Raw genomic sequence first — 288,358 nt, 5'->3', positions numbered from 1 at the left:
ATGGCGATCGTTGCAATACTTTCTGTCACGCCGTATTTGCGCAGCGGTCTTACAAGCGCACTTTTTTGGGAAAAAATTACACTTTTTTTAATTAAGAAATAAGACAACAGTAAAGTTATCCCCATTTTTTTTTATATTATGAAAGATAATGTTACGCCGAGTAAATTGATACCCAACATGTCGCGCTTCAAAATTGCGTCCGCTCGTGGAATGCCGACAAACTTTTACCCTTCAAAATCTTCATAGGCGACGTTTAAAAAAATCTACAGGTTGCATGTTTTGAGTTACAGAGGAGGTCTAGGGCTAGAATTATTGCTCTCGCTCTACCAATCGCGGCGATACCTCACATGTGTGGTTTGAACACTGTTTACATATGCGGGCGCTGCTCGCGTATGTGTTCGCTTCTGCACGCAAGCTCGTCGGGACGGGGTGCGTTTTCTGGCTCCTAACTTTTTTAGCTGGCTCCTAGATTCCAAGCAAATTTGTCAAACCCTGGTGTGTATATATATATATATATATATATATATATATATATATATATATATGCACTATTTTTTTTTTTGGAGTTGGGAGAGTGTTACTTTAACCACTTAAGGACCTGCGCATGACTATATACGTCCGCTTTTTGAAGAGGGATATCTCGGTAGCGGCAGCAGCTGCTGCCACAACCAAGATATCCATCTCTATCTCTACTCGCCGTGAGAGCACCGTTATCGGCGGAGGGAGAGGGCCCCCCGCCGTTCTCCCGCACCCTCCGCCGCTTACCGGAGCCGTCGGCTGCCGCAGAGACGATCGGGTCCTGTCCGTGGCTTGTCATGGATACGAGTGAGGGCAAGATGGCCCCCACCCCTCTCCGTAACATAGTAGGGTGGAAGCGGCGTCAAAATGTCACTTCCACCCATACGTCTTAAAGAGACAATTTATTTTTGTAATTTTTTCAAATGACAACTTTTTTTTATTGTATTGCATTTTAGGCCAAATTTGAGATCTGAGGTCTGTCATGCTTTTTGCTATTCAAAGGGATGTTTACATTCCTTGTAATAGGAATAAAAGAGATCCAAATTTTATTTTATTTTTAAAACTGTATAAAAATAAATAAAATCAAGTAAAATAAATAAGAAACATTTTTTTTAAGCGCCCTGTCCCGACGAGCTTGCACGCAGAAGCCGGACGCTTTATCTATCAGTAGGAGGTTTAGTTTTTCTCGCGCTGTATCTAATTCTAGTTCTATAGCTTGGGCTTGTGATTTTTTATGTACTGTTTCTAATTCTCCGATTCGTTTGAATAGTGTGTCTATCTGTTCGTTTAATAACTTTTTTCTGTGTGCTCCCATTGCAATAAGGTTGCCTCTCATTACACATTTATGCGTTTCCCATAAACAAAAAGGGGTTGTCTCACTTGTATCATTTGTCTCAAAGAAAAACTCTAACTGCTCTTATTTTTCCGTCATAGTTACTATCTTTCAGTAAAGTCTCGTTTATTTTCCAATGCCAATCTTTCTTATCTACCTCTCCCCATTTTATTGTACAGTCTGTTGGAGCATGGTCTGAAAGCGTAAAGGTTCCAATATTGGCCCCCATTAACGATGATGCTATATTCTGCGGAATAAAAACATAATCGATTCTAGTGTACGACCTATGTCTTGCTGCAAAAAACGTGTAATCCCTCTCTTGTGTATGTATTGTTCTCCAACTATCAATCAGTTGTAGTTCTTGTAGGAGTTTTTTAGCTTTCCTTAACTTGATGTAAGACAGGTGAGAGATACCTTTCGATGTATCTTTTATAGGATCCAGTGCTACATTCAGATCACCCCCTATCACCAAGATTCCCTCCCTATGTTGATGGACCTTTTGTAAACATAGTTCTAAGTAATTTATTTGATCAGCATTTGGTAGGTATATATTTACCAACGTGGTTTTCTGTTGGTTCAGAGTCCCTTTAACTATTAACAGACGGCCCACTTCATCTTTAAACACCGCCGATTCCTCCCACTTCACCTGCTTGGATATCAAAATAGATACCCCACATGATTTTGAGTTCTGTGATGTACTATGGTATACTATTGGGAACTTGCGATTTTTCAAGTTTGGGGTTTTTTCTCCCTTAAAATGGGTTTCCTGTATAAATGTAATCTGAGATTTTAGTCGGTGTAATTCTGATAACAGTCGCACTCTTTTTTCCGCAGTATTCAGCCCTTTTACATTATACGATGTGAATGTAATATTCGACATTTTCTCCTTTCTCTTTCCCTTTCTTTCTTCCAAGGGGGGGGGGGGGGTGGATGGGGGGAGCGGGGGTTTCAGCCAGCAGGCGAAAAAAGAAGAGAGAAAAAAAAAAAACACAAAAAAAATAAAATAAAAAATAAAATAAATAAAACAACCTATTCCCCTACGTTCGGATTACTCCTCGCGTCTGCAGTCGTTCGGTGTCCTTCAGAGACCGAGTTACCGCCAAAAAAAAAAAATATAAAAAAAAGAAAAAATCAAAGAGAGAGAAAACAAAAAAAAAAAATATATAAAAAAAAAAAAATATTTCCCAAACGCCTCCGGCTTCTCCTCCACCCGGAGGAAAGGCGTTTATTGTGGGGGCTTAATAGAGCACGGCGGTGCTAGAGCCCGGCGTCCCCTTCCGTGGCCTTTTCTAATCTTTTCCTTATATTTAACCTTCTTCCTCTCTTATCAGGTTTAATTTTATCTCTATACACTTTTACATTCTGTCTCCCTCTCCTCTCTCTCCCCCCCCGTGTACATTCAAATATCTTCCCTCTTTCTCCCCTCCCTACTTCCCTTTGCTCCTCAACTCACCCATCCTATATCTTTATTAGCATGTCCATATTATATTGTATATATATACCGTATATTTACATAGACATAGTCATACAATTCATCTTCATATAGATCATACTTTTCTACATCGTTTCATATTCTTCCGCTTTGTTCTCTCCTTCCCTCTAAGTAAATAAATATACCATTCCCCTTCCACCTCCCGTCCCGCCTGGTCTGCCCCTCCCCTCCTTCTCCCTTACCCCTTTCCCCCCCCCCCTATAGTGTAATTCAATAATTTTTGTGTGCTCCCCCTCTTTATCCCCGTTGAGTTGTGCACTCCCTATGGGATTACAGGAAAAAGTCCTGTTCCAGTTAATTAGTGTCTTTAATCGGGTTATCTTAAGCCCTCCATTCTTTTTTAACTACCCCCCTACTTCCCATCCCCTTAATATCCCCCCCCTCCCTCACCCTCACCTAACCCCCTTCTACCTCCGCATATTCTCCCCATACTTTATAGTTAACCCTCCCTATTTCTTCTCCCTCCCCCCCATTTTACCTCCCCCCATTATCCCACCCCTTTAACTGATAGTTCCATGACAACAAAAGAAAAAAAAAAAAAAAAAAAAAAGAACCCTAGTGAATAGTCGCATGCAGATATCATATAACAATCCTAAGGATATCATCATCCCACCCAGTGTTTTATCAATCCATCTTACCCCCCCATTTCCCAACCCCCCCTCGCAGTCCAGGCGGGCAAAAAAAGAAAAAGGAAAGAACAGCAATTGCTTCCATTTTCTTGAGAAGAAGAAAAAAAAAAAAGATCACTTAAAAGTTATTTACCAGGGATTAAAAAAATAAATAAAGGGGTTATTCTGGTACTCTTCTCCAGTAGGGGGGAAAAAAAAAAAAAAAAAGGGGGAGGGAAGTGAGAGGAGAGGTGAGTTCAGTGTCCTTATCCTTTATTCTACATCTCATGCAAAAAAGTGTAGATGCTTTCTCGAGAGACTTCTATTTACTGTTTCTCAATGAAGGATTTCTCCCTGGCTTAGCTCCGGCCTCGCTGTCTTGTCCCATCCCTGGGGGTTGTCTGTAGTTCTCTCCAATTTGGTACTTCAATAGCTTCACTCCCCAAGAATTTAAATAACTCTGGTAGCTGATCTGTTTCCTCTAAATGGAAGGTCTCTCCGTCTCTCTTGATATTCAGAGATATCGGGTACCCCCAACTGTATGATCCCCCTTTCAGACGGATGTGATCTAACAGGGGTTTCAATTTTCTTCTTCTAGCTCTCGTCTGCTGACTTAAGTCGGGGAACACTTGGATTGTGTCTTTATTTATTTCCATCTGGCCTTTCTGCCATGCCGCCCTCATTATTGCCTCCTTTATCCTAAAAAAATGCACTCTGCAGAGCACGTCTCTTGGAGGTTCTTTTATCGGGTAGGGGCCTGTTGGAATCCTATGTACCCGGTCAAGCTCAATTTGATTGTCGGGTGAGTTCCCCAGTATCTCGTTAAAAATATCTGATACTCTTCCTCTTAAATCAGCTGTAGCTACTGCCTCTGATATGCCTTTTATCCGTATATTATTCCTTCTGTTTCTGTTTTCGTTTTCTTCTACCTGTAATTGTAGTGTTAACAGCCTCTGATGTTGCATTCTGATTACGTCTTCCAGTTGATCTACCCTGGCGTCTGTTAGTCCTTGTGCCTTTGTACAACTCAACACCTTTTTATCTAGAATTTCAGCATTAAGCCGTATCTCTTCCATTTCCACCTTCAGAGGACCCAACCATTTACCCATTGTTTCGTGGATATCGTCCTTCGTAGGGAGAGAGTTTAGCAATTTTTTAATGTCCAGGTCCCCCTCCTCCGCTTTCTCAGTCCCCTCTGGCTTTCTGGCCCTGTTGTCAGCCATATTAACTGTAGCAGTCATAGAATTCCTACTGCCTCCGCTTGCCTTATTGCTCATGTCAGCATCATTATCTTGAACAATACATTTTATAATATCTCTATCTCTGTCTGACATCAATACAGTTTGAGATGGCATATGGCAGTCTGCAACATTGTGCTCACCTGGCGTGTCTTGCTGCGGCTTCGGCTGCACCTCCATCTGTGTCTTTTCCTCTGAAGTCTGCGCCTTTTTTATTTGTCTTTTCTCCATCTGGAATGTATGAGTTAATGATGTCTCTGATAAAGACTCTGAGGGATCTGGGATAGGTGTATTTGTAATTAACTGCTCTTTTGTTTTGATCTTTGTACTCTGGGCAGCTTTCTCACTCCCAGCCTGGGATTGTAGTCGCGTTGCATACACGTGATGGGGATTGTTCCCGGCTTGCCTCCCCTGTTTTCTCATCGGCTACCTTCAGTTCCCTTTTTCTCCCTCGCAGGTAAACCGCTGCTGCCGACCGCCCGTCCACTTACATCTAATGTATCCAATGCTCTCCCCCGGGATCCACCGGGTCCCCTGACCGCCTCTCTCTTTGTGCCGCTGATCTACAGGCTGTATGGCTGTATAGCTGTATAGCTGAATAGCTATATATTCATTAATTATATTTCACGGCGCCGTCTATTTATTTTTATGCCTGCCCGTGGAGGAAGGGGGGGACACTCGGGGGGTTGAAGCCTGACAGTCACAGTGGCCAGTCTTACTTTACTTAGCTTGGCTTGCCCATGCCTGAATGTCTGAAGCCTCAGTTCTTACCGCATCTCCTCTCCTCCCCGTGCTGTGCTGGCTACTCCCTCTTGCTCCTTGCTTCTGTCAGCGTATCAGCGTGTCAGCGTGTTGGCATACAGCATAGAGTAGCTTCAACATTTAATCATGCAGATTCATGTAGATTCGATCTGTAGTCAGCACGGACCCAAGTCACAGGTAACCCTCAGCTGTTCTGGTTGTTGCGAGTGGACGAACAAATGACCGCTCCTCCGCTCCGCTCCAGCCTGCTCAATCCCTCTCTCTCTCCCGCCGATCGCTTCAAATGCTTAGCCGCGTCAGCTGTTCAGTTTGTTCAGTTTGCTATTCGATGCCTGGACACATCAGAAACCTCCCGTGCTTCTCAGAGAGGCCACGTCGAGACGCCTGCACTCACACACGCAAGCTGTGTCTCACACCGCCATGCTCAGTCACGCCCCCCGGAGAGTTTGAATTTGAGACAGATAAAGCCAAAGCCAAATTATCAATGGGGAAAAGAACACTTTACGAGTTTGGAAATAAACCAGGTAGAACATTAGCAAACGCCTTGAGAGAAACACACAAAGGTAACCTGATCGCACAAATAAAGACATCAAACGATGAAACAGTCAGCACACCACAAGAAATCGCAAATAGCTTTAAAAAATACTACGAGAAACTATATCAGCTGGAGGAGAAAAGGTCAGTAGAGAAGGAAAGAGAAAACAGAAAAAGCCAGGGAATACATAACAGACACTCTGATGCCAAAAATACCAGAGGATATAGCAAAGAAATTGGACGAGCCAATCACAACAGGGGAATTTATGGATGCCCTAAAAATATTAAAATTGGGTAAAGCACCAGGCCCAGATGGGTTTACCCTAACATATTATAGATTGTTCTCGGAGAAACTGGCACAAAGATTTACATCAGCTTTTAATTCACTAAGGGAAGGAAATAAAATACCAAACGAAACACTAATGGCACACATAGTGGTTATCCCAAAAGAAGGTAAAGACCCCTCACAATGTGCCAGTTACCGTCCTATATCACTACTAAACGTGGACTTAAAAGTTTTCACTAAGATCCTTGCTACTAGGTTAATAGAATTTATTCCAGATCTGATACATCCAGATCAAGTGGGATTTATACCAGGAAGAGAGGGAAGAGAGAACACACAGCGAGTGCTAAATGCGATATACCTAGCTAAAAAGCAAAAGAAATCAATGATACTAGTAGCCAGCGACGCAGAAAAAGCGTTCGATCGAGTGGAATGGGCGTTTCTGAAAGCAACATTGCAGTATATAGGACTGAGGGAAGGAATGCTGAGTTGGTTTACGAACCTCTACTCAGAACCACGTGCGAAAGTTAAAATAGAAGGTAGGATATCTGACCCATTCAACATTCGAAATGGGACAAGACAAGGCTGCCCTTTATCGCCCATAATCTTTGTGTTGACTATGGAGCCTTTCCTACGGAAAATTCGAGCGAATGAGAATATTAGGGGGCTAGCAGTTAAAGGAGAGATACAGAAAGTAGCGGCATTCGCGGACGATTTAATTTTTTTTATAACATCTCCAATTATCTCCTTGCCGTGTCTAATGACAGAAATACGAGAGTATGGAAAGCTGTCCAACTTTAAAGTCAACTACGGGAAAACAGAAGCATTAGGAATAGAAGTAAAAACGGAAGTACTGGAGCTGATTAAAACAAATTTTGATTTTAAGTGGACAGACTCCCATATAAATTATCTGGGCACAAAGATAACGGGTTGTTTAAATAGACTTTTTGAGCTCAACTATGTAACGCTGGCTAGGCGTATAAAAACAGACCTAGACAAATGGGACAGTGGGACCTTTACGTGGTTTGGGCGGACAAACATATTAAAGATGAATGTGCTCCCAAAAATTTTATATATAATACAAGCCCTACCAATCAAAATCCCTCAAAGCTATCTAAGAGAATTAAGATCAAAATTCTTGAAATTTATATGGGCAGGGAAACCAGCAAGGATAAGTAGGACCATTCTATCTCTACCCAAGGGGAAAGGTGGGATTGGATTCCCAGATCTGATAAAATATCAGGAAGCAGCACATCTAGCTAAAGTCGTGGATTGGTGTGGGCGGAATAAAAAGCCGTGGATAAGAATGGAACAAGCTACGGTAGAGGTACCATTAGAAGGACTGGCATGGACCCCAGATAGGGAAATAACACCAGAAGTTAAAAAACACCCCATGATAGGAGCGACTATACGAATTATTAAAAAGATTTTTGCAAAAACAAAATTGTCAGAGGATCCAAGCCCACTCGCACCGATCCTGGGAACTAATGCCTTTCAAATGGGAATGACAGATCCAAAGTTTAAGGCCCTGCGACAGAGGGGTATAAATAGGGTGATCCACTTCTCAAAAGAAAATCGACTAATGACAAGGGGAGAGATGGAAAGAGAAGGGATGCAGGAACTGGACTTTCTGAGGCGGATGCAATTAGAAGCATTTCTTCGAACAAAGGCAGGTATCTACACGATAGTCAGGACCCCATCTAAATTCGAACGGACATGCCTAGAAGGAAAGTCAATAAGACACTCCCTGTCCTATTTCTATGCAATATTAGTAAATCTAGATATACCACAAGAATTTAAATTCATACAAGAATGGGAGAGAGACCTGAAATTAATACTCACACAAGAACAAAAAGATAAGATCTTGAGTTTCACGCATAAAGCATCAGTAGCAAGTAAATACGAGGAGGGGGGTTATAAAATTTTAACAAGATGGTACAGAACACCAGCGGTGCTACATCGAATATATCCAGAGATGTCAGAAGTCTGCTGGAGATGTCTGGAAGCGGAAGGGACACTGGTGCATATCTGGTGGGAGTGCAGAAAAATACAAGAATACTGGCAAATGGTAATAGAAACAATCGATAAAATTACAGGACTTAATTTGACGGGTAGACCATCGGCGGTTCTACTATTAGATATCCCAATGACAATGGAAAAATATCAAAATTCGCTGTTAAGACACCTTATCATAGCTGCAAGAGCGTGTATCCCAGCCTTGTGGAAGCAGGAGATACCTCCATCAAGAGCACATTGGCTCGCAAAAGTGGCAGAAATCCAACAAATGGAAAACCTAATATCGACATTGAAAGATCAGGATGGGAGATACCAATCGATGTGGGCCCCATATGAGAGGTATAGGGAGGGGTTGGTGGGGGGTAGCGGGGAATAGCCAGCTGAAACCTTCCTTCTTTTTTTTTTTTTTTTTCTTCTTTTTTTGGGAAGGGGGCGGGAGAGGGAAGGACTGTAATGCCGCGTACACACCATCACTTTCTGCGATGGAAAAAAACGTCATTTTCAAAAACGTCAATTTAATTGACCGTGTGTGGGCAAAAACGTCGTTTTATGTCTTCTAAAAAACGACAGAAAAAAATTGAAGCATGCTTCAATTTTATGTGTCGTTTTTCAAAAGTGCACTTTTTACCTCACAGAAATTGACCGTGTGTAGCAAAAAACGTCGTTTTCTAAGACGTTTTTTCATCTACGCATGCCCAGAAGCTAGCTTCAATGGTAAAACGTGGTGGAACGTAACCTGACTTTGCAAGATCATTGTGAGAAAACGATGGTGTGTATGCAACTTCGTCTTTGAAAATTGAAGTTTCAAAAACGTCATTTTTTACTTCACAGAAAGTGTCGTTTTTTTTTCATCACATAAAGTGATGGTGTGTACGGGGCATTAGGAACAGAAAGAAAGATAGAAAAAGGGAGAAGTATCGCTAAATCAGGATGGAAGCGGGAGGGGGAATGGTGGGGTTCTTATGTTTATGTTTTTTTCCTTACCATTTCTCTAACAATTCGACGATATAGTTTATGCAAGTGGTTGTACCACAACTTATAAGTCCTGTTCAGCAATGCTTGAAATAAATAAAGAATTTAAAAAAAAAGAAGCCGGACGCATACATAAGTCCCGCCCACATATGAAAACGGTGTTAAAACCACACATGTGAGGTATCGCCACGATCGTTAGAGAGAGAGCAATAATTCTAGACTTCCTCTGTAACTCAAAACATGCAACCTGTGGAATTGTTTAAATGTCGCCTATGCAGATTTATAAGGGTAAAAGTTTGAGGCCATTCCACGAGCGGGCGCAATTTTGAAGTGTTGGGTATCAATTTACTCAGCGTAACATTATCTTTCACAATATAAAACAAAATTGGGCTAACTTTACTGTTGTCTTATTTTTTTATTCTCTAGGGCATGGGTGCTCAACCTGTGGCTCTCCAGCTGTTGCGGAACTACAATTCCCATGAGGCATTGCAAGCCGCTGACAGGTACAAGCATGTCTCCCAAAGGCTGAGGCATTATGGGAATTGTAGTTTTGCAACAGCTGGAGAGCCACAGGTTGAGCACCCATGCTCTAGGGTGTTAGAATTTTTTTTATATAATGTTTGGGGGTTCTAAGTAATTTTCTAGCAAAACACCAATTCTTAAAAACAGGCAAGGTCCTTAAGTGGTTAAAGCAGAAATCCAGCTTTTGCTATAATATTCCTCTTTAATCCAGAGATTTCCTCATTGGTTCTTTATTTCTGCCACTAGATATCCTCAGTATGATGCCCAGCATAATTTAACCCACTTCCTCCCATGTCAACCTAGACATGCACCAGCCTGGACTGGACAGTGGAAGGCGAAAAATAGCACAGCGATGAACTTAGCAGGTGGAGACATACAGCGGACATACACCAGCTTTGACTTCTAATGCCGCATACACACCATCACTTTATGTGATGAAAAAAAAACGACATTTTCTGTGAAGTAAAAAACGACATTTTTGAAACTTCAATTTTCAAAAACGACGTTGCCTACACACAATCGTTTTTTCACAATGCTCTAGCAAAGCGCGGTTACGTTCACCACTTTTTTCCATTGAAGCTCGCTTCATAACTAGCTTCTGAGCATGCGCGGGTTTAAAAACGTTGTTTTAAACGTCGTTTTTGCTACACACGGTCAATTTTTGTGAAACAAAAAACGAAGTTTTAAAAAACTACACAAAAAATTGAAGCATGCTTCAATTTTTTTTTGTCGTTTTTCACAAGACATAAAACAACGTTTTCCCCCACACACGGTCATTTAAATTGACGTTTTTAAAAACGTTGTTTTTTTTCATCACATAAAGTTATGGTGTGTACGCGGCATTAGAAGTCAAAGCTGGTGTATGTCCGCTGTCCACTGACCTGAAGAGGGCGCTGTGTTGCTTCTTCAGGCTGGCAGGAACTCATAGGGCCGGATTCACATACATCGGCGCATATTTCTGCCGGCGTAGCGCATCTCATATGAGCTACGCCGACGTAACACAGAGAGGCAAGCACAGTATTCACAAAGCCCTTGCTCCCAACGTTGCGCCGGCGTAACGTAAAATCCTAGACTTTTCTTTACTTACAGAACATTTTCAGATTTTATTGTGTTATTGTGTACCAAAAATTATTTTTGTGTATGTTTTTACTGAAAATATCGTTTTTTTTTTTTTTTTGCATATAGATTTCATAAACATTGTGCAACATAACAAAATGGAAATGTAGGGCCAGATTCACAAAGAGATACGATGGTGTATCTCCTGATACACCATCGTATCTCTGACTTAAACTGGTCCTATCTATGCGCCTGATTCATAGAATCAGGTACGCATAGATATGGCTAAGATCCGACAGTATTACACTGTGTTACACTGTCGGATCTTATTTTCAATTTGAAAATGGCGCCGGGGGCGTTCCCGCTGATTTACGTTGAATAATATGTAAATCAGAGAGATACGTGAATTCATGAACGTACACGGACCCGACGCAGTGTTCTTACGACGTTTCCGTAGCGGCTTTCCCGGCGTTTACTTACCCCTGCTTCTATGAGGCACAGCCAATGTTAAGTATAGCCGTCGTTCCCGCGTCGATTTTAAATTGTTTAACGTCGTTTGCGTAAGTCGTTCTCGAATATGGGTGGACGTCATTTACGTAAGCGTCGAAACCACGGACGTCCTAACGACGTCAGTGGGAGCAATGCACGCCGGGAAATTCCGCGGAAGGCGCATGCTCATTTAAATTGGCGCGGGAACGCGCCTGATTTAAATAGTACACTCCCCCTAGCCGCGGAATTTGAATTCCGCTGGGGGATTTACGATCCGCCGCCGCAAGTTTGGAGGTAAGTGGTTTGTGAATTATGCCCCGTACACACCATCACTTTATGTGATGAAAAAAAACTAAGTTTTTAAAAACGTCACTTTAATTGACCGTGTGGGGGGGAAAACGTAATTTTATGTCTTGTAAAAAACGACCAAAAAAAATTTAAGCATGCTTCAATATTATGTGTCGTTTTTCAAAACGTCATTTTTTACTTCACAGAAATTGACCGTGTGTGGTAAAAAACGTTGTTTAAAACAACGTTTTTTCACCCGCGCATGCCCAGAAGCTACTTATGAAGCAAGCTTCAATGGAAAAAGTGGTGAGAACGTAACCTCGCTTTGCTAGAACATTGTGAGAAAAACGATGGTGTGTAGGCAACTTCGTCTTTGAAAATTGAAGTTTCAAAAACGTCATTTTTTACTTCACAGAAAATGTCGTTTTTTTTTCATCACATAAAGTGATGGTGTGTACGGGGCATTACCCACTTGCCTCTCAAACTTGCGGGAGCGGATCTTAAATCAGGTAGATCGAGCGGATCTAAAGATCCGCTGATCTACGTGAATCTGGCCCGTAGATTTTAGTTTGTGTGCGAAAAATGAAAATGACTGGCAGCAAAATAAAAGGTTCCACTAAGGTCAGGGGTGGTAGTACAATTTATGGCTTCAGGCATTTTATTTAGCATTTTGGCAATAAGTGTAATAAAACAATACACTTAAATGTCCACAATGGCCAGGGATGTAAGGTCTCATGGCTAAGGCCTGCCAGTTTGGGAATCACAACTATATACCGCCATTATAGATGTTTGTAACCGCCAGAAGCTGCGAAGAAGAATATTTCACACATAAGCTGATCCTCTGTCTGCCTGAGAGCAGAGAGCAAGGTCTGCATGAAAACAAAAAGCCACTTGAAAGCCGTAAAATGTCACGAAGAGCAGAAGTGAAAGCTGAGGTAAGACGGGGAGCAGGTGTGTGACAACAAAGACTGGGTGTGGAGGCCTGTGAGAACATAGCAAGCTTGCTACACGGCTCACATTTCTGAAAGGCAAAGTTGCAGTTCTCACATTTTGGGCCTAAGGCCTCATTCACACAGGGGGTTTTAGCCCCTGTGCGTTTTTTTACGCTCGGGAAGCCAAGGCAGCATCCAGCCCTGCAGCCTGACAGACTGAAATACATTTAAATACATTGCGGCTGGACACTTGTACCCAGTGCAAATCGAGTTTAGGTTGTATGTGTTCAGGGATGAGTGCCTGGGCAACAGTTTGGCTGGCTGGACTGAACAAGATAAATCTTTACATGTGTGGCCAGCTTTAGCCTCTTTTGGATCTGAAGTTGCCATGGTGACCAGCTATAACAGCAGCCAGTTTAGGGCTTGAGTCTTTTGTTGTCAAGAGCGGACATATACATATTAGTAACTGTGACGGTTATCACCAGAAGCGTGCCTTATTGCGCAAATGAAGATACGGCAGAAAACATTGGTAAGTTTATTTGGAATTTGATAACATTTAGGCCCCATTCACACTTGCGAATTTGGCCGACTGCGATTACCTGTGGCAGACTCAGGGGGTCCCCTGCAATTAACTTTGGGCAGGATACCCCATTCAAAGCAAAGGAGGCTGACAGCATCTGCAGATATTTGTGGAAGTTCGCATGTAATCGGTCCTGCAGCGATTACCTGCAGATGATTGGCCCTGGACGCAGACTGCCTGCATCAAGGGCTGATCAAATGCAAGTATTCACTGCATGACCAATTACATACAAATGTTGCTTTAAATGGAGCTTCCTGCCCACTGCGAATTGCAGCAGACCCCACTGAGTCTTCTTCGTGTAATTGCAAACTGCCGCATTCATAAGTGTGAATAGGGCCTTACTAGACTTTTCTAACTCGTGTGACAGAATGAGGCCATGCCACTGTGTGGTAAGGCAGTCTGGGCCAGGTTTTGGAGGAAACAGGCCCACTAATAGCACAGGTGGGTGCTGGTCTTTTAGCAGTATCAGGATGAGAGGTTGAGGTCCCAATCTCCCGAAGGAGATTGGACAGGACAGGCAAAGAAGCTGTGAGACTCACTCATGGGTCAGAGGTGCCCCAAACCAGAGGCTCGAATCTGAGAGAAAGAAGCCAAGAGACGAGGTGGGTCTCACCCAGGGGTCAGAGGTGCCCCGAGCCTGAGGCCTGAGTCCGAGAGAGAGTCAATGAGAGACAGAACCACTGTAAAAGAAAGACGCATAGCTGGAAGATGTACAGCGTTTGGGATGGATGCTAGATAATCGAGAAAACCAAGGCATGAGGCCTGATTAACAGAGCCAGAAGGCTTAAATATTGTTTGGTCATATTGATGGTGCGAAGATATGTATTTGTACATGTCTATGCATTGGGGCTGCGCTGGAAATAGCTTCCAGCTCAGCCCCACCACTTGTGGTGTGAACAGGACCAAATTGGAGGGTTTAGGTCCACTTCAAAGCATATCTAATCCAAAAAAGCAAAATGTAAAATAATGCAGTTTACCAATCCTTAGGTTTCATACACACGATCACTTAGCCTGGTACAACATAGTATTTTAGGCTGCATTCACACTCGAGCGTCGTGTTTTTGAGTGTTTTTTCAGCCGTTCAACTTTTTTAAAGGGTTTTTGAGCTTTGGCATTTTTTAATCAGACAATAAAGAAAAATATGTTATTCACCTTGTATTATTTATTTATTATTAATAGTATTATAATTTATTTGTTATTTTCTTTTACTTTTTAACTGTAATGCCGCGTACACGCGATTGGTCAAACCGATGAGAACGGTCTGATGGACCGTTTTCATCGGACCAAACCGATCGTGTGTGGGCCCCATCGGTTATTTATCCATTGGTTAAAAAAAAACAATCTTGTTTTAAATTTAACCGATGGATACCACACCGATAGAAAAAAAAAGATCGTTAGTAGGTTAAAATTCCACGCATGCTCAGAATCAAGTCGACGCATGCTTGGAAGCATTGAACTTCATTTTTTTCACCACGTCGTTGTGTTTTACGTCACCGCGTTCTGACAAGATAGTTTTTTTAACCGATGGTGTGTAGGCACGACTGACCATCAGTCAGCTTCATCGGTTAACCGATGAAAACGGTCCATCAGACCGTTCTCATCGGATGGACCGATCGTGTGTATGCGGCATAAGGGGTTAAGGGTTAGGAGTTAAAGGTTAGGGTAGGAGTAATTTATTTTTACTTATTATTTATATATATTTTTTTATTTTGCTAGGTTATGGGTTAATGTTAGGGTTTAGAATTAGGTTTACGGGTTAATATTAGGGTAAGGAGTTAATATTAGGTTTAAGGGTTGGGGTTAGGATTTTTATTTAGTTATGTTTATTATTTTAATTATTTATTATTTTAATTCATCATCATCATTATTATTATTATTATTATTATTATTATTATTATTATTATTATCATTTTTTTATGTAATTTATAATAATGATTATGATTTTATTATTTATTTAATTATTGTAACTACTTTTCATTTAATTGTTGCATTTGAGCAAAAAATAAATACAAATTTGAGTTTCTATGGAACAATAAAATGCATAAAAAACATCCCAATCTTTTTTGAGCTTCAGGCGAGTGGAGATGTGAACCATCTACGTAGAGAATAATAGATTTTTTCCCCTCCAGCGTTTTGGAGCTTCAAGCTTACAGCTACAAATCGCTGAGGTGTGAATGGGGAATTAGAGCCTTGTTCAAAGTTGCTGAAAATACTGACACTGAACAAATATGACTTAACTTAAATTCATATGATGTGCCCAGTGGCAGCTGGTGCTCAAAATTTTTGGGGGGCGCAAACAAATGAAAAAAAAAAAACAATTGCAGCCTCACTGTGCCCATCAAACGCAGCTACTGTGCCCATCAATTTCAGCCACTGTGTCCATCAATTTCAGCCACTGTGCCCATCAAACGCAGCCACTGTGCCCATCTATTGTCTCCACTGTGCCATGCCATCAATTTTCGCCACTGTGCCATCAATTGTTGCCACTGTCCCATCAGTTGTCGCCACTGTGCCATGCCATCAAACGCAACCACTGTGCCATCAATTGTTGCCACTGTGCCCATCAATTGTCGCCACTGTGCCATGCCATCAAACGCAGCCACTGTGCCCATCACTTGTCGCCACTGTGTCCATCATTTTTCGCCACTGTGCCATGCCATAAAACTCAGCCACTGTGCCATGCCATCAATTGTCGCCACTGTGCCCATCAATTGCCGCCAGTTTGCCCCCTCAAAAACCACCAGTTTGCCCTGTAAAATGCTGCCAAATTTCCCCCCTTAAATACCGCCAGATTACCCCCCTACCCGCCGGCACTTACCTTTCTCGGGTCAGCCATCCTCCCTCCACTGTCCCTCAGTGTCTTCTCCCGCCCTTGATGTCGCTTCAGCCAATCAGGTTACTGGTAACCAGACCCGGTGAACCTGATTGGCACAGCTGTCACAATACCCAAACAGCGGCTGCAGCTGATTGGTTGCAGTCACAGTTCGGACAAAAAGATTATGCCCAGCTCTTTAGACTTTCAGATTTAAAAAAGTATGGAGAAGTGGTGCCAACAGGGTCACCCAAGGAGCAGTTTGGCTGGTTTCTGAATACATTTGCTCCATGTATGGGCAGTTTTTTTCTATCCCCACCACTCCTGGCACCATGCTAACCCTACAGGGTTATTTACTGTTTTTTTAGATGTCTTCCCCAGGAAGCAGAATATCCAGGGCTATGTGAATTAAATATCACACACACATACTGGCCCTAAACATCCCATCCTCTTCTTGCTAGACATTCAGCCAGAAGCACATGAACAGACACACTCTTCAATAAAAGTATTGCAGGAGCATACCATGTGCCATTGATGTTAGTGCTTCTCAGTGCCTTCATTGGTCACAGCTCATGTATTCCCACCCAGTACCAAAACACCATCCTCTCATCATAGACAGCCTGTGGAGGACACGCGGAGGTCGTTTGAGAAGAACCAAGATGGTGCTGGAGCACACACACGTTGCGGACCACAACATCTTGGTTCTTCAAAGACAGCTTCCGCGTGTCCAGCGGGCCCTGGCAGTCCTCCTGGCGGACATCCCAGTTGTCTCTATCCTCCCTGCGCAGGCTGTACCCCTACCCTCTGAAGGAGGGGGCAGCGCAACCCATGGCCATTATCGGGCCCTTTATTATCTATTAGCAGAATGCTGATATCACTGTGTTCGACTGTTATGTTTCGTCTGCCCAAATTTTGGTGCATCCCTAATAAATGCATGCAGTAAATATGTTTTCTCCATTATATTTTGACATTCTGGGGCAAGCAGCGCTCTGTCAGAATCAGTTTGAGGATCCATAGTTAGTGTTAAATCTCCATTCGTTGAAAGGGTTCTTTACTGTAAGAGCTGTCAAAATGTGGATCTGACTTACACAGCAGCCTGTTCTAGCAAATACAGTAGAACAGTGCTTCTCAACTTTTTTTCAGTCAAGGCACACTTTAAAATTCCGCACTCAAGGCACCCAATTCTAAAATGTAAAAAATGAAACAAGGAGCTGCAAGGGAGAGCATGTAAGGTAAATAAGGGTCGGGGATTGTCCTCTGCATAGACTCTGTCACTTTGCCCTGCATGGACAAGGTGACAGTGTCTCTTTAAAGTAGTTTCTAAGGCCTTGTACACACGATAGGTTAACCAGAGGCCAACAGTCTGATGGACCGTTTCCATTGGTCCAAACCGATCGTGTGTGGGCCCCATAGGTTATTTAACCATAGGTTAAAAAAAGCCAACTTGCTTTAAATTTAACCTATGGATTCCTAACCGATGGGAAAAAAACAATCGTTAGTAGGCACAACCATCGGTTAAAAATCCACGCATGCTCAGAATCAAGTCGACGCATGCTTGGAAGCATTGAACTTCGTTTTTTTCAGCATGTCGTTGTGTTTTATGTCACCGGGTTCTGACACGATCGTTTTTTTAACTAATGGTGTGTAGGCGTGACGGACCATCAGTCAGCTTCATCGGTTAACCTATGACAACGGTTCTTCAGACCGTTCTCATCGGATGGACTGATCGTGTGTACGAGGCTTTACTCCACCAGGCCCTCAGCTGCCATGATAACCATCAATAGAATGATACAATACTGAAACCAGGCAAATATATGACGTGACTTTCCTAGTAAGAGCTTCTTTAGAATATATAAACTGGATAACCCATGGTACCATTTTCAGTAAACATGGCCACCCATCTTGGTGTCGTGAGAACTCAGTGGTAGTCATGTTGTAGGAGGGGAAGTGTTAAGGGATGACTGTACATGGACTTCAAAAGCTTGTTTTTCTTTATGTGACATCATTTCTGTCACCACAAATGTGAGTTTTTTTTCATCAGCAGTTTATTAAGTACGTCTACACAAAAGTTAGATAATATTTTAGGGTAAAACCATCTTGCGACATATATAATATTACAGTGTTCGTATACAGTGCCCTGAAAAAATATTCATCCTTGAAATTTTCCATATTTTGTCATGTTACAACCAAAAACGTAAATGTATTTTATTGGGATTTTATGTGATAGACCAATACAAAGTGGCACATAATTGTGAAGTGGAAGGAAAACGATGAATATTTTTCAACATTTTTTACAAATAAATATCTGAAAAGTGTGGCGTGCATTTGTATTCAGCCCCCTTTACTCTGATACCCCTAACTAAAATATAGTGGAAACAATTGACTTTAGAAGTCACCTAATTAGTAAATACAGTCCACCTGTATGTAATTTAATCTCAGTATGAATACTGCTGTTCTGTGAAGCCCTCAGAGGTGTGTTAGAGAACCTTAAAATGAACAAACAGCATCATGAAGGCCAAGAAACGGTCCAGACAGGTCAGGGATAAAGTTGTGAAGCAGTTTAAAGCAGGGTTAGGTTATAAAATAATATCCCAAGCTTTGAACATCTCACAGAGCACTGTTCAATCTATTACCTGAAAATGGAAAGAGTATGGCACAACCGTATACTTACCAAGATATGGCCGTCTACCTAAACTGACAGGCCGGGCAAGGAGAGCATTAATCGGAGAAGCAGCCAAGAGGCCCATGGTAACTCTGGAGGAGCTGTAGAGATCCACAGCTCAGGTGGGAGAATCTGTCCACAGGACAACTATTAGTCGTGCACTCCACAAATCTGGCCTTTATGGAAGAGTGACAAGAAGAAAGGCATTGTTAAAAGAAAGCCATAAGAAGTCCCTTGTGCAGTTTGTGAGAAGCCATGTGGGGGACACAGCAAACATGTGGAAAAAGGTGCTCTGGTCAAATGAGACCAAAATTTTACTTTTTGGTCTAAAAGAACTAACACTGCACATCACCCTGAACACACCATCCCCACTGTGAAACATGGTGGTGGCAGCATCAGGTTGCAGGGATTTTTTTCCTCAGCATGGATAGGGAAGCTGGTCAGAGTTGATGGAAAGATGGATGGAGCCAAACACAGGGCAATCTTAGAAGAAAACCTGTTAAAGTCTGCAAAAAACTTGAGACTGGGGAGGAGGTTCACCTTCCAGCAGGACAATGTCCCTAAACATACAGCCAGAGCTACAATGGAATGGTTTACATCAAAGCATATTAATGTGGTAGAATGGCTCAGTCAAAGTCCAGACCTAAATCCAATTGAGAATCTGTGGTGAGACTTGAAAATTGCTGATCACAGACGCTCTCCATCCAATTTGAAAGAACTTGCGCTATTTTGCAAAGAAGAATGGACAAATATAGATCTTTAGATGTGCAAAGCTGGCAGAGACATCCCCAAAAAGACTTGCAGTGAAAGGTCATTCTACAAACGCACGCCACACTTTTCACATATTTATTTGTGCAAAATGTTGAAAACCATTTATCATTTTCTTTCTACTTCACAATTATGTGCCACTTTGTTTTGGTCTATCACATTAAATCCCAATAAAATACATTTATGTTTTTGGTTGTAACATGACAAAATGTGGAAAATTTCAAGGCATATAAATACGCCGTCGTATCTCCTATCTGAATCTGGCCCCATTGTATTTAACCACTTAAGACCCGGACCTTTATGCAGGTAAAGGGCCTGGCCAGTTTTTGCGATTTGGCACTGCGTCGCTTTAACTGACAATTGCGCGGTCGTGCGACGTGGCTCCCAAACAAAATTGGGGTCCACAAGTTGTGGATTGTCCACTGGCCACGTCACCTGGCCACGTCACCTGCCACGTCACCTGCCACAAGTTGTGGATTGTCCACTTGCCATGTCACCTGGCCACGTCACCTGCCACGTCACCTGGCCACATCACCTGCCACGTCACTTGGCCACGTCACCTGCCACAAGTTGTGGATTGTCCACTTGCCACGTCACCTGCCACAAGTGGATTATGCACTTGCCAAATCACCTGGCCACATCACCTGCCACAAGTTGTGGATTTTCCACTGGCCACGTCACCTGGCCACGTCACCAGCCATGTCACCTGGCCACGTTACCTGCCACAAGTTGTGGATTGTCAACTTGCCATGTCACCTGGCCACGTCACCTGACACGTCACTTGGCCACATCAACTGGCCACGTCACCTGCCACATGTTGTGGATTGTCCACTGGCCACGTCACCTGCCACATCACCTGGCCACGTCACCTACCACAAGTTGTGGATTGTCCACTTGCCACATCACCTGCCTCAAGTTGTGTATTGTCCACTTGCCACGTCATCTTCCATGTCACTTGGCCACGCCACCTGCCACAAGTTGTGGATTGTCCACTGGCCACGTCAACTGGCCACGTCACCTGCCACAAGTTGTGGATTGTCCACTTGCCACATCACCTGACCACGACAACTGCCACAAGTTGTGGATTGTCCACTTGCCACGTCACCTGCCACAAGTGGATTATGCACTTGCCAAATCACCTGGCCACGTCACCTGCCACAAGTTGTGGATTTTCCACTGGCCACGTGACCTGGCCACGTCACCTGCCATGTCACCTGGCCACGTTACCTGCCACAAGTTGTGGATTGTCCACTTGCCATGTCACCTGGCCATGTCACCTTCCACGTCACTTGGCCAGGTCACCTGCCATGTCAACTGGCCATGTCACCTGCCACAAGTTGTGGATTATCCACTGGCCATGTGACCTGGCCATGTCACCTGCCACATCACCTGGCCACGTCACCTACCACAAGTTGTGAATTTTCCACTTGCCATGTCACTTGAACACGTCACCTGCCACAAGTTGTGGATTGTCCACTGGCCACAAGTTGTGGATTGTCCACTTGCCATGTCACCTGACCACGACACCTGCCACAAGTTGTGGATTGTCCACTTGTCACGTCACCTGCCACAAGTGGATTATCCACTTGCCAAATCACCTGGCCATGTCACCTGCCACAAGTTGTGGATTGTCCACTGGCCACGTCACCTGCCATGTCACCTGGCCACATCACCTGCCACAAGTTGTGGATTGTCCACTTGCCACATCACCTGGCCACGTCACCTGCCACGTCACCTGGCCACATCACCGGCCACAAGTTGTGGATTGTCCACTGGCCACGTCAACTGGCCATGTCACCTGCCACAAGTTGTGGATTGTCCACTTGCCACGTCACCTGCTACAAGTTGTGGATTATCCACTTGCCAAATCACCTGGCCATGTCACCTGCCACAAGTTGTGGATTGTCCACTTGCCACGTCACCTGGCCACACCACCTGTTCACATCACCTGGCACGTCACCTGCCACAAGTTGTGGATTGTTCACTTGCCACATCACCTGGCACGTCACTTGCCACGTCACCTGGCCATGTCACCTGCCACAAGTTGTGGATTGTCCACTTGCCACGTCACCAGGCCATGTCACCTGGCCATGTCACCTGCCACAAGTTGTGGATTGTCCACTTGCCACGTCACCTGCCACAAGATGCGGATTGTCCAATTGCCATGTCACCTGGCCACGTCACCTGCCACATCACCTGGCACGTCACGTATTCAAATTAAGCGCGTCCCCGCGCCGATTGAACTGCGCATGCGCCGGGCTAAAAAATAGCCCAGTGCGCATTCTCCAGCTCACGACGGAAAACGTCAATGACGCCGACGTGAGCGTCATTGACGTAAAGTCGTATTCAAGAACGACTTAGGAAAACGGCGTAACCGACGGAAAAAGCCGACGCGGACCCAACGCCATACTTAACATGGCATACGGCGGACTGGCGTAAGGTTACCCCTCATATAGCAGGGGTAACCTTACGCTTACGGAAACGACGTACGCGACGAGTACGCGACGCAAATTCGTTTTGGAATCGGCGTATCAGGCTCATTTGCATAGTCAAATGAGACCTGAACGTAAACGCCACCTAGCGGTCAGCGTTGTATTGCATTTAGGATCCGACGGTGTAAGTGACTTACACCAGTCGGATCCTAGCCTAATTCCGGCGTATCTTGTTTTGTGAATACAAAACAATGATACGCCGGCGGGAATTTCGAATTATGCCGGTGTATCAGTAGATACTCCGGCGTAACTCTTTTGAGAATCTAGCCCTAAGTTTCAACATTCGGACCTTCTCATCGACTGAATAACCCACTGTAAAAAATAGATCCAGCTTGCCCCCTGCTCTGTGTCATATGACTTTCCTGTTGTAAAAAGCAGTATTAGAACCTCCATAAAACGCTCCATCAGCTGTTTCAGACGCACTCATGCTTTCCCCAAAATATGCAGACAAAACAATTACTGACATGCAAGTTTCACCCTTTGTCAAAAGTCAAGATCTCATTTCTCATGTCTATCTTTAACCACTACCTGGGCTGTTGATGTGCTGAGCAGTGACGCATGACATGTAAGGCAAAAATGTCTTTAACATACTGGCTGTGATTGACAGCTTGGTTTCACCTTCCCTATGCTGTATGAGAGGCAAGATGGTAGCATGGGATGGAGAAATAGCTTGGTCTCTGGGGACGGATAAGGGCAGAGTTTTAGTCACTGTTTATGTATTGGTGAGTATATATTTTCTCACTTTGGTGTGAAGGAACACTTTAAACATTCATGATGAAAGAGAAAACCTTGTGGTAAGGTCATGAGATTTCTGTCACATCGTGAGGGGCTGATGTTCAGGCAGAGGTGGCATGTCAGAGGTTTGTGGACAGGGCCTACTCGCCCTGCACGACATTAAGTCGGAACCTTGAATTAGAAGTGCAGCTGTGAAGCAACATACAGATCCCTTCTGTGTAACACTCTGTCCCATTTTGCTGCACACGTTGCCCACCAGAATGTAGCATTTAGAGAGGGACACCACTGAGCCTGTGTCCCGCTCCATCAATCCAGCTTTCCTCTGCCACCTCACTTCCAGTAACATAATGGGGTCCCGCCATGCACTAAGCATGGACCTCATGCGTGCACTTAAAGCGGTTGTAAACCTGCATATACATATTTTTTTACACCTGCAAGGCAAAAGCCATAATGAGCTAGTATGCACCGCATATTAGCTCATTATGAAATACTTACCTCAGAACGAAGTAGGGAACTTACCTGGTCCACGCCGAGCGTGTCTTCCGGGTATCGCCGCTCCAGCGCTGTGATTGGCTGGAGCGGTGATGACGTCATGCGCGCGGGAGATTTCCTTTCCGGCATGGGTCGGCGGGGCCGGCCCTTCAGCCGAGGATCCCCCCTGTGCATGCGCCGCTGCAATCCGCAGCGCATTGCGAGGGGAATATCTCCTAAACCGTACAGGTTTAGGAGATATTCTTTATACCTACAGGTAAGCCTTATTATAGGCTTACCTGTAGGCAAAAGTAAAAAAAGTGGGTTTACAACCACTTTAATTAATTCCCTCAGCTCTCTCATTCCATGTGTTTGGTCATTGAGCTCTACATACCACGGTTTAGGTCCCGATTGCTTTTGGGGAACAGATTGCTGGGGAGGGAGACAGAGAACCAACCTCTCGCTACCGGAGGACCCATTACCCATGCCTGGTACCAATCTTTGGTGTCTGGCTGCTATTACATTCCCACCAGTTAATGGTTACCTATAGCAACTACACACTTTCTCCAATTCCTTTGCCGAGTAAACCTTTCATGGTGGCCTTCCATTCCTTCCTCCTTTAATTCAGTGTGTACTTTAAAGGGCCTTTTCTTTTGATACGTCATTTACCACCATGCACCCCTTTTCAAATAACTTCAGACTAAGCTTTTGAATGATTAAAGCGGAGTTCCAGTCATTTTTGTGTTATTAAAAGTCAGCAGCTACAAAAAGTGTAGCTGCTGACTTTTAATAAACAGCCGCTCACCTGTCCCACGATCCAGCGGTGCACTCACCCCAGCCGTTTTCACCCTGTATCCTCCCTCGGCGGAGCCGGTATGTTTACTATGGGCACTCAGCAGTGACAGAGCCCGGTGTCCACTGCACATGTGTGAGCGGCGTGCACTCTTTGACTGGTTCCAAAGGCTCCTGGGACCTGGCATGTGTCCCAGAAGACTTCGGGAGGGAGAGGGGAAGGAGAACTTCCACTTCCGATCGCCTAAGGCGACCAGAACGGAAGTGGGAACCTGTGAAAATCGGGTACCTGCTCACCCCACCCTCCCACCGAAAAGCAGAGTTTGACAAACAGGAGACAGGGAGGAGATATTTAATCAAAACTTCCCCTTTTTGGTGAAGCTCCACTTGTTAATAACGCTGCAACAATAAACTCCAAAGTGCACAAAGTTCTTCTCTTACTATTCCCGGGCATACCTTTCCAGGTATTGGTCCATAATTGGAAGAGTCCTTGTGAGGTAGATTCCTGTGTGGGGAGCTAATGGGTTGCTGGTGGTTACATCTTCATGGGTGGACTTCTTGCTTTCTCATGCAGTCCCCATTCCACCCTCTGATCTCAGCCTTCTCCCTATTTATATTTAGCACAGGGTGGAGGGCAGAACCCAGAAAATCCTGGGAAAAATACAGAACCCCCATTAACCCTTCCCCACCTGGGCAGCCCAGCAAAATTAGTAGGCACCCGCTTACAGGTTTCTCCTGAACAATCTCAAGGCTTCAGCCTTCCACATTAGCAGAGGCATTGGTCAGGAGACCGGCACTGGAGGGGTGTGATATTTACCTTATTCTAAAAAAAAAAAGGAAATGTCTCTGGTCAGCCATCAGTATATACCGTATTTATCGGCATATAACACACACTTTTCCCCCCTGAAAATAGGTGTGTGTTATACGCTGCGATGTTAACTCGGAGGGGAAGGGGGAACAACGAGCTCTGCCGGAATTCACCTGAGCTGTCATCTCCTGTTTACTCGGCTCTCACTCAGCAGTCACACACAGCCCCACCTCCACCACTGGCATTGGACCAGTGTTCTGTCTATCATAAGAGCTGGTCCAATGCTGGTGGGGGAGGCAGGACTGTGTGTGACTGCGAGATTAGAGTGAGAGCCGAATAAACAGGAGATGATGGCTCAGTGACTTCCGGCACTGACCAGGCTGCATGGATGGGAGATGGTGAGGCTGCAGATGGGCATTGATCAGGCTACATTGAGTCTGTAGATGGGCATTGATCAGTCTGAATTGAGTTTGCAGATGGGCATTGATCAGGCTGCATTGAGTCTGCAGATGGGCATTGATCAGGCTGCATTGAGTCTGCAGATGGGCATTGATCTGGCTGCATTAAGGCTGCAGATGGGCATCGATCAGGCTGCATTGAGTATGCAGATGGGCATTGATCAGGCCGCATTGATGAGAGATGGCGAGGCTGCAGATGGGCACTGATGAGGCTGCATTGAGTGTGCAGATGGGCATTGATCAGGCTGCATTGATAGGAGATGGTGAGGCTGCTGCAGATGGGCATTGATCAGGCTACATTGAGTCTGTAGATGGGCATTGATCAGGCTGCATTAAGTCTGCAGATGGACATTGATCAGGCTGCATTAAGTCTGCCGATGGGCATTGCTCAGGCTGCATTGAGGCTGCAGATGGGCATTGATCAGGCTGCATTGAGGCTGCAGATGGGCATTGCTCAGGCTGCATTGAGGCTGCAGATGGACATTGATCAGGCTGCATTGAGGGTGCAGATGGGCCTTGATCAGGCTGCATTGAGGCTGCAGATGGGCATTTACCCGGCTGCATTGATGGGAGATGGTGAGGCTGCTGCAGATGGACATTGATCAGGCTGCATTGAGGGTGCAGATGGGCCTTGATCAGGCTGCATTGAGGCTTCCGATGGGCATTTACCCGGCTGCATTGATGGGAGATGGTGAGGCTGCTGCAGATGGGCATTGATCAGGCTGCATTAAGTCTGCAGATGGACATTGATCAGGCTGCATTGAGGGTGCAGATGGGCCTTGATCAGGCTGCATTGAGGCTGCAGATGGGCATTTACCCGGCTGCATTGATGGGAGATGGTGAGGCTGCTGCAGATGGACATTGATCAGGCTGCATTAAGTCTGCAGATGGACATTGATCAGGCTGCATTGAGGGTGCAGATGGGCCTTGATCAGGCTGCATTGAGGCTTCAGATGGGCATTTACCCAGCTGCATTGAGTCTGCAGATGGGCATTTACCCGGCTGCATTGAGGGTGCAGATGGGCATTGATCAGGCTGCATTGATGGGAGATGGCGAGGCTGCAGATGGGCATTGATGAGGGTGCATTGATGGGAACTGACCCTTATTTTGCTTCAAAGTTATTTATTTAAAACATATGTTTTTTTCCTGAAACTTCCCTCTTAAAATGAAGGTGCGTGTTATACGCCAGTCAGTACGGTAATTAGAAAATGAAGTGTGCATATATCTTTAAATAGGACTGCTCTAAATTTAGGTGTTGGTAATCTCTGATATCTGTTAAAGTTTGTTTTTAGCAAAATGCTGCATTGCAAATGCATGTGTTGTATGGAGAAATATGTTATCTGAACTACAGTTAGTTCGAATAGGAGATTAGCGTGCATATACAACGCTATCAGTAGCTGTGTGTGGGATCAGAGTGGTAGATGATACTTCCTGTAATGCGTGAAGAGAAAGTGTAACATTTTTTTTTAGGCCAAATCTCTTCTATATCTGACACCCACGTATGATAAGTAGAATAGGAAACTGTATGTTTTTTTTTTTGTAGGTATATGGTTTGACTTCTTGTTTGCAGTCAGACATGTCCCTTTGAGAAAAAGTGTCCTTGACAGGGAAACTGTATGCTTTTTTATCTATTGGCTGGTATATAGTTCTACCTGTCACACTTATAAAGTCGCATAAGGTCCAAAAGAGTACAGGCTCCCGTGCTTTTATCTCATGGACTGGTAGCCCAAAGCTTCCTGTACAGCTGTATGTGTAATACAAAAAATTTCAACTGTGTATATAGAGAATTTAGTTGGTGTTAAGCTTTAAAGACTATCTCAATGGTTCTCACCACAACTGGGAGGGCTAGGCTCTCTGGAGGAGGCTATGTTTTTTTTGGGGGGCACTGTGTGAGACTTGAGGGCACTGCAGAAGGTTGGGGTCACTGTGGGGACTTAGGGGCTCTCAGGGGCCCTGAGGGCACTGTGCAAACCACTATTGGTGGTTGAAATACACTGTTAGGAGATCTGCAGGCCAGGAGGAAGGAGGCCACAGCCTGGCAGTGGGCCGTGGCTGGGTGGTTGATAACCACTGGTCTGGGGCACTGGGAAAAACAGTAGTTTTATTACCTGATCCTGCACTCCCTGGCACTCCCATCTACCTCCCTATGCTCTGGCAATGGTCTGTCCCTCTGTCCAATGCAGGGCTATGGGTTGCCAGAGGACCAATGGCCACTGGAGCATAGGGGAGAAAACACTGCGGAGAACAGTCTTAAGGCCTGGAGCGGAGGATCGGGTAAGAAAAACTGCTTTTTGACCTAGAGACCTAGGCCCGGATTCACAAAGCACTTACGCCGACGTATCTTGAGATACGCCGCGTAAGTGTAATTATGCGCTGTCGTATCTATGCGCCGTGCCCATAAACTGAGATACGCCTGAAAATAGGCTTCATCCGACCAACGTAACTTTCCTACGCCGGCGTATCGTGGGTGCATTTGCCGCTCCCATTGATTTTCTATGCACATATGCAAATGAGGGAGATACGCCGATTCACGAACGTACTTGCGCCCGGCGCATAATATACGCGGTTTGCGTAAGTCGTACATCCGGCGTAAAGTTATTCCCCATATAGGAGGCGCAACCCATGCAAAGGTATGGACCAGGGAACACAAGCCTTCGTATCTTTTGTCGTTTACGTTGTACGTGAATATGACTAGGCGTAGGTTACGTTCACGTCGTAGGCAGTGATCCGGTGTATCTTAGGGAGTAGTTCCGACGTGATTCTGCGCATGCGCACTGGGATGTGGCCACGGGACGGCGCATGCGCCGTTCATTTTAAGTACTTCTATGGCGCTTGCCCCATCATTTGCATGGGGTCACGCCTCATTAGCATGGCTCACGCCCACTTCCACTTACGCTGGCTTACGCCGAGGAAACCCAGCGTATCTTTAAGAGCGAGTGGGAGCAAGTGCTTTGTGAATCCAGTGCTTGCCTCTGTGCGCTGCGTCGGCGTAGCGTATATTAGATACGCTACGGTGGCATAAATATGCGCCGATGTATGTGAATCCGGGCCCTAGAGTTTGGCTTTGGTCTCTGAGATATCAGGAAAAATAAGAGGGCATTGCCCACGAGACGCCAGAAATATAGTAGGGTGACCATTAGGCACTTGATAGCAGGCAGTATATGGGGCATTATCCCACCAGGTAGTAGAATATAATATTAAATATAACTGTACAGTAGACTCCCAGTAACATATAGACAGTTGGACGATCTGGACTTTTATATTTTAGTTTTGTTCACATTCAATTTTGCATTGCCAATCTTACCTTTTCAAGTTCACACGCTATTTACTTGCTCACTTAGCACCACACTTTTGTTTTTTATTTCCATTTTGCACTGTATGTCTAGTGATGTGTTGGCTGCTTATTTTGTTCTCTATGCGCAATTTTTTCCTTTTTTACAATTTTACTGGCTGTTTCATGAAAGCACTGTTGACATCAAAATCCCACTAGCATGCACTCATGCGTTGTGCTGGAGGACAATGTAGCTTTCCCAGTCAGCAGAAGTGGAGTACAACGTCACCATGCGCCTTCAGGAAGCAGGCAGGGTTCAAGGTATTTATTTTCTGTAGCTCTTACCCCCAAATGAGCCATTGATGTTTGGGTCCGCTAACTCCGGATGTCGAACAACCCAGCAATGCTACACCCTATGACACATCAAGGCTAAAGGGTAATTACTGTATTTATTGGCGTATAACACTCACTTTTTTACCCTGAAAATAGAGGGTAAACTGTGCCTATGTGTTATACGCAGGGGGCTGTGGAACGATTTTTTCCGGAAACTTCCCTCTTAAAGTTAGGGTGCGTGTTATACGTAGATAAATACAGTATTTATTGTAACAACACACAATCGTTTAATGTGTGACTTCCAAAATAACAAGCAGACTGATCAATAGCCACTATATTAAGGAAGGTCCTGACTAGGGGCAATGCAAGGATAATGGCCACTGGCCAGTGCGTTGGGGCCCAAATCTTGCATTGGAACGCTCAAACATACAGTAAGTCCCTCCAAACCCAGGCATAGGTGCCTAAGCAGTTCTCCAATTGAGCAAAACTGTTCCTTTAAAGAGGGTGCAGTGGGGTATGGCCAGCAGCCTTTTACTGACACATGGTGATGACTTGTCTTTTCCTGCTCTCCATCAAGGGCACAGCGATACCAGCTGCAGTGACTTTCTCCCCCATGACCACACATTAACACCAGACTTGACTGTGGTGTTTTCCGACAGACCAGGAGATGTCAGGAACTCTACCTCTGCAGAAAATTGTCCTGTCAGCAGCTTTCTGTGCTGTGTAGATTTCACAAAGTCCCCCCAACGACTGTCCCAAGCACAGGAACTCTGCAGATCCATGGTGCTTCTGGGACATGTAGTTCCAAAGCTAAATTGCAGCACAGGCCTAGTCTCCCTAGGACTACACCCCCCACATGTCCTTGCTCCTCCCTGCAGGCTCCGCCCTTTGCCAGGCTGCAAAGCAACAGCATTTCTTCTTCCTTTGTTTTCTTGGGTGGGGCTTTCCTTTGGCTGCACATAGCCCTCACCTGCACCATCACCTTACAAATGTTCTGTGTTCTCTTCCTCATCTTCTCTCTAGCAGGCAAGGAAAAAGAGAATAGCTGCAGGACTGGCTGATTTTCCCTTGTGCATTTGCGGCTATCTGGCACCTCTGCTGTGGCCACTATCTTTCCAGTCCACACTGGTGCACCAGCGTTCCCTTTAAGCCTACAGTCATTCTGGCAATCTGTAGATTTGAGATTTTTGTGTTAGGGGTTTAATGTACCTTCCAAAAGCATTTACTTTTTTTTAAGGGCAACTTGTTTCACTTTTTAATTGTTTCCTATTTATCTCAGTTTCTGACTTTGTTTCTTGACAATACGTTTGCCTCATATACAGTGCCTTGCGAAAGTATTCGGCCCCCTTGAACTTTGCGACCTTTTGCCACATTTCAGGCTTCAAACATAAAGATATAAAACTGTAATTTTTTTGGAAGAATCAACAACAAGTGGGACACAATCATGAAGTGGAACGAAATTTATTGGATATTTCAAACTTTTTTAACAAATAAAAAACTGAAAAATTGGGCGTGCAAAAGTATTCAGCCCCCTTAAGTTAATACTTTGTAGCGCCACCTTTTGCTGGAAAGAATGAGATTGTGAAAAAAAAATTCACAGATCACATTCTTACTAGCCGCAATTGCGGTTTGTTTACTTACGGGTACCCGGACGTGACATCATCACATCGCACCCGTGCCTCCGACGGTCATAAAGATGACTGGTGACCATCTGGTCACCAGTCATCTCTATGCTTCACATCCGGCAGACGGCGATCTTCTCTCCGGGCCCACGATGGCACGGGAGAGCCCGGAGAAGCACCGGATGGCGGCGGGAGGGGGGGAATGTCCCCTCCCGCCGCCCATAAGAATGATCAAGTGGCAGAACCGCCGCTATGATCATTCTTACGGTTCGCAGGATCGCCGGCGGAAGAAAATATCTAAATGATGCCTCTAGGTGCAGGCATCATTCAGATATCACCGCACAAAGTACAGGACGTCATATGACGTCCACCTGGGATAAGAGATCCCCTTTTTGGACGTCATATGACGGCGTGCGGTTGTGAAGTGGTTAAATAAGGCTACTGATTTGTGGGGGTGAGGTAATTTGAAAGTATATTTAATTGGCATATTGAGTCTGACAACACATAACAATAATGCACATAGTAAAAAAAGGTTTAATATGTGTACACACACATATATGGTGTTGACCTCATAAATATATTACATCTACCGTATTTATCGGCGTATACCGCGCACTTTTTTGCCCTGAAAATCAGGGCAAAATCGTGGGTGCGCGATATACGCCGATACCCGCTTTCCCGCGCCGAGTTTGAATACTGCGCCGGCATATACCGAGCACAGTACACTCGTGTATAGTCAGGCAGACTCGGCTCCTCTCGCGCTCACGTCATGGACGTACAGGACGTGAGCGCGAGAGGAGCCGAGCCTGCCCGACTATACACGAGTGTACTGCGCTCTGTATATGCCGGCACAGTATTCAAACTCGGCGCGGGGATCGAGCGGGGAGGACGCCGCAGAAGGACGCCGGATCCGACGAAGAGGACACCCAAAGCCGCAGACAGACGCCGGACCCGACGAGGCCGCCGATGGACGCTGCGCAAGACAACAAAACTAAGTACAAAAATCTTTTTTCCACAGGAATGTGGGTCCACTTTAGGGGTGCGCGCTATACGCCGGAGCGCACAATACCCCGATAAATACGGTACATATCAAATGGATAGCATTTAAATCAGACAAGAGATTTAATATGGATAAAATTTATTATTACAAATTCATATATGTACACATCATCTAAACGGCACTATGCAGTGTAATCAATGGTAAGAAAGACAGTATGATCATTAAATTGTAGATGAGTCTAAATAGGTTCCTATCAGTAGGCATGAGAATGCGCCATAAAAATCTGACGCGTTTCGTGAATAATACCACTCCTCAGGGGCAGGTGCATGCAACTATCATGATAAATCTTGAAAATGGGAGACAAGGAATCAAAGGCTGTCCAAATTGTCTGTACCGGGAGCTGTGGAAGGGGCCCACAGGAGAGGGACCGAGTGCCCAAAACATCATCCCCAAGAAAACAAAAGGTAGATATCCAGGTAGTGGTGTGAGTGGGCTTCGTATCTGGTAAGGATATAAAAAAGTGAATGCCATGTAGTGTGCAGTGTGCACAGAGAGGTGCTGTACCCCCCTATTCTATATACATTTCTCAATCCAGAGCACTTAAGTGTCATTTCTGTCCCCTGCCTTGTTCTTCTGCTATCAGCAAGAGTCACTTCTGACACCAAGAAAAAAAAGGTGACAGGGGAGGGAACTCCAGCTGGATGACAGCCTCATCTCTGTTCCTGTGGGGGGGGAGGGGGGTCCCGTCCCAATCACCTCAGAGCTGAGGGATCCTCAGTAAATTCTGCACTTTGAACAGATGTAGGGGAAAGATGGCTGGAGAAACAGGTACAACTTATGTAGGAGGATTTTTTTCATCTCTTTGTATCACCTAAGGCCAGGTATTTTACAGGGTATATGTAAGGGTTTACAACCACTTCAACATTGGGACCCAAGGAAACCTGAAAATAATTCGCAAAATGACCAGGTTGCTATAGAAAGGTGTTGAAATTGTTTTCTAATATTTGATATTGTTGAAAACTTTGGCCTCTAGATCTAGATCTTTTCTTTGATGCATGTGGTCACTAAGAGTGAAAGTGTGTTCACTTATCGCGTGTTGAGAAAGTAACCACAATTTCATCACTAACATAGGAAATGCCTACCTATTAGATATGTTGTGTCCCACTTACACTGTTAGAGGTCATTACCGCAAATCTGACTGGAATTACTAAAACCAAGCTTGGACTATTTATTTTTTATTTTTTCTTGTTAAAATATAAAAGTTCACACACCTCTGAAAGATTGTATTGCTGTCACTTCCTGTTCTGCTTGAACAAGGTGTCCCTAGACAGGGAAACTACAGCATAAGCCAGAGAGAGAGAGATTTTCTAACTGTGCTCAATTTAATCAACAACTTTAATTTTCAATATTAAACCGCATTTGCCATGTTGTAGCCCACTCCTTTCATTTATCAAGGTCCTTCTGTAAAGTTGCTATATACTCGTGTTAAGTTATTACCCTACTTAGCTTTGTATCGTCAGCAAACACTGAGATTGAACTATTTTTCCAACCTCTATATAATCTATGAACAAATATGACAGAATTGGTCCCAGGACAGAGCCTTGGAGTTCCCCCGCTTACACAGCCCATTCAGAAGATCGCCACCTTCTGGATGCATTTTCTATCCAAGTACATATACTATTGTCAATGCAGACTGACCTCATTTTGCATATTAACCGATTCCCAACTGCCGCACGCACATTTATATATATATACACGTCCCCCTTAAGGAAGCACCACTGTGCACGCGTGCGCACCAGAAGCTCCATGAACCCGACCGCGGGTCCTGCAGACTCGTTCGCCGCGGGTATACCCACGATCGTCTCACGGAGAGATAGAGCGGGGAGATGCTAATTAGGGCCGCCATCAGGGGGGTACAGGCAGTTCACCTGTAAGGGGCCCAGGTGGCAAATCCCCTTTTTTTTTATTTATTTTTTATAAAAAAAAAAAATTCTAATATATTTTCTAATATATATATTTTTTTTAGGGGTACGGGGGCCCGGAGATCCCCAGGGCCCCGGATGACAACCCCCCTTTTTTTATAAAAAAAATAATAATATTTATTTATATTATTTTATTTATTTATTTTTTCTTTTTTTTTATATATATATATTTTTTTATTAAAGGGCTCAGAGGTCCCCAGGGCCCCATGTGGCAAACCCCCTTTTTTAAATTTTTTATAAATGTTTATTTTTTTATTTTTGTTTATATATATATTTTTTTTTATTAAAGGGCCCAGAGGTCCCCGGGGCCCAGGATGGCAACCCCCCCCCCCTTTTTTATTTTTTATAAATGTTTATTTTATTTTTTTTATATATATATATATATTTTTTTTATTAAAGGGCCCAGAGGTTTCTTTTTTTTATTATTATGAAAGGGCCCAAAGGTCCCGGATGGCAACCCCCCTTTTTTGTAATTTCTTTTTATAAAAAAAAAAAAATAATTTGTGTGTATATATATATATATATATATATATACATATTTATTTATTTTTTATTAAAGGCCCCCCCCTGCTTCTCAAGTCGCGGCAGCCCCCCCCCCCCCCCCCCCCGGTTCTCTGCTCCAGGGGGCCCATGCCTGAAGCAGTGTAAGGGGGCTCAATAATTCCTGATGGCTGCCCTGATGCTAATGTAAACAAGCATCTCCCCGCTCTGCCTAATGACACTGATCTCCACTCTGTGTAATTGGAGCGGAGATCAGTGTCATGTCACACACTGCCCATTCCCCCTACAGTAAGAAACACTGACTAGGGCACACTTAACCCCTACAGTGCCACCTAGTGGTTAACCCCTTCACTGCCAGTGTCATTTTCACAGTAACCAGTGCATTTTTTTAGCATTAATGTGATTGGTCCCAAAAATGTGTCTAAAGTGTGCGATGTGGTAGTCACAATAAAAATCGCTGATCGCCGCCATTACTAGTAAAAAAAAAATATTAATAAAAATGCCATAAAACTGTCCCCTATTTTGTAGACTAGTGGTGCAATGGATCGTCACCGATCCGTCATCCGAACGGGTCAACTTGTTCAGATCGGCACACCACACGATCCGTGGAGCACTCGGCTGCCTTGGCCATAGGAAAGGCAGCGGCTTCGGCCTAGCTCTGGAGCGGTGGCCATCTTGGTACACCCGGCGGCCGTTGTCTCATCAGGAAGTGACGTTTCGTCGCAGCCATCCTGCTACACCCCCACACTCCTGCACAGTAATGATAGAGTGAGAAGGGGGGCAAGCGGACATCTTGTTACACCCACCGGAGTTTTAGATTTCACGGTTATTTTCAACACAAAACAGCTTATATGCTTAAATACAGTATTTGTAAATCCGACGGACTTAAATGTTAAATTTTAAAAGCAGCTGCAAACCTGCTGACCTTACATGGTTGCTAATGTGACAGAACACCTCCTGATTTTCACATTTAACATTTAGTTAAATGTGAAAATCAAAGGTGTTCTGTCACATTGGCAACCATGTAAGGTCAGCAGGTTTGCTGCTGCTTTTAAAATTTAACATTTAAGTCCATCGGATTTACAAATACTGGGCCAGATTCAGGTAGGACTTACGCCGACGTATCTTCTTATACGCCGCGTAAGTCCACGGATGCACCGTCGTACCTATGCGCCGTATTCTTGAAACCAGATACGCCTGAATTCTGGCTCCATCCGTCCGACGTAAGTCTCCTACGCCGTCATATCTTGGGTGCATATTTACGCTGGCCGCTAGGGGCGCTTCCATTGATTTATGCGTCGAATATGTAAATGACCTAGATACGCCGATTCACGAATGTACTTGCGCCGGTCGCAGTAAGCTACGACGTTTACGTAAGGCGTACGTCCAGGGTATAGTTATTCCTCATAAAGCAGGGGTAAGTCATGTTAGGGTATGGACGTCGGAACAGCCGTCGGATTTTACGTTGTTTGCGTAAGTTGTACGTGAATGGGGCTTGGCGTAGGTTACGTTCACGTCGTACGCATTGAGCCGTCGTTTCTTAGGGAGTATATTCAACGTGATTCTGAGCATGCGTGTGCATGCGCCGTTTGTTCGGCCATTCATTTACATGGGGTCACGGTTAATTTTAAAAAAACACGCCCACTACCTTCCAAATTTTAATTAGGCGGGCTTACGCCGGCCCATTTACGCTACGCCGCCGTAACTTAGGGAGCAAGTGCTTTGTGAATACTGGTCTTGCCTCTCTATGTTACGTTGGCGTAGCACATATGAGATGCGCTACGCCCGCTCAACGATACGCCGAGCTACCTGAATCTGACCCACTGTATTTAAGCATATAAGCTCAGTATTGTGTTGAAAATAACCGTGAAATCTAAAACTCAGGTTGGTGTAACAAGATTTGTCTTTTTTTTTTTTTGCTGATCCGAAAATGATCCGATCCCTGACTCTGATCCGAGGAATGATCCGATCCGTGAGTTTTTTGATCCGTTGCACCCCTATTGTAGACGCTATAACTTTTGCGCAAACCAATCAATAAATGCTTATTGCGATTTTTTTTTTTTTACCAAAAATATATAGAAGAATACGTATTGGCCTAAACTGAGAAAAAAACGTTTTTTATATATATTTTTGGGGGATATTTATTATATCAAAAAGTAAAAAATATTGATTTTTTTTCAAAATTGACGCTCTATTTTTGTTTATAGCGGAAAAAATAAAAACCACAAAGGTGATCAAAAAACACCAAAAGAAAGCTCTATTTGTGGGAAAAAAAGGACGTCAATTTTGTTTGGGAGCCGCGTCGCAGGACCGTGCAATTGTTAGTTAAAGCGACAAAGTGCCAAATCTGAAAAAGTGGCCTGGTTATTTAGCAACAAAATGGTCCGGGGCTTAAGTGGTTAAGGGGTACTGTATGAAATGTTTTGGCAAAATCCAGGTACACCATGTCCTCTATCCAAATTACAGCTCACTTCCACATAGAATGTTAACAGGTTTGTCTAGCAAGAACAATCCTTCTTAAATTTATGCTGGTTACTCCAAACTATACTATTTTTAGCAGCAAATTCTTGGATATTGTCACTTACCATACCCTCCAATAGTTCCCATACTAATGATGTTAGGCTTCCTGATCATGTGTCCAATGTTACAATAAGTCACAGTGATCATGTGATAGGAAAGTGTATTAAATAAATCATGGAGGTGCCTTAGCACACACACTGTGAACCAGTGGCGGCTGGTGAAGTTTTAGGATGGGGGGGTCGCAAGACCCCGCCCCTCCACAATTGGCCCCTCCCACTTTTTGTAAACCACACCCCTTATATAATCCACCTACTTTGTCCCCTGTATTCCACTTCCTTCCACCCATAGTTTCAGGAGTATGCAGCTCAGCATCACAGGACAGAGTATACAGCTCAGCATCACAGGACAGAGTATACAGCTCAGCATCACAGGACAGACTATATAGCCCAAGCATCACAGGACAGAGTATATAGCCCCAGCATCACAGGACAGAGTATATAGCCCCAGCATCACAGGACAGAGTATATAGCCCAAGCATCACAGATCATGGTATATAGAGCAGCCTTACAGATCGGCACAAATAAACTGAAAAATTACATTGTTAGTAATGAATTTATGTGGTGTTATATTCGCCCCCAAAGTCATCAGCCTGTGCACTGCCTGATCCCCACCCATCCACCTCGGAGCCTGTTATTGTAGTCAGACTGCTGGGACTTGTAGTTCTCCATCTTCTCCTGGGGCTCATGGAGAAGATGGAGATTGGAGAACTACAAGTCCCAGCAGATTATACATACAATAAGGCTCTGAGGTGGATGGGTGTGGATTGCATGCACCTATCAATCCCCGGGGGGGGGGGGGCAGGATCGGAATAACAATGTTATCTGATCCTGCCCCCCCCCCCCCTGGGGATTGATAGGTGCATGCAATCCACCACACCCATTCGCCTCAAGGCGCTTGCATCGATCGTTGTCCTTATCCTTCAGAAGAGGTGGGTCTTTAGTTTTTTCCTAAAAGCCCGATGGTTTTCTTCCAAGCGGATGGTCGTGGGTAGAGCATTCCAAAGCCGGGGTCCTTGGACTGCAAATCTACGTTCTCCCTTAGATTTGTAGCGGGATTTAGGGATTTGGAGAAGGTTTTGGTTAGTTGACCGGAGCATGCGCTTTGGTGACGTAGGGTTTTATTTTCTCGCTTAAGTATTGAGGAGCGTTACCCTGTGTACATTTGTGGGTGAGGCAGAGCGTCTTGAAAGTCACCCGGTCCTGTATGGGCAGCCATGGGAGGGACCTCAAGACCGGAGAGATTGGTTCCCACGTTTTTTACCTGTTACGAGTCTGGCTGCCGTGTTCTGGACGACTTGTAGACGTGAAATTTGGTATTTCGGTAGTCCTAAGTAGAGGGAGTTTGCGTAGTCGAGTCGTGAGTTGATGATTGTTCCAACCACTACCGATGTGTCCTCTTCTGGGATGAAGGGATGAGTCTACGTAACATGCAGAGAAGATGATGAGATCCGCTGACTACTGACCCTTTTTGTGCATTCATAGTCATGTCTGAGTCAAAGATGACTCCGAGGCTTTTGACTTTGTTGCTTGGCGCGATGGTTTGTCCGAGGATGGTGGGTGGTGTCCAAGTGGTCCTAGAATTAGATTTCCGATGAGGAGTTCTGTTTTGGATCCGTTGAGTTTGAGGGAGCTTTCAGTCATCCAATTATCGATCAGAGTGAGGCATTTTCCTAGTTCCTGAACATGGCGACAGAGCACAGGGACACAGGAAAGAACATTTAGGAGGAGCAGCCAGCCACTGTGACACATACTGGCGGGCACCCCCCTAAATGTTGCGCCCGGTGCCACGGCCCGCACCCCCCACGCTACGCCAGTGTGTGGATGGACTGTGACAAATGTGTATTAGGTTGAGATTCTTTTTAACCATGCCTTTTGAAACTATGCCCGAAATGAAGCATAATGTATCCATTCTCACGTATTGGCAGTATGCATGCCGTGTGTTTAGCCCCCTTTATGGTGAACCTCTTTCTCAAGATATATACAGTATGCAAAGTTTTAGGCAGGTGTGAAGAAATGCTGTAAGAATGCCTTCAAATATACAGCAGGTAAAATAAGTATTGAATATGTCACTATATATAAATATATTTATAAGTGTGTGTGTATATTTTTTTTTTTAGGTCCATATATATTTGGACACAGACATCATTTTTTTTTCAGGTATTTACCCAAACATATTTAAACTATAGTTATGTAATGGATATGGGCTAAAAGTTCAGGGTATGTACATCCAAATCGGTGGATTCGAACTTACAGCACTTAACATGGAGAGCATTAATCATAGAAGCAGCCAAGAGGCCCACGGTAACTCTGGAGGAGCTGCAGAGATCCACAGCTCAGGTAGGAGAATCTGTCCACAGGACAACTATTAGTCGTGCTCTCCACAAATCTGGCCTTTATGGAAGAGTGACAAGAAGAAAGACAATGTTAAAAGAAACCTTAGGAAGTCAGTTTAGCAAGAAGCCATGTGGGGGCACAGCAAACATGTGGAAGAAGTGCTGTGGTCAGATGAGACCAAAATTGAACTTTTTGGCCTAAAATCAAAACTCTGTGTGGCGGAAAACTAACACTTCACATCACCCTGAACACACCATCCCCACTGTGAAACATGATGGTGGCAGCATCATGTGGTGGGGATTCTTTTCAGGTTCTACGACTAATCAGGTGATTCCAAAAAATACCCCGCCGCTGTAATTCAGGTGCCCGGTGCCTAAAAAGGGGCCGGGCACATGAATATGGGTTGGCAGCAGTGACCATAGATAGATTCATGCAATGCATGAATCTATCTATTGCTGAGAGAGGTGGCAGGGTAGTGGGGGCGGCGCCCGTGCGCCCTTTATGGAAGTACCGCCACTGGTAGTGCATATATACTTACTCTTGAGATTTAGTAATAACCTTTTTATTTAAAAAACAGGTTAGATTAAGAAGAAAATGATAAAACAAGGCTTTTTTCTGATGTGGTTAGCTTTGAACTTTTTGGAGAACGCTGTAACATCTCTTTAATTTCCATAACCACAAAATAATTGTAGCAATGCTCTTATATTTGCTAGGGTCAAACAACGTCTCCAGGAAGTTAATACTGTGTCCTAATTTGACAGCTGCTTGTTAAAAAAAAGTTGCCACTTTAACACAATTTTGTATTAAGTTGCAAGATTCCATGTATTTTTGAAGTGTATGTAAACCCAAAATTCGTTTTTAGCATGCCAGTTTCTTCTTCCTCTATCGATCTCTCTTTTTTGTATTAATGGTCTTGATTTCTTTGAAGCTTCTTAACTTGATTGAATACAGAGCACTTATGCAGAGAAAAGCAACAAGTTCACTGTGAAGCAGCTCCCTGCATTAGCTTATACTCATTTGTCCTTTATTTCCTCAACTTGTTTTCCATTGTTGGGGAGTAGATGACCTGTGTAAGCCCCAAGTGAATCTTAAAGTGATATCAAAGTCTCGTTTTTTTTTCTTGTTTAAAAAAAAAAAAACATGTCATACTTACCTGCTCTGTGCAGTGGTTTTGCAACAAGCAACCCAGATCCTACTCTTCTCGGGTGGCTCGCTCATGCTCCTGGTCCCTCCCCCTCAGCCAAGTGCCCCCATAGCAAGCAACTTGCTCTCGGGGGCACCCGAGCCAAGCCGTGCTCTGTGTGTCTATTCAGACACGGAGCCGCGGCTAGGATCTGCCCCTCTCTCCTCATTGGCTCACTGATTTTGACTGTCAGCAGTGGGAGCTGATAGCTCCCCGCTGCTGTCTCGGCCAATGAAAAGGGGAGTCCCAGACAGCCGAGACTCTCATGCAACATCGCTGGATCGATATGGGGCTCAGGTAAGTATTAGGGGGGCTTCTGCTGCTTTTATATCTTAATGCATAGTATGCAGTAAGATTAGGGCTGCAACTAACGATTATTTTCATAATCGATTAGTTGGCCGATTATTGTTTCGATTAATCGAATAATAGCCTTAAAAAAAAAAAAAATGAAATTTTTTAAACTTTTTTTGCCCAATTTGCTGATAACAAAACACAAATTGCAGCTTCTCCATTGAAGTATATTGAACCAAAAAAAACAAAATAGCATCGTTTTGCGTTAAAAACTCCTTGTCCTTTCCAAATACACAACAGCTGAAAAAAAAAATCATGGATGTGAACGTGTCCCATAGGAAAACATGTAAATGAACTGTAGTGTGTTTCTGCAAAAAGCACCAAAAAACTGAGGTGTGACCCCCAGGCCTGAGATGTTTAGTAACATAATGGGGTTAAAAAAAAAAATAAGTACAAAAAGAGCAAATAATCGCTACTGTTAGGCCCCATACAGACGACCAAACATGTCTGCGGAAACTGGTCTGTACGATGGTTAGTACAGCCATCGTACAGAAAGCCCCGGGCAGACATGTACGGTGAAAACGGTCCGGCGGACCGGTTTCATCGTACATGTTTGCTGGTGTGTACACGGCCTAAGGGGTTCGCTTTTTTACTGTGGGACAGTGAAAGTAATATTTACAGTAGCGATTTGCTTTTTTGTACTATAAAGGGCTAATTTTAGTTGTTTTAACCCCATTATATTACTGGCCGATTAATCGATTATGAAAATTGTAATCGATTAATTTAATAATCGATTAGTTGTCGATTATTCGATTAGTTGTTTCGGCCCTAATTAAGATACTAAACATAATGACTTTAGAACCACTTTAAGTTGGCCATAGACAGTTCGAATCTCGGATGGTTCAGCAGGGACCGGTTGAGATTCGAACCATGTATGGGCAGGCTGAATGTACCCAGGTTGATAGATCAAGACACTTAGGTACAGCCAGCCTGTTGCATTTTACATGTGACTAGTGACTGTTATAGCTGCTAAGATTAATAACTGTGCTTTGCCGAGACATGTGCTCCACTAAACCTAGAGGTTCCAGGCAGACACATGCTCCATTAAACATAGAGGTTCCAGGCAGGCACGTGCTCCAATAAACATAGAGGTTCCAGGCAGACACGTGCTCAATTAAACATAGAGGTTCCAGGCAGGCACGTGCTCCATTAAACATAGAGGTTCCAGGCAGACACGTTCTCCATTAAACATAGAGGTTCCAGGCAGGCACATGCTCCATTAAACATAGAGGTTCCAGGCAGGCACGTGCTCCATTAAACATAGAGGTTCCAGGCAGACACGTGCTCCATTAAACATAGAGGCTCCAGGCAGGCAAGTGCTCCATTAAACCTAGAGATTCCAGGCAGACACGTGCTCCATTAAACATAGAGGTTCCAGGCAGGCACGTGCTCCATTAAACCTAGAGATTCCAGGCAGACACGTGCTCCATTAAACATAGAGGTTCCAGGCAGGCACGTGCTCCATTAAACATAGAGGTTCCAGGCAGACACGTGCTCCATTAAACATAGAGGCTCCAGGCAGGCAAGTGCTCCATTAAACATAGAGGTTCCAGGCAGGCACGTGCTCCATTAAACATAGAGGTTCCAGGCAGGCACGTGCTCCATTAAACATAGAGGTTCCAGGCAGGCACGTGCTCCATTAAACATAGAGGTTCCAGGCAGGCACGTGCTTCATTAAACATAGAGGTTCCAGGCATCATTTGAACAACAGGGGGTTGAAGAGAACGCAATCATAAGATGTTGCCACCTACAGTGAGGGAAAAAAGTATTTGATCCCCTGCTTATTTTGTACAAATAAATATATATATTCTGCATTCAGTGTAGCGTATATATAGGGAATGTTTGACCATTCTTCCAGAAGCACATTTGTGAGGTCAGACACTGATGTGGACGAGAAGGCCTGGCTCACAGTCTCCATTCTTATTAATCCCAAAGGTGTTCTATCGGGTTGAGGTCAGGACTCTGTGCAGGCCAGTCAAGTTCCCCCACCCCAAACTCGCTCATCCGTGTCTTTATGGACCTTGATCCCATGATCCCAAAGTCAGATCGGCACAGGGTGATTTACCCTATGGAAATTCCAATCCAGAGCATACATAGGACTTTTTCAAAGGGATCTAATGGGTGAGTGGGGTGGAAGGGGAATAAAGGGACAATAAGCATCTGCTGTGGAGGGGCATGATTCTGTTACTTTGCTCTGAATAGGCAAACTACCAGTTTGCTTTAATAGAAATCCCTGTCAATTTCAAAAAATCAGATACATAAAGAAAAATGCAAAGTAGAGGTTATCGCTAGTAAATACCTTGGCCCGAATTCAGAAAGGAGTTACGACGGCGTATCTCCAGATACGCCGTCATAACTCTGCGTGCAGGCCTTTCGCATCTCGGCGTCTGATTCATAGAATCAGATACGCCTCAATGTTGCCTAGATACGAGCGGCGTAAGTCTCCTTCGCCGTCGTATGTTAGGGTGCAATATTTACGCTGACCGCTAGGGGCGCTTCCCTAGACTTCCGCGGTTGAATATGCAAATTAGGTATATACGCCGATTCAGAAACATATGTCCGCCCGGCGCATTTTTTTACGTCGTTTGCGTAAGGCTTTTTCCGTCGTAAAGTTACCCCTCATAAAGCAGGGGTAAGTCATGTTAAATATGGACGTCGGAAACGACCGAACAGCGTCGTATTTTACGTCGTTTACGTAAGTCGTTCGCAAATACGGCTGTACGTAAGTTACGTTCACGTCGAAAGCATTGACAGTTTACGGCGTAATTTGGAGCATGCACACTTGGAAACGTTCACGGACGGTGCATGCGCCATTCGTAAAAAACTTCAAATATGTGGGGTCACAATTAATTTAAATAAAACACGCTCACATCATCCACATTTGAATTAGGCGGGCTTACGCCGGACCACATACGCTACGCTGCCGTAACTTAGGGCGCAAGTTCTTTATGAATACGGAACTTGCGCCCTAAGTTACGGCGACGTAACGTATCTGAGATACGTTACGCCCGCCGATAGATACACAGTTGTATCTGAATCCGGGCCCTTATGTCCGAACATAGATCCAGAGAGAGAAGGAAGTGAAATTGCAAGTACTGACTTTTGTTGTAAAAAGTCAGGTCTGGCCTGCCCCCTTTCTATTGGTCAGTGATTGTAAACGTTCAGTATCTATTTTTTTTATATAACAAACATGTTATACTCACGCTGTCAGTGCTCCTGGCTCCTCACCCCCCCCCCCCCACTGCCAAGTGCCGCCATAGCAAGCCGCTTGCTATGGTGGCACTTGGCAGTGAGGGGGGGGAGAGGGGTGCAGGTATTTGCAGAGATCGGGCTCAAGTAAGTATAGGGGGGGGGGGTCGGCGCAGCACACTGGAGGTTCACCCAGTGGAGATGCGCTCTTCCTCTGCCTGGTGTTCTCAGCTCTTGATTGGATACGTTGATAGCAGCGCAGCCATTAGCTCCCGCTGCTGTCAATAAAATCCAATGACGCAGGCGCCAGGGGGGTGGGGCAGAGTCTTACATTCGGCAGCTATGGACGCAGAATGATGGACTTGGGAGCGCGCCGGGGGGACCCCAGAAGTCAAGGATCGGGGCCACTCTGTGCAAAACGAGCTGCACCGTGGAGGTAAGTATGACATGTTTGTTAGTTTAAAAAAAAAAAGAAACTAAGCTCTACAACCATTTTAATGCAGGGAATGCATTAAAGGGGTTGTAAAGGCTCATCTTTTATTTTCTAAATAGGTTCGTTAAGCTAGTGCATTGTTCCGAAGCTCCGTGACCGTCGCCGCTGGAGTTCCGCGATCGGTCCCCGGAGCTGAAGAACGGGGAGAGCTGTGTGTAAACACAGCTTCCCCGTTCTTTACTGTGGCGCCGTCATTGATCGTGTGATCCCTTTTATAGGGAAACACAATCAATAACGTCACACCTACAGCCACACCCCCCTACAGTTAGAAACACAAATGAGGTCACACTTAACCCCTTCAGCGCCCCCTTGTGGTTAACTCCCAAACTGCAATTGATTTTTTCACAGTAAACAATGCATTTTTAATGCATTTTTTGCTGTGAAAATGACAATGGTCCCAAAAATGTGTAAAAATTGTCCGAAGTGTCCGCCATAATGTCGCAGTCACGAAAAAAATCGCTGATCGCCGTCATTAGTAGTAAAAATGTATTTTTTTTATAAAAATGCAATAAAACTATCCCCTATAAATTTTGCGCAAACCAATCGATAAACGCTTATTTTGTTTAGGAGCCACGTCGCACGACCGCACAATTGTCAGTTAAAGCGACGCAGTGCCGAATTGCAAAAACTGGCCAGGTCTTTTAGCTGCCTAAAGGTCCGGTTCTTAAGTGGTTAAGGTAATAAATTGTCAGTCTTTAGAACCACTCTAAGGGCCAGATTCACGTAGGTGAACGGCGGCGTAACGTATCGTAGATACGCTACACCGCCGCAAGTTTTCATCGCAAGTGCCTGATTCACCAAGCACTTGCGATGAAAACCTACGCCGGCGGCCTCTGGCGCAAATCGGGCCAATTCAAATGGGCGTGTGCGCGCCGGACCTACCGCGCATGCTCCATTTCCTAACTCCTGCCGTGCTTTGCGCGCCGTGACGTCATTTTTTCGAACGGGAAACTAAACTAGCGGCGACGTAGCGAACGCGAAAAACCGTCGTGGATCGCCGTAACTCCTAATTTGCATACCCGACACTGGTTTACGACGCAAACTCCCCCCAGCGGCGGCCGCGGTACTGCATCCTAAGATCCGTTCCATTGTGTGATTGAAGCTTTTTTTACATGTGACGCTGAGTCTTGGAGCAGCAGATCTCTGGACAACCCTTTGAGCAATGAATGTGTTTATCCAGATCAGTTCTCCAGCCTAATTGAACCTCAGATTCCATGCATACCACAATTGGTGGTGTAGTTGTCTGGATCCTGGGAGGTTATAATACTCTCTAGTTTTGCTCTATAAAACTTTGGGCTCTTTCACACATGCGGACCGTATGTCCGTTTTTCATCTATCCGTTTTCAGATGAAAAACGGACATACATGTATCCCTATGGGATTGCGGATGTCAACGGATGAACGGGGATCCGGGGATCAACGGAGCGAGCAAGCAAATATTAAAGGAACAGATCATCACGGGATCCGCATGTGTGAAAGAGCCCTTACTGTGACTCTAAAACCCATAAACAATCCCCAACGAGTAACACCCTCAACAAGAACATTGAGAGATTTTTAACTTTCTTAACAGGTATTAATAAAATATTTCTATACAATTAAATAACTGCAGTTCCATTTGCTGGAGCTTGTACAAAAAAGATAAAGGCAGCAGCCATATTGGCTGAGACTTTCATAAAACATCATTGCCACCTACTGGTAAAGTATTGTTTCTGCAGCAAGTCATATTGAGGAAAAGGATCAATACAACTTATTCAGGACCTGGTGGGTAGGTCTGGAAGAGGGGTATGTGGCCTGGCCAGTCCACACTCAAAGGGTAGGCTTCCCTACTCCTAGCCCTGGATAACAGGAAAGAATTCCTATATATTTTGTGAGGAGAATGTGTAGAAATATAACATTTATTAAAAATGTATATAACATTCCCTGAGAACTTGTTGGCCCGGATTCACAGACAGCGGCGCACATTTATGCCGCTGTAGCGTATCTCCTGTACGCTACGCCGACGCAGCGAAGAGAGGCAAGCATTGAATTCACAAAGCCGATGCTCCCAAAACTGCGCTGGGTTTCCAAGGCGTAAGTCGGCGTAAGTGGAAGTGGGCGTGAGCCATGCAAATGAGGCGTGACCCCATGCAAATGATGGGCCGAGCGCCAGACAGATACGTATAACGAACGGCACATGCGCCGTCCCGTGGACACATCCCAGTGCGCATGCTCAAAACCACGTCGGAACAACTGCCTAAGATACGCCGGATCACTGCCTACGGCGTGAACGTAACCTACGCCCAGCCATATTCACATCCAACGTAAACTACGTAAAATACGCCGGCTTGAGTTCCCTGGTGCAGACCTTTGCATGTCTGCTGCTGGGTTACACCTCCTTTATGGGGCTTAACTTTATGCCTGACGTACAACTTAAGCGCACCAGTCGTAGCCTGCGTCGGGCGCAAGTACGATCGTGAATCGGCGTATCTCCCTCATTTGCATATTTGAATAGAAAATCAATGGGAGCGCCAAATGCGTCCAGCGTAAATATGCGCCCACTCTACGCCGGCGTAGGCAAGTTACGTCGGTGGAATGAAGCCTGTTTTTAGGCGTATCTTAGTTTTGCGGGCCCGGCGCAAGTGCTTTGTGAATCTGGGCCGATATCTTTTCCTAGTTAAGGGGAATGTTTCATTACAGGATTTAATTGTATATCCTGTTCTTGGGGAGAAGCTAGAAGACCCCTGATGTCTCCATTGAGAGGACATTGTTGTCACTACTGTCACATAAGGGGCTTGTCAGTACATACATATATACATGGTTAGGACACATGTTAATACATAAACACCTATTACACATCCCTACACACACCAGAAGTGGAAGAATTCGCCATAGAGCCCCTTCCAGCCTTACAAATGTGGCCTGTGCACAGGGCCGGTGCTAGCGCAAGGCAACAATGGCAATTGCCTTACGGCGTCAGCGCCGCCAGGGGAACAGGGCGAAAAACTCAGAGCAGATCCGAGGGTTTGCGCAGGGTGCAGTTCACCCAGGCGCCACAGAGGTGAGGGCGCTCAAGCGCCAAAGTGCTCACTGCTGCCCTCTATCCTCCTCCTCTCCTTGTCGGCGTTCTCTAAGCCAGTCACCGTTAGCCGCTCTCACCGCCAGCCAGTCACAGACGCAACACCGTGTCAGGATAATCTTCTCCACCCGGGCGGCGGCGGCTCCACACATTCCTCTCAGGCTCTCCTCTTCAGCTGCCGCCCAGGTGGGGTTGTCGCACTCGCTCTGTACTAATAGAGGGCGAGGGGGGGTCTGTACTTCTGGGGGGGGGAATGTCTCCGAATGAAGGAATGCTAATGTCTCCTAATGAAGGAATGCACCAAAAATGTTTACTGCGGTAGTGCGCTGATTTACTCAAAAAATATTTTAAAGATACTGTAAAATATATTAAATCTGGTGAGAGTGTTGGAACAATGTGCACAGTGTGCAAATATATCCTTAAAGTGGAGGTTCCACCTATCTAACAACTTAACCTTAAACACAAGGGCACAGTTAGCCTAAAAACCGTTCGCCAAACAAAATTTTTTAAAAGGTTTGTTTACCTTTCTTTATGGTCAGTGAAGCAGGCACTTCCTGGTCTGTCTGTGTGGGGCTGGGCGTGTCTATTTCTTTCCAGCATAGCCGCTATGCTGCTTGGGAATGCAGCGTCACGATTTCAGGCAGAGAAACACCGCCGTCAACACTGCGCATGCGCGGGATAGAGCGGTGAATGCTGGGAGTACAGCATTCGCCGCATCCCGGAAGACACAGACGTAGGGCTTCAGACTGCCAGGAGCTAAGATGGAAACGTCCATCGCTCTATTTTATAAAGTTGACTTTCGGATGAATTAAGAATGCTGGCACGTACATTCCTGGGACGGGTGAGTACATTATTGTACATGTACTAAGCGGGAGAAAGGATTTTTTTTTTAAAAAAGAATTTTGGTGGAACCACCCCTTTAATAAATATTAGGTTACATGCAAAATAAGCATAAGAAAAATGTGCAAATATGCCCTATTCCTAAATTATGTACAAAAAATTAGCAAAATAATATATATATATCTATATATAAATATGTGTAAAATCACCCTCTTCAAATGCTAAGATGCAACCACCAAAATATGAAAATGTAATGGCAAGTATTAACATGCAATGTGCAATAAACCCTTATAAAGTTCCCTTTATAAGGGTTTATTTCACATTGCATGTTAAAGGGGAGTTCCACCCACAATTTCACTTTTTAAATATAAATACCCCTGTAATACACAAGCTTAATGTATTCTAGTAAAGTTAGTCTGTAAACTAAGGTCCGTTTTGTTAGGTTGTTACAGCATTTAAATAGTTTATAATCTAGAAATAGACCGTGGCCATCTTAAGTGTGGGCATCATGAAGCCAGACTGTATGACTTCCTGGATTTCAGCTTTGCATATCTCGCACATGCTCAGTGCACAAGCAATGTAATAGGTTTCAGTCAGGTTTGCAAGGACTACTGGGAAACATGATGCCTATCCCAGAAACCCTTGCAAATAGCCTAGGCAAATAAGGAGGAGGAAGTAATGAAGGACTACAAAATAAAGGTATTTACAAGCAACAAATTAAATAAAAATTGTCCATTCTGAACACTATGAGATTAGGGCATGCAGCACAGACAAACATAAAAAAATGGGTGGAACTCCACTTTAATACTTGCCATTACATTTTCATATTTTGGTGGTTGCATCTTAGCATTTGAAGAGGGTGATTTTACACATATTTATATATAGATATATATATTATTTTGCACATTTTTCTTATGCTTATTTTTCACGTAACCTAATATTTATTAAGGATATATTTGCACACTGTGCACATTGTTCCAACACTTTCACCGGATTTAATCGAATTTAACTGCTTGCCGACCAGCCGCCGTCATTCTACGGCGGCAGGTCGGCTCTCCGGGGGCGAGAGCCCGTACATTGACGTCCGCTCTCTTAGCGGCCACTAGGGGCGCTCGTCCGTGAACCCCGTGCGGGTGCACGCGATCGCCGCCGGGCACCCGCGATCGCTCGTTACAGAGCGAGAACCGGGAGCTGTGTGTGTAAACACACAGCTCCCGGTCCTGTCAGGGGGGGAAATGCTGATCTTCTGTTCATACAATGTATGAACAGAGGATCAGTGTTTCCCCTAGTGAGGCCACCCCCCCCCCCCCCCACAGTAAGAACACACCCAGGAAAATACTTAACCCCTTCCCCGCCCCCTAGTGTTAACCCCTTCACTGCCAGTGGCATTTTTATAGTAATCCAATGCATTTTTATAGCACTGATCGCTATAAAAATGCCAATGGTCCCAAAAATGTGTCAAAAGTGCCTGCCATAATGTCGCAGTACCGAAAAAAAATTGCTGATCGCCGCCATTACTAGTAAAAAAAAAATATTAATAAAAATGCCATAAAAATCCCCCCTATTTTGTAAACGCTATAACTTTTGCGCAAACCAATCAATAAACGCTTATTGCGATTTTTTTTTTACGAAAAATATGTAGAAGAATACGTATCAGCCTAAACTAAGGAAAAAATGTTTTTTTATATATTTTTGGGGGATATTTATTATAGCAAAAAGTAACAAATATTATTTTTTTTCAAAATTGTCGCTCTATTTTTGTTTATAGCGCAAAAAATAAAAGACGCAGAGGTGACCAAATACCACCAAAAGAAAGCTCTATTTGTGGGAAAAAAAGGACACCCATTTTGTTTGGGAGCCACGTCGCACGACCGCGCAATTGTCAGTTAAAGTGACGCAGTCCCGTAACGCAAAAAGTGCTCTGGTCTTTGGGCAGCAATATGGTCTGGGGGTTAAGTGGTTAATATATTTTACAGTATGTTTAAAAATATTTTTTGAGTAAATCAGCGCAGTAACATTTTTTGGTACATACTTTTTCACTTCCTTTTGGAGGTGCATATAGTACTGCAGCAGATCGTTAATATCAACTCTCTTGCGCCGGTGACATTTATATTATTTTGCTAATGAAGGAAGTCTATACTAATGAAGGGGGGGGGGGGGAGTCTGTACGGATGGGGGGATGAGTCTATACTAATGGAGGGGGCGGAGTCTGTACTAATGGAGGGGGGGGGTCTGTACTAATGGAGGGGGGGGGGTCTGCGCTAATGGAGGGTGGGTGGTTTGTCTGGGGGGGGGGGGGGGGGGGGGTTCTACTAATAAAGGGGAATAACACAGGATTACAGCGCTCAGGAAGTTCATTGAGGACAATCAGTATTAGAGGTAAAAACAAGGATGTAGTGACAGCAGCATTTCAGAAATTAAATCTTAAAGTCCATAAATATAGTCTGTGAAGAAAACTCGATTCTGAAGCCGGGAGAGCCGAGTCTTGTAACTGTGTATGAGCGCTGTTTAGACAAGCCGCTCATACACAGTTCTCTTATTACACACTTTCTCCGAGAAAGGAGCGCGCAGTACTTCTACAGACCAGCGCAGGCTCTGAAACGCGTTGTGTAGTTTCTTGACCCGTGTCAGCCACCGTCCCTCTGACGTCACCACCATCAGACGAGCGGCTTGTCTAAACAGCGCTCATACAAAGTTACAAGACTCGGCTCTCCCGGCTTCAGAATCGAGTTTTCTTCACAGACTGCAGGCATAGCCCGGCTCCACTTGAAATACCTTCACTTCCACCCCTGTTCCTGCTATTTTAAATGTAAGTGTTGGATACCTGCACCTGTTATTATAATTAAACCAGATGACTAAGGCCCCGTACACACGACCAAACATGTATGCTGAAACTGGTCCGCGGGCCAGTTTCAGCATACATGTTCGGTCGTGTGTAGGCGCGAGCGGGCCGAATTCCAGCAAACATTTGCCCGCCGGGCCTTTTCCCAGCAGACAAATATTCCTGGACGTGTTTTAAAACCGTCCGCTGGAATCCTGCCCGCTCGGACATGTACGGTCGTCAGTACAGACCTACCGTACATGTCCGAGCGCCCGCCGTCCCTCGCATGCGTCGAATGACTTTGACGCATGCGTGGAAGCCTTTAAATGGCAGGCCCGCCCACGTTGCCGCGTCATCGCCGCGGCGACGACGCGGACACGCCCCGCGTATTGTTTACGCGCGGACTTCTGTACGATGGTTAGTACAGCCATCGTACAGAAGCCCTCTGGCAGTCGGACCGTTTTCATCGTACATGTTTGCTCGTTAGTACCCGGCCTTAGAGGCGCTTTTTCCTGTCTTTCTTTTACTAATGAAGGGGGGTGGTTTGTCCGGCGGGGGCCTGTACTAATGTAGGGTGGTGGTTTGTCCTGGGGGTCTGTACCAATGGAGGGGGGGGGTGGTTTGTCCTGGGGGGCAGCAGTGTGTGTGGGCTGCCGCTGCTGGTGACATCTGAAGGACGAGTCCATGCCGTGCTCACCACACAGGCCAGACACACGCCCGCAGAGCCGCCGCCGTGACTTACAAGGCTTCAGAAACAGGTAAGGGGGACCTGTTTTAAAGTTTCCTGTTTTAAAAAAACACCAAATCCTTGCAATAATATATTAAGCAGCCTGTATAATGTATTATTGCTGGGATTTGTAGTTCTCTGTAACTGCTGGTATTCTGCATTGCATTTTATATAATGTATTATTGCTGGGATTTGTAGTTCTCTGTAACTGCTGGTATTCTGCATTGCATTTTATATAATGTATCGTTGCTGGGATTTGTAGTCCTCTGTAACTGCTGGTATACTGCATTGCGTTTTATATAATGTATCATTGCTGGGATTTGTAGTCCTCTGTAACTGCTGGTATACTGCATTGCGTTTTATATAATGTATCATTGCTGGGATTTGTAGTCCTCTGTAACTGCTGGTATTCTGCATTGCGTTTTATATAATGTATTATTGCTGGGATTTGTTGTTCCTCTATAGCTGCTGGTATTCTCCATTGCCCTGAATAATGTATTATTGCTGGGATTTGTAGTTCCTCTATAACTGGTCAGTGGTAATCTGCATTGCGCAGTATAATCATTATACAGCGTAATGGAGAATACCACCAGTTTTGAGGACTACAAATCCCAGCAATAGTACATTATTCAGCGCAATGCAGAATAACGCCATCTATGATATCTTTCTCTGTAAAAGATAAATAAGTTAAGCGATCACTTTAAGCATCATAACCATTAAAGCTTAATGGAGCACAGATATAATGTATGGTGTGTGTGTGCGCGCCGGGGGGGGGGGGGGGGGGGGGGGGGGGGGGGGGGGGGGGGGGGGGGGGGGGGGTCAAAATGCACCTTCGCCTTAGTTGGCAAAAATCCTTGCACCGGCCCCGCCTGTGCATCCAAGTGGTCATGAAAGGATTAAATGAAAGAAGAAGCAATTTAAATGTAAATATACCAATTTTTTATTGTGTGTTTTATGAAAGAATAATTATGGATCTATACACATGTTTTCCTTTTCCAACTATATATACTCTGAATAAACCAAGAGTCCTTTGGTAAAATCAATTGGCCAGAAGTGAAGATCTAGTGATCCTCTCGCCCGTTTGCTGGCACACTGTTGACCAAGAGATTCCAAGCCTGCCCACCACGGCAAGGTAGACTCTTCTAGGGCAGGATCTACACTAACTACACTATCTACCCTACTGGATGCTAGTCATCCTTTTTCTAATGTTGGATGTATGTTTGTAGTAGGCCTCATCCTATAATCTGTGTGTGCGATCTACTCTCTCCTAATTTGGTTGTCTGTCTGTGTGCATCTCTCTAAAGCATGGAGCGGTCAGTTTATGTACATCTGGACGTCGTCTGTTAGTGTAGGTCAGTGCATGCCAGTCCAGTGTGTGTCAGTAAATAAACATTCATCAGTAATCAACAGAAAAAAATAAAATTAAGATTCCTTAATATGTACAACTGAGGCCGTGTACACACGGGCAAACATGTACGATGAAACCGGTCCGCCGGACCGTTTTCACCGTACATGTCTGCCCGGGGCTTTCTGTACGATGGCTGTACTAACCATCGTACAGAAAGCCGCGCGTAAACAATACGCGGGGCGTGTCCGCGGTGTCGATGACGCGACGACGTGGGCGGGCCTGCCAGTTAAATGCTTCCACGCATGGAAGTCATTCGACGCATGCGAGGGATGGCGGGCGCTCGGACATGTACGGTAGGTCTGTACAGACGACCGAACATGTCCGAGCGGGCAGGATTCCAGCGGACTGTTTTAAAACAAGTCCAGGAATATTTGCCCGCTGGGAAAAGGCCCGGCGGGCAAATGTTTGCTGGAATCCTGCACGCTCGGGCCTACACACGACCGAACATGTCTGCTGAAACTGGCCCGCAGTTTCAGCAGACATGTTTGGTCGTGTGTATGGGGCCTGACACAAGCAAAGGATTGCAGGAGAGTCGTACTACCTACCTGCCAGATATAGGTGACCATGTCAGTGTCCCTTGTGTCTGCACCATCATACCGGCAGTAGTGCGGCCACTTTATGGGGGCACCAGACCGATTTGTCTTGCGGCCCAGTCCACCTAATAAGACTGGCGCTTGTAGCGCCAGTCTTATTAGGTGGACTGGGCCGCAAGACAAATGGGCAAGCCGACTGCGCCGCAAGACTGGGCAAGCCGACGGGGGCTCTTTTCATGCTGCCCCCCTGCAAAGTGCTGCCCTAGGCCTGGGCCTTGTTGGCCTAGGCCAAGAAACAGCGTTGGGGCACCGCGGTCGTATGGTAGAGCCCAGGAGAAGTGGCGGCAGGAGGGGTGGGACCCAATTCAGAAGGAATCAAGTGGCTTATTAGCTACTCGGATCACTTCTGCATGAAAGAGAATCACAGACTGAAAATATGCATACCGGAATGATGTGTGTAGCTGCAGGCATCATTCCGGTATAGCCACTGAAACCGGGGGGGGGGGGGGGGGGCGTCCATGGACGTCCTCCCAGCGGGAATAGGTTAAACTCAAAACAGGTTGTACACTGCTGTGGTGAAAATGGTCCCCACTGTTGCATTCGGGGGCGCACAGGGCCATTCATGATGTGAATTGTGACCAGTTAACCAGGAATCTACCGAAATTCCAAAAGTGTATAGCCAGCTTAAGGCTAGCTGCAGGGTCAGACAGGGTCCCGCTCTTACCTCACATGCATGGTTCAATTGCTGTTTACATATGACACCAGACCGACACTTGCATTCACCTTTGCGCATGAGCACGGGGGTACAGGGGTGCTTTTTATTATTATTAATTTAGCTTTTTTATTTTTGAAACTGTTCCTTTCATTTATTTATTTTTTATCATTTTTATTGTTATCTCAGGGAATGCAAATATCCGCTATGATAGCAATAGGTAGTGACAGGTACTCTTTTTTGGAAAAAGATTGGAGTCTATTAGACCCTAGACCTCTCCTCTGCCCTCAAAGCATCTGACCACACCAAGATCGGTGTGATAAAATGCTTTAACAATGGCCCTGTTTATATCCAGCAAAACCTAAGTCATTAAATGCTCGTAGCTTCTGGTTTCTTAGGCCATAGAGATGATTGGAGCCGTTTTGGTGTCTGATCAGCTCTATGGTCAGCTGGCGGAACCACTGGCTACATTCTCGGGTTCCCTGTTGGGACAGGAGAGCCAGAGTAAACCTTGTAAAAGCAGTCTAGAGTCTAATTAGCCACTAGGATTGCTTTTACATGAAAGCCAACCGCTGGCAGAAAAGAATGATACCAAGATGATACCTAAACCCGTGGGAATCATTCTGGTATAACCACTCAAAGTCCAGCAACATACCAGTATGTTGCTGGTCCTTGTTGGGCATACATTGTAATGCTCTTTTTTTCATTCAGCCTGTGGGCTGCATGAAAAAAGAGATTGATCGGTGGGTATGCCCACCATTAGAATACCGCCCTTTATCCACCCACTTTCAATGATGGGCATACAATCACCATTTTTTTTAAACTGTGGTGGTGAAATCACCTCCTACGGCACTGGAGTCGCTGATTTACATATCGTGGGAGCCAGCGCTGTTGCTGTCAAGATAAATAAATCGGTGCTGCAGCTGAATGGCGTACATTTTTAACACAATATGTGCCTAAAAAATATATTCCGAAGCATGGGGGCATCCACCCCTAATGTTAGGGGCAAATCGCCCCTCCACCACTGCCCCCATGCTTCAGCATATACGCCCTTTTTTTTTTTAAACTGTGATAGTGAAATCACCTTCTACAGCGCTGGAGTCGCTGATTTACATATAGTTGGAGCAAACGCTGTTGCTGTCAAGATATATAAGATATATAAATCAGTGCTGCAGCTGAATGGCATACCAGAAAATAAAAAGGTGAACAATAAAACACAGTAAAGTATAAAATAATTGCATACCTGAAAAGCAAACATGATAAAACATAGTAACAATAAAACATTGCAGTTAAGCATAGAATACAGTAAAAAAAAGAGCAGAACAATAGAGAGAATTGGCGGAATTGGCCTGCCACGCCTTGATTTGTAGTGACATTGAGAGAGTCTCAGTCTCTCTCTCTCTCTCCCCCCCACATATCTCTCCCCCCCACATCTCTCTCCCTCCCCCCACATTTCTCTCTCTCTCTCTCTCCCCCCCACCTCTCTCTCTCCCTCCCCCCCCCATCGCTCTCTCCCCCACACATTTCTCTCTCTCACCCTCCCCCCCCCTCTCTCTCTCTCTCCCTCCCCCCACACATCTCTCTCTCTCTCTCTCTCTCTCTCCCCCTCCCCCCACACATCTCTCTCTCTCCCTCCCCCCCACACATCTCTCTCTCTCCCCCTCCCATCTCTCTCCCCCTCCCCCCCACACATCTCCCCCTCCCCCCCACATCTCTCTCTCTCCCCCCCACACACCTCTCCCTCCCCCCCACACATTTCTCTCTTTCTCCCGCCACCTCTCTCTCCCTCCCCCCACACATCTCTCTCTCTCCCTCCCCCCCACACATCTCTCTTTCTCCCTCCCCCCCATCTCTCTCTCTCCCCCCCACACATCTCCCCCCTCCCCCCCACACACCTCTCTCCCTCCCCCCACCTCTCTCTCCCTCCCCCCACACATCTCTCTCTCTCCCTCCCCCCACACATCTCTCTCTCTCCCTCCCCCCACACATCTCTCTCCCTCCCACACATCTCTCTCTCTCTCCCTCCCCCACACATCTCTCTCTCCCTCCCCCCCACACATCTCTCTCTCCCTCCCCCCCACACATCTCTCTCTCTCCCCTGCCCCCACACATCTCTCTCTCTCCCCCCCCCCACGCATCTCTCTCTCCCCCCACACATCTCTCTCTCTCCCTCCTCCCACACATCTCTCTCTCTCCCTCCCCCCACACATCTCTCTCCCTCCCCCCACACATCTCTCTCTCTCCCTCCCCCACACATCTCTCTCTCTCCCCCTGCCCCCACACATCTCTCTCTCTCTCCCTCCCCCCCACACATCTCTCTCTCTCTCCCTCCCCCCCACACATCTCTCTCTCTCCCTCCCCCCACACATCTCTCTCTCTCCCTCCCCCCACACATCTCTCTCCCTCCCACACATCTCTCTCTCTCTCCCTCCCCCCACACATCTCTCTCTCCCTCCCCCCCACACATCTCTCTCTCCCTCCCCCCACACATCTCTCTCTCTCCCCTGCCCCCACACATCTCTCTCTCTCTCCCCCCCCCCCCCCACGCATCTCTCTCTCTCCCCCCACACATCTCTCTCTCTCCCTCCCCCCACACATCTCTCTCTCTCTCCCTCCCCCCACACATCTCTCTCCCTCCCCCCACACATCTCTCTCTCTCCCTCCCCCACACATCTCTCTCTCTCCCCCTGCCCCCACACATCTCTCTCTCTCTCCCTCCCCCCCACACATCTCTCTCTCTCTCCCTCCCCCCACACATCGGGCTTGAAGACCAGTAGTTATAGCAGTGGCAAGACAGGCATACAGGAAGTCACTGGCAGGTGACACAGGCTCCCCTGAGGTGTGGAGTCTAAGTACTAGCTTGTTTTCCCCAGAGCTCCTGATGGTGCAGATGGATTTAGCTGCAAGCTAGTACCAGGTCGCGGTCCTCAAGTTTGCCCCACCAGGGTGTGAGCAAGCCGGGGTCCAATAGCAGATAAACAGACAAGGATGAAACAGCAGCATGGTCAGTAAACAAGCCAAGGGATCAATCATGAGTGGCTGCAGGTTGGGATCAAGCAGTAGAGCAGCCAAAGAACAGGCCGAGGATCAAACACGGATGGCTGCAGATTGGGACCAGGCAGTAGAGTAGTCCAGGAACAGGCCGAGGGTCAAACACAGGTGGTTGCAGGTACAGATGGCAGCAGGGAATGCACAATAACCTGGCATGGGAGGAGCAAGGGGTTCAACAGCAATCAAGACACCAAGCAGAGAGTAGTCTAAGGGATCAGATAGATTTATTCAGCAGATCAGGCAGGGAACTGTCCAGCATCCCAGATAGCTCAGTGGGAAGAGCCAATGCCAGACACAAAAGAGGTCCCAGGTTTAAGCCTAGGTCCTAACACTCATGGTGTGACCAGACCATGACTTCTAGTGACCCATGAACGACTCCTTAGACCATGTCTGCTATGCATGGTGATGGCGAACACTTAAATGTATAGGCGCTGAATTTTATGCAATGGACCATGACAAAAATAAAGAAAAAAATGACAAAACTGACACCAATATATTTCATAGCGAGGATGGAGTCAGCATCAGAGAACTTTCGCTTTTCTGTTGGGTCCGCTTGAAGGATCAGTTTGATGCCAGCTTTAAGCTTCCCTTGCAGCCAACAGTAATATGTTGCTTCATCGCTGTACCGGACATATCGAAAGTTCAGATTATTGCCGTGATCTATGTAGATACGTGTCGCCTCCTTTTGGCCAATCAGATAGTCTGATTTGTAGAAATGTTTGTTGTTTTTATCCCAGGCAACAGCATCTCCTGGTTTGGCACCTGGGCAGGCAAGAGTAAGGCTGCTCCCCAAGGTGTGTTTATGTTTTTCAGTCGGAGCATTGGGGAAGAATGGGATAAATGTCTTAATCTTGCTTAATTGGTGCCACAAGTAATCGGCGGTACCTTTAAACCCTGGAACCCTTATGTGGCAGGGGACATTACAACTCCTGATGAATATTTCTGGTCTTCGATCGGAAATTTCCTTTCGCAGGTTGTCAGGAATCCCATGTGAGCCGCAGGGAACAACACTGCTCTGTGAGAGCATGTACCTTGGTTTAAGATGGGCACTACTGACATAGCAAAAGCCTATCTTTCTTTGTTCCCCGGGGCCATCGCAGCGGTCACACTTTTGCCACTTCCAGAAAGCGGTGAAGGCTGTCAAGTGCTCTGTTTGGAGGTCTGGCTGGGGGTCTTGGCGGTGCTCCTGAAATGCCACATAAGCATTTGAGGTATCCTGCACATCAAGTTCGTACCCCCAGAAGAACGCACCATCGCCGTTTCCACATAAGTAAATTCCAGAGTCTTTTACGCGAGCCTTGTGTATGATGACGTTGTACACTTTGGTGATGATCTTCGACTCCACATGAAGAGACTTGTGTGTTCCATCTGGTGTCAGCATCCGAGTTGCTACACTGTTCACTGATTGTTTATAGAACCAGTAAACTTGTGTGTTTTTGTCTGGTCTGCACTTACAAGGCAGTTCTATGGTCATATCGGTGCCATAAGCCACACTTTCAAAAATCGGAATAGACGGGCATAAAAGCTTTTCATGTGTTTGTTCCTTTTCTGCAACAACATAAGCATTCACTGTTGTGATCTGCCAACAGATGAAAAGCATCAAAATACTAATAAGCTTTGTGAACATAGTAGAATGCATCGAACGGTCTGCACTGTACTGAGGTCAGAGACTTCTGCAGGAGCAGTGAGGCTGCAGGCTATTTATCGCCTCAGCTGTTCTGTGATGTCACAATGTTCCATTGTTGCCATGGAGACATCACCCAGGCTTTGCAATGGAAAACACAGGAACTATACACCCCTGTAAACTGATCTAGCAGATGAATTAGTTTGGTCTGTGAATATTACTGGATGGAAATTGCTACATATTGTATTGGAAATCATTTATAAGCATTGAAATGTATGGATCAGCCTATAGAAATCAATCAGAGATGCTAGATTTTATTTTATTTTATCAGATTAAATGTAATCAGCAAACCCTCTGTTTTTCTTATTTCTTCTATAATGAGTTTAATGAATAAAGATTTAACACAAGAATAGGGGTCTTTATTTTTAGCTGTGTGAGTGTAATATTCAAGTCTGTTTAGACATGGATAAAAAATATCTGTGGTAGGGATGTCAGTTAGCCAGAAAACAAATTCAAATTCCAACTGTCATTTGCCAACTGCCAGTCTAAGTGGGGATTTTTTTTTTTTTTTTAATGTCTATAAACCCAAACACTAAAATTGTGTATGTAATTCCCTAAGAGCCCTTTCACACTGGTGCGTTTTTGCCGGAAAAAATAGCGCTATTAAAATGCTCCAAAAACGCCCCTCTCCATTGAAATAAATTGAAAACGCTGTAAAAACGCTGTAAAATCGCGGTAAAATAGCAGTGTTTTACCGCTATTTTAACGCTCCGCTATAGGCGTTTCCAGTGTGAAAGGGCTTTTAAGGCCCCTTTCAGACTGGGGCGGAAGCCACGGTGGCGGTATAACGCCGCTAAATATAGCGGTGTTATACCGCCGGGATTGCCGCGGGAATCGCCCGCTAGCGGTGCGGTGTTAACCCCCGCTAGCGGCCGATAAAGGGTTAATACTGCCCGCAATGCACCTCTGCAGAGGCGCATTGCGGGCGGTATTGCCGCGGTTTCCTATTGTTTTCAATGGGAAGGAGCGGTATACATGCCGCTCCTCTCACCGCTCCAAAGATGCTGCTGACAGGAGATTTTTTCTCTCTCCCGCCAGCGCATCGCCTCAGTGTGAAAGCCCTCGGGCTTTCACATTGAGTAGGCAGTGAAGGAGTTTTTCAGGCGGTATAGCAGCGCTATTTTTTGCGCTGTACCGCCTGAAAAACTCCTCAGTGTGAAAGGGGTCTTAGGCTGCATTCACACCTGAGCGCTTTGTCGCCTGAAGCGCGACACTCAAAAATGCTAGAGGGGAAAAAAATACATTATTCCCTATGGAGATGGTTCACATCTCCACTCCAAAACGCCTGACGCCAAACGCCTGAAGCTCAAACAAGTTCCGGACCCTTTTTTGTCGCGCAAATCGGGCGGTTTGGGCATTTTTGAGCGTTTCCATTTCCCATAGAAAGTAATGAAAACGCTTGATTCAAGCGACTAGCGCGACTGCTATGGGCGTTTTGTCGATTTAATCAATAGAACATTTCACCCAGGCAGAAGATAAAAAAAATCTACCAACATAGCAACAAGTAATGAAAAGATGATCATTTTTCCTATTGGCTAAAATAAAAAACGGCGAAGTACAAAAACGTCGGACGACGCTGTATGCAAACGCGCAAATAAGCATGAATACGCGCGACAAAACGCCGGAAAAAACGACCGAACGACCTACGCTCAGGTGTGAATGCAGGCTTAGGGCAATTGTCATGATGTGAACAGACCCCAAATGTAACTGCGCAAGGCTTCCTAAATAAATAACATTTTTTTTATTTAATAATATTACATTTTTATTGTATTTATTTTTAAATAAATATCTAGTTTCTGCTCTCTGAGACCCTTGTTAATAGGCTGCTTTCATTCCGTCCGCTACAGTCAAGGTTCACTGCCGGTTGATTATAATGGTGGTTATATCTGTTTCGATAAACAATCAGTTTATTTTCCGATCAATCTCTTCCAGTAGGAATAATCAATTTATAGTTAACCCATTCGATCGATATGCCACACACAGGATTGTGGATTTCGAATGATCGATATGATCATAACTTTGGATTGTACATTATCAATCCTATCTCTGCATTATGTAATCTTATAATCTGATTGATTGAAATACCATCGTATTCGTGACCAAAGTATTTTTTTTGCAGGTCGATGCAAAACGATCGATAATATTTTGACCTGGCGGATCAACTCAGTTTATTCAAATTTGTTCTAAATGGAGATCAAAATGATCAGAAGGGAACTTATGGTTATTCGATTGTTTACATATTTTTGACATTTAATATAATATACTAAAATAAAATATTCTGCTATCTACAATCTGTTATATACATATAGGTGTTATGTGATAATCTTCCTTATGGTGGATCTTTTTGGAGTGACAAATACTCTGACCCTTTAGCAGCTGAGACTGGGACTGTAACTGTAATTGGCATTGTTACCAGGCAATGAGTGCTTTTTTTTTTTTTTTTTATTTCTGTCATAAAATGTTGTTCTCTTCCACTGATGGGCACTGATGAGTTGGCACTGATTGGTAGCTGATGGGCACATCTGATTGAGGCTGTGCTGATAATCAATGTGTTGATTATCAGCACAGACCCCCCCTCTGACAGGGAGAGCTGCCGATCGGCTCTCCCTGTCAGAGCGAACCAAGGAATGCCGTTTACCGGCACTTCCTGGTTCACACGATTATCAGCTATGATTGGTCACAGCTGATCACGTGGTAAGAAGCCTCTGACAGACGCTCCCTACCATGATCGGGGATGCGGTGTGTCAGACTGACATGCCACACATCATATGACGCCCAGTCAGGATAACAGAACCACTTCCTGGCCATCATTTTGCTATAGGTCAGGAGGGAAGTGGTTAAAGTGGATGTAAACCTGATTTATTAAATTTGAGCTGGGCACATATATCTGCAGTGTTTTATCGCTCTTTAAAGCACTAAGTACTGTGGCTTTATCCTGCTCTGTTCTTCTGTTATCAGCCTGATAACTTCTGACAAGTTCTCTGTCAACTGAGATAAAACCTGGCTGAATTTTGTGTCAGGGGAGGTTGCTATGAATAGATTAGCAGAGAGCTTGCCATGTCATAGGACAGCTCTGCAAGTCTCTGCCTATGTGAAGAGGGGTGTGTGCCTTTCCTCCAATTAGCTGTCTTGGCTGTATGCCCAGACTTCACTTCCAGTGCTGAACAGGAAAAGAAAATCTCCTAATACGATCCAAACTTTCTAAAGAATATACAAAGGTGAAGACAGCAAATATACATGTAAAACTTATGTAGGGAGATTTGTTTAATCTATGTGTATCATCTGAGGCTTTTCACTTCACTGGGTATATGTGAGGGCTAACATTCACTTTAACCACTTCCATACCGCCCGCCGTCATTTTGCATCACTACTTTGAAGAAGAATACCATTGTTATGGTAGCAGCTAGCTACCATAACCCCGGTATCCTCTTCAAGAGCGGGCGGTCCGCTTTAAGATGAAAGTGGTCTCTGTAGCGTATTCGCCGCAATATCACTTTTATCACCGATTACCTGTGCCGTCGTATCGGCGGAAGCGATCTGAATCTTCTTGGTCTGTGGTATGGAGATGAGTGAGGGAAGATGACCCCCACCCGTCTCCATATCATTGCAGGGCAGAAGCGACGTCAAAACTTCACTTCTGCCCATAGCTCTTAAAGGGACTTTTTTTTTTTTTTTTTAATGACATTACATTTTTCTTTCCTTTTTTTATTGCATTTGAGTGTAAATATGAGATCTAATCCCATATTTAAGAGGTCCTGTCTTGCTTTGTTTCTATTACATGGGATGTTTACATTCCTTGTAATAGGAATTAAAGGAACACAATTTTTTGTGCTAACTTTACTGTTGTCTTATTTTTTTATTAAAAGAAGAATTATTATTATTATTATTATTATTATCATCTAGGGTGTTAAAAAAATATATATATAATGTTTGTGGGTTCTAAGTAATTTTCTATAAAAAAAAAAAATGTTTTTAACTTGTAAACACCAATTCTTATAAAGAGAGTGCAGCCCCCTCTTGATCCAGCGATGTCCACCAGAGCCTAGCCTCTCCGAGGACACGCACTCCTGATTGTTTTTTGTCAGCCATTGGCTCCCGCTGCTGTCCATCACAGCCAGTGAGCCAATCAGGAGACAGAGGGGATGGGGCCGAGCGGCGACTTTGTGTGTGAATGAACACAGACAGCCATGACTCGGGAGCATGCCTGCTTGGGTGCTCCCACATCAATCTGCTTGCTGTGGTGGCACACAGCAAGGGGGAGGAGCCAGGAGCGCCAGTGAGGGACCCGAGAAGAGGAAGATACGGCTGCTCTGTGCAAAACCATTGCACAGAGCAGGTAAGTGTAACATGCTTGTTATTTTATTTAAAAAAAATAACAAGGTTTTAACCACTTAAGGACCGCCTAGCGCCGATATACGTTGGCAGAATGGCACAGCTGGGCACAGGCACGCACAGGTACATTGCCTTTAAGAGCCCAGCTGTGGGTCGTGCGTGCTCGCGATCCGAAGATCCGTGACCATGCCCGATCAGGTCACAGAAGCTGAAGAATGGGGAGAGGGGTGTGTAAACACACCTTCCCCGTTCTTCTGTGTGGCAGTGTCACTGATCGTCTGTTCCCTGATGTAGGGAACGATGATCAGTGATGTCACACCTACAGCCACGTCCCCCTACAGTAAGAATCACTCCCTTAGGGCACACTTAACCCCTTAGCGCCACCTATTGGTTAACCCCTTCACTGCCACTGTAATTTTCACAGTAATCAGTGCATTTTTATAGCACTTTTCGCTGTAAAAATGACAATGGTCCCAAAAATGTGTCAGATGTGTCCGCCATAATGTCACAGTCATGAAAAAAATCGCTGATCGCCGCCATTACTGGTAAAAAAAAAATATTAATAAAAATGCCATAAAACTATCACCTATTTTGTAAACGCTATAACATTTGCGCAAACCAATCAATAAACGCTTATTGCGATTTTTTTTTTACCAAAAATATGTAGAAGAATACGTATCGGCCTAAACTGAGGAAAAAAAATGTTTTTTATATATATTTTTTGGGGATATTTATTATAGCAAAAAGTAAAAAATATAGATTTTTTTTTTCAAAATTGTCGCTCTATTTTTGTTTATAGCGCAAAAAATAAAAACCACAGAGGTGATCAAATACCACCAAAATAAAGCTCTATTTGTTTGAAAAAAAGGACGCCAATTTTGTTTGGGAGCCACGTCGCACGACCGCGCAATTGTCAGTTAAAGCGACGCAGTGCCGAATCGCAAAAACTGGCCAGGTCCTTTACCTGCATAATGGTCCGGGTCTCCAAAACAACTCTATCTTTTTTGGATGGGTGATTTGCCTTTATATCTCAGGGAACATTGCCTCAGGCTTTTAGTTTCATTATAATTGTATGGAAACAAATATGCAGTCTAGCACGTTGCACCCTTTTACATCAGGGGGCTGATTTATAGAGGAGAGTGGATACCAGTACCAGCTCTGCACTACAGCCTGAAATGTACACCCTATTCATAAAATGAAGCCTGTGAGGTCTCACAGAGTTCTCCTTACTTAAGGTGAGGGTGCTCAACCTGTGGCCTGTGACCTAAAACCTCGTTAGCGTATGCCCTTGCTCTGGGATGGTGGGTTGGCAAGCTCAGATCTTGATAAATGGGTTGCCGACCCGCTGACCCACAGCATGGAGGGAGCCAGAGCCACATACAGTAAGCCGATGCTTCCTCTGTATCACCGCCTCCAGTCCTAAGTGTAGTGATACCAAGTGCACTTCACCTGGAACCTTTCTAGCAGCAGAAGATCGAAGAGGAAAAAGGTCAGTGTATTAAACATCACATACACTGCTCTTTTGCAATGGGCATATGAGCACTTATAAAAAAGGTTATTAGGTTGCTTTCACACTCATCCGCAGGTGCCGCACAATGCACCTACAACTTTCCTGCGGGTCAGCTGCACTGAGCCATGGACTTCTATTATATCCCGAGGGTTTGGTGCACTTTCTGAAATCGCACACAAGAGCTCATAATTACAAAGTTTTGGTCCGCTTTCAGAAAGTGTACCACACCCGCAAGATGTTATAGAAGTCTATGGCCCAGTGCAGGTGACCCACAGGAGGAGCATTGCGCTACACTCACAGTGCGGGTAAACCACAGTGTGTTGGTGTGAAGGGAGCCTAAGAGGGGGCTCAGGACAGTAAGGGCTCATTTAGATTTGAGGTTTGGGGGGTGGTAAAACACTATAGGTACCAAATCACTTAAATAGCCCTTGTTCTTCAAAAGGTGGTGCACTCTTGTCTTAAGACATAGTTCACCTTTAAAAAATGTGCCATCAATATTAACATAAAAAATGTGTGTTCAGGCCTGCAGAGCATTGTGATTTTTGATCAGTGTGCAATATACAAGCTTTTGCATTGCTAACCCCTCCATGCTTCTACAGAGCTGTGCTTTATAAATGGGCAATGCTTTTTTTTCTTTTTAGTAGGGATGTCCCGCTACCGATACTAGTATTTGTATACTTGTACTAGGACAAATGCTCCGATGCTTCACCCGATACCTGAGCAGTCAGGGGGATCAGTGCGGTGGGAGTTACAAGCACTGATCACCATGTATAGCTTTCCGCTGCTTTAGTGAAATCAACAGTGATTGGTGCTTGTAACTCTCTCACACACGATCACCGCTGACTGTCCCCGTATCCTCCTCCAGTCCCCCTCCATTCTGCTGCTGTGCCCCTCCGTGCTGATCCGTGTCCCCCTCTCTTCTCTGTGTCCTCCTCTCCTCCGTGTCCCCCCCCATGCTGCTCCGTGTCCCCCTCCTTGCTGCTGTCCCCCTCAATCTGTCAGGACGGAAAGCAGAGGTAGGAGCCGATAAATCCGGCTCCTTACTTTTCTGAATGTACAGAGTTAGTGATCACCGACTCTGTCCATTCACATAACTGAAACATTGTAAACTGTGTTCCCCCCTCCATGCTTTTTCCATGTCCTTCTCCGTGTCCCCCTCCGTGCTGCTCCGTGTCCCCCTCCGTGCTGCTCCGTGTCCCCCTTCGTGCTGATCCGTGTCCCCCTTCGTGCTGATCCGTGTCCCCCTCCGTGCTGATCCGTGTCCCCCTCCGTGCTGATCCGTGTCCCCCTCCTTGCTGCTGTCCCCCTTTCTTTTCCCCCTCCGTGCTGCTGTCCCCCTCCATCTGTCAGGATGGAGAGCAGAGATAGGAGCCGTTAAATCCGGCTCCTTACTTTTCTGTCCATTCACATAACTGAAACATTGTAAACTGTGTTGCTTCTCCGTGTCCCCCTCTGTGCTGATCCGTGTCCCCCTCTCTTCTCCTCCATGTCCCCCTCGATCTGTCAGGATGGAGAGCGGAGGTAGGAGCCGCTAAATCTGGCTCCTTACTTTTCCAGATGTACAGAGTCAGTGATCACTGACTCTGTCCATTCACATAACTGAAACATTGTAAACTGTGTTCCCCCTCCATGCTTCTCCATGTCCCCCTCCGTGCTTCTCCGTGTCCCCCTCTGTGCTTCTCCGTGTCCCCCTCTGTGCTTCTCCGTGTCCCCCTCTGTGCTTCTCCGTGTCCCCCTCTGTGCTTCTCCGTGTCCCCCTCTGTGCTTCTCCGTGTCCCCCTCTGTGCTTCTCCGTGTCCCCCTCCGTGCTTCTCCGTGTCCCCCTCGATCTGTCGGGATGGAGAGCGGAGGTAGGAGCCGCTAAATCCGGCTCCTTACTTTTCCGAATGTACCGAGTCAGTGATCACTGACTCTGTCCATTCACATAACTGAAACATTGTAAACTGTGTTCCCCCTCCGTGCTTCTCCGTGTCCCCCTCTCTTCTTCTCTGTGTCCCCCTCTCTTCTTCTCTGTGTCCCCCTCTCTTCTCCTCCGTGTCCCCCTAGATCTGTCAGGATGAAGAGCGGAGGTAGGAGCCGCTAAATCCGGCTCCTTACTTTTCCCGAATGTACCGAGTCAGTGATCACTGACTCTGTCCATTCACATAACTGAAACATCGTAAACTGTGTTTACAATGTTTCAGTTTATGAATGGAGAGGAGCCGCTGTCTTCTCTCCATTCATTTTCAGCGCTGGTAAGGCTGCTGTGAAAGGGAATAGGGAATCTGTGTCCCTAGTCCCTTTCCCTGTCTCAAAGGGGAGAGGTCAGGAGGTCTGTTAAGCCCCCTGATATTTTACCAAAGCCCCCCAAGAGGGCTGATAAAAAAAAGTGCAACAAATAATAAAAAAAATAATTGTGAAAAATAATAAAAAACACACTGACACTGTCCATCTCCCCCCCCCCCCCAAAAAAAAAAGAAAACATTGTAAAGAAAAATAAAAAAATAGAAAAAACAAAAAAATATTGACAAATGTGCCACTGTCACATGAGATTAAAAAAAGTATTGGTAATCGGTATCGGCGAGTACCGGTCTTAAAAAAGTGGTATCGGGACAACCCTGCTTTTAGGAATTCAAGGTATGGATATTCTATACATAGTTCTTTTAATCCAAGCTGGGCCAATGTAACTATGTGATTTCCAGAGGGGTTGGCCAGGTATGGTATTTAACTATATACATAGACTGGACCAAACTGCATCAATATGTATGAAATATCCATACCTGGAATTATTCTCTAAGGCCTCGTACACACGACAGAGTTTCTCGGCAGAATTCGGCGAGAAACTCGGTCAGAGCCGGATTCTGCCGAGAAACTCTGTCGTCTGTACAGTTTTGGCTCGATGGAGCCGACGAGGAACTCGTCGAGAAAATAGAGAACATGTTCTCTATTTTCTCGTTGTTCTATGGGAGAAGGCGGCCCGCCGAGCTCCTCGGCGGCTTCATCCCTGAACTCGACGTGTTTGGCACGTCGAGTTCTTCGGCCGTGTGTACGGGGCCTCAGGCGCTGTGGTAAGGCCATATCTCTGATTGTTTGTGTCTATCTGATTAACCAGTAACTTACAGAGTATGTTTTTATAAAAAGGCGTAGTAGCATCCTTATTGTTTGTTTTTCAATTGACTCTGTCAGCCGGACGCTAACCTTTAACCACTTAAGACCCGGACCAAAATTCGGCACTGTGTCGCTTTAACTGACAATTGCGTGGTCGTGCTACGTGGTATTTGATCACCTCTGCGGTTTTTATTTTTTGCGCTATAAACAAAAATAGAGCGACAATTTTGAAAAAAAATCAATATTTTTTACTTTTTGATGTAATAAATATCTCTCAAAAATACATAACAAAAAATTTTTTTCCTCTGTTTAGGCCGATACGTATTCTTCTACCTATTTTTGGTAAAAAAAAAAAATCGCAATAAGCATTTATCGATTGGTTTGCGCAAAATTTATAGCGTTTACAAAATAGGGGATAGTTTTATTGCAATTTTTTTTTACTACTAATGGTGGCGATCAGCGTTTTTTTTCGTGACTGCGACATTATAGCGGACACATCGGACAATTTTGACACATTTTTGGGACCATTGTCATTTTCACAGCAAAAAATGCTATAAAAATGCATTGTTTACTGTGAAAATTACAATTGCAGTTTGGGAGTTAACCCCTTCAGCGCCCCCTAGTGGTTAAGTGTGACCTCATATGTGTTTCTAACTGTAGGGGGCGGGGCTGGACGTGTGACATCATTGATCGCCTTTCCCTATATCAGGGAACAGACGATCAATGACAGCGCCACAGTGAAGAACGGGAAAGCTGTGTTTACACACCCCTCTCCCCGTTCTTCAGCTCCGGGGACGAATCGCAGGACTCCGGCGGCGATCTGGTCCGCAGGTCCCGCAGCTTTGGACCAGGTCGCGGGGGCGCGCCCGCGACCCACGGCTGGGCACTTAAAGAGGACGTACAGGTATGTGCTTGTGCCCAGCCGTGCCATTCTGCCGACGTATATGTGCAGTAGGCGGTCCTTAAGTGGTTAAAGGGGTTGTAAACCCTCACGGTTCTCTCCTAATGCATGCTATGCATTAAAGTGAAAAACCTTCTGTGCTGCAGCACCCCCCTTTCTTATCTGAACCCGGGTCATTCCAGCGACGGGGGACGAGCACAGCAGCTCCAGCCACTGTCTCGGGTCCTCATTGGACAGGCTTTAGTGATACCTTTAACCAGTGGCGTATCTAGGGTGTGGCAGCCATGGCAAGCGCCATGGGGAGGGGAGCGGCAAAAATCTACCCCCCACACGAAAAAAAACCAACCCGTCCTCCTGCGGCCGCCTCCCGCACTAATGTAGCTCCCCCACGTTGCAGCCGGTCTGCTGAAGCGCGGCGCAGCAATTGCTAATATTGCAACTGGGGAGGGGAATGACAGGCGCCCCCATGACTGCCCATTGATGGCACAGTGGCTGTAATTGATTTTTCTTTCAGTTTGTGCCCCCCCCCCAAAAAAATGTCAGCACCAGATGCCAGTGGTCCCCAGTGTCCCTCCCTGTCCCTGGTTATCTGAAAGGTTTCAAATGTTTGGACAGGGGCGCAGTTTCAGTGCTTGCCATAGGCGCCATTTTCACTAGGTACGCCTCTGCATTTAAATGACCTGAGGAAGGAGGCCATGCATCCAAAATGCATTGGCATGGCAACTGTGTAACGTCCTCACTCTCTTCCCCCCTGTATCTTGCTCGTGTGGGTTTGTGTGTCCTCAAAGAGCGGTAGCATGCACATAAGAATCTGCACGATGAGCATGGTGGTGGATAGACTCCGATGTGCTGCCAGAATCCGGCGGTTAGGTGCTTATACAAGTGCAGCCACAGTAGAATCCTTATGCTGTATCTATCAACACACAATGTGAGTTTGACCATTGTAGTGTTTTTAACTTTAGCATATTAAAGCTGAGTTACACTAGGGCTGCTTTGCGCTCTCTTCTTTTTCGTTTTGTCTAGATGTGTTCCTGCCATCAAGAGGATCCATAGAGAGCAGCAGCAGCACCATTTGAGGGCTATACCAAACTGTTGATCAGTGCACCTGCTATTTTTTCCTTTTGTGTGCATTTTTAGTGCCAGCTTCGCTGTGGGCTGCCATGCCTTGATTTGTAGTGACATTGAGAGAGTCTCAGTCTCTCTCTCTCCACCCTCCATCTCTCTCACTCTCTCCCCAGACGAAGGGCAGAGAGTCGCTGATTGCCGCCATTACTAGTGGGGAAAAAAAATATGTCCCAGCAGCTTCGGGGGGGGGGGGGGGGGGGGGGGGGGCATCACTACTGAAATCTGGGGGGTACCACCAAAATCTGGGGGGCACAGCCCACATCAGCTCTCCCCATATCTAGCCCTGATTGATATGCCCTCTATGAATGAGGTTTTAAATTGGGCAGTGAGGGGCGATATATCATCTCTTCACTGACTGTCAAATGCCTCCTCAAGTTGCTTTTCAGAGGTGTGGCAAGGGCTGCCACACATGTGAAAAAACCTTAACCACTTCAGCCCCGGAAGATTAGGCTGCTGAATGACCAGAGCACTTTTTACAATTTGGCACTGTGCTGCTTTAACTGGTAATTGCGAGGTCATGCAATGTTGTACCCAAATTAGTGTCTTTTTTTTCCCACAAATAGAGCTTTCTTTTGATGGGATTTGATTGCCTCTGCGATTTTTATTTTTTGCGATATAAACGGAAAAAGACCAAAAATTTTAAAAAATATATATATATGTTCTACTTTGTTATAAGAAAAATCCAATAAACTCCATTTTAATCACACATTTAGGCCAAAATGTATTCAGCCACATGTCTTTGGTCAAAAAAAGTCAATAAGCGTATATTTATTGGTTTGGGCAAAAGTTATAGAGTCTACAAACTAGGGTACATTTTCTGGAAATGTACGCAGCTTTTCGTTTATGACTGCCCATCTCATTTCTAAAATAAATTTTTGATTTCACTCCTCCCTATCACAGATTCAAAGGCCATGAAATGCCAAGACAGCATAACCCCCCCTCCCCCCAGAAATGACCACATTTTGGAAAGTAGACACCCAAAGCTATTTGCGAGAGGCGTGTTGAGTCCATGGAATATTTTATATTTTGCCACAAGTTGCGGGAAAATGAAAAAAAAATGTTTTATTTTTTGGGGAAAAAGTCGTCACATATTGCTCAAACATGCAATGGCCATATGTGGACTTACACCCCAAAATACATTCTGCTGCTTCTCCTGAGTACAGGGATACCATATATGTGACCCTAGCCGCGTACAGGACCCCGAAAACCAATCACTACCTTCAGGATTTCTGAGGGCGTAAATGTTTGATTTCACTCCTCACTACCTATGACAGTTTTGAAGGCCATAAAAAGCCAAGATAGCACAAAATGACCCCATTTTGAAAAGTAGACACCCCAAGGTATTTTTGACAGGCATGTTGAGTCCTTGGAATATTTTGCCACATGTTGCGGGAATATGACAAATTTTTTTTTAATATAATCCTTTGGGGGAAAAGATAAGATATATTGCTCAAACATGCCATGGGCATATGTAAAATTACACCCCAAAATACATTCTGCTGCTTCTCCTGAGTACGGGGATACCACATGGGTGGGACTTTTTGGGGGCCTAGTTGTGTACAGGACCCCCAAAAAACAAGCACAAAAAAAAATAAAAAAAAAATTTTCCCGCAACTTTTGGTGAAATATAAAATATTCCATGGAGTCAACATGCCTCTCAGCAAATAGCTTGAAGTGTCTTATTTCCAAAAGTGGGTCATTTGGGGGGGGGGGGGGGGGGTGTACTATCCCAACATTTAATTTCCTCCGAAACTGTGAATAGTAGTGAGGAAGTAAAATCACCATTTTACTCCCTTATAAAGCCTGAAGGCGGTGATTGGTTTTTAGGGTCCTGTGCACACATGTGGTATCCCCGTACACAGGAGAAGCTCCATGCAAGACCTCACCTCGTGGAGTTTCAATGATCATGAGAACGGTGAGGAGTCGGCCCAGAACTACACGGGAGAATCTTATCAATGATCTCAAGGCAGCTGGGACCATATTTACCAAGAAAACCATTGGTAGCACACTACACCGTGAAGGACTGAAATCCTGCAGCACCCGCAAGGTCCCCCTGCTCAAGAAAGCACATGTACAGGCCCGTGTGAAGTTTGCTAATGAACGTCTGAATGATTCAGAGGAGAACTGGGTGAAAGTGTTCTGGTCAGATGAGACCAAAATCAAGCTCTTTGGCATCAACTCAACTCGCCGTGTTTGGAGGAGGAATAATGCTGCCAGTCATCCGCAGGTGCCGCACAATGCGCATACAGTTGTCCTTGGGGTCAGCTGCACTAAGCCATAGACTTCTATTATATCCTGCGGGTTTGGTGCACTTTCTGAAATCGCACACAACAGCTCCTAAATGCGGGAGTTTTGACGCGCTTCAGAAAGTGTACCACACCCGCAAGATGTTATAGAAGTCTATGGCCCAGTGCGGGTAAACCGCAGCACATTAGTGTGATATAATCCTAATGGGGGGGCTCAGGACAGTAAGGGCTTGTTTACATTTGAGGTTTGGGGGGGGGGGGGGGGAAAAACCCTATATAGTTTATTGTGGCCTGTGACTGGTTAACCAAATCGCTTAAAATTGCGCTCTCTCTTCAAAAAGTTGAGCACCTTTGTCTTAAGACATAGTCCACCTTTAAAAAATGTGCCATCAATATTGCCATAAAAATGTATGCATTCAGGCCTGCAGAGCATTGTGACTGATCAGTGCATCCCAGGTGAAATATATAGGCTCTTGCATTGCTAAACCCACCCCCCCCATGCTTCTACAGAGCTGTGCTTTATAAAAATGGGAATTTCTTTTTTTGGGGGGGGAGGGGGGGGGGTATTTTGAATACAGGAGCTTGACAAATTAGACAATGCTTTGTGTTTTCTGAATAAAATGCAAAGTGATCTCTGATTGAAAGAGGTATGGTGGTGATGTCAGACTCTCCATCTTGTTCAATCAGCAAACAAATTTGCACTCAATTACAAAATGTAAAGCATTTCCGAATGGTGTCTGTGGCGAGCATCTGACCTCCTCTGTTAACAATTTAGCAGGACAGCCGCTCAACATGAGACCCCAAAGCAAGTAGAGATCACTGGAGTAGCGGTATTTACTTCAGTGATTTCCAGCGGGATTGGCCAGGTATGGTATATACATAGACTGGACCAAAGTGCGCCAATATAACCATGTATGAAATATCCATACCAGGAATTATTCTCTAAGGCGCTGTGGTAAGGCCATATCTCCGATTGTTTGTATCTATCTGATTAACCAGTAACTTGCAGCGTCCGTTTTATTTAGAAAGGCGTAGAATCAGTTTACAAATGAGAATCAAACACAAGAAAGACGATTCAATGTTTATTCAATCTTCAGGTATTAAAAAATAAAAAAAAATACAACCATCACAAAAACAGCATTAAGAATTGTGTGAAGGACATTCAGCTACAAAACTGCAGCAGAATTGGATGGAGGGGACTTTAAAGGGCACCTGTCATGACATATGTAGGGCATCATGCTTTGGAAATGCTATGTTACTGGCTGTCTTGGCTTTAGCACTTTGACTGACCTGGAGAAAGTGTGCACAGCAGCAACACAGACTTCACCCCGTCGCTGCTTGCTGGATACTTCTCACAGCCCAATGGTTCAGGAAGTACTGAATTCCAAAACGGACAAAAAAAGTTTTGCATTTTCAAAGTGGCAGATTACATTTTCCCTCATGACACATTCCCTTTAAATTACAACTTAAGCGATGTCTGAGGAGTTAAAATGACCTATACTGAGAAGCGAATTGGATCTAGTACTGGCATGTTTATGTGTACGGTTCAGTCCAGACTTCCAGGTAAAACCCTCACTGCTGTCAGTTTTATCCCTAAAACAAAGGGAGCAGACACACAGAAAAGGGTATAGACAAGTACTAGAAGGTAAACCCAACAAACTCATTTAGTGAACTTCATATCTCCCTACGACCAAAACTCTAGTTCTCATTACTGTATAGAAATGTTTAATGATCTGTCAGGTGTGCTGGGTTTGGATGGGTCCAATAAGGTAATTCAGATGAAGTGGAACAATCGTTAGTGATCCTCCCATGTTCAATCGCAGCTATGCCAATTAGGATGTTACAAATAAAATAAAAAACAACATATAACAGGTCTACTCAGTTCTATTGTCACTGAACCAATGGAACCCATAAAACCAGTGAAAAGACTGGCAGGTATTATCCAATCCAACCTTTCTTGTAGCTTTCTCTTTTTAGGTCACTAATGTTTTATAGTTTAGGAATGACTTGGACTGCGGTCTAACCAAGGTTTGGGTCACGTGGAAAACTGTAGATGGATGCTCATTCCTTCCGCTCTCCCTCCTCTGTGGTCGGATCTGCTGTTGGCTCTTCCACGGTTCCACTGTTGGTCTCAGATCCGGTATTACTGTCACTAGTTCCTTCATCCAGTGTACTGTCCACAGCCTCCTGTCCACTTTCCTTGTCCTCTGGAGTGGACGTCCCCTCCTCTCCATTCTGCTGGCTCTCACTAGTTTCTTCTGCAGGGGGCAAAGAGGGCGTGTCCTCTGAAAATGGGAAATGCAATTTATATATTAGGCAGGCAAATCCAAAGAAAATATGTTTTGAGTCACAGAAGCACAGTCCTATTGAACTGAGCAGGTTGCACCAGTTATAAACCTCCCCCAACACACATTGATCTCCCAGTCCTCAACAATCAAGTAATTCCCAGCATCCATGCCAGAAGTGAGCTGTTCCCTCCAGTATAGAGTTTGCTTTCCAGGTTTCACATTAACAGCCCCCTATCCCAGCTGCCAGTCTCCAGAATACGTGTAATAATCCCCCCAGTTTCTGGTCTATATGAAAAAAACCTGGTGGAGGGAGTGGCTTGTGCATGGCCGGGTGAGGGGTAGAGCTGTGAGCTCCCGTCTCCAACGACAGCTCCAGGCGTGACGGACTGAAGAGGCAAGTGGCAGTGTGCTGAGTGAGCCTGCTGCGGGGGAGGAGTGATCTGTGGAGAGACTGCAGTGAGCGCAGCCGGGATTGTGGAGGCGCGCGTAATTCAAAGGGGGGTTGATGCAGCGGCATGCACCTGTGGAGGCAGCGGGAGAGCCGAACGTCCCGCAAAGGCAGCACAAGCTCAAGCGCCTCGACATGCAGAGCAGCCAGTGATTGAACGGTATTTCACGACCTTACAGGGGGAGGAGAGCGCTCTGAAGGCAAGAGCGGGCTGACGGACGTGAGGAGGCAGTCTAGTGGGGACTCTCACAAGATAGCAAGCCAGCCTCAAATGTCGGTGAGAGCAGATGTGGAGGCTCTCCAGATTACCCCACAGAGCCCCGTATGTCGGCTATATTAGCTGGAACTGCAACTTCCCCCCCCCCCCCCACAACAGACTGGTGAGCTGAAAAGTGAAATGGAGGACTTAAAGGCGTTAATTCAAGCACTCCCTACTAGGGCAGATATAAGTGCCCCGATTGCAAAAGTGGAAGAGGCGCACTCCAGGTATTTGGAGAAAATCCAAGAAGAAATACAGGTGCTGGAGGATCGTGTAATAGAGGGGGAGAGCGTATCGAAGGATTTAGAGCAACGGATGAAGGTATTGGAAGGAGAGAGATACGCTCAGGTGGATATCACAGTATCCCTACAGATGCAGTTGGAGGAGCTCCAGGACCGAACAATGTACGTGTACAAGGGGTCCCGGAGTCAGCAGAGCAAGAAGATCTTCAAGACACGGTAAAACTTATTTTCCAAAAAGTTTTAAAAGATGCCATTGCCTTTAAATTTTGAAATGGACAGAGTACATAGGGCCCTGGGCCCCAAGCCGAAAGATAGCAGTTGCCCACGAGATGTGATATGTCGAATGCATTACTTTTCGCATAGGGAGGTAATTCTGCGGAAAGCCTGGGACAATAGAATTTAATGGGGTGCAGCTGAAAATATTACCTGACTTATCAAGTGCTACTCTCCAGCGTAGAGCACTCCTCCGTCCAATATAAGACCGGGTGAAGGACATACAGGTGGAGATTTCCAATCTCAGTTTCTTATTAGGAAAGGCCCACGTTCTTTTTGGTTACGCTCCAGAGCGGACCTCCCAGACTTTTTTTATTTTTGGAAACTGAACCATTTGAGGTGCCGGACTGGATGCAGTTAAATCATAGAATGCCCAGAACATAGGAATACAGGAATATTTGACTTGTATGAATTATTAATGCTTTATAGCTTGTATTTGTGTTTCGGTGCTTCCTTTTTCTTTTTTTTTTACGTTTTTTGCCTTCCCTGTGGAGTTAAGGGGACAGAGGGAGGGAGAGGAGGGAGGAAGATTTTGATGAATAATTTTGTTTTCCGTTTATTGCTTATTCCTCTCCCCATATTTTTGGCTATACTCTGCTCCTTTATTCGCAGGAGAGGAGGGAGAAAACGTGGAGTGGTGGGGGCCGGGTTGCGGTGGTATTTGAGCTAAAGGGTGTATGGGGTGCAAGGGGGGGGGGGGGGGAAGGGAAGGGGAGTCCTTCCTTTTTTTTGTAGCACAAATTTTGAGGTTGTTTTTAGTGGGAGGTGAATCTCTTGGGGGGACATAGGGGATGAGACATGGGAGAAAGAGATTGGAGATGACACCCAAGAATAATTAAAAGTTTTTTTTCCGCTCTCCTTCCCTTTTTTGGGGGGGGAGGAGGGTGGGGTTGAAGGTAGGAGGCAGAGATGGTAGGAAACGGCACAATGGAGGGATGGGGGGGGGGGGTGAGCCCCTAGGAGGCTTCTCCCTTTTCTCACCGTTGCCCCCCTCCCTCTCCCTTGCAGGGGTTTATGTGGGACTTTTGGGATATATAATTTCCTAGTGTGTGAATGAACGGGGGGGGGGGGGGGGGGGGACATTTTGTTCTTTAAAAAGGGGAAGGGAAAAGGTGAAAGAAAAAAGGGAAAAGTAAATAGAATAGGAGTGATTCACATAAATACAAGGGGTAACTTACCCTTTTGGGGGGAAATATATTGAGAAGAGGCACTACATACACAAGTAGGTGATGGTGGGGGAAGGGGATTCCCCCCCCTTTTCTTTTTGTGAGGGGGGTAATTATAGGGGAGGGGGAGAGAGAAGGGGTACATACATAACACAATATTAATTATTTAAGTAATGGTACAGACACAAAGAAGGTATGGGGGGGGGGGGGTAAGATTGATTTAAAGGGTTTGATAGGAGGAGGGGGGGGTTCTTTCCCCTTCTTGATATTGATAACTGGTGTGGTCCTCCCTTAGGGGGGGGGCCCTTTGAGATATGACTAAAAAATGGGGATATGCAAGGGAGAGGGGAAGTTTGCTTGTTATATGTTTAATATTATTTTATTACTCCGCTTTAACGAGATTATATGGGGGCTCAAGTTGCGTGGATGATCGTAACTTGCACCTGGAATCAATTAAATTGGTTGGGAAGTTGAGTGACATAAAAGGAAGGTGGATTCTGCTTGAATACCTTAGAAGGGGGGGGGGGGGGTATTGTAAATAAGCTCTAAGGAGAGGTAAGGGGGGCTACCACAAGGGCAACTCTGAAGGGAAAGAGTAGTTTTCTCACTGATACCTCTTCCCTATCTCTGTTAGCTATAATAGCTGGTCGGTTTTGTTTTCCCGTTCTCTGAGGTTGTAGAATTTTGCGTTGTCTCATTAGAAATGGAAGCCCTATCAATAATTTCAATTAATGCAAAGGGACTAAATATCCCAGAGAAGAGGCGGATGCTTTTACACAAATTGAAGAAAAAGGGGAAATGAAATTGCATTTATTCAGGAGACACATTTTAGAAGAGAGGGGGCCTCCCTTTCCTAGAAATAGAGCTTTCCCGACGGTTAATAACACAATGAACCCAGTAGCAAAGAAGGGGGGTATCAATTTTAATTTCGAATAAGATCCGGTGGTCATTTACAGACTCCTTGGTGGACAGCGGGGGGCAGTATTTAGTGTTGAAAGGGACGATAGGGGGATTGGTGGTTGCCTTGGCATCTTTTTATGCTCCTAATACACAGCAGGATGCTTTCTTCCGGAAGTTCCTGGATAAATTAGTAGGTTTTCAGGAGGAGCAGTTGATTTGGGGGGGGGGGGGATTTAAATATACCCCTTGTCCCTAGTGTGGATACCTCATCTGGGGGCTCGTTAGCCTCAGTGGGTACCCGGAAACAGATACGAGCGAGATTATTCCTTTTATTCTACCCCTCATAAGATTTACTCTTGGATAGATTATTTTTTTTATCCCACATAACCAGTTACAGGCAGTTAAAGAGGCTGGAATAGGGGAAATTTCATGGTCAGATCACGCACCAATCTCCCTGAAATACACATTGGGGGACTTTCGACCTCCCAGATCAGGGACCTGGAGGCTGAATGAAAGTCTGCTACAGGATGCCATTGTATTGGAAGAGGTAAATAAAGAAGTAAGGTGGTACTTTGAGACTAATGATATGCCAGACTGTGATGTGGGGGTGATTTGGGAGGCTCATAAGGCAGTGATAAGGGGTGTCTTGATGAAACATGGGGCCAGGATAAAGAGGGAAAGAGAACTTAAGTTAACAACTCTTTTGACAGATATCTCACGTTTAGAAGCTCTACATAAACAGAGCCCTGGCCCGGTGTTGGAAAGAGACCTCCTGGCGGTACGTAGACAAATCACTGAACTACTCTTATATAGAGCAAAAAGGGCAATACAAGCAGGCAGAAGGCAGCAGGATTATGAATTTGGTAACAAGTGTGGGAAGTAACTGGCTAGTTTGTAGGAGGGAACAACAAACAAGGACCTACATTCCAATGACCTTAGGAGCAGGAGGGGAGAAACTAAGTTTACCTAAAGAGATAGCACAGAGATTTGGATATTTTTATAGTGCACTATATAACTTGCAAACAAGCTCTCAGGACCAATCTGCAATGGAAAAGTATATAGCAACATCAGGTATCACGACTGACGCCAGCGGTAAGGCAGGAAATGGAAAAGCCAATTACTATAGAAGAAATTCAGGAGGCAGTGACCAGGGGGAAGGGAGGCAAATCACCGGGTCCAGATGGGTTTACTATTCAATACTATAGACTTCTTCTTCCGATTATGGGCCCATTTATGGTAAAAATGTTCAATGGTTTAGGAAATACAAATTCTTTCCATACTGAATCCTTCAAAGCTACGATTGCGGTTATACCCAAGGAAGCAAAGGACCCCTCCCAATGTGGGAGCTATAGACCAATTTCATTATTGAATACGGATCTGAAGCTCTTTGCCAAGATCTTGGCAATGCGCTTACAACAGCACATACCCGGCCTGGTTCATAAAGATCAGGTTGGGTTTGTGCAGCTGCGTGAAGCACGGGACAATACGATTAAAACTCTGAACTTTATCCATTTGGTTGGCTCATCCCGAACCCCATGTGTCTTCTTAGGGACAGATGCGGAGAAAGCTTTTGACCGGATAAACTGGCAATTCATGTTTACGGTATTGAGACACATGGGGTTCGGCAATAAGATGATACAATGGATTTCAAGTAATTATACCCATCCGACAGCTCAGGTTAGAGTGAATGGAGTACCGTCTCCATCTTTTAAGTAATCGAATGGGACAAGACAGGGGTGCCCGTTATACCCACTTTTATTTGCCTTGTCTGTGGAGCCCTTATTGAGTAGGATCCAAATGAATCCAGGGGGTGTCTCTGGGGGGTACAGAATATAAGATCTCAGCATACGCGGGTGATATGATGTATAACTTAACCAACCCGATGGTATCCCTCCCCAATTTGCTTCAAGAACTGAAGATATATGGAGAGCTATCAAATTTTAAGATTATGTAAAGTCTGAAGCAATGGGGGTGGCAATCCCTGAGAAAGATTTGAAGATTCTGAAAGCCAATTACAAATTTAAATGGTCAGACACAGCTCTGACATATCTGAGGACCTCCATCCCAGCGGATCTTACACAAGTTTATAAGCTTAATTTTGTACCATTACTAGCTAAAGTACGGATCCTCCTGGATGGATGGCAGAAGGGGTTCTATTCGTGGTTCGGGAGGTGTAATATTATCAAAATGAATATCTTGCCAAAATTTCTGTACCTTTCAGACACTCCCTAAGCTTTTTTTTCAAGCAGACACAAGCTCTGTTTAGTAGATTTATTTGGGCAAACAAACGCCCAAGAATCAAGGGACGTATGCCATCATTATCTAAACGAGATGGAGGAGTGTTCGCCCCAGACATTTATAGATACTATCAGGCAGCCTTACCGAGTGGCCTGATTGATTGGAGCAGACATACTGGAGAGAAAATATGGCCGGGAATAGAGCAAGCTCAATTTGGTAGTATGCTTCAGCGAGCGGCATGGTGCTACAGAGAGCTGCCAATAGACATCAAGAGGCATCCGCTGATAACCCATATCCCATCCGGAGGGTAGGGCCGATTTGTGAAAGGGAAACTATTAACAGTAGATTCACCCCTCTTTCCCATTCTGGGGATCCAGAGTTTGAACCAGGATTATTGAAGGGACCGTTTAGTAGATTAATAGAACAGGGGCCGTTTCAAGCTTTTAATTTCTTGAGGGCGGGAGTATGGCCCACGATTCAGGAGACGGAGGAACACCCTATCAATTGGACGTTTGGAGGGCATTGCAACTGAGACACTTTATGGACACCTTGAATTTACCAAGTAGATACGAGCGTAGGTTAACAAAGTTTGAGGGGTATTGTAATGGGAATGGGATGCTCCAACATACCCTCTCTAAAATTTGTGAAGTACTGAACACACCCGCGGAGGATTTTCGTTTACAGTGTAACAGATGGGTCTCTCTTAATACGACATCAATCAGTGGCTTAATGTTGGGAGGTGGAGGCGGCGCTTGGCCATGACTGTCAGTGATCGGGATCTCATTCCCAAGTCCTCATTGTAAGCAGTGACTGAGAGCCATCGAAAAAAATGTGGTCACTGGCTCTGAACGACTGCACCCCCAGCCCAAACAAGGGATACCAGTTGTATGCATAGATATGGCAACTTAGCGTTAAAGCCTACCACATATATACACACAGGTGCATCTAAAATAAATTGGAATATCATCAAAAAGTTAATTTCAGTAATTCAATTCAAAAAGGGTAAAACTCCTATGATATGGATTCATTACACACACAGTGATATCAAAATAGAAACCTTTACTGGAGTTGAGGTAGCTGATCAGGAGTGTGCCACCACGAGGTTACAATATTCAATTCTTTCACAATATTCAATTTTTTAAAAGAAATAAATATTTGAAATATATCACTTGCTGTCTAATGAATCCATACAATAGGAGTTTCACTTTTTGAATGGAATTACTGAAATTAACTTTTTGATGATAGTAAAAAAAATTTTTTAAATCCACCTGTATGGCACGGCCAGTGTTAGGGGTTAAACTTTAAATTAATTGATCATATTGTGCCTCGTGCCAAGTAGTGACCCTATAGCTTACACTTTTTCTCCACAGACACACACAACCATTGTGACAGATATGATTATCACTTGTGATGACACTCAGGATGAGTCATGTGACTGCCTCAGAGGTTCGTAGAGGGGTAAAAGCAGCCAGTATCAACTTACTGCATTGTTTACTGGGTACCATAGCATGGTTTAGGTTAGCTGGAGGGTTGCTATGGCAGCCAGCAATCAATGCAGTAAGTTAAATACTCATCATTGGAGTTTCGAGAGGCTGAAGCAGCAGTTTATGAAAATTCATAAATTTGATTCCATATTCCTGCATGTGCTTCAACACAGCATCCTCTGTCTCTTATATGAAACCTGTCTAACCAACCAGTATATAGAAAAACCATCATAAAAATGGACGACCTTACTGCCAACTCAGCCAATCACCATTACATTCAGAGACGGTGACAAAAAGGGTTTTTCTGATGGTCAGGCATCAGCACTAGATCCAACACTGGGACTTACCCGTCTCCATGGGAGGAGTTTCTTCCTCTTCTATCTTCTCTTCTGACTTTGGCGTTTCTTGCTCCTCCTCGATAGTTGCAGCTGTGGCGGCGGCAGCAGCGGCGGCCGCTGCAGCTGCGATTTGGTTGCGCTCAGCTTGCTCTGCTGCTTCCTTATCTCGTTCCTCTTGCCGTTTGCGAGCCTGCTCCTCAGCCTGGGCTATTTCTGCAGCAATCTTGTCCATGTCCACCTCCACCTTTAGGCCGCATAACTGGATGAGAAACAAATAAATCAATCATACTTCTAGGAATTATGCAAGTACATACAATATTTAATTACAGGAGCACAGAACACATGTATTGTATCACTTTTATCAGCGGCGGGACAGGGCCTCCCCCGCCATGCTCCAGTGCCCTCCACAGCTTACTGGAGACGCCGGCTGTGGCGATCGGGTCCACTCTCCTCTGTGGTATGAAGATGAGTGACCCGTCTCCATACTAGTGCAGGGTGGAAGCAACGTCAAAACATCACTTGCGCCCATAGCTCTTAGAGACAATTTTTTTTCAAATTACTTTTTTTTTATTACTACATTTTAGTGTAAATATGAGGTCTGAGGTCTTTTTGGCCCCAGATCTCATGTTTAAGAGGTCTGTCATGTGGGCAGAACAAAAATGTTTTACTATCCAAAGTTAAAACAAGGGCAGAAGATTTAATAGATGGAAAGATGAAAAAAAAATATGACTGAAGTTTCACTTTAAAAAGGAGCTCCAGGCTCCTGCAGAAAAAAAAAATAAGTTGGCAGCTACAAATACTGTAGCTGCTGACTTAATGACTGTATCTGCTTCACTTACCTGTCCTAGAATCCAGCGGCGTCTTCACCCGAGCTGATTTTTTAATCGGCTATCGGGTGCCACCGCCTACTAAGGGAAACTGGTAGTAAAGCCTTGCAGCTTCAAAGCCAGTTACCTACTGTGCATATCTCCAATTGGGCCGGCTGTGGGTGAAGGAGGCAAACTTCTGGCTGAGTTTGCCACGGCACACTCACCTGGGAGTGGGAAACTTAAAACCAGGTATCCGCTCCCCCCCAAAAAAAGGGGTGTGGAGTGTGGCCGCGGAGGGAGGTAGAAAAGCAGAGCTTCCCCTTTTTGGGTGGAGCTTTGCTTTAAAAGAATAACATTGTCTTGTGACAATGACACCTGAAAGTGGGTGGGATACATTAGACAGCAAGTGAACAAGTGGTCCCTGAATTTGGTGTTGAAAGTAGGAAAAATGTACAAGCACAAAAATTTGAGCAAATTTGATAAGAGCCAAAATTGTAATGGCTAGGTGACTGGGTCCGAGCATCTCCAAAACGGCAGCTCCCGTGGCATGTTCCCAGTCTGCAGTGGTCAGGACCAACCAAAAATGGTCCAAAGAAGGAGAACCCACGACAGGGTCATGGGCAGCCAAGGCTCAGTGATGCATACGGGGAGGGAAGACTGGCCGATCCAATGGTAGACCTACCGTTGCTCAAATTGCTGAAAACTCATGTTGATTCTGATAGAAAGGTGTCAGAACACACAATGCATCACAGTTTGTTTTGTATGGGGCTACTTGGCCACAAAACCGGTCAGGGTGTTCATACTGACCCATGTCCACAGGCAAAACTGCCTACCTTGGACACGCGAGCATCAGAACTGGACCACACAGCAATGGAAGAAGATGGCCTGGTCTAATAAATCATGTTTTCCTTTTTCACCATGTGGATGGCTGGACGCACGTGTGTTGTTTAACTGGAGAAGATGAGCACCAGGATGCAGCAAGGGAAGAAAGTAAGCCGGTGATGTCAGTAATCAGATACTGACATTTGGTGCCAGATACCTCAGCACACCTTCAGAGTTCTAGTGGAGTCCATGCCTCCATGGGTCAGGGCTGTTTTGGTGTCAAAAGGGGGATCTACTCACTATTAGGTGGGTGGTTATAATGTTATTATTGATCAGTGTATAATGTACAAATGAAATATGTATTCTTTTCTAAATGTACTGGCTTTGAGCCCAACACCCAACTGAAATTCTACTGTTGGAACAAGCTCATAAGTACATCAGTCAGTAACGTCCCCCCCCCCCCCCAGGCTGGGTTCGCACTATACAACACAGCGGCTCACAGCAGGAGTCCGGTGCGTCTCCATTCACCATATCAGGTACAATTTCAGCACGAATTTTGGGCTGAAAACAGACCAAAAGATGCACAGGACTCCCGAGCAATTCGCATCGCAGCAGAGATGTGTGAACCGGCATCCAATTCACAATAGTGTGAACCCAGCCTCACTCTGGATGGCTGGTTGTCCACTTCAAATATGACTTACCCGTTTAAGCTCATTGTTGAAAGCGTCGGTACTTTCCAAGAACTTCCTTTTCTTCTCCTGATGACGATCTTCGATCTGTAGTAGCTCTGCTTCCAGTTTACGCTGGTGAAAACACATAAGAGGGTTGTGAGACAGTGGCACCAGGATTGCTCAGTAAAATATGCATCAACCTCACCTGGACCCCTTACTTTCCAGCTTTCTTCCACAAGAGTCTAGAGACTGCGCTTCTGAAATTCACTTAAGACTTACTAACTGTTAAAACCAATGGCCACTAGTCAGTACTATTACCAATAGACCTTTCTACTGCATTCCACAAAGCTGACCACCCATTCCTCTTCAAACACTCCACTCCTTTGGCCTCCAAGCCTCTGCTCCTTCCTGGTTCTCCTCCTACCTACCGCTCCTTCAATGTCACCTACAACCTCCTGTTCCTTTTATCCTAGGGGTCCCCTAATGCTCTGTCCCTGGACCCGTTTTATTCTAGATCTTTTCCACTTCAGCCCATCATGAATGCTGCTGCCATACTTCACTATACCAACCACTCAGTGTTCACCAGCCATCTCTGCCAATCTTTCCACTGTCTTCTGCTTGCTGAACAAAATTAAAAATATTAAATTGTAAAGCCATTCACAACTCTGCTCTGAGCTACATCACCAGCCTCATCTCTGTCATCCAAAGCACCCTCCTCACTTCTCCCAAGAACTCCTTTCTAGCTCGCCTGTCACCTCCTCCAATGCTCGCCTCTAGGACTTCTTCAGCGCCTCCCCCCGTCATCTGGAGTTCCCTACCCCAACCTGTATACAGGTGATCCTTGAAAAACACTCTTCATGAAAGCCTATCCCAGCTCTAGCCAGCAACTGATTCTCTTACAACTCACCCCCAGGTATTGCCTTTTATAGATCATTTCCCCCTCCCTTTAGTTTGCAAGCTCTCATAAAGCAGGGATGCCTAAGCCTCTTGCTTTAAATTGTATTTCATTTATACTGGTTCCTCTTATTTTGTAAAGTGCAGGGCAAGTTGTTGGTGCCAAGTGAATCCTGTATTATAAAAGAAAACCGGTCAGACTGTCGTATTTTTTTAAGCTGTATCTATGAATTCCTTTGCACCGAGTATGACCCGAGTCCAAAATGCACAGCAGAGGGGGCAGAAGTAACCGAGCTCTGCTTAAGCCAACACGAATGCCTATTAATTTGGCTTCTGGTATGCAATGAGCTGACAGGCATACATGGAAGACAAACTGGATGGAATTGCTACACAAAGATGAGTATTTTTGCCTTAAAGGAGAAGTCCAGCCTGAGCTTGATTGAATGGGCTTCTATGGGTCACAGGAGTGCAGTTTGTTTTGCACTCCTGTGACCCGTTTTCAGCAGAGAGATCTAAAGTCTGCTCTCCACCAACGTCACAGAAATCAGTCCAGGCACTGCATTATCCCGACAATGGAGTCTGGATCCGCCAGGTGCCTGGACTGACACCTGTCTCAGCAAGCTGCCAAGAGCCTAAAACCCCTTTCACACTGACACTTTTTTCAGGCGGTTTAGCGCTAAAATAGCGATGCTATACCGCCTAAAAAAATTGTGTCCTGCAGTCTTCGGTGTGCTAGCAGGACCGCTCCAAAAGTAATGTTAGCCGCATCTTTGGAGCAGTAAACACCCCGCTCCTTCCCATTGAAATCAATGGGAAACCACGGTAATACAGCCTTTCTCAGCCGCTAGCAGGGGTTAAAACCACACCAATAGCGGCCGCATATAAAAATAGCGACCTTATGCCACCAGCACACCTCCTGTGCCCAGTGTGAAAGGGGCATAAGGTGGCCACTCCCTGCTCCTCCACAGCTGTGCAGTGAGCTGCCGATTGACAGTCTCGATCGATCGGTTCTCAGTGTAAAGGCGATGTGTAAAGATGGGAGGTGGAGATGGAGGAGGAACCCCCCAAACCCATACTTCTCTTTCAACTAGACCGCAATTAAGATTTTATGGTTCATAAGAAAAGGACTGGCCCAAAAAAAAGTATGCAGATCAAGAGTTTTGACTTCACCAACAGTCCAAACTAGGGACTTCTTTGTGCCAAGTATGGTGGCAGAGCATCAGAACTTTTATTAGAAAATAATTTGGCAAATAGTACTAACCTCGTCATATCAGAGAAAGCCCCATCAAATAAGGAATTCAAAATGTTTAGTTACGACTAGTTCACTTTAGCATGTCGTTAGCATTATGTGGAGCTTTGGGATTCAGAACACAGCTTTAACCACCCCCGTGGGATCTGGGTAAGGCAAAAAATCTACCTAATCTTGGCAAGCGCAGTCACAATCGCATTTCCAGAAGAGAAACATTGTTGCAGTTTGATAAAGCCATCAGCACCCTTTAGGACTAGTACCCCTACAAAGCAATTTATCTGTCATAGCTATTAAAAGAAAAAAAATGGGAGCTTTAAAATTAATGGGGTTGTAAACCTGTGTGTTTTTTCACCTTTATGCATTAAGGTGAAAAAAAAAAACACCTTGCAGTGTCCAGCCCCCCACTGGCAGGGGTACTTAAAATAATCAGCTTTTATCTATTCATGTATCTATCTGCTAGTACATCTCACACTCCCCTCCCCCCAGACTGACAATGCGGTTGTCCAAAGGTGCCCCCTATGCTCGTTTATCCAGAGTGGGGGCTCGAATACAGGAGGTGTGTTATACAGGCCAGGTTACCAGGTGAAAACAAAAAACGCAATAGATTTGGTTTAGGATTTAATAATACTTGAAGGAGAAGTTCACTTTATTTTAAAGAAGATAAATGCACATTTTTTTGCAGGTAAAAATTTGCATTTACTATTTTTTTTTTTTAGGAGCCTGGAAAGCATTGCACAAGTGATCAGCAGATCTCCAGTGCCATGCCAGTCTCCTACAGAAGGTCAGTGTGAGCTGTGTGCCCCAACCATCATACGGCCAGGCAGTTTCACACTCACAGGAAGACTCAATGAACTACCACAGTACTCAACAGCGCCGTAGAAGTTCATTGAGAACTACAAACCGACAGCCACAAAGGCTGAGACTGAAAGCTGGGGGGGGGGGGGGGGGGGATCAGCTTCAAAATGGAGCTCATGGTTTTGTTCTGGAATTGTAAAGTGTTATAGCCCCATGGAATGCTTTTACTGTAGTCCATGTACTTGCTGGAGAGCTTTAACTTATTTTCCTGTTTTGAAGGACACTACTGGAGCATACAGCACTTGCATATCATCTGTGCCTCAACCCACTTCATTCTACCAGCCTCAAAAGTTTGTTGTAAAAGCTCCGGTCAATTTCTGGATTACATGGCTCAGAAGAATCCTGCACAGAACTTGGTGGCTTCCTTAAAATATAATCTGAAGCAGAATCCAACAGCGAATACCAATTTGTGTTTTCCTGTAAAATACCATTTCCAATACCAATAAAGGCCAACATGCCCATGGAAAAGCATTGCAGCACAAACACACGGCACAATACGAGGTTCAAAGTTTCATTGTTCTCACCTGATGCACCATGAGGGACTGGACTTGTCTCTTAAGAACCTGCATCCTGGCTGTTGTGACCACGGACCTCACATCTGGCACTACGCTCTCACTCAGGATCTCACTGATTAGCCGGTGATTCCTCTGGAAGCGAGCAGCAGCCGTGTGCTTCATGGAAAAACCATCATCATAGTCTGCAAGACAAAGCAAAGCTTTATTATAATAGTCTATAAAGTTTTTTTATTTATTTAAGATTTGAAAGTATAGTTTGTAATGATATATGTAAACAGAAGCAACAACATTTGATTATTCCATATGCAGGTTCTGTTTCTTGCCCAAAAGGGCTGCCCAATGGTTCTACCCACCAACAGGAAATGATCTTCATCCAATCAAGAACTGTATAGTGGAAACCCAAACATAAAACTTTAGAATTGTGAGATTTGAGGCTGATGCAAGATCCAAGTGTAAACAGTTTACAGTTAATTGGTTCTTAACCTGCAATGTGGACAACTTATGTTGCTGAACTTTAACACTTAAGATCTTTTGTGTTGTCCAGAAAATAAAATTTTTGTTAGAAAATTACTGGAGTGGATCAAGAACACCTCTTTACGAACCACTAGGTGGTGTTCCAAGGTGTCTTATAACTCAGTTTTAATATTGTCATTTTGAAAATGAATGTACCAGTTTATGTGTTTATCTGTGAAATGACACGCAAGGATGACATTTACAGCTTAACGGCCCTTTCACACGACTGCGACTTCAAAATCGCCCGATTTTGACGCGATTTCAGGGAATGCTAGCATTAAAGGAAATCAGGAAAGTTGGACCAAAGTAGTACAGGGAGCATTTTCAAAGTCGGACCAGTTAAAACGGCTCTCATAGGGAAACATTGATTTTCACACATCATGTGACATGAGCTCCCAATGTCGGAGAGTTTGTCATACAATTGGGAAACCCAGGCTAAAGCAGTGTTTCTCAACTGCAGTCCTCAAGGCACCCCAACAGGTCATGTTTTCAGGATTTCCCTCAGATGAAACTAATTACTAAGGCAGTGAAACCGATCAAATCACCTGTGCAAAATAATGGAAAGCTTGAAAACGTGACCCTGTTGAGGCACCTTGAGGACTGGAGTTGACAAACACTGGCTTAAAGAGTACGAAAAGCTAAAAAAAATATAAAATATATTTTTTTGTTAGCTTTACCTACCAAGTTTGTTTTTGTCACCTGTGTCCCCCTGCAGAGACTTCCTTGCTTCCTGTCCTGGAGATCGAACAACAAATAGGAAAGCTCTTGAAAATTAATGAATATAAGCGGTTTCAGGAACACATGTCCTTATTTGAGGATTTTTCCTCATCTTGTGCTGTGATTGCAATTTAAAATCCTTGGATTCCCCCCCCCCCCCACTTTCTTTCTTGGTGGCAATTGCCAGGAGACAAATAGAACTTTTACTTAGGCTGAAAAAGGTGAACACATATGGACATATGGGCAATATAGGGGACATAACCCAAACGGTATAGAATGGTGGATGTGGATGCTGAGTAAAGAACATCTAAAAGGACAGATCATACATGAAATATTACAACTTTACATTTCCTGGCCAGACCAGAGAATCTGTCAGCTACAAGACATCAATGCCAGAGCCCATCAGTGTAAGTTATGGTTATAGGATGAGAAAGAAGAGTCTGTAGCGCATTAACAGACACAGCAGGAATAGGCCTCTGGTACTGAAAAAAAAAACACCCCCCATTTCGCTGCACTGAGCTTTCTGAAGCTGCAGTGTACAAGAGGCTTTATTTTGGCTTTTGCCACATATACTCACTTTACCTTGATGTTATAAATTCATGTTTCGACAATGACCTTGATGTTTATACATTACTATATATTTCCTATTCCCTGTCAATTGGTTGTACTTTGAAAATTCCTGAAGAAAAATATAATCTTTAAAAATAAAGAAGCAGCTCTTAAGATGCATAAATATTGATCTGAGAATTATCAAAAATGCTAACTGCAGGTGGCACAAGGTACATTCTTCCTGCCACTACAACAGATAGTATCCCTGATAAGATTTGCTTTAACAGAAAGGATCCAATGGCTGTGTACCCATAGGTTCCGTCAGACTTTCCTCGAATTATAATAAAAAAAAAAAAAAAAAAAAAAAAAGGTATTTAAATCCAAAAATAAATCTAACACATTGCAGCTCACCAGCTCGTAAAAGTAGTGGCTGCATTGCTTTTCTTTGTTTCAGGCCCCCCCCCCCCTTTTTTTTAGTACCTATCAATTCTGGGAGTACAACTTCCTGTCCCTGGGTAGATACACCCAGGAATGATACAATACACCTGTCTTTATTATCTCCTATTGCATAGAGCAAGGATATGCAATTAGCAGACCTCCAGCTGTTGCAAAACTACAAGTCCCATCATGCCTCTGGGTGTCATGCTTGTGGCTGTCAGTCTTGCTATGCCTCATGGGACTTGTAGTTCTAATACAGCTGGAGGTCCGCTAATTGCATATCCCTGGCATAGGGGGATGTAGAGATTAGTAGTTTACAGAGAGCATTTTTGCTTCCTGTTCAGCTCACAGGCGACAATGGATACTGTGGAGGCGCTCATTGTTTAGTGTTAGGACCACAGATTACAGGGTGCCTTGGCACGGCTCTGTGGCTCACGCATGCGTTTGCAAATGCGTGCGGACAAAACCCCTGTTTTTAACGCATACTGTTAGACAGGTTTATTGGTTGTTCTGCAGGCTGGTTGGTAAGGAGGCTTGGTTTTTCCCTGGGCATTCCCCAGGTTGTGTTGTTATCTGCTTTAGCCTTCCAATGCCACTGCGATTGCCAGCTATAGATGGGGGCGGTGGACATGTTTATGTTTCGACAATGGATATTGCATGTCTAGCAAGATCATCAGGTATTTTCCATATTTGCTGTAAATGTTTTTGCCCGTCTACAAGCTTACAAGTCATAATACATTTTTGTTTTTGGATTTAGTCATTCTGCAAGACAAAATAGGGGTTGATTTACTAAAACTGGAGAGGGCAAAACCCGGTGCAGCTCCGCATAGAAACCAATCTGATTCCAGGTTTTAGGGCACGTTCACACCGAACGCGGGTTTGAAATGAACTGAACGCGCCCAATTTCAGCCCTGCATTTCAGTACGAGTTCGAGAGTGTCAGGTTTATGAACAGCTGTCTATTGAAAGTCACCAAAAAGTAGTGCAGGGACTACTTTTAGAAAAAGCGGTGCAGTGCTGCACAGTCGGCGTCACATCGATTGAGACAGTACCCTTGCCGGCAATAGGCTGTGATTTGGCATGTGATTTGACATGTCAAATCTTGCCTATGTCAACGGGGGGCGTATTGTCAAAGCTTAATTGAACAAGCTGAAGCTAGAAGCGGATTGGCTACCATGCACAGCTAAAGCAGATTTTGCACTCTTCAGTTTTAGTAAAAAAAAAACTCAAATGTTATGTTTGACTCACCATCAGGATCCTCTGCTGGCTGAATACTCATATAAGGCTCTCCTTTGTCTATGCGGGACTGGCGCTGGCGGCTTTCTTCCTCTAGGGCGGCTTCCGCTCTGCTTTTGGCGTTGATATAAGCAAGATAAGCAGGAGAGTTGTGGTAGGTTTTCATTGACTCATTGTACTCGATCTGCAGGAAATCACACAAATGCCTGCAATTAATATTTCACACAAGAGGTATGAACCCGACCTCCCCGATTCCAACCTCATATAAAAGTGTTCAGTCTTTTATGGTTGGGTCTACCTTTTTTTTATTATTATTATTTAGGAGTATTTGCATTCTGCTGTGTCTGCCCCTGAAAAAGAAAAGTTGACTTGTGCGTTTTTTTAAAGTGTATGCTTGAGATTATCTTCTAGGTGACACCAACTGTTTTTCTACAATAAAGATGTGTCTCGGGGTATGTGAGGAGAATCGGAAGTCATACCTTAAAGGAACACTAAAGGCAACATTTTTTTTGTTTTTTTTTTAATAATAAACATGTTCTACTTACCTCCACTGTGCAGCTCGTTTTGCACAGAGTGTCCCCGAATCACAGTAGCTTACAGTAGCAAATATTTGCTCTTTTTGTACTCATTTATGTTTTTTTTACCCCATTATGTTACTAAACATCTCAGGCCGGGGTCACACCTCTGTTTTTTGGTGCTTTTTGCAGAAACACACTACAGTTAATTTACATGTTCTCCTATGGGACACGTTCACATCCATGATTTTTTTTCAGCTGCTGCGTATTTGGAAAGGGCAAGGACTTTTTAACGCAAAACTGTGCCATTTTGTTTTTTTTGGTTCAATGTACTTCAATGGAGAAGCTGCAGAAAAGCATGTAATCTGCTCAACAAATTGGCCCAATTTTTTTTTTTTAAATGCTAATATTTTTTAAGGCTATTATCCGATTAATCGAAACAATAAATCGGCCAAATAATCAACTATGAAAATAATCGTTAGTTGCAGCCCTACAAGGTATGCTTAGAAATCTCCGTATTCCATCATCACATTTCTGCTGTCTGTATAAAAACTGTACAACAGACCGGCCTCTTTTACAAATGTACATACACAGTGACCAAGTTAAAGGCAGAAAGGTGGCTTTATAGCAATGTTGCCTTAAAGCCCCAGTTTGATCCCCTTCAGAGCCTCAATTTGTATTGAGTTTATATACTCTCCCTTAACCACTTAAGGACCGCTGAAAGCCGATATACATTGGCAGAATGGCACGGCGCCCTCCCATGACCTAGTCCGAAGCTCCGTGACCGCGGGACCCGATTGCCGCTGGAGTCCCGCGATCAGTCCCCGGAGCTGAAGAACGAGGAGAGCTGTATGTAAACACAGCTTCCCCGTTCTTCACTGTGGCTCCGTCATTGATCGCGTGATGCCTTTTATAGGGGGACACAATCGATGACATCACACCTACAGCCACACCCCCCTACAGTTGTAAACACATATTAGGTCACACATAACCCCTTCAGCGCCCCCTGTGGTTAACTCCCAAACTACAACTGTCATTTCCACAGTAAACAATGCAATTTAAATGAATTTTTTTCTGTGAAAATGACTGGTCCCAAAAATGTGTCAAAATTGTCCGAAGTGTCCGACATAATGTCGCAGTCACGGAAAAAAAAAAAAAAAAAAAAAAAAAAAAAAAAAAAAAAAAAAAAAATCGCTGATCGCCGCCATTAGTAGTAAAAAAAAAAAAAAAATTTATAAAAATGCAATAAAACTATCCCCTATTTTGTAAACGCTATAAATTTTGCGCAAACCAACCGATAAACTCTTATTGCGATTTTAACGAAGTAAAAAACATTGCATTTTTTTTTCAAAATTGTCGCTCTATTTTTGTTTATAGCGCAAAAAATAAAACCCGCAGAGGTGATCAAATACCACCAAAAGAAAGCTCTATTTGTGGGGGGAAAAAAAGGACACCAATTTTGTTTGGGAGCCACATCGCATGACCGCGCAATTGTCAGTTAAAGCGACGTAGTGCCGATTTGCAAAAAGGGGCCTGGTCCTTTAGCTGCATTTTGATCCGGGGCTTAAGTGGTTAAAGTGTTACTAAACCCAGTAATATGAAAAATATTTAATCTGCCCCCCCAAGCTTATAAATCTTTTTACATTAAAATATTGCCTTTGGCGGATCTGTATACCACACTCAGTGACAGACTGCAGTGTTTCTCCAGTGCCGAGAGTTCAGGTAGGAGGAGATTTCCACTTCAGCCTGAATACACGCCCACATGTGTGATGCCAATATCATGTGACCTGGCTAGCTCTGAGAACAAGAAATTATTCTCTCCATCATAAGACACAACTGAGCATGTGCAGGTCGGCTACACTGCCTGTATTAGCTGGCTTTCCCCAGAGAGACAGCGCAGGGGGGGGGGGGGATCTGTGCATACAGGAAAGGGAGTCAGATATCTGAAGAGCAGAGGGCAGGACATATGCCCATCCCTTTATTGCTTGGAAGCAAAGTGATCTATCGTGGAGCCGTCATGTTACTGGCACACACCTAACAAAGTGGTAAATGGGAATAATTGGTGCTCCCTCACACTTTCAACAAATTGGAAACAAATTCAATAAATCATGGAAGCCTTTGTAAGTGAGCACTGTAACCTTTTAAACTAGTCCTTTACAAAGCTATTTTTACTTTGCTTAAAAACGATAAACATGATTGGCAGTTCTGTGGGCACAGGAAGAATGATCCACCTGTAGGCTCCAACAATCGGCTTTTTCCACAAGACTGTAAGGGCGGATTCACAGCAGTGGTGCCCTCTTCACAGAGCAATTGACAGGTGGTGAGGAGGCGTTATCACCTCATCACCATCTGCTTAAAAGTCAAGTCTTCCTTTTTAATTGTACCTACAGGTAAGCCTACAATTAATGTAGGAGATCTTGACTTAAAAAAAAAAAAAAAACGCAGACGCCAACGGCGCATGGGCTCTGAAGAACCGGCCGCCGGTGACGATCCTTCAGGACCCTGTGCCGTGATCGGCATCTTCATGCATGGGAGTGACATTGCGGATCTGGCCAATCACAGCGCCGGCTCCCGCGAACACTGTGGAAACTCTGGGGAAACGTCAGCCGTCTCAGAGAGCTTCGTTCTAAGGTGAATATTTTATAATGAGCTAGTATGCGATGCAGAAAAGTTGCAGGGCTGGACGAGAGAGAAGACTGCAGAGATCCATTGTTTCAAAATGCTATTGTTACATATAGAGCATTAGCATTTTAATATGTAGTCCTGTGGGGGGGGGGGGGGGGGGGTTGCGCGTCACAGGTGTGTTCACAGCCCAGCACATGTCCAGATTCCTTGTTTATTTCTGGTTTTGCCCATTGGTCTGTCATGTCACATTACTTGATAAAGGGCTGGGCGCGAAACATGTCGTCACTTGAAATGCCCCCCATGCCTTCTTCTCTCTCCACTTTCCCCATTGGTCTTTGGCGTGGGCGAGTGAGGTCATTGCCAGATGCTGCGACTGCACGGAGCCACAGTTAGGTTACCAGTGGAGCCTCCGATTGGATGTACAACACTCGCTGATCCCTAGTGTAGATTATATCCACTCTGCTGCTGGGGTTCATCACCATCTACACCCACAACACCACTGGTACCCACAGTGACACACCGAAGTCCCCTCCATCGAAGGACAGGCACGGCCACATGGTACTTTCTGATCTGTGGGCAGAACATTGGCTTTTTGGGATGGCAAGTGCCATGCAAGTTTACATTTTTATTTATTAAATGATTTTCAATAACCCAGTTACAGAGGCCATTCAAATTACCTAGGCATAGCTCTGAGGAAGGGTGCGCGCCCCTGGAACGCGTTAGTGTACCCCGTGTTTTGTGCATGTCCATGCACTGTGTTTATGGCCCTTTGTCATTTTGTGAGTACCCATTTTTTTTTTATAAAAAAAAAAAATATTAAAATTATCATCTCGGGTAATGCACTAGGTGTGCGCACCTTCCACTTCTGTTTTTCTTGATGTTCCAAAAGGTGGTCTTAGTTTAAAACACAGCATGAGAGTCTACATTCCAGCAGCCGCCATTGAACAGATTTTTAGATTTATTTTTTAGAGCAGTTGGTCCTTAGAATCTCATGTAAGCACCTGCATACTGTACATAGTGGCAGCACTAGTCAAAGTTTTAACAATGGTATCCTAACCACAAAAGCCAATTTTACCAAGGCCTCCATTGCTAAATAATGCAGATTAGTCCAAATGGAAACATTTTAATAAACTAACCGATTGCTCTTCTCTCTCCTGAGAACGTACATTTTCTAACACTTGTAAGTACATTTGTCATTTATAGTTTATGTAGCAGAGCAGCAACATCTGTATAAAAACAGCTTTTGTGCGATTATAAACTAAAAACAACATTGAGAGATATGAAATACATCACAGCAACAAAAAACACAAGCTTCATGCATGAACATTACAGAATGCACGGAGGTCTCTGGGGGAAAAATAAATCTAGAATACAGTTTATAAAGAAAGGGCAACATTCACATAATTTCTTAGGTTATATAGCAGATTATATAGTATACAAAAAGCACAGAGGTATGCATGTTTGTTCCAAGGGTGCCTATTCAGATAGCAAGTTTATAGAGAGGGATTAGAGATCAGGAAACCTATTTTCTCTTTGGATGCAATCGTATCCTGACAGACCTTATCTAAACCATTACATAACAGTGGATTTTTACTTAGATCCATTGTCTGCCTTGGTACCATAATTCAGTCATCTAACAAGGTCAGCCTGTCACTGTGAAAAACATCATAAGGAGGACTGACAGCTTAGTCTACCTAATAGGACTTCACTGGGGACGTGGCATAGAATCACTGGGGACGTGGCATAGAATCACTGGGGACGTGGCATAGAATCACTGGGGACGTGGCAGAGAATCACTGGGGACGTGGCAGAGAATCACTGGGGACGTGGCAGAGAATCACTGGGGACGTGGCATAGAATCACTGGGGACGTGGCATAGAATCACTGGGGACGTGGCAGAGAATCACTGGGGACGTGGCAGAGAATCACTGGGGACGTGGCATAGAATCACTGGGGACGTGGCATAGAATCACTGGGGACGTGGCATAGAATCACTGGGGACGTGGCATAGAATCACTGGGGACGTGGCATAGAATCACTGGGGACGTGGCAGAGAATCACTGGGGACGTGGCCAGAGCCAAGCAGACCGAACTTGGAAGAAAGCAGGCATTACACAGACAACCCTCTAGCCTGTCACAGAGGACTCAAATCCCTATTTAGAACAAAGGTGTACACATTTTTTATTTTACAAACTGGGTGCAGGAATCCAATTAGGGAGCTCCATGGATAAAATATATCCAATATAACTACTGTGAGCCTAGTAGAAATAGAATGAAAAAAATAGGTGCCCCAACTATACTGCAGAACAAGTATAAACACATAAGGCACTTAGGGCTCATTCACATTACGAATGTTCCCACCTTGCAGACGTGTGCTGGTGCCATCAATTCTTTACATTGGTGCATGTCGGAACACATGATACCACAGTACAATGCGTTTCAGTGTAGCGCGATTTTAAAAATCGCTCCTGCACTTTTTTTTTTTTTTTTTTTACACACAGGTTTTTTAGGTATGTGGCTAGCTACCCAAAAACATGATATGCGGGAACGCAAGAAAAACAAAAAAAAAAAACACACAATAAAGCGCACACGCTCAGACCCACCTCCTGATGTGAATGAGACCTTGATTCTAAGTAAGGCCCCTTTCACACCACTACGTCTTCAAAGTCAAAAGATTTTGCTGCGATTTCAGGGAGACTTGAGGTCTATGAACCTGAACTCGCATCAAAGTTGGACCAAAGTAGTGCAGGGACTACTTTGAAGAACTCGGCACAACTTGAAGTCGTACGAATATGAATGGTTGTCATTGGAAATCACGAGGAAAGACTTGTCATGCTACTTTGCAGTCCCACATCTCTGTATAGGTGTGTGAAAGGGGCCCAAGGGTCTTTGTTAGTAGGTAGTGAGTCAAAAGCCTGTGAAAATTACTAGTGGCCAAGGCTCAATAAAATCTTCATATCTGAGCTGGTCATCACCTTATAAAAATAGAACACAACTACGACTGCCCCTACAGTTGGACAGGTAGATGCATTGAGGCTTTGAGAATTCTGAGACAGATTTCATTTCATGCCCTTTTACCAAACCATATGCAATACAATGGCAAAATAGCCAACACAGCTAATTGTGCAGTTCAAATCAATGCACTAAATACATGCCAAATGGGAATACAATACATGTTTCAGTTAATTCTGGTATAAAAGATTCTACAATGAGTACTATATTATATAGTACTGAGAAAAGCGATACATCTCTGTTAAAAAAGGTATAGATTTAATGAATTGATAGTGTTTTATAATGTCCTTTGTAGATCCTATTGTGCCTCTGGTCTGAAACAAAAGGCAGCCAATTATTCATAAAGCATAGATAACGTATGGATCCATAGCCACAACTGTAATCAGTAGAATACAGAGTGACAAAAGGCAACAGCCTGTCCAAAATGGCATTTGAGGGCTAGTTCACAATAATAATAATAATAATAATAATAATAGGTGCTGGTTTGTGCTGTGAAGTGGTGCTGATGTGTTGTAATGACACAGATGCTTTACATATTTTCCCCCCCAAATTTATTGAAAAGGTCACAAAATGCCATTTCATTCATCTGCTGCAAATCGCAACAAACTGCGCTAAAAAAAAAGAAAAAAAAAACAACAAAAGTTTAAACAGTACTGTATGTCGTCCTACCTTTTTATCAAGGCACACCGCTGTGAACTGAACTCACAGAACAGTGCCTTCTATGTCTCTGTGCTGAGACTGTATTGGGCAAAGCTGCCCAACACCTATAGGATAACATGGGCCCTAATTGGACTTAACGATTCATTAACTAATTAATCCTCAGCAATTTTATAAAGCAAAGCACATATTTGACGTTTTATGTGTCTTAGCTTCAGACAATCATAGTGCAATCCGTGAAGCAATTTAAAGGGTGTTTTCCCATGGATGGACACAATCACTGTACAAAGGAGATCCTCTTTCAATAAGTATCACTGCAGACCATATAAGGATGAGGACTATCACTGGTTTTTCATTGAAATTAAGAATTACCGAGTCTTTAAGCTCAGGGATGGATAGAGATCAAGTCTCCAGAGATAACTACAACTGCTACTGAAGGGATTTACTATTCCAGATTTCTTTCTTCAATTAATCTTAACTCTCCTCTAAATTTGATCTAGGGGCAGAGGTTTCTTTCCATGAGTACTAGAGACCAATGTTTAGCTGGGGATCATCCACCTAATCCTGATGTTTTCCAGCCTGGGACCTAGTGAACAGCAGTGTCAACCCTCACACTCTACACAATACGGCACCTCAAGCCTGGAGAGTGGCACCCGAGGCTCTACTGGGACATTTTTCTCTTATCTAAATACTAATTCCTCGTACCTTTTCAGCTTCATATTCGTTCAAGTACTCTTGCTTCTCCTCATCGGTGAGGTCACGCCACATCCCACCAATGATCTTGCCAATCTCCCACAACTTAAGGTCAGGGTTGGAAGCCTTCACTTGGTCCCAGACCTATTTCAGAGACATTAAGGGTGGCGGAGAGGATTAAGGGTGGCGGAGAGGATTTTTGTTTTAATTACTAGAAGGTCTAGAGGTTTAGTCTATGTACAATCTTTATTCTAGATTTATTCTATAGAAATAAAAGGGGTTGTTGGGAATCTATTAAGGTGGAGACAGACAGCAGCACCCCCCCCCCCAAGCCATCACTTACCTTTCTGCTGTATCTCATGTATGGCATCAGTGGCTTATCCGGGGGCTTTGGTGGTTTTGGGATGGTAATCCCAGATGAGGCCTAAAAAGAAAAGCGGACATGAAAATAAAGCTGTGCATTTAGCAATGTTTACAGACTTCCAAAAAAAAAAATCACATTCCTTTCTCAATTTAAAAATCAGCTTACTTGTAAATCTAAACTGACACAGACAGCATTATGGCTTTCCATCACTACATGCAGCTTGAAGGTTTTACCCTATATATGCCTCCCCCCCCTATATTGGTGCCAAATTCACTAGCCAATCAGGCCACCTGACACTAATCCTGCTCATCCACAGGTGACTGGAGAGTCGAATCACGACAAAGAACTACAGTAGCTTTCTGGACGGGGTGCCGTCTGCTATACTGCAAGAAAAGGGGGTCCTTTTTATTCATTTTCCAATCAGGTGATTTAATAAAGCAGAAAATTGCTTTAAAAAGGTCATTGGCAATTACACATAAGCCAACACCTCTAACAAACATCTTCACTTTGTCCGTTCCTGCAAAAAAATTAATCAGAAATTCAAGAATTTCTGTTGGCGCACAAATTTACCATAACTCCTTTAGGAATAGGCTGAAGAGAACATCTGTGGAAATAAGAGAAGTCATTTGGAAAGAGTACACTCTTCGTATTGCCACTAAGATCATATAAAAGGGTATTCGTTTCATCCTAGCATTGCCATTACACTGACCACAATGACTATAAATAGGCTAGTTGAAAGCGGTTGTAAAAGCTAATTTTTTTCCCTAAAATAATAAATCTGTCTTGCTTACCTGCTCTGCGCAATGGTATTACACAGAGCAGCCCCGATCCTCCTCTTCCGGGGACCCCCACCAAGGCTCTCGGCTCCACCTCCTATATGTGTGCCTCCATTGTAAACTATGTGCTATAGCAGAGGACATGTAAGGGAGTACTCCCAAGCCCTGCTGTGGGCGCCCACAGACACACACATCGTGGCTTAACCACGCCCCCCCCCAAACAATTTGATTGACAGCACCAGGAGCACAGGGATCCTGCTCTGTCCTGTGAAGAAAGGAACAGACACCAGTGCCGCTGCAGGTCATGGAAGGTTGCAGAGAAGGCCTTACAGTAAAGTAAAAAAAAAACTATGCCTTTACAGCCACTTTAAATCCTGGCCACATTGTAATAGTACAAGTGGTTAATAAAGCTTAAAAAAAAGTCATATTATAGGACTGGGAGGCGCTTACTCAGCTTAAGCATGAAAGGGCCAAAGAGTTCTAGAAATTTCTCCAGGCTCATTTCATGGTTTATCAATATAAAGTTTAGGGGTTTGGTAGCAAACCTGTGCAATGTTAAGGCAGGGCAAAGCATCGGGTTAGCTTTGAGGTCTGGTCCCATGCGATTCCCTCCATATGACATTGCCGATGATTGGCTCAGTTCTGTTATATAGGGGTGGAAAAATAGAGAGGCCCATGTCAACTCTGAGTGAAGCCCTGACTACAGCCGACACAGTGACACCTTTCTTTGTTCTAGTCGCTTAAAAGAATTAAAGCAAACCTATTGGGTTGTCCTGCCTGTTTAATACAAACAGGTTCACTTTAATTGAAACTCTGTAGGTGCTTCCCTTCACTTCCTACACCATTCCTTTTTTAGGAGTGGAGACAAAATAAATCCTATGTAAGCCCAATGGGCAACTGGGAGACTGAAGAGGGACAAAACGATCAGTTATTTGGGGGGGAGGGGGGCGTGGAAGTATAAAAATGTACTTTAAGTCACCCCCTAAAACATAAACATGCCCATATAGCTCAGGTCATCATTTATACGAAAACGCTAAAAAGGCCAAACAAGTGTCATCCTGCCAGCTATTCTTATTCCAACATTAGGACAACGATTAGATTTTAGTGGCATTACAAGGATCGCTTACACTTTCCACCATAGGTACCTATAGAATAAGATTTATACTAAAAAAGGACCAACAGTATGCTGAACAACCATATAGAAAAACTTTAGCTATAAACTGTCAGTTTCACACGACTTGTCCACATGCAGAAAGAGGGTAAAGAAACCAAAAGACAAGTAAATGTGTAAAAAAGAGCTACTAGTAACATTCAAACATATGAGCAGGTTTCCAAATGTATCTAAACTGAACGTATTTGAGAAGAGTTGTTGGGAAAGGAGAATAAAGGTGTCGATTGTCCCCGCACATATTTTACACACACGTTTTCCCATTGACAAGACTAGTTATTTAATGCCTAAATCTGTAAGCGTGTTTTTTTTTCCAACCAATTTAGATAGGTCAGCAATAATAAGAATCTGAGAACAGAAGGGTAAAAATAGGCCTTCACCTTAATACAAATGTAATATGTGGCCAAGTGGTTAGCACTTCCGCATAGCAGCATTAGGGTCACCTGTTAAAATTCTAACCACTACACCACCTGCCTGGAGTTTACATGTTTTCCCTGTGCCTACGTGGGTTTCCTCCGGATACTCTGGTTTGCTCCTACACACCAAAGACATGCTGGTAGGTGAAATGGCTTCTGATTGAATTCGCCTTAGTGTATGAATGAGTTAGGGACCTTAGACCCTCTTCACACTGAGGCACTTTGCAGGTGCTAGAGCGCTAAAAAACGCGCCTGCAAAGCGCCCTGAAAGAGTTGCTTCATTCACTCCAGTGTGAAAGCCTGGAGCGGTGCGCTGGCAGGACGCCAGAAAAAGTCCTGCCAGCAGCTTCTTTGCAGCACATTAGAAGTGGTGAATACACTGCTCCTAAAGCGCCCCTGCCCATGAAAAATCAATGGGGAGCGCCGCCGAACCGCTGCTGTAGCGGCGCTTTTAACCCTTTTTTGTCTGCTAGCGGAGGTTAAAAGTGCCCCCCCAAAAAAAACAGTAAATCGCCGCTAAAAATGGTGCCGACGCGGCTCAGTGTGAAAGCACTCTTAGACTATAAGCTCCTTGAGGGAAGGGACTGATGTGAATGTACAATATATATGTAAAGCACTGTGTAAATTGACAGCGCTATAGAAGTACCTGTAATAATAAATCAAAGAGCACCAATGAAGAATCCTCAGCTCTCCAAAGTCTTTATTGTTCAAAATGGTTACAAGCAGCAGGAAAAAAAAAAAAAAAAAAAAGAAGAGCTAGCACATTTCATTGGCCACATAATGAGAAAGCATATTCTCAGAACCAAGGTGCCATACAATTTTAAGTGGTTGTAAACTTATTTTTTTTTTTAAATTAGGACTTTTACCCGCTACTGTAGAGGATGTCATCTGGTCCCAGCCACAAAGAGTTAATCCAGCTCTGAGCAATCCTTGTATCTTCAAGAAAAAAAAACTGTTTCTTCCCTGGTGCTGAGAGTGACAGCTCATTTCCTTATCTCATGCAGGAGCAGACCCAGCTTCACACCCCCCTCCCCCTCCTTTCTTCTCCAGTTCTCACAGGGTTGGCTGCTTTTGGGTTAAAATGATCATCTCTCTGCCTCTCACAGCTACTACCACAGCTATCCCGAAATCTCCACTACAGCCTGTGTTCTAACAGTGTAGCACATGCACAGGAGTCCCAGGGGGCCGTAAGTGCGCTCTGCTTCTGCCCAGATCACGCTGTGTCCCCTGTGTGCGCACTTCTCGCATAACAAGCGCAAGGTTAGTCATCGTAATGCGGCCTGGCCAGGGGGAGTGTAGAGGTGGGCGGGAAGTCTAGTGACATCATTACTCCGCCCCCGAGCACCAGAAGATAGACACGCCCATCAATTCTGGAGATTTTCGGGGCTCCGTGTGCAGAAATGGGTAACTTAACAGGTAGGGATACATGCAGGAGGCATGTGTACATATATACAGTACAGTACATATGTATGATGACAATAGTTGATAATCATGAGTGGTGGGTTAACATCCACTTTAAGAAAACATGGTTTATGGGTTTAGTAATTTTGTTATGTATCTGTTTGCCTCTGCATTTCTAGCAGTGAAGACATCCGTATCCTTTTAGCCAGATGTCTTCCCTCCACACACCAGCTGAGGCACCCATGGTTCGGTTTTGTCTCATTATGATCTTTGTGATTTCTCTTTTAAAAGCATCTCTTATTTTGTGCCACTCAATGAAGCCAGCGGCAGTCACCCGCTAGGAGACATCGTATATCCGCCTCACCAATCCAGGGCTTAGAAATCCCCTTGGCTTAATCTCCAAATTGTACCTCATCAGGAGATACATTTAGGAGCATTCCAACTGGTCGGCGCCATCATATGGGCGGCACGACCAATCAGAACCCACGTGGCCCATCCTGTCAGCGCGCGAAGAGGACAGAAAGTCGCAGGGGTTTCAAATTAGAGTGGTAAAGCAGCGATACGATGTGTCAGAACAGACGATTGCCGCTCTCCGGGTTAGCGGGACCGGGCGCGATGGGGACAGGGGTCCAGTGAAAGTTAACTTTACAGATTTCCTGTTAAATGACCATCATCTGTGTATACATACAGTTTATTCGTTGTATTTTAGTGTGAAATGTGACTTCCTTTACAGGCAATCCCCAAGTTATGAACACAATAAGGACTGTAGGTTTGTTCGTAAATGGAATTTGTGTGTATGTTGGAACACTGCATTTGTAAGTGTGGCTTCCACCTGTGGGATGTTCCGGGCTCTCCTGGTCATGCAGTACTGCAGCATTGGAGGTGTCCGGCGCTGGAAGATAGCTGCTCGGAAGAATCCAGGACCAACGTGGAGCACAAGCGGCCGGCATTGAGACTGTTCGTAAGTAGGAGTCGCTCGTAACTCTGGGACTATAGTATTATTTTTTATTGTTATTTTTATATAGTCAAGGATATCAGTTTTCCTCCCTTAATGAACATGTATTTATTTTTCTTTTATACGTGTAGCATAGTAGCAATTCTGCTTTATAATTATTTGTGTGGAGGTTATTTTAAACTTTCTCCAGCCGTGGTATTGCGTGACCACCAAAAAATAACTTGGCTGTCCTCTGCTTGTTGTAACCAGATGAAAAAAAAAAAAAAAAGAAGACTTTGAACTTCTATTGTCAGAGTCCCGCTGTCCTCTATGGGCAGTTTGGATGAAAACAGACAGCATGTTTTCATCCAATCCGCTGGACGGGTGGGGAACGTATCGCCATATACCCGTTTTGAGCAGATCTTGTCAGATCGGATGGCAAGCATCAGTGGACATCTCCGCTGACATCCGCTTGCCCATAGAAGTCAATGGTTGGCCCGCTCGGATCTGCCTGGAAAACTGACTTTCAGATCCGAACGGGCCGATCGTGTGAAAGGGGCTCAAAGATCCCTGATCGGAAAGAAACCTGCCCAGTTATGTGAAGACAGCTGTAAACTTACACATACAATGTGCACTTAAAGGGTTAGTTCACCTTTGCAGGTAAGGGGAGCCTGTGAATAAAAACAAACTGTGCAGCTTTGACACTCACAGCCACTTCTGCTCACCTCAAAGGAGCGTGTTATCCAACCCCCACATGAGTGCTTCTCTATTTTCTCCATTGCTGAATTTAGAGCCACCGTGACAGGAGAGGGGATTACATTTCTCGGAGTGTCTTAGCAACGTCCCATCCTCCAGAGGTGCCATCACTGGAGGTTTTTGACCCACACCTATAAAATGACCCACACCTATAGCAAAGGCATTATCCAACTTTGTTCAAAGCTGCACAATTTGTGCTTTATGTTCAAGTGTCCCTTACCTGCACCGGACGTTTTTGGTAAAATTTAACTAAACCTTTAAACCTACCATCTGCACAAGTTGTGCTCTTTGTTTATGCAGCGATTATTGCAAGCTTGCATCATTTGTCAATTCTAGGCCTAAGTCTCCCAGTAACAGCATTGCACTATGAGTACAGTAAGCAGCCTTTTGGCTCTTATACATTTTTCAGGTCTTTTCAGCATCTGGAAACTATACCTTTACAATTATGAATACTAGTAGCTCTTTTTGTATGCAGAAACTTGTATTGCAGTTTTTAAAAAAACCCTCAAGGGTATCTGCATAAGCACAATTCAACCAGCCACCCTGTAGGGACAAGGATGGGACATGGTGATTTGCAATATTCACAGTCCTGTTTATTTGTAATAACCAAAATGAAGTCAGCACCATGTCTCATACCACAGTTAGCCAGGCAATGCCATTGCACAGATTGCCTGGTTAGTCCCTGCTTTGCAAAGAGGCCGGTTTCAGTTTAAAGCACAATTCCCAGTTCCATCTGTGCTGCAACGCCTCAGGTCACACATCATGACAATCTCCTACCGTTACCCTGCTGTTGCTGCCTGGGTTCCCTCCCAGCCTGTAGTTGTTGTAGGCAAGATGGCTGTATGGATTGTATCCCACAAACCCTGGTGTGCTGGGCAATTGCTGATGGAAACAAATGAGACAAAAACACGAATGAGAAATGATTTCTAACAAAAGGAAATAAAATATTTAAAAAAATAAAAAAGCAAAATAAAATAAAAAATTACAAAATGAAAATGGTTTGCATATGGCATGTTCAAGAAGCTGTGAAAATTTGTCTCTTAGAATCTGAGCACATAGAAGTCTGGGGGGGTATTGCAATAAACAAATTTTCATAATCATTTTAAAATGTGTGCAATGAGTTGAAATGTTTGCAAGTAAAAAAAAATTACCAATTGGCACAGGGAGATTCCATATACAATGTATCTAATATCTCCATATTCTGAAGTGTTGGGACAATTTAAAAGGTGAAATCACAAGTTAATAGGGCCAAAGGAAGGCATTTAAAGAAGTCAGGGAAAGCAAACGCCAAAGCCTAATGCAACCCACAATTGTTTAGGCACACAGGCTATTCAGCCACTGTGGGGTTTTTTTCAGTCCTGATATATGCAATAATTCAAAGAATAGTGATGAGAGATAAAATATAGAAAAATAAAAAAATATTAAATAGATTTTTAAACTTAGCACAGTAAGTACCACAGATCACAAATCTATAAAAGTTTGGTGTAAACATGTAAAGGCCTGTGGTGTTTATGCTAAAAATTAGGCTCCAATTATCTTCAATATGTAATAATTAGTAAAGAGAATGGTAGAACAATTGGCGACATCTAATTACAAAATGAAAAACAGAAGGCAAAGTCTTAAAACAAAATCAGGAAAAAAAAATCCCAAAAGCTGGGAACTGTTGCAGATGCAAGTTTATTACATTGCAGAAAAAGCAAGCACACGGGCACCACAAACACACGGGATGACGGCACGCATCTGACAGACAACATGTAATTATATGAAAAGCAAGCATGAAGATTTGTTTCATATATAAAGCTGATTAACTGGGAGGAGGGGGCTGCCCATAAAGATATTAACTAATTTTAAGTCACATTTAGATGTGTTTAAAATTAGCGCACATCCGTCATCTGGGTTTAGGAATTTACACCTGTTGGAGAAGTGTGGGGAGTAGCTGTTTCACACAAATAAGACAAACATACAAATACAAACCTAGTAGTGCAAATAAAGATTTTTATTGTTCAAAACAGCCACTTTAGAACCCGTATAAAATCATATACTGAGGATGAAACAATTGTCTCACTATAACCTGACCTACGGGACTGAACTCACAAAAATACTTCAAATCTTGTTGGTAATAAAGGGTTAATGGTTTATAGAATTTTTTTACTTACTGCTGCGGGTGCTGGGGTAGGGGGAGGAGCATATGATGGCCGTTCTATTAATATAAAAAATAACAATAAAAAAGACATGCCTTTTTTTTTTATTAATCTAAACATTCAAAATGGCAAGTAAGATATGTAACATTATAACTTTTATAGAGAAAGGGAGTCACCGCTCAAGGTAGAAGATGCAAATGATGAACCTTTTAACCGAATCTGAAGCCCCAGGTGTTGGCAACTTTCATACTGACAGCGCAGCCGTTTTAGCGGCGCTTTACCATTGTTTTAGAGGCTCTTATCAGCCGCTGCGCTTTTAACCCCCGCTAGCAGCCAAATGGAGGGCTGGCGCTTTAGGAACTTTAGAGGCGCTTTAGGAACGCTGTATACACTTGCAGGACCCCAGTGTTAACGCACTCTGCTTTTAGACTGGGACTGCAAATGATGCATTGTCAAGCAGACCGGCTCTGGATCAGCATGCTCAGCCAATGGCCAGTCAGTGTTCTGCTGGTGGTGGTGGGGGGTGTCCCCTTGTCAGAACACAACAGCTCAGCAGGTTAGATCCCTGTATTAACCTTGGATCGTTAGTACAGTGCCTCCGACCAGGACTGACAGTATTTCTGTTCAAAACCAACAGGTTGAATGAAAAAAAAATAATAATAATAGTGTGTACCAGGCCTAAAGCATGGCATACAGCACTTGAATTTTTGCTGATACTTGCTGTCAGCAGCTACTCAACTCCAGCTACAGATGCATTTGTGGTTCGGGTATTCCGGCAGCTGCGGGTGTCGGGCTGTCAAAATGCACTAAGTTGCAGAGAAGATTCCTCCATCCGCACTTTTTAGCATGGATGGGGAAAATCAAAACAATTTCTCCTGTTCAGTTCATGGACTGAAAAAGAGAAATCTTACTGTTTATGGCTAGCCTTCCATGAATAAAATACATTTTAGCTATACAATCTACAATGCTCACTCAGCTTCATAAGTTTGTAAAGACAAAGCCGCCCACTACGTCTCAATACTGCACCAATAAAATCGAATTAACCCGAGTCCATGCAATCCTGCAGATTCAAATGCTGAAGTTTGCCAAATAGACTTTACATAGAATGACAACCAACATGCAAAAGACTGCAAGCTTGCAGACAGTGGAACACAGCACTGGCCATCCTGTGTTCTAGTTAACCAGACATGTTGAGAAGTCCGTCTGCTGTGTTCACAGATCTCTCTGAATGAATGGCACAGCTGCACCAATTTTAAAAGTGACAGCGGCTGTGGGGAAGGAACCCTTGCATGCTGTCACCCACATTTAGGTACATGATACTTGTACCTAAATATGTGTTGCTAAAAAGGTGGAGTTAGCATTTGTTAATGCTCACACACTATTTAAATATGTATTTTGTGGCTTATTGTAGAACAATGGCTACTATCTGAAATAAGAACACTCATAATGTATTGAATTGTATTGTAACTGCACTGTTTGCCCTCATGTTGTAAAGTGATGCACAAACTGTTGGCGCTATATAAATCCTATATTATAATAATAATAAATGGGAACAACTGCATCAGATTTACAAATATCCCATCCAATAAAACCAAGAGTGATCACTGACACCGTTATATATATATATATATATATATATATAATAAAAAAAAAAAAAAAAAAGGCTGCCCAACCCAAGTAGGTTTGTTTTCTATGTTATTTTATGTTCATTTTCTGCAAAATAACATAACCAGAGTTTTTCCTGCGTCTGATTTTAATAAATGTCTTCTATTGCCAAATTAAGTGTAGGCATATTCAGTGAGAAAAGAGGCCATACAAACAACAAAATATCTTAGAATGGCCCAACAGAAAACTGAAACCTGACTGACTTTGTACTCACATTCTGAATATGTACATTGATCTATACCAGGGATAAGCAATTGCAGAACTACAAGTCCCATCATGCCTCTCGGTGTCATGCTTGTGGCTGTCAGAGTCTTGCTATGCCTCATGGGACTTGTAGTTCTGAAACAGCTGGAGGTCTGCTAATCGCATATCCCTGATCTACAGTCATTTTTCACAACGTAAGGAAAAAAAACAAACAAATCACTTACTTGACATTTTGGCCAAATATTGTAGTCACGTTTTACAATAAACCTGCAACAACAAAAAAAAAAAAAAAAAGGTATGCTTGTTTACAAAATTACCCAATTTATAACAGATACCCCCTTACCCCAACACAGACAAAAAAGGAAGAGGAAAATAAAGCCATAACATGAACACAATAATCTTCACATTTAGGCCTCATGCACACAGGCTCAAGAAAATCGACCCCAGCCCAGTACAGGAGCATCTTACTACAAAACGTAGGATTCTTGTCATTCCCAGAAGCTCAGAGATCAGCATGTCACCCTCCCCTATAGGGTGTAGTGTATTCTACAACCTTTTTTTCTCTAGACATAATACAAAGATGTGAGATGGAGGCAGAATATATTTTAAAGCGGGAGTTCACCCAAAAATCAACTTTCTGCAGTTAGATCCAGCATACTGCTGACAGCTGTAGTATGCTGGTTCTTTTTTTTTTTTTGGTACTTATCGTTTTAGCAGTATTTCTTCTTTCTCCGAGTGGGGAATCCTTCGGGGAATGGGCGTTCCCGAAGGCAAGCAAGTTGATTGACGGCCTTCGATAGCGCGTCACAGCTTCCGAAAATAGCCGAGGTGACACTTGGCCGTTTACGGCGCCTGCCGTGTAGAGCTGACTGCGCAGGCGCTGTAAATTGCCGAGTGTCACTCGTGTGTATTTTCGGAAGCCGTGACGTGCTATCGAAGGCTGTCAATCAACTTGCTTGTCTTCGGGAACGCCTATACCAGGATTTTCAGACTTTTTTTCTTCACCTGGTGATCCTGCCAGTAACACTTCCGGTCCTAGGGTGACAACCATCACTCACTGTATTATATTTATGTAAGAGCAGCTAAGGCTGGGATCACACTAGTGCGGGTTCCTCCATCCAGTTCACATGACAGAAGATTGTGACCCGCTTCATGCCGATTCCTGTTTTGTCTGGTTTCTTGTAAGTAGCACCTAGCCAGCGCACTTTTCCTACATCCATACAGTACTTCACTATTGGTTCCTCCTTTGTCTTCCACATATGAATAGGATTGAGCGCCTTTGAACATTTATGGAAACCATCACTGTGAGGCGCTCCAGAGAAATCCTCACCATCAATCCTATTGATCTCTTCTGACCCCAGACTGCAAAGCTGTGGGTCCATGCCATTCGGGGAGTGTGGCACACGGCACCGTTCTTATTTTTTGGAGCACCAGCAACAATATTGGAACACTTACACACTTAAGTGCCTAGCACCTTATATAAGAGATATTATTTGTAACGGGAGTCCCTTTAGGGCATAGGATGACTGAGAACTGATATCTTGGATTACATGAGATGGGACATTAATGATAATTCATGTTTTGCAGGATATCTTAGAATATTACAAGTTGTTCCTTATGAACAGGTCAATAGACTGTTGAGGTGTTAATTGAGTCTGGCTTCTGAAAGACCTTTCATTGTGGATGCTAATGACACTGTATGGTGTGAAAAGTCTATTGATAAGGTGTGGAATGTGACTGAGCACCCTCTAAAGGTCAGACGTCTGTGTATTGTGTATCAGGTGTGAATAGCTTATTGTCGGAGACAGAACGTCTGACATAGGAATGTGTATAATGCAGGTGAATAGCTTATTGTCGGAGTCAGGACGTCTTGGGAATAATTAACTCACCTGAATGTCATTATCTAAAAGAATGTGTAAAGTGGTGGGTGGAGTTGAGTCATTGTCCCTGTAACATGCTTTTTGGTTGTGAACTGTATAAAAGACTGAGTTTTACCATTAAAAGTATTCATTCATTTTTGAACCAGTACCAGAGCTTGTGCCTCGGTTATTCTGGGAAATGAAATGGGTCCTGTCGGCTGGATTGTCGGATAAGCTGTCGTGGGGCGATTGAATGGAATGGAATATCGTGAACGGTGTTAACCCCTGACCGTTACATTATTCATGCAAATACATTTTTGTATAATGGTTAATATGGTTATTTATTTGTATTTATCTACTATAGTCTGCAAGCGCTGTTCCTATTGATCCTTTATGCCTTAGGTTTAGCACCTTTGCGATAGCTGCTGCAGTTTTTTCACTTGTATTCACTTCACTTTAGAGTTTGATGTTTTTTTTAGTGCTTTTATTTGCATCATATCCTACAAGCGCTGTTTATATATATTTTTTACCTAGGAGATTTTGACCCGCTCTCAATGGAGCCGGTTCACATATCTCTGTGGCGGCTGCGGAGCGAATCGCACACGTCTTGTGCGTGTTTGATTCAATTTCAGGTGCGAATTCAGGAAAAAATGTCTCCATGTCCTTTCCACTGAGAGAAAGCAGCACCTATTGCTTCATAACGGATCAAGCGAGAGCAAATGGTGGAGAGTGCAATATTCATGGCAGATGTAGATGATGGTTCCATGCGGATCTAATATTACACTTTGGTGAGTGCATCCCCCAAAAGAGGGGGGGGGAGAGGGAGTAGGTACTTGGTTTCGACAGGTACCCGCTCCCACTTCCGTCGCAGATCGCCACAACGATCTGAGCCGGAAGTTTGCATCTCCCCCCACAGTCTTATGGAAGACATCACAGTTCCCAGAAAACGACGGGACCAATCACACAGCGCAGCGCGACTTGCGCAGAACACATAATGTCTCCCTTACTTCAGATCCCGGCATCTACACCTGAAACCGATTGAAGAATCGTCTCAGGTGAGGACGTCACTGGATCCAAGGGCAGGTAAGTGTCCTTATATCAAAAGTCAGCAGTTCTAGTATTTGTAGCTGCTGACTATTTTATTATTTGGGGGGGGGGGGGGGGGGGGGGAGAGGGGGCTGGAAATCTGCTTAATTAAAAAAAAATAAAACACAACAGCATTTGACTGTTAACTGTTTTAGCCTACAAATGCCCCTCTATATGTGTGTGTGTGTGTGTACAGATGAGGTTTACAGGTGCATTGGAAGAACAGAATTTAGAGGGGTGATCACCTCTAAACGCACAAAAACACCAGACGCGTTTGGTGCTTAAAGCCGAACTTCACTCTCTCAATCAACATTGACTATATCTAATTATCATGCTGCTAGCATTAGTAAACAGATGTAAAATAAATAAACACGATATAATTTCCTATGTCTTCAGTTACTTCCTGGTTTCCAGGCAAATGATATCATACATCCCAAGAGTCTTCAGGAGGGGAGGAGCCAAGCACACCCTCATGTCTAAGCCAGGGGCAGATGGATTCCAGGAAGTTGATGCTACATGAATCCTTTGCCCTTACTTAATGCTGGGGGGGGGGGGGCGTTTTCCAAGAGATTTCTCAGCAAAATAAAGAATGGAGACATGGGTGGATGTGTAGGTTTGCTTTGAATATTCGCCTTTTTGGCGCTCACATACAATGCAGTTCCGTTCTAACGATTTTTGTCCATGCTATAGCAGAATGATGGCTATAGTGCAGTCTGCCAGTTCTGGAAGGGCGCCATATTGCGTTCTCCAGTGATTGCGCCCGCCGCAGCACGCTTTGTGATCGCTGGGTCTTTGGGACTGTTTGGGGGGTAAAGGGCCAATCACAGTGGCCCTTTCCCCCCCATGATCAACTGTATCCAATCACAATGTAAACACAAGCTGGTTAACAGAATTCCTTTCCTCAGGCTAACAGTGAGGAGAGCAGAGTTAGTAGGTGGCTTCTGTGAAAGGGACATCTACACTGATAATTGGTGCAGCCTCAACAGCGCCCATCAGTGCAGCCAATCAGTGAAGGGAAAAAAATGACCTGTTTGACAAATTTAACAAACTGATATGCTTTCTTTAACCTGGTATATGACAGGATGGGCACAGTGTCAGCCCTTCAGTGTTCTTTTGGCCATGTCTCTATAATAAAGTCTCCCTGTAAGTACAGAGCAGATCTCCTAAGTCTGCACTGTATAGAACAGGGATGGTGAACCTTGGCACCCCAGATAGTTTGGAACTACATTTCCCATGATGCCCATGCACTCTGCAGTGTAGGTGAGCATCATGGGAAATGTAGTTCCACAACAAGTGGGGTGCCGAGGTTCGCCATCACTGCTATAGGAGATATTGTAGAGAGCAGCAGCCGGCAACGTCAAGTTTTGTCACCACATTGGAGAGAAATGAATGGGCTGCCATAGGTGAGCGGTGCAATAACGTACAAACACACACCTATAGAGACAGTATGACTTTACTGGGGTCACACAACACTACAATGTGAATGAGGCCTAAACCAGCCCCTGTACTGTATGGAAGATACATAGAAAACACCCATTATTATATCCCAACCTACAGAGAACGTCTCCCTCACTGTACACAGAGGAGTCCTGACTGAGCTCCCCTCATATACTGCACAGCCCGGCCTCCACATAACACCCCCCGTACATACACACCGGGCCCGGTCCCCTCATTCCACTCACCTCCCCGCTCCGCTCTCTTTGTCCCTCACACCGGAAGAGGAAATCCGCACTTCCGCCGGCGCACTTTCCACACCACGCCCCCTCTCAGCCCCGACAATAAAAAGCGCCGCGCACTCCGCCTGCCCTCACACGCCGTGAATTCTGTATAACGGAAGTTATGCAATTACCGGGCGGCGGGGAGAGATATCATGTAGTGTGAGGTGGAGGGGAATGTGTGTGGAATCTGCAGCTACAATCACACGACTCGGGAGAGAAGGCGCTGATTGGCTGCTCGGGCGATGAGGGGTGGGATCACAGGGTGTAATGTGTCGGCTGTATGAAAACACGAAATATCTGTGAGACTCAGTCTGACTCGCCCACCTGTATGGAGGAAGAGACTCACCCACCTGTATACTTGTTAGAGAGGGTTTCTGTAATCAGCATCAGAAGATTCACTACAACACAGAAATTCCAAATAAACCCATCAAAATCCCCTCACACGAGGGTCCACTTCAGAGTTCCCCCTTACATCAAAGTCCCCTCTTACATTAGGGTCTCCATCCCCTCCCTATCAGAGCCCCCCTTCGATCAGAGTCCCCATGAAAGTCCCCCCTTACATTGGATATCCCCATCAGAATTCCCCCCATCAGGGCCCCTCTGACTTAAATCGGGGTCCCTAATTAAAGTCCCCCCTTACATCGTGTCTCCCCATCAGAGCCCCCCCCCCCCCCCCCTTTACATCAGGGTCCCCATTAGAGCCCCCTTACTTTAGGGTCCCCATCAAACCCCTCTTGACATCCATGTTCCCATCAGGGTCCCGTTTAGATCCCCTATTACACCAGGGTCCCCATTAGAGTCCCCCTTACATCAGATTCACCATAAAAGTTCACCTTTACATTAGGGCTCCCATCAGGGTCCCTCCATACATCAGGGTCCCCATCAGAGACCCTCCATACATCAGGGTTCCCATCAGAGTCCCTCCATACATCAGGGTCCCCATCAGAGTCCCTCCATACATCAGCGTCCCTCCATACATCAGGGTTCCCATCAGAGTCCCTCCATACATCAGCGTCCCTCCATACATCAGGGTTCCCATCAGAGTCCCTCCATACATCAGGGTTCCCATCAGAATCCCTCCATACATCAGAGTTCCTATCAGAGTCCCTCCATACATCGGGAACCCTCCATACATCAGGGTTCCCATCAGAGTCCCTCCATACATCAGGGTCCCTCCATACATCAGGGTCCCCATCAGAGTCCCCCCATACATCAGGGTCCCCATCAGAGTCCCTCCATAAATCAGGGTCCCTCCATACATCAGGGTTCCCATCAGAGTCCCTCCATACATCAGAGTTCCTATCAGAGTCCCTCCATACATCGGGAACCCTCCATACATCAGGGTTCCCATCAGAGTCCCTCCATGCATCAAGGTTCCCATCAGAATCCCTCCATACATCAGGGTCCGTCCATACATCAGGGTCCCCATCAGAGTCCCCCCATACATCAGGGTTCCCATCAGAGTCCCTCCATAAATCAGGGTCCCTCCATACATCAGGGTTCCCATCAGAGTCCCTCCATACATCAGGGTTCCCATCAGTGTCCCTCCATACATCAGGGCTCCCATCAGAGTCCCTCCATACATCAGTGTTCCCATCAGAGTCCCTCCATAAATCAGGGTTCCCATCAGAATCTCTCCATACATCAGGGTCCCTCCATACATCAGGGTCCCCATCAGAGTCCCTCCATACATCAGCGTCCCTCCATACATCAGGGTTCCCATCAGAGTCCCTCCATACATCAGCGTCCCTCCATACATCAGGGTTTCCATCAGAGTCCCTCCATACATCAGGGTCCCCATCAGAGTCCCTCCATACATCAGGGTCCCCATCAGAGTCCCTCCATACATCAGCGTCCCTCCATACATCAGGGTTCCCATTAGAGTCCCTCCATACATCAGCGTCCCTCCATACATCAGGGTTCCCATCAGAGTCCCTCCATACATCAGCGTTCCCATCAGAGTCCCTCCATAAATCAGGGTTCCCATCAGAATCTCTCCATACATCAGGGTCCCTCCATACATCAGGGTCCCCATCAGAGTCCCTCCATACATCAGCGTCCCTCCATACATCAGGGTTCCCATCAGAGTCCCTCCATACATCAGCGTCCCTCCATACATCAGGGTTTCCATCAGAGTCCCTCCATACATCAGGGTCCCCATCAGAATCTCTCCATACATCAGCGTTCCCATCAGAGTCCCTCCATAAATCAGGGTTCCCATCAGAATCTCTCCATACATCAGGGTCCCTCCATACATCAGGGTCCCCATCAGAGTCCCTCCATACATCAGCGTCCCTCCATACATCAGGGTCCCCATCAGAGTCCCTCCATACATCAGCGTCCCTCCATACATCAGGGTTCCCATCAGAGTCCCTCCATACATCAGCGTCCCTCCATACATCAGGGCTCCCATCAGAGTCCCTCCATACATCAGGGTTCCCATCAGAGTCCATCCATACATCAAGGTCCCCATCAGAGTCCCTCCATACTTTAGGGTCCTCATCAAAGTCCCCTCTTACATTAGAGTCTTCATTTGAGTCTCCATACATCAGAATTCCCCCTTACATCAGAGTTCCCTTCTAAGCCCCTTTACAACATAGTCCCCTCTATCTAGGATTGGTTAAAACCTTGCTGCACATTTCACCTGCAGTTTGGAGACCCTGTTTTATCACATGGCATTAAACCAAAAGGCCAGGATTCATTGGTTCAGCACCTCTTATAATACAAACAAAGCAGCTTTTGCTGCAATCCTCACCTCCACTCTAGAGCCGCCTTTTTCAGATTCTCCGGCCTCTGCTCGTCCCATTGGAATGACTCCCAGCATCATTCGACCCACTTCCTATGAGTTGGGCTTCAGTCCTTTTGCTGCCAGAGCAATTTTCCTTTTTTTTTTTTTCATGTTTAAATGCACATTTTAGGCCCAGAGATTCGTTGAACCACCCCAAACATTATACATTTTCTGAAAGCAGAGACCCTGGAGAATAAAATGGCAGTGATTGTGTGGTTTAAGTTATACAATATTAGGGCAACTGTTTATTAAATATATTTTCAGTAAAATGCAGTTAATTTTAGTGCACCCAGTTTTGGTAAAATACAAAAGACACCAACGTGCCATGCCTTAATATTGTACGTGTCTCCAGACAAACAATGGCGCCTAAAATTGTCTATAAGTCTTTACAGGTCATCAGTTTAGAGTCAATCATGAATGACACTCTAGAATTATTGATGAACGATGTCATGACGTCCTACACTCACCATGTAAACACACGTGGAAACTTTTCATTCATAAAATATCTGTTGGACGAATGTTACGTACAATTGGATGAGTTTTCACATACATTTTCTATAGATCATCAGTGCCATCTAGTGGCCAAAACATGGTATATATTATCTCATTCAGGTATTTCAGAAAACTGTATTGCATTTTGGCCACTAGATGGAGCTGATGATCACAGGAATTAACCACTTGAGCTCCGGAAAGGTTTTATGCCTTTCATGACCAGGGTTGTTTTTTTTTTTTTTTTCTGCGCTACTTTAACTGGCAATTACATGCAATACTGTAAGCAAATTACATTTTTATATGTTTATTTCACAGAGATAGAGCTTTCTTTTGGTGGTATTTGATCACCACTGTTTTATTTTTTATTTTTGTAAATTAAATGAAAAAAAGACCAAACATTTTGAAAAAAGAAAAACAATGGCCCAGATTCAGGTACGATTTGCCCCTTTTTTTACGGATGCACAGGGTAGCGTTTTTGCCCTGCGCCCCGCAAATTATCTGCGCTGCGTAAATTGCGTGTGCGCTCTTTAAAATTACCCTGCGTAAGGGCGCCTAATGTAAATGATCCCGTAGGGGGCGGGAATCATTTAAATTAGGCGCGCTCCCGCGCCAAGCATAGAACGCATGCTCCATCGGGAAACTTTCCCGACGTGCATTGCGGCAAATGACGTCGCAAGGACGTCATTTGCTTCCAAGTGAACGTGAATGGCGTCCAGCGCCATTCACGAATCACTTATGCAAACGACGTGAAATTCAAATTTCACGACGCGGGAACGGCGGGTATACTTTAGCATTGGCTGCCCGTACTATTAGAAGGGGCAGCCTTACGCTAAAGACGCCGTACGGAAACTCCGTAACTTGCGTACGCAGGGCCCGCGCAACATTGTGAATCGGTGTTAGTATGCAATTTGCATACTATACACTGAGCACAATGGGAGCGCCCCCTAGCGGTCATCGCAAGAATGCAGCCTAAAATCTGCGTGGCATAAGAGCCTTATGCCACGCAGATTTTAGGCTGCAGTTGGCGTTACGATGTTCCTGAATCAGGAGCATTCGTAACGCCGGGGCAAGTAAGCAATTGCGCTGTGTAACCTATGGTTACGCAGGCGCAATTGCTTCTTGAATCTGGGCCAATGTTTTCTACTTTCTGTTATAAAACATATACAATAAAATCTATTTTTATCATACATTTAGGCCAAAATGTATTCTGCTACATACAATTGTAATAAGTGTATATTAAAGTGGTTGTTTTTTTATTTTATTTTTGGAACACAGAGTGGCCCCGATCCTTTTCTTCTGGAGTCGCCCAATGGCTCCAACAGAACTCCTCCCCGCATCGGGGAACCACCTAGAAAAAGCGCTCTGCTTGGGGGTCCCCATGGGGGCACGCTCCCAAGTCCATAGACTCAGAATGCCGGACTCGGCCCTGCCCCCGGCGCCAACATCATTGGATTTGATTGACAGCAGCGGGAGCCAATGGCTGTGCTGCTATCAATCTATCCAATCAAGAAACCCGGGCAGAGAGGGTGAGCGGGTCTCCGGCGTGGGAATTACAGGGCTCAGGTGAGTAAAACTGGGGGGCTGGTCAGTGACACAAGGGTTTACAACTCCTTTAATTAATTTGTGTGAAAGCTATAGTGTCTGCAAACTGTGGTATATACAGTATCTCACAAAAGTGAGTACACCCCTCACATTTTTGTAAATAGTTTCATGTGACAGCACTGAAGAAATGACACTTTGCTACAATGTAAAGTAGTGAGTGTACAGCTTGCATAACAGTGTAAATTTGCTGTCCCCTCAAAATAACTCAACACAGCCTTTAATATCTAAACCGCTGGCAACAAAAGTGAGTACACCCCTAAGTGAAAATGTCCAAATTGGGCCCAAAGTGTCAATATTTTGTGTGGCCTCCATTATTTTCCAGCACTGCCCTAACCCTCTTGGGCATGGAGTTCACCAGAGCGTTACAGGTTGCCACTGGAGTCCTCTTCCACTCCTCCATGATGACATCACGGAGCTGGTGGGTGTTAGAGACCTTGCGCTCCTCCACCTTCCATTTGAGGGTGCCCCACAGATGCTCAACAGGGTTTAGGTCTGGAGACATGCTTGGCCAGTCCATCACCTTTACTCTCAGCTTCTTTAGCAAGGCAGTGGTCGTCTTAGAGGTGTGTTCGGGGTCGTTATCATGTTGGAATACTGCCCTGCGGCCCAGTCTCTGAAGGGAGGGGATCATGCTCTGCTTCAGTATGTCACAGTACATGTCCGCATTCATGGTTCCCTCAATGAACTGTAGCTTCCCAGTGCCGACAGCACTCATTAAGCCGCAGACCATGACACTCCCACCATCATGCTTGACTGTAGGCAAGATACACTTGTCTTTGTACTCCTCACCTGGTTGCCGCCACACACGCTTGACACCATCTGAACCAAATAAGTTTATCTTGGTCTCATCAGACCACAGGACATGGTTCCAGTAATCCATGTCCTTAGTCTGCTTGTCTTCAGCAAACTGTTTGCAGGCTTTCTTGTGCATCATCTTTAGAAGAGGCTTCCTTCTGAGACGACAACCATGCAGACCAATTTAATGCAGTGTGCGGCGTATGGTCTGAGCATTGACAGGCTGACCCCCCCACCCCTTCAACCTCTGCAGAAACGCTGGCAGCACTAATACATCTGATTCCCAAAGACAACCTGTGGATATGAATAATGGTAGGTGTAATGGCGCTAAAAACCCTAAAAAAACTTAAAAGCAATAAATAATCCTCATCACTAGACCCATAAAGTAATAAAGAAAGTTTCGTGGTGAATCCTCCAATGGATGTGAGTAAAATGTGTTCCACTCTGGGTTAATCCTGGAATACCATCCGACATCAACAAAAAATGTGGAGGGTATTAGTAGTGGTGGATAATAATACGTAACTAATGATAAGTGAACAACTGTGCCAAACCACTGCACAATGTTGCATCAATACAATCAAAAGTAAATAATAAGTAGCTTAATGAACATAGATAATAATAAAAACAAATCCAATAAAATTACAAACACCAAAGGCAATAGTCCATTAAAGTGCAGCGTGCAATGATTAAAGTGCAAAAAATTGCAAAGTGATCCGAAGTAATATAAATGACATGCAAAAAATGAGCATGAAAATGAAATCTATATGTGAAAAAGTGTCCAGTGAAACAAACCCCCAATTGAGGTTAAAATAAAAAACAAGGTGATAATGGTAAAGTGTCACAGTGCATATATTAATGAAGAAAAAACAATCATGAATGAATGTTCAGTGAAAAAATTGTGCTCCAAATCACAGATCCTTTTATCCACAGCGTTCAGTGATCAATGCTAGATGTGCATGCATGCTTGTACTTCCACCATCAGGCTTCCCAGAAGTGTCCGACAGACTAGGTGTTCCAGCCCCTTACCTCAGAGCGGCTTGTAATCAAGCCTAAATGGATATCTCACAGGCAGTCTGCTGTTCATCCAACCCCTCAATCCCACGACTCGGTCACAGATGATTGCAGTATTTCAAGTAGTAAAAAGTCGGCGTGTACGATCTTTGTGTCCCCCGCTCTGCGGCCACGAGCGGGTGACGTCACCAGCAGCTCCTCCACGTCCTCACGCGTATCGCAACTGATTCACGTTGCTTACTCATAGGATGGAGAGCGGCTGGCATGGAGGTGACTTATATAGCGCCGGGCGGCACCCTAATACATACAAACTTCAGTAGTTTAAAAATCAAGTTCCTGATGTGAAGTACAAGGACTTCTAAAATGTTTATATAACTGAAAAGAATTAAAAATTAATAACATGAATGCTAATAAAACCGCGCTCAGAGTGCTCCCTCTGGTGGTCAATACAGAGTATTGCGAGATAATCAACAAAGGCAGAAGGTAAAAACACCTTCTGATTGAGCTGGAAATTAACAATTCACATCTGTAGCCTCTAATAAAAGCAGAAGGAGAGGAGCAAAGTGTTTGACCAATATGTCCAACTAACTCAATGAACATCATATCTAATCAAATCCAGGTCAGTCAGAACCATACCCATGCATAAGAGTTACTAAAACTAATGCTTGTGGACCAATAATCTAGCACAGTAAAATGGATAAATAATATACTGATATAGACATATTCCAAATAGAACCAGATATTAAAAACATGAAGAATAGGGGATCAGAATCTGTAATGCTAAAATGTATGTCAACTACTTCATTAAAATCATTAAAAAGATCTAAAAGGTGGAGATGGAGATAGAATTCTAATAATTGGATATAAAGCAATTCAAGTCAAATTCCACATTATGTCCATGAGGCGTTAAAGTGCATAGTTCGTGTATCCAGCGAGATTCTAACTGGCTGATTTTTTGCACTTTATTGTCCCCTCTCCAGTGTGGTTTATATTTCTCCTCATTAATGGTATGGGGCATTGAGAAATATAAACCACACTGGAGAGGGGACAATAAAGTGCAAAAAATCAGCCAGTTAGAATCTCGCTGGATACACGAACTATGCACTTTAACGCCTCATGGACATAATGTGGAATTTGACTTGAATTGCTTTATATCCAATTATTAGAATTCTATCTCCATCTCCACCTTTTAGATCTTTTTATCATTTTAATGATTTTAATGAAGTAGTTGACATACATTTTAGCATTACAGATTCTGATCCCCTATTCTTCATGTTTTTAATATCTGGTTCTATTTGGAATATGTCTATATCAGTATATTATTTATCCCTTTTACTGTGCTAGATTATTGGTCCACAAGCATTAGTTTTAGTAACTCTTATGCATGGGTATGGTTCTGACTGACCTGGATTTGATTAGATATGATGTTCATTGAGTTAGTTGGACATATTGGTCAAACACTTTGCTCCTCTCCTTCTGCTTTTATTAGAGGCTACAGATGTGAATTGTTAATTTCCAGCTCAATCAGAAGGTGTTTTTACCTTCTGCCTTTGTTGATTATCTCGCAATACTCTGTATTGACCACCAGAGGGAGCACTCTGAGCGCGGTTTTATTAGCATTCATGTTATTAATTTTTAATTCTTTTCAGTTATATAAACATTTTAGAAGTCCTTGTATTTCACATCAGGAACTTGATTTTTAAACTACTGAAGTTTGTATGTATTAGGGTGCCGCCCGGCGCTATATAAGTCACCTCCATGCCAGCCGCTCTCCATCCTATGAGTAAGCAACGTGAATCAGTTGCGATACGCGTGAGGACGTGGAGGAGCTGCTGGTGACGTCACCCGCTCGCGGCCGCAGAGCGGGGGACACAAAGATCGTACACGCCGACTTTTTACTACTTGAAATACTGCAATCATCTGTGACCGAGTCGTGGGATTGAGGGGTTGGATGAACAGCAGACTGCCTGTGAGATATCCATTTAGGCTTGATTACAAGCCGCTCTGAGGTAAGGGGCTGGAACACCTAGTCTGTCGGACACTTCTGGGAAGCCTGATGGTGGAAGTACAAGCATGCATGCACATCTAGCATTGATCACTGAACGCTGTGGATAAAAGGATCTGTGATTTGGAGCACAATTTTTTCACTGAACATTCATTCATGATTGTTTTTTCTTCATTAATATATGCACTGTGACACTTTACCATTATCACCTTGTTTTTTATTTTAACCTCAATTGGGGGTTTGTTTCACTGGACACTTTTTCACATATAGATTTCATTTTCATGCTCATTTTTTGCATGTCATTTATATTACTTCGGATCACTTTGCAATTTTTTGCACTTTAATCATTGCACGCTGCACTTTAATGGACTATTGCCTTTGGTGTTTGTAATTTTATTGGATTTGTTTTTATTATTATCTATGTTCATTAAGCTACTTATTATTTACTTTTGATTGTATTGATGCAACATTGTGCAGTGGTTTGGCACAGTTGTTCACTTATCATTAGTTACGTATTATTATCCACCACTACTAATACCCTCCACATTTTTTGTTAATGTCGGATGGTATTCCAGGATTAACCCAGAGTGGAACACATTTTACTCACATCCATTGGAGGATTCACCACGAAACTTTCTTTATTACTTTATGGGTCTAGTGATGAGGATTATTTATTGCTTTTAAGTTTTTTTAGGGTTTTTAGCGCCATTACACCTACCATTATTCATATCTGTCTTGAGTGTGAGAACACTTTTCGTCGTGGCTGCTATTTATTAATTTTAGCTTCCTTTTAGTTTAGAATTATCCTTGATTAGGTGGATTTGCGCATTGGTTCCCCCTCTTATCAAACCTGTGGATATGACGCTGAGCATGTGCACTCAACGTCTTTGGTCGACCATGGCGAGGCTGTTCTGATTGGAACCTGTCCTGTTAAACCTCTGTATGGTCTTGGCCACCGCACTGCAGCTCAGTTTCAGGGTCTTGGCAATCTTCTTATAGCCTAGGAAAGGGATGGCGAACCTATGGCATGCAGAGCCATCTCTGTGGGCACATGAGAGCAGGGGAGGGCTGGGCCGGGGGGTAGGGTGGCAATTGCCTCCCAGGCCACTCTAACTTATGTTCAAAATGGCCGGCAGCCGCTGCCCCCTACCATTTTCTTTTTTATTCTGCGCTAGGAAGTGGGGCCGGGGGCATGGCCACATCGGCTGACCACTAGCTGTTGCATTCCGGGAGTTGTAGTCCATGCTCGAGCTCCCGGTGGGTTCAAAACAGAGCAGCGCAGAGGAAACTACAACTCCCTGGGACCAGATCCTTGAAAGCAGGCAGAGGCAGTGCGTGCCAGGGAGTCGGGACGCAGGGCTGCAGGGCTGGGTGATGGCTGCACCTTGACCCCAGGACCAGGAGCATTACCCCCCCAGGAGGCCGTGGAATGCAAGGACCTGCTGAGCTGAGATCACTGAGGTGAGAGACCCTGACACCCCTAGCTGACCCCCCATCTCCCCCCATACACCCAATGTATAGCAAGTAGATTATGCGCAAAAAAAGTTTATCAGAGCATTGTTATAGAAGGCAGCATAGTCAATCTGTAAGGTTGAAATCAGTAAAAAATTCCAGCTTTTTGGGGTGGTGATGGGGAATGTGCGGATATATTAGGATGGGAGTATGCACACAGGGCTGCCGTCAATAAGGAAGGAACAGAAACCATGTTCCAATCTAGCAAGCAAACAAGGAGAGAGGCGCCTCTGGGTGCAGTACTTAAAACAGTTTTAAAAAATGAATTTAAAATTAAAATTAAAAAAACCACAAGTAAAAAAGAAGCCACTCACATTTTGGTGGTCAATCGAAAACGTGTGGAGTCAATTTTCCAGGAGGGTAGGTAGGTATCATCTGGCGGTGTCTTTTCCCTTTTGTCCCGGGTACAGCGCTCTGGGATGCAGGGGATCTGTCCTTCTGCCGCTGGTGGAATCAGTGATTTTCGGCTTTCCTTTCAAGAGCTTGAGAAAGGAATGCGGCAGCCCTGTCATTCGCGGCCAGCATTCAGAAACGCGTCGCTTTCCTGGTGACGTCATCCCTGCTCGTCCATCGGCACACACGGCTCACAGCGCCAGCAGAGGAATTCCCCTGCCCACCGCCGAAAATCACTGATTCCACCAGCGGCAGAAGGACAGATCCCCTGCATCCCAGAGCGCTGGACCCGGGACAAAAGGGAAAAGACACCGCCAGATGATACCTACCTACCCTCCTGGAAAATTGACTCCACACGTTTTCGATTGACCACCAAAATGTGAGTGGCTTCTTTTTTACTTGTGGTTTTTTTAATTTTAATTTTAAATTCATTTTTTAAAACTGTTTTAAGTACTGCACCCAGAGGCGCCTCTCTCCTTGTTTGCATACACCCAATGTAACCTGCCCCAGTGATCAGGCTGCATTGATGGGCACTGGAGTTGGCTGCACTGATGGGCACTGGTGAGGCTGCATTGAAAAAACAGGTTGGGCCATGGATGCTGAACTCATTTGGCGGTTCAATGGGCCACTTGACTGGACCCCCCCCCAGGCCTAAGGCTGCCAGCCCTTCCCCTGCATGAGAGGGTCCAAGTTTGCAATGGGGACAGCGTGACAGCAAGCAGCGGTGAGGTGCAGGACATTATCTGCACAAGTGAGTGGATTGCCCTGCAGCCTCCGCATGGATGGCTACAGGCCTGAGAGCACGGGAGGGAGAGAAGAGCTTCAACGCTTACTTGATGGCCCAAGAGGGGCGCATAATCGCAGCATCCCTGGTGCCTTCCAAAGCATGGCTTTCTTTGTCATGAGGTGCCATGTTGAACTTCCAGTGACCAGTATGAGAGAGAGAATGTTAAATTCCTGAGACGTTGTAACACTAACAAGTCACATGACATCGGGGAGGGAAAATGGCTGGTTGGGCCCAATTTGGAAATTTTCACTTAGGGGTGTACTCACTTTTGTTGCCAGCAGTTTAGACATTAATTGCTGTGTGTTGAGTTATTTTGAGGGGGCAGCAAACGTACACTGTTATACAAGCTGTACACTCACTACACAACATTGTAGCAAAGTGTTAATTTCTTCAGTGTTGTCACATGAAAAGATAGAATAAAATATTTACAAAAATGTGAGGGGTGTACTCACTTTTGTGAGATACTGTTTTTTTTACATACTGTCACCAGTGCAGGTCAGTGTCATTATATGTTGCAGATAGAGAAAGGAGCTGTGTGTTAGTGGGCGTCCTGACTCTCCTGCAGTCCAAGGGAGGGGGCGAGCACGACACTCCACACCAAGGAGAAAGCCTTGCATTACTGTGTGGAGTTACAGACAGAAGAACAGGAAGTGAGGAGTTCTCAGAAGAAATAAGGACATTTAAAAGCAAAATGGAAGGATGAGGTAAGTGAAGGAGGACTGCACTAAGGTAAAGGAAGCTATTTAGGAAAATATAATTACCTTCACAGCCCCTTTACAACCCCTTTAATGAGTTGGAGGGGATCTGCAAAGAGGAGTGGGACACATCTGACCTCTGATTGCCAACAAGGGTTTTGCCACCAAGTACTAAGTCATGTTTTGTGAAGGGGTCAAATAATTATTTCACTCATTAAAATGCAAATCAATTTATAACTTTTTTTAAATGTGTTTTTCTAGATATTTTTGTTGTTATTCTGTCTCTCACTGTTAAAATAAACCTACCATTAAAATTATAGACTGATAATTTCTTTGTCAGTGGACAAACCTACAAAATCGGCAGTGGATCAAATACTTTTTCCCTTCAGTATGTACCTTGGAGGGATTTCAAGTGGTTAACCTTTTACAGAAAATATGGGAAAAATTTATCTGGCATGCACAAATATACCGTATTTATCGGGGTATACCGAGCGCCGGCATATAACGCGCACCCCAAGCTTAGAAAGGTAGTTTAAGGGAAAAAAACGTACATTTTTGCCCTGCGTCCATCGGCGGCCTTGTCCGGCGTGCGTCTGCGGCCTTGCGCGGGTCCGTCCCGCCTTGTGGGTGTCCGTCTGCGAGTCCATCCGCACCTTGCCCGGGGTTGCAGCGGTGTTTGTTTTTGGATTTGGCGCATCGGCCGAGCCAAGAGGAGACAGATTTCTTGTGTGTTCGGCTCCTCTCGGCTTGTCTCAGCTCCTCTCGCGTGGCTGTGGGCGGAGCTGAACCTAGCCGAGTGCGCAGTAGGCTCGGCTCTAGGCTGCAGCGGGCAAAGCCGAGCGTGGCCGAGCCTAGCCGAGTGCGCAGTACACTCGGCTCGGCTCTAGGCGCTCAGAGACAGTGGGGATCGGCGTATATCGCGCACCCACGATTTTCCCCTGATTTTAATGGGAAAAAAGTGCACGGTATATGCCGATAAATACGGTATGTGTCGTTCATCCAGCAAATGTTTTTTTTTAAACCTAGACCCCATAGTGTTTACATTCTCATCTACAACATGCTCTAGTCTATAGGAGCGATCTGTGTAAGCATTGGAAGCCCAGGGGCTGATTGCTTCAGTGCTGTTGCAGCACTCCTGGCTGTCGAACACTGTCTGCGTTCGGGGTCGTGCACCCGCATAAAAAAATACTCAAACTCAGATGTACCTAGATGGAAAAAAACTTCAAGTTTAATTAGACTTGCCCCATTTATACCCATATAGCCATGTACAGAAATAAATTCACATAAGCTGTGCTTTATTTAAAAATTAGCTCTTATTTAACAGCAAGTATTTTTATGTTTTCCTTCTGTGCTCCATGAATCCTTTTATATGTACACAATTCAGAACAGAATTTTGAAGCCAGATCGTCTCTGACACATCATTCAAGCATTAACATGGTATAGGCACATCAATCAATGCGTACATTCAATAAGCCAAGTATTGCTAAAAGTCAAAGCTAAGCAGCCCTTAATTTAAACGAGTTCAGACACCTAAAAGCAATTCCAGCAGCAAGTTAAATATCCTTTATACATATTTTATTAAAGTGACATTTAGCAATTGAGTCATGGATTATTAACAGACTATGTGATGCTAAAAATAAATAAAAAGCTGTATGTTATCTTAACGTTATTTAGAGGGCTCAGGATTATAACCGTAACAATATATGATTGGTTGCAACTGGAAACACAGACTATCTGAGACAATTCTTTTGTTTGGCCACCTTGTAGTAGAAAGATGCATACTTTGGATGCCTGCAAGGCCTCTTGTAGATGACGGCAATGAATCATAAGCCATGGCACCTCATACTTGACAATTTGACTAAAGGAGCAGAAATTTTTTGTGCAAGATCCATCAGCTTCATTGAAATAAAAACATAAAAAATAAATCCACCCTTTGGTGTACCCCTATAACCCTTACCCACTCCATGAGACCTTTTAGCAAGCAATGCAGAGCAACACAGAAATAGAAGGGAGGATGCCCAAACAATGAAGAGCAATCTCCTTGGGATGCTTAGGAGCAGGAAACAAAATAGGAAGTATTATGTCATTATTGAAGTGGGTGGTTTATACCACCTTAGGTAAAAAGTTCTCAGGCCCAAGACTGGTGGAGCATTCCTGATATTCTCACGCTACGTTTTGTCTTTTGCGGATTTCTGAGCATTGGATGTTTAATTGTATGTTGTATGGATTGACCCATACTATTCTGAACCTTGCCTGCCTTCTACCTAGACTGTCATTGAACCACTCTGCCTGTCTGAGACCGCAAGTACCCATTTGCTTTGCTCAGTTTGTGCCTGCTTCGACGTGGTGGCTAGGCACTATAGCATTGTTTATAGGACCTAGGGGCAACCAAGTACCAATAGGCCTGCTTGCCTGATGGTAAAGAACACAGAAGCTAGCTATAGAGTCTGACCACCTGCATTAGGGGTTAGCGTGACAGGCATTGCTTCCAAACAGCGTCAGCTGACAACGTTTATAGCCTTAAGACTCTGCTAAAGCAAAAAGAAATGAGAGCCATTTTGGAGGTTTTTGTCTTGAAACACAAAAACGCAAAAGAGTAAGGTAGAAGGCAGGGTTTGTAAGTGCTTTGCCAGGGTTCGGCTCTGGAATACAAGATCCTGTTTGCTTGTTCACTTCTCCAGTCCAATTAGCTGCGATTTGACAAACAGAAATTGCAGCAATAGCCAGCTGCAGGGCTGGGTTTACGAAGTTAATGAGAGCCTTTAGAGCAGTGGTTCTCAACCTTTCTAGTGCCGTGACCCCTTGATAAAATTCCCCAAGTTACGGGGACCCCTAACGGTAAAATTATTTTCGTAGTGTGTGTTGTCAGCGTCCAAGGCAAGTCATTTGTGCTCCTAACCCACGGAAGTTTTGCACTCCCTTAGTCTCTTCCACTCATACAGTATTAAAACCCCTTCAGGTAAATTTGAGAATGTACCCCTCTTTCTCTCTGTTCTCCTTTCTTTCCCCTTTTTTCCCCTATCCCTCTCTCTAGACCTTTTTCTTTGTTCCTTCCCCTCTTTTTCTCTCCCTTCCATGTAGTCTCTATTTTTTTTCCTTCTCTTATTTCTTGGTGGGGGGGTTAATAGGATCAGTGGCAATGCTGGGGGGGGGGGGGGGGGGGAGTTCTGATCAGTCAACTTAGGTGCACTTAATCAAGGTCATCTGTTGATCTGAGAACGGTAGTGAGGACGTTTAATGGCAACTATAATCGCAGGTAGTGTTACTCCACATTCACGGTGTCTCAGACTTTGTGGTGTCCCATAGCAGTGACACCTATGCTGAAATCAGGAGATAGGGTCTCCTCCAGCATCTCCCACTTCACATTCCTCACGTCAGTTGACTTCTAGTCTCTGCCCCCCAGCCATACCGTGAACTGAATGGGCGGCTGCGGGCTCAAGGAACAGCCCAGGATTTGGTGACCCTCTGGCAAATCATCATTTGACCCCCAGGGGGGTCCCGACCCCCAGGTTGAGAACCACTGCTTTAGAGCATCTCAAATGTTCTATCAGCAGAATCTTTAAATGACGAAACATGTTTGTTTAAGACTGAGACAACAGGGTCTACTACATTCTACTTTTTGGAAACTAATTTTCCAATAGAGCTTGGCAATGATACACAGGGAAGTGAAAATCTTTTCAGGGCTAACCCAATCATCATAAATTGTCCATTTTTAATTGTTCATGAATGGGGATTTTTTTTGGGGGGGGGGGATTTTGCAGGTTTATAAGTACCCAAAGTGGCATTGAAAAATGGAAGAGAATGAAGCAAAACACTGCTGGGGCTTTTGTGCACAGCAGAAGTGAGCATATCTACATTGGCAAGCATATTGGATGAAGCCATAACATCAGGTCACAGGTGTATAGGAGCTAGACATGTGCATTCGTTTTCGTCTGAATGCATTTTCGTCCGAATTAGAGGGATTTTTGTTATCGTTTTAACAAACGATAACGAAAGCACAGAACACTAAAACCGAACGATCCGACATAAACAAATGATTTATTTTTGTTTTCATTGCGGTCAAATGTGCCTAACCTTAACTCTATTAGTCCAATACATAAAGAGAAAAGATTCGGCATAGAGAGAAAAGATTCGACTTAGAGAGACATGAAGATTTGACATAGAGAGACATAAAGAGTCAAATATTTTTATTTTTTTAAGATTCTGTCGAATCTTCTTTTTTTTCTTCTTAGAACATTCGACAGACACCTTAAGCCTTCAATGATAGCTTCAACCTTAATTGTGCCTAACCTTAAAGCGGTGGTTCACCCTAAAAAAAAGTTTCACTTTCTACCATGAAATCCAGCATACTAGCGTGAGCTACAGTATGCCTTTATTTATTTTTTTTGCGCCGTACTCACAGTTTAATCCCGTAGTTAAGTTTCAGACTCCCAGCGGGGAATGGGCGTTCCTATGCAGAGGGAACATGATTGACGGCCGGCTATGGCGCGTCACGCTTCCCGAAAATAGCCGGAGTAGGACTCGGCTCTTCACGGCGCTATACAGCGCCTGCGCACAGACTAGGAGCTGACCGCGCAGGTGCCGTGAAGAGCCAAGTCCTATTTCGGCTATTTTCGGGAAGCGTGACGCGCCATAGCCGGCCGTCAATCATGTTCCCTCTGCATAGGAACGCCCATTCCCCGCAGGGGAGTCTGAAACTTAACTACGGGATTAAACTGTGAGTACGGCGCCAAAAAATAAAATAAAGGCATACTGTAGCTCGCTCTAGTATGCTGGATGGCATGTTAGAAAAAAAAATAAAAAATTTAGGGTGAACCCCCGCTTTAACTCTATTAGTCCAATATTATTCTACATAAAGAGAAAAGATTTGACATAGAGAGAAAAGATTCGACATAGAGAGACATGAAGATTCGACATAGAGAGACATGAAGATTCGACATAGAGAGACATGAAGATTCGACATAGAGAGACATGAAGATTCGACATAGAGAGACATGAAGATTCGACATAGAGAGAAAAGATTCGACATATAGAGACATGAAGATTCGACATAGAGAGACATGAAGATTCGACATAGAGAGAGACATGAAGATTCGACATAGAGAGAAAAGATTCGACATAGAGAGACATGAAGAGTCGACATTGAGAGACATGAACAGTCGACAGACACCATAAGCCTTCAATGACCGATTTGATCTTAATTTGGATTTTCGGACGAATGCATTTTTTTAACGAAAAAATTGAATAAATAAAAACGAATTTCGGGAGTAACTAAATACATTTATTTTTCGGACGAAAACGAAATTATGAAACTAAATATTTCGGTGTGCACATGTCTAATAGGAGCCAGGAGTAGAGCAATCTTCTACAGCCTGCTCCAGGTCCTCTTCATTCTCCTTAATGCCTATTAGGTAGATTCACAAAGAGTTAGTCCGGCTTATCAGTAGATAAGCCGACCTAACTCAGAATCTACCCCGCCGTATGTTTAAGCGTATGCTCAAACAGAGATACGCTTAAACAAAGCTAAGATAGGACGGTTTGCGCCGTTCTATCTTAGCTTGCAATTTTTCGGATGGCCGCTAGGTGGCGCTTCCATTGCGGCCGGCGTAGATTATGTAAATGAGCTTGTACGCCGATTCCCGAACGTACGCCAGCCCGCCGCAGTCGAATTACTTTGTTTCCGTAAGGCCTCAGGCGGCCTAAAGTTATTCCACCTATGAGGTGGAATAACAATGTTAAAGTATGGCCGCCGTTTCCGCCGCGAGGTTCGAATTTTTTACGTCGTTTACATAAGTCGTCCGCGAATCGGGAGTTACGTCGTTTACGTCCACGTCAAAATTAATAGGCCCATACGGCGTACTTAGCTGCAATGCGCCCTGGGAAATGTAGGCGCCCGGCGCATGCGCAGTGTGAAAAAAAGTCAAAAAACGTGAGGTCAAGCCTCATTTCCATACAACACGCCCCCCTCCAACCAATTTGAATTAGGCGCCCTTACGCCTGCTCGTTTGAGGCTACGCCGCCGTAGATTAGCAGGTAAGTAGATTGAAAATCACTACTAGCCTAGCTAATTTACGACGGTGTAGCCTAAACAGGCTAGGCTACGCCGCCCTAAAGTTATTCCAATGTACCTGAATCTACCAATGTATCTTCTAGAACAGGTCATTCGGTTTCCAACTCAAGTAAAGATGGTGGAATTGGAGAAGATGTTTGGTGCTTCCGAGCCCTGGATGGCTGTATTAAAGCCATTAGTTGTAAGTCTGACATAGTTTAAAAAAAGTCTGTCTTGGTCAGGTAGGCTGCTTGTTGCATGCCTGAGATAGAGTTGAAATTCAATGCAAAGTCCGGTATTAAAATAGGGCTCTGTGGCAAAGGAAGCATCGGCAGGAGTTTGCGTGTTTTGCAGGCCTTGGAGCAAATGTTTCCCTGAGCTTTTCCTGCAGCACCCTTGCATCTGGTTTCTGCTATTGCTAGAAGTGAGGGTATTTCCCTGTTGGGCACTCACAGAGTAGGGTGCAGAAATGAGGTAAGCGTGTCCGCAGAAGGATACACAGCAACCCAGGTGTTCGCTGACTTGTAGTGAAGTCTTTGTGGCAAAAGGGAGGGAGGATACACCTGAGTACCTAATAAAGAGCTCTGATGGTAAAATGTGTGACCCGTGGTGTGATGTAACACATGGTCATCCACCTGAGACTAAGCTCTGAATCGTGGAATTTTAACCACCAAGTTTGCAAATTTTAACACTACATAACTGAATACATTCAAACACATTTCCAGTTTCCTGATAGACTTTATGTAAAAAATGAATACTATTCAGGGGACAAATAATAGGTTTAAAGCAAGTAATGGAGATATTTTGTCCCATACTTGCTATGGAGCTAAAGTATCAGTCCAATAACAGGGTGATCCTGTCTTACCTGTCCATCTCAGTGATCCCTGTTTGGAACCAGGCTTTGCCCGTCAAAGGGGCATCCCCTTGGAGGGGTCTTTAGGGTCTCGGTTCCATAGGAATGGACCATGGCTCTGGACCTATATAGCACCCTACATCTAAATACACACTAGTTTCACTTAGTGCCGAGGTGAGCATCCAAGCAGGATCCAGTGCCCGAATACAGGCCTTCACCAGGGTATGGGGTCCGGGTACAGCTCACAATGTCCCGAGGCTGCACACATTCGAATACACTGCTTCTATCATTTTAGTAAATGACAATGAAGAATTGATTGAAGAATTTGAAGTAAAATACATCAATGGTACATCAAGTTGGTGGACTGTCCAAACTGGAGGATGCAGTAAACACTAACCAAAGGTCTAACCCTTCCTCTTCCCATAAAAAAAAAGTGTTGATGTCCCCAATGGAGAGTTTACCCCTCATATCCTGCTTTTGTGAAAAACCTCCCTGAGGCCCCTTTCACACTGGGGCGTTTTTTGAGCGTTTTTCAAGCGTTTTTCAAGCGTTTTTCGAGAGAAGCCTCATCTGCAATCCCAATGTGCTGTTAAAGCACCGCTAAGACCCTAACGTTTTAGGGCGTTTTTGCAGTGCCTCAGTGTGAAAGGGTAAGGCGTTTTTACAGCGCTTTCAATTCATTTCAATGGAGAGAGACATTTTTGGAGCATTTTTTTCAGCGCCTAAAAGCTGCTCCAAAGACGCTGCTTGCAGGACTCAGTGTGAAAGGGTCCATTGAGATGCATAGAGAGCGTTTTAATAGCGCTATTTTTAACGCTAAAATGCTGTAAAAACACTTCAGTGTCAAAGGGGTCTTAGGGAAACCAAGACAGCAATTACATTTAAAAAGGTTCTAACCCACTTCATGCAAAAAGAAAAAGAAAATGTTTTGGATGGAGTTTCATTTTATAGGGTTACTAAACCCATAAAATGTGAAATATTGTGTGATAGCACCACTTACAACCTTTCAGAAACACTGACTGCTTTTCTTCACAGCCCCTACTACAGTATTTAGAAACCAAACCCTGCCAGTTTATTTTTTCTAAGAGATTAATGCCTATATCGCCAGCTCCATCTAGTGGCCAAAATGTGGTATCATTTTCTTATTATGGTGTTTCACAAAACTATACCTAAAACGGGGTTCCAACCACAATTAGCATTTTTTAAATGTATGCCCTTTCATTATGCTTTTTTATAATATAAATCCGGTCACTTACTATTTTACAATCCACCGCCGCTCCGCATAGTTATTCAAAAAAGATAGTTTATAAAACTACCGTGTTTATCGGCGTATACCGCGCACTTTTTTGCCCTGAAAGACAGGGCAAAATCGTGGGTGCGTACCCGCTTCCCACGCTTTGTTTGAACCACTGCGCCGACATATACCGAGCGCAGTACACTCGGGTATAGTCGGGCAGGCTCGGCTCCTCTCGCGGTCACGTCGTGTGCGTCCTGTACGTCGTTTACGTGAGAGAAGCCGAGCCGCCCGACTATACACGAGTGTACTCCGCTTGGTATATGTCGGCGCAGTGGTTCGAACAGAGCCCGGGAAGCGGGGATCGAGCGGGGATGGCCCCAGAAGGACGCCGGACCGGACGAGGCCGCCAATGGACGCGCTGGACGACGGGCAGGACGCAATGGACGACGGGCAAGACATCGACGAGGGGCATCCAAACTGTAAATTTTTTTTTTTTTTTGCAGGAATCTTCCTCAAATTCGGGGGTGCGCGCTATACGCCGGGGCGCGTTATAGCCCGATAAATACGGTATGTCCACACCGTTGTCATTTTGTTTGTGGGCATTGTGAAGCCCACAAGCACTTACTTCTTGGAAGTCTTGGATGGGGAGTGATAATTGGGTAGCGCACTGCATCCTGGGAAATGATGACACACATTTCCCAGGAGCATTAGAGGGAGATGATATCAGAATCCTAGGTGATTTCAAAGGCAGATTTCGTGGGAACGCATAGCAACAGGCATTTCCAGATGAGTAACATTTTTTTTTTTTTTAGGTCTAATGAGCACAATAATGAAAAAACAATTTTGGGATGGAAACTCCACTTTAAAGCGGAGATCCGGCGTTAAAAAAAAAACAATAAAAGTCAGCAGCTACAAACACTGTAGCTGCTGACTTTTAATAAGGACACTTAACTGGGTGCCTGCGATGTCGGCAGCCGAAGCCGAGCAATCGCTCATCTCTCGGCTGCCCCGCCGCCATCCTCGGAGAGGGAATCAGAAAGTGAAGGGTTGCGGCTTCACTTCCCGGGTCCCTACTGCGCATGCGCGAGTCACGCGGCGCTATGTGAATGGGCGGATGTCTCCTGGGACACACACAAGGTCCCAGAAGACACCGCTCCCCATTTCCCAGGAGGCAGCGCGAGGAGGAGAAGAAAGAAGACCCACCGTGGACGAGGAAGTTGCAGATTAGGACGATCTGCCTAGTAACAGCCACTTCTGGTAAGTATAACAAAAAAATATATATATATATATGTATATTTTTTTTAAAAAAAATTGTGGCCTTTTTGGCTATTTTTTTTTTTAGGGCGGACCTTTCGCTTTAATTTTGGCTACTAGATTTAGCTGATGATACCAACATTACTATCCAACAAAAATTAGGGGGCATTTCATTCAACTTAAATGCTTCTGACAATCGTGCAACACATATTTTATTAAAAGACCCCTAGTGTTTGTGTTTAAAAAAGAAATAAAACCCTGTATATGATTGCATAGCGAAAGTAAGAGGTTCTATTGAGAGAATCAATACAGCTTCACATTACATATATTCTATATTTCGTATACAATTAAACTGTATCTAAAACCAAAACCCTTAAACCAAATGTCATTGCAATATTCTGTAATGTCAAAATGGTTAACAATTTCCTTTTATATTCCCTTCTTTCAAATATCTCATACTTAGGAAGTTAGGCTGGCAATACATTATACAATTTCCTGTACAATTTTAGTTTCGATTTACCAAAAACATAATATGAGTTAAAACATAAACACTTTCAATTTGTATGCAATCAGGCAGGCCTTTTCACTGCAACGTTGAAGGTAAATCTAATGCCGCGTACACCCGATCATTGTTCGGCATGAAAAAAACGTTGTTTTAAAAAAATGTCATTTAACCACTTAAGCCCCGGACCAATATGCAGCTAAATGCCCAGAGGTGTTTTTACAATTTGGCACTGCGCTGCTTTAACTGGTAATTGCGCGGTCATGCAATGTTGTACCGAAACGAAATTTGCGTCCTTTTCTTCCCACAAATAGAGCTTTCTTTTGGTGGTATTTGATCACCTCCTGAGGTTTTTATTTTTTGTACTATAAACAAAAATACAGCGACAATTTTGAAATTTTTTAAATATTTTTAACTTTTTTCTATAATAAATATCCCCCAAAAATATATAAAAAAAACATTTTTTTTCCTCAGCTTAGGCCGATACGTATTCTTCTACATATTTGTGGTAAAAAAAATCGCAATAAGCGTTTATCGGTTGGTTTGCGCAAAATTTATAGCGTTTACAAAATAGGGGATAGTTTTATTGCATTTTTATTATTTTTTTTTTTTTACTACTAATGGCGGCGATCATCGATTTTTTTCATGACTGCGACATTATGGCGGACACTTCGGACAATTTTGACACATTTTTGGGACAATTGTCATTTTCACAGCAAAAAATGCATTTAAATTGCATTGTTTATTGTGAAAATGACAGTTGCAGTTTGGGAGTTAACCACAGGGGGCGCTGTAGGATTTAGTGTTCACTTAGTGTGTGTTTACAACTGTTGGGGGGTGTGGCTGTAGGTCTGACGTCATCGATTGTGTCTCCCTATAAAAGGGATCACTCGATCGATGCAGCCGTCACAGTGAAGCACGGGGAAGCCGTGTTTACACGCGGCTCTCCCCGTTCTTCAACTCCGGGGAGCGATCGTGAGGGGGCGGCTATAAACAAATAGCCGCGCCCTCATCCCTAATCGCTCCCTGAGGCTTACCAACCGCCGCATGTACCGGGGGGGGGGGTCCCGATCAGACCCCCGACCCACGCCTAGGCAGCGACGTGCGGGCACGTCGTTCTGCCTGTCCGTGCCATTCTGCCGACGTATATGTACATGCGGCGGTCGTTAAGCGGTTAAAATGATCGTGTGTGGGCTTCACATCATTTTTCGGGTTCTGAAAAACGTCAATTTTTTTTTTACGAACATGCTGCATTTTTTAACAACGTTTTAAACAATGTCGTTTTTCGGGTTGTAAAAAATGATCGTGTGTGGGCTAAAACCCCGCGCATGCTCAGAAGCAAGTTATGAGACGGGATCGCTCTGGTAAAACTACCGTTCGTAATGGAGTAAGCACATTCATCACGCTGTAACAGACAGAAAAGCGCGAATCGTCTTTTACTAACACAGAATCAGCTAAAGCAGCCCCAAGGGTGGCGTCATCCACATGGAACTTCCCCTTTATTGTGCCGTCGTACGTGTTGTACGTCACCACGCTTTGCTAGAGCATTTTTAAAAAACGATGGTGTGTGGGCAACATCGTTTTAATGATGAAGTTGGAAAAACTTTGTTTTTTCTACATGCCGAAAAAAACATCATTTTTTTTCACGCCGAAAAATGATGGTGTGTACGCGGCATAAAGGTAATTGAATAAGAAAATTGTATACTGTATAGGCAGCTTTTGTCAGATTATGGCCACTAGATGGCGTTTACAATCATAGTAGATAATTATAATTATTTATTTATTACAGGTACTTATATAGCGCCATCAATTTACACAGCACTGTACATTCACACCAGTCCCTATATTATAATACAGAAGACTGCAAGTTTGGCTGAAGCTGTGCAAATGTTTGCCTCATTCATTCAGAAAACTTTCTATACATAGACCCCTATGTATTTCAGGCACATCTCTAGTCAGAGAGGAAAATGGTAGGAGTACACACTTGTACAGAGAAGCCCGGAGCATGAAGCGCAGAGAAATAGTGTAGGGCGGACATGACTAGGTGCTTGGGACACAAGGGGTTACTAGCTTGGGAGGAAAGGGGGGTAGGCAGGGGGCTGGGCATTAGTTTCCCGGGCTCTGGGAGTTTATTTAAGGAGGGGGCGGAGCTACAGGGCTCAGCAGCGTGGGGGAAGACAAGGAAGGAGGCAGTTTTCCCACCCACCCTCCCTGTTTTTTGTCTCGTTTGTGTTGTGCGTGTGTGTTCTTCTTTTGCAGGTCATGGATGCAGGTCGTCATAGCAGTAGGAATAGTGGCGGTGTCAGGTGGTCTCCAGGAGGTCAAAAAAGGAACAGTATGAAGGAAGTGTGGGGGTCCAGCGGTTATGGACCCTCTCCGTATTCCACCGGAATGGTGTCCGCTGGAACACGGAAATTGGTGTACTGCGGGATAGGGGGTGTTGGTATGCCTTTAAGGCTGGCGGTTGGTTTTTTGCTTACGTCCCGCAGGATATTGAAAAAAATGTTATGTGTGTGTTACCTCTTTTTGACCACATGTCTGTATATGGTTGCCATTTTGATATGGCTGTTGTAAAATCTGTTTTATATTTTTAAAAAATAATGTAAAGTTAATAAAAGGTATTTATGGTACAAATGGTTAATAAAATTATGGCTGCTATGGCCAATTTTCTCCATCTCAGGTGTTGCCTCAGTTTTCTTCTAATTTAGTGTAAAGAAAGGGGGGGGTTATGGTTTGGGGTACTAATGGGTTGTTATGGGTATCCAGGCTACCTGAGTCATGTATGTGGACAGTGTGGTTCCACCCGTGCTACATTCATTGTGTTTTCCAAGATTTTGCATAGTACTGACCAACTCTGGGAAGCCTGAAAATTCCTCCTCGCGGTTGGGGCTGCACTTGCGCTGCAAAGCTTTACTGTTCGTTTAGGTCTAGGGCAGGGGTGTCCAAACTTTTTTCAAAGAGGGCCACATTTGATGAAGAGAACATGCCCGGGGGCCGACCATTTTGCCTGACATTCTCTGAACCATTAAACCATAGGGACTTCCTATTACAGATGCCGCCGAGTAAACAGGAGATTCTCTTTATGTAATCTGACGGTGCACGTCCTGTCCCCTCCGAGGCAGCGCCGATAAATACGGTATATATATATTTTATATATTTTGTGGCCCACAGGGCACGAGTGAGGCTACAATGGCTATATATATATATATATATATATATATATATATATATATATATATATATATACATATATATATCTATCCAAATCCCCAGGGGGGCCGCAATTGGCCCCCGGGCCGGACTTTGTACATGCCTGGTCTAGGGGTATGAAAAAGATTTACTCAATCTTTCACTCCTCTGCGCTGCTAAAGGTATTTCCGCCGCTTCTTCTTCCCTTTGCTCCAGCAGTTGTTGGTCTTGATATCATCAATCAAAGACTGATTCGGAGTCTATAGCCCTGCACTGGACTTGATGAGGCAGGGTGTCAGTCTACCATTGGAATATGGGACAGTACCATCTGCCGGGGAGTGGAGAATCAAGTAAGTAATATTATTATTATTTAGGGCTGTAATGTGCTTTTTATTTCTCCCTATACCAGGGGTTTCCAAATATTCTAAACAAAGGACCAGTTTATTGTCCTTCAGGCTTTAGAAGGGACTGCACTGCGGCCAACAGGACCAAAAAACACCCTGGGCCAGATTCTCAAAGGAGTTACGCCGGTGTATCTACAGATACACCGGCGTAATTCGAAATTCCCGCCGGCGTATCATTGTTTTGTATTCGCAAAACAAGATACGCCGGAATTAGGCTCGGATCCGACTGGTGTAAGTCACTTACACCGTCGGATCCTAAATGCAATACAGCGCTGACCGCTAGGTGGCATTTACGTTCAGGTCTGATTTGACTATGCAAATGAGCCTGATACGCCGATTCCCGAACGAATTTGCGCCGCGTCGTCGTCGTTTACGTCGTTTCCGTAAGCGTAAGGTTACCCCTGCTATATGAGGGGTAACCTTACGCCAGTCCGCCGTATGCCATGTTAAGTATGGCGTCGGGTCCGCGTCGTCTTTTTCCATCGGTTACGTCGTTTTACTAAGTCGTTCTTGAATACGACTTTACGTCAATGACACTCACGTGGAGCATGCGCACTGGGCTATTTTAACGCCCGGCGCATGCGCAGTTCGATCAGCACGGGGGCGCGCTTAATTTGAATACAGGCCGCCCCCTTTGAATTACGCGGCCATACACCAGGCCATTTACACTACGCCACCGCAAATTACGGAGCAAGTGCTTGGAGAATACGGCACTTGCTCCAGTAAGTTGCGGTGACGTAGTGTAAATGGCTTACACTACGCCAACGCGGGATCTATGTGAATCTGGCCCCCTGACATCAGTGGGAATAACCAATGCAACATCATTGGTTTCAGTGTGATTAGTGGCCCATTGTTGGTGTCAGTGGAAGAAATAGTTAAAGGGAGGATAGGTTCCCCGTCATTGGTGTCAGTGGGAGGAATGCTGTCCCGTGATTGGTGCCTGTGGGAGAAATAGTTCCCCATCATTGGTATCAGTGGGGGGAATGGTCCCTAGACATTGGTCAGTGAATCCAACCCTGATGAAGTTACGCGGGGCATGCCGTAACACGTAGGACGGAGGCATGTTGACGTTACGTCCGGGTGCGGCCAGAAGTCTGCCATCTTGGTACACCTACTTTGGTTCTATTAGCTGTGAATGGGCGTTTTAGCCCTTTTTACTTGTGAGTAGTGCTATAACTGTTTTATTTTTTTAATAGTAACAGTCGTTACTGCACTATGGGAGGCATCATTTTCCTTATATTTGAGCACCGATCCATCTGAGGAAGGAACTTAAAAGGACATTACATCACCAGCCAGTGGAGACCCGAATCTGTCTTAGAGGGATTATACTGGGCGTTTATTGACACGACCTGTCAATAATAGTTAAAATAATGAAGGTGAGCATGCATGCTTGAAGGTGGTGGAGCACAGTGGTGATATTTTTGCAAAATACATTGATGTTTCGAATTATATTTAAAACGGAAGAAGAGGGATCACTTTACGGAAGGAATTAAAGAAATGATTTGCATCTGTTGGGACTTTCATTTGGTATTATTTATTTTACACTTGCAGGGTTTGAATCCCTGGGGGGGGGGGGGGGGGTGTTTTTTTTAATGAATTATATTGTTTGGCACACACTTTTCCAGGGCTTTTTTTCAGATGGAACTTGGTGGAACTCAGTTCCACCACCTTTGGCTCAGACCCTTTGATGTGTGCTCACCACAATCACTTATAAACACAGAAGTCCGGTTTCTGTGCTCTGCACTCTGTGTGCAACCCTCCTGAACTCTGCACTCTGTATGTAATGCAATCCTGGGGTTGGGGGTCGTGGTTGAGTTCCAGCACCAGGGGCGGACTGACAACTCATGGGGCTCCCGGGCAATAAAAGATTATGGGGCCCCCGGGCTTACAGATGGCCACCATGCCAGGAGGCAGCTAAAATCTCGGGATTTTCACATCAAACGCATGTCGGTTTCGGACATATCAGGGAGAGATGTAAAAAAAAAACACAGGTTTTTACATACTGTCCCTGGTTTTACTGAGCCTGGTAACCCTGATGGGGCCCCCCTAGTGGCATGGGGCCCTCGAGCAGTGCCCGGGTGCCTCAATAGTCAGTCCGCCCCTGTCCAGCACTTATTGTTTGAGAAAAAAGTCCTGCACTTTTCAATGATTTATATGAAGTTGTTTGCATATGCACATATATTTTGATGGTTTATTTTGGCCATTGTTTAAATGGGAGTTAGTGGGGCTGGAGGTTGTTTAGGAGTTTGTAGTGTATCATACTGATTACTTTTATTGGAGCACTTTTTCACTTACTAATGGTATAAGATATATTTAAGAGGTTGATTATTACTTGGATTGAAGCAGCACTACACCATTGTCCAATATAGCGAATAGAGTGGTGCCCCAAGGGCTGCATAAAGGTAAGGGCCTGCGAGGCGCAGTTTGGAGTCCACTGCCCTGGACCTAAGCATACAGTTAATCCCTGCAGTATGGACACAGCCTCTGTTCTCTAAATGTTCTGATTTCCCAGAGTTGGGCTTTAAATTGAAACTCCAGATGGCCATCATTCAACCCAGAAGAGACCAGTAAAGCTGGATTAACAAAGAAGCAGAGAGAAAGAAACAGCGCTAAAGCGAGAGAGTAAGTGCGTTGAACCTGTGCTTGGCCCATTCTGGAATTTACAATATTCGTTGATTAGCATCAACCGCTCGCTAATTGGTTTCATTTGTTCCCTGGATCTGCTCTTTAAGTAGGCCGCCTAAAGCTAAATTCCTTATCTTACCAGTTTGCTGGGAGGGCTGCCAGACAGCCCAATTTGGCTTTGAGCAGACAACGAAGAAGTAGACAGGACCGTGATTAATCCCAAATGAAGGCTGAAAAGGCAAAGCGTACTTTTTTTTTTGCAGCTGCTGCTATTTCGCTCAATAAATATATATACGTATATACACACTAATGGTATAAAAAGTAACACTTGTACGCGAATTTGGTTTCAGAGTTTCCACCTAAATGATACATTGTTTCATATGGCTGCCATGGTACTACAAGTGTTACTAATACACTCCTATAACATTCAGGATGTCCCTACTAGTCTTTGGAATGGTGAAAGTTCATGGACTCATGGTGGGAATACTACATGATCGCCTCATGATTAGCCGAACCTCTATATCGGGTAGATTGTCCTGTTTGGTTTGGGCGCACACTTCGTCTGCAGCTGCCAGGTGGAGGTCAAATCTTAAGGATACGGATTTCTTCCTTAGTTTTGGATTGTCTTTGAAGAAGGAACCTTCCCATTGTTTAATCACTTGATCCACCTTCTCTGTTCTGTAAAACACAAGATAAATTAGTATCTCTAAAAAAAAAAAAAACATTGGGGTAGATTCACATACCATTAGGCGGGCGTAGCGTATCTCCTATACGCTACGCCGCCGTAACTTTGAGAGGCGAGTAGGGTATTTTCAAAGATTTTGCCGCCAAAGTTATGGCGGCGTAGCGTATTAGGGCCGTCGTAAGCCCGCCTAATTCAAATGTTGAAGCTGTGGGCGTGTTTTATGTATATTAACTGTGACCCCCACGTAAATGACGTTTCGATCGGACGGCGCATGCCGTGGACGTATCCCAGTGCGCATGCTCCAAATGACGTCGGCAAATCGGCATGCTTTCGACGTGAACGTAAATTACGGCCAGCCCCATTCACGGACGAGTTACGCAAACAACGTAAAATTTGAAAAATTTGACGCGGTTCCGACGTCCATACTTAACATTGGCTGCGCCATGTTTTTGGTGGTTTATCTTTACGCCTAAAAACCTCTTTCGTAAACGCCGTATCTTTACTGCGACGGCCGGGCGTACGTTCGTGAATAGGCGTATCTAGCTGATTTACATATTCTAGGCGTAAATCAGCGTACACGCCCCTAGCGGCCAGCGTAAATATGCAGCTAAGATACGACGGCGTAGGAGACTTACGCCGGTCGTATCTTAGCAACATTTAAGCGTATCTCAGTTTGAGCATACGCTTAAAGTTGCGACGGCGCGAATTCGGACTTACGATGGCGTATCTACTGATACGTCGTCGTAAGTCTTTATGAATCTGGTCCTTTGGTTCTAGTAACTCATTTGTAATCCTGCAGAATGTAAAAGCTGGTAGTTAGGGCAAAATTCACTTCAAAATTGCAACCCCTATAAATACAGCTGTGGAAGTGCGATTATGATATAGTGCATCTTCTATTGAATAACCATCAGCACATGTTAAAGTGTACGTACAGCCACATTATTCTTTTTTTTTTGGAGTGGGGCATAGTGGGATCTCCTAAATTCTGGCACCCTTATAAGCTGGATAGATATCATTAACGACACTATGCTCATGGAGGAGATACAAGCTAAGATAGGGGATACGTGGGATAAACACAACCAATTATGGTGCCTATGGTTTCACGACTCATCCTCGGACAACCTCCTCAACAGCATTTCTACTTGAGGAATGTGTTCTATGGTACACAATATAGGAAGAAACCTCCATAGAGGAGGCGTAGACACTCCTGTAGGGCTTACTATATGGGATTTCAAGAAGCTTCTAGACTTTCCTGCTTTTTTTTCTCCAGATCTCACTCCAAAAACCCCCGGCATAGGAATGTCAGTTTATATGTTATACGCTCTAGGCCAATGGTTCTTAAACTGGGTTCGATCGAACCCCAGGGGTTCAGTGAGTCAGTCTCGCGGGTTCGGCGGAGGTCAAGACACACACCTATACACACTGGCGTAGCGTGTGGGGGGGCAGGGGGGACGGGTGCACGGGCGCAACATTTAGGGGGGTGCCAGTGTGGACTGTGTCACTCTATTAATTTGTATTCACTGTGTCACTGTGTCTGTGCACTGGACCGGCCGCCATGTTCAGTCTCGACAATGGCGAGCCGGCGTGCTGTGATTGGGTGAATAGGTCATGTCATGGCCTGAGCTGGCCTGTCTGTGATCACAGCGGGTGGCGCATGCGCTTAGAGTCTCCCGCCTCTGCCTCGCTGTCACTCCGATACCGCCGTCATCTCTTCCGCGGTCTGGATCACTTCACCGACGGTGGCAGTGGCACTGCAGGCAGCGGCGGCGCATATTGTGGACAGACATGATTCAGAAGAGCAGGTGAGACTGAGAGACTCAGACGAGTCATGTTGCTTGCCCGGCCACTGGCAGGTGTGTCTGGGACTGGGGGGAGAGTGGCCTGAGCGCCGGAGGTCCAGGACAACTAGTAGGGCATGTGGACCCCGAAAGACGGATAAACATTCTGGCTGATTCTGAACGGTAGTGGCTTATTAAGTAGGTAAATGATATATAACTTGATATATATGATATATAACTTATACTGTATACCAAACCTAGAAATCTAGAAAGGATTTTAAAGGTGGACCACATACAAAAAAATAATAATAAAAAAAAAATATTGAGTACAGTGCTATGAGGCTCATGCCTTTCTTGTGCTAATGTCTGCTGCTAATTTTAATGCAAGCCTTTGGTAGAAGTTGCAGAATAGTTGCATCGATAGGATCCCAGCTGTTGCACAGCGCTTAGATTTAGATAAATATATACCTAAATTTATACCTATGTTTTGAATTTGAAAAAATCATATTTTATTTTTCCAATTAAGGAGGGTTCGGTGAATGTGCATATGAAACTGGTGGGGTTCAGTACCTCCAACAAGGTTAACCTCTTGCCGACCGCGCTATAGCAAAAATACTGCTACAGCGCGGTCGAGTTACAGATGGATGAGTTACGATGTATGCAGTCTCTACTCTAGCATCCCGCATGATCTAGGTTTACAGGCAGTATCTCACTTTTTGAAAGAGTCGGGTCACTATTCATTAGTCTTACAGGAGTTCATTGTTTTGGCTCTTAAATATTTGTTAACGCACAATTTCTTTATGTTCGACGGGGTCTTCTACCTCCAGAGGTGCGGGGCTTCCATGGGGGCTAAGTTCTCACCTTCCCTGGCCAATTTGTACATGGGATGGTGGGAAAAGTCCCGCATCTTTGGGGGTACCAGCCCCCGTCGTTCAGATACAGTCATCTACTGTCGCTACATCGACGATCTGCTCCTCGTCATTTCCGACGAGTCTGCAGATCTAGATGAGTGGCTAGTTTATCTCAATGACAATGAGCTCAATCTTCGGTTTACAGGTAACCTACAACCTACTACCATTGAATTCTTAGATCTAAAACTCACTGGGGCTGATGGTATTATTTCCACAAGTTTATTCAGAAAGAGTACTGCAGGTAATGCTCTGCTACGAGCTGACTCATCTCACCCTCCGCATACTATTAATAGTATCCCCTATGGGCAGTTCCTTCGCCTGAAAAGACTTTGCACCTCACCTGTGGATTTTACGAGTGAAGCTCTTGAAATGGCTCATAGGTTTAAAGACAGGGGATACTCTGCCACTGTGGTCAACAATGCCCTTCGTAGGGTTAATGCCATTCCAAGAGACTCACTTTTGGACAACAGGAGATCTAGATCTAGATCTCCCAACTCCATGAACAATGAGCCAGCTCCGATCTTTTCTACCTCTTACAGTATGGAATTTTACAAAATTAAGCAGATCATTATCAAATATTTGCCTGTACTGTATAGTGATGCGTCTTACACATCCATTCTGTCGAAGGGTATTAAGACGGTCAGTCGTCGAGCCCCCACATTGGGGGGGGTTCTCTCACCTAGTCTCTTTGAGTCCAAACCCACTTCTTCAACTTGGTTGGACTTTGTGGGCACCTTCAAGTGCGGCACCAATGGGTGCAGATACTGCCCCCTAATGGGAGCTGGTAAAGTTATACGGTCATGCTCCAGTGGCAGAAATTTTTACATTAAGCAATACATAAACTGCAACACTAAGTTTGTGGTTTATGTAATTACTTGCAACATCTGCAATGTCCAATATGTTGGTAGGACCATTAGAAGACTACGTGACAGACTCAGTGACCATCTGTACGACATTGACAAAAATCACAATACCAATGTAGCCAGGCACTGGAACAACGTACATGACAAAAACATTTCCAGCCTGTCCATACAGGGTATTGAGAGGATTGTGTGTCCGGTTAGAGGGGGGGACAGATTCAAACTTCTTTGTAAACGGGAGGTATATTGGATATTTCACCTCAATTCTAGACAGCCTTGGGGCCTCAACTTTGATTGGGATGTTTCCCATTTCCATGATTGAGAGTAACATCTCTCTCCCCCCCCCTCCCCTCTGCTTGGCATACTCACTGTTTTTGTCCTCTTTTTCTAATGTATTTATCATCACACGTACATAACCATGTTCCCACACCCAATATTACACTTGTCATCTTGTGGGAACACAAAGTGTCTTTTTTGATTTGTTGAGGCTCTATTACTTGTTCCTATGGTTTACACCCAAGTTGTTAATGGTAAACTCATTTACATTACCCACTTGCTGCTCACCTGCTGTTTATTTCGGCAGGTGAGCTACCATACGGGTTTCAGTGTAACTCCCCCAATTTAAGTTTGAGACTACATTCATATTTACATAATTATGCAATTTTGCTCACCTTTGCACTGTCCATACTTTGCATATCTCATTCACGAACAGGCGGGTCACCATATGGCTCTTGGTAATAATTTTTATCAAGACACCATAAATTAATATATGGGTTCTCGTGTGGCCTGTTAATATACAGGGTACGAGGGCTCTACGGGGGTTTTGGGAGGGGGGGGGGGTTTTGTCGGGTGAACATGCAGGTTATGCATTAAACATTATTTTTAATCAGGCATTAGCGGTTGGATTGATGCCATATCTGGAGGTGATAACATATACAAGTCTTCTTCTACTGTAATTGGAGACACATTACACAGCTTCACCTTCACCAATATTATTAGTGCATCCTGCATCATTTTTCATCTACCTCTCATAATATATCCCCCCCCCACCCCTAGGTTCAATTAGCGCTTCATTATGAAGCATACACATTTCTATACAATCTATGTTACACATCCCATATTCATATGGGTATTGTATTCGTCCCTCATTATACATATACTATATAAAAACCTATTTTAGATATACCTATTCGCAATTTTGCGTTTTTATACCTCTTTAATCTTTGTTTCCTTTTTCTTTATTTTTCCCCTGGGTTTTAGGAGCAGTACGCTATACTGGTTTCATTGTATGGCTGATGAGGTACCATTATAGACAGTTTGACTTATGTCGACCCTTGTCCCTTGTCATATATAACCAGGTGCCACACCATTGCACAGGTTCTCGGGCTTTTTGCGCACTTGTTTATTTATCTGTTTGAATTTCTTTTCTATTCATGTGCTAGCCCCGTTCCTTATAAGATCCAATTGATTGTCCGGTTCGGTATAATAATCTTTTTATTTTTATTTTTAATATCGATGATTGACACCGGACTTTCATGCAGGATCATATGCATACTTGCTTGTATTCTTATTTACATTTGCCCTTGCGACTATTATGTCTTTTTAACGTATAGAGATGTCTATTCACACTCTTTACTTGTGCGAGGTCACTCACACAGTTCCTTAACTGGATAATAAATAAAAAAATATATATATAAAAAAAAAAAAAACAACACTTATATGTATATGGTCGCTGGTCTGCTCTTTCAGAGCATAACCAGCTTCTTTATTATGTATACTCTTACATTCATGTATTAGACCTCTGAATGGATAAATATTTAGACAGATCGATTGCACATTACCACACTTGACCTCAGACTTTTGCACTAGATCATCATCTACCTAATGGTAAAATAACCGTTACCATGTTCATCACGATCACATTTATTGGGTAAGGCACCTTAACAGATGTTGTCATTACCTGCATGATGTTCATGCACATCATATCCATATGATTTTGTTTTCACTGACTCATTCATTATAAGGTCTTACTCACTATTGAACTTTAACTTAATGTCCATTCATGTAGCGATTCTCCCATCAATTTATTATTTGATTTTGCTATTTCACAGTTTATTCCCTAAAATAGGTCTATTTTGGCTTCACTAATTAATTTATTCCAATAACTTATGCATTTTTGAGTCACTAAATGACCACGGATCAGAGCGCTTCTATATATATATATATATGTACATGTATACACATAATAGAGAATTTTTTTATTATTATAATTATTTCTTATTTTTTAAGTGAGACTATACCTATACATATATGTTGTGGTCTGATTTTGAGAAACTTTATAAGTAATTTTATGGGTATTTCTATTTTTATATATTTGTTTATCTTCATTGTCATTTCATTTTGATTTTCATTTATACACAGGTTTTTCACAAATCAATATGTGTTTTTCACGCTTTCTCCCTTTTTTACAAAGGGACACACTTGAGGGAGGTTTAACCCATATTTCAGCTGTTTAAAGTGCCGTTTGATTTACTGCTTGATTAACTTAATTGATTCCTCCCTGCTGTAGGCAGGGCTTTTCATCACATGATTGTATGTTTTGTGTATATATTTCATTTGTAGTGTGAACCTTGCTAGCCATGACTAAGCACTGACGCCAGTGCGAAACGTTGGCCATACTGATTTTTGTGGGCTTGCAGTGACTGTATGCACAGTTGAAAATAAAGACATCTCTTTTAAAGAAAATTTTGGAGTGCGGCTGTCCAGCTTTTGTTCTTTTGTTTTTTTGCTATTACCGCATTGCCAGCACCCTGGTGGTTCAACAACCCCTGATCATCACGAGGCTCACCTGGAGCGGTGAGAATCCTGTCTGTGTGTCTACTCTGGATTGTGCATCCTTGTTCACCAGCTCGGGAGCCTCTGTCAACGGGAACCTAGTGTTGACACTTTGGAACCACCAGTCTCTTCATGGAACACAGTGCACCTTCAAATGCAGCCACAGATTCGGTTTTTAGCAGAACCCTTCAACCCTCGGCCGAGAACCCGTTCCGATTGGGAACCTACACTGCCTCGGCACCCAGCCAGGATAATGGGGCTTCACTTTTGGCCATGTTCCGACTATTGGAACAATCTATGGCAAAAGAAATTAAGCTGTATTGGGACACTCACTTCCTTTCCAACTACATCACGATGCAGCAAATCCCCCGGGGACTACGAATTAAAAAATTCCCCACCACCATATTATCCAATGAGACATTACAACAAGAGTGGACGGATACCCTTAACACCTGCTCTTTTGCCTTAATGAGCATTCTCATCAAATCCAATCTTGAGCAAGTTAGCTCATTGCAAACCGAAATGTCAGCGGTTCAAAAAGATCTTACCATGCTGCAAACACATCCAGATTTTGCCGATTTGGACAGCAAATTAAATAAAAGATTGGATAAACTTGAGAAATTCGTCATCGACACAAAAAGGGGCAAGCAACTGAGAGACCGTGCCGACTACGAGAGCAATAAAGTTTATATACGCACGCATGTTCCTTTTCAGTCCAGACGCCCTCGCAAGAATAGAGCAAAGAAGGTGAGCTTTTCCGACATCGAGCACAATGTCGCATATGACACTTTGGTTACATCCGGATCCGAATCATCTCCGGACCGTCCCGCACTAACACCAAGTCCGTTGTCGGACGATGATATACAACCCAATGGACACCCTCACGGAACCAAGGACACAAAGAAGCGAAAACCCATCATAAAAAGACAAGAAGGGGAGGCAAGAGATCCAAAGGCTACACGCACCCCATGCGCTTTACGGGGAAACAGAAGGAAATAACCAACAACGTTATCAACATCTCTAAAAGAGACTTAAACCCAGATGAACTCCATCTACTATCGAAAGGCTTGAACTTTTGTCCGTCCAACCATTTTAACTTGTTTGGTACCATATTGGACGTTAATAGATTTGCAAGAAAATTAACCCTTAAGAAACATTTTTTCAAGCCACCTATAGACGAAGTCAGTTCATCAGGAAGCAGCTTGGAGCTGGGTGAGTTGGTCTCTTCTCCTATTCTGTTTAAGGATGTTTGTGGTCTTCAAGACCTAACTGATTTACTCATTGAATCGGACCCCTGCCCCGTGGATCCTGTGGATGATTTGATTTCTATACCTTTCAAATTACAATCTCGATTCTATCCACTAGGGTCCAGGGGCAGTGAACTCGATCTATATCAGAAGTTAGTGGAGAGAGACCTGACTCATCTGGCTCACAGCTGCCTTAATGTCCCACACTCCTCCAACTTAACACAGCTCGAGAAAAAGGCTTTGATGTCCTTGAGCTCTGATAAGGATGTAGTGATCCGAAATGCGGATAAGGGGGGGGCGGTGGTTGTCATGGACTCTTGCCTTTATAGATCAGAAGCCATCCGACAATTATCTGACACATCCACTTACACATGTCTCAAAAGTAATCCCACTATGGAGTTTACAAAAGACTTGGTTTCTCTTCTAGACAGGGGGGTAGCCGCAGGCATTTTTTCTGAAGCTGATAGTAAAATGTTTATCCCAGCATATCCCATAATGCCGGTCTTCCACCATCTGCCAAAAATCCACAAGGGACTAGTTCCCTTAACTGGTAGACCGATTGTGGCAGGCATCGGGTCGCTCAACGAGCGCCTCGGTGAGTGGGTGGATGGCCGGCTGCAGCCACTTGTGTCTGTTCTTCCTGGTTACCTAAGAGACACCAAACATCTTTTGTGCAAATTGTCGGGGGTTCCATGGCAACATGGTTACAGATGGATGAGTTACGATGTATGCAGTCTCTACTCTAGCATCCCTCATGATCTAGGTTTACAGGCAGTATCTCACTTTTTGAAAGAGTCGGGTCACTATTCATTAGTCTTACAGGAGTTCATTGTTTTGGCTCTTAAATATTTGTTAACGCACAATTTCTTTATGTTCGACGGGGTCTTCTACCTCCAGAGGTGCGGGGCTTCCATGGGGGCTAAGTTCTCACCTTCCCTGGCCAATTTGTACATGGGATGGTGGGAAAAGTCCCGCATCTTTGGGGGTACCAGCCCCCGTCGTTCAGATACAGTCATCTACTGTCGCTACATCGACGATCTGCTCCTCGTCATTTCCGACGAGTCTGCAGATCTAGATGAGTGGCTAGTTTATCTCAATGACAATGAGCTCAATCTTCGGTTTACAGGTAACCTACAACCTACTACCATTGAATTCTTAGATCTAAAACTCACTGGGGCTGATGGTATTATTTCCACAAGTTTATTCAGAAAGAGTACTGCAGGTAATGCTCTGCTACGAGCTGACTCATCTCACCCTCCGCATACTATTAATAGTATCCCCTATGGGCAGTTCCTTCGCCTGAAAAGACTTTGCACCTCACCTGTGGATTTTACGAGTGAAGCTCTTGAAATGGCTCATAGGTTTAAAGACAGGGGATACTCTGCCACTGTGGTCAACAATGCCCTTCGTAGGGTTAATGCCATTCCAAGAGACTCACTTTTGGACAACAGGAGATCTAGATCTAGATCTCCCAACTCCATGAACAATGAGCCAGCTCCGATCTTTTCTACCTCTTACAGTATGGAATTTTACAAAATTAAGCAGATCATTATCAAATATCTGCCTGTACTGTATAGTGATGCGTCTTACACATCCATTCTGTCGAAGGGTATTAAGACGGTCAGTCGTCGAGCCCCCACATTGGGGGGGGTTCTCTCACCTAGTCTCTTTGAGTCCAAACCCACTTCTTCAACTTGGTTGGACTTTGTGGGCACCTTCAAGTGCGGCACCAATGGGTGCAGATACTGCCCCCTAATGGGAGCTGGTAAAGTTATACGGTCATGCTCCAGTGGCAGAAATTTTTACATTAAGCAATACATAAACTGCAACACTAAGTTTGTGGTTTATGTAATTACTTGCAACATCTGCAATGTCCAATATGTTGGTAGGACCATTAGAAGACTACGTGACAGACTCAGTGACCATCTGTACGACATTGACAAAAATCACAATACCAATGTAGCCAGGCACTGGAACAACGTACATGACAAAAACATTTCCAGCCTGTCCATACAGGGTATTGAGAGGATTGTGTGTCCGGTTAGAGGGGGGGACAGATTCAAACTTCTTTGTAAACGGGAGGTATATTGGATATTTCACCTCAATTCTAGACAGCCTTGGGGCCTCAACTTTGATTGGGATGTTTCCCATTTCCATGATTGAGAGTAACATCTCTCTCCCCCCCCCTCCCCTCTGCTTGGCATACTCACTGTTTTTGTCCTCTTTTTCTAATGTATTTATCATCACACGTACATAACCATGTTCCCACACCCAATATTACACTTGTCATCTTGTGGGAACACAAAGTGTCTTTTTTGATTTGTTGAGGCTCTATTACTTGTTCCTATGGTTTACACCCAAGTTGTTAATGGTAAACTCATTTACATTACCCACTTGCTGCTCACCTGCTGTTTATTTCGGCAGGTGGGCTACCATACGGGTTTCAGTGTAACTCCCCCAATTTAAGTTTGAGACTACATTCATATTTACATAATTATGCAATTTTGCTCACCTTTGCACTGTCCATACTTTGCATATCTCATTCACGAACAGGCGGGTCACCATATGGCTCTTGGTAATAATTTTTATCAAGACACCATAAATTAATATATGGGTTCTCGTGTGGCCTGTTAATATACAGGGTACGAGGGCTCTACGGGGGTTTTGGGAGGGGGGGGGTTTTTGTCGGGTGAACATGCAGGTTATGCATTAAACATTATTTTTAATCAGGCATTAGCGGTTGGATTGATGCCATATCTGGAGGTGATAACATATACAAGTCTTCTTCTACTGTAATTGGAGACACATTACACAGCTTCACCTTCACCAATATTATTAGTGCATCCTGCATCATTTTTCATCTACCTCTCATAATATATCCCCCCCCCCACCCCTAGGTTCAATTAGCGCTTCATTATGAAGCATACACATTTCTATACAATCTATGTTACACATCCCATATTCATATGGGTATTGTATTCGTCCCTCATTATACATATACTATATAAAAACCTATTTTAGATATACCTATTCGCAATTTTGCGTTTTTATACCTCTTTAATCTTTGTTTCCTTTTTCTTTATTTTTCCCCTGGGTTTTAGGAGCAGTACGCTATACTGGTTTCATTGTATGGCTGATGAGGTACCATTATAGACAGTTTGACTTATGTCGACCCTTGTCCCTTGTCATATATAACCAGGTGCCACACCATTGCACAGGTTCTCGGGCTTTTTGCGCACTTGTTTATTTATCTGTTTGAATTTCTTTTCTATTCATGTGCTAGCCCCGTTCCTTATAAGATCCAATTGATTGTCCGGTTCGGTATAATAATCTTTTTATTTTTATTTTTAATATCGATGATTGACACCGGACTTTCATGCAGGATCATATGCATACTTGCTTGTATTCTTATTTACATTTGCCCTTGCGACTATTATGTCTTTTTAACGTATAGAGATGTCTATTCACACTCTTTACTTGTGCGAGGTCACTCACACAGTTCCTTAACTGGATAATAAATAAAAAAATATATATATAAAAAAAAAAAAAAAAAAAAAAAAAAAAAAAAACAACACTTATATGTATATGGTCGCTGGTCTGCTCTTTCAGAGCATAACCAGCTTCTTTATTATGTATACTCTTACATTCATGTATTAGACCTCTGAATGGATAAATATTTAGACAGATCGATTGCACATTACCACACTTGACCTCAGACTTTTGCACTAGATCATCATCTACCTAATGGTAAAATAACCGTTACCATGTTCATCACGATCACATTTATTGGGTAAGGCACCTTAACAGATGTTGTCATTACCTGCATGATGTTCATGCACATCATATCCATATGATTTTGTTTTCACTGACTCATTCATTATAAGGTCTTACTCACTATTGAACTTTAACTTAATGTCCATTCATGTAGCGATTCTCCCATCAATTTATTATTTGATTTTGCTATTTCACAGTTTATTCCCTAAAATAGGTCTATTTTGGCTTCACTAATTAATTTATTCCAATAACTTATGCATTTTTGAGTCACTAAATGACCACGGATCAGAGCGCTTCTATATATATATATATATGTACATGTATACACATAATAGAGAATTTTTTTATTATTATAATTATTTCTTATTTTTTAAGTGAGACTATACCTATACATATATGTTGTGGTCTGATTTTGAGAAACTTTATAAGTAATTTTATGGGTATTTCAATTTTTATATATTTGTTTATCTTCATTGTCATTTCATTTTGATTTTCATTTATACACAGGTTTTTCACAAATCAATATGTGTTTTTCACGCTTTCTCCCTTTTTTACAAAGGGACACACTTGAGGGAGGTTTAACCCATATTTCAGCTGTTTAAAGTGCCGTTTGATTTACTGCTTGATTAACTTAATTGATTCCTCCCTGCTGTAGGCAGGGCTTTTCATCACATGATTGTATGTTTTGTGTATATATTTCATTTGTAGTGTGAACCTTGCTAGCCATGACTAAGCACTGACGCCAGTGCGAAACGTTGGCCATACTGATTTTTGTGGGCTTGCAGTGACTGTATGCACAGTTGAAAATAAAGACATCTCTTTTAAAGAAAATTTTGGAGTGCGGCTGTCCAGCTTTTGTTCTTTTGTTTTTTTGCTATTACCGCATTGCCAGCACCCTGGTGGTTCAACAACCCCTGATCATCACGAGGCTCACCTGGAGCGGTGAGAATCCTGTCTGTGTGTCTACTCTGGATTGTGCATCCTTGTTCACCAGCTCGGGAGCCTCTGTCAACGGGAACCTAGTGTTGACACTTTGGAACCACCAGTCTCTTCATGGAACACAGTGCACCTTCAAATGCAGCCACAGATTCGGTTTTTAGCAGAACCCTTCAACCCTCGGCCGAGAACCCGTTCCGATTGGGAACCTACACTGCCTCGGCACCCAGCCAGGATAATGGGGCTTCACTTTTGGCCATGTTCCGACTATTGGAACAATCTATGGCAAAAGAAATTAAGCTGTATTGGGACACTCACTTCCTTTCCAACTACATCACGATGCAGCAAATCCCCCGGGGACTACGAATTAAAAAATTCCCCACCACCATATTATCCAATGAGACATTACAACAAGAGTGGACGGATACCCTTAACACCTGCTCTTTTGCCTTAATGAGCATTCTCATCAAATCCAATCTTGAGCAAGTTAGCTCATTGCAAACCGAAATGTCAGCGGTTCAAAAAGATCTTACCATGCTGCAAACACATCCAGATTTTGCCGATTTGGACAGCAAATTAAATAAAAGATTGGATAAACTTGAGAAATTCGTCATCGACACAAAAAGGGGCAAGCAACTGAGAGACCGTGCCGACTACGAGAGCAATAAAGTTTATATACGCACGCATGTTCCTTTTCAGTCCAGACGCCCTCGCAAGAATAGAGCAAAGAAGGTGAGCTTTTCCGACATCGAGCACAATGTCGCATATGACACTTTGGTTACATCCGGATCCGAATCATCTCCGGACCGTCCCGCACTAACACCAAGTCCGTTGTCGGACGATGATATACAACCCAATGGACACCCTCACGGAACCAAGGACACAAAGAAGCGAAAACCCATCATAAAAAGACAAGAAGGGGAGGCAAGAGATCCAAAGGCTACACGCACCCCATGCGCTTTACGGGGAAACAGAAGGAAATAACCAACAACGTTATCAACATCTCTAAAAGAGACTTAAACCCAGATGAACTCCATCTACTATCGAAAGGCTTGAACTTTTGTCCGTCCAACCATTTTAACTTGTTTGGTACCATATTGGACGTTAATAGATTTGCAAGAAAATTAACCCTTAAGAAACATTTTTTCAAGCCACCTATAGACGAAGTCAGTTCATCAGGAAGCAGCTTGGAGCTGGGTGAGTTGGTCTCTTCTCCTATTCTGTTTAAGGATGTTTGTGGTCTTCAAGACCTAACTGATTTACTCATTGAATCGGACCCCTGCCCCGTGGATCCTGTGGATGATTTGATTTCTATACCTTTCAAATTACAATCTCGATTCTATCCACTAGGGTCCAGGGGCAGTGAACTCGATCTATATCAGAAGTTAGTGGAGAGAGACCTGACTCATCTGGCTCACAGCTGCCTTAATGTCCCACACTCCTCCAACTTAACACAGCTCGAGAAAAAGGCTTTGATGTCCTTGAGCTCTGATAAGGATGTAGTGATCCGAAATGCGGATAAGGGGGGGGCGGTGGTTGTCATGGACTCTTGCCTTTATAGATCAGAAGCCATCCGACAATTATCTGACACATCCACTTACACATGTCTCAAAAGTAATCCCACTATGGAGTTTACAAAAGACTTGGTTTCTCTTCTAGACAGGGGGGTAGCCGCAGGCATTTTTTCTGAAGCTGATAGTAAAATGTTTATCCCAGCATATCCCATAATGCCGGTCTTCCACCATCTGCCAAAAATCCACAAGGGACTAGTTCCCTTAACTGGTAGACCGATTGTGGCAGGCATCGGGTCGCTCAACGAGCGCCTCGGTGAGTGGGTGGATGGCCGGCTGCAGCCACTTGTGTCTGTTCTTCCTGGTTACCTAAGAGACACCAAACATCTTTTGTGCAAATTGTCGGGGGTTCCATGGCAACATGGTTACAGATGGATGAGTTACGATGTATGCAGTCTCTACTCTAGCATCCCGCATGATCTAGGTTTACAGGCAGTATCTCACTTTTTGAAAGAGTCGGGTCACTATTCATTAGTCTTACAGGAGTTCATTGTTTTGGCTCTTAAATATTTGTTAACGCACAATTTCTTTATGTTCGACGGGGTCTTCTACCTCCAGAGGTGCGGGGCTTCCATGGGGGCTAAGTTCTCACCTTCCCTGGCCAATTTGTACATGGGATGGTGGGAAAAGTCCCGCATCTTTGGGGGTACCAGCCCCCGTCGTTCAGATACAGTCATCTACTGTCGCTACATCGACGATCTGCTCCTCGTCATTTCCGACGAGTCTGCAGATCTAGATGAGTGGCTAGTTTATCTCAATGACAATGAGCTCAATCTTCGGTTTACAGGTAACCTACAACCTACTACCATTGAATTCTTAGATCTAAAACTCACTGGGGCTGATGGTATTATTTCCACAAGTTTATTCAGAAAGAGTACTGCAGGTAATGCTCTGCTACGAGCTGACTCATCTCACCCTCCGCATACTATTAATAGTATCCCCTATGGGCAGTTCCTTCGCCTGAAAAGACTTTGCACCTCACCTGTGGATTTTACGAGTGAAGCTCTTGAAATGGCTCATAGGTTTAAAGACAGGGGATACTCTGCCACTGTGGTCAACAATGCCCTTCGTAGGGTTAATGCCATTCCAAGAGACTCACTTTTGGACAACAGGAGATCTAGATCTAGATCTCCCAACTCCATGAACAATGAGCCAGCTCCGATCTTTTCTACCTCTTACAGTATGGAATTTTACAAAATTAAGCAGATCATTATCAAATATTTGCCTGTACTGTATAGTGATGCGTCTTACACATCCATTCTGTCGAAGGGTATTAAGACGGTCAGTCGTCGAGCCCCCACATTGGGGGGGGTTCTCTCACCTAGTCTCTTTGAGTCCAAACCCACTTCTTCAACTTGGTTGGACTTTGTGGGCACCTTCAAGTGCGGCACCAATGGGTGCAGATACTGCCCCCTAATGGGAGCTGGTAAAGTTATACGGTCATGCTCCAGTGGCAGAAATTTTTACATTAAGCAATACATAAACTGCAACACTAAGTTTGTGGTTTATGTAATTACTTGCAACATCTGCAATGTCCAATATGTTGGTAGGACCATTAGAAGACTACGTGACAGACTCAGTGACCATCTGTACGACATTGACAAAAATCACAATACCAATGTAGCCAGGCACTGGAACAACGTACATGACAAAAACATTTCCAGCCTGTCCATACAGGGTATTGAGAGGATTGTGTGTCCGGTTAGAGGGGGGGACAGATTCAAACTTCTTTGTAAACGGGAGGTATATTGGATATTTCACCTCAATTCTAGACAGCCTTGGGGCCTCAACTTTGATTGGGATGTTTCCCATTTCCATGATTGAGAGTAACATCTCTCTCCCCCCCCCCTCCCCTCTGCTTGGCATACTCACTGTTTTTGTCCTCTTTTTCTAATGTATTTATCATCACACGTACATAACCATGTTCCCACACCCAATATTACACTTGTCATCTTGTGGGAACACAAAGTGTCTTTTTTGATTTGTTGAGGCTCTATTACTTGTTCCTATGGTTTACACCCAAGTTGTTAATGGTAAACTCATTTACATTACCCACTTGCTGCTCACCTGCTGTTTATTTCGGCAGGTGGGCTACCATACGGGTTTCAGTGTAACTCCCCCAATTTAAGTTTGAGACTACATTCATATTTACATAATTATGCAATTTTGCTCACCTTTGCACTGTCCATACTTTGCATATCTCATTCACGAACAGGCGGGTCACCATATGGCTCTTGGTAATAATTTTTATCAAGACACCATAAATTAATATATGGGTTCTCGTGTGGCCTGTTAATATACAGGGTACGAGGGCTCTACGGGGGTTTTGGGAGGGGGGGGGTTTTTGTCGGGTGAACATGCAGGTTATGCATTAAACATTATTTTTAATCAGGCATTAGCGGTTGGATTGATGCCATATCTGGAGGTGATAACATATACAAGTCTTCTTCTACTGTAATTGGAGACACATTACACAGCTTCACCTTCACCAATATTATTAGTGCATCCTGCATCATTTTTCATCTACCTCTCATAATATATCCCCCCCCCACCCCTAGGTTCAATTAGCGCTTCATTATGAAGCATACACATTTCTATACAATCTATGTTACACATCCCATATTCATATGGGTATTGTATTCGTCCCTCATTATACATATACTATATAAAAACCTATTTTAGATATACCTATTCGCAATTTTGCGTTTTTATACCTCTTTAATCTTTGTTTCCTTTTTCTTTATTTTTCCCCTGGGTTTTAGGAGCAGTACGCTATACTGGTTTCATTGTATGGCTGATGAGGTACCATTATAGACAGTTTGACTTATGTCGACCCTTGTCCCTTGTCATATATAACCAGGTGCCACACCATTGCACAGGTTCTCGGGCTTTTTGCGCACTTGTTTATTTATCTGTTTGAATTTCTTTTCTATTCATGTGCTAGCCCCGTTCCTTATAAGATCCAATTGATTGTCCGGTTCGGTATAATAATCTTTTTATTTTTATTTTTAATATCGATGATTGACACCGGACTTTCATGCAGGATCATATGCATACTTGCTTGTATTCTTATTTACATTTGCCCTTGCGACTATTATGTCTTTTTAACGTATAGAGATGTCTATTCACACTCTTTACTTGTGCGAGGTCACTCACACAGTTCCTTAACTGGATAATAAATAAAAAAATATATATATAAAAAAAAAAAAAAATAAAAATAAAAAAAAAAACAACACTTATATGTATATGGTCGCTGGTCTGCTCTTTCAGAGCATAACCAGCTTCTTTATTATGTATACTCTTACATTCATGTATTAGACCTCTGAATGGATAAATATTTAGACAGATCGATTGCACATTACCACACTTGACCTCAGACTTTTGCACTAGATCATCATCTACCTAATGGTAAAATAACCGTTACCATGTTCATCACGATCACATTTATTGGGTAAGGCACCTTAACAGATGTTGTCATTACCTGCATGATGTTCATGCACATCATATCCATATGATTTTGTTTTCACTGACTCATTCATTATAAGGTCTTACTCACTATTGAACTTTAACTTAATGTCCATTCATGTAGCGATTCTCCCATCAATTTATTATTTGATTTTGCTATTTCACAGTTTATTCCCTAAAATAGGTCTATTTTGGCTTCACTAATTAATTTATTCCAATAACTTATGCATTTTTGAGTCACTAAATGACCACGGATCAGAGCGCTTCTATATATATATATATATGTACATGTATACACATAATAGAGAATTTTTTTATTATTATAATTATTTCTTATTTTTTAAGTGAGACTATACCTATACATATATGTTGTGGTCTGATTTTGAGAAACTTTATAAGTAATTTTATGGGTATTTCAATTTTTATATATTTGTTTATCTTCATTGTCATTTCATTTTGATTTTCATTTATACACAGGTTTTTCACAAATCAATATGTGTTTTTCACGCTTTCTCCCTTTTTTACAAAGGGACACACTTGAGGGAGGTTTAACCCATATTTCAGCTGTTTAAAGTGCCGTTTGATTTACTGCTTGATTAACTTAATTGATTCCTCCCTGCTGTAGGCAGGGCTTTTCATCACATGATTGTATGTTTTGTGTATATATTTCATTTGTAGTGTGAACCTTGCTAGCCATGACTAAGCACTGACGCCAGTGCGAAACGTTGGCCATACTGATTTTTGTGGGCTTGCAGTGACTGTATGCACAGTTGAAAATAAAGACATCTCTTTTAAAGAAAATTTTGGAGTGCGGCTGTCCAGCTTTTGTTCTTTTGTTTTTTTGCTATTACCGCATTGCCAGCACCCTGGTGGTTCAACAACCCCTGATCATCACGAGGCTCACCTGGAGCGGTGAGAATCCTGTCTGTGTTACTGTGACAGGACGTCCCTGGGACGTCCTCGTGCACTCCCGCGTTTGCGCGTCCCCTGGGGCGCGCTCGCGGAAGTGTCCGTGCTCGCCGGGTCTAGAAGACCCGGCGCATCACGGATCACGGTAAATTGCCGCGAATCGCGGCTGTTTACCACGTGATCGCTCCGTCAAATGACGGAGCGATCACTTGTAAACAAACCGGCGTCATTTGATGACGCCGGTTCCTCCCTCTCCTCTCTGTACCGTTCGGTACAGTGCGAGAGGAGAGGAGAGGAGGGGGGGGGGAGCGCGGGGTGTCAGCAGCTGCTGTGGGCTGGATCTGTGACAACTGCAGTCACAGATCCAGCCATCCCTCCCTGTGCAATACTCTGCAGTACCATCAATACTCTGCAATACCCCATACTCTGCCATCCCTCCCTGCGCAATACTCTGCAGTACCATCAATACTCTGCAATACCCCATACTCTGCCATCCCTCCCTGCGCAATACTCTGCAGTACCATCAATACTCTGCAATACCCCATACTCTGCCATCCCTCCCTGCGCAATACTCTGCAGTACCATCAATACTCTGCAATACCCCATACTCTGCCATCCCTCCCTGCGCAATACTCTGCAGTACCATCAATACTCTGCCATCCCTCCCTGCGCAATACTCTGCCATACACCATACTCTGCCATCCCTCCCTGCGCAATACTCTGCCATACCCCATACTCTGCCATCCCTCCCTGCGCAATACTCTGCCATACCCCATACTCTGCCATCCCTCCCTGCGCAATACTCTGCCATACCCCATACTCTGCCATCCCTCCCTGCGCAATACTCTGCCATACCCCATACTCTGCCATCCCTCCCTGCGCAATACTCTGCCATACCCCATACTCTGCCATCCCTCCCTGCGCAATACTCTGCCATACCCCATACTCTGCCATCCCTCCCTGCGCAATACTCTGCCATACCCCATACTCTGCCATCCCTCCCTGCGCAATACTCTGCCATACCCCATACTCTGCCATCCCTCCCTGCGCAATACTCTGCCATACCCCATACTCTGCCATCCCTCCCTGCGCAATACTCTGCCATACCCCATACTCTGCCATCCCTCCCTGCGCAATACTCTGCCATACCCCATACTCTGCCATACCCCATACTCTGCCATACCCCGTTACTCTGCCATACCCCGTTACTCTGCCATACCCCGTTACTCTGCAATACCCCGATACTCTGCAATACCCCGATACTCTGCAATACCCCGTTACTCTGCAATACCCCGTTACTCTGCAATACCCCGATACTCTGCAATACCCCGATACTCTGCACTACCCCGATACTCTGCAATACCCCGATACTCTGCAATACCCCAATACCCTGCGCAATACTCTGCAATACCCCAATACCCTGCGCGATACTCTGCAATACCCCAATACTCTGCAATACCCCCAATACCCAAATACTCCGCAATACCCCAATACTCTGCAATACCCCCAATACCCCAATACTCTGCAATACCCAAATACTCCGCAATACCCCAATACTCCGCATATATAATGTTTTGGGGTTCTATGTAATTTTCTAGCAAATAAATTGTGATTTTTCCATGTAGGAGAGAAATGTCAGAATTGGCCTGGGTGCTCCAGAACGCCTGATGGCGCTCCCTGCATGTTGGGCCTCTGTATGTGGCCACGCTGTGTAAAAGTTGCACACATGGGGTATCGCCATACTCGGGAGGAATAGCAGAATGTGTTTTGGGGTGTCATTCGTGGTATGCATATGCTGTGTGTGAGAAATAACCTGCGAATATGACAGAAACAAGTTTTTTTTTTTTTTTTTTTACAGAATTTTCGGTCGTTTTTCTTTTATAGCGCAAAAAATAAAAAACCCAGAGGTGATCTAATACCACCAAAAGAAAGCTCTATTTGTGTGAAAAAAAGGACAAAAATTTCAAATGGGTACAATGTTGTATGACGGAGTAATTGTCATTCAAATTGTGAGAGCACCGAAAGCTGAAAATTGGTCTGGTCAGGAAGGGGGTTTAAGTGCCCAGTGGTCAAGAGGTTAAGAACCACTGCTCTAGGCAGTGCTCCTCAGAAAATGGGCACTGTATCGGGGGTTATTGTGATGCTGAGGTCGGTTTCAAGCATTTCTACATGTATGTTCTATTATGTTTTGTATGTTAGGTGGTATGTGAGAACCGCTTCCCTGACCCCCCCCCCCCTTTTTTCTTCATTCTGTACCTCTCCCCTTATTGTTTCTTTGTTACAATTAATAAAAAATATATTCAGCCTAAATTCTGGCTCCCTTGACTGGGGTAAGTCCAAGGGGAATTCACATCTTCTGTCCTTACATCTACCCCCTCACACATCCCACTACCCATGCTTGCTTTTCCCTTATTTTCCCTTATTCTTTAGCTCTTTTCTTCCTGACCTTCGGCCTATTCAGTCCATTTCTTACCCATCCTTCGCTCCCAGTTTCTTGACTGTTCCTTGGTCTCTGCCTGTCAGGACTGGTATTTAAACCCATGACGTCTGCGCCATCTGGCAGTAGCTCTCTTTTCTGAGCCACCAGACAGCTCCCTGTCTGAACCATTGGATAATCTTGCATTGCACCTTGTTTCTGATGAACCTTGAACTCCTAAAAACTGGACCAAAGAATCTTCTATTTAAGCCATGCCTATGCACTTCAAATGTATGCTCTCTCCAGCTAATATCTTGCTCCTTTTCATACCTGCAGCTGTCCTTATCTCTACTACCACTCATTACCGACCTTTGGCTTGTTCCTTGACTACACCTCTAATTGATTCACTTGTTACTGATCTTTTGTTGGTCTACTGACTGCGCTTCTGCTTGATCCCTACCTGCTATATCTGCTACTGGACCTGGACTTGCTCACCTCCTGGTGGGGCAATCCTGAGGACCGCAACCTGGTACTAACATGCAGCAAAACCCATCTCCAATATCAGGAGCTGTTGTAAATTCCGGTTAGTACTTTGATCCCGCACCTAGGGGAGCCAGCGTCATCTGTCAGGGTGGTGAGAGAATCTCTACTGCTAGAGCTACTGGTCTCCAATCCTGACCGTGACGCTGCCTGTTCCTTACTCCTCTTTTCACTCCTCTCACCCATTTAATCAGTGGGTTCTCTTCCATTGCATTCCACTCTTTTCTTCTCAGCTTATCAATGTAAATCACATGGAAATGTATGCCTTGGAGATAGTGTTCCTTGAAAGTCCTGGATTCCTATTTGTATCTTTCTACCTTCTGTGAAGTTGGCCACACACTTTTAGATTTTTTTTTGTTCAGCATGCGAGGTGAATGAAAAAAATATAACCAATTCCTCTGTCCATGCTATACAGCATGGATGGATGAATCCCCACTGCAGCTATTGGCTGGCTGTCAACATACATGAACAGCGGCTATACCTAAATGGATGGAGCTGCTCTTCTGCCATACATTTTCTGTCTGGTTTCTCCCATTTTTCAATGAATGGATGTTAGGTGGGAGGCGGAACAAAGAGCCACACACAGAATGAATTATGGAGTTTCAGTTGGTTCCCAGTTCAGAAATAGGGTGAACTAACACCCTACCCACTTCCTCCCCCATCCCCAGTCCCCACTCTACTTGCAGCTGGTGTAGTGGTCTGGTAATTTTAGATCCCTGCTTGCTCTTCTTCTCCTTCTTTCTGTAGAGATTTCGTAACAGATCAGGTTTCAGTTGGTCAATGTGGTCAGCTGCCGGTGCTAACCAATCAGTATCACTCTGATCCATCCCTAAAGCCCACAGAAATAAGGGGAAGAGGAGCAGGTTTTTTGAGTCTCCATAACACTGCACCAGCTGCATAGAAACGGACAGCTCATCCCCACAGAGGTAAGTTTAGAGGGGACGGGGGTTGGGTGGGGAGTATTTAAGTTCATCTTTTCGTTTTTCCTGAAAAGGTGAACTTACAGATGTATTAAGAGTGTACTAATATACTAAAAAAAAAAATCGAAAATGTTGTGTAACCATGTACATATAATGTGCCTAATCACAATGTGGCTATATCCTTGTATTGAAAAAGATTCTGATTATTAATAAGTAAAGAGTTAAAAACAAAACCCTGTAATCATATTTTTTGCTGTCTATGTCTTCTTTACTTCTTGTCCTGGAGGAAAAGAGGTAAAGAGCTGAAAAACCACGTCATTTGGCGAATGTTGGCTGAAAAAGTTCTGCTGTGTGTATGCATACCAAGTTCACGCCAACGCCCCTTTGGACCAAAATCCACGGAAAAGTCTGATGGAAGTCCGATCGTGTGTATGAGGCTTTAGAGTGGAGACTGAGAGCAATGCGTCTCATCCCACATCAGTGCCTGACCTCACAAATTCTCTTCTGGAAGAATGGGCAAACATTCCCATAGACACACTCCTAAACCTTGTGGACAGACTTCCCAGAAGAGTTGAAGCTGTTATAGCTGCAAAAGGTGGGCCAACTCAATATTGAGCCCTACGGACTAAGACTGAGATGCCAATAAAATTCATGTGTGTGTATAAAAGCAGGTGTCCCAATACTTTTGGTAATATAGTGTATCTTTAATTCAGTGTATCCAGTACATCGGGGGGAAATAAGCTAAGATATTTGAAGCAAACCAAGAAAGCACAAGCATTAAAACATATGTATGGATTGCCAGCAACAGCACTGCTCACCAATACTCGATCTGATCCATAGGCGTTTTCGCAAGGGGTGTGCGAAGTGTGCCTGGGCACACCCTAATCCTGGGTTTGGAAACCTATCAATGGTGGGCAGGTGACAGGTAAACCACAATCCTTCCTTGTCGATCCTCAGAACCTGAACCGGAAAAGCGGCGGTGGGTGGAACTTAGTGGAACCAATCTGTATTTTCCGCCTGCAGCAGCTGAAAGTAGGCTTCTCCTCCTCTCCATCTCGTAGACATTCAGCTGCCACAAGCGGAAAATACAGGGGATTGGTGCCACCCCTCCTGTCCCTGTTCCTCTTCTTTCTGTTGCCCGGGTCCCCTGTGTTCTCCCTGGCTCCCCCTTCCTCCCATTGTTTCAGGATGGAGAGTGGGGAAGAGGCCAGTAAATATGTCAAACGCATATGCATTGGAGCTTTGGTGTGCACACCCTAATGCAATAGGCTGTGCACACCTATGATCTGATCCCACAGCCAAAGTGCCCTTGTATGCTACTACTTAGTCATTTCTTAATTCATAACTTGCAATACTTACTGTACTGTAGCACTGGCTTCTGCACCCTCCTCTGCTATATTACCATTGAATAGTGGATGTTTTGTTGAAGCTTCTTTACAGACCTCTGTATTTTTTTCTACATATCCTGCAGCAATAAAAACATCACACATTTAGTCTTTGGTCAAATACATGCCTTTCTTCAACACTATCACAAAAAAAATGCATAGCTATTTGTCCGGCAAAACTATTGGTGGTGCAGTCGTTCTCTGCGAATGAGGCACAATAGAAGGTACTCCCTTTCCGTCTACAGGTGAAATGTTATTCCTTTATAAAAAATAGAGTGGCGAAGAGAAATACCACATGAATGCCACTAGAGGGAGCAGAAGATCATAGGAGTGATGGCCCGGATTCACAGACAGCGGCGCACATTTATGCCGCCGTAGCGTATCTCCTGTACGCTACGCCAACGCAGCGCAGAGAGGCAAGCATGGAATTCACAAAGCCAATGCTGCCTAAACTGCGCTGGGTTTCTAAGGCGTAAGTCGGCGTAGGTGGAAGTGGGCGTGAGCCATGCAAACCCATGCAAATGAGGCATGACCCCATGCAAATGATGGTTTGAGAGCCAGAGAAATACGTAGAACGAACTGCGCATGCGTCGTGTCGTGGATGCATCCCCGTGCACATGCTCATAACCACGTCGGAACAACTACCTAAGATACGCCGGATCACTGCCTACGCCATGAACGTAATCTACGTCCATCCAGACACACGTCCAACATAAACGACGTAAAAACCGCCGGCTTCTGTTCCCTGATGCAGACCCTTACATGTCTGCTGCTGAGTTACACCTCCTTTATGGGGCTTAACTTTACGCCGGAGGTACAACTTACGCGCACCTATCGTATCCTTTGTCGGGCGTGCGCAGGTTCGTGAATCGCCGTATTTTCCTCATTTGCATATTTGAATGGCTAATCAATGGCAGCGCCAGCATGTGGCCAGCGTAAATGTGCGCCCACCCTACGCCGGCGTAGGCAAGTTACATTGGCCGGATTAAGCCTGTTTTTAGGCGTATCTTAGTTTGTGTATACAGCGCACAGATACGACGGCGCATATTTGCACTTACGCGGCGTATCTGAAGAGCTTTGTGAATCCGGGCCGATGTATTTATTTACTATGACTTACGATGAACTCCATCTAGTGGTTATAATGCAGTATTTTCTCAAACCACTTTTTGGTATATATGAATAACACTCAACCCATAGAAGCAATAGCTTGAGAACCTTCACTTATGCCCCACAGATCAAATGTGCTAGTCATTTCGGTGGACCAATAGTGATGCAAATTTTATTTTATAAATTATGAATGCTCTTAGAAGGAAGGTGAGTGAGGCTAATGCTTCTTATACCTGGAAGTTTTGGTGTGTCTTTTTGCTCCTGGCAGCCAAATGGAGTGAAGAGGACATGAATAATCTATGACATAGCCTTATGAGCGGGGTAAAATGTGTCAGATATTGTGGCTTGAGAGGGACCAAGCTGTCAGGAGTGTGGCGTCTTTGGATTACACATTAGTATAGCGGGCCTGGATGAGTACTACAGACACCGGCACCTGAATGTAGTGGATCACCGGAGTAGATTGATGGGCGCGTGGAGTGACGCTCTAAGCTATTAAACTGGGGCACATGCTTCTCACCCTGCTGCACTCTTTTTATAACTATAAAAAAATGTTAATACAAAAAGAAAATGTATTCAAAATGATATGACATAGATCTGTAACCAAGACACACAAATCTGACAGGGGTCAGATTTTTTTACTCTACTGAAGAAAAGCATTTTTATTTCTGTGTTGCTGTTGGAGATTTCCCCTCTGACTTGCAAAAATGTTGTTAGCAGGACCGGAAGTGAGGACAGATCTCCCTGACGGAGCCACAGATACATTATATTGTCAAAAGTATTGAGACACCTGCCTTTACACGCACATGGGGCCAGATCCACGAAGCAGTTACGCTGGCGTATCTATTAATACGCCGCGTAACTGCTAGTTTGCTCCGGCGTATCTTTGTTTTGTATCCACAAAACAAGATACGCCTGAAGCTGGGCTAGATCCGACTGGCGTACGTCCTAGTATGCCGTCGGATCTAAGTGCATATTTACGCTGGCCGCTAGGTGGCGTTTCCGTCGATTTCCGCGTTGAGTATGCAAATTAGCTAGATACGGCGATCCACGAACGTACGTCCGGACGGCGCATTTTTTTACGTCGTTTCCGTAAGGCTTTTTTCGGCGTATAGTTACCCCTGCTATATGAGGCGTACTCAATGTTAAAGCGGATGTGCCATGGGAACAAAATATTAAAAGCCAGCAGATACAAATACTGCAGCTGCTGACTTTTAATATTAGGACACTTACCTGTCCTGGAGTCCAGCGCCGATCGCAGCAGAGCACGAGCGATCGCTCGTCACTCTGCTGCTCCCCCCGCCATCCACGCTGAGGGAACCAGGAAGTGAAGCGCTGCGGCTTCACTGCCCGGTTCCCTACGGCGCATGCGCGAGTCGCGCTGCGCCCGCCGATTGGCTCACACGTTGTGTGCTGGGAGCCGAGTGTTCCCAGCACACAACGGGCGACAGACGGGATGTGACGGAATGCCCGTCTTTCGCCCGTAGCGTGTGGCCGGAAGTGGGTGCAAATACCTGTCTTTAGACAGGTGTCTGCACCCCCCTCCCCCCTGAAAGGTGTCAAATGTGACACCGGAGGGGGGGAGGGTTCCGATCAGCGGGACTCCACTTTAGGGTGGAGGACCGCTTTAAGTATGGCCGTCGTTCCCGCGTCGAATTTAGACAATTTTACGTCGTTTGCGTAAGCCGTTCGCGAATAGGGCTTTGCGTAGAATGACATTCACGTCGTAAGCATTGGCTTGTTGCGGGTTAATTTCGAGCATGCGCACTGGGATACCCCCACGGACGGCCCATGCGCCGTTCAGAAAAAACGTCATTTACGTCGGGTCAAGTAAAATTAACATAAAACACGCCCACTTCTTTAACATTTGAATTCCGCGCCCTTATGCCGGCAGAATTTTGTGAATACAGCACTTGCCTGTCAAAGTTGCGGTGGCGTATCGTTATTACGATACGCTACGCCGGAATAAAAATACGATCCGCTACGTGGATCTGGCCCATGAACTTTAATGGCATCACAGTCTTAGTCCATAGGGTTTAATATGAGTTGGCCCACCCTTTGCAGCTATAATGCCCACGTACACACGCTCTGGATTTCCGACGGGAAAAAGTCAGTCGGGAATCCCGATGGGAAAAAGGAGAGCTGGATCTCTTTTTTTTTGCCGGCGGGTTTGGCAGTTTTTCCCGTCGGAAAAACTGCAAGGGAGCATACACACGGCCGGAATTCCCGGCCAAAAGCTCTTCTCGCAGTTTTCCCGTCGGAAAACCTGGTCGTGTATTTGGGGCATATCAGTTTTAATGCTTCTGGGAAGGCTGTCCACAGGGTGCCATCAAAGTTCATGTGTGTGTAAAGGCAGATGTCCCAATACTTTTGACAATTCAGTGTAGCAGTGAAAACCCAGTAAGAGTTCTTAACCTTTGGCATGATATACACATTAAACATCTAATATAATTTGAGATGCTAAAAGAATTATACTATAATCTCACCTGAAGGTAAGTTAAAACTTATTTTGCTTGTAGATGATTTGGGTTCCTGGATTTGTTTAGTACCATATAACCTGCAGAATAAAACAACTGTTAATTGACACCCAGCATCATTCAACCCACTTCCTGTGATCCTGAGACGTCATGAACACACAGCCTGGTGGGACAATATTAGCAAAGGGGTAGATTCAAAGAGCAATTGCGCCTGCGTAACCATAGTTACGCAGCGCAATTGCTTACTTGCCCCGGCGTATCGAATGCTCCTGATTCAGGAACCTCGATACGCCGACTGCAGCCTAAGAAATGACTGGCATAAGGCTCCTTATGCCGTCATATCTTAGGCTGCATTCTTACGCAGGCCGCTAGGTGGCGTTCCCGTTGTGGTCAGTGTATAGTATGCAAATTGCATACTAACGCCGATTCACAACCCTACGCGAGCCCTGCGTACGCAGTTTACGTCGTTTGCGTACGCCGTTTTTTGCGGAAGGCTGCCCCTGCTATTAGCAGGGGCAGCCAATGCTACGTATACCCGTCGTTCCCGTGTCGCGAAATTTTAAATTTATGTTGTTTGCGTAAGTGAATCGTGAATGGCGCTGGACGCCGTTCACTTTGAAGCAAATGACGTCCTTGCGACATCATTTACCGCAATGCACGTCGGGAAAGTTTCCCGACGGAGCATGCGCACTACGCTCGGCGCGGGAACGCACCTAATTTAAATGATCCACGCCCCCTACGGGATCATTTAAATTGCGCGCGCTTACGCCGGGCATTTTGCCGGAGCGCCCACGCAATTTACGAAGCTACTGCTCCGTGAATCAAGGGTAGCGCAGGTAATTTGCGGAGGTGCAGCGGCAAAACGGTGCGCTGCGCCTCCGTAAAAACTGCGCAAATCTACCTGAATCTACCCCAAAGTCTTCTTATGCCTTTAGTGCAATCTCAAATCTCACCCTCCTCCTCATCTCATTTTTGAAAAAAGTTTTTGTTGTAATCGTTGTAAAAGCGATATTTTGCATCCGATTTTCTTATCCTGTTTATGAGGCTTAACAGAAAGTGAAGGGAACTACAACATTTTAGAGTTGCCAGAACTAAGGGTAAAGGGAAATCTTCCACGTGGGATACATTTTTCAGAGACAGCCAAGATGGGAGTTCCACTCACTTTCTTCTAACTTCCTTTTGTGTCTCTGGGGCAGGAAGTAGAGAAAAATGTCCTCAAAGGTACACAAAAAAATTACTTGCAGGAGAGTTAACCCTTCCATACTGTATCCAAAACTCTGGACTACCAGCCCAACATATCATATTTGGACTTGGACAGGGTCAAATGCCCTCCAGGCCATTGCTCATATCTATGCAACTTTTGAATGAGGACCATGACTGGTGTCTCTGGAATTGTTTTTGGGATCCCAAAGCAGTAACACCAGCTGCAAGAAAGCACAACAGGGTTAGACAACTCTACCAAACTAGTGTTATGGAGTACCTCACTACTTATCTTTTACTCTTCATTTTATACATATGATTTTCTGTTGCCCAATCGTGTACTTTGCGGGATCCAGGACTATTCCCTACTGCTGTAATTCCCTGATAACTGATGGATTACAGTTTCTTTGACCTACCTAATCTCTTCCCCTTCCAGCAAGCTTCGGTATGCAGAGATTTCTTTCTCCAGCTTCATGTTGGTGTTGAGAAGCAGCTGGTGTTTTTGTATCTGAGTCCTAACCCCAGCTCTGACCTCCTGTAGCTCTTGTTCTAAGTCTACAATGATGGCCGACAATGCTTCGAGCTGCTTCTGATGGTGCTGTTCTGTGGCATTTAGCCTGAATTTCAGACTTCTCTCCTTTAAAACAACAATAGTAAATTCAGTGTTAGCTTTTTAGACAGCAAAAGTATAGGTATGGACTTCACTCTTTACAGTGTTTGACCTTGGTGGCAGAGAGCTGCTTGGAGTGACACTAAAGGATGGTTTCTCATAGATCACAGTAAAAGGATGAGACATCACCAGCTCTCTCATGCAATTACTATATACTTTTACGTATTAGTGCAAAGTCGCATGTGTCATCTGTAACCCAACATTTTGGAGTCCCTTCCTATGATGGACGTCACAGGTCCCGCATTGGATCACTGGGACGTCCATCATAGGAGTTGGGCTCCAAAAGGCGGGACCAGCCCGCACTCGGCAGGACTCGGCCACAATCGGCTTGGCGGCACTCGGCAGGACTCGGTCTCGGTGCGGCGGCACTCGGATCAGAACGGTCCTGGTGCTCGGGGCTAACAACGGCTAGCTAAATGCCCGGGACTCTGGGCTTTACGGGAACCCATTCAGGGCTTCAGCCCCCTAAGCCCGGGCCTAACAACGCCCCTGGCCTTATGGCAGTGGTCATCAACCCTGTCTTAAGGGCCCACTAACAGGCCAGGTTTGCAAGATAACTGAAATACATCACAGGTGATATAATTTGCTGCTCAGTGATTGCAGAATTCTAGACTGCATCTCCCCAAGGTAATACATAAAACCTGGCCTGTTAGTGGGCCCTGAGGACAGGGTTGATGACCGCTAAGCCCGGGTGACATGATAACATTAATGCCAGATAAATGTGCCAGAGGGCAGTGGGATCACCAAAGGTGGAACAAAATGCTGCAAATTTACAGTATGTGCCTATTAACCTAAACCCTGCTTCAAACTCACAACGCAAAGTCTGCTTCTTGCATTCTTCAGCTTTTTCCATTTTGGCAGTTGTTAAAATGTGAAAAATCTACAGTTTTTTAAGTAGACTTCCCACAGAGAATGCATAGCTTAAATTACTTTGACATGATCAAACCTGACAACAGATGGTTTCTGCCTTGATGTTTTTGACCGAGCTTATTAAATGACTGCTTAGTGGAAAATCACAGATCCTTCAACCACTGATCAGATCATCTTTAGACTGTGGAAGAACTTCCAATACTGGTATTTTAGTTAGAACTAATTTTAAAGGTTCAGTCCACCTAAAATGTCTTGGCAGAGTCTGCTGGCATCCTGCATCCTAGAAGTGCAAGTATATTCCTTTACTTCAGCCATATTGAAGCGCAACTTCACTCAAAAGAGGAAGCTGTGCTCTTTTTCCTTAATGGCCATCAGTGTAAGGGGGTCTTCTCCCAATGGCTAGCAATGTAAAAGGCTTCTTCTCCACTAGTCACCAATCTACAGGGGCCTTTCTCAATTAACCATCAATGTAAGGGAAGTCTCCACTGACAACTAATGTAAGACGACTTCATTGACCACCAATTTAAAAGAACCCTCCTTAACTAGCCACCAATATAAGGTAACTCTTGACTGACAACCAGTGTAAGATGACTCTTCACTGAACACCAATCTACAGGGTCCCTCCTAAACTAACCTTTAATGTAAGGGAAGTTTTAACTGACAACTAATGTAAGACGACTCTTCATTGACCACCAATTTACAGGAACCCTTCTGAACTAGCCACCAATGTAAGGGAGCTCTTCACTGACCACCAATTTACAGGAACCCTTCTAAACAAGCCACCAATGTAAGGGATCTGATCACCAGTCTGCAGGAGCCCTTTTCAACTATGTGAGAGGTAGAGCTGAATAAAATGAGAATCACCATTTTTTTGCTTACAATAAAGATCATGATTCTCGTAGCGTAACATCATATCTCACATTATACAAAAATTTGGGCTAACTTTACTGTTTATTTTATTTTTTTCAGTTCATTGAAGTGTATTTTTTCCCTAAAAATTGTGTTTGAAATACCACTGTGCAAAATCTGTGTGACATAAAATATTGCAACAACCGCCATTTTATTGTCTAGGATCTCTGTTAAAAAATATATATCATGTTTGGGGGTTTTAAGTAATTTTCTTGCAAAAAATACTGATTTGAACTTGTAAGCAACACGTGTCAAACAAAGCTTATTCTTTAAAGGGGTTGTAAAGGTAGAATTTTTTTTCACCTTAATGCATTCTGTGAAAAAACATCCGACATAACCGGCCCCCCAACCATGGGTGTAGGAACCCTTACAAATCTGGGGGGGACAGCATTTTTACTCGCCATGTAAATTCTTATTCAGTAAACTCGGACTCCCACATGCCATGTGGGTTAATTTTTACTTATGCCATGGGCCACATGGGCCACACGGCATTAGTAAAAATTAACCCACATGGCATAAGTAAAGATTAACCCACATGGCATAAGTAAAAATCAACCCACATGGCATAAGTAAAAATCAACCCACATGGCATAAGTAAAAATGAACCCACATGGCATTAGTAAAAATTAACCCATATGGCATTAGTAAAAATCAACCCACATGGCATTAGTAAAAATTAACCCACATGGTATTAGCAAAAATTAACTGGTTAGCTGGTAGTGGCAGGTTAGGTGATTGACAATAGTTCCAGGTTAGGTAGTAGTGGCAGGCTAGGTGGCAGTGCCAGGTTAGGTGGCATACAGTAGTGCCAGGTTAGGTGGTAGTGCCAGGTTAGGTTGTATACAGTAGTGCCTGGTTAGGTGGTAGTGTTAGGTGGCAGTGCCAGGTTAGGTGGTATACAGTAGTGCCAGGTTAGGTGGTAGTGCCAGGTTAGGTGGTATACAGTAGTGCCTGGTTAGGTGGTAGTGCCAGGTTAGGTGGTATACAGTAGTGCCTGGTTAGGTGGTAGTGTCTGGTTAGGTGGCAGTGCCAGGTTAGGTGGTATACAGTAGTGCCAGGTTAGGTGGTAGTGCCAGGTTAGGTGGTATACAGTAGTGCCTGGTTAGGTGGTAGTGGCAGGTTAGGTGGTAGTGGCAGGTTAGGTGATTGACAATAGTTCCAGGTTAGGTAGTAGTGGCAGGCTAGGTGGCAGTGCCAGGTTAGGTGGCATACAGTAGTGCCAGGTTAGGTGGTAGTGCCAGGTTAGGTTGTATAAAGTAGTGCCTGGTTAGGTGGAAGTGTCAGGTTAGGTGGCAGTGCCAGGTTAGGTGGTATACAGTAGTGCCAGGTTAGGTGGTAGTGCCAGGTTAGGTGGTATACAGTAGTGCCTGGTTAGGTGGTAGTGCCAGGTTAGGTGGTATACAGTAGTGCCTGGTTAGGTGGTAGTGTCTGGTTAGGTGGCAGTGCCAGGTTAGGTGGTATACAGTAGTGCCAGGTTAGGTGGTAGTGCCAGGTTAGGTGGTATACAGTAGTGCCTGGTTAGGTGGTAGTGGCAGGTTAGGTGGTAGTGGCAGGTTAGGTGGTATACAGTAGTGCCTGGATAGGTGGTAGTGCCAGGTAAGGTGGTAGTGCCAGGTTAGGTGGTATACAGTAGTGCCAGGTTAGGTGGTATACAGTAGTGCCTAGTTAGGTGGTAGTGGCAGGTTAGGTGGTATACAGTAGTGCCTGGATAGGTGGTAGTGGCAGGTTAGGTGGTATACAGCAGTGCCTGGATAGGTGGTAGTGGCAGGTTAGGTGGTATACAGTAGTGCCTGGTTAGGTGGTAGTGTCTGGTTAGGTGGCAGTGCCAGGTTAGGTGGTATACAGTAGTGCCAGGTTAGGTGGTAGTGCCAGGTTAGGTGGTATACAGTAGTGCCTGGTTAGGTGGTAGTGGCAGGTTAGGTGGTAGTGGCAGGTTAGAGTGGTAGTGCCAGAGTAAATACATGACATGAATAGATAAGAGTCCTGTTCCCCATTACTATACCTCCCCCCTCTCTGTAAACTGTCTGTAACACCCCCCCCCTCTCTGAATACTATACCTCCCCCTCTCTGTAAACTGTAACTTCCCCCCTCTCTGTAAAATATACCTCCTCCTCCCCCCTGTACCTCAACTGTGTCATTCTGGCTCTCCATCACATGCAAGTCTCTCTCTCTCTGGCTCAAAAGCAGTGACCGCAGTTGGACTCGGCGGCCCCTGCCTGCGATCCGGGGACGATCTCCCTATCCTAACCTGGGGGGGATTTTACTATACCTGTCCCCCCCGCATTATTTCCTGGGGGGGATGGGTCCCCCCCATCCCCCCCGGTTCCTACGCCCAAACACCCACCCCCCCCCCCCCCCTTGTTATACTTACCTGAACCCTCGAAAGTCCCGCGCTCGCCCCCGACATCCTCTTCGCCGTTGAGCCTGGCCGTTGATTGGCTAAAGTGGATGGCTTGAAAGCAGCACAGCCATTGGCTGGCGCTTCTGTCAATCACATCCAATGACACGGCCAAGTGATACAGTCGGCAGCTATGGCCGCCACTGTATCACGGGAGCACGCCCGCAAGGACTTAACACCATGCGAGCTCGCTTGCATGAAGGTGTTGAGTCCTTGCGGGGGGAAAACGAGACAGCCGCCGAGGGACCCCAAAATATCGTTGGTGCCCTGCGAGACAGTACATCACCTAATGATATTATTCCCACTAAACTGTTGAAAGAATGTGCCGATATTTTGGCACCAGCTATCACGCACCTCATAAACCAATCTTTTGGTGCCGACCTCCCTGAAACAAGGCATAATTAAACCCATCTTAAAAAAAACAGGGCTCGACCCCAAAGACCCATCGGCATCCATCGGCGTCCCATACACAGGCCTAAACATCTTCTCCAAGGTAATGGAGAAAGCAGTAGTGCAACAGTTACAACACCATTTAGATACCCACAAACTACTGGATCCATTTAAATCGGGTTTCCGTCCTGGTCATGGAACGGAAACAGCACTTCTCAAAATATGGGATGACGCTCTCAAAGCTGCAGATGAAGGAGAATCTTGTCTTCTGGTACTGTTGGACCCGAGTGCAGCTTTTGATACAGTAGACCACAAATTGCTGCTGACCCGCCTACCTGAAGTAGCTAGAGTGGCAGACTCGGATTTACCCTGGTTCTCCTCCTTTTTGGAAAACAGATCACAGTGAAACTAGGTCCTTTGACTTCTGAAAAACGCACGGTGTCATGCGGAGTCCCTCAGGGGTCACCCTTGTCGCCCGTACTATTCAATATTTATCTCCGCCCCCTCCTCGAAATCATCAGTAACCAGAATTTACTCTACCATTCCTACGCGAATGACACCCAACTCTATTTTCGTATCAGCAACAAAAAGGATCATTAATTTGGACTAGAGAAATGCCTTACTCTGATAGAGAATTGGATGACGGAGAGTTACCTTAAACTCAATGGCTCAAAAACAGAACTTCTTCTGTTCCACGCCAACCGAAAAAAAACTCGCTACGACAACATGGATGCCCCCGCCCATTTTGGGACAAACCATCACCCCTAGCACAAAAGTCAAAAGTCTTGGAGTCACTTTTGACTCCGACATGACAATGGATGCACAAATAAGTTCAGTAGTCAGCAGATCCCACCATCTGCTGCGTCTACTACGTAGACTCGTTCCCTTTATCCCAAAAGAAGACATAGCAGTCGTGGTGGGAACGATAATCAACTCCAGACTCGACTATGCAAACGCCCTTTACCTCGGACTCCCAAAATACCAAATTGCTCGCCTACAAGTCGTCCAGAATACGGTGGCACGACTTGTAACAGGAAAAAAACCATGGAATCAATCTCTCCCTCCCTTAGGTCCCTTCACTGGCTGCCCGTAAAAGATCGAATCACGTTTAAGGCACTCTGCCTGACGCACAAATGTGTACAAAACAGTGCACCCCAATATCTATGCGAAAAATTTAAATGTCACAACCCAAAGCGCATCCTCCAATCTACCAACCAAAATCTACTCCAAATACCCAAGGCCCGATACAAGTCCAAAGGAGAACGAAGATTCGCAGTCCAAGGACCTTGACTATGGAAGGCTTTACCAACCAGCATTCGAACGGAAGGGAATCATCAGGCCTTCAGAAAAAAACTCAAAACCCATCTATTCTGAAGGCAAAAAATTGTAGGAAATGTATACCAAGCGCCTTAAGGCGATTCAGTTCGCATATGTAGGGCTATACAAGTTTCTCACTCAGTCACTCACTCAGAAGACCAGATTCGGGGCCACTCTGTGCAAAATGAGCTGCACAGTGGAGGTAAGTATAACATGTTTGTTATTTTAAAAAATATATATATATTTTTCTTTAGTGATCCTTTAAATGGTTAAGCTGACCTAATTTACAGATCAAAGTTCTTACCTTTACTCTCTAAAAGAACTAAAAGATACTTTGTATCTCTTCTCTTCCCTATCTCTCAGCGCTGAGGAATGTTTATAAACATTTGTAGGGATTTTTTATTTTTTTTGACAGCTTGGCTCTGCACTGTTTACATAGAATCGTGGCAATGGCTGATTAGGATCGGAGGGTTGATTAGAGATCCTAATTTTTTTAACGATTAATCGTGCAGCTCTAGTAAGGGGATACTTTTCTGCCAGCTAATAATGGAAGGAGACATTTTTCAACTAACCACCAGGGAAACAATACAATTTTAACTCTCAGTTTCTTTTTTGACATTATTACTGTTACTTTTACTTGATTGTTGTGCTGACATCATCGTGTTTGTGTGTCTGAGCGGACGGGGGTTCTCTAGCCGGCCGGCTAATTGTTGCTTTTATTCATCTTAGGCCCCATACACACGAGAGAATTTATCCGCGGATACGGTCCAGCGGACCGTTTCCACGGATAAATCCTCTCAAAGATTTCCGCAGATTTCTATGCGATGGAGTGTACTCACCATCGCATTGAAATCCGCGCGGAAATCTTCTGGCGATGACGTGTCGCGCCGTCGCCGCGATTATGACGCGGCGACGGGCGCGACGCTGTCATATAAGGAATTCCACGCATGCGTCAAATCATTACGACGCGTGCGGGGAATCCCTTTGGACGGATGGATCCGGTGAGTCTGTACAGACGAGCGGATCCATCCGTTGGGATGGACTTCAGCAGATGGATTTGTTGTGCATGTCAGCAAATATTCATCTGCTGGAATCCATCCCAGAGGAGATTTATCCGCGGAAAAAGATCCGCTGGCGTGTACACACCATAGGATCTATCCGCTGAAACCCATTTGCTGGGATTTATCTGCGGATGGATTCTATGGTGTGTACGGGCCCTTACTGCTGTAAGTGTGATTTTATCTTAATAAATGCAATTTTTTATCGGATTTACACTATGGTGAGTTCCTCTCTCCTTTTTGGTAACATCTGACCACCTCATATGAGACCTGTATGATCGAGATCTCCAGCCACGTTGCTGTATACTTCCTTTCTATCCATTGGTCCATCAGAAGTTACCGCTCTACAATATCCCCTGGATAAAGGCCCTGTCTTGGTTTAGCCCAAGCTCATCTTGCTTGCCTTGTGGTAAGCGCACATTCCATGTGGTGTTGGCACATTTATATGGTGGTGGAAAACGTCACGGATTTCATTTCATTTATGTACCCCTATGTTCATGGATTTCTAATATTGGACATTCTTTACATGCACGTGGCTGGGACTATATTTTTACCATTTAATTTATTTAGTATGGTATTATCATACTCTTATCAATATTAGTGTTGGTTCATTATTGTATTTTATAGGTCAGCCAGCGCGGCTATAGCTCTCTTTTTTCACTTTTATTTGATTGTTACTACTGAAAAACAAATGTTATATAGAGTAGTTGACAAGTACACCCCATTAATTTTTTTTTCACCAGCCTACTGTTCATGCTAATGCACCCTGAGCAAATATAGTATATATAGGTTCCTCCATGTTTAAAGGAGTTGTAAAGGAAAAAAATGTTTCACCTTAATGCAATCTATGCATTTAAGGCTCCATTGACACCTAGGCGTTTTAACGCCTGAAGCCCGACGCTATTGCAGCCCAAAATACGCTGGAGGGGTGATTTAACATTGTTCTCTATGGAGATGGTTCACATCTCCACGCCGAACGCCGAAATGCCGTATGCCTGAAGCTCAAAACAAGTCCCTGACCCTTTTTTTCAGGCGGCTTCAGCGTTCGGCATAGCCGACAATGTGTAAATCACCCCTCCAGCGAAAACAAGGTTAAAAAACGACGCGTTATGTCACAGCAAATCGCGGTACAAAAGGTGTGAATGCAGCCTAAGGTGAAAAAACATCTGATAATGCCGCCCCCCCCCCCCCGGCACCTGTTTTACGTACCTTACCCGTCAAAAGTCCCGCTCTCGGTCCCGAGATCCTCTTTGCCGCTCAGCCTGGCCGCTGATTGGCTAGAGTGGATGGATTGAGAGCAGCGCAGCCATTGGCTCGCGCTGCTGTCGATCACATCCAGTGACGCGGCGCACAGAGGGGCGGGCCGAGTGATACAGTGAGCAGCTATGGCCGCTCGCTGTATCACGGGAGCGCTCCCGCAATGACTCATCACCATGCGAGCTCTCTCGCATGAATGTGGTGAGTTCTTGCGGGGAGGACCAGAGACAGCCGCCGAGGGACCCCAGAAGACGTGGATCGGGGCCACTCGGGGTCAAAACGAACTGCACAGTGGAGGTAAGTATAACATGTTTGTTATTTTAAAGATTTTTTTTTTTTCCTTTAGTAACCCTTTAAAAAGTTGAGAAGGACTAATATAGATACTAGGTTACTGTATCATTTCAGTGCTGCTCCCTAGTGGACAAACTAATGTAAGTGGCCACAAAGGGAGGGCCCTGGCTTAATCTATGGGAGGGGTTATCTGTGGAATTGGTAGGGAGGCATTCAAATGTATTCTCAGGCAACTAACAGATACAATAAAAAAGAAAGAAAAAAAATATAGGATCCAAAGCCCCCAATTCTTCCTGTGTCATTACTATGAGTATATGTCATCATTTCAGGAATTACCATGGCTTGGAGAGAATCAATCTCAACTTGAAGGGTTGTATATTGTTTCCTGGCTTCATTCAGATTGGCTCTTGCAGCCCTCAATTCTTCTTCATCCTTCTGCATCTTCTGCCTGGCCTCCTCCTCTTCCAACTAGAGAGAAATCAAATGACAGGTTCATAATGTAAATCATCTTACTGTACAATAGGTCAAGTAATAATACTGTATGTGACAGGCGGAATTGGACAGTGACAGATGACAGGTATATTCTTACTCTCAGAGATCAGACATCGTTTGAAGTCTGCCAAGGTTTATCAGTTTATACAAATGCCATGGCAAACATTCAAAACGGTATCTTCTATTTCTCAGGTCAGAAAAAAGGGCCTTTTTGTCAGAAAGCAAGGTGAACATTTTGTTCAAAGTGATAATTGATCTGTATGACTTTAAAGTGGAGTTCCACCCATAAATATAACATTACATCAGTAGTTTTAAAAAAATGTCATTAGTCCTTTACAATTTTTTTTTTTTTTTTAGATGCCTTCAAAGTGTTGTTGCTAGGCAGAATAGTTAATCTTCCCTCTTCCTGCACCTAGGTGCTTAATGCTTCCTAACCTACACCGCACAGACTTCTGGGAATGTAGTGGGTGTAACTTTCCAGGAGTCTGTGCACTCCCCAGTCTCAAAGAATCATGTGACTTCGACAGCACAGGTGCTGAAACCTGATCTGACACTGCTTGTGCAGCACTGAGCATGTGCGAGATCTGCAAGGCTGAAATCCAGGAAGTCATACAGTCTGGCTTCATGATGCCCACACTTAAGATGGCCCCAGTCAATTTCTATTTTATAAAGTGTCTAAATGCTGTAACAACCTAACAAAACGGACCTTAGTTTACAGACTAACTTTACTAGAATACATTAAGCTTGTGTATTACAGGGGTATTTATATTTAAAAAGTGAAATTGTGGCCGGAACTCCGCTTTAAGTGGCCTATCAGAATGTGTGAAAGGCCCTAAAAACAAATACTGTATATACTCGAGTATAAGCCGAGATTTTCAGCCCCCCTCGGTTTATACTCAAGTCAGTGTACCTGGAAGTATTGAGAGGCTTCGGGCGTCCATCGTTTAAAACTCGCTGTCTCCTCCCGGTCCCTTCTGTGATAGGCGGAACTCTGTCTGCTGAGAAACCCCTATCACGAACGTTCTCTCATCCTCAGCCATCCCAGCAGACACTGTGTTCAGTGTTCCGCTAATCACGGACGCCTTTTCATCCTCGGACGTCCATGATTGGCGGAACACTGAACACAGTGTCTGCTGGGAAACTGAGTCAGAGGATGAGAGAACATCTGTGATAGGTGGAACTGTGTCAGCTGCCTATCACGGAAGGAACCAGGTGGATACCGCTAGTTTTAAACATTGAATGGATGCCTGCAGACTCTCAATTTCAGGTACAGTGATGACAGGCACAGTGACAATGGGCACAGCGATGTGTGATGATGGGCATAGTGACAATGGGCACAGTGAGGATTGGCACAGTGACGATGGGCACAGTGAGGATTGGCACAGTGACGATGGGCACAGTGAGGATTGGCACAGTGAGGTTGCAATGGGCACAGTGAGGTTGGCACAGTGAGGTTGCAATGGCCATAGTGAGGTGTGCAAATGGGCTGTTGACCCTCTTTTCCGCTTACAGTGGCTGCTGCATTCACACCCTCGGCTTATACTCGAGTCAATACGTTTTACAATTTTTTTTTGTGGTAAAATTAGGTACCTCGGCTTATACTCGAGTATATACGGTAATTAAGGCCCCTTTCACATTGAGGAGTTTTTCAGGCGGTACAGCGCTAAAAATAGCGCTGCTATCGCGCCTGAAAAACTCCTTCACTGCAGACTCAATGTGAAAGCCCGAGGGCTTTCACACTGAGGCGATGCGCTGGCGGGAGACAAAAAAATCTCCTGTCAGCAGCATCTTTGGAGCGGTGAGAGGAGCGGCATGTATACCGCTCCTTCACCGCTCCTTCCCATTGAAAACAATGGGAAACCGCGGCAATACCGCCTGCAATGCGCCTCTATAGAGGCGCATTGCGGGTGGTATTAACTCTTTATCGGCCGCTAGCGGGGGTTAATACCGCACTGCTAGCGGCTGATACCCGCGGCAATTCCGGTGGTATAGCGCCGCTATTTTTAGCGGCGTTATACCGCCACCGCAGCTCCCGCCCCAGTCTGAAAGGGGCCTTAAGGCAACTCCTCATATAAGGTTTTCAAGCTATATTTTATTCAAATGTATTTGCCAAATGTTATTGCTACCTGCATACATTCCTATCCAGCTAGAGATTTATGGGCCACTATTCTGGGCCTCAACCCAGTCTGCTATGGCTATAGTTACACCCTTGATCAGAAGCTTCCAGGTGGTATGAATGTTGGCAATTAGCTGGACAACCACTAGTCCATACACCTGATTTACAATTCCCTATCAGGGTGGACAGAACAAAGCAAAATACATTGCTTTGTAGTGCCCTTGGGACTGTGATGTTCTGTTAACCACTTCCATACAGGGCATTTTCACCCCCTTCCTGCCCAGACCAATTTTTAGTTTTCAGCACTGTCGCACTTTGAATGACAATTGCGTGGTCGTGCGACGTGGCTCCCAAACAAAATTGTCACTCTTTTTTTCCCACAAATGGAGCTTTCTTTTGGTGATATTTGATCACCTCTGCGGTTTTTATTTTTTGCGCTATAAACAAAAGAAGAGCGACAATTTAAAAAAAAAAAACACAATATTTTTAACTTTTTTATTTAATAAATATCTTATTTTTTTTTAAAAAACGTTTTTTTTCCTCAGTTTAGACCGATACGTATTCTACATATTTTTGGTAAAAAAAAAAATGCAATAAGCGCATTTGATCGGTTTGCGCAAAAGTTCTAGCGTCTACAAAATAGGAAAAAGAATTATGGCATTTTTTTTTTTTTTTACTAGTAATGGTGGCGATCTGCGATTTTTTTTTTTTATTGTGACCGTGACATTGCGGCAGACATATCGTACACTTTTGACACATTTTTGGGGCCATTCACATTTACACAGCGATTAGTGCTATAAAATGCACTGATTACTGTGTAAATGTGACTGGCAAAGAAGGAGTTAACACTAGGGGGCGCTGAAGGGGTTAAATATGTTCCCTAAAGTGTGTTCTAACTGTAGGGGGAGGGGACTCACAAGGGGAGGAGATCGATGTGTGTTCCTCTGTACTGGGAACACTCATCGGTCTCCTCACCGCTGACAGGACATGGATCTGTGTGTTTACACACACAGATCCATGGTCCTGCCGTGATTGCGGGTAATCGCGGGTGCCTAGCGGCCGGAAAAGACAGGACGTCATATGACGTCCAGTCTGAAAGACGAAAGGTCCCTACCGACGTCATTTTACTATGGCTCGGTGGGGAAGTGGTTAAACTAAAACAAGTATAAAAGACCTTAAAAAGATCTTCCATAGAAAAGGAAAGACAGGAAAAAGCACTTTTTCCTGTCTTTCTTTTTCTATGTTTGCTCGAGTTGACTTCACTCTTGGAGAGCAGCCCTTGGTTATCTGATGAAATTTGCCCAGTGAATACATCTTTATTGCATGGACTTTTTGTATTCATATTTATGGACTTTAATACTTCTGAAATGCTGCCGTCACCACATCCTTGGTTTACTTTTCATGCTGATTGTCCTCAATGAACTTCCTGAGCGCTGTAATCCTGTGTTATTTTCAAAAGATCTACAAAGAGTACTGAAATGTCTATAACTACAAAGATCAGAATTGTCCAGCCTATAGCATTTTCTTTTACTCTATATGAATGTCAAAGCTGGATAATGAAGAAGCAGGAAAAGTATTGATGCCTTGGTGTGCTGATTTTGACTAAAGCGTCGTACACACGACCGGACTTCCATTGGACAAATCCGTGGATTTTTGTCCGAAAGGCGTTGGCCGTGAACTTGTTCTGCATACAGACGGCAGAACTTTTTCATCCAACATACACCAAATCACGTGTTTTTTCAGCTCTTTGGGCAACTTCTGCTATTGTTGTCTGATCTTTAGCATTGGTTCGGAGCATGCGTGTTGTTACTTTGGATTTTAATCCAACAGATTTGTGTACACACTATAGGATAATCCGACGGAACAGATTTATTGTCAGACAGTTGGTGAGCATGAATAGCCAACATTTGTTGTCGTTCATTCCGTCAACAATTGTCTGATGGAGCATACACATGGTTGCATTATCCAACACAACACGTCCATCAGACAATTATTGTCATAAAATCTGATCGTGTATACGGGCCTTTAGAGTTATAAGTATATTGTGGACAGCTAGGAAAGCATGGATCCTATGCTCCTTTAGATCCTAAATACATCAATACTTTTCCTCCTATGGATCCTTTAACAAATCCAAACCAACCTTTCACTAGAAGGTCACCCAATGACTAAACTGAAGCTGTCTTATTTTGAACTTATTATCAGAACTTGCTCACCAGAAAAGACAGTCATACTTGCAGTGGCGGTGCGTCCATAGAGGGCGCAGGAGCGCCGCCCCCTCTCTCTCCTGCACCGCCACTGATCAACAATACATTGATTCATGCATTGCCTGAATCGATGTATTGTTGTTGCCCGGCCCCCTGAATAACGGCAGCTGGTTGGCTGTGTGGAACTGTCTATCAGAGCAAGTGGCTCTGATAGACTTCCAAATAGTTAACCAGGGGACGCACAGGGGGTGCATTCCCTGGTTACCACTGACAGGCGTCTCAGCCAATCAGGTTCATCGGTTCTGGTTACCGGTAACCTGATTGGCTGAAGCGTCATCGAGGGCGGGACAAGACATCGAGGGACGGTGGAAGGACGATGGCTGACCCCAGAAAGGTACGTGCCGGGCGGGGCAATCTGGCAGCATTTTAGAGGGCACAGTGGCTACAATTGATGGGCACAATGGTGACAATTGATGACACAGTGGCTGCGTTTGATGGCACAGTGGCTGCGTTTGGCATGGCACAGTGGTGACATTTGATGGCCACAGTGGTGACAATTGATGGCACAATGGCGACAATTGATGGCACCGTGGCTATGTTTGATGGCATGGCACAGTGGCTGCGTTTGGCATGGCACAGTGGTGACAATTGATGGGCACAGTAGCGACAATTGATGGCACAGTGGTGACAATTGATGGCACAGTGGCGACAATTGATGGCACAGTGGCTGCGTTTGATGGCATGGCACAGTGGCACAGTGGTGACAATTGATGGGCACAGTGACAATAAATGATGGCACAGTAACTGCGTTTGATGGCATGGCATAGTGGCTGCATTTGATGGCATGGCACAGTGGCGACAATTGATGGCACAGTGGCGACAATTGATGGCATGGCACAGTGGCGACAATTGATGGCACACTGGTGACAATTGATGGCACAGTGGCACAGTGGCTGCATTTGATGGGCACGGTGGCTGCCTTTGATGGGCACAGTGGCTGCAATTGATGGGCACAGTGGCTGCAATTGATGGGCACAGTGAGGCTGCAATTGTTTTTTTATTTTTATTTTTGTTTGTTTGCTCCCCCCCAAAAATTTTGAGCACCAGCCGCCACTGCATACTTGGGAATGTTGAAGGGAAAAGAATAGGACCACCAGCAGAAAGGTCGCTGGATGTATTCACAGAGAGCATGCCATTGTGAAGACTTAAGACCCAAATAGTAGACAGATCATTCTAGGGGAACATTATGTATGTATCAGTGTAGAGCTCTAAGGCCCCGTACTCACGACCAAACATGTCTGCTGAAACTGGTCCGCAGACCAGTTTCAGCAGACATGTTTGGCCGTGTGTAGGCCCGAGCGGACCATTTTCGGGCGGATCGGACAGGTTTCCAGCGGACAACTGTTTCCTGGACTTGCTTTAAAACAGTCCGCTGGAAACCTGTCCCCCCGACATGTACGGTCGTCTGTACAGACCTACCGTACATGTCCGGCCGCCCGCCATCCCTCGCATGCGTCGAATGACTTCGACGCATGCGTGGAAGCATTTTAAAGGCAGGCCGCCCACGTCGCCGCGTCATTGTCGCGGCGACACCGCGTCATCGACGCGGCGACACCGCGGACACGCCCCGCGTATTGTTTACGCGCGGACCTCTGTTCGATGGTGTGTACAGCCATCGAACAGAAGTCCCCGGGCAGACATGTTCGATGAAAACGGTCCGCGGACCGGTTTCATCGGACATGTCTGCTCGTGAGTACTCGGCCTCAGAGGAACTCCTTACAGAAATATGACCCTTATGCCTAACGAAAGAGCTTTTTAGCTGCTCCAAAATGTTGCTTCTATGTGACCATAGACATTTTTTTTCGATTTTAGACTCGATTTTAGATGAGACAAAATTGTAATTATTTGGCCTCAACACCAAATGATATGTCTGGTGGAAATGCAATACAGCTCACCATCCAAATAACACCATTCCAACAGTAAAGCATGGAGGTGGTAATATCCTGTTATGGGGAGAGTTTCTCTGCAGTAGGGATTGGAGCACTTGTCAGGATAGAAGGAAAAATGGATGGGGCAAAATCACATCAAATTCTCGAGGAAAATTCCCATTGCCAGAAAGTTGTCAATGAGAAGAAGGTTAACCTTCCAACATGACAATGACCCAAAGCACACAGCAAAAATTACCACACAGCGGTTAAAGGAAAAAAAAGGTGAATGTCCTTGCAAGGCCAAGTCAAAGCCCAGACTTGAACCCCATTGAAATTCTGTGGAATTATTTGAAGACTGTAGTCCATAAATGGTCACCATCAAATTTAAAGGGGTTGTAAAGGAAAAATTTGTTTTTCATAATAAGCATCCTTTACCTGCAGACATTCCTCTTTTCACTTCCTCATTGTTCGTTTTTGCTCAGAAGTTGCTCTATTTCTTCTCTGTTCTGTTCACTTCCTGCTTGTCTGATTTTACTCACCACCGTAATGGGAGGCTTTACTGCGGTGGTCAGTAACGTGCTCACCCCCCTCCTGGAAACTACATCTGTGTGGCAGGACGCTCTCTACGTGTTAGAGACCTCAAGGAGGTGTGAATTACTGGGCGTACTGGGAAATGTAGTTCTTACATGAACGAGCGATGCAAACCAGGAAGTGAATGAGAGAACAGAAACTAGAACGCTGGAGGTGATATAGATGAAGGAATTGAATAGGTATTTACTTGTTTTTTAACAGAATCTTTACACTATTCTGTCTGTCTACCTTGCAGACATTAATTTTAGGCAAAAAATGTTTTCCTTTACAACTCCTTTAACTGAACTTGACCCTGTCTGCAAAGAAGAGTGGGAACATTTTGCAGAGTCTAGGGGCCAAATCCACAAATATCGGGCGCAACTTAAATCTTCCGATTTAAGTTACACCGCCGCAAAATTTCTCCCTAAGTGCCCGATCCACAAAGCACTTACCTTGAAATTTGCGGTGGTGTAACTTAAATGTGTCCGGCGCAAGGCCTGCCGGATCTAATGGGGCGAGTCCCATTTAAATTAGGCGCACTCCCGCGCCGGACGTACTGCACATGCTCCGTCGGGTAACTTACCCGACGTGCATTGCGCTAACTGACGTCGCTCCGACGTCATTTGCTTAGACGTTAACGTAAATGGCGTCCAGCGCCATTCACGAACGTCTTACGCAAACGACGTAGAATTTAAATTTCAACGCGGGAACGACGGCCATACTTAACATGGCTTAAGAGAACTAGGGCTCAGCCCTAGTTTTACGCGGCGTAACTCGACGTAAACGACGTAGATTTAGAGCGACGGGCCCGTCGGAACGTTCGTGGATCGCCGTAAGTGTTCATTTGCATATTCTAGGCCGGCCGCAATTGCCTCGCCACCTAGCGGCCGGCCTAGAATTGCATCCTTAAGATCCGACAGTGTAATTCAATTACACATGTCGGATCTTCTGCCTATCTATGGTAAACTGATTCTGTGGATCAGTTCCATAGATAGAAACAGGGATACGACGGCGTATCAGTAGATACGCCGGCGTATCCCTTTTGTGGATTACCCCCTAGATGTGCAAAGTTAGTAGAGACACATCCCAACAGAGTAAAGGCTGGAATTACAGCAAAAGGTGGTTTAATAAAATACTGACAAAAGGGGGGTGATCCTTTTTCCAACTCAGTGATTCTGTTTTTGATTCTGTCCCTCTGTAAGTTTTGAGTATCCCTTTATTACATATATTTGTATAGCATCAGCAATTTACACAACATTTTACATATTATGCATTCAGATCAGCCCCCACCCATGAAGAGCTTACAATGTAAGGTCCCTGTCTCACATACCCAATAGGGCAAATTATGTTATCAGCGTGTCTTTGGAGTGCAGGAGGAAACAGGAGTACCCAGAGAGAACCAACGCAAGCTCCATGCAGGTTTTGTCCTAATTGGAATTCAAATCAAGGACCCTGGTGCTGCAAGACAGGTGTGCTAACCGCGAAGCCACCTTTGTGAGATCAATCACATTCTCCATAGTATAAAATAAACAAAAATCAATCAACGGTGATTCTGACAGGTTACCGTGAAGAAGACACCTTCATTTTTACATTTTACAGGTCGCAGTGTTCTCTGCGTGTAACAAAACAAAGGCCACCTTGATAAGCAAGGACAGCCTGGTCATAGATACTGTCCCGGGCCCACATCCCAAAAACAAAATAATATACAACTAATAAAAATAAGACATTAAAATGATTGATTCAATGAAACTGAATGATTTAGTAAAACAAGTATATAAGTCATCTAGTTTTCAAATATGCCAATTCTTGCATCATGAGATATAATATTCCAAGGTCATATATTCTCAAGGCTCAACTCATTAAATATAAAAAATGATAATATAGTTATGAGAGATTACAAGTTCTTAAAGCAAACCTGGGCCCGGATTCAGATAGGAGTTACGACGGCGTATCTCCGGATACGCCGTCGTAACTCTGAGTGTGCGGGGTCGTATCTATGCGACTGATTCGTAGAATCAGTTACGCATAGATTTCCCTAAGATCCGACCGGCGTAAGTCTCTTACACCGTCGTATCTTAGGCTGCATATTTACGCTGGCCGCTAGGTGGTGCTTCCGTAGATTTACGCGAGGAATATGCAAATTAGGTAGATACGCCGATTCAGAAACGTACGACCGCCCGGCGCATTTTTTTACGTCGTTTACGTAAGGCTTTTTCCGGCTTAAAGTTACCCCTCATAAAGCAGGGGTAAGTCATGTTACGTATGGACGTCGGAAACGACCGAACAGCGTTATATTTTACGTTGTTAGCGTAAGTCGTTCACGAATAGGACTGTACATAAGTTACGTTCACGTCGAAAGCATTGACAGTTTGCGGCGTAATTTGGAGCATGCGCACTTGGAAACGTTCACGGACGGCGCATGCGCAGTTCAAAAACAGCGTCAATTACGTAGGGTCATGAGAGTTTTACATAAAACACGCCCATTACTAGCCACATTTGAATTAGGCAGGCTTACGCCGACACATTTACACTACGCCGCCGTAACTTAGGGCGCAAGTTCTTTCTGAATACGGAACTTGCGCCTTAAGTTACGGCGGCGTAGTGTATCTGAGATACGCTACGCCCTCCGAAAGATACGTAAATGTATCTGAATCCGGGCCCTGCTATTAAAATAAAAAGCTACGCCATCTACACCCGGCTGCATAGCTCCCAACTGTCCCTGATTTCGAGGGACTGTCCCTGATTTGGAGCAATGTCCCTCTGTCCCTCTTTCCTCCTCATTTGTCCCTCATTTTGGTCTGATTTATAGAGTTGCATAAAAAATGCACTTTTTATCTTTCAAAAAGTGTTTCCCGGCGCTAAACCTTTCACCGGATTTCTAAATTGCTGCATTTGTACATTTTAAAAGCCAATATAAAGTAATAGTAGTGGTAAAAAAAAAAAAGCACTTGTGGATTTAATTAACCTTATTTATTGGTTAATTCTCCATTAAGAGGGTGTGGCAGGGGCGGTGTCCTATGCCTACATACGTTTGCTAGTAGGTGTCCCTCATTCCCATCTCAAAATGTTGGGAGGTATGCTATGCTGGCTGATCTCCAGCCACCCTCCAGTGCCTAATGCTAACCTCAGTCCCTGGTGTCCCCCTGGCTTAAAATATTTGTCCTTTCAATCACAGTGGACCACAGAACACTAATATCATTTTTTATACATCAGAACTCTGGTAGGGCATCACTGGCAGACAATACTGGGACAAGTTTACAGCCATGAAGCCCCGGCCCACTGGTTTCCAACCACTAATCTGGAACATGTGTATGGCCAGGGATGTTAGACATCATGGGGCACTGTACAGCCTAGCTGACAGCCCCCCCCTTCTTTTTATTTTTCAAATTTTTAACAGCCCTGTTGGGGGCCTTTAGTGAAATATCAGGAGTCTAAACAGACCCCTGACAGAGCAAGGTACTGAGGACAGAGATTCCCCAGTCCCTTTCTCTGCGACCTCAGCTGTACTGGACAGTGAATGAATGAGAAGTGCTCTGGGGCTTCCTGTTCATTCACAAACTGAAGCATAGAAAGCACAATTTACTATCCTTCAGTGATGAGATGGACACAGTAAGTGATCGGTATCAATCCATCACTGTGTTTATTAAAACCACTTGCTTACTGGGCACATAAACCCCCTTTGTTCCCAGGCGAAATTTCAGCTTCCGGCACTGCGTCGCTTTAACTGACATTTGCGCGGTCGTGCGATGTGGCTCCCAAACAAAATTGACGTTCTTTTTTCCCCACAAATAGAGCTTTATTTTGGTGGTATTTGATCACCTCTGCGGTTTTTATTTTTTGTGCTAAACACAAAAAAAGAGCGACAATTTAAAAAAAATATATATTTTTTTTACTTGTTGCTATAATAAATCTCCCATTTTTTTTTTAAAAAAACATTATTTTTTCTCAGTTAAGGCCGATACGTATTTTTCGACGTATTTTTGTAAAAAAAAAAAAAATCGCAATAAGCGACTGGTTTGCGCAAAAGTTATAGCGCCTACAAAATGGGGAACAGAATAATGATTTTTTCATTATTTTTTTTTTTTACTAGTAATGGCGGCGATCTGCGATTTTTATTGGGACTGCAATATTGCGGCGGACGTATCGGACACTTTTGACACAAATTTGGGACCATTCACATTTATACAGCGATCAGTGCTATAAAAATGCACTAATTACTGTATAAATGTGACTGGCAGGGAAGGGGTTAACACTAGGGGGTGAGGAAGGGGTTAAATGTGTAGCCTGGGTGTGTTCTAACTGTGTGGGGGGAGGGGGTTACTGGGGGAGGTGACCGATGCTCTGTCCCTATGTAAAGGGACACAGATCGGTCTCCTCTCCTCTAACAGCACGTGGAGCTCTGTGTTTACACACAGAGCTCCACGTCCCTGCTGTTACCAGCTGTTTTTCCCGACGATCGCGTGTACCCGGGGGACATCGCGGCCGCCAGGTACACACATCGGGTCCCCAGCGATGCGGCGGGACAGTGGTTACCCGCCGCGCGCCCCCCAGTGGCGCGTGCGGGTAATGCATTTCAAATGACGTCCAAAGACGTCCACTTGGCACCTGAGAACCGCGCTGTTGACGTCTTTTGTCAATAGCGCGGGTCTCAAGTGGTTAAGGAAAGGAAGGGGCTGGTAAATAGAACATATTTACCCCCCCCCTGCTCTCCATCCTGAAACATTCCCCTGTGTGCCCTCAGCAGCTGCTGGTGGTAGAGGAGAGGAGGGAAGCTAGCAATGCTGCAGGGGACGGGGGCACACAGAGTGACAACAGGGGAGTAGGGATGCAGATACCAATACCCCTGCAGTGCAGCCAGAGGAAGAAAAAGAAGGAGAAGCCAGCACAGCTGCAGGGGGTGCCACAAGAGTTGGCAATAAGGCAGTGCAATTGGGGTGCCCATTTTGGACTGATGGGGCCTGCGCCCCGTACAGGAGGGTTGGCTGTAATGCTTTATCAGCAGCCCTGCGTACGGCATCTCTCCTCTTGCATGATGGCGCTGCTCCTGGGGCTCTCATTGTCCTGGCCCTGCTTGCAGCTAATCAGGCTCTGCTGATGGGCTGATAGGAGGAAAGAGCAGAATGTCAGAGGAATGATCCACCAATGTTCTGCTGCTCATTCATTGTCCAATCAGCAAAGTGTGGGATGAGTTTGTGACCAAGCTGTTCTGCATGCTGCAGTGGAAATCAAGGCTTATGCCGCGAATACACGACAGTTTTTCATGTCATGGAATAAAACGTTTTTATCGACGTGATCCCTCTCAAGCCTGCCTTGCATACACACGATCGTGATAAAAAATGCTCGAGCAAAGCGCGGTGACGTACAACACGTACGACGGCAATATAAAGGGGAAGTTCCATTCGAATGGCGCCACCCTTTGGGCTGATTATGCAAATTTCCCTTCTCATAACTTGTTTCTGTGCACGCACGTTTTTTTCCCCGTCGTTGAAGCATACACAAGACCGTTTGTCACGGCGAGAAAAACGACGAGAAAAATGCTCTGGAGCCTACACACGATCATTTTTAACGACCAATTTAAAAAAAGGCATTTTTTCGTCATGAAAAACGGTTGTGTGTACGCGGCATAAGGCTATGCTCTTGATCAATTGTGCCATATTGCAAAACTGCCTAAAAGAGGATTAAAGATCCTTTGCAGGTAAAACTGTTCCAGTACATTTACTGGCCAGCACAATGGTAAGGGAAGGCCATACATAATGCAATTTTTTTCCCTTCAACCATGGGTTGAAGGAAAGTAAATTGCTTGATTCCCCCATCAACACAGTCAGTGATAATGGGGCAATCCCTCCCACTGTGCTATTGTGTTCTGCTGACGGGGAAGCTTCCCCGTCGGCAGAATACAATGATCACTTCTGGCGGCTATAGCCACCAGCAGTGATTGGGTGAAAAAGAAAAACGACAGGCTGGTTGTACTGAAGTTGATCAATGGATCAACTTCAGTACAACCGGCCTGCCAATACACAGCTCAAAAATTTGGCTGATTCTTGCTGAACTGGCAGGATTTCGATCCACCTATGGCCGGCTTTGGTGTTTAGCAGCACTAAAGTCCTTGGTTGGTATCCTAAGTAGTATAGTACCTACAGTACATGGAGTTTGCATGTTCTCCCCTGTGCTTGTGTGGGTATCCAATGAGTACAACAACTTCCTACTGCACTAAACACTTCCTCCACTTAAAAAACAAAATGGCTGCCACATTTATATAGATACGGGATTTTCCGGCGTATAAGACGACTTTCTAACCCCTTAAAATCTTCTTAAAAGTCGGGGGTCGTCTTATACGCCGGTAACCTAACATCCCTTACCTTATCCTAAGACATGCAGAATCGCGGCCGTACGTTTTTTCAAAAGCCGCGCCTCCTACGTCTTCTGTTCCGTGATAGGCGGAACACTCAGCTTCCCAGGAGGCACTGTGTTCAGTGTTCGCCTATCACGGAGGCCCTCTCGTCCTGTGTTTAGTGTCCGCCTATCACGGAGGCCCTCTCGTCCTCGGACGAGAGGGCCTCCGTGATAGGCGAACACTGAACACAGTGCCTCCTGGGAAGCTGAGTGTTTCTGCCTATCACGGAACAGAAGACGTAGGAGGCGCGGCTTTTGAAAAAACGTATGGCCGCGATTCTGCATGTCATTGTCTTAGGATAAGGTAAGGGCACAGTGAGTCTGGCATGTAATAGGGCACAGTCTGGCATGTAATGGGGCATAGTCTGGCATGTAATGGGGCATAGTCTGGCATGTAATGGGGCACAGTCTGGCATGTAATGGGGCATAGTCTGGCATGTAATGGGGCACAGTCTGGCATGTAGTAGCACAGTCTGGCATGTAATGGTGGCACCGTGAGGCGAGGCATGACTAGTAGGAAGGGGGTAGTCTTATACGGCGAGTATATCCCAAAACCAAAATTTTGGATAGAAAATTAGGGGGTCGTCTTATACGCCCAGTCGTCTTATATGCCGGCAAATACGGTAATATAAATGTATATACTGTAGAAACTGCATGTAAAAAAAACAAAAAGTAAAAAATAAGACCAGTTCCTTTTAAAGGAACTCTTTGCTAAGAACACTTAAAAAGGTGGCTGCTACTTATCTATCCGTCTGCAAAATGCTAGTTGCCTGGCTGTCCTGCTGATCCGGCATCACAAAAGAAGTAGAACGAGGAATTTCCGGCTTCAGTTGCCCCATGTTTCAGGCCAGAGACTTAAAAAGAACTGAAACAAAAGACAGCCAGGCATCTAGTGTTTTCAGAAGGATCCGAATCAGCAATGCAAGTGTCTTTTACAGGATCCGATGGGTAGGAATTAAATATGTATTGGGGCAATTACAGCTGGAATAGATGCATTATCCATAGGCTATGCAAGACAATTCACAATAGATTATATTTTCAATGTCATTAATTTTTAAATATGAGTCCTAGGCCTCTGATCAATCTTCATCAGTGGATGAATATGAAAGTGGGACATTAATAAGGTTATATGGATGATAATGCTATTGATCATAAATATTGCAAAGCATGCTGGGTGTATCCTGCTGTGTAAGCATCACACACATCCATCTATACATTATAGTTCTAGTTTATCTGCAATGCTAGCGGCGCTCCCTCCCCAGCATTCCCTGCACTGAAGGAGCAAACTGTCTGCAATGACACTGCATCCCTGTCCTGGAAGGTGCCTTGCTATGGACACTTACCTGGCTTCTGGCTGACAGCTCGCAGGGGATGTGACTCCTGGCAATGAGAGCCTCATAGTGGCTTCTGATCTCATTGAGGAGCTGGGACAGTTCCATCCTGCTCCCATCCTCCTCCTTGGCAAAATGAATATCATCGATGGGATGAATTAACTGCTGCATAGCCTGGACTGCCTGCAGAGAGGGAATGGGAGAGGGAGAAGGGGGGGGGGGTAGGAAAGAAGAAAGACGGAAAATATAAAGGGGGAAACAGAAAGTACGAGAGAATAATAGGAAAGAGGAGGTAGAATGAAAAGAATGGACAGGAGGATGGGAGAATGGATGTTACAAAGGGAAGAAGAGAAAGGAAAAAGGAAGGGAAGACAGGGAAGGAGGGATAAGGAAGATAATATTAGGGAGGAAGGGAGGAAGGAAGGAAAGAAGGAAGGAAGGAAGGAAGGAAGGAAGGAAGGAAGGAGAATGAAATGGGAGAAAGGAAGGAGGGAGTAAGGGAGGGGTGGAAGAAAGGAACAGAAGGGAAGGAAAGGAGAGAGTGGAAAGGAAATTTAAGGCATAAAAAAAAAGGGGAAGGAAGGAAGAAAAGAAAGAAGGGGAAGAAAGCAGCGGAAGGAAGGAGAGGAAGAAAGGGGGAGCAGAAAGGAAGGAAGGAAGGAGCGGAAGAAAAGAGGGGAAGAAAGAAGGGGAAGGAAGGGAAAAAAGAAGGGGAAGAAAAGAGGGGCAGAAAGGAGGGAAGAAAGGAGTGGAAGAAAGGAGGGGAAGGAAGGAGGAGAAAAAGGAGGGGAAGGAAGAAGGGGCAGGAAGGAAGGAAAGAAAGAAAATAGGGAAGGAAGGAGGGTAAGAAAGGAAAGAAAGAGCGGAATAAAAGAGGGGAAGAAAAGAGGGACAGAGAGGAGGGGAAGGAAGGAAGGAGTGGAAGAAAGGAGGGGAGGAAAAGAGAGAAAGAAAGAAGGGGAAGGAAGGAGTGGAAGAAAAGAGGGGAAGAAAGGAGCGGAAGGAAGGAATGAGTAAAGGAGGGAAAGAAGGAAGGGAAGAGAGGAAAGGGAAGAGTGGGAAGGAATAATTAGTGGTAATATAATAGGGGGAAGAACAAAAAAGAAAGGGAGAAAGAGAAGAAGGAAGTACAAGAGGAAAAGGAAGGAATGGAAGAGAGGGAGAGTTAAAGGAAAGAGTATAATTAGGAATGACAAGAAGTAAGGAAGTAAGGAAAAAAGAAAAAAGGAAGGGAAAGAAAAGAGGGGCAGAAAGGAGGGAAGAAAGGAGTGGAAGAAAGGGAGGAAAGAAAGAAAAGAGTGGAAGAAACGAGGGGAAGGAAGGAGGGGAAAAAGGAGGGGAAGGAAGAAGGGGCAGGAAGGAAGGAAAGAAAGAAAATAGGGAAGGAAGGAGGGTAAGAAAGGAAGGAAAGAGCGGAATAAAAGAGGGGAAGAAAAGAGGGACAGAGAGGAGGGGAAGGAAGTAAGGAAGGAGTGGAAGAAAGGAGGGGAGGAAAAGAGGGAAAGAAAGGAGGGGAAGGAAGGAGTGGAAGAAAAGAGGGGAAGAAAGGAGCGGAAGGAAGGAATGAGTAAAGGAGGGAAAGAAGGAAGAGAGGAAAGGGAAGAGTGGGAAGGAATAATTAGTGATAATATAATAGGGGGAAGAAAAAAAAAGAAAAGGAGAAAGAGAAGAAGGAAGTACAAGAGGAAAAGGAAGGAATGGAAGAGAGGGAGAGTCAAAGGAAAGAGTATAATTAGGAATGACAAGAAGTAAGGAAAAAAGAAAAAAGGAAGGGAAAGAAGGAAAGGAAGAAACGGAAAGAGGTAAGGAGGGGGGAAAGAGAGAGTAGGAAAAGAAAATGAAGGAAGGTAAGAAATAGGGGAGGGAGGGAAGAACGGAAAAGGAAGAAGGAAAGGGGAAGAAGATGAAGAAAGGGAAGAAGGGAGGAAGAAAGGGAAGGAGTAAACACATTATTAATAATGTAAGCTTTTCTCAGACATTATAACAATTTCATTGAATACCCGCACAGCTCTTTTGTATTTGTAATGGACAATGGCTCCATGTCAATGTATTCACTAAGTTCCAGAAGGATTATTCTAATAAATTTGCTTCCATTTGTTACCAGTTGTCATAAGTTATATAAATATGCGTTTCTTGCCTTTTATAGCTTTAGCAACCCATACAAAACAAGTTGACCAATATGATTAAATTGCCTTTAGGTAACATTCATAGATATGTAAAGTTCTCATAGCTGACAGATTATTTCACCTCTTAATGATATACTGTATACTTGTTCTACAAAGAACAGCTTATTGTTTTTCATTTTAAGAAATTTCCGGTCCCTGAATAAGCCTTAAACCCAAATGCAAACGTTTATTATATTGCAATTTACCAATTCTTAGATGTGGTGGCTGCATTTGTTTTCTTTTTTAGGCTTTCTTTCCTAGATTTCCACCTGGTGATTTGGCTAGTAAGTCTGTTGTTTTATAACTTCTTTAACAGAACAAGCTATCCAGGAAAAGTGATAGTTAGAGGGATGGGACAAACCATTTACCATTGACATTGCTTACAATGGTCAGCATTTATTCAGTTATGTAAAACCTTTATACCAAAAGGAAAAAAAAAACTATTGCTCAATGTGTTTAGGCTGTTTAGCTGAATAGCTACCCCCTACTGGTAATAACTGTTTATTTCCCTAAAAGTACAGAGGCTGCCCACCACAGCAAGCACCAGTCCATTCACTCCGGCTCCAGTAACCCAGTCTAGGGTAGGGGTAGGCAACCTGAGGCCCTCCAGCTGTTGTGGAACTACATTTCCCCTGAGGCATTGCAAGGCTGGCAGTTACAATTACTCCCAGAGGCATGATGAGACTTGTAGTTCTGCAACAGCTGGAGGGCCCCAGGTTGTCAACCCTAGTCTAGGGGATGGAGCCAATGGCTGCGCTGCTATCAATCTATGCAATCAAGAGCCGAGACCCATTGGCCAGAGAGAGTTTGCGCATCTCTGGCATGGGAACGAATGGGCTCAGGTGAGTAAAATGGGGGGGGCTGGTCAGTGACAGAAGATTTTTAGCCTTAATGCATAGGATGCATTAAGGTGAAAAAACATGAGGGTTTACAACCCCTTTAAGTAATAGTATTTAAGCAGTCAAAGGCCTCACAGCTGGGGACCATGAGGTAAGTTTCTAAGCAGTCTAAGACCTCACAGCTAAAGACCATAAGGCATCTGGTTACCTTGCGCCTGTGCACAACTACTGGTATCCAATACGCCTTCCAGAACACTGCACAGTCACAGGGATTAATTTAGGGTCTTTACTCACAAGTTCCCAGGACAGCTGTGACCTTCCAGCTTCCTTCGGACACTATCAAGTGAGTGAGACAGTCTTTCTTCAGACCAGATCCCTTGTGGTGAGGTCCTGCAAATAACTTCTAGGAAGATACATCCAGGATGTCAGGAAAGGTTTCACCAGTTGGTGGCGCTGACGGTCCTGTAGATCGCAGTACTGGTGTTCACCAGCGAGTGTCTCCTAACACTCGGGAGCTGACATGAAAGGTTTCACCTGCTGGTGGCACTGCTAGATCTTTGGGCCGCAGTATCAATGTCCACCAGCGGGTGTCTCCTGTCAGTGTGGAGCAGACATCATTTCCTGCGATAAGGCATCACCTGAGGTTAATTCAGGTGTGTGTGTGTGTATAAATACCTGGCAATCAGTCACATACTTGCCCTGGTATCTTCCTTGTGCCCTGATCTATACCTGTTACCTTGTAAACTTGATCCTGTTACCTTGTGGACCTGTGAATCTGATCCTGATCCCATCCCTCCTGTCACCCTGCATCCCTGCCCTGCAGGCTGATCCCATCCACCTTCCTACCTGTCCTTGCCCCCATCTGCTGATCTCCTGGCCTGGCTACGTTTATGATTCCGGTACTTCCCTACTATTGTATATAGTTATTTGTTGTTTGTGGGTCACTGTCTGGTTGTATGGCTGTTCACAGTTTTGTATTGGAGGTGTTTATATATTTATATCACTTATCATTAATAAACTTAATTATTCACTTATATACGTTTTGGTGTCGCAGTACACACGGTTCTGGTCACACCGGTCCATGACACAGGCCCACAGCCCTAACACCACAGAGGTCTGTAGAACACCTACATTGTCCATGGGCTGCCTGACGGCAACAGCCCCTCAAGCTCTGGAACCCTCCTAGGGAGAAGGAACCCAGCTCACCAGTGCCCCTGACTATTTATCACCCTTATATATTTTGTGTCACCGGCGCTCAACGCCCTTTATCACCCCTCTCCTGCGATTGGCTGGAACCTGATAAATATTCAGGCTGGTTGTTTCGAATCTTCTGTCCTAAGCTCTGGAAGCTTCCACTAGCGGCAGGACAAAGCAATCAAACTTCCAGCCTGTGAAACCCTGAGCAGACCAATGAACGATCACTGCTCTCTTGATTACAGAAGGAGCCAAAAACGAAATGTATTTAGCATCCTACACTAGTGGGTGTTACAAGTGTTATCTGGGCTTTGATTTAATATTTAACCACTTGCCGACCAGCTACCACCCATATATACGGCGGGAGGTTGGCTCTATTGTGCGAATAGCCATACTGGTACATCGGTTAGTTTAAGAGACACTGCGGGCGTGCGCGGCCGGTGGCCGCGATGTCTGCTGGCCACCCGCAATCGCTCCACATAGAGGCAGAACAGGGATCTGTCAATGTAAACAAACAGATCCCCGTTCTGTCAGGGGAGTGCAGTGTAAATGTCTGTTTCTAGCGATCAGGAACAGTGATCTTTCTTTACTCCCTGCCAGTCCCCTCCCTCCACAGTTAGAAACACTTCCCTAGGGAACACTTAACCCCTTGACGCTGATCACTGCCATTACTAGTAAAAAAAATAATAATACTAAAAATGCCATAAATCTATCCCCTATTTTGCAGACACTATAATTTTTGTGCAAACCAATCAATGTACGCTTATTGCTAATTTTATAATCAAAAGTATGTATTAGAATACATAGTGGCCTAAACTGATGAAGAAATTATATTTGTTTTACTTTTTTTATATTTATTATAGTAAAAAGTAAAAAAATATCGGTTTTTTTTTCAAAATTGTTGGTCTTTTTCTGTTTATAGCGCAGAGGTGATCAAATACCACCTAAAGAAAGCTCTATTTGTGGGAAAAAAAGGACGCCAATTTTGTTTGGGAGCCACGTCGCACGACCGCGCAATTGTCATTCAAAGCGTGACAGTGCTGAAAGCTGAAATTTCGCCTGGGCAGGAAGGGGGTATATGTGCCCATTAACCCCCGTTAACAGTGAGTGTTGTTTTACAGAAAGTGTTGTTATACTACCAGGTGTCTAGCGGAGTTCTTCTTTAATAATTGATATCTCGGAATTTAATAATTGGATATCTCAGTTAGGGTTTATAATATGATGTAAGACAGTAGTCAGAAAAAACAGAGATCGCACACTTCTAGCAGAAAGGAAATTGTAGGCACTTGTTAAAACTTGTCCCTAGCAGAGTCTTTCCTCAAGGCACAAGCTACTTGATACTCCCGAAACATATAATTACAATGGGTCTTTTTTTTTGTTAATCTTCTTTTTTACTATGGGAACATGTAAAATGATTTAATATAATAGCTCTACAAATCAGCCTTTGAATACACGTTGTATTACACACAACAAATCATTATATCAGATGAGTATATTAAAGTACATATAAATCCTAATTGAATGGCATTTAGTTTGTTAAAGCGCTGTGTATCATAAACAAGTGCCATATTTGTTTTTTTAATAAACTACGTTTCATCTGTTGCATACAGTGCATCCGGGAAGAATTCACAGTGCTTCACTTTTTCCACATTTTCTTATGTTACAGCCCTATTCCAAAATGGATTATATTCATTATTTTCCTCAAAATTCTACAAACAGTACCCCATAAGGACAAGGTGAAAGAAGTTTGTTTGAAATCTTTACAAATTTATTGTACATAAGTATCACTGCCTTTGCGGAAATCTTTGTTGAAGCACCCTTGCCACCAATTACAGCCTCAAGTCTTTTTGAGTATGAGGCTACAAGCTTGGCACACCTATTTTTGGGCAGTTTCTCCCATTCTTCTTTGCAGGACCTCTCAAGCACCATAAGGATGGATGGGGAGCATTGGTGCACAACCATTTTCAGATCTCTTCAGAGATGTTCAATCGGGTTCAAGTCTTGGCTTTGGCTGGGCCACTCAAGGACATTCACAGAGTTGTCCCGTAGCCACTCCTTTGTTATCTTGGTTGTGTGCTTAGGGTGGTGGTCCTGTTGGAAGATAAACCTTCACCCTAGTCTGAGGTCCAGAGCGCTCTGGAGGAGGTTTTAATGTCGCTATACATTGCTGCATTCATCTTTCCCTCGATCCTGACTAGTCTCCCAGTTCTTGCCGCTGAAAAACACCCCCACAACATGATGCTGCCGCCACCATGCTTCATTGTAGGGATGGTATTGGCCGGGTGATGAGCGATGCCTGGTTTCCTCCAGACATGTGTTGTAATATTAATATATGTGTGTAGGTATGTATGGCACAATATATTGTATTGCATGACCATATTGACTAGTGTTGCTCACGAATATCCGTATTGCGAATATTCGGCTCGAATATGGCATATTCGAGTATTCGCGAATATCTCGAATTTCGCGGCCAATATTCGCTATTCCGAATATAAAAAAAAAAATTGCGAAATTTCGCTAATGCGAATTTATTGCGAACATTTTGCGAATTTATTTATTTTTTTTTTCTGATTGGCTCTGATGCAAAAGAAGGGCGGAGAAAGTATTCTCGAATATTCGGAAATCGAATATTCGGAATATTTTATCAAAAAAAAAAATGTTGTGAAATATTTTGACAACTGTGGTAGGAGAACTCTGATTGGCTCTGATGCAAAAGAAGGGCGGAGAAAGTATTCGCGAATATTCGGAAATCGAATATTGGTGATATTTTATCGAAATTTCGCTAATGCGAATACGAAATTGATTGCGAGATTTTGACAACTCTGATTGGCTCTAATGCAAAAAAAGGGTGGAGAAAGTATTCGCGAATATTCGATTTCCGAATATTCGCAAATACTTTCTCCACCCTTCTTTTGCATCAGAGCCAATCAGAGTTCTCCTACCACAGTTGTCAAAATATTTCACAACATTTTTTTTTTTGATAAAATATTCCGAATATTCGATTTCCGAATATTCGAGAATACTTTCTCCGCCCTTCTTTTGCATCAGAGCCAATCAGAAAAAAAAAAAAATTCGCAAAATGTTCGCAATAAATTCGCATTAGCGAAATTTCGCAATTTTTTATTTTTTTTTTAAATATCACGAATATTCGATTTTAGCGAATATTTCACGAATATTCAGCTATATATTCGTGATATATCGCAAAATCGAATATGGCGTATTCCGCTCAACACTAATATTGACCAGGAATTCAGTTGAACTGTCCAAGCCAACTGAATTCTAACATATCAAAGGGACAGCTGAAGACCCTTTGATGTGTTAATCTTATGCAAGACTACCTAGGAAGTATTTATTGATGGTAATTAGACTTGAGGGGGTATTAATTCAGGGAAACATTTGGTTGACCTGGAAGAACCCCTCCCTCCAGTGTGAGACCAGTATATGAAACATTCAAGCTGGCATTCAGTCAGTCTTGTCACTGAGAATATTCTCTGTATATTCTCTGTATGAATATGGCACAGGTCTAGGAAAAGATGAGACTTTGAATTACTCTGTTGGATTTGTATCATCTGTGGAATTTGAACTTTATTCCGTATGGGAAGATCCACCAAATCCACTCTCTGACTTCACTACAACATGATGCTTGCCTTTCAGGTCAAAGAGTTCAATCTTTGTTTCATCAGACCAGAGATTTCTGTTACACACAAACGAAAATTCCAAAAACAAATGTTCGATGTGAGCTTTTTGTCGGAAATTCCGTCCGTGTGTATGCTCCATCGGACATTTGCGGTTGGAATTTCTGAGAACAAAAATTTGAGAGCTGGCTCTCAAATTTTCCGACAACAAAAGTTCTGAATCTTGTCGGAAATTCCGATCGTCTGTATGCAATCCTACGCACAAGAATCCTACGCAAGCTCGGAATCATTGAACTTCATTTTTCTCGGCTCGTTGTAGTGTTGTACGTCACTGCGTTAATGACATTTGGAATTTCAGACAACATTTGTGTGAGCGTGTATGTAACACAAGTTTGAGCCAACATTCCGTCGGGAAAAAAAATCCACGGTTTTGTTTTTGGAATTTCCGATCGTGTGTACGTGGCATAAGAGCCCTTCAGGTGTCTTTTGGCAAACTCCAGGCAGGCTGTCATGTGCCTTTTGCTGAGGAGTGGCTTCCGTCTGCCCACTCTACCATACAGGCCTGATTGGTGGGGTGCTACAGAGATGGTTGTTCTTCTGGAAGATTCTCCTCTCTCCACAGAGAAAAGCTAGAGCTCTGTCAGAGTGACCATCGGGTTCTTGGTCACCTCTCTGACTAATGCCCTTCTCCCGCGATCGCTCAGTTTGGCCGGGCGGGCTGCTCTAGGAAGAGTCCTGGTGGTTCAAATGTCTTCCATTTACAGAAGATGGAGGCCACTGTGCTCATTGGGACCTTCTATACCGCAGAAATTCTTCTGTACCCTTCCCCAGATCTGTGCCTGCATACAATCCTGTCTCGGAGGTCTACATGCAATTCCTTGGACTTCATAGCTTGGTTTGTGGTCTGACATGCACTGTTAACTTTATAGACAGGTGTTTCCAAATCATGTCTAATCAACTGAATTTAGCACAGGTGGACTCCAATCATGTTGTAGAAATATCTCAAGGATGATCAGTGGAAACAGGATGCACCTGAGCTCAATTTTGAGTGTCATGGCAAAGACTGTGAATACTACGTACAGTACATGTTTTTTTTTTTATATATATAAATTTGCAAGGATTGCAAACAAACTTCTTTCACGTTGTCATTATGGAGTATTGTTTGTAGAAGTTTGAGGAAAATAAGGAAAATGAAATGTGGAAAAAGTGAAGTGCTATGAATACTTTCCGGATGCACTATATAAGTAAAGCTAAATCTCCTTCAGCCTCATTGCAGCCACTTCCTTTCTGCATGCAGTGCAAGGTGTTTTGGGTGATAGCTGCCAGGCAGGTAAATTTAGGCAGGCCTATGCTGCATGCTAGGGCTAAGCCCACTTGTTTTGATCTGGGGGGCAGGGAGTGGTTAATGTAGCATTGGGTGTGACCACTAGGGTGACCACGTGTTCCGGATTGCCCGGGACAGTCCCGCATTTTAAAGGTTTGTCCCAGGCACCTTCATTCCAGGACAATACAGTGTCCCTGAATGAAACTGACACAGCCACCCCCGGGCCAATCTAATGCCCCCAAAAAAAGGCCGCCACATCACCGCTTTACTCACTGACAGTACTTGTCCAGTACTTGTCCTGGCCAGGAATGCATGGAGGAGCACAATCCCCACCCCCTGCTTGTGATTGGAGAAATCATAAATCCCGCCTCTTGTGTCCAATCACTGTGCTGTGATTCATTACAGCACAAGCTGACTTTTGGGAAGGGAATGGTAGTTTGGAAATGTGGTCACCCTAGTGATCACCTGTCTTTCAGTTCTTGGGTGCCTCCCCTGCTTCCAGGGAAAATGTTCTGGAAGAGGGGCAGGGCTGGGAATTGGAGTGACAGGGAGTTCATGTGAGGATCCCTGACCAATCCCCAACTAGGATTGGCATAAACTCAGGTCCAGCCCACTGGAGGGGAGTTGTCGGCTCAGTGAATTGAAGAATGGAGTGTTAGACTGCAGCAGGAGGGGGGGTGCAGGCCTTAGCGGAGGAGCTAGAGAGCTGGAAGAGAACCTCTCTTTACACGGTCATGGAGAGGTGTCCTGGAAAAGGAGCTGGAGAAGCAGTCGGTATGCGCGGTCCGAGTAAATTCTTTAACAATTTAGGAGAAGTTTGGTGAGTGAGGCACAGTGGATATCTGGAAGAGGCATGCCAGGGGAACTGGGTGCAAGGCAAGAGGACAGACTGTGGGATTCTGTGACAAGTCGCTGTGGCCTGATTTGCAAGTCGGACTGGCTGGGATCAGTAGTCGATCTACCATTATTTTCTGCAAAGTAACTAGGCCGTCAAATAGGGCTGCTGCAGGCCCCTGGCCTATCGGAATTCAGCAAGTTCAGCAACAGCCAGGGATTATTCAGAGTGATGCCCGGTACAGTTCAAGATGACGGGCGGAAAGACTAACGCTGTGACAGGGAAGTTTGTGCAGGAGGAGAAGGGTCCTGGGACTGGGAGTAACAGTCTGCAGGAGTTATGCAGAGGAGGAGCAACAGTCTGCAGGAGCTTTGCAGAGGAGAAGTGTAAAGTCAAAGTCTGTCAAGGTGAGAGTTTATCATTTTTCTAAGTGCTCCAATCAGAATATGTAAAGTGCAACCGCTATAGTAATTCTTCAAGTTAATCAGCAAAGTCAGAATGACCATTTCCAGTTTAAAGCACAACCGATATAACATGGCAAATGTAATCTGTTCAATTTCATACCCTTCCCCAACCAGTTACCCCAGTTATATCCCTAAATAAACAAAAAAACAAAGCAAATGACTGTTCATTGTCTACGGGAGAGAGATGTATGGAAGTCTGGCAGCAGGGTGAATATGTGTGGATGTTAGTAACTAGAGGCAACACACCTCTACAGCTACAATATGTTATAAAGATTTTCTTTAATCTAATATCTAATATTCATCTATTAACAATATTAACACATGAATGAATGGAGTTGGGTCTTTGAGAATAATGGACTTGGATATGTTTAAAGTATTCCATATAGTGTCTGGATTTGGAAAAGTTAATTATATCATTTGTTATATATTTAAGTATATAGCTCATAAGATTATATGGTATAACTGGCATATGGTTGTCATTAGCCTAGCTGGCTTCATATAGACATCCTACCTTCCCCCATCATGGCAAATGAAGATATAAGGTTACATGTTGTAAGATGTAAACGTATTTTAGTTAGGAATATAATTCTTTCTGTAGACTACAGTATTTCTATGTATATATATATATATATATATATATATATATATATATATATATATATATGTGTATGTATGTATGTGTATGTATATATGTATATATGTGTATGTATATATGTATATATGTGTATATTTGATTTAGATGTTAAAGGACATTTGTCTTATATAGGTTAAAATGTAGCTACTTATTCACAGCTTACAGCCCTATCCTCAGGAATTTGAGAGTAATTGACCCTCTCTTTCTCTTCTAAGGAAGATTTGAATTTGGTGCGTTTTTTGTAGAACAAGTCAAAAATGAACCGTTACATGACGTATTTTTAGAAGGGTGGGGGTAGGTTATATTTGGGCTCTCTCTTCTCTTGAATGGGACACACTCAAGCTCTCACACTTAGAAGAAGGCTGACATAGCCACACACACACACAAAGATATATATTTGCAACTTTCATTTCAAGATTAAGAAACTTATTGATGCTATTTTTATATTCTACAATTGATGATTTTCATGTGATATTTTACTATTTTATCATTAAATACATTTTGGAGTTTTTACACAAGAACGGAACAGATTTTCTTGGAACTTTTCTCATCAATATGAATATCGATTATTAATACAATAATACCGATATACCGACTTTATTTCAATGGCGAGCCTTAGCCAGAATCGATTTGCTTGAATATCGAACGTTTTTGAAATATTTCTCCTATCGCTTGTCGAGAGGGAAAACAAGCATTGATCATGCAGACAAGCTTCAAGGAGAAATAAAAACGAAAGAACTTTCAGCATCATCGAATGGATCTGGAAACATAGAATTATTTGGTGAAGAAGTTTACACACGTAAGAAAATCCTGTTTCTTGATGACGTAATTTCCCGTAAAGAGAGGGAAAGCGCGAAAGAAGTTGTCCTAAATTGGTAAGTAATGGATTTTATTAATGAATTATCTAGTGAGAGTAATTTAGAATTCAAAAATCTGTCAAAATTTGTTAAAGATGATGAATTATGGAGGTACATGTTCAATGAATGCTTACAATCTAATATTGAGATCCAAAAGTCAAAATTTACTTTTAAGAAATTCAGCAAACAGATTAGGAATTTGATGAAGCTTGTTAAAGTTTTTGATGCAATGATTTTAGCTCCTGAAAGGAATGATAATTGTGCAACAGGGAAGGACAATAGTCTATGTACTAAATGTTCGATGTTGACTGAACGAATAGATGATTTGCAAAGTGCAATTCAAATAAAAGATATTCAGTTGTTGGAATTACAGAATAATGTAATGTTTAAAGCAGAGTTAAGCTACAGTAATGATAGTGATGATTCTAAGAAAAAGTCTGTTGTGCCGGTAAAGCGGTCAATTGGAAAATATGACCAGGAACTTGAAGTTTTGTTTAAAACTAAAGTAATGAATAAAGATACAATATGTACAGAAAGTCTAGATAGACAGAGTTTAAACACACAAAGGAAAGATGGAGAAATCAGAGTTGCCACTTGTATGGCCACACCCAGATATGATGAGATTCACGTCACAGACAGAATTGAGCAGACAGGAAATGCTAATTGCTTTCAGAGTAAAGAAAGTGGATATGTGAAAGAACAAACATTGGAATTAGGAAAGGAGGAACATTTTGAGAAATGTGTTCATCCTTGTTCAAAGTCGATTGACTTGCCTTATGCCTCAGAAGTCAAGCAGATCAGTACATTGACTGTTAATGACGGTTCAATCAATAAGACAAACAATACTGACAATGAGATAAATGGATTACTTCCATTGACTAAATCAAGGAAAAAAGAAGTTTTAACTTCTCCAACATTCAATTATGTTGCTCCAATTTTAATAGATCAGTCTATTTACAGTAATGTTGGGAACATTTCTACAGCAGTCGCTGACATGTCTTCAGATTTTAAATGGCCTCATACAAAAGCCAATCTTGTATTGAAGAAATTGGTTCAAACACATAAAAGTCTTTGGAGTCAGTCCAAAAATGACACAGGTGTGTTTAAAGATATTGAAATTGATATTGAAGGAAAAGATCCCAAACCTCAAAGTCAAAATAAGTTGCCACACGAAGCAATAGGTCCAGTTTCTGACATTGTACAAGAATTTTTACAGCAAGGAATATTAAAGAAAACACGATCTGTGGTAAATAATTGCATTTGGCCTATCAAGAATGCTGATGATGAGTATATGTTATCAGTTGATGTAAGAGCATTGAATAAGTGCATTACAAATGACACACCTATTATTCCTGATTTAAATTTAATGTCACACATGGATGCCAAGGCTAAAATATTTTCTGTATTGGAAATAGCCAACAGTACGTTTTCAGTACCATTAACTAAAAGCTGTCAATATAAACTTGCATTCAGCTTTAATAAAGAAACCTATGCATTCACTAGATTAATTCCAGGATTGGACATTAGTGATGGCATAGTACATGAGAGTTTGCAGGAAGTATTATCTAAATTCTCTAGACCAGAATGTATTTTCCAGCATGTGGACAAGTTTTTGTTGACCACAGAAACTACAGAAGAGCACATTAATCTTTTGTCAGAGTTATTTTCGCTATTAGAAACAGCAGGGCTGAAACTGAATACTGAACTAGTTCAATTGATGAGAAGTCATGTAATATTCATGCACATGCAAATTAGTCATGGACATAGAAGATTATCACAGGAAAAAATCAGAAAAGTTTCTGCTTTTCCAGTTCCAACATCTTACAAGGCATTACATAAATTTTTGAACGAAATAAAGTGTTGCAAAGAGTTTTTACAGAAGTATGATGATAAAGTTAAACCATTATTTGATTTGTTGAGAGAAAAAGATGATGTGTTTGATAAATGGGGTCAACCCCAGACAGATGCCTTTAAAATGTTGAAATGGGATGTGCGGAATGCTCATTCATTGAGTACAATTGAAATTGGTCCATCTGTGAGATTGTACACTGATTTATCAGAGAATTCGATTTCAGTTACTTTGTTGCAATTAAAAAACAGTAATCAGAAAATAATCGGATATTTCTCCAGAGGTTTGACAAATATGGAAAAGACATTTGATGCACATACTAAGCAATTGTTAAGTCTTTATTTTGCAGTTAAAGTAACAGAAAAGATTGTGAGATCTAGTCAGATCATATTACCGACATCTGATCAATCACTAAAACTTCTCCTACAGAGAATTAATTCAGGAGAATTATATGACAGATATTGCCCATTTGTTAAAACGTTAAAATCTAAATCTATACAGGTAGATGTAATAACAGAACATGTTCAGCAAAGTGTACAAAAGGATGTTTTTAGAACTGCTGAGAGAGGTTTTAAGCCAGTATTTGTTGATGATATCAAGATTCATTCAGCAGGTTATTCTATGTGCTACTCAAAAAATATCATTCAGCCAAAATTCTACAGAAAATGCTGAATTGGAAGATAAAAATTACAGTACAGCACGCATTACTCTGAAATTTGTAGGGCAGAAGTGAATAGATATATTTCATTTCAGTCCTCTGGGTTGATTGAAAACATTTCTGTGTTTGTTAAAACAATGTTTTGAGTCATGACAAAAAAGAGAAATTGCGTCTTGTAATATTTAAAATACACAGAAAATAGTATAAGAAGTATAGGCCTAGTTTAAGAAAAATAAAGTCAAGTAAGGCAATTACAAATGTTATAATCAAAATATGTTTTTCATGTCATGATGAAATATTAGGATATATAAAATGTATTTTTTCATTCAAAAAAATTGATGCTGCATTCTTTTACAGGATCTGACTTATGAGTCACCAAAAGAAGAGAAATGTCATATTTCTAAGATCTTCCAGATGCAAACAAGCCCTTTGAAACTTAGGAAAATAGTTCTGGGAGAAGATGACATATGAGATTCATTTGTCATAATTATTGTTGTCTTTTTATGTTCAATAAAGTTTTTCAACTTTACAGTACAGGAGTACAAGAGGAAGAAAAAGAAAGAAGAATCAATACCTCTAATGAGAGGGAAATTTCTAAAAACAATTGACTTTTTATTTTTGACGACTGATGATATAATTTTATCCATCAGATATATTGTAGTTTTTATATATGAACTTTTTATGTGACGAGATATGTTTTTCATATCAAGAAGAGATATTTGTTACACACCAATTTTTAAAACACATGTAGTGTACTTTCAGAGTTGAAAGGGTTAAACTTTTTTACAATGAAGTCTAGTTAGTAGGAACATCTGGTGTTAATTAAGATAGAGTACATGTTTCTTAAAGGTACATAAACAAGATAGGATTAACTTTACCTTGTAATATGCATTTAGTTTTGAAGTCATCTCACACATATGAACAAATTGAAGTTAGGAACATATTTTATATTTACATTTTGACAAGGTTATTAGAAATATTGCATGGATTATAGTTAAATATACTGAACATAATTTGGAGGGAAAATATGAAACATATATTTCTGAAGTGACATTCATACTTCAAAGTATTGTACAACTATGTTACATTCATGAATTTAGGAATATTAAGGGGGTTGATTTTATGACAAAAGGAAGAAGAAATTAATAAGGTATAAAAAAATATTTTATGGTACATGAAGCAAAAGTTTTTTTGAAATCACTTTTCCTTATGTGGAATTGGAATTGAGAATATATTCAAGTCAATTATCTTAAGATTTATATGAATGGATACATATGTGAAGCAAATGATTATGAATGAGGTTAGATGGAAAATGAAAGATTGTTAATCAATCATTTTGAGAGGGAATTGTTATAAAGATTTTCTTTAATCTAATATCTAATATTCATCTATTAACAATATTAACACATGAATGAATGGAGTTGGGTCTTTGAGAATAATGGACTTGGATATGTTTAAAGTATTCCATATAGTGTCTGGATTTGGAAAAGTTAATTATATCATTTGTTATATATTTAAGTATATAGCTCATAAGATTATATGGTATAACTGGCATATGGTTGTCATTAGCCTAGCTGGCTTCATATAGACATCCTACCTTCCCCCATCATGGCAAATGAAGATATAAGGTTACATGTTGTAAGATGTAAACGTATTTTAGTTAGGAATATAATTCTTTCTGTAGACTACAGTATTTCTATGTATATATATATATATATATATATATATATATATATATATATATATATATATATATGTGTATGTATGTATGTGTATGTATATATGTATATATGTGTATGTATATATGTATATATGTGTATATTTGATTTAGATGTTAAAGGACATTTGTCTTATATAGGTTAAAATGTAGCTACTTATTCACAGCTTACAGCCCTATCCTCAGGAATTTGAGAGTAATTGACCCTCTCTTTCTCTTCTAAGGAAGATTTGAATTTGGTGCGTTTTTTGTAGAACAAGTCAAAAATGAACCGTTACATGACGTATTTTTAGAAGGGTGGGGGTAGGTTATATTTGGGCTCTCTCTTCTCTTGAATGGGACACACTCAAGCTCTCACACTTAGAAGAAGGCTGACATAGCCACACACACACACAAAGATATATATTTGCAACTTTCATTTCAAGATTAAGAAACTTATTGATGCTATTTTTATATTCTACAATTGATGATTTTCATGTGATATTTTACTATTTTATCATTAAATACATTTTGGAGTTTTTACACAAGAACGGAACAGATTTTCTTGGAACTTTTCTCATCAATATGAATATCGATTATTAATACAATAATACCGATATACCGACTTTATTTCACAATACAATTCTCAGATTGATAGGAACAGCCATGGACTGTGCCTATAATGTGTGTTAAAACAGCCACTTTAGTCTCCATCTAAAGCCCATGTGACAGGGTAATGTTATATTATTCATCATCTCTCATAGACCTTAATAAACTGTCAGCTTTTAATCCTTGTGCATCACCCCTTTATACTCAAATATAATGTAACATGTTCTACCTTAAGGCTGGGTTCACATAAATGCGAATTGGATGTGGTTTTACCGCATCCAATTCGCATGACATGCAAGTGTGACCGTCTCTCAATGGAGCCAGTTTACACATGTCCAGGGCGGCCGCGGTGCTGTTTCCAAAAGGGTCCCGTGCATTTTTTGGTCTGGTTCAGGTGCGAATTTAGGCAAAAATATGGACCTCATACCCTAGTAGATTGTGAGCTCTTCCACCTTCTGTATCTTCCCTCATACCCTAGTAGATTGTGAGCTTCTCCACCTTCTGTATCTTCCCTCATACCCTAGTAGATTGTGAGCTTCTCCACCTTCTGTATCTTCCCTCATACCCTAGTAGATTGTGAGCTTCTCCATCTTCTGTATCTTCCCTCATACCCTAGTAGATTGTGAGCTATTCCACCTTCTATATCTTCCCTCATACCCTAGTAGATTGTGAGCTTCTCCATCTTCTGTATCTTCCCTCATACCCTAGTAGATTGTGAGCTCTTCCACCTTCTGTATCTTCCCTCATACCCTAGTAGATTGTGAGCTCTTCCACCTTCTGTATCTTCCCTCATACCCTAGTAGATTGTGAGCTCTTCCACCTTCTGTATCTTCCCTCATACCCTAGTAGATTGTGAGCTCTTCCACCTTCTGTATCTTCCTTCATACCCTAGTAGATTGTGAGCTTCTCCACCCAGGGCCGATCCGCCCTATAGGCGCACTATGCAAGCCGCTTAGGGCCCCGCAAATTTGCGGAGGGCCCCCCAATTACTAGAGCCCCCGCCTGGTGAGAAGTCATTTTCGGACCCACATCCCGCTTCTCAACTTGCTGGCTGCATGAGAGAACAGGGTAAGAAGTCAGCACCCCCTGCTTCTCACTTTAATGTAAGATGTAAATTCCAACAGAACACCCCCCCCCCGCTTCTCAACTTTAATGTGACATGTCATTTTGCTTAGGGCCCCAGGGAGGTCAGGATCGGCACTGTCTCCACCTTCTGTATCCTCCCTGATACCCTAGTAGATTGTGAGCTTCTCCACCTTCTGTATCTTCCCTCATACCCTAGTGGATTGTGAGTTCTTCCACCTTCTGTATCCTCCTTCATACCCTAGTAGATTGTGAGCTCTTCCATCTTCTGTATCCTCCCTCATACCCTAGTAGATTGTGAGCTTCTCCACCTTCTCTATCTTCCCTCATATCCTAGTAGATTGTGAGTTCTTCCACCTTCTATATTCTCCCTCATACCCTAATAGATTGTGAGCTTCTCCACCTTCTGTATCTTCCCTCATATCCTAGTAGATTGTGAGCTCTTCCATCTTCTGTATCCTCCCTCATACCCTAATAGATTGTGAGCTCTTCCACCTTCTGTATCTTCCCTCATACCCTAGTAGATTGTGAGCTTCTCCATCTTCTGTATCTTCCCTCATACCCTAGTAGATTGTGAGCTCTTCCACCTTCTGTATCTTCCCTCATACCCTAGTAGATTGTGAGCTCTTCCACCTTCTGTATCTTCCCTCATACCCTAGTAGATTGTGAGCTCTTCCACCTTCTGTATCTTCCCTCATACCCTAGTAGATTGTGAGCTCTTCCACCTTCTGTATCTTCCCTCATACCCTAGTAGATTGTGAGCTCTTCCACCTTCTGTATCTTCCTTCATACCCTAGTAGATTGTGAGCTTCTCCACCCAGGGCCGATCCGCCCTATAGGCTCACTATGCAAGCCGCTTAGGGCCCCGCAAATTTGCGGAGGGCCCCCCAATTACTAGAGCCCCCGCCTGGTGAGAAGTCATTTTCGGACCCACATCCCGCTTCTCAACTTGCTGGCTGCATGGGAGAAGAGGTAAGAAGTCAGCACCCCCTGCTTCTCACTTTAATGTAAGATGTAAATTCCAACAGAACACCCCCCCCCCCCCGCTTCTCAACTTTAATGTGACATGTCATTTTGCTTAGGGCCCCAGGGAGGTCAGGATCGGCACTGTCTCCACCTTCTGTATCCTCCCTGATACCCTAGTAGATTGTGAGCTTCTCCACCTTCTCTATCTTCCCTCATACCCTAGTGGATTGTGAGCTCTTCCACCTTCTGTATCCTCCTTCATACCCTAGTAGATTGTGAGCTCTTCCATCTTCTGTATCCTCCCTCATACCCTAGTAGATTGTGAGCTTCTCCACCTTCTCTATCTTCCCTCATATCCTAGTAGATTGTGAGCTCTTCCATCTTCTGTATCCTCCCTTATACCCTAATAGATTGTGAGCTTCTCCACCTTCTGTATCTTCCCTCATATCCTAGTAGATTGTGAGCTCTTCCATCTTCTGTATCCTCCCTTATACCCTAATAGATTGTAAGCTCTTCCACTTGCTGTATCCTACTTTATATCTTAAAATACTGTGTACACTTCCATTTAAAGTTTAAAGTGGTCTATGCAGTCCTAAAAACAGGCTTATTTAACTACCTATTGCCTATGTTTATTCCACTGCTCCTTTGCCTACCATAGTAATATACAATTTCAGATTCCTGGTACTTCTAGGTATGGTGGAGCATGTGACTTTCTCCTTCTTAACCATGATGAAGTACTGGGCTTGGCCCATTGTTAGGCCCCAGTGCTGTCACATGCCTTGTCCTTTCTAAGTACCTATGAGAGTGACCTCAAGCATACACAGGGCTTCTTCTCTTTAGTTCAATGAGGAAACAAGGAGGAGAGTGAAGAAAAATGTGGTGGAAGGAACTAGAGACAAGAATAAAGTGGATGGATAGACAGGAATGGGGTGGGGTGGGGGGGGTGCAGGATGGCTGGAAGGGGTGTAGCTGGCTTTAAACAGACCTTATTACTTTGCCCATTCAAGATGACGGGATTTCTTATTCCTCTTACAGCCAGGCCCTGCTCTCTATTTTTCCCCTCGGGGAACCAGACCATTTTTGGAATTTTTCAAATTTTTATCATTTTTCACTTACAGCTTTCAGAGTCTAGAAAAGACGCCCCAAACCATAAATTGTTTGAAAGCAAATAGCCAAAAGACTGAAACACTAAATACACTAAAATAGATATTAGTACACAGCTGTCTATGCCTCCCATTGACCTGCTGCCTCTCTGCTTGTGCCCTCTGCTCAGCTCCTGATTCATGACAAGGGTGCCCACTACTCCTCTCCTTCTCGCTCCAACCTTTCACTTGGATGTTATAAGTCACTCTGAGTAAATACAGCTGGATAAAACAAAAACGGTGTCTGTCTTTATTTCAGGCTGCAAAGCAACAAAATGTTATTATTTTAAAGGGGTGATTTCTTTCTTAACTCATTGGATTTGATTGACAGCAGTGGGAGCCAATGGCTGCACTGCTATCAATCTATCCAATCAGGACCCGAGACACTGGCTGGAGCTGGTGTGGTTGTCCCCGTCGCTGGAAAGATCGAGTTCAGGTAAGTGAAAGGAGGGGCAGCTGCAGCACAGAAGGTTTTTCACCTTAATGCATGAATGCATCAGCAAAATTTATCACTCCTTTTTGAAAAGTAGACAGTCCAAGGTATTTAGTAAGAGGCATTTCAAGTTATTTGAAGTTGTAATTTTTTGTCATAAATTTTGGGAAAAATTAAGAAATGAAAATTAAAAATGTCTCTTTTTTATTTAACATAGTGTCACCAGAGCAGTACAGCGTCATAATATAACTGGTGTGGCAGTGATCTGGGACACTGACTGGTAACAGTATGAAGAAAAAAAATCTTTTTTTTCCTTTTTTTTAACACTGTGACCAGAGCAATATAATGTTACCAAAGTAACATTGTACTACTCTGGGAAAGTGATCAGTATTTTTTTTTTTACACATTATGATTGCTTTAAGCAATGAATTTTATCACGATAAGCAATAATTTTACTGCATGAAATTAATTAATTCTGTTTGTTTTGTTTTGATAAGCTGTGATTCAACACAGCTAATAACATGGTACAGGTGGGCTGTGATTGGCCCTGTCTGTACCATGTGATTACTGTGACCAATCACAGCAAGCACCACAGTTGTACACAACAGATGGCATGGAAGTAAGCCATCCATTGTTTACAATTGACATGATTGGTCACAGCAGTCACAGGGTACTGGCAACGGGCCGGTACACTGATCAATCATCGGCTGTGTCCGATAGACACAGCTGGTGACAGAGGCACGATCTGGGAACATCAAATGACATCCACCCGGATCAACAAAAGTCCCACCATCATTTTGCTATAGGCCAGGCGGGAACTGGTTAATGTTGATTGACAAAGTTCAGTTCCTCATTAAGTAAGGTTAGAATCATGAAGGTGTCACCCATACTACTTCACTACAGCTACACTAGAACCATATATTGTAAGGTATTAGGAAAAATGCCAAGTAAACACAATATTGATATTATATATGTATTATTCGTGTAGTGCTACCCCATAGGAGCCGCTGAGTTGGCCAGGCACACAATTCTAGAGGTATGCATTTTGATGGTTTAATGAAAACTTGAACTTGAATAGGTAGTGGGTAGTTGTAGGATACTCCAGTATCCTATAGTAGCAATTTTTGGGCACTCTATTTTTCTTTTAGAACTGTGAGCCATGTCCTTGTGCAAATAACTGACAGACGGAGCTTTGTAGTAGAAACCTGAGGAGATTAGGCTTCCTCTTTGAAATCCGAGCACTAAGAATTAAATAGACCTCTCTCACCTGTCTGTACTCACTAATGTCTATGAATAAATGGTTGCCTCCTTCCAATATCTTCCAGACATTTTCACCCCATGACACCAGACTAGATCCTCAGACGACAGCCCCTCAGTCAGCTTCAGCAAACTCTCAGCAAAGGCAAAGTAGGCCTCCAGCTTGCTCAACTGAGGCCTCAATGAATCTCAGGCACATGGCAGAATTGCCTAGGGGGCAATCAGCCCCCCTCAGCTGTGATATCCTCCTCAGGGAACAAAGACCCCTCTGCTCTCAGTTTCAGTGTATTTATACACACTCCCCGCCACCATCTGGGCACCTCTGCCCAGGGATTGGCCAGGGCTGCATAAATAGAACAGTCCAGAACAATCAAACACAGCCACACACACATTTGCCTAGCAATGAAATGCAGCTCCATGGCATACAGTGGGCCAGAATGAAATTTATCTAACCTGGCACTTATCTAGTAGGGTGCTACATATATTATAAAGTAGATGCCAAGACTTGGTGAGACTCCATTGGAGAATGTGAAGGAGCAACGGGGAAGACCCAATATTATCAGAGCAAGGATGAAACCTCCTTCCTGTTCATGCGTTGGCAGAGTTTGACATGGATACATAGGGTTTTTCTAGGTATGTATGTTTTTAAACTTGTCGGTAAAATGTATGCAGGTGCCCACTACTGTCCATCTTCTGAAAATGCTACCTGCCTGGTTGCCTCTTCACTGACTTGGAACATATGTAGAAGGCACAGTGCAAAAAAGTCAGAGCTCCTTATCTGCACTTTTTTGGGCTTAGTGACCCCAAAAGCATTGAAGTCAGGGCAGCTGGGCAAATTGAGTTTTCAGAAAGTGATCAGCAGTGGTATTTACTATATTGCTCTATATTTTTATCCTAAAAACGCTTTTCCAAGTAGCAGCTTACTAATTACCAATGTTCCCCATGAGCCTGTACAAATCTGTAGTAACAATACGCTGTATTTCTACATTTTCTCAAGGCACAGTTTTATTCCAGGCACTAGACAGTGTCCAGATTTTCAACCCTGTGCATCTGCAAAGCCATGATGGGCATTTAAATACAAGTTGGCCAGATTCCATCTAGGTTAAGATCTGACAGGTCTTATTAGTAAATTTCACTAAAGTAAGTTCCTATTATGTAAGGACATGTAATCTTCATTGGCATCTTTCTTAAAATAAAAAGTATAGTGTATTTTTTGTGAGCACATATTATAAATTATACAGTGCACATCTTTAAGCATTTCTTCCTATAATTTTCACAGTTTAGCATGCTTACTCATCCATGATTTTGTAATTGTATTAAATGCAAAGTTTAGTAAATTAGCCACAAGAAGCCAGGTAAATAGGCAACAGCTCTGCCTAAAGGCAAACTCTGGGCAGAGTAAAAATTGTGTAAAATTGCGTTAATTTCGATTTTTATTGTTGGTTGGTACTACATGACTCCAGGTCAATAAGTCTTGTAGGCCTATTTATTTACTTGTAGTAACCTAATAATTAGGGATAAGCCTGATGTTCGAGTCGAACGTACGTTCGACTCGAACATCGGGTGTTTGTCGAATAGCGAACATTATGCGGTGTTCACGGCAAATTCGAAAGCCGCGGAACATTATTTAAAAGTCTATGGTAGATTAACATGGAAATCAAAAGTGCTAATTTTAAAGGCTTGTATAAAAGGTATTGTCATAAAAAAGTGTTTGGGGACCTGGGTACTGCCCCATGGGACATGTATCCATGCAAAAAAAGTTTTAAAAACGTCTGTTTTTTTGGGAACAGTGATTTTAATAATGCTTAAATTGAAACAATAAAAATGAAATATTCCTTTAAATGTTGTGCCTCTATAGTATGCCTCTAAAGTGGAACATTTTTCCTGTGTTCTGAACAGTCCCGCAGCAAAATGACATTTCTAAAGGAAAAAATGTAATTTAAAACCGATCGCGGCTGTAATGAATTGTCGGGTCTCGGCAATACAGGTAAAACTCATTGAAAAAAACATCATGGGTTCCCCCCCCCAGTCCATTACCAGGCCCTTTGGGTCTGGTATGAATATTAAGGGGAACCCTAAACCAAAATGTTTAAAAACAATTGCGTCCAGATCCCGGCCCCCCTATGTAAATTGGTAAAATGCGCCACTTTACAGGCATACTCTAGACACCCCCCAGGCACGATATTTAAAGGAATATTTCATTTTTATTGTTTCACTTTAACCATTATTAAAATCACTGCTCCCCAAAAAAATGCAGTTTTTAAAACTTTTTTTGATACATGTTTTCTGGGGCAGGACCCAGGTCCCCAAACACCTTTTATGACAATACCATGCATATACGCCTTTAAAATTAGCACTTTTGATTTTTAATGTTCGTGTCCCATAGACCAGTGACCATCAACCCTGTCCTCAGGGCCCACTAACAGGCCAAGTTTTACAAGATAACTTAAATACATCACAGGTGATATCATTTGCTGCTCAGTGATTGCATTATTCTAGTCTGCATTCCCCCAAGGTAATACCTAAAATCTGGCCTGTTAGTGGGCCCTGAGGACAGGGTTGATGACCACTGCCATAGACTTTAACGGTGTTCGTGTGTTCAAACAAATTTTATGCCTGTTTGTAAGTTCTGGTGCGAACTGAACTGGGGGGTGTTCGGCTCATCCTTACTAATAACCAACTGTTATGCACACGTAGCACCCTCCTGGTTAGAGTAGGCTGTTACAACTTTAGTTTTAGCTCCTCTGTAATCAGTGGAGTAGGGGTTGATTAATTGGGGCTGCTCAGGGTTTCACAGGCTGCTGCTCTGCTACTTCCCCCTGTCTTTCAGAGATTTATAGAACATAGTGGGAGAAAGGGTAGAGACTACAGTCTGAATATTTATGGAACTTCAGCCAAGAAGGTGGGAAGGTGTGCCCATAGGATGGGGTGGAAGAGTCCATAAATAGCCTGAGTCCTGTGCAGCATGAGCAGCTTGGAGTAGGTGCATGTAGGGCTGTGTTCCTGGGTTCAGCCTGCTGGAGGAGACCCCTATTGAGGGGCCTTGCCCTCTTGGGCAGAAGGCGGGGAAGGAAGCCAGCCTAAAGACACAGAGGTCCCAGCTAAGCTAAGCTGGGGGGCCTATTTGTAAAGCAACCCAAGAATCCAGAGGACCAGGAGAGAGCTCAAGGGATAGAGATAGTAGGAAGCTGTGGGAGAGAGCCCAAGTTGTCCGAAAGGAGGTGTGAGTCTACATCTCCATTACTAGGAAGAACCTGGGGGGATATCGACAGGAGGGAACCGATGATCCTGGTGGCTAAGTGAGTACAAGACCCCAGTGCTGCAAGGGTGACAGTGAGGTACTTGGGACTGTAAGTTAAGTACAGGTCACAGACAGCTGTATATTCAATGGGACTTTTCTGAGAGAGTGCAGACAAAATTGTGCAAGGATTTCAAGAGTTGTGCAGAACAGTCAGAAATGTTGTATTCCTCAAGTTGTTCCATTTCAAGTTATACAGTCCGGGGTATACCATGCTCCCTATCCCCATCCAAGTTCATCATTCTCCAATAAAAACACAAAAAGAAACCCCTGGACTGATTCTTAAAAACAAAGGGAGAATGCTGAATATGCCTTGTGTCTGGCTGTGCATGCTGTGAATGGGGAAATTTGGCCTAAATAACCAGCGGCTCTTCCGGGAGTAGTGCTACACACAGTGGGGAGGGCACCACATACCTCTTGATGATACAATGCCATATTTATTTTCTCTGCTTCTTGATCTGCAAGAACCATCTTCAAACCTGCTATATCCTGTGCAAATTCAGTCGTTATTGCTTGCAGACGTTCATTTTGTCCATTAAGCCGCTGCACTTCAAAAGCCTCTTGATTAGCCCTAAATAAAAAATTTGTTTTAGATGCCGGTGGAACTTTTTTCAACTTTTTTTAATGGTTCTCTATCATTCTAATTTTTTGCTTATAGGTCTTTCAAGATTTATTTAGAAAATTGCCTTCTAGAGTAGTGATAGGTTTGATTCTGCATAATTATGGGTATTCCGGTTCTCCCCAGTTGGGGCACATTTAGAAAAAAAAAACTAATAGGAGTTCTAACCCTTCCCCCCAAAAAAAGTTTGTCTTGAGTTCCCAAAAGGGCACAAGGTGTCACTTTGCAATCGAATTCCCCAGTGGCTGCATGACACCTTGGGAGGCAGCACCACCATTTAGCTTTGTTATGGTCATGACATTTAGGCAAAACAGGGACTTTTGGTGGGAATATCCCTTTTTAAACTTCCAAGAAATATAAAAGGCTACATTTTGCCTAGTTCATCTCTTATCCAGGTAAACTTATCGTAATATGGCCATGGATAATGGATAGTCCAAACTGATACAGGGACACATGGCTAGCTAGAAGGCCTAGAGAAATTCTGGTGCATTCCAATTGGTAGTTCTGGAGCTGCATTGTTTATAAAAAAAAATTAAGACAACAATGATAACAACAAAAGGTTTAACATCATTATATGAATATAAAAATATGCATTGTTGTACCCATGTTAAATGCCATCCTGGTTAGGGGATAGATTAAAAGAGATTTACCCTTTTTTTTATATTGAATGTGACATTTTTCTAATGCCGCGTACACACCATCACTTTATGTGATGAAAAAAAACAAAGTTTTAAATCATGAAATAAAACGACGTTTTTGAAACTTCATTTTCAAAAACAACGTTGCCTACACACCATCGTTTTTTCAAAATGCTCTAGCAAAGCGCGGTTACGTTCAGCACTCTTTTCCATTGAAGCTCGCTTCATAACTTGCTTCTGAGCATTCGCGGGTTTAAAAACGTCGTTTTAAACGTCGTTTTGCCCACACACTATCATTTTAATTGACACAAAAAACGACGTTTTGAAAAACGACACAAAAAATTGAAGCATGCTTCATTTTTTTTTTGGTCGTTTTTCACAAGACATAAAACAACGTTTTCCCCCACACACGGTCATGTTAATTGACGTTTTTCAAAACGTCGTTTTTTTTCTTCACATAAAGTGATGGTGTGTACGCGGCATTAGATGTAGCAATGTAACTTCATAAGTATTTTTTTTTTTAATTCTTAGAAAATGTTAGTTAATATATTAAAATATATTAATATAAAATATATAAAAAATATATTAATATATAAAAATAAATATATTAAAAATATATATTATATTAATATATTTAATATATGTTAATATATTAAACTGAAAAAATCAGTTTGCAGTGGAGTTGACCCTTTATGAAATTTTTCCAAAATAAGTGTTCTTGAATGTAGGCAACAGTGACAACAGTGGGGTAGATTCAAAGAGCAATTGCGTCTGCGTAACCATAGTTACGCAGCGCAATTGCTTAGTTGCGCCGGCGTATCGAGTGCTCCTGATTCAGGAACCTCGATATGCCGACTGCAGCCTAAGATATGACTGGCATAAGGCTCCTTATGCCGTCATATCTTAGGCTGCATTCTTACGCAGGCCGCTAGGTGGCGTTCCCGTTGTGGTTAGCGTAGAGTATGCAAATTGCATACTAACGCTGATTCACAACCGTACGCGTGCCCTGCGTACGCAGTTTACGTCGTTTGCGTACGTCGGGTTTTGCGTAAGGCTGCCCCTGCTATTAGCAGGCGCAGCCAGTGTTAAGTATACCCGTCGTTCCCGCGTCGCGAAATTTGAAAATTACGTTGTTTGCGTAAGTGAATCGTGAATGGCGCTGGACGCCATTCACGTTCACTTTGAAGCAAATGACGTCCTTGCGACATCATTTACCGCAATGCACGTCGGGAAAGTTTCCCGACGGAGCATGCGCACTACGCTCGGCGCGGGAACGCACCTAATTTAAATGATCCACGCCCCCTACGGGATCATTTAAATTACGCGTCCTTACGCCGGGCAGATTTCCGGAGCGCACACGCAATTTACGGAGCTACTGCTCCGTGAATCAAGCGTAGCGCAGGAAATTTACAGAGGCGCAGCGGCAAAACGGTGCGCTGCGCCTCTGTAATAAATGGGCAAATGTACCTGAATCTACCCCAGTGTTGTCGTTGATGCAATAGAATTCTGAGATCCTGAATTTATCATTATTAACAGTAGACCTGTGCCTAGGGCAGCAAAAGCTGAGCTGGCTGTTGGGCAGTAACTGTATGTTTTTACACACTTTTTAAAGTCTGGAGAGATCACCTAGTTGACCAATCTTGGAGGGGTGAATCAGTCTTCCAAAATGATCAAGGACCTGGAGTTTCAGGTCATTTTTCCCATTTCTCTTCTATAGACATACTGGGCCAGATTCACGAATATCTACGGCGGCGTAACGTATCCCCTTTACGTTACGCCGCCGCAAATTTTCGGCGTAAGTGCTTGATTCACAAAGCACTTGCCTGTAAACTTGCGGCGGCGTAGCGTAAAGCCGTCCGGCGCAAGCCCACCTAATTCAAATGGGGCGTGTACCATTTAAATTAGGCGCGTTCCCGTGCCAAACTTTCTGCAAATTCTCCGTTAGGAAATTTCCCGCCGTGCTTTGCGCGAAATTACGGCGCCCCGACGTGTTTTTTGAACGGCGATGTGCGTAACGTAATTTCGTATTCCCGGACGTCTTACGCAAAAAAAAAAAAAATGTAAAATTCGACGTGGGAACGACAGCCATACTTTAACATGGATGGTGTAATTTTACACCATCTAAATAGCACTCTTAAGTTTACCACGGGAAAAACCGACTAGCGACGACATAAGAGATTGCGACGAACGCGCGTATCTTCCTGGATCGCCGTAATCAGCTAATTTGCATACCCGACGCTGGAAAACGACGCGAACTCCACCCAGCGGCCGCCGGAAACTTACACCTAAGATCCGAAGGCGTACGAAGCCGTACGCCTGTCGGATCTTAGTCAAAAGCCGTCGTATCTTTGTTTGTGAATGACAAATAAAGATACGACGCGGCAAATTTGAAAGTACGCCGGAGTATCAGCAGATACTCCGGCGTACTTTTTCTGTGAATCTGGCCCACTGTACACATGCATGCTTGGCTGATTAGAACGTGGATGTTTATGGAAAGACCTGGCATTTAATACCTACCGTATGTTGCTTATGTGGTGGATTTTTGTCTGCACTCTTATGTTAGCAGTTTTACATTCCATTGACGATGAAATATAAATAAAAAAAAACACTTTCCAGCTTGTAATATGAATAACCTGTTACATTTAGGAATACAATGGCATACCTTTGTTTAAACAGTTTCAGATCCATACTGTAATTTTCAATTTCCATAGATGTTTTTGCATTTTCCGTGGCCATCGTACATATCTAATAATAGAAAGTCATTATTATTTTATTGTATATATGTCTTTTTTATGATCAAGTGACAAATACTTAAGTTCATGAATATTCTTAACACATATTAGTAGTTCAGCAGATTTCCATGCAAATTTAAATTAACATTTTAGTGTGTTAGTGGCTTTAGATTGTGAACCTTCTTAAAAGACAGGGACTGCCCCTTGTAACATATTGAGACTATGTAAACATTGGAAATAAATACCTGCCGGGTAAGGTGAATGAGTTATGGTCTGTGCCAAAACCTTAGGCTGGGTTCGCATATGAGTATACAGCGGCTCACAGCAGGAGTCCGGTGTGGCTCCGTTCACCATTTCAGGTCCGAATTGAGCCCAAATTTTGGGCTGAATTCAGACCTGAAACGGACCAAAAGACGCATGGGGCTCCGGTGCAAAATTGCACTGGAGCCGTTGTGGAGATATGTGAACCAGCTCCATAGAGAGGCGGTCACAATCTCCAGCTGTGCGAATTGGATGCAGGGAAAACCTTAAAGCCTAAAAGTGGATGTAAACCGGATTTTTTTTTTTTTTTTTTTTAATGTCACAATGTACAATATAAGATTTCCTATCATCTGTGCCCAGTATTGCCACACAGAGTTAATCCAAGTAAAAAACAAGCATAAAACATCACTCCATCAAAGGGATAGATGCCTCCGGAAGGTCTCCTACTGGAACCAAACAGCCGGAGAGTCCAGACAACATAGATTAAAGCTACGGCTTACGCGTTGCGAGGGCGAACCCATTTCCTCAGAGCCAAAAGTAATAGGACTATAACTCCCTTCCCTCCAATCAGCTCCTAAGCCCTGTACACATGATCGGTCTGTCTGATGAAAACAGACAAATGTGTGGGCCCCATCGGTTTGTTTTCCATCGGTGAAAAAAAATAGAACATGTTTTAAATTTTTCCTATGGATAAAAAACCGGTAGAAAAAATGATCGTCTGTGTGGAAGTCCATCGGTCAAAAATCCACGCATGCTCAGAATCAAGTTGACACATGCTCGGAAGCATCCTGCATCCTGGTGCCCCAGGTAAGTGACACACATACACACACACCTAGCCATCCACATGATGTAAAAGAAAATGTGATTTATCAGACCAGGCCACCTTCTTCCATTGCTCCGTGGTCCAGTTCTGATCTTCATGTGCCCATTGTAGGCACTTTTGGCTGCGGACATTGGTCAACATGGGCACCCTGACCATAAAGGCAAACTGCAATGCCCATGTTTTTTGCTTTTAACACATCAGCTTCATCTTTACTTACCGCCTAAAATATCCCACCAACTTGATGCCATTCTAATGATATATTCACTTTTTTTTTTTTAATCCAACAAAAGTTTTATTTGTTTTGCAGAGGTACAAGGCATACAGAATCCCCTCGACACGTCGGGGACATAAACATAAAATAGAGAAAAAGATCAAGGCCACACAAACATGTACAGATATAGCAATCCCATTCTGGAGGTGAATCCCCTCCCCCGCCACCACTCCGGACACTGCTCTCATGGCATCCGCTCCCATCCAGATCTCACCCAACATTAATACCCAGCAACCTATCCATCACCAAGTCCACCGGGGCTAGGCCCGGTACATCCAACCACTTTGCCCATAACTTCTCAAACTTGTGGGCATTGCCCCTGTGTTGGTATACCAGTTTCTCCATCCTCATCGTTGTCCCAATGTTGGTGATCCACTCAGCACGGGTCGGGGGGGCCTCAGCTCTCCAATGAACCATGATGAGTTTCCTCGCCTGGAACAACACCCTGTGAATCACTTCCCTGTCCGCCTCTTCCCATTCGTACTCCTCCAGAGCCCCCAAGAGACATGCCCTCGGGTCCTGCGGAAGAGTCACACCAAATGTTGAGTTAATAGTACTCACCACTCCTGCCCAATAGGTGTGGAGTTTGGGACATCTCCATAACATATGGATCAAATCTCCATGGTCTCTCTTACAGCGTGTACAAGTAGGGTCAAGTTGCGGGTTCATCTTACTAAGTCTGTGTGGGGTGTAATAGGTACGTAACAGGATGTACAACTGGGTAAGCTTTTGTGATACATTCAGGGAGCACTTGCCCACCGCCTGAAAAATCTCCTCCCACTGTTCCCCATCCAACTCTCCTGCATCCGCTTCCCACCTCTCTCTTATCCTCAGGGGGTGCTGCTTCATCACATATTGCAACAAAATGGTATAGCACTGGGAGATAAAGCCTTTCGACGTTTCAGCGTCCCCCAGAAGATTAAAAGCAGGAGTAGGTGACAGGCACCACTCGGAAGAGCGACCCTGCACCACCACTGCGTGCCTCAGCTGTAGATAGGAGAAGTACATTGACTGCGGCAAGCCAAACTCCTCTTGCAACGCAGGGAACGTACGTAACACTCCATTACGAAATATGTGTGTGAGGTGTGTGACCCCATATCTTTTCCATCTAGTCCCCGATTGCAGCTTGGCGAGTTCAGTGTAGGTGTCATTCTGCCATATTGGACTGTATTTCGTGAATCCTTCCGCATTCTGAACATATTTGACCTTATTCCATACCTTCTGGGTTAGATTAAAGGTGGGGTATTTCCTATGTGGTTTAGCAAAGGCCTGTGCCTCCAACGCGTCAGGAATCGGACTTCTGCCCACGGTGTGCTCCAGGAGCTTCTGAGCCGAGGACCGCACCGCCGGCCGAAACATACCGACCAGCTGCTGCATCTGGGCCGCCAAATAGTACAGCCAGGGGTTTGGCAATGCCAATCCCCCGCTATCCTTAGGTCTCTGTAAGTGCTCTAATTTAATCCTAGGAGCCCCGTCTCTCCAGATGAGGCCTCGAAAGATGCTATTAACCGTGTGGAAAACTTTCAAGGGGATGACCATGGGGGTGTTATGGAGGAAGTTTAATAGCTGTGGCATAAGTATCATCTTAACTAAATTCACCCGGCCTGCAACCGATAACAACAGGGCCTTCCAAGTTTTAACTTTGTCCCTAAATCGCAATAACAAGGGGGATATATTGAGACGGATGAAGTCCCGTGGCTGAGCCGTGATCTGCACCCCTAGGTACTTAAAGGAGGGAGTAATGGGAATAGGGCACAAGGGATTAATTACCTGCGTGTTGTCACCGTCCAGCAACAGCAAGGCCGACTTTGACCAGTTAATAAGTAAACCGGAAAATCGGCCAAACTCTGTGATCGCTACCATGGCCTCTCTAAGGGAGGTGTCCGTATCCCCCAGCAAAAGGAGGGTATCGTCCGCATATAACATCACCTTTTCCTGCTCATCTCCATAGCAGAAACCGGTGATGCGGGGGTTGGCTCTGATACTAATGGCCAGCGGCTCAATAGCCAAAGCAAAGAGGAGGGGAGACAGAGGGCACCCCTGTCGAGTGCCCCTCCTCAGTGCGAAACTCCCTGACAGGGAGCCAAACGCCCTTATTGCCGCCTGTGGCTGACAGTATAGCAAGCGCACCCAGGAAATGTAAACCGGACCAAACCCGAATTTCTGCAACACCGTCCAAAGGTAGTTCCAGTCTATACTATCAAACGCCTTTGTGGCGTCTAAGGACAGTAGCGCCCTACTGCCCATGTTGTCCGCCCGTGCCTGTATATTAAGGAACAGCCTCCTAAGGTTGACCGCCGTGGATTTATTGGGCATGAAGCCAGCCTGGTCTCCATGCACAATTGAAGTTATCACCCCATTCAGCCGCATGGCCAGCACCTTGGCTAGTATCTTAATGTCACTTTGCAATAAGGAAATGGGGCGGTACGCACCTGGGTCTACAGGATCTTTGCCTGGCTTAAGTAGCAGGACTATGTTAGCCTTAGTCATAGACGGGGGTAAATTCCCCCTTTCCCTGGCCTTGTTAAAGACCTTCAGTAATTGGGGGAGTAATGTTTCAGAGTACTGTTTATACACCTCCATGGGCAGCCCATCTTCCCCCGGGGCCTTGCAGTTAGGGAACGCACCGACCGCCCCCACCAGTTCCTCCACTGTGATTGGCTTATCCAGCAGAATACGCTGGTCAGCAGTCAGTTCTGGGAAGGCCAGTTGGGCTAGGTATAGCTCTAGGTCTCCCTGTGTGTATGCCGTGCCCGAGCTGTACAGGGTCTCATAGAAACCCGCCAGTTCCTGCATAACCTGTTCTGGTTGCGAAACTAATCCTCCAGAACTAGATCTTATGGCCCCTATAGCCGGCGATCGTTGGTGGGAGTTCGCAATCCGGGCCAGTATACGGCCGGTTTTCTCACCCTCCTCAAAGAACGCCTGCTTTGCAAAAAAACGTTTCTTCTCAGCAGACGATGAGAGAAGTTGCTGGTAGGCCGACTGAGCGGCCTGCCAGGTTTCCCTGGTCGAGTCAGAAGGATCCGCCACGTAGGCCCTCTCCATGTCCTGAACCCTGTTCTCTACTTCAATCAATAAAGCTGTTGAGGCCTTTTTAACCCCGTTTACTTCCCTGCTAAGTATGCCTCGAAAATGCGCCTTGAAGGCGTCCCAATGTTCCACCTCCATGTCCATCCCCGCACCCGCTGCAAAATACCCCTGTACCTCCTCCAATATCTCCCCATGTGAACGTATGAGCTGTAACCAGAACGCATTCAATTTCCATGGTGCCTTAACTAAGTTCCCCTGCGGAGCCACTAAGAGCTGTATCACTAGAGCTGAGTGATCCGACACGCTGCGGGGCCTGTGTGACAGGTCCGCTATCAGCGGAAGCATGCTCAGATTTCCCACCCCCAAATCAATCCTGGACAGACAGCCGTGAGTTTTTGAGAAACACGTAAACTGCCTGCCTCCCGGGTTACGGTGTCGCCAGACGTCCACCCAGCCCACCTCTTGCAACAACCGCGCCAGGGGAGTACTCCTAGCGAGGGCAGAGGGTCTAGGGGCCGGATGTCTATCCGCCACCTGATCCAAGCAACAATTGAAATCTCCCAACACGAGCAGCGGAGCCTCCGGCCTACCGTCCAAAAAAGAGAGGAGGAGCCGGAGCACCACTGCCGTGAAGGGCGGGGGAATGTAAACGCATGCTATGACACAGATTAAGTTACCAATTTTACAGTGAACAAATACATAGCGGCCCTCTGGGTCTATGACACTTGCAATCTCCTGAAAATCCACTGCATTATGCACCAGTACACTCACCCCCCTCGAAAAGGAGGTGTGTGTAGAGTGATACGCCTTACCCACCCATTTGTATTTCAGGAAGCACACGGTCTCCGCCGTCAAGTGAGTCTCCTGAAAGCAAATCACCCCTGGCAAATATTTCTTTAAGCACATAAACAACATTGTACGTTTTAGTGGTGAATGCATACCCCTCACGTTCCATGAAACAATAGGCACTTTAGCCATGAGAGTCCTCCACTAAAATCATGTAACTATATACTGGTGAGCATAAATACACATTCTGGTCCCATGTCTGGGAAGGCAGACCCACCCCCAGGACCGTCCACATCTGTATACTACCTTGCAAGTGGGCCAAAGGCCTAAGTCTCGTGCGATGTACCTCTTTCCACGAATGGCAACTGAAAAAGTGATAGAAATTAACGTATCCTGTGGACCAAACGGGCCCCAAATATCCACGTATCACCAACAGGGCGGATACAACTCTTTTTGCGATTACTTGTCGACTGACACTGTTCGCATTAACCATCAGCATAGCACACTTTTTGTTTAGAGCATCTCTCCTCACATCTTGCTGCCACTTATCATGTCCCCCGGCCAAGAGGTTGAAGAAAGAATCAAAAAAATTGCGGAAATGGATCTTCCTATATAGAGCATAAAAGTCTGAAAAAGGAGATCAACAGGGAAAAAGTAGGGGCTCCCCCCTAAACAGGATCAACACAGACCTTCTCTCATTTGTACAGGATAGGTGCCCAAAGGCAAACAGTAAACCTCCCACCCCAGTCCCAGGGCTCACTCTCCTTCCTCCTGCGCTCGCCTTTGTAAGGATTGTTCATTGCGGTCCAGCCACGACATGGCCTCCTTAGCGGATTAAAAAAATTGGGCTTGGCCCCTAACCACCACTCTGAGCTTCGCAGGGTATAGCATTGCGTAGGGAAGTTGCAGGTTTCGCAACCGTCGCTTCACATCAAGGAATTTCGCCCTGCGTCTCTGCACCTCTTGTGAGAAATCCGGATAGAAGGACACCCGCACTCCATTATATTGAATGTTGGCTCTTTCCCGGGCCTGGCGGAGCACTGCCTCCCTGTCACGGTAATGAAGCAGTTTAGCCAGGATAGATCTGGGGGGGCCCCCCTGTTGCGGTGGGCGCGAAGGGACTCTGTGGGCCCGCTCCACCGCAAAGAACGGTGACAGTGTTTTTTTGCCAAAAAGTTCCAATAGCCAGTTCTCTACAAACGTGGTGGGGTCCTTGCCCTCCACCCTCTCCGGTAGGCCCACTATGCGGACGTTGTTTCGTCTGAGACGGTTCTCCATATCTTCTACACGGTCATAAGCCTCCCTTGCCATCTGCAAAGCTGCCCTGGTATCCTGGGCCATGGGGTGCATCTGGTCCTCCACCTCACTGACCCTGCTTTCCACCGCAGTGGTGCGTTCACGAATTTTTTGCATATCCTGCCGCAGCAGGCCAAACTGTTCCTTAATGGTGTCAACAGAGGCCGTGCATTTGTTCACAGCTTGTAATATGTCCGCCAGCGTGGGCTGCACTGCAGTCGCGGCCTGTGGTGCATCGGCCTGGCCGCCATCTGGCATGGAGCCGGCCTGATCCCCATCCACCTCCTCTCCCCAATGCAGCTGGGCAGTGTCTTCCTGCATAGCAGGCCCGGCCTGGTGTGCGTCCCCAGAGCGGGACGGTTGTTCCTGTCCCCCAGCCCCCGACAGTTTTTGGGCATAATAGAGCATGTCCTTAGGGGGGTCTTTGCCCGAGGCCTTGCCCTGCTTACTGTGCTTGGGCCCCGATTTCTCCGCTCCACGAGGCGTCCCCTTCACAGCCAGCGCGGCGGCGCCATCTTGGATCTCCGGCCCTGCGGTCTCTCCTTGTCCTTTGCGGGTCATCCCCCTGGTACAGAGTGCCGGTGGTGGTACCGCTGTGATCCCGGTGTCGTCAGCTGCCAGCATATGGTGGTTGCGGATCGATATTTTGGCCGGGGAAGGATCGTTACCGGATCACCGCTGGGAGCTGTGAGAGACGCGTCCTCTCACATGCCTGTCCTGGCCACGCCCCGATATATTCACTTTAACTGTCAGTGATCTTATGGTATGGCTGATCGGTTTATATATTGTCCTAAAAAACAAGGTCTTGCTCAGGACACCTTTATATGGATATTCAGATACAGTAAAAATTTGGTTTGCAAACATAATTCATTCCAGAAACATGCTTGTAATCCAAAGCACTTGTATATCAAAGCATTTTCTTACAGGGTATAAAAGAGAAGAGAGGCACCTCTAAGTGTAGCAATAAGTTGCTAAATGTTGTACCTTCATTAAATGTAACCATATTGCTACACTTAAGCCTCGTACACACGATCGGTCCATCCAATGAAAACGGTCTGATGGACCGTTTTCATCGGTTAACTGATGAAGCTGACTGATGGTCAGTCGTGCGTACACACCATCGGTTAAAAAAACGATCGTGTCAGAACGCGGTGACGTAAAACACAACGACGTGCTGAAAAAAAATGAAGTTCAATGCTTCCAAGCATGCGTCGACTTGATTCTAATGCCGCGTACACACCATCACTTTATGTGATAAAAAAAAATGACGTTTTTAAAAACGTCACTTTAATTGACCGTGTGTGGGGGAAAACGTTGTTTTATGTCTTCTAAAAAACGACCAAAAAAAATTGAAGCATGCTTCAATTTTATGTGTCGTTTTTCAAAACGTCAACTTTTACTTCACAGAAATTGACCGTGTGTAGCAAAAAACGTCGTTTAAAACGACGTTTTTTCACCCGCGCATGCCCAGAAGCTACTTATGAAGCGAGGTACCATCGAGGTTCCGTGAGTGCAATCATTGTATTGCAGGGTTCATTTCCCATTTTATTACGTTATTTGCACCATATATCTTTCTTTTCTCCTTATGAGCGGCTTATATCCTGTGTTAATCGGGGAGTCCAGAAGGAAAAGGTTTTATTTTTTTTTTTATTTTTTTTATTTATTTTTTTTTTTTTTTGCTATAATGACAGCTGCACACCAAAGGACTGTGGATCTCACACCTGTCTCCTATTAGCCTATGTACTGAACTGTGTTTTTTCCATGAACTATTTTTGCTGGTTCTATTTGAATTTTTTCACATTATAGTTTTTGAGTGGTTTTTGTTTATCTTTTGCACATATACCTCCCTGATTTGAGGTGTAGGGGGTTCTTATTTATGTATATGGTGTATATATATATGTATGCAATTTTTTACTTGATTATCAGCGCAACACAATATTTTCTTACTTATGAAGCAAGCTTCAATGGAAAAACGTGGTGGAACGTAACCTCGCTTTGCTAGAACATTGTGAGAAAACGATGGTGTGTAGGCAACTTCGTCTTTGAAAATTGAAGTTTCAAAAACGTCATTTTTTACTTCACAGAAAATGTTGTTTTTTTTCATCACATAAAGTGATGGTGTGTACGGGGCATGAGAATGCGTGGATTTTTAACCGATGAACGTGCCTACAAACGATCATTTTTTTTCTATCGGTTAGGTATCCATCGGTTAAGTTTAAAACAAGATTGAATTTTTTTTAACCTATGGATAAATAACCGATGGGGCCTACACACGATCGGTTTGGTCCGATGAAAACGGTCCATCAGACCGTTCTCATCGATTTGACCGATCGTGTGTACGCGGCATGAGAGGCTCCTCTCTTGTTTTTTATACTCAGTTGTGACATGACGCTACTCTGATATCAAGACATCGCTTGTATATCAAGGCAACATTTTTGAAAACATTTTGCTTGTCTTTCAAAACGCTCTCAAACCAAGTTACTCTCAAACCAAGGTTTTACTGTACCTGCATCTCTGAACTGACTGAGAGCTACCATTGACTGTATGTGGGATTCCATTCATCTCGATGAATCTCATAAAACTGTATTCCTACTCTACTAATTTGCATATATGCATTGCCCACCATTTATCATTGAGGCAAATGTAGGCATGCCATAATCAAGGCATAAAAGAAGACATGAAGGTCTTGGATGGGCAACTCTGTATAAGAGTGGCCTTATTTATTGCTTATTTGTATTTTTTTTTTTTTTATCACTGCCTTATTTATACATTTAAAATGTAATTTCATTACTTACAACCAGATACATTTAAGTACCTCTAATATATAATTACATTTCAAAACGTCCATATAAAAAGTGTCATAGCAATCTAGGGCGTAATTACTGAATGGGCTGACTCCTCCACTGCAAGTTGTGTAATAATCCTCCATTTCTTATGATATGAAATTTGGCAATGCCTATTATTTGATGCGCTTTGTCTGACAGGAGGATTAGAAGAGCAGAAAATCATTAAGGAATTGCCTACTAATTATTAACAGAGACACTTAATGATTTCAGCTCCAAGGTGTGACATTCTTTGTATGTACTCAAAGCTGTATTTGGTATTCTTGCTCAATTAAAGGATTGGTCCACCCAAGACTGTTTTTATAAGTTATTTAAAGATGTTTGTTTGCTGAATCAGTCGCTAGAGTCTTATCTTTTAGGGAGAAGCACTGAGATCTTCTAAACCAAAGCTCCCACCCTCAGCCCTTCCCACTCCTGCTAGGAGTTTTACTTGAAAGCTTGAGGCTACCCCATGCACAGTAAAAGTTAAATATGCCTATCTAGAGAAATGGGAGAAGTTTTACTAATCTTATCCTCCACTATCGTAGGCTCCTTTGTGCTACAAGACCTGTCCCTGCAGCGTCTTCTCCCCTATGACCTGGTGGTCGGATGCCCCTGACATCATCAAGACCAATGTAATGTCTGGATCATCCAGTCCATGTTGCATAATGGTCACCATTATCAGAAGTTCTGTGTTCAGCTGCTTTAGGAACACTTAGGTCCCTTTCACACAGGCGGACCAATCGGGTCCGCCTGTCAGTTTTTTGATGGACCCATTAGGACCATCCTTGGCGCTTTATGGAGCAGCATATGTAAACAGCAGTGGCGGCAGCCTCACTGTGCCCATCAAATGCAGCCACTGTGCCATGCCATCAAACGCAGACACTGTGCCATCAATTGTCACCACTGTGCCATGCCATCAAACGCAGCCACTGTGCCATCAATTGTCACCACTGTGCCATGCCATCAAACGCAGCCACTGTGCCCCTCAACTGTCGCCACTGTGCCAATTGTCGCCACTGTGCCAATTGTCACCACTGTGTTCTTTAATTGTTGCCACTGTGCATGTCACTGTGCCCTTTAATTGTCACCACTGTGCCCGTTGTCACCACTGTGCCCATTGATGCCACTGTGCCCTTTGTCACCACTGTGCCCAGTGATGCCACTGTGCCCTTTGTCGCCTCTGTGCCCATTGTCGCCGCTGTTCCCTGTAAAATGCACTTACCTTACTCCTTCCACGTCCCTCGATGTCTTCTCCCGCCTTGGTGACGCTTCAGCCAATCAGGTTACCGATAGCCAGAATCGGGGAACCTGATTGGCTGAGACGGCCGTCAGTCTTATTCAAGGAACGCACCCCCCGTACGTTCCGAGGATAAGACATCCGGGAGCCGAGGGCTGTACTCGGAAAGCCTATCAGAGCCGCTGGCTCTGATAGGCACTTCCGCAAAGCCAACCAGGTGTCGTTATTCAGGTGGCCGGCGTTACGGCCATCTCTGAATAGACCAGCGGCAGCTGGCAACAATAACATACATTCATGCAATGCATGAATGTATGTTATTAGACTCTATGGACGAACCGCCACTGGTAAATGGATATGTGTTCGTTTACACCCGCCGACATCTGGTCCTATCTACGTAAAACCGGTGGATGGGGGACTTATTCCCCATCCGTCTGGCGAATCGTATGAAAATCAGATGTAAATACACAGGCGGTCTGTTTCCATCTGACCACCCATAGAGCCATGTCCTGTCACCCGCCTCCTTAGCGGGATCAGATGACAGGCGGATCCACTGGTTGAGAGAGTGAGCGCTCCAGCAAGAGGTAAAGGGCCCCAACACCAAGCAAGACATTAGCTAAATTCTTCACTGGCCAGTCACTAGTTGAGTAATCGGCTGTAGATGAGTAGATGAGTAAGTAGTTAACTGTTCTAACCCTGCCTGTGTTAAACCTGAGGCCTGCTCTTTTTAATTTAACCTCAATTTCCCCTATGTGTACAGTGCCTTGAAAAAGTATTCACACCCCTTGAAATTTTCCACATTTTGTCATGTTACAACCAAAAACATAAATGTATTATATTGGCATTTTATATGGTAGACCAACACAAAGTGGCACATAATTGTGAAGCGGAGGAAAAATTATAAATGTTTTTCATTTTTACAAATAAATATGTGAAAAGTGTGGTGTGTATTTGTATTCAGCCCCCCCCCTGAGTCAATACTTTGTAGAACCACCTTTCACTGCAACTACAGCTGCAAATCTTTTTGGGTATGTCTATAGTAGGGATGAGCTGAATCCCCCCCCCCCCCCCCGGGTTCGGTTCGCACCAGAACATGCGAACGGACAAAAACAATTTGTGCGAACATGCGAACACCGTAAAAGTCTATGGGATACGAACATGAAATATCAAAAGCTCTAATTTGAAAGGGTTATATGCAAGTTATTGCCATAAATGCAAAAAAAGTATAAAAAAAAATTCTCTGACCAGCTTCCCTGTCCCTGCTGAAGAAAAGCATCCCCACAACATGATGCTGCCACCACCATGTTTCACGGTGGGGATGGTGTGTTAGTTTTCTGCCACACGTACCGTTTTTTTTTAGACCAAAAAGTTCAATTTTGGCCCATCTGACCAGAGCACCTTCTTCCACATGTTTGCTGTGTCCCCCGCATGGCTTCTCGCAAATTGCAAACAGGGTTTCTTATGGCTTTCTTTCAACAATGGCTTTCTTCTTGCCACCATATCTAAAATGGCCAGATTTTTTGGAATGAACGACTAATAAGTTGTCCTGTAGACAGATCTCTTGGCTGCTTCTCTGATTAATGCTCTCCTTGCCCGGCCTGTCAGTTTAGGTGGACGACCATGTCTTGGTAGGTTTTCAGTTGTGCCATACTCTTTCCAATTTTGGTTGTTGGATTGAACAGAGCTCCGTGAGATGTTCAAAGCTTGGGATATTTTTTTTATAACCTAACCCTGCTTTGAACTTCTCTACAACTTTATTCCTGACCTGTCTGGTGTGATCCTTGGCCTTCATGATGCTGTTTGTTCACTAAGGTTCTCTAACAAACCTCCGAGGGCTTCACAGAACAACTGTATTTATACTGAGATTACATTACACACAGGAGGATTCTATTTACTAATTAGGTGACTTCTGAAGGCAATTGGTTCCACTAGATTTTAGTTAGGAGTATCAGAGTAAAGGGGGCTGAATACAAATGCACGCCACACTTTTCAGATATTTATTTGTAAAAAAAAAATAAAAAAACATTTATTTCCCTTTCACTGCACAATAATGTGCCACTTTGTATTGGTCTATCACATAAAATTCCAATAAAATTCATTTAAGTTTTTGGTTAAAATGACAACATTTTAAAAAATTCAAGGGGTATGAATTAATTTTCAAGACACTGTAAATTTAGGCTTGAGCTACTGAGCTTTGCAAACATCCATTTTTTAACAAGTAGGATGAGGAGAGTCTGAAAATCATGAAGTGTGAAGACAACTGCACTTGCTGGCTGCCTATAAAAATCCCCAAAAAAATATATCATATATTTTAAAAAATTATAAAGAAAATGTATGCAAAACCTTTTAATTGCCTTATAGCTAGATTCACACAGGTTGTCCTAACTTTGCGGTGGTGTAGCGTAGCTTGTTTACACTACGCCGCCATAAGTTAGCGAGGCAAGTACATGATTCTCAAAGTACTTGCCTGCTAAGTTACGGCAGCGTAGCGTAAAACGGGCGGGCGTAATGGCGCCTAATTCAAATTGAGCTGAGGGGGCGTGTCTTATGTTAATGGGGCTTGACCTGACGTTTTTGACGTTTTTTTGGAACGGCGCATGCGCCGTCCGCCTACATTTTCCAGTGTGCATTGCGGCTAAGTACGCCGCACGGTCCTATTGATTTCGACGTGGACGTAAATGACGTAAATCCCTATTCACGGACGACTTACGTAAACAACGTAAATTTTTCGAATTTCGAAGCGGGAACGGCCGCCATACTTTAACATTGGCTACGCCACCTAGGGGGATGCCTATCTTTAGGCGGCCTATCTCTTACGGAAACGGCGTATCTGTACTGCGTCGGCCGGGCGTACATTCGTGAATAGGCGTATCTAGTGATTTACATATTCTACGCTGACCGAAATGGAAGCGCCACCTAAAGGTCAGCCTAAAAATTACACTTTAGGATACGACGGTGTAAGACACTTACGCCGCTCGTATCAGAGCCTAATTTAAGCGTATCTGGTTACCAGAATACGCTTAAATTAGCGCCGGCGCAAATTCAGACTTAGGCTGGCGTATCTACTGATACGCCAGCCTAAGTCTTTCTGAATCTAGCTAATAGTCTTCACATTGGACCCTTTTCACCATCTATTGACCAGATCTATGTGTACCTGGTCATATACATGAGAAGATCTTGTGATTCCGCTGCACCAGAAGCCTGTCATTCCATGCCTCTGGCCCATGTTTTAGACCTTATACTCTACAAAACAAACATAGCGCTCTTACTGAATGGAGAAGTTCTTCACTCTCTTGTTCTTTTTCTTTCCAGTGAGCAACCTGTGGATCAATTTTTTTCATCTTCTCCTCTATTTTCATTTCCAGTGCATTGTTGGACTGTTCCAGATGACGACAGTGTTGCATAAAGTCAGCCAACCTTTCATTGAGCTGTCTCAGTGTCTCCTTATGATCCGGTAGCAGGGAATTCTCTTTCAGTGACATCTTGATGTGTCCTTGGTGCTGAAATTCAGAAAACCCTGTTAATGAAGGATAGTCTTTAGTAGCTGCTATATATACACAAAAACACACTACAGAAATACAGGATATAAACACTAATTTATGAGTAAAGCCAACCAGTATACAAGCTGAGTTTCTAACATACACTATACAGTGGAACCTCGGATTGCGAGTAACGCGGTTAACTAGCGTTTCGCAATACGAGCACTGTAGTTTGAAAAATCCTAACTCGGTTTGCGAGTCTTGTCTCGCAAAACGAGCAGGATTCAGACCAAAGTGGTGTGCAGTACCGTGTTTGGCCTGAGGGGGGGGGGGGCGTCAGAGCCGAGCGGAGCAGAGCGTTCTGAGCCGTTTGGAAATGCTCGGAAAGACTCGGAAATACTACATTGCCAAGCTTTCCTCTACCCTTTCCGGCTATTTCCGAGGATCTCCGCCCCCCGCCTCTGGCCACATGCGGTATTGCATGCCATTGAAGTCAATAAATTATTTTCGCTTCCATTGATTTCAATGGAGAAACTCGCTTTTGATATGCAAATACCTTGGATTACACTGCATTCTCCTGGAACGGATTATGCTCATAATCCGAGGTTCCACTGTATTACAAAAAGTATTGGGACGCTTGCCTTTATACGCACATGAACTTTAATGGCAGAATGATCAAACATTCCCATAGACACTCCTAAACCTTGTAGACAGCCTTTCCAGAAGAGTCAAAGCTGTTATAGCTGCAAAGGATGGGCCAACTCAATATTGAATCCTACGGACTAAGACTAAGATGCCATTAAAGTTTATATGCGTGTAAAGCAGGCGTCCCAATACGGACGCCTGCTTTATAGAAATCCAGCCATTCCATGGAGAAGTGTGTCCAGTAGGTGACTGGAGAGCACATGGAGGTCATCAAGGTCCCAGCGTGGAGGTCATCAAGGTCCCAGCTATAGTCTAAGGCCGCGTACACACGATTGGTCAAAACCGATGAAAACGGACTGAAGGACCGTTTTCATCGGTCCAAACCGATCGTGTGTGGGCCCCATCGGTCAGTTATCCTTCGGTCAAAAAAATTTGAACTTGCTTTAAAATTGAACCGATGGACGCCTAACCGCATGCTTGAAAGCATTGAACTTCGTTTTTTTCAGCACGTCGTTGTGTTTTACATCACCGTGTTCTGACACGATCGTTTTTTTAACCGATGGTGTGTAGGCGCGACGGACCATCAGTCAGGTTCATCGGTTAACCGATGAGAACGGTCCTTCGGACCGTTCTCATCGGATGGACTGATCGTGTGTACGCGGCCTGAGCTGGAAGTCAATTTTCTAAAAGCATTGAACTTCATTTTTCTCGGCTCGTCGTGGTGTTGTACGTCACCGCGTTCTTGACGGTCGGAATTTGGTGTGACCGTGTGTATGCAACACAAGTTTGAGCCAAAATTCGGTCGGAAAAAAATCCACGGTTTTCTTGTCGGAATTTCCAATCGTGTGTACGCGGCCAATGCCTGAAGCTGTGTAAGGGGCCCCATAATTCCTGATGGCGGCTTTGACTGAAATACAATGATGCACAAACGTTACAACTGGAGAAATAAAATGATTACATTCTCTCTGTGCTGATTCAGATCAGCAGATTAAGGCAGTTGTGTTTATTTTATGCTTTGACGTACATGAGAGTTTCAGATACCGATTAGCACATTTGGCATTTGATCCCTTGAGGTTGAGCGCACGAGGACAAATTAAATTCACATAAATACATGCTATTGAACCATTAGTTGACATTTAAAGGCATAATAAGCTGATCTTTGCATATTACGTTTAACTCCAGGTTAAAGCTTACCTGAAACTTACCTTAGAACGAAGCCCTTCCAGTGGCGAGCGGTCACCGGTGACAGCGTCATTACCATACCCTCACTTCTCTGTGTCACATTTATTACTGTCCTCCAGTTTCTTGTGTCACCTTCATTACTATTCCCTCAGTTCCCTGTGTCACCTTCACTACCATTCCCTCACTTCTCTGTGTCACCTTCATTGCCAGGTGCCCAGGACCCAGGACAGACATGCCAATTGTGGGACAGTCCCAGGTAATGCGGGACACATAGGCATCCTACCTGACACATTTTCTCAAATTATCTCATGAAATGCTGAAAATTTCAATTCACAATCAATTCACAATCACCTCATGAGTTATTTACCTCACAAACCAAAAACATGAGGTAAATAAGCCATAAAACAGTGTTACAGTCAATTCACTAAGGAAATAAATAAACAAAAGCATGAGTTTAATAAGTAGTGGTCCAGGCATGAGGTATTTAACCACTTCACCCCCCGGACCATATTGCTGGTCAAAGACCAGGCCACTTTTTTCGATTCGGCACTGCGTCGCTTTAACTGACAATTACACGGTCGTGCGACGCGGCTCCCAAACAAAATTGGCGTATTTTTTCCCCACAAATAGAGCTTTCTTTTGGTAGTATTTGATCACCTCTGCGGTTTTTAGTTTTTGCGCTATTAACAAAAATAGAGCGACAATTTTGAAAAAAACGAATATCCCCCAAAAATATATAAAAAAACGATTTTTTTCCTCAGTTTAGGCCGATACGTATTCTTCTACATATTTTTCGTAAAAAAAAAATCGCAATACGCGTTTATTGATTGGTTTGCGCAAAAGTTATAGCGTCTACAAAATAGGGGATAGTTTTATGGCATTTTTATTAATATTTTTGTTTTACTAGTAATGGCGGTGATCAGCGATTTTTATCAGTACTGCGACATTATGGCGGACACTTCAGACACCTTTGACACATTTTTGGGACCATTGTCATTTTTATAGCGATCAGTGCTATAAAAATGCATTGATTACTATAAAAATGCTACTGGCAGGGAAGGGATTAACAATAGGGGGCGAGGAAGGGGTTAAGTATGTTCCATGGGTGTGTTCTAACTGTAGGGGGGTGGCATCACTAGGGGAAATGACTGATCGCTGTTCATACATTGTATGAACAGACGGTCAGGCATTTCTCCCCCTGACAGGACCGGGAGCTGTGTGTTTACACACACAGCTCCCGGGTTCTCGATCTGTAACGGTGGCGCGCGCGCGCCCCTATTGGCTGCTCGGCGAGATGACATATAGCTACGTGATCTCGCCCAGCAGAGCCGACTTGCCTGCCGCCACAGAGAGAAAGCTCACAGCACTGTGGTTATCAGGAAACAGACAACCAGGAAGTGTGGAGATCACAGAAGAATTACAGAAACTTGAGAGCAAAAACGAACAATGAGGACATGAAAACAGCACTGCATTAAGGTAAAGGAAGCTATTAAGATTAAAAAAAAATCCTTTACAAACCCTTTAAGTCAAGGTCCACAGCAGAGTCCCCCTTAAACCACCTTTTATCAGAGTCCCCCCTTATATCCAGGACCCCATCAGAGCCCTTCTTAAGTAAAAGACCACAGAAGAGCCCCCTTACGACAGGATTGGTCTTTTATCAGGGTCCACTTTAGATTCCTACCTTACATCAGGGTCCCCATCAGAGTTCCCTTTACAGCAGAGTCCCCCCCCCCCTTATATCAGGGACCCCATCAGAGCCCCTTTACATCAGAGTCCCACCTTACATAAGAATCAATATCAGAATTTTTCCTACATCATAACCCTCCTTAAGTCAAAGTCCATGGCAGAGTCCCCCCTTACACCAGGGTTCTCCTTCTATCAGAGTCTACATCAGAGTCCTCTCCTTATATCAGGGTTCCCATCAGAGTCCCCTTTACATTAGTGTGCAAATCAGAGTCCCTCGCCTTACAAGAGTCCCCATCAGCATCCTCCTTATGTCACGGCTGATTTACCGCTTATATCAGGGTCCCCATCAGAATCCCTCTTACATCAGAGTCCTTCTTATGTCAGAGTCCACATCAAATTCCCAATTTACATTGGGGTCCTTCTTTTACCACAGTCTACTTCAGATTCCCATCTTATATTGGGGTCCTCCTTTTATCACAGTCTACTTCAAATTCCCACCTTACATTGGGGTCCTCCTTTTTTCACAGTCTACTTCAGATTCCTACCTTACATCAGGGTCCCCATCTGATTTCCCCTTACATCAGAGTTCTCCTTCAGTCCATATCCGTTTCCCACCTTACATTGGGGTTCTTCTTTTATCACAGTCTACTTCAAATTTCCACCTTACATCGGGGTCACCTTTTTATCACAGTCCACATCAGATTCCTGCCTAACATCGGGGTCCTCTTTTTATCACAGTCCACATCAGATTCCTACCTTACATCGGGGTCCTCTTTTTATCACAGTCCACATCAGATTCCCACCTTACATCGGGGTCCTCTTTTTATCACAGTCCACATCAGATTCCTACCTTACATCGGGGTCCTCTTTTTATCACAGTCCACATCAGATTCCCACCTTACATCGGGGTCCTCTTTTTATCACAGTCCACATCAGATTCCTACCTAACATCGGGGTCCTCATTTTATCACAGTCCACATCAGATTCCTACCTAACATAGGGGTCCTCCTTTTATCACAATCCACATCAGATTCCTACCTAACATCGGGGTCCTCATTTTATCACAGTCCACATCAGATTCCTACCTAACATCGGGGTCCTCATTTTATCACAGTCCACATCAGATTCCTACCTAACATCAGGGTCCTCCTTTTATCACAATCCACATCAGATTCCTACCTTACATCAGGGTCCCCATCGGATTTCCCCTTACATTAGAGTCCTCCTTTAGTCCATATCCGTTTCCCACCTTACATTGTGGTCTTCCTTTTATCACAGTCTACTTCAAATTCCCACCTTACATGGGGGTCCTCTTTTTATCACAGTCCACATCAGATTCCTACCTTACATCGGGGTCCTCCTTTTATCACAGTCCACATCAGATTCCTACCTAACATCGGGGTCCTCCTTTTATCACAGTCCACATCAGATTCCTACCTAACATCGGGGTCCTCCTTTTATCACAGTCCACATCAGATTCCTACCTAACATCGGGGTCCTCATTTTATCACAGTCCACATCAGATTCCTACCTAACATCGGGGTCCTCCTTTTATCACAGTCCACATCAGATTCCTACCTAACATCGGGGTCCTCTTTTTATCACAGTCCACATCAGATTCCTACCTTACATCGGGGTCCTCTTTTTATCACAGTCCACATCAGATTCCTACCTAACATCTGGGTCCTCTTTTTATCAGAGTCCACATCAGATTCCTACCTTACATCAGGGCCCTGTTTTTATCACAGTCCACATCAGATTCCTACCTAACATCGGGGTCCTCTTTTTATCAGAGTCCACATCAGATTCCTACCTTACATCAGGGCCCTGTTTTTATCACAGTCCACATCAGATTCCTACCTAACATCGGGGTCCTCCTTTTATCACAGTCCACATCAAATTCCCACCTTACATCGAGGTCCTCATTTTATCACAATCCACGTCAGATTCCTACCTTACATCAGGGTCTCCATCAGATTTCCCCTTACATTAGAGTCCTCCTTCAGTCCATATCCGTTTCCCACCTTACATTGGGGTCTTCATTTTATCACAGTCTACTTCAAATTCCCACCTTACATGGGGGTCCTCTTTTTATCACAGTCCACATCAGATTCCTACCTTACATCGGGGTCCTCCTTTTATCACAATCCACATCAGATTCCTACCTTACATCGGGGTCCTCCTTTTATCACAATCCACATCAGATTCCTACCTTACATCGGGGTCCTCCTCAGAACAAAGCCTGTGCACATCAGATGTGGACCAGATAAAATCCCCCGCAGGCCGTAGTTTGGAGACCCCTGGAGTCACAGTGAACGGTCTGGGTCACTTACACCATGAAGAATCCAGCCTGTACAGTGTGAGTGACAGCTGACAGCCATGTATATAGAGAAACAGAAAGCATGTGTTACCTTCACTGAAAGGTGTAAAATCCCTTGTTAGTGCCGCGTAAGGGGTTCCGCCTAAGTAAGATCACGTATGGCCTCTGCATGGAAGTGTCCACACAGCCCGGTATAAAATAAACATTCAGCTATTTCGTAAGCAAACACGTGAACTTCGATTCCTTTCTGAGGTCTGTTTGTCTTGGGAGGAACTACACAATCTTTGTGATCGTACTAACTCCAGTTCTGTTATTATTGACACAGGCCATTTTCAGATGCTACACCTGTTTGTTAAACGTCTGATAACCCGATCTTCTCTTAAATGCTCAACAGATTGTTCTGTGTGGGGTGCAGTGTACAGATTTTCATTCCTTTAAAGTGGACCTCCCCCTTTACTTTTTTAAAGTGACAGACACTGTTCGAAAATATATAGGTGTAGCGACACCCCGCCCCCCCCCCCCCCCCCCAGGAGCCAGGCACGTGAATGTTCCACACATGCTAGAGTAAGGAATCAGTCCTTGCAGCATTGTTTTTGTATTTTATTAGGGGAATGGAACTTGGATAGGGTATTATGGGATGCCCACTTCATCAGCACAGAAAGAATACTTGAGGCTGGTTTCATACGTATCCAATTCGCATGACAGGAGTCTGTGAGCCAGTTCACGCACACAGGGCTGCCGCGGAGCTCATTGCACAAGGGTCCTGTGCGTCTTTGGCTCCGTTTCAGGTCTGAATTTAAGCAAAAATCCGGGCCTGATTCATCCCTGAAACAGGAAACAGGGACGCACCGGACCCCTGCTGTGAGTTGCATCCATATTAGGTGTGAACCCAGCCACAGGGACAGGAACTATGTACACATAGGGCTAGATTCATAAAGACTTACGACGGCGTATCAGTAGATATGCCGTCGTAAGTCAGAATCCGTGCCGTCGTATCTTTAAGCGGTATGCTCAAATTGAGATACGCTTAAATGTTGCTAAGATACGACCGGCGTAAGTCTCCTACGCCGTCGTATCTAAGTTGCATATTTACGCTGGCCGCTAGGGGCGTGTACGTCGATTTATGCCGAGAATATGTAAATGACGTAGATACGTCCATTCACGAACATATGCTCGCCCGTCGCATGTAAGATACGCCAGTTACATATAATAAAAGATAAACCACCAAAAAGATGGCGCAGCCAATGTTAAGTATGGACGTCGGACAGCCATCGAATTTCACGTCGTTTACGCCGATTCAGAATGGGGCTGGACGTAGGTTACGTTCACGTCGAAAGCAATGAGTATTTGCGACGTGATACTGAGCATGCGCGCGCATGCGCCGTACGATCGGCGCTTCATTTACATGTATGGTAATGAATCGTGAATTCCTTACCATACAACACGCCCCCTACCTGCCTATTTTGAATTAGGCGGGGTTACGCCGGGCCATTTGCGCTACGCCGACATAACTTAGGAGGCAAGTGCTTTGTGAATACAGTACTTGCCTCACTATCTTACGTCGGCGTAGTGCAAATGGGATGCGCTACGCCGGCAGAAAGATGCGCCGCTCTACGAGAATCCAGCCCATAGTATATACACTTCTCCTTACACCTCCAGCACAATCTTGCTTGTAGAATTATAACTCCCAGGACCAGCTAGCACTGTACAGATAATCCAACACAGACTCAGTTGGACCCAAAAGCAAGTGTTCTTTGCAGGCAGGGACCGTGGGCCCCTTTGGTAGTGTAGCAGAAAATAAGTCTCAGTGATTAGCTGTCCTATTTCTGTGGCTACTGGTCCCAGTACCACCTCTTCAGGCACTACCAGCCCACCTAGCTGCAGCTGCCCCTTTCACTAGCCCTCTTGGCTAAAACTCCACAGTTCTCTCAGACTGACTCTACATCTATAGCAGACTGCTTGCACTCCCTTCAGGCAATGCTCTCAGTCCTCTGACTGTGCGCTCACCAGCCCACCTGGCTGTCTTCCTCCCTGGAGATGTGTCCAACAGTGTCCTCCTGCAGTCCTCTCCTTGCTCCCGTGTCTCCTGGTCAGGATCCCCATGTGTGTCTTCAAGAGGAGTCCCTTCCGCACCCAAGCCCAGGCCTGAGTTCAACCCCCCCCCACCTCAGAACAAATACCTCCGACAGCCTAACACTCCATCTTCATCTTCCACCTGAATCCCCCTGCCCCAGCTGGGCTGACCCTGAGTATTTGAGGGGGCCTGCTTCCTGCCAACCCATCTTTTGGGGATTGGTCAGGGCCCTCAGAATACTCCAGGCAGCAACTCATTCCCTCCACTCCCATTCTTCTGGAATCTTCTGCTAGTTTCCAGAAGTAGGGGGGGTATCAGAGATGCTGCCTGTGTGTCATTCTCTCCTCCCCTAGCCACTCAAATCCTGACCCAGAAAAAAAGCACACAGGCTTGGCTTTGGCTTCCAGCTAAGCTTGAACAATCTATCTACACTGTACAAAAACTAACTTTAGCACACTAAGCTGGAGGTTGCAACATAGGTAAACAAGAACACTTATATTGAAATGCACCGCAATAGCAATGAATACTGTATGTTCTGGCTCTGTCATCAGTGGCCACCTTCTTCCTCTTATTAATCTGAGAGCCCATGGTGCAATGTGCAATTAGGGGACAGATTCAAGGACATTTTTTTGTTGTAAAAGTGTGTTACTATACTATGTACCACCTAAGCCTTGGGATCTTTAACCCTTAGTAAGGACAGACAGTGGGCACATCTGTTTTACTTTTTTTAGTAGTGAATAGCCAGGATTTGCAACAATGCATTTGCTTTCCCATAGTTGAACAATGGACAATAAGGCGATTCAAAACATCTGTCACAATACTGTATAATAATGCAAAGACTGACACAGGTCAGAAAACTTGAGGATTACTTCCTTAAACAGGTACCCCATAGCTACTAAATGTGATCTTCCAGAAGGGATTCTGTGCTAGCAGGACGGTCTATCAAAAATGAAGCAATTCAGATAGCAGGCTGGGCAACATAGGTCTTTTCCAAAAATCCAGGTCGACCTACCTTGAGCTATGCCTCTTCTTCTGGAACCTGTCCTTAGGCTAAGCCAATGCTTTTCCTGACCAGCGGGTGTTTGTCCCTATCTAGGCACTCCCCACACTACAGGCGTGTTAAAAAAACCCAGAAGGGGCTTTATATAGCCCCTCTATGTCTGAGATGGCTGCCCAAATTTCAAGAGAGTTTTGTGTCCAATGAGATACAGGCTCCCCCAATATGGCCGCTCAGAATCCAGTGCAGAGGACAAGTAAGCAAGGTTACCCTATGGTTAGAAGTAATCAGCAATCATATGATCACTGTGTTTACATCTGGCAGCTAACCAGGATTGCTGCCTCACTACCACGCTGTCACCTGCCACCTGCACAACACACCACCTGCCTATAGTACATATAGACTGGGTTAAGTTTGGTAAACAACTCCCCAGACTCTCATTAAAGGCTTAGTTTACGTTTTACATAAATTGGTCCATGCAAAAAGGGGGCCCCAGTAGTTTCAAATGCTCAGTGCCTTTTTTTTTTATATTTCTTAATGCATATGCCGTACCTGTAGACCCTTTCTGTCACCCATGAAGCCTTGTGGTGATGGTGGCCAGGCTGAAGTGGAAGTAGGTGACTGTGGTGGGTGAAAGTGGCCCTTTTTCGTGGGAGGATAGGTGCGCTTTATGTTCCTCATCTCATAGCATTGTACCCATACTGCGGCACGCTGTGGCAGGGGGTCAGCCTAGGGACCTGGCTTGGGTGGCCACGTTGGCAAAGCCTTGCAATGATTACAAAGCGGTGGCTTCCTGCAATATGTGTTATTGGGTAAATTGAATTCAGTACACAAGCAATCATGGAATTCATGTATTAAGCATCCAGGGTGGGGAAAGGGAGACAAGGACGAGGGAGGTGAGGCATTGGGCATGCTCCATGCCGCCTTCCTGTAACGGGTAGTCACCTTGGGCTACTTGGACGTAATTCACGTCTAAGTTCAAAAAATGACGTCGTTGCGACGTCATTTCGCGCAAAGCACGGCTAGGAAATTTCTGGACGACGCAATTCTCTCTGGATCTAGCCCACTATTTTTTACTTTATGCTCTAAAACATATCCAATAAAAAAAATTCAAAAAAATCGAATTTCTTCATCAGTTTAGGCCAATATGTATTTTGCTACATATTTTTTTGTTAAAAAAATCCCAAAAGCGTATATTAACTGGTTTGTGCAAAAATTATAGCGTCTACAAACTAGGGGATATTTTTATTGAATTTTTTTTATTTATATATTTTTTTACTAGTAATGGCGGAGATCAGTGTTTTTTTTGCGGGACTGCGACAATGCAGTGGACAAATTGGACATCTAACTGAAACTTTTGACACTTTTTTGGGGACCAGTGACAGTAATACAGTGATCAGTGCTAAATAATATGCACTGTAACTGTACTAACATCAATGGGTTAAGTGTGCTTCTAGGGAGTGCTATCTAACTGTGGGGGGGGGGGATTCTCTGACTGGAGGAACACAGAGATCCAAGATCTTCCTCGTTAATAGAACTGTGGTCTGCCTTGTTTGCCTAGGCCGTTCTGCCTCTCCTGTGAACGATCGCAGGTGGCCGGCGGCCATTGCGGCTGCGGGATCTGTTTATATAGGCAGACCCCCGCTCTGCCTCTCCTGTGAACGATGGCGGGTGGCCAGCAGTCATCTCCAGACCCGCTGATTGCTCCCGCTGTGTCCAATCACAGCTGGAGCGGGTAACCCCCGGCAGCACACTGCACTGAGTCATGTACCTGTGTGGGGCGCTCTTTAAGTGGTTAATAAAAAACATTGTAAAAAAGGTTATAGGTTATAACCGAGCACCTAAACCCCCCCCCCCCCAAAAAAAAATTTTTTTGAAGCCCCGCCTGCCCCCTACATACATTCACATAAGTATGTAAACACATGCGTTGCAAAATGCCAATTACAATACACATATTACATATCACCGTGCACGCCAGATTACAAGTAAATAAATTCAGAGCCATCATTCATAATTAACTCTAAACTGATGTCATGTAGAGGCTTTTAAAATGTCACCCGTAGACAATTTATGGACTGACGTTTGTTGACATTTTACAGGAATTTTAAGGCATGACATGTTGAGTAGGAAATGAAGAAGATACTGTGGGGCAGATCCTCGTACAATTGCATGGGCGCAGCGTATGTGAGATACGCTACGCCGCTGTAACTTACTTTTTTAATCTTTGAATCCACAAAGAATTTGCGCTGTAAGTTACGGCGCCGTAGTGTATCTCTCGCGGCGTAACGGTGCGTAATTCAAATCGGCGAGTAGGGGGCGTGTTTAATTTAAATGAAGCGCGTCCCTGCGCCGAACAAACTGCTCATGCGCCGTCCCTAAATTTCCCGTCGTGCATTGCGCTAAATGACGTCGCAAGGACGTCATTGTTTTGACGTGGACGTAAATTACGTCCAGCCCCATTCACGGACGACTTACGCAAACAAAATAAAATATTTTCAAATTCGACGCGGGAACGACGGCCATACTTGACATTGCGTACGCCACCAAATAGCAGCTTTAACTATACGCCGAAAAAAGCCGAACGGAAACGACGTAAAAGAATGCGACGGCCACTCGTACGTTCGTGGATCGTCGGAAATAGCTAATTTGCATACTCGACGCGGAATACGACGGGAACGCCACCCAGCGGACGCCAAAGAATTGCATCTAAGATCCGAAGGCGTACGAAGACGTACGCCTGTCGGATCTAACCCAGATGCCATCGTATCTTGTTTTGAGGATTCAAAACAAAGATACGACGCGGGAAATTTGAAAGTACGCCGGCGTATCACTAGATACGCCGGCGTACTCTCTTTGTGGATCTGCCCCTGTATGTCTATACTAAGATCCATATACTGGAGCTTACATATTTATAACACATCAGATTTTAACCTTTTACAATTCTGAATTTACCCCTTGCACACTACTATTCACCCTTATACAGTATATTTCCAGTAAACTTCATGTTGGGTATCTGTTTTCTCAGAGCAACACATTTGAAATGTTGCCAATATTTGGTAATATATTGCATTTTTGTGCCCTAAAGTCTATTTTTTACAGAAAATTTGCACTGGGCAAACCATACCACTATTTTATTCTCCCAAGTCTCTGCTTTCATAAAACATATACTGTATGGGGGTTTTCACTAATCTTCAGGCCTAAATAGATTTTTTTAACCACTTGCCGACCGCTGCACGCCGATATACGTCATCACAATGGCAGCGGTGGGCAAATGGGCATACAGGTACGTCTTTAATTTGCCGTGTAGCGTGCGCACGCTCAGTGAGTGTGCCCGCGGTCCCCGCAAACTCGATGTTCGCCGGAGGCCCGCAACCGTGACACAGAGAGGAAGAACGGGGAGATACTGATCCCTGTCATCGAGAGCAGTGATCGCTGTCATGTCATCCCCCCATGGTTAAAATCACTCCCAAGGAAACACTTAACCCCTTCATGACCCCCTAGTGTTTAACCCTTTCCCTGCCAGTGTCATTTACACAGTAATCAGTGCATTTTTATAGCACTGATCGCTGTATAAATGACAATGGACCCAAAATAGTGTCAAAAGTATCCGATGTGTCCGCCATAATGTCGTAGTCACGATAAAAATCGCAGATCGCTGCAATTACTAAAAAAAAATAATAATAATAAAAATGCCATAAAACTATCCCCTATTTTGTAGACGCTATAACTTTTGACGCAAACCAATCAATATACGCTTATTCCGTTTTTGTTTTTTACCAAACATATAAACTGAGAAATATTTTTTTTTTTATATATATATATATATATTTGGGGGATATTTATTATAGCAAAATGTAAAAAATTTTGCTTTTTTTTTTAATTTACACTTTTTTTGCTTATAGCGCAAAAAAAAAACCTGCAGAGGTGATCAAATACCACCAAAAGAAAGCTTTATTTGTGGTGAAAAAAAGAATGTAAATTTAGTTTGGTTGCAATGTCGCACAACCGCGCAATTGTCAGTTAAAGCGTTGCGGTGCCGAATCGCAAAAAAGTGCTCTGGTCCGGTAGGGACTGAAGTGGTTAAAGTGGAGGTTCTCCCTAAAAAAAAATTCTAACAATACATTGAGCTGACTGATTACACTGCGGGTATGCTGATGTTTTTTTTTTTTTTTCGTACATACCTTGTTATCGCCGTTTCATCCCTCGGCTCCGGGTATGATTCGTCCGGGTCTGGGCATTCCTAGTTGATTGACGTTCCTCCAACCGGCGCATACTGCGCATCACGACTTTCCGACAGAAGCCGAACATCATTGCGCAGGCGCCGTATAGAGTCGGCTCTATACGGCGCCTGCGCAGCGCCGATCGGCTTCTTTCGGAAAGTCGTGACGTCAAGTATGCGTCGGTCGGGGGAACGTCAATCAACTAGGAACGCCCAGACCCGGACGAATCATACCCGGAAGCCGAGGGATGAAACGGCGATAACGAGGTATGTACGAAAAAAAAAAAAACAAACATCAGCATACCCGCAGTGTAATCAGTCAGCTCAATGTAGTGTTAGAATTTTTTTTTAGGGGGAACCTCCACTTTAAAGATGTGCAACAAAAGGGTTAAACCATTATCAACTTTGTTACAGTTGGATTGTGCGTCTTTAGTTTGAAACGTTGTTGCGGTTGGATTGTGCGTCTTTAGTTTGAAGCGTTGTTGCGGTTGGATTGTGCGTCTTTAGTTTGAAACCTTGTTATGGTTGGATTGCGCTTCTTTAGTTTGAAACGTTGTTGCGGTTGGATTGTGCTTCTTTAGTTTAAAACGTTGTTTTCGGTTGGATTGTGCGTCTTTAGTTTAAAACGTTGTTATGGTTGGATTGTGCTTCTTTAGTTTGAAACCTTGTTATGGTTGGATTGTGCTTCTTTAGTTTGAATAGAAGCTCATTCAGGTGTCTCTAAACACTTCTTACCAAAACAAATCCCGAAGTCCATACAGCCACTTCTCCTGGGGAAGGAATGCGTACCCTACAGGGTGTGTGTAGCAGTTTTTGATAACGATGACAATATAAGATCATGTCCCAAGTTGTCAGCACGTCATTGTCACACCTGTATGTACAAAACAAACTTCACAAAACACTTTTGCTTTTTCAGGACGCAGAAAAAGGCGCAGCTAGGCTGGTTCTCAGCCCTTGTTTATTCATTCAATGTCTATCAAGAATCTGGCTACATGGATCTGTATGTATAAAGCCCAGCCCTTATTTATTCTGCTACTGTCTACTGAGTAGCCCCTAAAATAACGAGATAAAAAAAAGTCGTACTTACCGATTGCCTGCCTGCACAAGTCAAAGTCAACAGTCACTCTATTGCCCTGTTATGGCTTCTGACTTCTGACTTGAGATAAAATCACGTCCTTCAGATTTCCTCAAAAGTGTAGGGATTTTTTTTCAGACGTTTGCCACGCTGGACAGTATGGAACGTTTACTTTTCCTGAGGAAGCAGCTTGTTTTCATGCTGAGAATGCTGCTTGTCAAGTTTCCAACCAGTTCTAAATCCCCTTTCATGTGTCTGAACCTATTACTCTATAATTTCCGAAAATACCAATACGACTGGACAGTGACGCCTGCATCCGGCATAGTGCTTTTCTTCATAGCACTTGCTTTGATTTACACTCACTGGCCACTTTATTAGGTACACCTGTTCAATTCCTTGGTAACACAAATTGCTAATCATTCAATCACAAGGCAGCGACTCTATGCATTTAGACACCTAGATGTGGTGAAGACGATTTGCTGAAGTTCAAACCGAGCATCAGAACGGGGAAGAAAGAAGATTTAAGTGACCGAACATGGCATGGTTTGGTGCCAGACGGCTGGTCTGAGTATTCAAAAAACTGCTGATCTACTGGGATGTTCTCGCACAACCATCTAAAGGGTTGAAAAAGTACAACATGCACTACTTTTAGCAATTTCGGGTGCAACGTGAATAGATAGCTATGCTGTACAAATGTCTCCAAAGAAATGCGGTTTTGAAAGTGTGCAATTTTGTGCCTAATTTTTTTTAACATCAGCAAAGGACTAGAAGCTATCAGGAGTGCTTAAAGCGGTCCTCCACCCTAAAGTGGAGTCCCGCTGATCGGAACCCTCCCCCCCTCCGGTGTCACATTTGACACCTTTCAGGGGGGAGGGGGGTGCAGACACCTGTCTAAAGACAGGTATTTGCACCCACTTCCGGCCACACGCTACGGGCGAAAGACGGGCATTCCGTCACATCCCGTCTGTCGCCCGTTGTGTGCTGGGAACACTCGGCTCCCAGCACACAGCGTGTGAGCCAATCGGCGGGCGCAGCGCGACTCGCGCATGCGCCGTAGGGAACCGGGCAGTGAAGCCGCAGCGCTTCACTTCCTGGTTCCCTCACCGTGGATGGAGGGGGGAGCAGCAGGGTGACGAGCGATCGGCTCATCCTCTGCTGCGATCACCGCTGGACTCCAGGACAGGTAAGTGTCCTTATATTAAAAGTCAGCAGCTGCAGTATTTGTAGCTGCTAGCTTTTAATATATTGTTTTAGTGGCACATCCGCTTTAACCTCCCTGGCGATATGATTCTGTCTGGAATTACGTACCAAAAGCGGTACAATTATTTTGCAAGGAAATTTGGCGTTTTATACTGTAGGTCTGTAATTTTTAGGAATAACTCACTTAAATCTGACCAAACAAGAGTCTTGTAGGCATCCCAGGTATGTTTTTTTTTTTTAAAACAAAATTATAAATTATAATATAATAAATAATTATAAATAATTATAACAAATAATAATATAATAAAAATTATTCAATAATGTAATCAACTCAAAATCACTGAAATTTGCAGTTGCAGAATTGTCGCTGTCATTACTTTTTTTTTTTTATGACGAATTTCCCCGCAAATCGCTATCGCACATTTCTGCAAGTGATTATAATTTATTATCGCTGTTTTCTAGCTGATCTAAAACCATTTTTGACATAAAGGGACACTTTTGGACAATCTACAGTTTTTAGGCAGAAAGAAAATTTTTTATTATATAAAAGTACATGCAGGGCACTGGGCAGACCACTAGGGACAAGGGGGTGTGTATTTTTTACATACAGTACTGTAATCTATAAGATTACAGTATACTGTATGTAAAGTGTTTGTTTACTTTTTTGAATTTGGCGCCGTTCTTCCGCCCCCGTGCGTCGTAACGTCGCAGGAAACGGAGATCGGCGGCACACGGGGACACTGTGAATCGAGCGAGGAGGACCCGCTCGCTCACACAGCGGGGTGGCATCGCTGGATCCAGGGACAAGGTGAGTAACTTGCCTGTGGATCCAGCGAAAGGTAAGCCGCGCCGCTGCACGTCCACCCCGAGCGTGACTCGGGGATACCGATCTTAGCATTGAAAACCAACCCCGAGTCACGCTCGGGGATACCGCCAGGGAGGTTAATGTAGGTTCAACAATTCAGCAAATCAATGCTCTCTTCCAACACCTGTTCAGGTTAAATGGAATTTAGGAAAATGAAAGTTATTGGCTGCTTGGATTTAACACAGGTTTGCTGGGTCACAGTTTAATTATGCAACCTCTAAAATTGTTGAAGAACAGAACTGCCAATTAAGTGCAGTTTATATGCACTTTCATTCTTTTAAAGTTATCCTGCTTATGCCGAATGCCTATGCATATCACAAGATTCCTTGAGGGTTAACTCAAGTGGGTTACTGATGTTATTTTTTTTTTATACATTTTTTTCTTAAAAAAACAGCTACTCCAGACAAATAATATATCCTTTACTTATTTTTTAATAATTCTATCTGTACTCTGCTCAGATACCCAGGCTTTCGTATTGAGAAAAGCTTCCATATTTCCTGATAGTGTCAAAGCTTCCCCTCTTCCTCTTGCCTCTCACACAATATAGTTGGCCAGTGAGGTGGGCAAACATAGTAATGTGCAAATATGTACCCATACCTGCCCACACCATATCTGGTTCATACTTGATTGCTGATTCATTGATGTTTTAAATTAATAAATGATTCAATTAAATTTAGAGGAGCTCCACACTCCCCCCACAAAAAATGTAATTCAGCAGCTACAAGTACTGTAGCTGCTGACTTTTAATATTAGGGCACTGACCTGTCCAGGCCTCCAGCTGTGTCCTCACCCAAGCCAATTCTTCAATCAGCTATCAGGTCCTGGCGCCACCATCTTGATTAAGGTAAACAGACAGTGAAGCCTTCACAGCCGGTGTTCTACTGCGCATATGCGAAGCGTGCTGTGCTTTGTAAATGGGCCACAGTTTTCTGGGACCTGTAAAGGGAAGGAGGGGGTGCTAAACTTCTGCGTCAAACTGAGACGGAAATGGGAGCTGGTACCTGTCAAAACAGGTGCCCACTCTCCGCTCCCCCCAAAAGGTGCCAAATGTGGCAACGGAGGGGTGGGGGGAGGCAGACAAGCAGAGCTTCCTCTTTTGGGTGGAGCTCAGCTTTAAGCCTAGAGGAAATTTGAGATCTATGTGTAGGTTTTCGCCAGGTTTTTGCCCCCTTCCCTGGCCAAGTGTGCAGGCTTTTTGCAGACCTCGACTCATCGGAACCCTTTGACAATGGACCACTCCATCATGGATTCTCCAATTATAGACTTTACCTGTGCAGGTACACATGGGCAGCAACAATTAGAGTTAGCTAGGAAATGGATGTTTTACCCTGTTGCATTTTACATGCTGAGTTTCCAGTAAAGTTGTTTCTAAAGAATTACTGCCTGTAATATTACTATAGGGTATGTGCACTGGACTGGTGGAGTGGGCAAAGGCTCAGCACGTCCCTACAAATGCCACATACATCAGTTTCAAGTGTGAAGTGATATGTGACAAACATCTCACAGAAGGACTGTATGTTATTTCTGCACATGAGTGGCTCATCTCTGATTCGGGGACTGCTTTAATGTTTGATTTCTCACTTGACCGCAGCCTCTGCCTGTTCCTGGGCATCGGTGAGCACGCCTTCAGGGAACTGGGGAAAGAGAAGGGCAATGTAACGGTATAGCCCGTGGGACCCAGAAGCTCTTGAAGGGTGTGGGGTACTCCTGTTTCAGCTTTACTAATGACTCTTGTGTCTAGGGTCATCCTATGTCCACTAGGGGCATAGGATGACTGAGAACTGATATCTTGGATTACATGAGATGGGACAGTAATGATAATTCACAATGTATTGCAGGATATCTTGAAATATTACAGGTGGTTAATTCTGAACCCAACAGGTCAATATGACAGTGATTCATTTATGTGGGAACACAGGCTGTTAAGGGGGTAATTAAGTCTGCTACTGTCATGTAAATTAACCTTAGTTTGGCTTCTAAAGACCTGTTCATTATGTGATGCTAATTAACACTGTATTGTGTGAAAGTTCTACTGATAATAGATGTGGAATGTGAATTAACACAATCTAAAAGGTTAGATGTCTGACTTATGTTTACTAAAGGAATGTGTATTGTATTGAGGTGAAAAGAGCTTATCTCAGAGTCACCTCGTCTGGGTAAATGGTTAGTAATTAGCTCATGTGGATTGTGTCAGACCCGGTGCCAGAAAGTCTACCCAAGAAATGTGTATTGGAGGCTCGTTAGCACCCATTGTGTGATGTTGTGGGTGGAGTGTGTCATTGTCCCTTTGATTACTGCAGCATGCTTTCAACTGTATAAAAATAGTCTAATTTTACTATTAAAGTGTCATTCGTTTGGAACCAGAGAACAGAGCTGTGTGTCTCGTTTTCTGGGGGAAATCCATATGGATCCTGTCTGCTGGATTGTGGAGTGTCGATAAGCTGTCGTGGGTTGGTGGAATGGAATATCGTAACGGCGTTAACCCCTGACCGTTACAGGCAACCAAACTGATACGAGGCATGGAGGAGCTCAGCTATGAGCAAAGAATAGAGGAACTGAATTTATTCTCTCTTGAGAAGAGGAGATTAACGGGGGATATGATCAACATGTATAAAAACATAAGTGTCCCATATAGTATACTTGGTGTTGAGTTATTCATGTTAAGGTCATCAGAGGACAAGGAGGCTTGCTTTATGTCTGGAGGAAAAGAGATTTACTCTCCAACTACGGAAGGATTTCTTCACAGTAAGAGCTGTGAAAATGTGGAATAGACTCCCTCAATAGCTGGTTCTGTCCAGCTCAGCAGATTGTATTAACAAAAGCTTGGATTCTTTACTAAATGTACACAATATAACTGCATATTAACATTTATAGGTAAAGTTATTCCAGGGAATATCCGATTGCCTCTTGGGGGATCAGGGATGAATTTTTTACCCAGATGGAGAAAATTGGATTATGCTTTATTGGGGTTTTTGCCTTTCTCTGGATCAACTATGGGTAAAGGATTGTGTATATAGGACTGAATGATTTTTTTTCTCCCCTTTTATTGGTTGAACTAGATGGCCTTGTGTCTTTTTTCAACCAGACTAAAGTTTGCAGTGGGAGAACCTTTTGCAAGATGGTGAGTGGTGGCTGTTTAAAGCCGGGGTTCACCCAAAAATCAACTTTCTGCAATTAGATCCAGCATACTTTTTTTATTGTACTTATCGTTTTAGCAGCCTTTGTTATCCGGCTCCGAGCGGGGATTGCTTCAGGGTATAGGCGTTCCTAAGCCAAGCGGAGTTGATCGACGGGCTTCTAAAGCGCGTCACGCCTTCCGAAAATACTCGAAGTGACACTCGAGTGTTTACGGCGCCTGCGCAGTCAGCTCTACCCGGCAGGCGCCGTAAACACCCGAGTGCGACTTCGGGTATTTTCGGAAGGCGTGACGTGCTTTAGCAGCCCGTCAATCAAATCTGCTTGGCTTAGGAACGCCTATTCCCCGCTGGAATCCCCGCTCGGAGCCGGATAACAAAGGCTGCTAAAACGATATGTACAAAAAAAAAAAAAAAAACAGCATACTGCAGATGTCAGCGGTATGCTGGATCTAATGGCAGAAAGTTGATTTTTGGGTGAACATCCACTTTAAGGAGCTTAGATTGTTAGGATAAGATGACCAGATTTTTAAAATGAAATCCGGGGACATTTTTTTTTTTTTTGTTACTAGTAATGGCGGCAATCAGCAACTCTCTGCCCCCCACCTCACCGCCTGTCAATCCTTACTCTTGGAGTCCTGGCTACTACTGGGTGGGGAGTGAAGGAAGATCCATCCACCAGGGAAGGCAAGGAGATAAGCAGGCAGGCGGCTGGCCGGGACTTGAGCCAAGGCAGAAGAACATGCGAGCGGAGCTGAATGGGCATGCACGCGAAACTGAAGAAATATTCCCTCTGCTCCGACCAGCACATGATCATCAGAAAGGGGCACAGATAATGGAAAAAAATACATTCAGATTTTTTTTATTATTATTATTCTGCACTGACTGTCTTTGAAATTGCCCCAACCCCTGTTCAAATCCAATCCGGGGACAAAACCGGGGACAGACTTGGTCCGGGGACAGTGTCCTCAATCTGGGGACTGTCCCCGGAAACCGGGGATGTCTGGTCACCCTATGTTAGGAGGTAATGTTGAAATGAAGGAAGAGTGGTCCTACTTGTTGTAGTAATGTTCACTAGTAGTCCAAAAAGCAGCGAAGGGGCAGACAGCAACCAGGAACCTACAGAATTTGCAAGCTAGTCACTTACTTTATATTATTCAACAATAAAGGACAGACATAGTAAATTTACTTCAGCTATGAGCATTTTGAATTTCACTTGTGTTTTTATCTGTTTGATACTGATTTCCCTTCATTTATAGTAATTAGAGCACAAAAGCAGAAATTATTTGCAGAATATAAGTTTATTGGAAAGGGAAGGAAAACAGATACTTCACACCAAGTTCCCACTGACATCCCTAGGCCTCATTTATGAAAGCATCTGAGAGAAGTATCACCACGGACAGTATCAAACATATTCAATAAAACAGTACAAAGAACAACAATCGTTTCTACAGCAACCAATCAGAAATGTTGTCTTAACTGAACTCATTGCGGAAAAATAAACCTTTGTTGGCTGCCTTGGATTGCAGCTATTGTTTTGTTGTTTGCACTACCTTATTGAGTTAACCTAAACGTGTTGACCAAAGCATCCAGTTATATGGTTCATTTGCCATCTAATTTATTGCAGTGGGTAACACACACTTTCTGAGATCATTCTTATTTTGGACATTGTCTTAAATGAGGTCTAAGTGTTGCTCTCACATATAAGTCATCATAAAACATTTACATATGGTCCAAGACTATCAATTAGATCTTCAGTTTCTCTTCAGTAGCATTCACTTTATGTGACACAATGCGACCGTTCACCACTTCCTCTACAATGGTTGTGACTTTCCTGGTCTTGTTGGGCTCTAGAAATGGAAGAAGAGGTTATTGCATCTGTGCCAAAGAACATGGAATTCACTTTTAAGCTTAAAATTGGTTTGGGTTATTTAAAGTACTACGCATTACTGCTCTTCTATTTAAGACAGGTCAATTGTTTTAGCTTTATAATAGTGATCCCAAAAGCTACTTGTTGGAAATTAAATCTATACTTTGAAAAATATATGGGTAACCTTTGCTGACTTCTACTTGATAGTTTCCTGGCTCCTGACTAAATGGCTTTAATACCTTCTAAATCACTGAATTAAACATGTATGTAGGATATGAATTCTAAATTCATTCAGACTTTGCCTATTACACTTTTTTTCCAAGTCAGAGACCTGCACTACTGAAGTACTGAAGCTAAAGCTGAATTTGGGAAATTTAGTTTCTCGCTTAGTCTAGACTAGAGCAGGGGTCTCAAACTGGCGGCCCTCCATCTGTTGCAAAACTACAAGTCCCATGAGACATTGCAAGGCTGACAGTTACAGGCAGAGGCAAGATGGGACTTTCAGTTTCGCAACAGGTGGAGGGCCACCAGTTTGAGACCTCTGGTCTAGAGGTACATGAATAAAGTGTAATACTGTATTCCTGGCTCTAGCGGGCTTCCTCCATCCATACAATCGGACCAAGACTGGAGCCTCTCTAAGGTGCTCTCAGCCACAGTCACACGCCTGACTTCTGTACATACATTGTATGGTTACTGGCCCGGCACTGTACATGATGACTCCCAGGGACCTCCCACAGCCTAGAACTTCAGGCTAAAGAGAACAATGCTGGAGCGTACCCCTAAACGCAGCGCAGTGTGTGTGTGTGTGTGTGCGTGTGGGGGGGGGGGGGGGCACCACTGCAAGTAGATTTTGTCGAATTCCCACACCTACTGTGGTCATTATTAAGGGCTCCCACTCACTCTGTCAAATTTTAATCAAAATTCTATACAAGGGAATGTAACAGAGACAGCTGAAACACACAAAGGTGGACAGAAACACCCAAAACTCACAAGTGGAACACCCAAAACTCACAAGTGGAACACCCAAAACTCACAAGTGGAAAGGAAAAGAATTGGGAACTATGGCAGGGAGATCCAATTTCCGATTGCATACCAGCAGGAAGTAAGAGGCTGACTCAATCTACCAGACTTCATCAATGTCTAAATATAACTTTTTGGATAGACTAAGGACCAAACCGACCATGTGTATAGCCCATCGGTCTGTTGTCCTTCGGTCCAAAATTTTAAAACATGCTTTAAAATCGAACCGATGGCCCGCTGCCCGATCGGTCCAAACCGATGGTTAGTACAGAAAGCATCGGTTCAAAACCCGCGCATGCTCAGAATCAATTCGACGCATGCTTGGAAGCATTGAACTTCGTTTTATTCAGCACGTCGTGTGTTTGATGTCACCGCGTTCTGACCCGATCGTTTTTTGGAACGATGGTGTGTACGCACATCAGACCATCAGGCCACTTCAGCGGTGAACCGATGGAAATGGCCCGTCGGACCATTCTCATCGGTTTGGAACGACCGTGTGTACGCGGCCTCACTCTTGCATTAACCTGATATTTTTAAGGATTGTAAATGGCTAGACGGATGTAAATCCTGCTGAGATAAATATTGGAATCAATCAATAGCCCTGCATTGTACAGAAGTCCCAGCACTTTGACAGTATACTAGAATAGTGGCTGGAAATCATCTGGATTCCCATGTCTGATAAAAATTAAATATACCTTTCACAGGGATTGATACTTCTTTGCAATGCCATCTGCAAAACATGAGAGTTATAAATATCAGTATATTTTTTAAATATCAAAATAAATATGTACAGTAGATCAAATAAATGAGCAAACTTACGCCTCTCCGTCAAGAAGTCTGCGGTATGTCTCGATCTCCTGTTCCAGACGGGTCTTGATATCCAGTAGAAGTTTGTACTCAGAATTCTGACGTTCCAGATCATTGCGGGCCTGGCTAAGCTGTTCTTCTAAGTTTCCTACAACACCCTGCAATTGTGCCAGCTGTGTGCTGTAGCATCGCTCTGTCTCTGCCAGGGAGCACTCAAGAGACTTTTTCTGGAAGAAATAAATGTTAAAGTGTTATTTCCAGCTACCAGGAAAATAATTTGGTGTCATGCTAAATTGAATTGTACTAATGTCAGAAAAACCTTAAGGTTTGCCATAACTCAAGCCTTAAACCTATGCACATAGACTGAGCAAGGCTTTTACATTCTGGGCTGTACTAGTTCTTTTTAATCCTTCTGCAGCCGCTGATCAGTATATTCTGATGGTGGCAGGTGCTGCTGTCACAATACAATGTCCCGGTGGGGGGGAATTCCTCTATCCGCCCTGTTTGCGTAGATGGAGAAATCATTTTTTTTTGTTTTTTTTTCTACATGTCTATGGTCAGCATCAGAATTGGGTGTCTTGATACTGTTTTTTTTGATGCATGCTTTTTGCACTGGATATCAATGCTATCAATGCAGTGGTGCTTGGTGCAGGATGAGGTATGTAGCAAAATACGGGTTCATTAGTACTATGGTTTAATCTGGCCATACACTATTAGAGTTTTGTAGGCTGAATGAAAAAAATCTGATTTCTCCATGCATGCTATACATTGTGTATGGGAAGATCCCCTTGGTGGGCAATTGTATTTTGACAGCTGACAGTGGCTGTCACAATACTTAAACAGCAGCTTCAACTGGCTGGATGCAATTACTCTTATGGTGTCAATTTTTTGCCTGGCTTTTTTGATTTACCAAACAAAGAATGCCAGGCAGGAGGGTGCTGACAAGGCCACCCACTATGTAAATTCTGGCTGGTACATCAGAAGCCAGACAAAATTCTAGCATTGTATAGCCAGCTTTAGTCTGGCTCAGTGTTTGCCTTAATTGGTTCAGTGTTTTAGGAAGAAAGTGTTGGGGGGGGGGCTAAATGTTAAGTGCTCACTATAGGGGTTAAGCAATCGGAAGAGATAAGTAATAGGGGACAGGCCAATTTATAATGTTACGAGGGAGTGTTGGAGTTGGTTATAGGCACTGCATTAGGTGTAAAGTGTTTAGGTAGTAGATTGTTATATGTTAGGGTTGTGCTTAGGTGTATGTGAAATGTTATTTTTAATTACTGCAAGGGTCATGTCACCTTAGCGATACTGTCATTTGAAATACTCATATGTCCATTAGTCACTCCCTTGCCAACTGGATGAGTGAGGAGTCATTAAATTGTTGAGGGAAATGCTGCAGAATGTAATTTTTCCCCAATGTGTTTACCCCTATTAACTGTATAGCAACCCTGTCGCTGGCAAATTCTTGCCATTGGAAGGATCTCTAATGCTACATGGCCATTAGGGAAGTCTCAGATTTTGGGTGGACTGAGAGCATCATGGGCCTGGTGCTGAGGTTTTTGGTGTGCCATATAAATACATTTTTTTTTGTTAAAACAAATTAAATATATAAACAAATTATATTAAATAGCGAGGGGGTTTAGAGAGAATGGGGCGAAAGAGGGTGAGAGAGAGAGAGGAGGTTGAGAGAGGGGTGGGAGAAAAGGCAAGGGTGAAAGAGAGAGGGGGTGAAAGAGAGAGGGTGTGTGCAGGAGAGAGAGGGGTGAGAGAGAGGGGGGGGGTGAAAGAGAGAGAGAGGGGTGAGAGAAAGAGGTGAGAGAGAGGGAGGGTGAGAAGGAGATGGGGTGAGAGAGGGGGAAGGTGTTAGAGAGAGGGGGTGAGAGAGAGAGAAGGTGCCTTTGGGTAGTTTTAGTAGGGTAGTAATGTGGTGCACTGTGAGTAGAGCCACATTGAGGAAAGAGTGGGAGGAGCTGCCCTAAATGAGATGCATGGGAACATGCGCCCTCTGTCACATCTGCGCGATGTGAATGGAGCCTTACACTTACCAACTATGTAACAGGGTTATTTACTATGACAGACCCTTCCCTGCCTCTCTGCTAATCTCTCTGCATCATTATCCACCTCCTCTCAGTAAACCTGTGCATTCTAAATCCCCCTGACAACCTCTGCACCCTAAACCGTCACCTGCACACCAAACCCCCTCATCTGTGCTTAACTCCACATGCCCCCTGCTCATCTTTGCACCCCAGTCCCCTTACAAGCCCCCTCTTTGGTCATGTTTGCCCTCCAAACTGTAATCCCTTCTCTGTTTATCTCTGGACACCCCCCACCCATCTATCTGCTTACCATTGCAGTACATGATGGCAGGCTCAGTGACCATGGCAAGCAGGAATTGTTGTACACCCCCAATGTCAGCAGTGTAAAGGAAAAGATGGGCCTATCTTAAGAAAAGGGACCTGGAGCTGCAACTCCAATAGCCCCAATGCCTGGAGCCCTGTTCTGTAAACTCCCGACGCTGAGAACAAGTTTATCAGAATTCCCAGGTTTATCTAATTGGAAGTTTGAGGAGACCTAAGTGTTCTTTTTTAAATTGTCATTTTTAAATATACGATTTCATATATAGATGCTGTGTAGACATTTGTATCTGATCAAAACGTCTGCTCTTTCAGCAAACTTTGTTGACAGGGCACCATCAAATTCCAGTCTACTCGACACTCCTACATGTCTCTACCCCACCCACGTGAGATGTGGGGTGGCATGTAATTGTTAAAGAATTAAGAAGCAAAGGTTACCATAGCAAGTTGTGCCTGCAGCTCAATCTCCAGTTCTTGAAGAGTACGTCTTAGCTCTGTCAACTGCGTCTTGTGACATTCAACCAATTCAGTGCTGTGGCCAATCTCCTTGTTGAGCTCTGCACTCTGGAATGCATGAAAAGTAAGTACATGTAATTAATATTGACAGGCCTCATACAGTCCAACATTGAAAGACATTTCTGGCTTAGGCGTAGCATGAGCATGGTCTTATGAAGGCTCATTTCACTGTCCAGCTTTACACTTTCCTAGCATTGGGAAACAAAAAGTGATATTTATTATCTATAAAATAAATAAAAATAAATATAAAGTAAAACAAAGGTGTTTTATTCAACTATAGTTTTGGTCACTACAAAGAATGTGCCCTTTTATATATTACTTGTAGATCTAATCCTCCATCATATACTGGAAATAAAACTTGACCTTTTGTCAGGGCCAGACTTTAGGGTAGGCAGATAAGGCAGCTACCTAGGGCTCTTCAGCAGGATTGAGGGTGCAAAAAAAGACAATAACTGCAGCCCATACTACCAAAGCCATTTAGAGCTCATTGGGGAAAGGTGGGCGCACTTTGGTCTTTTCGCCTTAGGTGCTAAAGGATCTTTCCTGACATTGTCCAAAATAGTTGAACAGCAGAGGCTGAAATGCACCTTGAAGTTAATGAGGACTGGATTACCTTTTCATTGAACCATTCGGCAGCCTTCTGTCTGTTCTGTTCTGCGATATCTTCATACTGGGATCTCATGTCATTGAGAAGTTTGGTTAGGTCCACTCCAGGGGCAGCATTCATTTCCACATTGACGTCGGCTCGCTCTCCCTTTAGAGAATTAAGCTCCTAGACAAATACAATGGGATAGCACATGAATACAATATGTTGGTTTACCCTTCACTTATAATACTAGTTAATCATGCCAGTCTTTGAGTTGATATTTTACTGAATAGATTAGACCTTAAAAAAAAGTTGTCAGGCGGTGGTTTGAATTTCAGTTTTCTTAACATCTCTAGTAGAAGTTAATAGACTTAATGTAAACCTCGGCTTGTGTTGGAGACTGCACTGGACTGACTGGATTGGTAACTGATCCTGGATGGGTATTCGTGTGCGCTAAAAGGAAGGAATATTTTCTGGTGGATAGTGCCCAGTGATGGATGGTGGCGATGGTCCCTCTTGGGGATATTGTCTGCTACCTTTTCTTAGGGACCTTGCGGTCATTTCAGCATGTAGACTTGGATAAAAAGAAAGGAGTATCCAGAGAAATTCAACTTTTAAGGTATAGTTTATAGGCATTTTTTTAAAAGGTAGCAACATGTACATCAAGCCAACGCATTTTGGGGAATACAATTCACCTTCTTCAATTCCCATGAATGGCTGTGTTGAATCAAGGTTTCAGAAACCAGGATGGTAGGATGCCCGCTTTAGTTGTATAGGCAGCTGATACCATGGCTTAATGTACATGTTGCTACTTTTTAATAAACACCTATAAATAATACCTTAGAAGTTCCATTTCTCTGGACATTGGGCACTCCTTTCCTTTTATCCAAGTAATGTAAACCTCTGATAGTTCACCCACTGGGAGTAAATTGAAAACAATTATTTTTTGAGAACTTCTTTAAAAATCTGTCTGGTTGACAAGGGCCTGGTAGCAGTTGTTTTTTTGGCAGGCTGCTTCTACCTTTTGAACTGCAGGCAAAGCAGGTCAAATGCAGCCTTTTCATTCAAATATATGCATTTGCATTCGAATAGCAATTTCAGTGTTTGAAAAGAACACCCCTTAACATGAGCCTCTAAAGAGATGCTATCTTTCTGGGGCAAAATGAGAGTGTGTATACATAGCTCAGGCCCCAGATGTGTAGAATTACCCAGCCATGCTTCTTCTTTGTCTCTCCACACTGCTGGAGCTCTTATGAACAGAATGTGGCTCCTATGTATGGGAAACAAAGGACCTCCCCTATGTGACAGTGCAAGTGACATCACTAGGCCTGAACACTATCATGAAGGCTGTGCTTTTATATCATCTCCAGAAAGTATATGTACTTGGGGATGGGTTACATCATTTGATCCTGAATGGTAAGTGGATATGCCCATTAGAAACATCATCATAGCACAACTTTTTACATTTGCATTCCTGTGCTACTGAGCAAGTGGCCAAAAGCCAAGATCCTATCATGATAACTGAGCAGGGAACCTAGTGGAGGTTGATTGCCTCAGTCTTTGTATATAAATCCTCCTGCATTCTATACCTACTATTGGCAGTGGTGGTGCTTCCATAGTGGGCGCAGGAGCGCCACCCTCTCTCTCCTGCACCCAATCAACAATACATAGATTCATGCATTGCATGAATCTATGTATTGTCACCGCTGCCGCCCACTATTCAGGTGTTCGGCCCCCTGTTGAGCGCCGGCCATCTGAATAACAGGGGTGGGTGTGTTTTGGAAGTGCCTGATTAGACCGAGATGCTCCAATAGGCTTCCCGATTAGAGCCTGTGGGCTCTAGTCAGCTTCCAAATGGTTAACCAGAGGGCGCACAGGCTGTGCGTTCCCTGGTTAAACAGTGCTGTGTTAGGGAATCGCTTCCCTAACACTGACCCGCCTCTCAGCCAATCAGGTGCACCGGGTCTGGTTAACGGTCACCTGAGTGGCTGAAGCAACATTGAGAGTGGGAGAAGAAATTAAGGGAGCGTGGCGAGGACGGCGCTGACCCAAGGAAGTTAAGTGACGGGCTGGCTGCAATTGGGGGCACAAACTGGCTGCAATTGGGGGCACAAACTGGCGGCAATTGGGGGCACAAACTGGCTGCAATTGGGGGCACAAACTGGCGGCAATTGGGGGCACAAACTGGCTGAATTTCAGGGGACAAACTGGCTGCATTTCAGGGTGCAAACTGGCGGCCTTTGATGGGCACATTGGCAGCATTTAATAGACACAGTGGTGGAAATTGATGATTTTTTTTTCAGTTTGTTTGCGCTCCCCAAAAATTTTGAGCACCGGCTGCCACTGGCTATTGGTCATAACTGACCCAAAGCTAGAAGGTAATTGTTTATTAAGATCACCAACATGGTTTTTCCCACCAAAATTCATACCTCTTCATGGTTCCTCTTCATGCAATCAAGCTCTTCCTTCAGACTCTCAAGCTGTGGTGCCAGGGTGGACTTGGCAAATGTCAGTTCTTCTAATACCCTACGCAGACTGCATATGTCTGATTCCACACTCTGATAAAGGAACAGTTCATTCTCATACCTGAAAGAAGAGCATTTATTGAACATCTTCATAATGAATTACATTCAAGTTTGTGTATCAAGCTCAAGTTGACATAGACATACTATATATGAGTGATAATGCTATTTTTTAATAGTCTCTTACTTTTTGGCAGCCTGTATCTTTTGTGATTTTTTATTTTTTTGCTGTGAAGATTGAAGTGTATGTCAGGGCAAAAAGTAAAAAAAAAAATCAGTACTTCTCTGAAGCACATTTTCCCCTTATTTTATCCCTTTAAAGATGTTGCAAGTGCAGAAAATTATCTATGCATCGCCAGAAATACAGAGTTCTCCTAACGTCCTATTCAGGGGTGGACTGACAACTCATGGGGCCCCCGGGCAATAAAAGATTATGGGGCCCCCGGGCTTACAGATGGCCAACACACCAGGAGGCATTGCATAGGCAGGGCAGCTAAAATCTCAGGATTTTCACATCAAAAGCATGTCGGTTTTGGACATATCAGGGACAGATGTAAAAAAAAAAACACAGATTTTTACATACTGTCCCTGGTTTTATTGAGCCTGGCAACGCTGATGGGGCCCCCTAGTGGCATGGGGCCCTCGGGCAGTGCCCGAAAATCCCAATGGTCAGTCCGCCCCTGGTCCTATTATGTACTGACAACCCAGGATTACCAAACTCCCCACCCTTTTTGTCCTTCTGTACAACCATACATTAAAATGGGTTTCCCCCAGAGTTTGATGTCAGCTGACAGCGGACTTTAGTCTGCTGTCGGATAAATATGGTCACAGAAGTGCACTTCTGCACTTCGAGCAGTGACTTCAGCTGATTGGCTTTAGTCACTGTTTGGCCAACATTTTTTTTCCCTTCAATCTTCAGATTATTATTATTATTCAAGATTTATAAAGTGCAAACAGTTTGCAACATGAGGAATCAGAGGGAGCTACTTATTAGAGAGGTAAAATTATACAAATGGTAATAACTCTGGGGTATGAGCTGTAGGAGAAAATAAAAGTATAGTTGTTAGGTGGAGGCAGGATAGGCTTCTCTGAAGAGAATGGTTTTCAGGGTTTCCCAAGGCTCCATTAGTACCTATGTAGTTTGCTTTTGAGCGTTTCTGAAGTGCTTTTTTAATTTTTTTTACTGTAATTTTACAGCAATTTTTACCGCAATTTTATTTTGCAATTTTCATGTTTTTTTGGGGGCAATTTTGTTGATGGGCAGATTCAAAATGCAAATTGCGGCAAAAACGCACTACATGCTTTCTTGCAGCTTCCCAGTTGACGCCTATTGAACCAAAAAAGCAGCGTTTTGTGTTGAAAAAAGTCCCTGATACTTTCCAAAAATGCAGAGGCACACAAATGCATTAATGTGAATGTGTTCCATAGGAACACATGTTAAAAATAATGTCCTATGTTTCTGTAAAAAGCATGAAAAATGCATTGGTGTGAATGGAGCCTGAAAACGAATCTCAAGCCTTGTACACACGATCGGATATCTGATGGAATCTAATCCGATGGATTTTTTCATCGGATATCCGATGAAGCTGACTTTCAATGGTTAAAATTAAATCTGTTTATGGCTTGCTATCTCTTAGCAGCTGTAAAGAAATATAGCAGCAAGCAATAAAAGGGGAGGGAATTTAAAATGAAGAATATAAGCAAAAAGGTTGGATCCTTCAAACTAATCTCTTAAAAATAATACCTGCCTCTAATGCAATCCACTTAAACCCCTAAACAACTAATTTTCTTTGCCCCCCCCCCCCCCAGTCAGACACCCTTTTCCTTTTTATTCAAGGACAGAAATCCTGTCTTATATGTAGAGCTGCCTTTTTACCTCTATAATTCATTTGGGTGTTGGCGGGGAAGGGGAGAGAAAGATATAAACCTCGTACACACGATCAGTCCATCCGATGAGAACGGTCTGGTGGACAGTTGTCGTCGGTTAACTGATGAAGCTGACTGATGGTCTGTCGCGCCTACACCCCATCGGTTAAAAAAACGATCGTGTCAGAACGCGGTGACGTAAAACACAACGACGTGCTGAAAAAAACGAAGTTTAATGCTTTCAAGCATGCGTCGACTTGATTCTGAGCATGCGTGGATTTTTAACCGATGGTTGTGCCTACTAACGATAATTTTTTTCCTATCGGTTAGGAATCCATCAGTTAAATTTAAAGCAAGTTCGCTTTTTTTTAACCGATGGTTAAATAACCTATGGGGCCCACACACGATCGGTTTTGACCGATGAAAACGGTCCATCAGACCGTTGTCCTCTGGTTAACCTATCGTGTGTACGAGGCCTAAGATTTAGGTTTTTCAAGCCAGGTGGTTCCAGGAGGATTAGCTGATTTTAGCTGATTTGTCAGGAAATGGTTGAAATTCAATCTGTTTATGGCTTGCCATCTCTTAGCAGCTGTAAATAAAAATACCAACAAGCAAGCAATAAAAGGGGAGGGAATTTAAAATGAAGAATATAAGCAAAAAGGTTGGACCCTTCAAACCAATCTCTTAAAAATAATACCTGCCTTTAATGCAACACACTTGAACCCCTAAACAACAATTTTTCTTTACCCCAACCCCGATTCAGACACCCTTTTCTAAAATTCTGTGTTATATGTAGAACTGCCTTTTTACCTCTATAATTCATTTGGGTGTTGGTGGGGAAGGGGAAAGAAAGATATAGTCTATCAATGAAGAACCTGCTGAGAAGAGATGATGACTTCTTCATTGTTTTTCTTTTTTTTACAGGTAGGACTTTTTCATATTTAACTTTAAAAAAGAAAACATGAAGAGTTGAATCAGATTTAACAGCAAGTGACGTCATCCAGGAGAGAACCTGGCTTCCCTGCCTATACAATTAACAGGCCTGCAAACAGTGTAGTGGTTTCTGCTGTGTAGACAGGACCTGCCATCTGCAGGTTGATGAAATTGGACAGCACTTTTTTTTTATTCACTTGCAACCATCGTGGTCTGACAGAACCCATTTACAACAAAAACTAACATCTGCCTGCAAGGAAACCCAAAATGAATATAAAATGAATATACTGCATTAGTGTTTTGTCCCATTAGGTTACACTAAATGGAACTGAATGCTGATGGAACATAATCATCACTAAACAGTCCACGATCTGTATGTTGCTAAATGTTAGACCCAGAGTAGGTGAGACAGAGGCATAGATGCAGTACTTACATGGATTTCAAGGACATTGGCATAGGCAGGGTTTAAAGTTTCACAGGAAATATAGTGTTGGGGTGCCTACCTGATGGCGGGGGCAGAGAGTAACAGGAGGGGGGTTCAGTGCAAAGATAACTGGCATTGGCCAAAATTCCTCCCTAGTCCCTACCCACTGCCTTGTTTTTCCTTTTCTGGTGACTTTCATTCAGATGTGGGCTTTTCCTAGAAGCCGTAGCAGCTTGCAGAATTTCAAGGTCTTTGAAGGTGGTCATTATGGTCAAATCATGTAAATTAAGCAGGGACCCATCTTAGGCCCCGTACACACGGTCAGGCAAAACCGATGAGAATGGTCCGACGGACCGTTTTCATCGGTTCACCTCTGAAGTGGCCGTACGGCCTGATGTGCTGAATAAAACGAAGTTCAATGCTTCCAAGCATGCGTTGACTTGATTCTGGGCATGCGCGGGTTTTGAACCGATGCTTTTCTGTACTAACCATCGGTTTGGTCCAATGGGGCAGCAGTCCATCGGTTCGGTTTTGAAGCATGTTTTAAAATTTTGGACTGAAGGAAAACAGACCGATAGCCTATACACATGGTCGGTTTGGTCCGATGAAAATGAACTTCAGTTCATTCTCATTGGTTCGGTCCGACCGTGTGTACGGGTCCTGAGGTTTGGCTCTCCTTATTTTGTATGGTTGAGTGCAAGTAAAGTGGTGGTTGTATCTGTAGTTTTTGGTGCACTTGCCTGTGTTGTACGGCTGGAGGCCTACCCTACAGGTTTTCAAAAATACTGAAGTAAACTACCTGCAAGGACCTAGGGCTCTATTCCTATTGTATTGAATATCATTCTGTTATTACAAGTCTGCTATGGCCATTAAACTCCACTTTGTCAGTTGTATTGGTTTGTTGTAGTGATCAGATAGTTTGGGAGACAAGTTATCTTTAATACCCTAGTTATGAGAAGAGCTAATACATAACATTTATTCTGGTGTCTCTACTTACTTAATTTTGAAGTCCTCAGCAGCCAGCCTGGCATTGTCTATCTGTAGCACAATTCGGGAATTTTCACAACTTTCAGCTAAGATCTGTAAAAATAAAAACAGTTCAGAATTTTTGGTTAAAAGAATAACATATTTTCTTTGTGACTCATACAAAACACAAATATATGTTCTATAGCATTATTTTTTAGGTTTATACTAAATTATACTATGTAATAAAGAGCTTATCAAGGACCCCCAAATAATGCCACATTGATTAAAAAAAATACTCCTAAATTACATACATTTAGCATTAATATTTTTTTATGTTTAAAAATATTTTCTAAATTATGCCCTAAAGGCCATTTGGATACAAGACAAGAATACCAAAAAAATCAATGTCTTACAGTTCATTTTCTTTCAAAATCAGCTAAACCCTGAGTAGTAAAACCTGTTCCCTGCCACAAAAATAGCAACGTTTCGAAGTCACACAGGACCTGACGAAGAGGTCCTGTGTGACTTCGAAACGTTGCTATTTTTGTGATGGTTTCTTTGCAATACATTTTTTGGACATTTTTTATACGATCCTCGGTGTGCTGGCAAATATATTCACAGGTTGAGTATACTGCCTGATGTGTTGAGAAGCACAGACTACTTTTGTGCCTGAACCAGCCTAGTTCCATTTTGCCATGAAGGAGAAACTTTTTTTTCACAGGGTTCAGCCCAGCATCTACCCATGAGGGAAAACCGAGGTCTCTGAGTAGAGCCATTCAGATTACCTGGTTATAACTTCTATACGGTCAACTACAGTTGGCATCAGTGATAAGAGATATAGAAAGGATCCCTCTAGGTGTGCGTTATCGGATGCCCATCTCTAAACTCCAATGTGTAGGGGTATAAATAGCGTTGCTTTTTAGACCCCTGCCAATGATGGTGGTTCATTGCAATTTTGAATTCTAGTTATTCCCCTGATGCTTGCGACATTTTTTCTCACAGAATGTTCTGTCTAACAATACAGGTTCCAAATTTGATAGTGCTACTAAAATCCATCTTCTGTAACCCACCTTGCATTTGAGATCCTCAATTATGCGAAAGAATGGGCTGTAGTCCTCTACTTTTGGCTGATGTTTAATGTACCACTCCTTGATTTTTGCCTCAAGGTCAGCGTTGGCATCTTCCAGAGCCTTGACTTTATCCAAGTAAGAAGCTAGTCGAATGTTGAGGTTTTGCATGGTCTCCTTTTCTCCTCCATGCAGAAGACTATCATTGGCTCCATGACTCCCAACTGAATAGTGTTCAGCTGCTATAGCCAAGTCCCCAGCCAGACTGCTGACCCTGTGGCTGCTCATGCTGCTAACTGATCTTACAGATCCACTTTTCCAATGGCAGGACATGGTGCAAGATGGCAGGTGCAACGTTGTAGATTTCCAAGTAAGAAGCCCTCGGTGGATCATGTAACGCTCCACATCCACAGGGTTTATATACAAGTTTCAAGGATGGGTGTATTATTGTATCACCTTTTTTTAAATAATAAAACACAAACTAAATCCAGGTTGGATTATTACAAATTGCATGTAAAAAACATATAAGCTGTTTTTTGCAGATTCAAGAATGCCTATAATTTTTATGTTGTAGGGGAGATCATTGGTGTTGAATAACAGACAGTTACTCAGCTAAATAACAATTATGACGTTGGTTTTTATATGGCAGCTTTCTAGTAATATGTGTTACTGATATTTTAAGGATTATGGCCGTCACTGAACAGACATGGTGCTAATCCTGCATTTAATGTGACGCATTAATCCATGTAGTTGGTATGTAAATGGGCTTAGTAATGGATACATGTGAAATGGTTACAAAACAAATACTTTTGGTAAATTAAAAAAGCCTGTTAGCTTACTTCTAAAGGTTCTGTCGTAGAGCCCATTCACCAGTGTGCTCTATAGCGTTTTAAATGTGCTGTAGCTAGATTTAAAGAAGAACTAAGGGCACAACTTTTATTTTGGATAGAGTAAGGGAGGATTTTACTTTTGTCAAGTTTTTTTTTTCCATCTGTGTCCCATTAGGGAGATAGCAACAACAGCAAGCGTGCCGATATCTTTCCAAAGTGAGGGAAATCCCTAGTAGACCCAGGGTCCCAATAACTAATGTACCCATTGGAAGATTTCCACTTTGTGCCCATTGCGGAGATTACCCGACCCTCAGAGCAAGACATAAGCGGTGCTAGAAAATAACTACGTTAGTCAGAAAACCTTAGGCCGCGTACACACGATCGGTCCATCTGATGAGAATGGTCTGATGGACAGTTTTCATCGGTCCAAACCGATCGTGTGTGGGCCCCATCGGTTAGTTAACCTTTGGTCAAAAAAATAGGAACTTGCTTTAAAATTGAACCGATGGACGCCTAACCGATAGGTCAAAACCAATCGTTAGCATGCAAAAGCATCGGTTAAAAACCCGCGTATGCTCAGAATCAAGTCGACGCATGCTTGGAAGCATTGAACTTCGTTTTTTTCAGCACATCGTTGTGTTTTATGTCACCACGTTATGACACGATTGTTTTTTTAACCGATGGTGTGTAGGCACATCAGACCATCAGTCAGCTTCATCGGTTAACCGTTCTCATCGGATGGACTGATCGTGTGTACGAGGCTTTACTCTGTGCACCCCTCTGAAACAAATTTCATTTTGTTACTAAGAACTAGATTTCCTGGACTTGTGCCACCCACCTAACAACCAACCTACTGACCAATGAAAGGGCTCTTTCTGGAAACAGCAGCACTCTCACTGGATAGGGGGTAGAAGGTTGGAGGAGTTTAGCCCTAAATCTAGCAATGCCAACCTTTAGCAACAATCTTACAGCAACAATTTGCGCAGAAGAGGCTTTATATATATATATATATATATATATATATATATATATATATATATATATATATATTGGGATACATTGGGATACATTGGGATATTTGTCCAACCCCTGAAAAACAACCCCACACCATAATCCCCCCTCCACCAAATTATTTGGACCAGTGCACAAAGCAAGGTCCATAAAGACATGAACGAGCAAGTTTGGGGTGGAGAAACTTAACTGGCCTGCGCAGAGTCAAGACTTCAACTCTATAGAACACCTTTGGGATGAATTAGAGGGCCTTCTCGTACACATCAGTGCCTGACTTCACAAATGCACTTCTGGAAAAATGTTCAAACATTCCCATAGATACACTCCTAAACCTTGTGGACAGACTTCCCAGAAGAGTTGAAGCTGTTATAGCTGCAAAGGGTGGGCTAACTCAATATTGAACCCTACGGACTAAGACTGGGATGCCATTAAAGTTCATGTGCGTGTAAAGGCAGGCATCCCAATAATTCTAGTATATTTCATACAGTTGGTTTATAGTGTACATACACATACTAGGGTCAATTTAGACAGGAGCGAATTTACCTACCGGAACAAAGCCATGCAGGCACAGGGAGAACATGTAAACTCCAGGCAGGTAGTGTTGTGCTTTAAAGAACTTCCCGGCTCCTAAGGCACATTTTCTATACACCATTTTGGGGGGTTATATTCAGTGTGCAAATGTCTCATCATTCACACAGTTGCCATGAATAATCCTTTTAACGTGTCTTATGCCGCATACACACGATCGTTTTTTCCGATGAAAAAAGTCCAACAGACTTTTTCCATTGGAAATTCCAACCGTGTGTGTGTCCCATCAGACTTTTTTCCGAGGAATTCCATCAGAGTTTAGAAATAGAACATGTTCTATTTTACTTTGATGGAATTCCGTCAGAATTCCGATGTGCATTTGGTCGGGCAGAAGCCCGACCGTGTGTACATGGCATTATATGATTATTATCTATGATCGTCATACCTGCTGCTTCTTTCTTTATTTGCAACAATTTAAAAGAGGTAAAACATTGTGAAATGTGCTTGTATTGATGAGATGTACAACATATACACTTAAAGCCAAATTTCTATCCATTTATAGACTGCATTTTCCATACTTGCACAATTACAATCGGACACTAACTGACACTTTGTGGGAACCAGTGACACTCATATGCCGCGTACACATGATCGGACATTCCGACAACAAAACCGTGGATTTTTTCCGATGGATGCTGGCTCAAACTTGTCTTGCATACACATGGTCACACAAATGTTGTCGGAAATTGCGAACGTCAAGAATGCAGTGGCGTACAACACCTACGACGAGCCGAGAAAAATTAAGTTGAATAGCCAGTGCGGCTCTTCTGCTTGATTCCGATAATGTGTGGAATTGTGCACACACGCTCAGAATTTACGACAATAAGTATTTGAGAACCAGCTCTCAAATTTTTGTTGTTGGAAATTCTGACAGATGGAGCCTACACAGGGTCGGAATTTCCGACAACAAGCTCTCATCGGACATTTGTTGTCAGAAATTCTGTGCGTGTGTGTACGCGGCAAATACAGGGATCAGTGCTAAAAATATGCACTGTCACTGTACTAATGACACTGGCTGGGAAGGGGTTAGACATCTAGGGTGATCAAAGTGTTAAGTGTGTGCTTAGCCAGTGTTTTGTGTACTGTATGTACTGCTTTTACTAAGGGAAGTGATGGATTTTATTTCCTGCTTTGCAGAGCTCCGTCCTGTGTCTCTTCCCGACAATTAGCGGGTGCGGTCGGGTATCCTTTGCCTGGCACCCGCAGATTGGCTTCTGCTGTGAGTAACCACAGCAGAAGGGGTGCACCGGTGGATATCCTCTATGTGGCAGTCGGAAAGAGGACATTATTAGTCAGTGGGGAATCACATCAAGCATTTTAAGCGCAAGTCCTTGTATATAGCCACCCGTGTCTTATTGAATACGTTTAATTTACTTCTTCATACTAGAAAAGTCGATTTCACAAATTCCATCTTTCCTAAATCTAATGCCGCATACACACCATCACTTTATGTGATGAAAAAAAACGACACTTTCTGTGAAGTAAAAAATGACGTTTTTGAAACTTCAATTTTCAAAGACGAAGTTGCCTACACACCATCGTTTTTCTCACAATGTTCTTGCAAAGTGAGGTTACGTTCCACCACGTTTTACCATTGAAGCTTGCTTCATAAGTAGCTTCTGGGCATGCGTGGATGAAAAAACGTCTTACAAAACGACGTTTTTTGCTACACACGGTCAATTTCTGTGAAGTAAAAAGTGCACTTTTGAAAAACGACACATAAAATTGAAGCATGCTTCAATTTTTTTTGGTCGTTTTTTACAAGACATAAAACGACGTTTTCCCCCACACACAGTCAATTAAAGTGACGTTTTTAAAAACGTCATTTTTTTTCATCACATAAAGTGATGTTGTGTACGCGGCATAAGGCTAGTACTTATGATATTATTCTCCGGAAGACACTTTTGGATGTGTCTTAGAGCAGTAAACAATACTAATCTATGATAATAGATGTTTTATGATAGTTTGCTGGGATGACAATCTTGCTGAGACAGCACGTAAATTAATCTCTAATTGGGCTTATGTTGCGAATTCACACTAATGTAAAATGTTATTATTATTAATTTCACGTCATTTTATGTAATGACGCAGCTAATTAAATATATTACACGGTTTAAGGAGTTTTCCCATGATCATGTTTCCAACATAAGTCTTATTTTTCTCTGCAAGCAGCTAGCAGTATTGTTCACTTTTTTCTTGATCATGATCAGGGCTGGATCTAGGGGTTGCTGGGGTGGTCTGTGTCCCCCCAGATCTTTGGTTTCTGTGGTGCAGGGGGGCAGACAAGAATGCATTGTGTCATTCATTGCTTTGGTGCTGACAGCCAGCCCACCTGCAGCATGGAAATGGATGACGTTGATCCAGGGCAGCAATTCAGAAGAGGATGGAAGTCCTGCTTCTGTCTACAGCTGCTCCACCCTCTGCCCCCTGCCATGGTGCTGCAGCTGTGGTGAAGGTAGGACTGAGGACTCTGTTTTAAGGGGGCTGACTCTAATGTGATGGGGGTGACTCTAATGTGAAGGGTGGGAACCTGATATAATGGGGCTAACTCAGATGCGATGAGGAGGGGGGCCTTCTGATGTGAAGGGGGTTCTAATGTGATGGACTGACTGTGATGTAATGGGGCTGACTGTGATGTGATGGGGGGACTTTGATGTGAAGGAGGCACTCTCATGTGAAGGTGGAGACTATAAATGGGGGTCTCTGATGTGAAGGGGGGACTCTAATATAATAGAGGGATTCTGATGTGACTGGGGGGGGGGACTCTGAATTGAAGTTGGGGATTCTAATGTGATGGGTGGGCACTGATGTGAAGGGGGACACTTACATGATGAGGGGATTCTGATGCTAAAATGGGGACTTCAATCTAAAGGGGGATTCTGATATAATGGAGGGATTATGAAATGATGGGGAACTCTGAATTGAACTTGGGGATCTCTAATGTGTTGGGGGGGACTCTGATGCGAAGGGGTACACTGATGTGATAGGGGAACTTTGATATAAAAGGGCGGACATCAGTCTGAAGGGGGGCTCTGATATAATGGAGGGATTCTTATACGATGGGGTACTCTGAATTGCAGTGGGGGCTCTAATGTGACAGGGAGGAGGAGGGTCTCTAATGTAAAGGGGAGCTCTGATATAATGGAGGGACTCTGATGTGGCAAAGAGATCCTGACGTGATGGGAGGGCTATAATGTATTGGGGGAGATGCTGATGTGATGGGGGACTCTAATTTGAAGGTGGGGACAATGGTGTGATGGGGAACTTTATTTTTGAGGGGGAACACTGGTGTGATGGGGAGATTGTGATGTAAAGGGGAGACTCTGATGTGAAGGGGGCTGACTGGGATATGAAGGGGGCTGGCTCTGATGGTGGGACACTGATTTGACCTACTGATTACAAACCACACAGACCTGATCGAGGATGTGGAAATACAAGGCAACTTAGGAAACAGCGATCACAAAGTAATTATAATCCGTATAAATCACAGGAAAACGAAACACATGGGTAACGCAAGTACACTGAGTCTCAAAAGAACCAACAATATAACGTGGGACAAAATCCTAGGAACATTAAACACTGAGGAAAAATAGGAATGTTTTATGAACATACTAAACAATGGTATTATACAGTACATTTGAATGGGCAATACATATACAATAACTAAGATTAAACCTGGGTGGATAAACTATAACCTAATAATGCATATTAAAAAAAGGTCTTTAAAAACTATAAGGCTGAGGGATCATTGTCAGCATTCCAACGCTACAATGAAAGCAATAAGAATGTTAGAGCGCAATCAGAGCAGCTGAAATAAATCACAAAAGGCATAAAGCAGAGGAGGGTAGAAAAATCCCAATACATTCTTTAAATATATTAACAGTAAGGCCTCGTACACACGACGGGACATGTCCGATGAAAACGGTCCGCGGACCATTTTCATCGGACATATCCGCTGCCGGATTTTGGTCTGATGGCTGTACACACCATCAGACCAAATTTCCCGTGGACAGCGAACGCGGTGACGTGGCCGCGCCGTGACGCGGCGACGTGCGCGACCCTGGAAGGTCAATGCTTCCACGCATGCGTCGAATCACTTTGACGCATGCGAGGGCTTTCGGCCGAGCGGACATGTCCGGTGAGTCGTACAGACGACTGAACATGTCCGACGGACAGGCTTCCAGTGGACATGTTTCTTAGCATGCTAAGAAACATTTGTCCGCTGGAAACCTGTCCGATCCGCTGGAAAATTGTCCGGTCGGCCGTACACACGACCGAACATGTCCGCGGAAACTGGTCCGACGGACCAGTTTCAGCAGACATGTTCGGTCGTGTGTACGAGGCCTTAGAGAGTGAAGTTAGAGCATATTGAAAGATGATTAGAGGAATTTGGTTACAAAAGAAAAGGAGAAGGCAAAGGTTTAAAATGCATTCTTCTCCTCAGTTTTCACAAAAGAAAAGGGGGATCTAGTAACCAAGACTGTAATATTAATAACATTAATAATATTAAAAAATTGTCTCAGAATGTACCCTCGTGCCTAACAGAAGATAGTGTCAGAAATAGACTTGAAAAACTTAACATAAATAAATCGCCAGGACCAGATGGGTTACACCCAAGAGTCTTTAAGGAACTCAGTCAGGTGATAGCTAGACCATTATTCCTAATTTGAATTGACTTGAATGGTACCAGCTTATAGGAGAAAAGCCAACGTGGTACCAATATTTAAGATGGGGCTGAAACATATACCTAGAAATTACAGGCCAGTCAGTCTAACATCAATAGTTTGTAAATTATTGCAGGGGTTAAAAAAGGACTATATACAGAAATTTGCTGAAGAAAATAGTATCCTTTGTAGGTAGACATGCGCACACTGAAATATTTTGTTTCAGAATTTTGTTTTCGTCCAGAAAATAAATGTATTTAGTTACTCCCGAAACTCATTTTTATTTATTTTGTTTCGGTATAAAATTTCTCTTCGATGTTCATGTCGAATGGTCTACCCCAACACTGTCTCTATAATGTCAAATCTTTTCTCTCTATGTAGAATAATCTTAGACTTGCAGCTTCACTTCCTGGTTTCCTACTACGCATGCGTGAGTCGTGCTGCGCTTCCTCACTGGTCCCTGCTGTCTTCTGGGACCTGTGTGTCTCCTAGAAGACAGCGGGGGAGGACAGAATAGGCGACGAAAGTGCCGTAGGTCACCTTGATTGCCGAGGTGACCTATGCCCGGAAGTGGGAGCAAATACCTGTATTACACAGGTATCTGCTCCCTCCTCCCCCTGAAAGGTGCCAAATGTGGGTGGAACTCCACTTTAAACTGCGTAGAGGGTTCTTTACTGCCAGAGCTGTGAGGATTTGGAACTCACTTCGAAAAGCAGTGGTATCAGTTAGTTTTAAAAAACATTTAGATGAGTATCTTAATGATACAAAAGCCCTTTGCCGCAACTAGTTGACTAGACTGATTATGGACCACATCCCTGATACTTAGAGAGAAAAAACAGGTTCCTCAGCTTGGGACTTTAAATGGACCACAAACAGTGTTGTAGAGAAAATATATATGAATTTATTGAGCATTGATACCAATCAACAACATACTGTAGAAGTGGGAATAAAAGCAACAAACACATACAGTATGTTGGTAACAGAAATGGAAACCACGAAGAAAGCCCAGAACCTGTCAGACAGACAGAACATCCAACGCGTTTTGAAAAAACAAAATGCGATCTTCTTCAGGGATAGAGGGCTTATGAGATCCAAATCTGAAGCTTATATCATCAGAGAGGTATATATGGATGCACAATATGCATGAAAATATACATACATTTTAAAGCAATAAAAAAAACAACTGAGCATACTGACCCCAAATGTCGATGCTCCAACCATACAGAGAGAAATCATAACTCAATAATGAAAAGAGAGCTATGTCCATCAGAGCAGCGCACAGGCATCAGACCAGAGAGATGACGACAGCCAATGATCTACATTGGACGAAGTAGTCCCACTACAAAATGTGTGGTATATCTATCTATATATATAAAACTCAACGTGTGTGTGTATGTATGTTCCAGCATCACGTCCAAACGGCTAAAGATATTAACATGAAACTTGGCACACATGTTACTTATATGTCAGCAACAAACATAGGATAGGTGGTTTAACCCTTACCCACCCCCATTTGCCATGGTCGGGGTTTTTCTTTAAAGTCCCATTCAACTCTATGGGAAATACATGTTACTTCATAACTTCCAAACGGCTGTACATATTTCGATAACACTTGGTCACATGTTACTTATATGTCCACTTAAACTATAGGATAGTTAATTTATCCCTTAACTACCCCCATTTGTGAGGGTCGGGGTTTTTGTTTAAAGTCCCATGCAAATCAATGGGAAATGTATGTTCCCACATAACTTCTGTACGCCTGGACATATTTCAATAATACCTGATACACATATTACTTATATGCCAAATAAAAATATATGACAGTTAAATTAACCCTTACCTACACCCTTATATAAAAGATGGGTATATTTATATTACTATGATTTTCCTCCCCAAAAGGTTAAGATAGGAAGACCGGGCAACGCCGGATATTCAGCTAGTTTATCTATATAAATAAATAGATCCACCAACTAGTTTGGATAAAATATCCAGAACCATTTGACATAGAGTGCTGTTCACAGGGCCGCCATCAGGAATTATGGGGCCCCTTACTTACACAGCTTCAGGCATGGGCCCTCCTGGAGCAGAGAACCGGGGGGGGGGGGGGGGGGGGGGTTGCCTGAAATTGAGAAGCGGGGGGTGCTGCCACGAATTGAGAAGCGGGGGGGCCCTTTACAAAAAAAAAAAGAATATATATTTTTTTTTTTTTAAAAAGGGGGTTGCCACCTGGAGACCTCTGGGCCCTTTAATAAAAATAAAAAAAAGAACCCTCTGGGCCCTTTAATAAAAAATAAATAAAAAATATATATAAAAAAAAAAAATATATAAAAAAAAAAAAATAAACATTTATAAAAAAAATATATCTAAAAATAAAAAATAAAAGAAATCAAAAAATATATCATTTTTTTTAATAAAAAAAGGAGGGTTGTCATCCGGGGCCCTGGGGATCTCCGGGTCCCTGTGGACCTCTGGACCCCTAAAAAAAAAAAATTGGCCCTTTACTAAAAAATAAAATAAAAATATATTAAAAAAATATATATATATTTTTTATAAAAAATAAATAAAAAAAGGGGGGGTTGCCATCCGGGACCCTAGGGGCCCCTGGGGACCTCCGGACCTCTAAAAAAAATTGTCCCTTTAATAAAAAACAAAATAAAAATATATTAAAAAATATATATATATTTTTTATAAAAAAAAGGGTGGTTGCCATCTGAGGCCCTGTGGGCCTCCAGGCCCCTGGGAACCTCCGGACCCCTAAAAAAAAAAAACCTCCGGGCCCCTTACAGGTGTACTGCCTGTACCCCCCTGATGGTGGTCCTGGCTGTTCATAAAAGATATATTAACAGAAACTACAAATCCAGCAACCATAAACTCATACCTACATTGACCATGAATTTAAAGGAGAAATCTAGTGTTTACTCCCCATAGTCACAAATCGGGTTGATAAGGAGTAGAATCTGGGTCTTGGATCCAAATGTTCAAATCATCATAGGTTGAAAGTGGTTATATGAGTCAACCTTATAGCTATCAGGTTGACTCATATAACCACTTTCAACCTATGATGATTTGGACGTTTGGGATCCTATGTGGGTCATTGGCTGTCGTCATCTCTCTGGTTTGATGCCTATCCATTTCTGTTCCCAACATATGTGTTTGTTGCTTTTATTCCCACTTCTATGTTGTTGATTGGTATCAATGCTCAATAAATTTGTATATATTTTTGCTACAATACTGTTTGTGGTCCGTTTAAAGTCCCTACCTGAGGAACCTGTTTTTTACTCTTAGTATCTTAACGATCGCAACATACAAGGATATGTGATTTAATATTGACATAAACTCACACACACACACACACACACACACACACCACAGGTTGAACTGGTGTCATTATTAAACCTTAACAACTATGTAGCTATGTTGTGAAAGAGGAATGCTGATGTGTAGGGGGGACTTCTCCATGTGGTCCCTAGCACAAGGTGCCATCATCATCCAGTGCAGATGTTAGTATCCTGCAGTCCAATAAATACAGTTCAGGACCAAGGGGCCTCAAAAAGCTTTGCATAATTTTAAAGGGTGCCATCACTGAATGTGAGAAATTTTGGTCTAAAAACGTATACTTTTTGACGCAGCCATGTAGAGACTCAGGGAACTAGTGTTCTCTGTTCACTCCTGCACCACCTTTGCACTACCCAGGAGTAATTTCAGACATGAGAAGCATAGACCTATTATGACCAATTAACAAAAACCATACCTTTCCCACAAATTACACAGAGGCTGTTTATATTGGAAAAAGGGGTAAGGCCAGAACCTTTTAAAACGTAACAGGCCTGCCCTAAGGTTGTGCCTTATAATGTCTGTATTTGCCACTTGGGCCGCGGTATGCTGCTCCTGCGGGATCACTGTCATATTGTTAAACACATTTTGTGAAAGTAAAGTATGATCTTGTATACTTGAAAAATCTTTAATAAACACCATTGAAACCAAAACGTAACAAACAACCATTGCAGATATAAACCATAAACTGACATTAGGCATTAGACTGACCACAGAATTTTACTTGAGGCCATAGTTCATTAAAGCAACATCAATTGCTGGTGAGGTCACAACTGGCAATAAAGCTGGTATGGATTTTTGGGGGGACCCCACGCCATTTAAAAAAAAAATTGTTGCGGGGTTCCCCTTAATATACATACCAGACCCAAAGGGTCTGGTAATGGACTGTGGGGGACCCCTTCTGTTTTTTTCAATGACTTTGATCTTTATTTCCGGGACCGACAATTCATTAATAGCCGCAAGTAGTTTTAAATTACCTTTTGCGCTACTTTACAGGCATACTATACACACCCCCCAGGTACGAATGTTTAAGGAATATTTCACTTTTATTGTTTCACTTTAAAGGGGTTGGTAAGGATTTTTTTCCCCCTTTTCTTCTGAGAAATGCTCACTTCCTGTTTTCCTGTCTGTAACTCAACACCGTAATGCAAGGTTTTCTTCCTGGTGTGGAGAAAGCCTCTTGAGGGGGGAGGGGGCGAGCAGGAGTGTCAGGACGCCCACTAACACACAACTTCTTTCTCTATCTGCAAAGTAGAGAGTGTCCTGACTTGCCAGCTCGCCCCCTCCCCCCTCAAGAGGCTTTCTCCACACCAGGAAGAATGCCTTGCATTACGGTGGTGAGTTACAGACAGAAAAACAGGAAGTGAGGATTTTTCTCAGAAGATATAAGGACATTTAAAAGCAAAATTGAAGGATGAGGTAAGTGAAGGAGGACTGCACTAAGGTAAAGGAAGCTATTTAGGGAAAACATTGTTTTCCTTCACAACCCCTTTAAGTAGTATTAAAATCACTGCTCCCAAAAAAAGTCAGTTTTAAATCTTTTTTTTGCATTGATACATGTCCCTTGGGGCAGGACCCAGGTCCCCAAACACTTTTTATGACAATGACTTGCATATTAACCCATGAATATCCCATCAATATTCTGGAGGTACCTTCTGAACAAATACGCTTGTGATAAGAAAGGAATATCCTTATTTTATAATCTTTTTTTAGAATTTCCTAAATCTGTTAAAACCAATAACATGCTGAAATGGGAAAAGGATCTTTCCATATCTATTTCTTGGCAACAAGGGAATAAGGCCATAATTCTGAGCACAAAGGCATCATCCTGCATTGAACATTGGGATAATGCCCAAAAGATATTAAACAGATGGTACCTTACACAATATAAACTTTCCAAAATCTACCCATCACTCTCCCAAGTTGCTGGCGATGCAATGAACAAACTGGTTCCCTTTATCTTACTTTATTGAGTTGCAAAAATCTTAGTAGTTTCTGGAAATCAGTTTCAACATTTATTGCTAATCTCACTGGTAATTTAGTTCCCCTTTCTCCCAGAATGGCCCTTTTAGGAATAAATCTGGATCTTTATGCCGCGTGCACACAATCGGTCAATACGATGAGAATGGTCTGATGGTCGTTTTCATCAGACCAAACCGATCGTGTGTAGGCCCCATCGGTTATTTATCCATCGGTTAAAAAATTTGAAACTTGTTTTAAATTTAAAGCGGATGTGCCACTAAACAAATATATTAAAAGCCAGCAGCTACAAATACTGCAGCTGCTGACTTTTAATATAAGGACACTTACCTGTCCTGGAGTCCAGCGGTGATCGCAGCAGATGACGAGCCGATCGCTCGTCACCCTGCTGCTCCCCCCTCCATCCACGGTGAGGGAACCAGGAAGTGAAGCGCTCCGGCTTCACTGCCCGGTTCCCTACGGCGCATGCGCGAGTCGCGCTGCGCCCGCCGATTGGCTCCCGCTGTGTGCTGGGAGCCGAGTGTTCCCAGCATACAACGGGGGACGGACGGGAAGCGGAGAAAAAACCCGTCCTTTGCCCGTATCGTAGGGCCGGAAGTGGGTGCAGATACCTGTCTGTAGACAGGTATCTGCACCCCCCTCCCCCCTGAAAGGTGTCAAATGTGACACCGGAGGGGGGGAGGGTGCCGATCAGCGGGACTCCACTTTAGAGTGGAGATCCGCTTTAACCGATGGATACCTAACCAATAGGAAAAAAATGATCGTTTGTAGGCACGTCCATCGGTTAAAAATCCATGCATGCTTAGAATTAAGTCGCCGCATGCTTGGAAGCATTGAACTTCATTTTTTTCAGCACGTCGTTGTGTTTTTGACACGATCGTTTTTTTAACTGATGGTGTGTAGGCACGACTGATCATCAGTCAGCTGCATCGGTTAAATCCATCAGACCGTTCTCATCGGATTGACCGATCGTGTGTACAGGGCATCACTCTTAGAACAGTAGTAGCAAATGTATTAATAGCAGCTAGGCTGACTTTAACAAAACTATGAAAATCCAACGAAGCACTGAAATGATCTGATTTTGTTATACGGTTGAATACACAAGCTCAATATGAGTTAATGTTAGCGTATAATAATTACAACACGGTCAAGTTTGAGGAACTATGGCAAATATGGACTAGTCACCCTAGAGCTTCTACCTCCCTCAAAAGCATGAGCTGCAGTTCTTAAACCATATTTCAGCATTATTACAGGAGTAATATGAAGGTTTCACAGTTCTCTCTTTTTTTTATATATTTTTTTTTTTTTTGGTTTCACAGTTCTCTCTTTTCTAATTTCTTTATTTGTCCATGTAACGAGACCCTTGCTCGCTCGCTTCCGCTCTCCCGACACTCCTCTGCTACTAGTGAGTCAGCTTGCAGATCGCAACGTCTGATGGTTCGGTCATCCAAGGCTCCGGGATCCGAACTACAGCTATGTGCCGTTCGTAATCCATTAGAACAAACACCAGGCAGGCTGTATGCAAGTTCAAACAGGAAGACCTTTATTGGAAGTACACAACACACTTTTAAACATAATTTGGAACATCCCGCCCCCAACAATCGCTTTCCTATTGGTCAATTGTAAAGTACATGTAGTCCTCCTTCAGGTCCTCTTAGGCATGCAGATGAGGACTTGAAAATGAGTCAGCAGGGATTGGTCCGATAGCTTGCATTATGTCTGCTATGTGTAATGAGACAGAAGCCCCAGGGGGCAATCAATGTACACAATAGCCAGACACAGAACAATGGAGCCGTCTGGAGCTTTAAGACAGGGAAGAAGACCCCCCACTGTGTAACAGCTTTCAAGGAGGCACACTTCTGCATTCCAAGGTCCATGACAATGTTGTCATTATATTAGCTAGTGCCTGTTTACAGTTAAAACCCAATGGGATAAACAGGGATGTTACTATACTGTTTATGTATGTTTTATTTGATCATTTGTATGACTATTGCCCATTACTTTGATTGTGATTAGTATGTAAATCAGGGGTGCCCAACTAGTGGCCCGGGGCCACATGTGGCCTGCGGAGCCCTCTGATGTGGCCCGCGTCCTCCTGCTCTGGGATGGCGGGTCGGCAAGCCCAGATTGCAGGTTGCCAACCCGCCATCCCAGAGCATCGGTGTTATGAATGAAGCCAGCAGTAGAGGAAGCAAGCAGCTGTGGAGCAGAGCCACATAAGCTGATGCTTCTTGTATAGCGCCGACTCCTGTCAAAGGCAGAGTGATACCAAATGTATTCCACCTGGGACAGCAACAGCCAGTAATACCTGAAAGGAAGACTGTAATTAAAAGTAAGTTTATACAGTGTATATATGGGCATATCTCTTCTGTTTTTTCTTGTAGGTTTGGTGAGCTTTCAGAAAGTGCTCCACACCTGCAGGATATAATAGAAGTGTATGAAAAAGTGCAACTAACCCACAGGAAAGCCACAGGTACACTGCACTGCACCCGTGGTTTAGGTAAACCGCAGAGCATCAGTGTGAAATCAGCCTTTCACCCCTTTCACACGATCAGTCTGACCTAATTGGACCCTCAGATCACCTTTATGGAGCGGCAGGTTTAAACGGTCTTGTGTCTGTTTATACCTGCTTACATCCAATCCAATCTGCTAAAAAAAAACAGAAGGGGATCCGTCCTGTTTTATCTGAGCAGATCGGAAAACCGAAGGGGATCCATCCCATTTCATCTGGGCGGATCGGAGGGCCCATAGGGTAGAGCAGGCTGTGTCTGTGTCTGCTCTGGATATGCAGAGTGGAGAAGGCCCTGTCATCCACCCGATGCGCTCATTGTGACCCATGACTGGTTACCAAGACACTCACTCTTTAAAAGGTTGGGCACCCCTGATGTAAATGTTTTACTGCTATACCTGATTGTTATACACCAGAACCAGCTGCCTTTCATTTTTCTGTTATTTGTATGGATATTTCAATAAAAATTATTTAAAAATAAAAATGTAATACAAAATAAAAATATAAGTGGGTATTGATTTTCAGATAACTAGGTAATATTTTGCATTGCCCACCATGTAATGTGTGTTTTGCTGGACTTTGCATCACTGCTTTGACTTTCTTGAAATGTAAGGCATATCGAACATGTACGTAGGTTTTGCTCAATTTATTAAGCCCCAGGATCTTGACACAGCTCTGCATGCCCCTAGATCAGTGGTTCTCAACTTGGGGGTCAAATGATGATTTGCCAGGGGTCACCAAATCATGGGCTGTTCCTGAAGCCTGCACCTCTTTTGCAGCCACCCAGCAGGGGCAGTCCCTGGAGCCCACGGCCGCCCACTCAGCCTCTTTGCAGCCGCCCATTCAGTTCATGACATGGCTGGGGGGGGGGGCAGAGACTAGCGGTCAGCTGACTGGTTAGGAATGTGAAGTTGTAGGGGCTGGGGAAGACCCTATCTCCTGATTTCGGTAGAGGTGTCACTGCTACGAGACACCACAAAGTCGGAGACATAGTGAGGGGGTGGAGGGGAGAATAAATTAGGATAGAGAGATAAAAGGGAAAGAAAGTAGAACAAAGAGTGGTACATACTAAAATGTACCATAAGGGGTTTTAATACTTCACAAATGTAAGGGTTAGGGGCGCAAATTACTTGTTTTGCCTTGGGTGCTGACAGCCCACGCTACGAATTTTTTTCCGTTAGGGGTCCCCACAACTTGGAAAATGTTATCAAGGGGTCACAGCATTTGGCGGGTTGAGAACCACTGCCCTAGATGGTGAATATTGTTAACTTACCCACTTTTTTTTTCTCTTGAGTGTGCTGATGTGTTAGACTTATTTATTTTAAGGCAGTAAATCTGATTAGAATATTTGTGTCTTACAATCATATTTTTGTTGTATTCCTAGGCCCGTCCTTCACCCTGCAGTTTGAGCCTGTCAACACAAGGACGGAGCAAGTTCTTTTGAAGAAAAGGCCATTGGATCTCTCCTGCTCCAGGTTAGCCTTCCATCGTTGTTCTATCACCTAAACCCCTGTCACCACTCCATTGGAGGGATTTTTACTTCCCTCCTCCATCTAGCAGTACCCCTTAGAGCAGGGATATACAATTAGCGGACCTCCATCTGTTGCAAAACTACAAGTCTGCCTCTGGGTTTCATGCTTGGGGCTATCAGAGTCTTGCTATGCCTCATGGGACTTGTAGTTCTGCAACAGCTGAAGGTCCGCTAATTGCATATCCCTGCCTTAGAGGCTAGCAGCTGAGAAATGTTATATTGATTCCAAGGCAACAGCTGCTACTGCAGAGGCAGGTGCAACAGGTCTTGGACCTTCAGGTATAACAGCAGCACCACTTTTATGGGTCCAAGTAGATGGGGGAGAAGAAGAATTAATGAACATATGCACTTTTTAGGGCTAGTGGTCATTC

At 43.9% G+C, this 288,358-nt stretch overlaps 4 protein-coding genes and 1 long non-coding RNA gene across 8 annotated transcripts; 1 reads left to right on the top strand and 4 right to left on the bottom strand.

Annotated features, from left to right (window-relative positions):
* Nucleotides 1-57,047: 57,047 nt before the first annotated feature.
* On the bottom strand, nt 57,048-59,370 carry LOC120918685 (Ig-like V-type domain-containing protein FAM187A). The gene has a single exon (XM_040330376.1). It carries the CDS (start codon nt 58,743-58,745, stop codon nt 57,486-57,488), a length of 1,260 nt encoding a protein of 419 aa, XP_040186310.1. The 5' UTR covers nt 58,746-59,370; the 3' UTR covers nt 57,048-57,485.
* Nucleotides 59,371-73,060: 13,690 nt separating this feature from the next.
* On the bottom strand, nt 73,061-112,970 carry SMARCE1 (SWI/SNF related, matrix associated, actin dependent regulator of chromatin, subfamily e, member 1). Of its 4 annotated transcripts, none has more exons than XM_040330372.1 (11): nt 112,849-112,962; nt 108,446-108,488; nt 106,368-106,411; nt 104,995-105,093; nt 98,740-98,820; nt 98,409-98,540; nt 90,907-91,078; nt 87,452-87,624; nt 83,960-84,061; nt 81,637-81,886; nt 73,061-74,276 (listed from the first exon to the last, which is right to left on the bottom strand). In XM_040330372.1, the coding sequence occupies exons 2-11, from the start codon at nt 108,450-108,452 to the stop codon at nt 74,053-74,055; spliced, it is 1,284 nt and encodes a 427-aa protein (XP_040186306.1). In that variant the 5' UTR covers nt 108,453-108,488; nt 112,849-112,962; the 3' UTR covers nt 73,061-74,052. The 4 variants fall into 4 exon arrangements, with proteins under 4 accessions (XP_040186306.1, XP_040186305.1, XP_040186308.1 ...); XM_040330371.1 differs by having other exon boundaries at nt 104,989-105,093; nt 112,849-112,961; XM_040330374.1 differs by lacking the exon at nt 98,409-98,540 and having other exon boundaries at nt 104,989-105,093; nt 112,849-112,970.
* Nucleotides 112,971-140,446: 27,476 nt separating this feature from the next.
* Nucleotides 140,447-251,690, bottom strand: KRT222 (keratin 222). Its single transcript, XM_040331638.1, has 10 exons — nt 251,430-251,690; nt 237,010-237,240; nt 223,142-223,224; nt 219,637-219,793; nt 194,297-194,467; nt 179,587-179,718; nt 170,507-170,727; nt 168,900-168,970; nt 165,284-165,389; nt 140,447-141,755 (listed from the first exon to the last, which is right to left on the bottom strand). Exons 2-10 carry the CDS (start codon nt 237,220-237,222, stop codon nt 141,542-141,544), a joined length of 1,368 nt encoding a protein of 455 aa, XP_040187572.1. The 5' UTR covers nt 237,223-237,240; nt 251,430-251,690; the 3' UTR covers nt 140,447-141,541.
* LOC120919464 lies at nt 205,410-209,869 on the top strand. The gene is made up of 2 exons (XR_005744571.1): nt 205,410-206,249; nt 209,096-209,869. It is a non-coding gene; the product is annotated as an uncharacterized LOC120919464 (long non-coding RNA).
* Nucleotides 251,691-257,898: 6,208 nt separating the features above from the next.
* LOC120919462 (keratin, type I cytoskeletal 42-like) lies at nt 257,899-271,946 on the bottom strand. Its single transcript, XM_040331642.1, has 8 exons — nt 271,545-271,946; nt 270,506-270,588; nt 266,193-266,349; nt 263,791-263,949; nt 263,100-263,225; nt 260,326-260,540; nt 260,202-260,236; nt 257,899-258,466 (listed from the first exon to the last, which is right to left on the bottom strand). The coding sequence occupies exons 1-8, from the start codon at nt 271,932-271,934 to the stop codon at nt 258,363-258,365; spliced, it is 1,269 nt and encodes a 422-aa protein (XP_040187576.1). The 5' UTR covers nt 271,935-271,946; the 3' UTR covers nt 257,899-258,362.
* Between the last annotated feature and the right edge of the window lie 16,412 nt (nt 271,947-288,358).

This window comes from Rana temporaria, chromosome 12 (genome assembly GCF_905171775.1).
Source record: "Rana temporaria chromosome 12, aRanTem1.1, whole genome shotgun sequence".
Taxonomy (NCBI): domain Eukaryota; kingdom Metazoa; phylum Chordata; class Amphibia; order Anura; family Ranidae; genus Rana; species Rana temporaria.
Note: the sequence above shows the minus strand (reverse complement) of the source record. Positions and strands in the feature narration are given on the sequence as shown.

Excerpts from the sequence above, each read along its gene's own strand:
- SMARCE1 (XM_040330371.1), bottom strand. Across the intron at positions 91,079-98,408 it reads ACGAATATGAAGCTGAAAAG|ATCGAGTACAATGAGTCAAT; the intron begins GTACGAGGAATT and ends GATTTCCTGCAG. Across the intron at positions 87,625-90,906 it reads GCCAGCAGAGGATCCTGATG|ACTATGATGATGGTTTTTCC; the intron begins GTGAGTCAAACA and ends TTTGTCTTGCAG.
- LOC120919462 (XM_040331642.1), bottom strand. The coding sequence starts at position 271,934 with ATGATCCACCGAGGGCTTCTTACTTGGAAATCTACAACGTTGCACCTG. Across the intron at positions 266,350-270,505 it reads GCTGAGGACTTCAAAATTAA|GTATGAGAATGAACTGTTCC; the intron begins GTAAGTAGAGAC and ends CTCTTCTTTCAG. Across the intron at positions 260,541-263,099 it reads TGCAGGCACAACTTGCTATG|AAAAAGTCTCTTGAGTGCTC; the intron begins GTAACCTTTGCT and ends TATTTCTTCCAG.
- LOC120918685 (XM_040330376.1), bottom strand. The coding sequence starts at position 58,745 with ATGCATTCTACTATGTTCACAAAGCTTATTAGTATTTTGATGCTTTTC.
- KRT222 (XM_040331638.1), bottom strand. The coding sequence starts at position 237,222 with ATGTCACTGAAAGAGAATTCCCTGCTACCGGATCATAAGGAGACACTG. Across the intron at positions 168,971-170,506 it reads CTGGAAGGGGAAGAGATTAG|GTTATATGGTACTAAACAAA; the intron begins GTAGGTCAAAGA and ends TTTATTCTGCAG. Across the intron at positions 165,390-168,899 it reads AAGTTTTAACTTACCTTCAG|GATATGTAGAAAAAAATACA; the intron begins GTGAGATTATAG and ends TTATTGCTGCAG.